The sequence below is a fragment of the Myotis nattereri genome, assembly GCF_964212035.1.
Source record: "Myotis nattereri genome assembly, chromosome: 3".
Classification (NCBI taxonomy): domain Eukaryota; kingdom Metazoa; phylum Chordata; class Mammalia; order Chiroptera; family Vespertilionidae; genus Myotis; species Myotis nattereri.
In genome coordinates, this window is record NC_138077.1 from 12,000,798 (window position 1) to 12,289,155 (window position 288,358).

The following is a 288,358-nucleotide window of genomic DNA, read 5'->3' on the forward strand; positions in this document are numbered from 1 at the left end:
CTTCTAGAAAGATAAAGCAACTTTAAAAGATGAGGCAAAGTGCACTACTTCATAAAGTATGACTGGTCTTCTCAGCCCATTGTTTTCATGACTTGGGTCTGGTGAGATCACCAGGTCTGGGAAGCATCACAAAAGGTCACATGACCACATACAAGTTACCCTACTTCTCTGGGTGGCCAATGAGTATTCATCAAATGAAAGGCTTGGCCTGATGCACCACATTCGCTTTACTTTTAAACATTGTAATTCTAGGTTCTTCTTCAATTCATAGGAACTGAAAGAAGGTTGGAGGTGAAAGGGTTCAGTCGTAGGGTATTATGGGATGGCAGTGAAAGCACCCTGGCTTGCTCAGACTGATGGAAAATTGTGTTAAATCAAATCCTTCCTTACCAGAGGAGCTCAGAAATGAGGTGAAAAGGACTCTGGGCCAGCCTGACCCAAAGCTTCTCTTTAAGTGTGAAAAGTGAGGATGAATTTGCTTCTCACTCCCAAGGGACAAGTAAAGCTCTAGGTTGTCCTGTGCTTTGGTTCATGGAGATTAAATCTTACACTGAACTATTTTACCACTGAAGACGAATTCAAAAAGAAGCAAGCCTTGGAGTGGATGCACATCCCAGGGCTTGCCTGAGCTTCTCTACCTTGTTTGAAAAAACATATCTCATGGATGTTTCCGGGGCTTGAATTATTGAGAGCCTTATAAGACTTGACATATGTAATACTTTAATCAATAAAGAAATTAAAAAAAAATAAAGTTCATTTCCTAAACACACACACACACACACACACACACACACACACACACACAGACTTGAGTTACTCCAGCTTGGTTTCTAATATCTTGGTCTACTTTCTTCTAGACACGGTGTGCATATGGCTTTTGGACTTTAGAGATTTTTGATGGAAAAGCACCAAACAATGTTGATAGAATCTGATTTTTCTTAAATCAAATTCCCCAGAAGCTCCCAAGTAGTTGAGGCTGAAATGATACAATTGAGTTTCAGCAAATCTGTTTTCCAAGATGTAAGCTAGGGTAAATGCTAGGGCTCCAGAAAAACCAACATTTGTGTTTTGCCATTTTTTCCAGTTCCCTTCCATCTCATTTTACCTTTCCTGTGCAAAAGGAAATGGGCCTGCCTGGTTCCCCTTTTAATTTAGTCAGTATCTCTGACCAGGCTTCACAAACTTGGTCAGAAGAAGGTGGTTCCTCGGACCCCTGACCTTGCAAGGCTTAGATAACAGACTGTTTTCACTGATAGTTGGAAAACAGAAATAAACACATTCCTTTCCAGACCAGGCTCCCTACACCTTTCCCTTCTTTTTCTTTTTGGTGCAGCAGTGAGGGCCGACAGGGACACCTGGCATCACTAGCAGTAAACGGATTTTTCAATGAGGACTAACGGAGGAAAACTATGGAAAGCCAGATGCGTCCCTTTTTTACTGAGAGAGTTCTATATCTCCTTATGCCTTTGCTCTCTACCTAGCCTAGGTGGTATGAGACATTTCAGCAAGGGCTTCTGAAAATCAATCCAACCGCTGTCTCCTTCAATTCTCCTTCCGGAAGCCCTCGCTCATCTTCAGAGAGGTCCTGAGCAGTTGTTCGGAGCCATCGTCCCAGAAGATTCAAGGCAGTGCAGTGCGCTCCAGTCTTATCCTGAGGCTTATCTTTGTAAACTTCACAATACTTTTTCCTTTTCACATAGGAAAACTTAAAGAGAAGCATGTGAATTGGATTTTGTCCTATTTCTCCCTGAAACTGGGAAGAAGTTGGTCATATACTTGCACATTTGTATTGTAAAAATATTCAGAGTCTCATCCAGTATCTTCCATATAATACGCATTTTGGCTCCTACTTTATACTTTCAGAATGCTTTTATGTGGCATCCTCTATGCCTTACTTTAAAATGTCTGTCAGCCTGATATTTCTACTTTTTTTTCCCCATTGTATCTTCAAGGTCATGCATGGAAACATCTTTCAATGGAAAGAACCCATCTGCTTTGACAAAAATGTATACTATATCCCTTCACTCCTACAAGGGTCTTAATGAAGAAATCTGAGAGTCCACTAGAATGCCTTCAAGCTTACTCTTTGGATTCAATGCAGTAAACAAAAACAAAATCAGGGAGAGACAGGGATGTTGCATAAACAGCTACCTTCTTTAAAATTGAAAATGCATGGTAGCATTTTAAAGGGTGGTAGGCATTCGAAAGTAAAGCTATTGTTAAATTTTGTTTAGCCACTTGTTTCTCAAACTTATTTGATATCAGAACTCTTTTCATTTTTGCACACTTAGTTACAGAGTTCCATGGTACACAGTTTGGAAATTGTGCTAGAAGATGTTATCCTTCGTTTTTCAAAAATTGTCATTCTTAATAACTGTGAGTAATAGATATAATTCCCTTCTTTCTCATACAATATCTCCTGGGGTACTTAGGGTTCATCTCACAAATATTACATCTTCGCGTGACTATTGGGTTCTTATAAGTAAACACAACAAAACGCTTTTGTAATATGTTAACTTCATCTGAATAGGTTTCAGCTCCTCTGTTGGGGACAGACCATCAATTATCACAGAAAACTACCGCAGTCACATCTCCAACATTCATCTCTCATTCGCCTTTCCTTTAATCTTCATTCACTTTATTCAAGCTTCTTCCTGTTGCATGTACTTCTGATCACTAAAACGAACAAAAATCTTAATTTAGTATTTCCATTATTATTTAAAAATTGAAATGGATCGTGCCCAGGTGAGACATACCCAGGTGCAAAACCTCCTTTCTCCACCTCTTTCTGGCTGGCTTAACCTCTAACCTCCTCCTTTGTGACATGAAAAGTTAACCCAACACAAGTCTCAAGTAAACATGAATTTTTCACAACCTTTTTACAGATTCCATCTATGGGCATACCTGGAACCTCTAGCATGCCCTTTTCCTATTCTTTCTGATCCCAACTTTTTTACCCTTCAGATTTCCCTGAACCTCCCACACTGGCAGACCCTCCTGTAGAAATGTTAGCGCTTGTCAGACTGATGGGGAAACCTGCAGTGAGGAGCAGCCTAGTGCTGCCCATTCTATCTGACTGCATTCCTCTGCTTCTCACACATCAACACGTCCCCCGACTGCTGGCTCCCACTCATCAGCCCCATCACGAGCCCTCAATGCACTTACAAGGTCCTTCCTTTGAACATCCTTCTTCTAGCTCCCTTTTCTTTCCTCTTTGAAGTTGCTAGCAAATCCCCTGGGGCAGGGAGACCCACCCCCCCTTCCTGACATCCCTAATTTACCAATCTCGGGGCTATAGGTCTATACTTCTAACTTTCTTTTGATGAACTTACATATACACACAAAAAAATCTATACAAGTTGTACTTACTGGTGTCGTTATAAGAGATGAGGACACAGACACACACAGAGGGAAGACCATGTGAAGACACAGAGAAGGCCATCTGCAAGCCACCGAGAGTGGCCTCAGAAGTCGTCAACCCAGCCAACACCTTGATCTCAGACGTCTAGCCTCCAAGTCTACGATACTATGTTCTGACAACCTTAGCAAACTAATAGAGGGCTCATCTTCTGGCTTAGATTAAGATTGTTTGGGGTGATATTTGTGGGGCACAGATAACATCCTAATCATAAGATAACAGAGATGTGGCTACAGCACTATGCATAACAGATCTGGGAGACTTGATGGTGAGGGTGACCAGCCTGAGTTGACAAAATCAAATGGCAACGTTGGGCTGCACATGAGGTGGGCAACAGACTACGGCATGCTGAGGTGGTCAGAGCAGTCATAGAGCATTGTAAACAAACCAGAAGACATCTAGAGGAGAATGGCCAGGGCTTGGAAGGAACCAGAAACCATGCTATCTGCACAACTCTTAAAGGAAGTGCCTGTGTTAGCTTGACAAGAGAGGACGCCGGAGGCAAAAGCAGCATGAAAATTCCTGGCAAGTGTGTGAAGATATGTGTGTGGAAAAGTTTTATTCTGCTTGGTCATGAGGTAGAGGGACAATGGAGTGGGAGGTTCAAGAAAAGGGAATGACGTAAGAACTTTATAGAAGCCAGAACAGCCCAAAGACAGAATCCACTCTTTGAAGGGAGAGCAAACACCTTCCAAGGTGAGGCATTGAAGTCTAGGTTGGGAATGTTGTGGAGATTCCTGCCAACTGGTGCTTGATCCTTTTGTAGGGTTCTGACTAAGGATGTTCCCTTATTTTCTGCTCAGGAAATCTGAAAAATATCTCGGGGCAGGAAATGGCATTAAATACAGAACAGAGATCGTGGCTGAGAAATAAAAACCATCAGGATCTCTTGAGTGGTAATGGAACGGGAGAAAATGTAAGGACTGTCCATCATTCTGACAGTCAGCCGCTAATCACCTTCCCTGGGAGAACATCTTGTCCAGGGAATGTGCGAGTGTGGTGAATTTCAATAGTGGGAAGGGAAACCGCTTAATCTAGGAACTTTCATTTTATAGAGTACTAGAGGCCTGATGCACGAAATTCTTGCAAGGGCCTTGGCCCCGGCCCCCCCTCACCCACAGAGGTCCGGGACTCTGCCACCTCCACCGCAGCCCCCATCCGCTGCAGCTTTGTCTGGAAGGAAGGATGGACGTCTGAAAAGACGTCTGGTCTAATTAGCATATTACCCTTTTATTATTATAGATAACCTCGCTTCTATATATTTGAATTTCATGCTCAGTAGAAGTCCCTTACTCTTAAAAAGTGTTTCCTTCCTCCTAGGACTGGCTTCGTGGGCATGCAACCTGTGCAGTCACACAGGGCCCTGCACTCAGAAGAGCCCCATGGTGGTGGTTTAACAATGTGTCATCAACTGAAAATTCTTAATTTTGGGGGGAAAAAGGGTCCTGCCTTTCCATGTTGTACTAGACCCTGCAAAATCTGTGGTGGGTCCTGCTCCCTCCCCATCTTCAAATCATACTTCTCTTTGCATGCATATGTCTTCAATTGCTCAAACCATTCTGGGACAGTCGGGGAACTATGGTGCTGGGTAAATGTGTTCCGGAAGCAACTGGGTTTTGCTGTCACTTGGGATTTTCCCTGCAGTACCAACTTCATGTCATTTACTGGCTGTCAGGTTTGGGAGTTCCTTAATTTCAGTTTCCTGACTTACATAAGTGGGAGTAATAATAGCAAGGACCTCAGGGGCTTTTTGTAGTAAGTAAATGACAAGGCATGTAAAGAAGTACTGCATGATAACAAATACTTGTTATTAAAAGTAATCCAAGGGTCAGGATTGGAGGGGCGGGGGAGGAAAAGGTTTAGGGCAGCTGGCAGATAAATGCTGACTTCTCAGGAAGCATGTCACCATCCCGCTGCCTGAGCCTTGGCCCCTCACATTCCCTCCCCCTGGCCCCACTGTGGACTGAGGCTTGGTGACCAATGCTCCTTCAGGACAAGAGGAGGGGATACATCTGGACAATTCTTGACCATTCTAGACACAATGAAGACGAAGGGCAGAGTTTAAGGTCTGAAGTTCTCAGGCACAGGGTCGAATAAGAAGCATCTCTACAGACCCTTTCCCTCTTAACTTTCACTTCATCCCCATGCCTGATGTATGTTCCATGCCTGTCTGACAAAAAACAAAACAACAAAAAATCCTGCTGACCGGCCCCTTCTCTTAAGAAAAAAAAAAAAAAAATCCCCCCCCCCCAAATAAAACAAGCAAACAAAAAAAAAATCGCAACAAATAAACAACAAAAAATATTTTTAAACCTTTCTTTCAAGGGTAAGTAAATGGGTCGCCAGTGTCTTCACTAGTCGGGCTCCTGTCTCCTTTGGTTCGTACTACAGATAGAAATTCCAGGTTGCTTGTGGCTGCTTTTGACTGGGAAGGAAAAAAAAAGGCTTCTGCTCGCTCATCAAGAGAGGAAGATACTCTATTTCCTTTAAGCTTATCTCGTTCCCATTCTCTTTTAAAAACTCCTCCCCCACTTCTCCAAACCGCCGCAAAAACCTATGTGCGGCCAAAAAAACGCACCCGGCAGCAGCCCTTCTATCCGCATCGGGGAGAGGCCTGCGGGTCGGGTGAGTCGAGCTCAAGGGAACGAGCCGGGAGCGCTCGCGACTCTGCTGGAGCCGAGACGTCCTACGACTCACCTTTCCCTGCGCCCGCACTGTCCCTCTCCCGGCCCCAGCCCCTCGCTCCCTCTGCGCCCGGGTCCCAGGCGGCGGGCGGCCCGGGAGGCGCGGGGTGGGTGCGGGAGGAGCTGGGGGCGCCGCACCTGTGGGCGCCCGGGCGCGGGCCCCTCCCGGCCCGAGCGCGCAGCACCCCGGCGCGTCCGCTAGGGGTCTCTCTCGGTGCCTCGCGGGGTGGGCCGGATCAGCTGACTCGCGGGGCTCTGAGCGCTGCAGCTCGGCTCCAGCTCCGTCAGTTTCCTCGGCAGCAGCGGGAGAGGAGCACCCGGAGCAGCGCGATCGCAGGCCCCACCGGAGACGGCGGCGGCGGCGGCACCGGCAGAGCAAGGGCGCGGCGGCTCGCACTCGCACAGCAGCGCACTCGGTGCCCAGCGCACGGTCGCGATGCTGCCTGGCTTGGCACTGGTCCTACTGGCCGCCTGGACGGCTCGGGCGCTGGAGGTGGGTGCCGCCCTTCGGAATGGGGGGAGGGGGGACGGTGTGGAGCCGGTCCTCCCCAAGTCTTCAATCCAGAGAAGCCGGGGGCAGTCGAGGGGACCCCGGTCCCCTCCGCGCCCAACGCCCCCGCTTGCGGTCGCGCTGCGCATCCTCGCCTCTGGCCCAGCCCTGTCCGGGGACGCACGCTCCAGCCCGCGGAGAGCGAGCGGGCGAAGCGTCTGGCTCCCGGGTGCGCGCCGCTCGCGGGGCGAGTCGAGGAGGCGATCCTGAGCTCAGCCCCTCACTCAGCCCCTGCCTCCCGGCCGCGGGCTGGGACCGGGGAAGGCGAGAGCCATGCAGATGGAGCACATGGGGTGAAACCGAAAACGCAGCGCCCCTGGATCCTGTCCCCACATCGGAATCGCTGCCCTGCCCTTTCTCTCGGGCCCTGGGGACGAGGAGTCGGGACGGCTCGGGAAGCCGCCTCCCTCCCCCGCTTCCCTTTGCCTTTTCCGCCCGGGTTCACCTTTTCTCCGCAGCCCCGCCACCCCGTCCCTGCCCGATCTCCTCTGCCTTCCTCTTCCCGGCTGCTCGCGGCGGCCTCCTAGGGCGACCCCTGGCAGGGTCGCGCACCGCCTTCTGCAGGCAAACTTTGTACATTTCTGCGTCTCCCTTTTGTGCTAAGTTGGAGAGATGGGAGGCGTCGGAGACCCACAGCCACCTCGCACCTTCCCCCAAGCCTGGTCGCCCTGGGCGTTCGCTCGCACCTTCAGCTTCTCCCCGGAGAGGGAGCAGGTCCCCGGGAACAAAAGCCGCGACACCCCGCCCTCGCCAGCCCGGGGCGCGGTAGATGGAGCCGCGCTCGTCTGTGCGCCACCGGGGCTCCCGCCCGCCTCCCTTCCTGGCGCTGCGCGCCTGTCCCGGTGGCCCGGTGGGGGCTGGGGCGCTGCTGGGGCCGCCGTGGCGGAGCCCTGGGGACCCCCGCCCCCCATCACCTCGGTGACTTGCTAATTCTCTGCTGGGCTGTAAAGCCCTTGGGGAGAGATCGGCGGAGAGCGGGGTGCGCGATGGAAAGGGCAGCGGCGGGTGGTGCGGAGTCACGAGCTCTCCCCTCCTGGGCGTCAAAGGAGGCGTTTGTCTGATTCAGGCGCGGCCTCCTCCCTGGCAGCGCGGGGCACTCCGCTGGAGCGCCCGTTGGGGGCAGGGACCGTTGGGGAGGGTCCCCCGAGTCTTTTTTTTAGGGTACCGATAAAAGGATTGCATTGAGTGAAGATTAAGACGGAGAAGATGGCGCCTCTGCAGTGCAGCAAAGAAAAGCTGTGTGGAGGCTGCAGCCTGTGAAATGCACCCGCCACTAGGTGTATAGCAAGGCTTCCCCATTCATCCACCTCTCCACCACGCAGCCAACACGGGTGCAAAAGGACTATTTTTTCTTTCTCTAAAGATGCTTAGAAGTTGTTTGCCTGACAGTCGGGGGCGGGAGGGGGTGGGCGCAGAGGAGGTTGTATTTCCCGTCGGTGGGTTTTTTACCTTTTGCAACCTTCCCGCCCCAACCCCCCACCCCCCTCCTGTTCCCCTACCTCGTGGTAATTTTCCAAAGAAGCTATTTCTGGACAAGTGTTTTTCTGTAATTTCACCGAGACTGTACAGACAATCACATCATTACACTATTTTAGTCCCCAATTTATGGGGTCATTGAACTTTTCCCCCTTCTATCTTTTACCTACAAGTGGCTCAGGAACCGGTTTAGGGCTAGTTACGACAAATATGGGTTTCCATATTTTTTTTTAAAAAATGAATTTAATGAAAGGAACTCTCATTTCTCCGATGACTTAAATTTACTCCTACTCCTACAATTATTTTTTTCTTGATTTTTTACTACATATTAAAGAACACAAATTACGTAATTTAAGTCATATCTTAACCTTTATAGTTGAAGCTTTCGTCAAAAAAAAATATTTAACTTTTCCGAGCAAGTATTTTTTCCTGTATAAAAAGAGGCAGTGTGTAAGCAACTATGATTCAGTTTATTTTCTGGCCTTTTGAATGCTTTTTTTTTTTTGCTTTTTCTGCCATCGTTTTGGAAATTTTCACTGGTTATTATAACCTCTTTCAAAGATTAGCCCATTTTGAAGCCTTGGTGGAAGAGTGGGTAATTCACCCTAATGAGGTTTCAGGGGGACTTACCCAGCTGTATCCGTGTCCACTGGAAAGATGGAATTATGACTTGCCCGTCTTTGTGGGCTTGGAAAACAGGTCTGCTGTGGGTGTCCCTAAAACAGAAACCAATAAGGGTAGTGATAATGGACCTCAGCTCTGGGTGGAAGCATTATTACAGTGGGTTGATGCTTTTGCCTGGCGTATCCATAGAGGATGAGTTTCAAAAGCCCAGATATTTATTTACTTATTTCCTTAAACTTGCTTCTCCTTAAAGTTGTATTTTCCTATATTTGGGGAGTTTAACCTAATCACAATTATCTGCTTTGATAGTGATGCTAATTCATAGACTGTAGACACCTATCCATATTGCGTACTGCCCCTAACGGCAGACACCTACACGCAGAATAGTGAAGCCAAGATTTGATGGTGATCTATTAGGAGTTTCGTGCTAATCAGTGATAACCAGCAGGGCACAAAAGCTTCTCTCTTGTCAACCTTAACCAGCAGAGGCGCCTAATGGCAGTTGTGATGCTACTAGTACTCCAGAGAGACTGACAATCCCCGGTTCTGACTGAGGAAACGAAAAGGAACATGCAACTCAAATGATCACAAGGTTAAATAGGAATAGCCAATTGGGGGGCGGGGGGGGGGGGCGGGGGGGGGGGGAGAAAGGAAAACAACATGGTCCATTGCATATTGGTTTGAAGGAAAACAGGTTAGGTCTATGGATAAGGCTTTCCCCCTGTTGCTGGAGGATCTCCTATGTTATGTTACTGTTTGTGGCATGTGAGAGATTTCTGTGCAGATATTTGTGTGAAGATGAATGTTGCCAGTCATTCTAGAAATAAGAGTATCTTTTATGTGACCACTGAGCTGTCGCTGAAGAAGTGTGATCAAATTCAGCAGAAATGTGCATCCTGTTTGTGCACATATGACCTAGGTGGGGACAAGTATTTACCTTAAGAGACTTGCAAAGCATCTAGCATTAATATACTCTTTGATCTCTGCCTCATTGCATCAGTTTTGGAATGCAAAGATAAACCTTATCAATGTGTTTTCCTTGTAAAGCTCCAGGATGTAAGGTTTCGTTTGTACATACCTCAATGCTTCCCACCCCCACTCCAGCTCCCAAGAAGTTTGCAGAGTAAATAGGACAGGCACGTGATTATAAAAGAAAATAGAAAGTGTTAAGTACCAGGAGGAAAGAACAGATTAAGTGGGTTTCTGAGTGGAAGGGTTAAGTCTAAATATGTATATTTAAAGAATAAAGTAACAACAATAGGATGAGATGATCCTGGAGAATTTCCTAGTAGTTCATTTTCAGCCAGGTTTGTATGTGCGTCTGGGGAATGGACATTAGATCATTTTGCAGTATTTGTTTACATACCTCTCTCCACCTTTCTCCTCCCAGACAACACACACATATACTCACACTCACACACAAATAGTCACACTCACGCACACGTAGTCATACTCACACACATAGTCACACACACGTAGTCACACTCACACACAGCCACACACACAAATAGTCACACTCACGCACACATAGTCATACTCACACACATAGTCACACACACACGTAGTCACACTCACACACAGCAACACTCACACACAAATAGTCACACTCACGCACACATAGTCATACTCACACACATAGTCACACACACGTAGTCACACTCACACACAGCCACACACACAAATAGTCACACTCACGCACACATAGTCATACTCACACACATAGTCACACACACACGTAGTCACACTCACACACAGCAACACTCACACACAAATAGTCACACTCACGCACACATAGTCATACTCACACACATAGTCACACACACACACAGTCACACTCACCCGGGAGGGTGAGGCTGGCTTTGTTGTCTTTCTTTTCCCTGTGCCTGGTTTAGAGCCAGCTAGGCGAAGATGAGGCTCTTTTTTTTTTTTTTTTAATATATTTTTATTGATTTCAGAGAGGAAGGTAGAGGGAGAGAGAGAAACATCAACAATGAGAGAGAATCATTGATCTGGTGCCTCCTGCCCACCCCCCACTGGGGGCTGAGCCCATAACCCTGGGCACGTGCCCCTGACCAGAATCGAACCCAGGACCCTCAGTCCACAGGCCGACGCTCTAGCTCTATCCACTGAGCCAAACTGGCTAGGGCAGATGAGGCTCTTAAAAAAGGAGAGATGAGCAAGTGTGGAGATTGATTTCATTCATGTCTTTGCCTACCCATTAGTGAGGACATTTTTATTTGTTCTCTTTTTGAGCCAAGTCCTGTCCCGCAGCTCTGAAGAGACTACGATGAACAAAACAGTCTTTTCCTTCATGAAGCTTCCAGTCTAGTGGGGAAGACAGACTAGACAGAAATCATTATAAATGTATGTTCGTGAACTGTGACAGATGCTGAGACGGAGAGGAAAGGCACGGGAACATTGTGGAAAGGAGTGGGGAATGGAGGGTCAAGGAAAGCAGGATCTGAGAGCTCTGGGTCTTCAGGTGTGACTCAGGAAGGGCATGACGAAAAACACAGCTCACTGGGCAGCAAGGGGGAAGGTGGAGAAAGTGCAGTTTCATTTGTTTTTTTGTGTTGGTGGTTTTCTGCCTCTCTGTGTCTCACTTAACTGTGAAATGGTTTCCTTCTCATAGTGGGGTCCCAGATGCAAATGTGCGGAGTGGGATTGATGCTAAACCCCATCTTCTGCAAACCCTTGGGAATGCTGTCACCCTGTGTCGCCCAGCCAATGTACAGATACCCCTTCAGGAGTGGCTGGGGGGAGATGGGGAGGGGGGAGGTGGAGGAAGCTAAGGTGAAGGAATGCACACCCCCTGGACGAGTAGCAAGTTTAAGAAATGCAGTGTCTATTACTTAATTTTTCTGTTGTGGAAAGAAAAGCAAACAGGACCTAAACCCTCCAACTGAATTTGCAAATGGAAACCGAAGTGAAGAGGAAAATGTTATGTAACTATTTCTTAAGCTATCCCGGTTTAGCATGGATAGCTTAAGAAATAACCATTTTGGTGGGGACAGTGGTGTTTTTCTTTAAAAGAAACATTCGGTGAATTTTCCTCTTCAGATTAATTCTGATTAATAGATATGCTTTACTGGTACCTTTTTAAACGTAGAATTCCACAAAAAAAACCCTGAATTATCATGACTATTCTAGGATTAAAGCAAATTTATTAAAAAAAAAAAAAGTCTGGACATGTTCATCAATTATAGTTTTATGAAAAATGTGATGCTTGGTAGATACAGAGGATTCAGGTTCACATGTGTGACATCTTAGCTTACAAAAGGAAGCTAAGAGGGCATTTTATTTTGATTTAGTATGTGTGGCTACAGTTAAAAAAAAAAACACACATGCAATACAGATTTAGCTTGAACTTTGCTAGGATTATAGTGTTTTATAAAAGAAGGTAGTGGTTGAAATGGGGAAGATGAGAGGCTTCTAAAAGCCCAGGTCTATGGAAAGTGTGGAATGGTTCCCATATTCGTCATGTTGATTTCATTACCAGAGAGATGTCTGAGTCTGAGGTTCTCACATGCCCAGGGAAGGTAGCGTCCACACTGATCAAGACCCTGGACTGGGGCAAGATGGCTTTGGTTTAATTAAATCTTGCCTCTGTGCCTTTTGAGCTGTTGACTGTGGGCTAGCTCTGTGCCTCAGTGTTTTTCTTGTAAAATGGGTATAATAATGTTTATGGTTGTTGAGGATAATTGAGTTAATACCTATGTAAAGTACTTGAAACAGGATATGAATTGATTATATATATATGTGTGTATATATATATATATCTCATGATGACATCTAGTAAGCACTGTGTGTTGGTTATTACACTATAATGATGGTGATGTAAAATGGATATATTTAAGTTTCACTCATAGTTGAAAGTTTAAAAAGACCTACATGATTTTTCTCTTACTGACTAGTGTATTTAACAGCCAGCTAAGATAGGAAATTGGCAGTTTGTTCTCTATAAGAACAAATGATTTTGATTTAAATTAAAAAATGACATACCACAGCCCTAGTTGGTTTTCCCAGTGGTTAGAGCATTGGCCTGTGGACGCAAGGGCCCCAGGTTCAATTCTGGTCAAGGGCACATACCTTGGTTGCAGGCTTGATCCCCGGAGCCCCGGTTGGGGCATATGCAGGAGGCGACCAATCTGTGTGTCTTTCTCACATGGATGTTTTTCTCTCTGTGTCTCTTCCCCTCCCTTCCCCCTCTTCTTAAAAAATCAGTGGAAAAAATCTCCTCGGGGGAGGATTAACAAAAAAAATAAATAACTAAAACTAGAAAATAAATAAATAAATAGAAAGACACACCACAGATAAAATTTTTAAGAGCACATGTTAGAAAATTTTAAGTCCTTATGTACATTTTATATGTCAGCTGACTTTTTGTAATACATGAAAGTAATTCGTGCCCATTGTAAAATTTAGACAGCACATAAATGTGGGAAAAGCATGGAAAAGACCCATTTTAAAGGTGTGCATACTGGCAACTTGCCACACACCCGTGTCTTCATTTTCCTGGCTCGATTAGTAACTGAGCTATTAGTTGACTGTGTGCAAGGAGCGATGAACAACCCTGGTTTAGTTTTCAGCAAAACCTTTGCCAGAAAAGTGAATAAACAAGTTTTGTCAATCTGGGCAAAAGTGGAAGATTTCTTGTGCCAGCAAAATAATTTGGGTCTTGGAATGGAAGCTTGAAATGATCTGCACGAGAGGAGGAGGAAACCAAGAAGCAGACTGCTTGAGAACGCAGCATTTCTGTAAGGCATCCCTTTTCAAAATAAGAGAAAAGGTACCACTAGTCAGATGATGGCCAGCACATCTATAAAACTTTATAGTGAAATTAGCCTGCTTTTGCTCATTATACAAGAAGAGATTTTCAATCTCAGTTTCAAAATTAGGCTGTGGCTATTAGAGAGGACAGGAAATTGGTAATTAAAGTGTGCGACACGTTGAAGATTTAATAAACAAAGTCCCAAGGAATCTCTGTGGGCTTTTGTTACACCAGTGATCACTGTCCTGCTCAACCAAAGAAAGTGGGTTCAAGTGGAAGCTGTAATTCTCGCCGCCATGTTTGGAGTGACCATCCTGCCCAGAGTAGATAAAGGGAGGAATGAATGAGATGGTATCACAACCACATATGAGTATATATGGGTCATGGAGTAGAGATAAGGAAAACGCAAGATAAATATGTCAGAAAAAGGAAAAGAACAGTAAGCCGGTTTTGTAGATGAACAAAATCTAGAATTCTGAAGGTCTGATGGACCCCAAACAGTGTGTGTGTCTCTTCATTTCCACGTGGGTCTTTACCTTTTTATTTTTTTCTTCCCAAGTTCAGATGAGTTTTAGCTGAGACATTTGACTGAGCAATAAAAGTTGTGTTTTTTTCCCCGATGATTTATTTTGTTGATGGGAAATAGTTCTGTGCCTCATGCTCTTTCTTACAGAACCTAATAATTTGTCCTATGCTCTCAATTCACATCCAGGAAACCCACATCTTCATTGAAGACTGTAAGGCCTCCTAGAAACTGATAATTGACTTTTAAGCCTTTAAAAGGACTCTTATGGGAATGACTGATCTGCTATATTAAGAAAAGTCATTTGTGTTAAGTGAAGAAATGTATTACTACTCTTGTTGCTTTGTTAAATTTCAACACTTTCATGACTGTAATGTGGTTTGACTCTGTGGAGCCATTTCACTGGAAGGAAAACGAGAGCTTTAATCCCACCCGTGAGCTAGATTTGGTGCTTTAGACCTGACCTCTTATCCTCGGTTACCGCAAACTCACCTGTTTAGTTTTTCATCTCTGCACATGCTTACAATAAAATTCATGAGGCAACATAATTTTTATTTTTAAGTAAAAATAAAATAGTATTGAGGCTTGGTTAATCCCAAAAGGGCTTTTTTTTTAATCTGTTCTTCCTATTGGATTAATTTCCCAAAGCATAATTATTGTTTTTATAAGTAACCACTCAGTTATCTTGTAATGGAATTAATAGGCTCATATGATAAAGATAGATGTGCACTATTTCGTAACCATATTTATTGATTTTTCATCTTTCAAAAAAATCTGCATTTATTTTGAAGGGTGAGCCTTTAAAACTGATGTAATTATTTTTTAAATCTTAGTTTAACTTTTCAGAGACTAACATTAAAACCTATCATATGAAAAGTGGTACTGGAGAGCAAATATTCCCAATACTGATGCTCTTAATTGCTTACTATGTTTTGTTTAAATCAAATATACAATTTCTCCATGGCAGTATATTGGTTTGAAGATAGAGGTGATGAGTTCTTAACTTAAGAAGCTCCCATAAAAACTTGCAAATATGCAGACTAATCATTCTAAGAATAATTTATTCACAGATACTTATTTATTAAATGAATTAGCAATTAATAGTGAAAATCTAGTTTCTATAGATAAATTACTAGGTTATTTTTATACACAGAAAAACCTAGATTTTCATGGGCACACCCAGTAAAGGAAATTGACTCCTTCATTTTACAAATATATTTATCTAAGGCTCCCTGCTCTTATGGGCGCTTACAGTATAATAAGGGGCAGACCAAATAAAGAGGAAGTAGTGGAGGACTTGGGTAAGGGGTATGCTATGTGGAAGTCTGTTGTGGTATTTTATGTGGTATTACCAGGAACGGTCTCTGATCCGGTCACCACCCAAATGTAAACTTAGAGATCTAAGAGAAGAGAACCGTATATTAGTGGTGGACAGAGGATCTACTTTGGACTGGTTAAATATTAAAAACAAAAATGGTGCCCTAACCAGTTTGGCTCAGTGGATAGAGCGTCGGCCTGCAGACTGAAGGGTCCCAGGTTTGATTCCGGTCAAGGGCATGTACCTGGGTTTCGGGCACATCCCCAGTAGGAGATGTGCAGGAGGCAGCTGATCGATGTTTCTCTCTCATCGATGTTTCTAACTCTCTATCCCTCTCCCTTCCTCTCTGTAAAAAATCGATAAAATATATTTAAAAAAACAACAACAACAAAAAACCCAAAAATGGTGAGGAGGAGAAGTTAATATTGATTGCGATCACAAACTGTTTCCTATCATTTGTTTTATCACTTACCACAATGCCTTACATTTACTAAATTTTTTATAAAGTATTTTCAGTGAGTGCTCTAGCCATTTTACATTGTGGTGAAAAATAATTATATGCTTGATTCTTGAAAGTTGAGTTCACTTCTCTTAAATAAGATTTATTTTTCAGCCTTTATTCTAGAACAGTTTGTTGTGAAAAGGTTTCATAAATGCTGTCGATAACTTAATAATGACCAGTTATTTGCAACTCTTTATTTAAGAAGTTGGTCCAGCAAAGGAATGCCTCATTCTTGAAATATGTCAATTCTCTAACTGATTGAGACACTTTCAGTTGAGGGTTCCAAGAAATGATCTTCTTGGAATAAGTAGTGGATAGTGGATTTTAGAGAGAAAATGTTGTGTATTGGACTCAAACCGAATGGTCATTAAAATGAAAATTTTCTTTACCATTGTCTTTTTTTTTATTTTTATTTTGCTGCTTTTTTGCCATTTTTACAGCTAATACTTACCTTTTACTTTAGCGTGAACCAGGATCAAAATTAGTCCTGTAAGAAAAAATTGGAATTTTGTTACTTCTATTTTCTAAAAGAACTGTACTTTTCAAGTTCGAAGGTTTGCTATATGCTATTAACTTGATAGGCATTGAAAATCTAATCGAGGTCATTATGATTAGCCTTGTATCTTCCTAGTGTTTTCTCAGGTTTGTTTTTGATGTTTTGCATTGTGTCAAATCCCCTTACACCACAGAATCCAGAAAATTTAAATCCAACAAAAAGTAAGTCAGCTTTAAAAATCCTATAGTTGTTGGCTAACTGAGAGTGTGTTTGAATGTGAAGGCCGTTCACATATTGCGACTAGTTTGAGGAACTGCCCAGGGCTCTGCTTTCAAGAGTACATTTGCAACAAAACTGCCATTTGGGGATCATTGCATACTTGCTCAGTCAAGTATGAGAGCCGGAAGTCCTCTGAGGGTACCAGGTGACTCAATGGCTAAAAAGAAGTATAAGCAAAGGCTGCTGGACAGAGATGTCATTGCAACAGTGCCTGTCCCGGGAACGAGTGCGTTATCAGCATGGCCATTTGAGATATCCAGGACAAAGATAACGAATTCAGTGGCAGGGAGAGCATACTTAAGATAGGATGCAGACCTGTGTCGTTCCCAGGCAACTCCTTTCCTTGACTGTATTTGTCATTTGACTATTTCACTTCACTGTTGTGAGCTGGACTCAAAGGTCAAATTTGTGTCATTGCAGATGTCCTGGGTCTTGGTGTAAGGACACAGATGGGAAATACTGTTTTTGTTTGGAGTATTTCTTGTGTGTAGGTTATTAGTTGTAGTTACTGATTTCATAAATAGCCAATAAAGCAATGAGGGGGAAAATGTTAGTGGTAAGTTGTTTTTTCCTGCAGAAAAAAGAAGGCACTGGTTGAAAACAGCATTCTAAGGGTTTATTACAATGTGTTAATTTATTTATTATTTAAAAAAAAAAATCTGACACATGACCTCATTGCTTGTTTGCTCATTCATTTCAGAGTGAAACGCATAAACATAAACCCAAACCTATAGATCGATTTATTCTGGTAGCAGACGAGGGGAAGGTTTGGCGAAGGATGTTTAATTATGTATTTCTCTGTTGTGTCTCTATTCCAGGATTTGTCAGGGCACTTGTGCTTGACTTTCTGTGATACTGACACTTTTTTAAAGTCGTGGGTTTTTAAGTAAGTTTATCTGGGTAACATTGGTTAATAAAATTATATACATTTCAGGTATACAACTTTAAAATACAACCTCTGTATACTCCATTGTGTGTGGTGTATTATTATTAACTTACCTCGTTGTATTTTTCTTCCCCTTATCTTGAATTTTTAAAAACCTCACTTATTTTATGGACATGTACTGGACGCTTTCTGTGTTTCAGTGACAGGAGCCCTGGTATGTAGGTAGGGCTGTGAGTAAACAGAGAAATAACTCAGTTTGTGCCTTGAAGGATTTTGTAGATTGATGGCAAGAAAAAGAGATGCAGAAATAATTAAGCACAGTGTGCCAAAGACTACACTGGAAGAATGTACAAGTCTTCATAGAGAACGCAGGCAGCCTTCTCTGGATTCCAAGGATGAGTGGAGGTCATCTGGGGCCTGGTAGGGCTTCCAGGCAAAAGGAACAGTGAGAGTGTAGAGATTCAAAATGGGAAGCTATGAAAATGTGGGTAGCAGAGATGGGATGGTCTGTGGGGGATTCAGAGCTTTGAAAGTCTTGATGAGTTTGAGTTTCATTTTCTCAGCAATGGTGTACTATTAAATGTTCCCACAGTGGGGGTAGCCATTGATGACAGTGGTTCAGCCAGTTAGGTTTAGGATCTTTTGCAGAGGTTCTCAATGTCTGCTCAATCTCATTAGCAGGATGGTAGTACCTAGCTGCAAGGGAGGCTGGTACATGTGGTCCATTAGCTGGGAACATTGCCACTAGAAATACATTCCAGGTTCTCTTCTGAAGGATCAAGGAGAGGGGAGATGTTAGGTAACAAATGGCATTCTGGGATGTAGAGGAAAATGTGTAGATTAATAACCATTCAAACCAAACTAAAGGAAGGATTTCCCATGAGTAATTACAGTAGGTTTTTGGAATTTGCTCACTTCTTTGCTACCTAAGCATGTAGGAAGCACATCTTTGGGGAAAGGTGGAGGAAGAGATGAGGAATGCTGTTGTATTTTTATGCCAGGAACACCCAAGAGCTGAGCTTTACTCTGTTCAATTGTGCCCAAGATGGTTTAGACTTGTGTTTCTGGGAAATGCTTCTAATCAGAATGATGCAAAAAGGGACAATTCTACTGGCTCTGCTAGTGTCAGTTTATTCTTGCTGCTAGCAAACTATCATTGATTTGATCTTGAGACGTCCCTAAAGCAACTTTGTTGTGCTTGTTTTTTGAAAGGGATAGCAGATAAAACTAGTTTTGAGGTTTTTCGAAAAGCATGAAACTGAGAACCTCTTGTGAGCTAGATTTGCCTCCATGTTCAACTTCATTTCTGGCGCTACACAACCTTTCAGATCTGTTTGTGTACACCTGTGTTATTAAAACAGAATGGAAAGAGACGTGGAAAAGGGGGAAATGATCCTTAATAGTTACATCAGTAAAAATGGGGCTGTCATCTTAAAATTCATTACTTACCTAATTTCTTATTCATGTCAATTATTCTAGAAATGGTCAAATGAAGATATTTACCAGAAAGTATGTGATGAAATAAAGATGTGCGCCAAAACCAGTTTGGCTCAGTGGATAGAGCTTCGGCCTGCGGACTGAAAGGTCCCAGGTTCGATTCCGGTCAAGGGCATGTACCTGGGATGCGGGCACATCCCCAGTAGGAGATGTGCAGGAGGCAGCTGATCAATGTTTCTCTCTCATCGATGTTTCTAGCTCTCTATCTCTCTCCCTTCCTCTCTGTAAAAAATCAATAAAATATATTTAAAAAAAAAATGTGGGGAAAAACTAGAATCCGAGCAGGCTTGATAGAATCATCAACGTTAGAGAGTGTTTGGAGTTTATAGTATCAAAAAACTTATTTAAGATATGTCCCAATAGTTTGCCATATTGCACATGATTCTGTCAAAAAGGGATTGTCTAAAATCCCATGGGTCCTCAAAAACTGCTTTTGGTTTTCTTCTCTAAATATTTCTTTTTGAACCCTTTGTTCTAAGAGTAATCGAAAGCTTAGTTTAAGTTTGATCATGCTAAATCTTGGCATTTCTTTTTGTTTTGCAGCATCTATCAAGAAAATATTTTATCTTTTCACTTTTAAATACTGCCTTCAGAAAAACGGATGGCAATTTGTGTCTGGAATAGTTGTTGATAATAATGAGAAAAAGTAGTCAATATTAGTTTGAATGTATATTTCTCATCTATTACCTTGGTCATATCTTGAAATTATATTTTTTTCTCCCATAAAAAAGTAGGTAATAATTACATGATGTGAGTTTGAAAATTTTAAAAATTATATTAGGTGGAATTTGAAAATATAAGAAAATTGTATTCTTTAGTCCCTGCATAATTTTCTAATGGTCATATAATTTATATAATTTGATAAACTCTTAGGAAAATTTCTCCTAAGTGTATATATTTTAGTCTGAATTCTGTTGTGCTTTTATAGATGTGAAAATATTTGACATAATTACTGACCATAATTTAAGACCAATTTGAAATAGGGGTGCCTTTCATTGCCTCTAGATTGCAGAGTTAGCTTGCTTTACTGACTTCAGTAGTTGATTTCACAGGAAATTATGTGAGAACCCTTAATTGAAAAAGTTGGCAGTCCAAGAATATGTTCAGAGAAGAATATTCTCAACTTACCTGAACCTTATAAATATTTTACTGGCTGCGTTCAGTCTGTCGTGTTTCTAAGTGCACAGGCTCTTTAGAAACCATCTCTGCTTCTCTGACCATTTAAAGCACATTAAATAAATCGATACAGATTGTAATAATTAGTGGAAACGTTTTTAATTAGATATCAGAGAAATGTGGTTCACTGTAGTTGTTCCTATTGAATTCAAAAGGGAGTTTAAAAGAAAAGATTATAATCATCTTTATGAAGTAAACTAAATTATTATTTTAATTATGTATTCAATTTAAAGGATAACGATACAAGTGCCTGTGTAAAAACATATCCATTTAGGATTATGCTTAAAGCCTGCAGTTGATAATTAAGATTTATCCCCAGAGTAAATGAAGTGATGTTGATTATATGAAGGCCCAATCCTATTTCCTATTTACTTATTGCTGGTGACTAAAATAAGAGAACAAAAGCATGGCTTTAAAACAGTAATTTGTGTTTTATAGAAATGAATAGAGGTCCAGTGCATGAAATTTGTGCACTTGTGGGGGGTCCCTCAGCCCAGCCTGCGCCCTCTCACAGTCCAGGACCCCTTGGGGGATGTCCACCTGCTGGCTTAGGCCCGATCCCTAGGCTAGCAGTCACACAACCCTCTTGCAGTCTGGGGCTCTGGCAGTCTGGGACTCCTCACTCCTTACTGCCCGCCTGCAGTGGAGGCAGGAGAGGCTCCTGCCACCGCCGCTGAGCTCGCCTGCCATGAACCCGGCTTCTGGCTGAGTGGCGCGCCCCTGTGGGAGCACACTGACCACCAGCAGGCAGCTCCTGCGTTGAACATCTTCCCCCTGGTGGTCAGCGTGCATCATAGTGACTGGTGGTTCTGCCATTCAGTCAATTTGAATATTACCCTTTTATTATATAGGATAAGCTCTAAGCCTAATGGTGGAGAGCCAGGGAACGGCCATGTTCCTTTCAGATGGGGTCATTTCATCTCAGAATTCCTTTGGGCTTTCGTTAAATGCTCAGGCCTGAATCTAAAACAATGCAGTCCAATAAAAGTATAATGGAACCAAAATGTCATTTAAAATTTTGTAGTAGCCACATAAAAGAGGAAAAGAAACAGTTTAAATTAATTTAATGTTTTATTGTATCCAGAAACACTTTTTTTTTCATTTTATGTCTTCAAAATTTTACCTGTAGAAAATATCTTAAATCAGACCAGCCACATTTCAAGTACCCATGTGGCTACCATATTGGACAGTGTGGCCGTGGAAGGAACACCTCAACCTACTACTGTCTAGGGAAAGAATCAGGTTTTGGAGAAGGTCGTATCCATAAGACCTTCTAAGCCCCCTCATTTTACAGATGAGGAAACTGGGATCTGGAGACACTGACTTGCCCGGTATCACTTGAATGTTAAGGGTCAGAGCCCAGTCCCTGTCCTCTGACTTCCAGTCTCTTTCTTCATCTCCCTGATTCTTGCTTCTTCTGTTCCATGTGGCTGTGTCCATATCTCTGTGTGTTACTGTTAACTGATTGCTCTCAGCTAAGTATTGAGCCAGGAGCCTTCAAATCTGGCCCACTGCAGAAGGCATGACCTGATCTGGCTGGGTCAGTAAAATTACCAGGTATATCTACTCTCTCTGTGGAGGTGATGTTGGCTCCAGCGATCAGTTTGTTGTTGTTGGATTGGGGGCACCCTTTGGGACCCAGGGTATATGACTCGAGCACTGGTTGAGATGTCAGCTGCCCACTGAAAGGAAAGATCAACAGGGCAGCACATTTTTGTTGTCTGTTCCTGGAAACACTGGAGTTAAGCTTTTTTTCCTTTCTTTCGTTGTTTGGATGGCTGCCCGAGTGTGTCCATAGTTCTTGCCCAATTATACTTAAAGTATGATATTTTTGACAATTTAAGTCCAGTGCACCTCCGGCATGAACTTATCCCCAGAATGTAAGCAAACATAGAAAGCCTTCCTTCCTCATGGTGTGGTGGGGTGGGAAGGTGGGACTCGCTGTGCTCCCAGGATTACTGCTGCTGTAAAGTGTTTTACACCATGAAAATGCATGGAGGGTGAACTTTTAGAATTGGAAGCTGTTTTCCACTTCATTCCTAACATATTTATCAGCCCTGATGTGGTAGATCATGTGAGTGTGTGTTGAAGGGAGTGTCAGCTTATTCATGTGACTTAGGTGTAGTAATTTTAGATTTAGTGTTAAACCTAACAGTTTTTCTGTTTGAACCTTAGGACTTCTCATCTGGGGCTAGGCTTCATCCACAGAGGCACTACTGATCTTTAAGTTAAGCATGTACTGTATTTTCTTCATGTTCCATGATGAAAGTAATTGCATTTTGCAGATGTTGAGACATAGGACGATACTTAGAGGATTCACAGCTTGCAGGAATGAGTTAAAAGTACATGGATATCTGTATTTTCTTTGGCAATTGTCAATTATACTTTAAAAATTGTCTTTGAACTTAAAAAATCCACCTTAACTTTTTAGCAGTTTTCTATTTTTTCATATTAAATATCATCAAGAGGAACAGAAGTTTATAGCTTTAAAATGTTTAGAGGGGTGTCTTTTTTAAAATTATATCTAAGTACATTTTTTGAATTACAAAATTACTACAAATGCATTGGAGGTAGCTTATAAAAACATGCATAATCTTACCACCCATGAATGTCTGTTGTATGTCCATTCCATTTTATATCCTGCATTTTATTTCTTAACAATAAATCTCATGCCATTATAAGCTCTTTTTAAATATAATGTTTAATGGATGTGTGAATCTGTTTAGAGCAGTGGGGACTATATACTTGTAGATGGGTGCCTTTTTGTGTGTGACATTTCCAACTCAGAGTTAGGCCGGAAATGGTGATGTAGGGGAGGATTGCAGCCAAATACTTCTTAATATTTTTAGTACTTATTCAGTGATCTAAATTGCTGCTCTCAAGAAGTGTTTAACACAGTGGTCCTCCAACTGTAATTTAAAGAAAATGAGATGAACATACACCATAGAGATAAAGAAATAAGGAAAACCTAACTTAGAAACTCAGTCTCTTGTCTTGTTAATAATTCTAAGGTCAGTTGTGTAGGAAAAGTTTGGTTATAAGAACTGTTAGACTTTATAGGCAAACATAGCCAGGGCTTGAACGTAGACATCGGTGAAATTGTGATTTTAGTGGACTAGAGCCATTCAATGGGAGCATTAGTTGGGTTATGTGATCACACAGATGTAAATAAAGGGTTCCCCTTCCCCTTTCCCCGCTGTTAAAGTTGCTCCTGATTTTCTGTGATTAAAAAATAAGTCAGAAGCCAAAACCGGTTTGGCTCAGTGGATAGAGCGTCGGCTTGCGGACTGAAAGGTCCCAGGTTCGATTCTGGTCAAGGGCATGTACCTGGGTTGCGGGCACATCCTCAGTAGGAGATGTGCAGGAGGCAGCTGATCGATGTTTCTCTCTCATTGATGTTTCTAACTCTCTATCTCTCTCCCTTCCTCTCTGTAAAAAATCAATAAAATATATTAAAAAAAAAAAAGTCAGAAACATGTATTCTATGAAATCTTCAGGCCACAAAATGAAAGAAATCTTCAGCCACAAAGGAAAGAAGTCTTCAGCCACAAAAAAAGCACTAGATTTGTCTTTAAGTTTAACAGTGTGTTGAGATGTCAGTTCCATAGAACCCTTTGTAGGGTTGTGGAGCCCATTCAGACAGACCCATATAATTTTTTGTTTATATTATTATATTTTCTATTATAGATTTTTTTGGAGCAAAGACTACATTCCTTATTTTTTTCTTCACTTATTTTAAATAAATACAATACTGTAAGTATATAATAAATATATGCCACCCCCAGGAGCCCAATCCTATTTTCCTGTGTCTTCTCATGTCTCCACAATTTACTGCTCTTTGTTAAAATGGGATATAAGCTTTCAGGCCTAACTGCTTCTTTGGGACTTTCACTTCTTTTCTGAGAAGCTCCCTTCCCACACCCCCAGGTAAAAATACTAACATGAAAGAAAATGTGTATGCTTTTTCTCCTGTTGATCTATTGCCTGCCAGTTTAATTTGCATGACCCCAGTTCTGAACCTAAGAGGGTAGAGGAAAAACTTCTCTTTCTTTTCCTTAAGTATCCATGCTGAAAGGAACAATAAATGCAAAGGCTGTGAGGTGGGAGCATGCTGGGGTGTCTGAGAAGATACATGAACAACCATCCCACCAAGTATGTGTACATAACTTATCAATGACAAGTTCACCTTGATGAATTATTTATTAAAACAAATGGTAAATACATCCATACTGAATAGACTCAGTTATGGAGAGGAATGTATGTTTTAACCAAGAGGAATTTATGGGAGACATTCTGTATTCTAAACATTTCGAAGAACTCTTAGGGTATATAATGCTTCGTCTTTGCCTATGCATTTTAAAATGTTAAGACAGGAAGAAATACTGTCTTACAGTTATTGTAGGTTTGTTGTGAGCTTTTTTGGTTGCAACCGAAAGAACTCGCATTAGGAACTTGGCAGTCACTCATGTCATATTGTGATTTGTTAGTTCTGGAATAAACGCCTCTATTTCTGTCAGATGTAAAAATAGACGCTTTCTGGGCTTTTGTAGTAATAATAATAATCAGGTAGATAGCTCTTTCTAAGAGCCAGGCACGGTTGAAAGTTTTTTTCGAATAATCCTCAGCAGTAGCCCATAAGGCATCTCCTATTTTGCTGTTTCATGTATCAAGCTGGTGAAATGTCAGCTGGGAGAGAGCCCACAACCAGCGTCTTCAGCGGCTGGGCTCTTAACCATTCAGCTCTCCTGCCTGTAGCGGCATGGAAGGATGGGTGGAGGGGCCAGTGTTTCCTCCTGGACTGGGCAGTTAGCTCCTGGAGGACACAGGTCATTACAGTGGCTGCTTCATAAGAAATAAGACCACTCTGCTCAGGCTTCCGTTCCTGGCTGGCCTCCCTCCCTCCACCCTCACCTGCACGGACTTCAGAGCACTGAGGTCTCTACATGTGTCTTCTCCCCCCTCTTCCACAAAAACTCTTTCCATCCCAATTCCATGCCTTCCCTTCCTCCCAATCCCAAATAAAACAATCCAGACTGTGGATGATGGAGTCATCCAGACCTTGGATCTGAGTCACAATGCTTAATAACTGGAGTTACAACCACAGGACAATGACTTAACTTCCCTAAACCCAAATTTCCACATCTACCAAGTATCTGTAACTCTGTTGGTCAGGAAGAAAATTGAATTAGGAGTAAGATACCAAGCCTAGGGCTTGGTCCATAGTAGGCCCTGAAGGAATAATGGCTCCTTTTTCTTTTTTTTTTTTTTCATTTTAAGCCTCTTTATAACATCTCTTCTTGGACCCTTCAGAACTGTCCTTGACCCCTGGGAAAATGCCCAGGCTGGGAGGGCCCAGTTGCCTGGGGCACTGCTCTGCCTAGCGTCACATTTCAGTGCTATCAGATGGCTGGAAGGCTTTAGCATCTCAGCAGTTCATCAGTCACATTTTTGATCTCTGAAAACAGGAATGACTTCATGTAAAATTCTGCATAAACTCTGTAGTCTGGTTGTTAGAGTTTAAAATGTCTTTGGACCCAGAAGGAAAACCAGTTGGAAAGGAATCTAAAGAATGTGCATCCAGGAGGCAGCTCTCCGGCCTGTCCACTTGCCTGCCCCTCCTGGTCCTGCCCTCCTTGGCACACTCAGCAGTGACCCCGCACTAGTGACAGCTTGGCCTGCTTGGACCAGCTGGAGACAGCCACACAGTCCCTGGCTGCTATCTATCAAAGATCTCTCTCCGCAGGCTCCTTGGAAAACAAAGGGATTGTTTACCACATAGCAAAGGGGACTGGGAAGGAGGCAGCTGAGAGATCTTTCTAAAGGGATCTGTGGCTTCTAGCATCTGAAGAAGCTTCTTGAAAGGGTAGAAGCAGGACTGGCATCTCCTGGACCCGGCCACACATAGCACTGACTGTGTATTAGAAATAGCCTTGACTGTATATTAGAAATGGGCACTTCTGGTCACATGTTATCAGTATTTTTCTCTACTCAGCTCATTCTGACATTAGATTCAGGAGAAGCTAACATGGACCTTGGGCGGTTTCGAGTAACACTTAGATTGCATTCCTTCACAAAAGGAGCAGTCTGTTTTTTGTTTGGGGAAGGTTTTATTTTAGGGTGGGGCGTTAATCTGGATGGGGAGGGATTGAATTTTTCAAGACCAACCCAAGAGACCGCTGGGTTTTTGAAGTTTTGATTCCAGGATAGACTTTCCCTTTTCTCCATTTCTAACTTCTGACCTGGCATGTGAACGGCCCTATCAGGTGTTGTCTGTGCGCTGCCGTGACACCCACATCCTGTAGCCGAGGCCAAGTGCTCTGAGGCCGACTTAACGCGGATTAATTTCACAGTTGCCCTGTGAAAACAGATGCCCGCTGCTGGTTATTTCTAATACATTGATCAAGCCACATGAAAGATACTTTTCTTCTTTAAGAAGTCTCAGGTCCCTATGAAGCTGCAGGCCGATCAAGTAAAACTAAAGTGCTTGTGAGTAACATTAGTGTATTATATTTAAAACCCTTTGCCTCAGGCTGATTATGACATGCTCCTTTATTGACTTTCTGGTCAGGTGCTTATTTATAAAAATAAGGCTTATATAAATGGTGGTGTTCCAATGTTTTACGAGTCGGTTTTGGCAGTTGGACCTTTGAACAATAACTCAATAAATATTTTTTGCACTGAGAAAAGAATTAGTTAACATTTGTGTGCTAGCAGTATGCCAAGGGAATTCAGGTAGAAACACGAAAATATGCTGATGTGAAAGAGGGAACCAAGCTACACTGTGTTTGGGAGGAAGCAATACAGAAAGAGATGTTCATAAATATAACAGGCACCTGGGAAAATCCTCACAATTATTTAAAGTCATCTGGAAAAATCATTAGGTAAGAATAGCCTGAGAAAAGGAACCTAAAGAAAAATGTAAAGGTATGGAAATTAAAACCGCATAGCACATGCAAAGACAAATCAATGGGACAAAATGGATATCTTGAAAGAAATGTGTATGTGTATTGGAAATTAGTGCAGGATAAAGGTGGTTTTCTATATCAGCAGGGGGGAAAAGATGGATTATCAATAAATAGTATTGGGACCTGGCAGGTGTGGCTCAGTGGTTGAGTGTGACCTATGAACCAGGAGGTCACGATTCAATTCCCAGTCAGGGTACATGCCTGGGTTGGGGGCTTGATCCCCAGCAGGGGGCGTGCAGGAGGCAGCCAATCAGTGATTCTCTCTCATCATTGATGTTTCTATCTCTTTCTCCCTCTCCTTTCCTCTCTGAAATCAATAAAATGTATTTAAAATAAATAAATAATATTGGGCTACGTGTCCGTAGAAAGAAGCTGGGTGGTTACTTATAGAGTCTGTAACAAAGAGCAAATTTCTTTATTCATAAAGTGTTCTTACAGCTCAGAAACACTAGATATGAACATCTTAAGAGAAAAAATTAGCTGAACACGTTAATAACTTTTACTATGAAAAAAATTAAAACATATACAAAAGGGAATAATATTATGAATCCTCAGGTACCTGTCCCCCAGCTTCAAAAGTTAAAAAATTTATAACCAACTTTATTACCTATTTTTATCATGTTTTATCTGTCCCCCCCTGTCCCCCATTCTTCATTTTCTCACTGGGTTATTTTGAAAAAAAAAATCAGTCATATAATTTTATCCATATGTGTCTCATTATGAGCCTCTAATGAAAGAATTGAAAAGAAATGGACCAAAAAGAAAAAAAATTAACAGATGTTCAGAAAAAATTAGACATAGCCAATAAACCTATGAAGATATGCTCAATCATATTAGTAACCAGGGAGATGAAATAAAAATTAAATAGATAACATTTTTTAACCATCTGGTTGGCAGAGCCTTAATAGTCTTGCCAGAATTGGCAAGAATGTGAAGAAACACATTTTCTTCTCTTGTCAATGGCACAAAAATTTTCAAGAGCAATCATTTGAAACTTTATGTGCATACTTGGCAATTTAGCAGATGTAGGCATTAGTGTCACAGTGTACTGTGTAAGTGCCCACAGATGACCTTACTTGAGCATTATTTGTATTAAACACATTTTTTTCACTGTTTTTACCAAACTGGAATATTATACTGTCAAAAATGAAAAAGTGTTAAGTGAAAAAAGAAATTTGCAGAAAGCAGTTATAATAAATAGGAAAACTTTATATATTATAAAACAAAGTTTATGTGCATAGGACATACCTGAAAGATTCAAGTAAATCTAATAAAATTTCCCTCTGGACAGTGAGCTGGGTTGGGGGAGAAGGTAGTATGTATTTCCTTTTTACATTACTGCCTTCTGTGCTTGAATCTTATTAACTGTAAGTAGACACTTGAGAGGGGTCCTACCACAATGTCCCACCTCATCTTGGTGTATAACTCCCTGGTTCTGTCATTCCTGGTAGGTGACCAGCCAGCTCCTAAACGGTTGTCCCCAGAGACAACTGTCATTCCATTGAAAGCATCTCTCATTGAAGAAGACATGCATTTCGATGTGATATTTAGAGTTTTCCCCGTTGTTCTTCTAAGAAATGATACTTTTATAAAGTTGTAAGTGGCACGTTTTATTGGGTCATAAAACTAGGTCATTTCAGTGAATTTCATCTGTTTTCATGGGTAACTTGATTCTCCTATCATGACTCGCTTTTGAAAGTACTGGAAACGGGAATTATTACTTCAGGTTCATTTGACCTACATTGAACCTCAAAAAGTCACTCCTTCCATCCAAAATTTCTAGTGTTGATGCTGGGAATACTGCTTCTCAGACTGGCACTAATGCCAGCTATGGAATTACCATGCTAAGGCTGAAGAAAACAATTTGATGGAAGTATTCTCTCCCCCACTGAACTTACTATACTGAGAGCTGTTAGGTTTTCTGCATTTTAACCCAGAAAGTTATTGAAAAGAATTGGCCATGACAAAATATTTGTCTTTATCAGATTTCATATTTTCCTAACAAGTGGAAATTATAACTGACTTTTTAATGAAGGTTTTATGTACACCTTCCTAAGTTAATAATGAATGTTTCAATGACTATCTGGATATGGGAGATTATAGACATTGCTTAAGATAGAAAATAGTATTGGTGCAGTTTCATGCTGAATTAAAACAGTAAATTGAGCCCTGGCCTGTGTTTCCAAGTGGTGCAGTGGTTCTCAACCTTCCTCATGCCGCGACCCTTTCATACAGTTCCTCATGTTGTGGTGACCCCCAATTTCATTGTTACAAATTGAACATTATTAAAGCATAGTGATTAATCACAAAAACAATATGTAATTATATATGTGTTTTCCGATGGTCTTAGGTGACCCCTGTGAAAGGGTTGTTCAACCCCCAAAGGGGTCACGACCCACAGGTTGAGAACTACTGGGTTAGAGCATCAGCCGGAGCCGCTCTTAATGTAGAAGTGGCCGAACCAAAGTGCCTCTGTGTCTGATGGGAGAGTCACAAAGGGCAGAAACCAGGGGTTTGGTTCCCGGTCAAGGGCAGGTACCTACCTGGATTGCAGGTTTGATCCCAGGCCCTGGTCAGGGTGCATATAGGAGGCATCCAATCGATGTGTCTCTCTTACATCCTCTCTCTCTCTCTCTCTCTCTCTCTCTCTCTCTCTCTCCCCACCCCCTGCCTTCCCTTCCACTCTCTCTAAAATTCAATGGAAAAATTATCCTCAGGTGAGGATTAACAACAAAGGGGAAAAAACCAGTAAATTGAAATGGTATCAGGGATGATACAAACCAAATATATGAAACATTGAGGACGTTCTTTCTAATTTACAAGGATGTTTGTAGCATGACTCATCTAGTAATGTCTGTATAGCTTCATAAGAAAAGAGGGCAAGTATTCAGAATAAAATATGAACAAATTAGGTTCAGCAAGGCTGCATAATTTGCCCCAAATCATAGTAAACCATAGGGCTGAGGTTGGAACCCCAAGCTCTTGTGAACTTAATGTAGAAGTGACCGAACCAGAGTGCCTCTGTGTAGCTCTGATGGGAGAGTCACAAAGGACAGAAACCAGTAACATATTATTTTTGAAGGCATCTTTGTTACTTATCCTTTTTGTTTGTTTAAATATTAAATATTTCCCATTTAAGCACTTTTTATTTTAAAATTGATTTTCTGACTCATTTTATGATTAAAGCTATTATCAGAATTCATTCCCATTCCGCATTGGTTATAAAAGTTGGAGGTTATGGTAAGTAAAGTGGTATTGAATTTTTCTAAAGCTGACTATGACCTTAAAGATTTTTCAATTTCTTATAACTGCAGTGACTTTAAAAAAAATCATCTTTTTTTTTTTAAATAAAAATCTAGTATTGACTCTTTCACCATAAGTTCTGCCTATTACTGAAATATAGGTAGGATATGTTGGGGTTTTTTTTTTAATATATTTTATTGATTTTTTTACAGAGAGGAGGGGAGAGGGATAGAGAGTTAGAAACATCAATGAGAGAGAAACATCGATCAGCTGCCTCTTGCACGCCCCCTACTGGGGATGTGCTGGTACATGCCCTTGACCGGAATCGAACCTGGGACCCTTGAGTCCGCAGGCCGACGCTCTATCCGCTGAGCCAAACCGGTCAGGGCGGTAGGATATGTTTTTATTACTTTCTAAGTGATGCTGAGTGACAGTGTCTTAATTTTGACGAGGGGAACATCTAACAGGATTGAAATGCTTCTGCAGAGAAGTGAGTATGACGCCTGGTGAAAATGAGCACCTGAGCCCGACCGGCGTGGCTCAGTGGTTGAGCATCAACCTATGAACCAGGAGGTCACGGTTCGATTCCCCGTCAGGGCACATACAGGTTTCGGACTCAATAGCCCATGGGGGGCATGCAGGAGGCAGCCACTCAATGATTCTCATCATGGATGTTCCTTCTCCCTTCCTCTCTGAAATCAATAAAATATATAGAAAAAGAAAAAAGTAATGTAGCCTATTATTTTTTTAAACCAGATTTTTAAAGGTGTTATGTTACCTGCCCACTGAGTAGCTGTGTTAGTTATCATCTGCCTAACAGTTTTCCTAAAATTGATTAACTTAAACTCTTCTCATTCTGGTGCAGATGCAGTAGGCTTTGCATTTGCTGAAACCTGAAATGTCATCTTGATTCCAGCTGTTGTTTAGAGGCCTGGTTTGTAGGAAGCAGCTAGCGGGGATTAAATCCCTGGTAAACCTTAGACGGAATTTGACCAGCAGCTCTTTAGGATCTGTTCCTCCTCCCCAACCCTGACACTGGGCTTTGTGTTAAGAAATTTACAAAAGGAAATTGATTGTGCCCAGGCTGTGGTTGCCCATTGTTGGCTCTTAACTTGGCCCAGGGCCTGTGATCCACGCCTAAATAGCAGGCCTTGCTGTGCCTGGTGGTAGTTGGGTTAGTTCTATGTTGACTCTGTGTTGACTCACCGAGGATGGAAGCTCTGACCTGTGGGTTCCTTGTGGTTGCTGTAGCAACAGTTTGTTGATGGCAGGGAGCATTCCACAGCTGCTGCTGTAACTGAAGGTGATTGGAGACAGCTCTCCCCCAGGTTCAGATGGACCACTTAGAGGACTTGGCTCTGAGTTTATCAGCTGTTTGAGTTCTGTGAAGGAGGCATTGCTTTAGGTCTGTTTGGGTAAGGCGGAACTCTGTTCTCAGGTAGTAGTATCTTTTTGTAAGTTACAACATTGTAAACGTTTATAACTGTCAAAGTACCGATGAGGTTTCCAAATTATTTGTACTTATGTAATTCGTTAATCTATGAAATGCAGTTCTCTCACCAGGGTGATAATTCTCTTCACAAAACACTCCTGCTCTGCCTGTAAATTCAGTTTAATAACATGCTTCTCATAGAATGTGTAATTTTAAAAAAGCTTTATTGTTGAAAGTATTACATATGTCCTCTCTCCCATTGACCCCTTCTAGCGCCCGCCACAGCCCTCCCCCCCAGACCTTCATCACTCTATTGCCTATCGGTTATGCATATATGCATACAAGTTCTTTGGTTGATCTCTTCCCACCCATCCCCCTTCCCCCATCCCCTTCTTTCCCTCTGAGATTCGAAAACAGAATGTGCATTGAGTTTTTAAAAATTGTTACTGTTTTTAAAATCTGGTAATATGCGGGAACTGATCATGGAATAAGCCCATAATTCTCAAAATGTGGCCTGGGGGTGGGCCCAGCAATCCCTCTGGTTGATTCTGATGGAAGCTAACTTTGAGAATCACTAAAATGTTGACAGAGTTTGAGTTTCGAGAAGAAACAACCCTTCATATCCTTTTCAAGGAAAAGGATGACATCTTTTTACTCGATTATTTGATCACGAGTTTCCTTTGAAGTGAAGGTATATTTACACGATAAAATGCATTCTTCCTCAAGGTCAAGGAAGATCTACCTTAGGCTCTTCTTTTTCTTTTCAATTATTTGGTTTTGTGCATTAACATACCTTTCCCTTGACTTATTTCTCACACTTACTTGCCTTGCATCACGATAAGCACCTTGTAGCCCCTGCAGTTTGATATATTGATCAGCCTTTTCTATTACATTAAAATGTATAGACCCCGCCTAAAATCATGGTTCAGAGTAATATGATATGTACACAAGCTTAAGAACCACAGTCCAGCCCAGATAGTCAATTTGCTTTTTGAGTCACTTCTATTTGTTTGCGATTGATAAATATTGGATAACAGGATACTGTATTGTTGTAGCCATTGGAAACGATCCACTGACAAATTGTGTAACTGAGAGAATGTCGTTTTATAAATTCTTTTAATCCTTTGGTTTAAGCCTATGTTTTGGTCTTATAACATGCATAATATTTGTGCACTGTTTATATAACCTGACAACTTTCCAAAATAATTTTTAAAACTTTTTACTATAGAAAATTTCAAATATCTCATCCAGCTTCAACAATTAACCACATTTTCTTGTCCTTGTTTTGGCAGCCAGCACATGTGTGGGCACACACACACACATACCCCACTTTTTTGTTTTCTGTAGTATTTTAAAGGAAGTCCCAAGCATTATATTATTTTACCTGTAAATATTTCTGCCCATAGGATTCTTGAAGAACTTGATGCAAGATTTTATAATTATTAACAGTATAGACCAGAAAAACAGCAACAGATATTAGTACATGTTTTGGTGTTAATTTAGACAATCTTGGTAAAAATACATTATATCTCTTATGAGCTTTCTAAAGTATTCATTAGAGCCACAAAAATACCTATCAGACAGCTCTCACCAAAGAGGAAGTTGAGTTCCCTAAGAGAAGCGTTTTGTTTATAAAACAAATACCTATTTTACTTCATCAGTAAAATCCTAGGGACAACTATGACTCATATCCACTAAAAGAACAGAAATAGGATCCCCTATCTTTTCATTTATCCCTGGGATGGGTGACCAGAATATTTTTATATTGTTGGTAAGTAATATTTTTAAAACTCTGACTTATATTATTTGAATGTTAGGGAAAAATAAATAAATATATATTTTGCAGTCCATCTCCCAACTACTTGTTTGTGACAGTGAAAATTATAGCAACTCTAAAACACTTGAAGTGTGATTTCTACTTTTAACATTTTTAGTCAAAGTATAAGGCACAGGTTTTCACTTGGGTTAAAGAAAAAAAAAGATAGCATAACCCAATCTTTAAATAGATTTTTAAAAATCTATTTACTTTCTTTTTGTTTGTTTGTTTATAAACTGATACTTTATTGTTATTTTAATTTTCTTTATCTTTTGTTAGGGCAGGCCTTTTTTTTTCCCTATAATCTTGGGACTTTATAATTTGGGACTTTTCCCTGTCCATTTATCTATCATGTTGTATTTTTCTTTTTTTTCTTTTTAAATCTTAATTGTTGAGATTATTACAGATGTTCCTCTTTTTTTTCCCCCATTGCCTCCCTCTACCCAGTTCCCACCCTGCCCCAGGCCTTCACCACCCTATGGTCTGTGTCCATAGGTAATACATATATGCACATAAGATCTTTGTTTAATCTCTCCCCCCCAACTTTCCCTCTGAGAATCATCAGTCTGTTCCATTTCCATGCCTCGGATTCTGTTTTATTCACCAGTTTATTCTGTTCATTCGATTTCTTATTCATTTATTTTCATTTTTAGATTCAATTGTTGATAGGTATGTATTTGTTGCCATTTTGTTGTTCATATTTTTTATCTTTTTCTTCTTCTTCTTAAAGAATACCCTTTAACATTTTGGCTTGGTGGTGATGAACTCCTTTAGCTTTTTCTTGTCTATGAAGCTATTTATCTGACCTTCAATTCTAAATGATAGCTTTACTGGGTAGAATAATCTTGGTTGTACATTCTTGCTATTCATCACTTTGAATATATCTTGCCACTCCCTCTGGCCTGCAGAATTTCTGTTGAGAAATCAGCTGACAGTAGTATGGGTGCTTCCTTGTAGATAACTAAGTGATTTTCTCTTGCTACTTTTAAGATTCTCTTTTTGTCTTTAGCCCTTGGCATTTTAATTATGATGTATCTTGGTGTGGTCCTCTTTGGGTTCCTCTTCTTTGGGATATTTTCTGTGCTTCCAAGACTTGTAAGTCTATTTCTTTCACCAGGTAGGGGAAGTTTTCTGTCATTATTTCTTCAAATAGGTTTTCAATATCTTGCTCTCTCTTCTCCTTCTGGCACCCTCATAATGTGAATGTTGGTATACATAAAGTTGTCCCAGAGGCTCCTTACACTATTTTCATATTTCTGGATTCTTTTTTCTTTTTGCTCTTCTGGTTGGGTGTTTTTTGCTTCCTCACATTTCAAATCATTGATTTGGTTCTCAGAACCCTCTACTCTACTGTTGAATCCCTGTATATTCTTCTTGATTTCAGTCAGTGTATGCTTAATTTCTGACTGGTCCTTTTCCATTTTTTTTTTTTTGGAGGTTTCTAGAAGATTCTTGAGTAACTTTATTATAACTGTGGTTTTGAACTCTATATCCAGTAGTTTGCTTTCTTCCATTTCTTTCATTTGTGACATGTTTCTTTGTCTCCGCATTTTGGCTGCTTCCTTGTGTTTGTTTCTATGTATTGGGTAGAGCTGCTAAGTCTCCTTGAGTTGATAGAGTGGCCTTGTGTAGTAGGTGTTCCATGGGGCCCAGTGGCTCAGCCTCCTCAATCACCTGAGCTGGGCACTCTAGCCCCTTTGTGGGCTGTTTGCACAGTCTTGTTATAGTTGAGCCCTGATTGCTGTTAGTGTCACTGGGAGGAATTGACCTCCAAGCCAATTGGCTGTGAGGACCAGCTGCAACTACAGTGGGAGAGCTTCAGGGCAGGAGACACCACTATGGAGAAGGACTTGCTTCAGTGGGGCACTGGTGCTCACTGAGTCTGCTCCTTGAGTGTGTCACTCATGGATGTGTAGAGTTATAATCTGGTATGGTCTGATGCTGTCCACTGGGTACACTGGCTCTTGGGTCTCCAGGGAGGTGCAAAGTCAGCCACTGCCTGGGGCCATCCAGCAGGAGCTACAGAGAGAGATGCAGATTTCCCCCTCTTTGTATCAGGTTTGGAAGTGCCCAGATGAGGTCCAGCTGTGAAGCAAGGCAGGCTGGTGCTGGTGCCAGGTCTTGGGCCTTTTATTGATAGGTTTGGGACTCCCTTATCCAGCTACAGCTTGTTTAAGAGAATTTTAGCCTGAGCAAGGAGGACTCCCTGGCCCAGCTGTAGCTTGTTTGAGAAAATTTTAGCCTGAGCAAGGACAGGGCATTCATATGCAAAAGCTCTGCACACAGCTTGGGTAGTGTTGTAAATTGGGTGGGGCGGGGTCTCAGGGAATCACCAGGACAGAACAAACAGAAATGGCTGCCAGTCAGCCCTGTGCCTGGGGAGCTCCCAGCATAGGAGCAATGATTCCTGCAAGCACCACCGTCTGGGAGAAAGCCACCCCCAAGTTCCTGCCTCAATGCCAGACAATCCAGTTCCTCCTGGTATGTGTCTGTGTCCCCCAGAGACTCACCCAGGTGCTGGAGCTCAGAGGAAGTGGGACCTGGTAAGTTCAGTTTGTGTGGTGGCCTTTTAAGAGGGGCAGCTGGGTCTCCAGCAGCCTCTGTCACTGAGCCCCAATCTGCACTGGTTTTTACAGCCTGTAGTTCTCACTGCCTGTTGAGACTTCTTTTCCCAGCTCTGGGACCCTGGGCTAGGGGTCTGGTGTGGGGCTGGGACTCCTTGCTCCTTCAGGCAGCCTCCACAGAAGAGATCTCCATGTGGGTGCCGGACATCCTACCAGTCTCAGTATGCTTTCTTTCTTCTCTAGTAGGACTTCCATTTAGCCAGCTCTCCAGTGGTTCTGGATGATGGTTGTTCTGTATTTTAGTTGTAATTTTGATGTGGTTGTGGGAGGTGGCGAGCACAGGCATTTACCTACACCCCCATCTTCCCGAGCTGATCTGGTTCAAACCTATTTACTTTCATTGAAACCTTATAAACCTATTTTCTTATTTGACCTTGAAATACTGAGGCATCTTTAAGGAACCCCAGGTTCCTGAGAGCACAGTGTGAAAACCAGTGGTCTAAGGGGGCTAGTTGTGCTTCCACTTTACAGATGTAGCAGGAGAAGACAGATTTGCCTTGGAGTCAGGGCCAATACTTGAACCTAGGTTAGACGCCAGCTTTATTTTTTTCAGGAAACAACTAGCCGGTGTTCTGGGTCCATTGTCTGCCCTATAGTTTGCTGAAAGTTTAGATATATAGAAAATAAGTAATCAGCACAAATTTTTACAATTATCAGTCCTGAAAAAAATAGAGTAGGTGGACTGAGGCAAATAAACTGCTCTTTAAAAATCCACATTTTGAAATTATTTATGAATCAAATTGGCAAAGATGCCGCACATCAATTATAGAAGTTAGACTTTCTGCAATTCGATTTCAGTTTTCCTTAAGGAGCAAAGCATTGCTGAGAACCTCAATAAGCTTGTGTACATTGAAAAGTAACATTTTCTAGAGTTTGATGGCTTCAGGATGGAGTGGAATCATCAAACCATCTATTTGTTTTTTAAAGATTTTTTAATTTCTTGGTTTACTGCGATTGCCTGATGATTTTATATTGTGTGTGTGTGTGTGTGTGTGTGTGTGTGTGTGTGTGTGTTCATTCAGAGAGGCAATGGGGTGCAGGATGAGAGGATCACAGATGTGTATGTGACAAAACTATTTCTCAAAGACAAGGCCACATATTCCTACCTCTATTTTTTCTGTTGCATCCCCCCTCCCCCCATAGAGGAAGTTGGGGTTTGCTGAAGAGGTCAGGCATTTGCCAGCTTTATCTTCTTGATAAGCTAAGAATTTAAGAAGGCAATTCTAATCCTGGTCTTATCTTTGGCTTGCTATCTGATTATGCACACAGCATAATTATAATAAGGGATGATACCTCTTGCTGCCTATTCACCAGCAAAAGTGCAGGACTCCTTAGCAATATCAGAAGATGGGCACTATTGTATATACTAGTATGCAGAGAGTATGATGAAATGTTAAAAATGGTGAATGCTTTTGTTAGTCTCTTATTAAAAGTGGAATGGTGAAAATTTCATTTTTAATCTTGTGGATGCCTCGCATATTTGGAAACTTTTAAGTTGTAAGAAAAACGAAGTATCTTTACTCGAAGGAAATGCCCAGCAGATTTTGGGGGGAAGTCTTTGGAAATCTTGTGTTAAAAGCATATAGTCTGTTTCTGAATTTTTATTTATTCCATTTTACAAAGCAATTATGGAAAGTTATTATCATCACTGTTCTGGGGAAAGGAGCTGGGAACTGAAGGGAGCAAATGAATGGCTCTATATTTACTCCTAGAGTCGCACTTAGAAAATTGCTGTGAAGAGCAAATTGTTTTGAAAAGGAAAGCATTCACACTTTGTGTTAACTAACAAGGGCTGAAAAATCCCATAGGAAGAATTTCCAGAGTGGCTGAATTTTTTTTTTTTTTTTCATTCTGCTTCAGGAAATGGCCTTGATCTTATTCACCATGTTGCTTGATTAACTATTTCTTAAGCTGACTTTTAATTGCTTTGCAGCCAGGGTCATCTTATTTGCAGATATTAATAATAGTGATGGTTTTTTTATATATATGATTCCCAGTAATTTTGTTTAACAGTTTATATTAGGATGGTACTTCTTAGAGGGTATAAAATATGGGCTAGAAACGGAAGCAAATATGTAAATAATCATAGATAGGCAAACATTGCTTTTCCTCCTAATATTGCACTTCTTTAGCAGCTTTGGAAATTCCTGCAAAGGAATTCCAGCATCAGTCAAGTCTGTATCAAAGGTTGAATGTCATTTGGTAGATGTCCGAAATCACAGTCATTAACCAAGCTAAGTTCCAGATCAGAGCCAGGAAGAGAGATTTATTATCTTGTTAGCCATAATGTATTTTAATGGAAGAAAAAGTTCATATATTGGTTCTTACTGGTTTGAGATTGTAAGGGAAGCATTTCCTTTTTCTAATTGTTAATCAATTATTAGCCAAAAAACATGTGGAATAAGATTGTACACCACTTCATAATCTAGTGATTTATCTCCCTAGTTATTGTAATGAATGATTAAGACATTCAAACTTAATCTGGATCTAGCATCACACGAACATTGGACTACTCCTAAAATCAAGATGTTGGGGCATGTGTGTTAATAAAGATTGATACATACATTATTAATAAGTCCCTTCCTATTATTCACAACTAACAGATTTTTTTATCTGCTTTTTATCTGCTTTTTTATTTGCGTTTCGACAATGAAGTATATGCAGTGAACTTTTCATGTAGAATACATTAACTAGGAAGATCACATATTCATTTATTCACTTTCTTGTGTCAAATAAAGCCAATCCTTAATTCATTTTGACTTTTGGGATCTATATACTTAAAATTTAACATAGGCTCTCAAAGAGGGCTCTGTTGTAAAATGGTCTTAAAACTCAAAGCACTAAAATGGTTTTTTAAAAACACTAACATCATTTAATGTTTTTAAAAAACTAAGTTGAAGTAACCAAATATTTGTGTGTTCTCTGGGGAAGCACTATGCCAGTGGATTCAGGATTACAGGGTAAAGACAGATATCATCGACTGCATAATGGAAATGTAGAGTTATGTGATAGTTCTGGAGTGGGACAGACATTTTTTTATGTGGGGGAGAGCTAGAATTAATTTCTTAAGAGAAGTGACTTTTGTATTTTGGACTAAAAGTAATTCAGTGCACTAGGCCTTCGTTTTTTATAGATTTTAGTGAGAATGAGTTTTAGCTGCTGAAGTACCTAATAGGAACAAGGTGTAGACTTAAATGTAAAGCTGAACTAAAATCAGAGTTCTGGCATACGGCATACATAATATCAAATTTTGTTTCCCCTTAAACTGAGTCATTTCAGATGAGCCTCAAATGCCAGATAAGAGTCATAACTTCTTACCATGGCAAAGCAGTTTTAACTTGAGTTTGTTTATTTTTAACTGTCCCTATTTACAAGATGAATATTTTATCAAGTAACAGAGCTAGATCAGCAACCATCTAAAGATTAGATGGTAGCGGGGAGCAGGGGCAGACGAAAGGGGTCAAAGGGGGAAAATGGGGGACATAAGTAATACTTTAAACAATAAAGCTTTAAAAATTAAAATTAGATGGTTGGCTTATTTGTTTATAGCTGTTTAATATGATAAGGAGGTTTTTGCAGTATTTTTTCTTGTTTTAGAAAACAAGATCTGGGTAGAAAAACCTAACTATCCCTAAACATGTAGACACCCAGCTGTCTACATTGGGTGTCAACTTTTTTATGGTTTCTCAGACTGACTATGCCATCTTCCCACCACATCATGTTATATATAAGATTTATATTATATACTAATATTTCTCACCGATGAGAACAGTAATTGGATCTCCCCAATTATTTGAATTAGGTATTAGTTCAAGTTAGTTATCAAAAAATTAGGCTTTATAATTCAGAAGAGCTTGTTATGATTGGGTGTTTTTCTCAATTATTACGGAGTAGCTCTTTTTTTGCTGTAAAATATTGTCTTTCCATGCTGAAATTTTACTTAGTACAGTAGACATTCCTTATCCCCCTTTCTTTTTAAGCATGCCTCCATTACACAGTTGACATCTGTAAGAGTTTGATCATCTTTGTTTTGGTTTAGTAAAAGAGCCAACAAATATTTTGAGTGACTAGCTAACTATATTGTTCTAAACTCAGTTATTATTAAGGGGAAACATTTATAGAACCACTGTGAACTATAAAATGGTCACATTTTGCTAGAAAACCTTGGTGCTCCTTGGGTAAATAATAAAGCGTTTTCTTTTACAGGCTTTTTCACTACTACTTTATTAATAATGTACATTTATATTACCCAGGAATAGGTATACTTAAAGGAAAATAATAGAACTTATTCTGAGTCGTGAACTCCCATCTAAAAGATGGTTTTGACTTTAAGTAGAATTTTTTTCCTGCTTTGTTCTTTTCTGTGGTGGAGAGGGAGGAAGGAAGGTAAGACTTAATCTAAAAATATGAATTGCTAAGTAGGAGTGAAGTCTTTGGCTGTTAAAACTCACATATTTGTTCTGTCCAGACATGACACATTTGGAAACAGGAACTTGCCTGTAGCATAATCTTAGCCAAATAGTTGAGTCATTCTAAGTATTTTAATGTTAAACAATGTCTTATGGAATGTTCTGAATATCTAAAACAGGTCTTCTTGAGGATTTTTTGAGTTATGTAAAAATATGGGGAGGTACTTGATTCTCAGGGCATGTACCGAAAATTCAAAGACAACCCTTCGTTGGTGTGCTTTTTGGCTATAAGCCACTATTTTCATAAGAAAGTGTGTCTCTCGTGAGGAAGTCCTTGGGTTTTTTTTCTGCAGAGTTTTCTCATCCCTTGAAAAGTTAGCGGGGGGCCACCACCAGAGAAACACTCAGTAATCTGGTGATCTTCAAACAGAAACTTGTTTTCTTTCATAGATGTTTGAAAACTTGGAGTTCAATCTGATCTGTGAATAACTATGAGGGCCTAATTATAGTGTTTGTTTTTAAAAAACAACAATAGAAATTGTGTTGTCTTAAACGTTATAGAATGGTATGTTTTGTCTAGTTTTGTCGGTAATATAGCCTTCATATAATTACAGTCTATGATTTCTAATTGGAAGTGTAATAGCTCTGGTTTTTTTGTGATGTTGAACACTTTCTAGACTCTTTATAGATAAAATTAACATCACATTTTAATATGTTATTTGAGGATAACCGTATTTAAGAAATAGTGACGTTCTGGGTATTAGAGTATCTTTTACTTCCCAGGTGCTTCTCATTTGTCACCCTGGATGGGCTCCCCAGTATCACAAAACCTGTGTAACTGCCTGTGAAGGGCCTCCAAGGCTCTTCAAGGTAAACTTAGTTTCGGAATCGGGCTGACCTCTCTCACTTGTGTGAAAGTGGGAAAATCAGAAGTCGTGTATTCTCTGTTGTGAAGTCAGTATTGGTAACTCATGCTCTGTGTTGTACACACAAAAGCACTCATTTTTTTTCTCCTCTCAGGCATGTGCTTCTGTTCAGAGGTATGACATCCCGGTCTCCTGCCTTTTCTTTTCTTAGTTCTGATTTGTGATTGTTTTGTGATTTGGCAATCCAGGGATGTGCTTCAAGTACATGCACCTGTCATCAGCCTTCTCGAATTTGTTCTCTTAAATCAGTGGTTCTCCACCTTGGCTGCACATGAGAATCACCTGGGAATCTTTTTAAAAATCCTGATTTCTGGGCCCCATCCTCCGGAAATTCTGTTTCTTTGTTATGGGGTGGGGCCACAACATTAGTAACGAAGAAACAGAATTTCCGGAAGATGAGGCCCAGGATTTTTAAAAAGATTCCCAGGGGATTCTCATGTGCAGCCAAGGTGGAGAACCACTGTCTTAAATGAACATCTAAGTGTCCTTTTAACAATCACTCTGATTCGATTTATCTGTATAATTTAAAAGGCAAAAGACCTAGAGTTTTGCATTGGGACCTTATAAAGTTCTTCAGTTTTTCTTTATTGCATTTTCTGAATGCTCATCGTTTGCTTTTGAAATATTTGGGGCATTTGGGAACACATCTTCATTCTCTTTTCTTGCTCTGTGTTCTAGTCCATATGTCATAAGACTTTGTCAGGAGCCAAATCTGATGCTTTATTATAATCAGTTCCATGGGCACCTAGTAACATTCACTGCTGTTTTCCCTTTAAGTCTTGTTTTTGGTTTTATTTACTTTGTTTACTCAACATGATCAGGCTAACTTTTACTAGATCATCCATTTCAGATCTCATAATTTTTTTTTCAAATTCTTTTCCAAATATATTAAATATGCTACAATGGAAACTCTGGTGTAAAAAAAAAAAAATAAATTGGCTTTATTATAGGATTTTTTTCCCAAAGCTTCCATCCAATATCCATCTTAAGGATCCATTTCCCCATCTGTGTTTAACAATGGAATGTCCCCCATCATCTCTCTATATAAAAGCCTAATGTGCAAATTTTCCCCACGGGAGTACAACCGGGAGACCGATTGCTCGCTATGATGTGTGCTGACCACCAGTGGGCGGTGCAGAAGGAAGGAAGGCCCCAGCCGGCAGCTGGCAGCCAAGGAAGAGAGGCCCTGTCTGGCAGCCAGAAAGCCCCAATCAGCCCTGAAGGTAGCCGAGTCTAGGGACCCTACCTGGGCATGAATTTCGTGCACCAGGCCTCTAATCAAGAAATAAGTCAGCATCTTTTGGAAAATATTTTTGAGAACACTGCATTAGGAATTAAATGAAGTGTATATTAATACTTTGAAAGACATGTCTTAAACTCCACTGGGCCATTTTGAGTATACATTCCTTGGTGATGTATTTAATAATTTATTTGAGCTTGCAACAAAATTGTCTTACATAAGAGAAGCTCATTATAAAAACTGAATTTACTACTGTGGCTAAACAGGCAAATCAAAAAATTCTTCACATCTTGAAATTTGCTACGTCTCCTTAACCCAGTTGTCATTTTACACCGTCAAGAGTGAACATCATGAACTGCATATTGGACACTTTGAAAAAAGCCCAAATTGCCACGAGTTAAAATATCTCATTCGATGGCTTAAAAATACTATGCCGACTTGGTGAGTCAGGTCTGCCACGGAGAGATCGCAGTTGTGGCTGGGAATGCGGCCGCATGCACTGCACTGTCGTCACCAGTCACTAATTCGTCTCTCTGAGAAACGACTTGGCAGACAGATACCTTGCAGATAAATAAGGAAAGATTGCGTGTTTCAAGTGGCATAAGACATTCTTTAAACCAGTGTGTCATAGCTAGTTATATAGTCAGCATTTTCTTTGGAGCAGAAAATCCTCTCTCAGGATTCCTGCATAAACAGCAGATGACTTGGTAAGGGTAACGCTCAGTGGGTTCCCAGTGCGGTGTGTGCATTCTTTCAGTCTCTCTACATGTCTCGGGGAGTTTCTCATCGTGGAATTCCTTCTTTCTTTCTTCCTGCTAGATGCTTCTTCCTGAGTCAATGAGCTCTTTTTATTTATTTATTTTAATATATTTTATTGTTGATAGTATTACAGGTATCTCTCATTCCCCCCTCCTCCGAACCCCTACCCTCCCCCCACACACACAGGTCTTTACTACCCTATGGCCCGTGACCATGGGCTATGCATATAAGTATGTAAGTTCTTTAATTTATCTCTTCTTGTCCCCCCAACCCCACATAGAGGTATGTCAGTCTGTTCCATGCCTCCAATGAGCTCTTTTCAAAACAAATTACTTTCTATCCATTTTATTGAATTTTAATCCTCATAATAACCTGTGAGGTAGGGTGTTAATATATCTATTTTAGAGATTTTAACTTGAAGAGTTGAAGTTAAGAGGTTTCCCCTGAATATCCCATAAATGTGAGATACAGAATTTGACCTTTTTCCTTTCGATTCCAAGGTTCATATGGGTACCTTCAGGTGTGGGTTCCCTCAGCCATTACCTCCCCCAGGCACCCTGAACCATCTGTACGTCCCCGAGGTCTCCAGAGCCATAGCCAAGGGATGGATACGACTATGTTCATAGTGACAGGTACAGGACACAAAGATGTTTCTGGAAATACTTTTTTTTGTCATGTCTTTTCATGGGGCTTTTGATTTATATAACTTGTTCAATGGGGTCTCGGGGGTTTAGCCCTCTCAACCTTTCATTAAATCATTTATTGTGAAACGATTGGCTAGAATTAGAAAGTCTTGACCCAGGGAGAGAAGATCTGGATGGATTTCTCAGTCTTGGAACCCTGGTTATGAGCATATGATCCTGCTTTCTTGTGAGTTTTGCTCAGAAGCAGTTACCACTATCTGTGTGTGTGTGCGTGTGTGTGTGTGCGTGTGTGTGTGTGTGTGTGTTGGGTAATTAACTACCATGACTTCTTCATTGATAGATTACTGCTATAGATCGATCAAGCCACAGGGAGTTAATACAGTAAAGTTACTTTTATTACTATATGCAAAACAATCATGGGCCAACCTTGGGGGTGAGTGGGTTTATCTGGCTAATGTTAATCACTTTTGACATCCCAGGTACCTTTAAAAAATCAACACATATATATTTGCATCTGTGGAAGGCAAACTAAACTATATTTCATAGAATTTATATATTTATACTTTTTACATATCTTCAGTTCAACCAATATCTGAGTGCCAATATTGTTCTCTTACCCTAGGAATATAGAAATGAGTAAGACATGACTCTCTCGCCCTAGGGGAAAAGCTTAGGTGAGGGTTTTCAACTTAGGTACTATGGACATTTGGGGCCAGATAGTTCTTAATTGGGGGAGTTCGAGGGAGTCTGTCCTGTGCATTGTGGGATGTTTAGTAACACCCCTCACCTCTGCCTACCAAAAGCACCACCCAAGTGTGACCATTCACCTTAAGCCTCCACCTAGAAACAATTCACGGAGCTCAACAGAGCAAGGTGGCTTAGGATCCCTGTGGGTTAACAAGCCTTCCCTAAGGGAGAGCCATTGCATAGCTGAACAGCACGGGGAGAGCTGCTGGGTTCCAGCACCTCTTTTCTGAAGGTTGACTGTACTCATCAAAGAAAGCAAGTGCAAGTGGATATTTGAGAGTTAGTTTAGTGTTAGGTGTACACCCACACCGTTCCCTCTTTAGAAAAAAGAGCCATGCCTATGAAACACCTTTTAGCAAGTCTGAAAAGGTATCCATTCTAATTATTCAACATTCTTACTACTTGGAATTACATGCCATGAGCAACTGAGTTTTAATGGGATGCTGAATTCACTTGCTGACATGTGTGTGTGTGTGTGTGTGTGTGTGTGTGTGTGAGAGAGAGAGAGAGATACACAGCTGTGTACTTCTGACTTATTTGATCCAATTGGTTTAAACAGTTTTGCTGATGTCAACACTCCATGATTAGATTTATTGGTAGAACGTAAATTTTACCAACAGAATATAACGCTTCTTTTCCTCAAGGGCAGGATGTAGATTGTATTGCAAGCTCTTCCCCCTGTATTGCAAGCTTATTCCTCTGATGTCAGAAAGATATTCCTGCGGTTCAGGAATGGGTTAGCAATGCGAGATTTCAGAACATTCCCCTCCCTCCCCCCCCATGTTACATCAGTGCCATGAGCCGTGACGGAACAGCAGCCCTGCGCAGCTCCATTAAACATCTGCTAGTTTTGAAAATTAAAATACTTTTCCATCACCCAAGGCAATGACATGTGGGTGGATTGATCTACCATACTGACTGCGAGAACTCCTGGTGTGACGTGGGGCACACCGCAGTAGTGGCAGAATTATTGCTAATCAATCAGGGAAGCAGGGATTGGAATGATTCCTTTCTTCTTCCATCCCATTGGGACAAACTTGAATCTCTAGCACCAGGTATTCGGCTCCTGTTGTTGTTAGTTGGAAAGATTCTACGAAATCAATCCCCACCACCACCACCCATCTGCTCTCCTGAAATTTACAAGCCCCGCAATCTTGTCCCCTTCCGTTTTCTGCCCCCTCTGCCATTGTCCTACTTCTGGTGCTTACGCTTATGCCAGGGCCTTGGCGGGCCCATCTCCCCTTTGCTTGCACCCCAGGGCTGATTTTATTATTCAGTGTAGGCACAGTGCCTGGGGCCCACAGTATCTTCAGAGGCTCAATAAAATATTTCCATTTTAATTTCTTTTAAAAACCAGAAGAAAACAAAATGACTGCAATAATGAATAAATATAAAGGAAACCAGCCTAAATTGCAGTCATCTTTACACCAACACAGCCCTAAAATACAACTTTTAACATTTTAGTAGAGAGGAACGGGCCCACGAAAGATGTCATGCAGCCATGGGCCCCTCTCATACACAGATGGGATGCTGCTCTTGCTTTCTTGGAAATGTGACACTTGTTCCCACGGTTTTGGGCATTTGTTACAAATCCAAGGTCATTCACACCTAACCCTGAGCTACCTTTCATTCCTCCTTTCCCCACATTCAGCCTATGTACATTTTCTGCTGCAGTCTTTGGTCTGCCCACACTATGCAAACTCCATCTTCCTCCTCCTCCAAACCAAACCAGCCCTTGCTTTATCACTTGAACACCTTTTATCAGTGAGTGCAGCCTCCTTGTTTTTGACTCCATTCCTGTATGTCCACTGAAGTCAGGGATGTTGAGGTCACACCTGCATCTCCAGTCTTGAATGTGTTCAGTGCCTGGGAAATGTTTATCTTCATATAAGGCATCAAGCCAGAAGTTTCCTGAAACTTAACCCTGGAATCAAACAACTCTGAAACCTGGTCTGTTTGAAATGGGAAGGACAAGTGTTTGATAACCATCAGCTTATGCTATTCGGCTTAGCTGTTCAGCAATTCATTTTGGTCTTCCTCCTAGTATTTTCAGGTGTATTTTTTTTACACAAGCCTTCACTTACGGGGTTAGGTTACAAGGAAATCTCTGAGCATCAGTTTCATGCTGCGGAGGGCTTTTAGCTGCAAGAATTTTTTAAATCGTTGATTGGATGCTCTATTAAAGAAGTCTGGCTGCCCGCGCTCTTTGTGCCATTCTTGGAGTCTAGTGAGGTCATCTGATTTTTTTTTTTAACGCCGCCTGAATTGGAAAATGATGCACCTCTCAGGAATGTGTTATCAGAAAGTCGGGAAACGAACATTGAAGTTATTGAGGCACAAAGATCCTAAGCTACCTTGTTTTTTGCACCATTTCCTCCCCCAAAGAGGAGCCTGAAGTTCTTGACCAAGTTGAACTGGGGAGTTGGGAAAGACTGGGGTGTGGGCGCTGCATTTTCTTGTCTCACATTAGGGAATTACTCTGCTGGTGCCACAGTAAGAAATCTCTCGAGTATGTCAGCTGGAATTCATTTGATAATGTTCCACACCTTTGTCAATGATTACATTTCCTACGTTCTAGTTTATTATTATTCCTTTTCATGCCGGGCATTCCTTAATGCTTTCTGTAAATATTTATTGAGTGCTCTGGTGTGGAGAGGTGGAGACACAAATTGTAAAGGGCAAGAAGGATCTTGGTGGGCAATGAAGCAGTAACTCTCATCTTGTTTGTATTTACCTTAAAATTTGTTAAAGGAATAGGAATCCTTGTTCTACTCACTTAAGTGTTTAGATATCTTTTTCCTCCTACTCTCACCGCTAAGACTAGGTGCATACTTACAGGTGTGCCATCAACGGCATTCTCATCCCACACACTTGTACCAATGTCACTTTTACATCACCTTCGAATGGATCCTTTTGGGGCCTCTACACAGCTCCTTGAGTTCTGTCCTCACTTCAGAATTAAAAAACTGACTCAGATGTTGTGTCACTGAAACTGACCTTGAAAGTGAGTGGAAGAGCAACTCCAAAAGAGTTGTTTTGACTCCTAGTCATCTATTGTTTCTGTAAAAGCATTTTATTTTTTTTAGCCAAGAAAGTGGAAATAGTGTCTTCGCTTACTATCTTTCCCTCAGAATTCTTTTCTCCTACGTATTGTAGTTCCCAATAGTCTTTATTCTGACAAGAAACGCGTTTGAAAAATTCTTAGGGTATCTTAGGGCTGTGGAGAGGGCACGCTCTTTGAGAAATGCTTTGGTGCCTTACTTAAGAAGGATAATCTACCCACTCTTGTCAAGCAAATAGCCTGAAACTTGAACCTTGAGTATTCTTCAATGTTAAAATCCTGGGAAATAAACTTGGCTTACACTAAAAGTGATAAGGTAACACAATACAATTTTAACAATGAACTGGGCTGCTATTTGAAAGTCATCGTAGTTTTTTTCCAATATCAATTTAATATTCTCTCTGAATTTCTATTATGTTTGCAAAGTGGGCTTCTCCTATACCAAAAGTCCTAGTAATAAAAATACATTAGTATGAGAGTTATAAGCAGACGGGAAAAGTAGATAAGTAAACATTATGCAGCTTGGAGAGGAAATAAACCAAAGGCTATAATGTAAATATCCTTTCTGCTTATCAAAAATAAATATTTCATGTCCTCTTCCTCAAATAGTTCTATAAATATTCTGAAAATAGAAAAGTTCTAAGACCATGAATTCTTCGATCTACTTTACATATATTCAAACTGTTATTCCATATAATGTACTTATTTATAATCTTTCTTGTTTTAACAGACTCTAGGTGACTTCTTATTATCTATATTAATAAAAGGGTAATATGCTAATTAGACCGGACATCCATCCAGATGTCCTTCCAGACGAAGCCATGGTGGCAAGGGCTGAGGTGGTTAGGGGTGATCAGGCTGACAAGGGAGAGCAGTTAGGGGCGACCAGGCTGGTAGGGGAGGGCAGTTAGGGGCGATCAGGCCAGCAGGGGAGCAGTTAGGGGGTGATCAGGCTGGCAGGGGAGGTTGGTTAGGGGTGATCAGGCCGGCAGGAGAGCAGTTAGGGGGTGACCAGACTGGCAGGGGAGGGCAGTTAGGGGCGACCAGGCCGGCAGGGGAGGGCATTATGGGGTGATCAGGCAGGCAGAGGCAGTTAAGGGCAATCAGGCAGGTGAGCAGTTAGGAGTCAGCAGTCCCGGATTGTGAGAGGGATGTCCGACTGCTGGGATCAGGCCTAAAGTGGCAATCGGACATTGCCTGAGGGGTCCCAGATTGGAGAGGATTCAGGCCAGGCTGAGGGACCCCCCCCCCCTCCATGCATGAATTTCGTGCACTGGGCCTCTAGTCTATACATAAATGTGAATGTGTGTGCATATCTGTGTATGAGTGAAAAGGTAAGAACAAGAAGTAAATGGTAAATATCTGAATTCTCTATCTCAATTACTTTTCATGGAATACATTTTTATAGTCCCTCTTCTTTCTGTTCCCACTCGCCTGATCACCGCTCAGGCGACTTGCTTTAATGACCTTTCAGTAACTTCTTGATAAATTTTGCTAATTTTTATTCTTCCACTATGATCTTGCTCATACTGTTAACTGAAAATCCCATGACAAGGATGGGTTGGTATCATTTTATAAAATGGGATCTCATGGGTCCGTGCTAAAATGCTTTAAATTTGGTGTTGATAACAGCATGCCAACTGACTCTCAAAGTATTCTGAATACTCCACCTCAGGCTTGTAAGAAATCAGATGGAAAGACTTTCTATAGTAGGGTTGAAGTTGATGTGTCTGCCCCCTGTCCCCCCAAGAGCTGCTTTGAGATTTGAATGCACATTGGAGAACAGTACTAGACCTTAACTTACCTGGAAAATGAGGATGAGTAGGATTCTTCCCATTTTAGTACTAGAAATTATAAAGATATTAAAGGATATGGACAGTCTTGAATGTACCAAGCCCAGATATGTGTACTAGCATTCTCACTGCAGCCCAACATGAGGAATCCCATTAACCACCTTTCCACATTCTAGCCTTAATTGTCTCTCCCCCTACTTGGTTTCACATTAGCCTGCAGCCTGATGTGTGGTAGAGGCTGTAAAGGGTGAATTTCTGAGCTAACAAAGGGTAGAGAAATATGCCCTGTTTCTCTTCTCCAAGGAGTTTGGATAACTCTAAGATGCAGGTGTGTGAGTATGGCCTCCCTGTACATGTTCTAACTAGATTATAAAGTGGCTCCATTTATAAAGCTACTACCTTTTCTGGAAGTTTGTTTTCCATTGTTTTCCTACCTGTAGCTTGTTCAAAGACTTCTTCCCTTCTCTATCTATTGATCCCTTGGTGCTCTGTTTCCTCAGTTGTATACTTTACGAGTTGGGTCAACACTGCAGTGGGTAAATGAGAAGAAATAAAGCTGTAGAAACGAAAGAATTCTTACCATTTGCAACAGCATGGATGGAACTGGAGAGCATTATGCTAAGTGAAATAAGCCAGTCAATGAAAGAAAAATACCACATGATCGCACTCATTTGTGGATTATAATGAACATTATAAACTGATGAACAAAAATAGATACAGAGGCAAAGAAGCATGGAACAGACTAGACTGTCAAACAACAGCGGGAAGACTGGGGAGGGTGGGGGCGGGAGGTAAGAGACCAACCGAAGGACTTGTATGCATGTATATAAGCATAACCAATGGATATAAGACACTGTGGGGTGGGGGTGGGAGGTGAGGGCATGTGCCAGGGGAGGGGGCGAGAGGGTAGGCTGGGGGAAAGTAAATGGGGAAAAAAAGGAGACATATGTACTACTCTTTGTAATACTTTAAACAGTAAAATGAAATTTAAAAAAAGAGGAAAAAAGAACTGAAAACTTTAAAATTTGTACTTAGTTGTACCTTAAGCATGCTAGCATAAGTCTTATGCTCTAGAATACCCATTGGAAGTGCTCTAGGTAAAGCCCTATTGACCAAGTAGAAGTCCACTTTAGAGCTGTGTCATTGGATAGTGATGAATACGATAATTGCATAAAAGATAAGTGCATCTGGCAGGTGATGAGAGGTATCACAAATGTCATGGCAACATCCATAGCCTTAATATTAAGAAGAGGAGTAGTCATAACCACCCAGCTTGCAAATGATGTGGGGATAGTGTATTCTAAGGCAATTAAAAATAAAAAAAGTCTGCCTTTAGCTCATAACTATTCCGCTTATTTGACTGTGTCTGTGCACTCAAGTGATGGTGAGGCTTTTCTTTTGGGACTTGTTTGGTGCCCCATGGGTGAAATCAGGTTTGATCTTGATATGCGGTATCAGGTGACTGACTTGCTTGACCTAACATTCCAGAACTCCAGGTGTCCCCATTTCTCACCCCACCCTGTTCTCTGCACACACATCCACCTCCCAGACCGGGCTGGGCCCCGGACTGTGTGTGGCAAGAACCTTCACTGCTTGGTTCGTTGGATTTCAACAAGCACAAACTGTTTGGTGGACTGTGATGCTAGCAGAGTGAGTATTTGGTGATGCAGCTTGCCTGGTCTTTGCTGGTATAAGCGTCACTAGAATAAGGTTTTTTGTGTTCGCACAGCCACATGTGAACCATGAGCAGGAGCATGGTCTGTTTAATAGCATTAGACTTTAGAGATTTCAAACATTTCCTTATAGAAACATATTGAGTAAAAACAAACGCATTTAATTTTTAAAATCCTGTGCACTTAAAAATTATTTATTATTTACAGATGTATAAAAGAAGGAAGAAAAGTGAAGCCCACAATATCAATCAGATTTAGAAATGGCGACAGTTGATTGCCATACCCTTAAAAGCTGCAATGTCTGTGTCTGCAGCATCGTCTTACTCCCCTCTTTGTTTTTAGTTCTGGATTCTAGAATCTAGGAGATAAAACCAAGAGATTATGGTTCAGGTGCCATAGTGGAGCCATTTTCTTATCTGATCCCTGCCTCATATAATACATTAAATATCAAATATTTATCCTGTTTCTGGATATAAATGTGCTGATTTGTTGAACCAACTAAAGTCCTGACTTTCCAGGGTTTATAAAAAAAAGAATAAGAGGTAGTGACACACGTGTACAATAAGATTAATAAAAGACAAACGGGTAATATGTTGACATGAACATAATTTATTATTGTGTTGTCAGTTTTGTACTGGCTTCTGTGTGCCACGTTTAGGGCAGCACTGTTCAATAGAAATATAAAGTAGGGCCACATATGTAATTAAAATTGTTCTAGGAGCCACATTGTAAAAAGTCACAATAAAAGTTAGAGTTAATTTGATATATTTTACTTAATCCAATGATAATTATTCCAGCATATAAAATTTATTAATAAGCTAGCTTACAACATAGCTTTTCATACTAACCACGATCTCAATTGGGACACTACATTTTTACTAGAAAAATTTGATGTTGTAGCGTTCATAAAATTACCGTCAAAAAAGGTGATTTGTTTGTCCAAGTTATTTCAAACATAATGCAAAGTTTTTCAATGATAGGATTGAATAATTGGTTCTTAAATTTACATTAATTACCATGAACTCAAACGAAAATTCAGTTCTTCACGTGAACTAGCTAGATTTCAAGTGCTTAGAAGCCACACGTGGCTAGTGCTCACCCTATTTTGACAGTCCAGGTTCAGGGTACTCAGCAGTATAGTCATTTTCTTGAGCTATGTCAGGAAGGAGAGTTTGTAAGAATGCAGAGCTCTGCAAAAATGCAAAAGGGAACACATATTTTTAAGCGTGGATGGGAATAAGGCCCATACATAGGCTAACAATAGAAAAGACAGGAAAATCAATATTCAGGAGGCCAGTGCTTCACAGGCTGTGGGGGCTGCAATCCATGCTCTGACGGGAAGAGGACTGAGGTGTGAGGGTTTCCCATAAAATTTTATTTGAGCACAAAGTCCTTCTGCTTGAACACTTTTGAAAGCTGTTAACCTCATCACACTTCCCACCAAATTGAGGGGCCATTTATGACACCCTGATGGATGGGTGTCCATTTATGGAAGAGGCTCTTTGGTGAGACTCAGCACCTCATGAGGTTCCTTCACAACCACCCCCCATCACTGTCCTTCATATTTAAAGCTCTTCCTTCAGCCCTGATCGGTTTGGTTCAGTGGATAGAGCGTCGGCCTGCGGACTGAGGGGTCCCGGGTTCGATTCCGGTCAGGGGCATGTACCTTGGTTGCAGGCACATCCCAGTGGGAGGTGTGCAGGAGGCAGCTGATCGATGTTTCTCTCTCATCGATGTTTCAAACTCTCTATCCCTCTCCCTTCCTCTCTGTAAAAAATCAATAAAATATATTTTAAAAAAAACAACAAAGCTCTTCCTTCAGATGTTGTCTTCGACCCTTATTTTATCCTTTTTTTGTTTTTGTTTTGTTAATATTCATCCAAGGACATTTTTCCATTGATTTTTAAAGAGAGTGGAAGGGACGGGGAGAGACAGAGAGAGAGACCCTCATCAATGGGTTGCCTCCCGCACCATCCTGGACCCACTGGGGTTGGGGATCAAACCTGCAGCTGAGGTATGTGCCCTTGACCAGAGTCGAATCCGGACCCTGCAGTCCTCAGGCCGACACTCCATTCACTGAGCGAAACCAGCTAGGGCTATCCTCTTTTCTTTAAAATTTAGTAAAATTTGAAAAAAGATGGAGATTTACTAACCAAGGCGAAAAGCCCTTAGAAGAACCCAACCCTGTTGACACCTTGAACTTGAACTTCTATCCTCCAGAACAGTGAGGAAATAAATTCCTGTTTCCAATCCCCCCCAAAAAAGTTAAAACTTGATAAAATTTGTCCTGATACACTTTTGTTTCTTTCCAAGGTAACATTTGTGCGATTTTTTAGTGTTTATCTAAAAATGGGAATACTACATCCTTCTAGATGGGATTTGACATACCAACATTTCTGATGATCTCCTAGGACCCCCTTATTTGTAAAGCATAAGGGTGCATTAGTTGTTTTTTGCTTTTTTTCATTTCTTAAAACTTTTGGAACTTTTTCTTATAGAACTGCTACCCAGTTGTGCCTTTCCTGTCTTGTACTACTTCAAAAAATTGTTTCAAGCAAAATACGGGATCTTGTGTATACTATACTAGTAAAAACTCAATGTGAAACTTTCTACCTTCTGAACTAATTTTCATCCCTGATGCTATTACTTAGTATTATTTTTGCCTATCAAATGCATGCCTGTATTAGTTTATTTCCTATAATAATGCTGCAAAGCCACAACCCACCCCAAAATTCAGTGGCTTAAGATAATAAACATTTATTATAGCTCACAGGCCTGTGGGCCAGCCGATCTTGGTTGAGCTTGGATAGAAAATAATAGAACTTCAGAAATTGAACATATATACAATATCTCTTGTATCTAAAATGGAGAGGAGGAATAGAATTTGAATTTTCTGTGTTGCATTATGTGCTGCATGCTAATCTGCCCGAGCTGTCAGAACTTATGTAAATTACACTGGAAAATGGTTCACTTGTTACCATCAAATTTCTTTAGAGACAAATGCTATTCAAACCAACATCTCTGAGGAGCTCAATTTCCAAGTCCTCCAGCTTGTTAGCAACATGCAATAACTCTAGAATGAGATTTTAGCAAAAGCAGTGTCATTTGAGATCTGCTCTAATTGATCTACCAGTAAACTGTGTGTGTGTGTGTGTGTGTGTGTGTGTTGATTACTACTATTAGCACTGCTGCATGCTATACTGGTAGTTCTATAATAGGCAAATATACAGGGACATACATATGTAGGTATATGCTTACTGTTGTAAAACTGGAAAGTACAGATTAGTTAAGCTAACAGGAAATGAATGTGCATTAACCATGGGAATGTTGGGAACTCCAGACCCTACTCTTGCACATTCAGTTGGCTGCTTCTGATTTAAGGAAAAAACCCATTTAGAAGTTTTGCATTTGCATTTCAGGGAAGATTTCTTAAAGAGGAAGTCATCAAAAGTTACTAGATGTTAACATCTAGTGATTCAAATTCAAGAAATGCAGGTTAAGCATTCAAACTGAATTTGCTTCCCCTTTTACTTGCTCTAAAAAATATTTTTTAAAAGCTAGTGACAAAGAGCTGTAAAATACTGCTATGATAGGGGAAAAGTAATTTGAAAATAATATTCCAGATTTTAAAATAAAAGGCATGAGAACCAGTAGCTGGAATGCCAATCGGCCTATTATGAAAAAAGCAAGCATGGGCTTTGGAGTAACAGCCAGACAGGTTTTGAGCCTCTCTAAGTATCTAAGTAGAGTTGGAGATGATTTATCTTGGTTCTTCTGAGAGTCAAATGAGATAATGGAGGGAAAGGCCTAGGGAGACACTTCGATTTTTGCCCTTAATTCTTTTCCTGATTTTGTGTTCACAAGGTCAAGGCTGAATAGATATAGCAACACTGAGAAAAACAAAATAGTATAAAGATGATGCTATTGTATGTTTTTGCATGGTGGTTATATGAAACATGCTAGTAAAACTTATAATGAAACAAATAAGCCATTTCTACGTCAGTGATGATGAAAGACTGTTACCAGCATAAGAGCACATTAGGCCCATTTTACATGGGATAGTCCACATACCCCATATAATAAAAGGCTAATATGCAAATAGGCCAAACAGCGGAACAACCAAACAACTGGTTGCTATGACGTGTGCTGACCACCAGAGGGTGTGCACAGAACATGGCGGCGTTGGCAGCAGGTGGCAGAGCGCAGAACATGGCGGGTGTTGGTCGTGGTGGGATGGTGGAGCAGGTGACCAGGTGTGCCAGACCAAGGAGGGGTGCCAGTTGCTGTCATGGGGGCAGTCCTCTGATAATTACTAAAAATTCTTTGCTCCTGCACGCTGTGGTCCCGCCCGGTGCTTGCACCTGCTTCCGGTGCCAGCCCCGCTCACACCCGCTGCTGGCACCCAGTGCTGGCCCCAATCGCCCCTCAGGGCTTCTCCACCTCCCCCTGCTCCTGAGGGGTGATCTTGTATCCACTGCTGGCGCCAGCCCTGCTTGCACCTGCAGCCAGTGCTGGAGACGTCGTCGCTCACACCTTCTGCCTACGCCAGGTGCAGTCCCAATCGCTCAGTGCCGTCAGTGGGTACGAACTGCGGCTGCTGGCCCCGATTAGCCTTGAGGCCTTCTCCACCTCCCCCTGCTCCTGAGGGGCAATCGGGGCATCAGCTGCCACTCACACCTGCTGATGGCGCCAGCCCCAATGGCTCCGCTCCAGCAGTGCGAGTGGGGCCAGTGCCATCACAGTGTGGGAGCGGTAGCGGTGGCAGTGATGGGAGCAGGGCTGCCAGCAGACAGGGGAACCAGGGCCATGGCAGAAGGGGCCGGGCAGGGGTGCGGAGGATGGGCCAAGATCTGCCCTTGTGCCCACCACAGCCTTGTGGCCCACAGTTCCTTTCAAGGTGCACAAATTCATGCACTGGGCCCCTAGTAGGCAACTAATTTCATGGATGTTGAATAACAAGGGCTTCTATTGAAAGAACTCTTGATTTCCTACTGGGCATCAGCAGCAAGAATTGTTTACCAGCTTTGTTATGAGATGGAAGGAGTTTGGGGTCTTTAGAAAACCTACCTTTGAGAAGAAAGAAATGGTTGATATTATCAAATGACAAAACTAAAACAATTTAATAATGACTTTGTTATTCAGGGGGAAACCATCCCTGGGTTGGGGACGTACAGTGCCTCACAGCAGTAGAGTATTATTCCCAGGGATTTGGGACAAGAGCAAGATTTATAGAACATTGGGAGAGGCAAGGAGGAAAGTGGTATGATTGGCTAAGAGGTCAGGGGTTGTATCACGAGGCTAGCAGGTCCTGTTCTCTAGGGTAAGGTGAGTTAGCCAGCGCTAAATTTGAGAATTGTGATTGGTGTGTGTTGGGTTTCCTTGCCAGGTCTTTCCTGTAAGGGCAAGCTGACTTAGGTTGAGATTTGTGGTGTGGGCCAGGCCACTGGGGAAGCCTCAATGTGTGGGTCCCCATGTAAGAATTAACTTTTTAAAAAAAATATTTTTATTGATTTCAGATTGGGAGAGGGAGAGAGGTAGACACATCAATGATGAGAATCATTGATTGGCTGCCTCCTGCATGCCCTCCTACTGGGGATCGAGCTCACAACCCGGGCATGTGCCCTTGACCTGAATCGAACCCAAGATCCTTCAGTTCGCAGGCTCTATCCACTGAGCCAAACAAGCTAGGGCTAAGAATTAACTTTTTATCAATATCAGCAGAGGCCAAGTATTCATCAAGGAGCAAGAATTTGTCATTTGAAGCCAGGTCAACAGTGGCAAATTTCGAGGAGTGAAATATGTGGATTTGTCCTCTGAAAGGAATTTTTTTTTCTCTCTTTACTCACTTTTGTGGCAAATCTTTTTAGCCTGCAAGTTGAGCTCTGAAATAATCATGCAGCAAATAGTGGATGTGAGGAACTTGGCCAAATGCACAGAAGTAAATTAAAACTGTATAGTTTCAGTAACTACATTTAATTTTTCTGTATGCTTTGACTAGCTTCTTCATCCTTCCTCACCACAAACACACACACACACACACACACACACACGCACACACACACGCACACACACGCTAGGGCAAAACTTTGGAAAATTGCAATTTTTTGTTAATTTCAGAGTTAGCCTGATCACGTCAGTAACACCCTTGACAGAGGTCCAACTCCACCCTCAGCCTCTTCATAACTTTGTGGCCTTGGCCAGGTCCTTTTCAGAGCCTTTTCCTTCCCAGACTTGGGATGGATGATGTTACAGATTCTTCCAGTCCTGTGATTCTAATTTTAATGTGAGCTCTCCTCTGAGATAAATTGGGCTATTGCAGATGTTCTGATTCTGCTTAAGATTTGTTTTTGGTGTGTGTTTTTGGTGTGTTTTTTTGGCACTAACAGGAAAACTGTACAGAGTCTTTTTCTTTACAGAATGAACATTTGTTTATGTTAAGCATTATGTGATGCTTACTTGCGTCCCTCTTGAAAAGAGTTCACTCTCAAATCAGTTCATTACGTGGAAAATGGAAAAGTTGCTTTCAAATGAAGTTGAACAGCATTTTTGTGGGCTATCATTGAGTCATGCCCAGGTTAGGGCAAACCTGTCTTTATTGGAGGAAACCGCAGATGTGATAGAAATAGTATCACTGTGTTTTTTAAAGAGATGCTATACAAGCATCCGATCCGGGGAAATTGTGAACTGATTAAAAAGGACCAAAGTCCCCGTTCTATGAGGCCAACTATTCAGACCAGCGAGAAGTCTGTTGAAATGCAGAAACCAGGTGGTTTTCATTAGCTACAAACCTTAAAATCACATAAATCCACGGGTGCAAGTAAGCTATGGATCCGCGCCTCCTCCTCCTTGCAAAGGGAGACTTTTCAACCAGGGAAACAGAGAGCTCCTTGTTCCCTTTCCCTTTCAGTTGGGCCTGTGCGGGGAGGAATGCGGCCAAGCCTGCTCTATAAGGAATTTTGATCTCCTTGATGATAATAAAGAGAAACTTTTTGGGGAAAGGGAACACCCAGTTTGAAAGACAGCAGGAGAAGCTGGTGTTGCACTTGTAAATTGCAGCAATTTCATCTGTAGGTTTCCTAGTTCATCTCTGCAGATTGGCCTAGATTTGGTCTATATGTTATTTTCCTTTCCCCTTGAGCCTCTTTAAAGCCCTTTTTTAGCCTAACTTGCTTTGGCAAGTCCATTTCACTTCTGTACTTACTCTATTTATGTATTGTGACCTTAAAATATTTTTCTGGTAGCAGAGGACTATTTTTAAAAGCTTTGCAGCATTTTTCGGTGCAATATTTACATCTCTGTAGTTCAGAACATTCTGTAAATAGCCCTTTGGTTCTGAGGCGATGTGTGGACACTCCATTGTTCGAGCCCGTTATTTTGTTCATTGTCTCAGAACACTGTTTTCCCATGGGAAAGCATCTCTGGTCTCATGATGTCAGTGCAAAGTCATCCAATGTTACAAGAATTATCTTCATCTTTGGTCTCAGAAATGCATAGACCATGACTGGCCGGTTCAACCAGGGTTCCAATCTTCTAGGTGGTGTCTCAGATTTCTGCAAAGTAACCTTATGTTACCTTAGATAGTGTTAAGATGAAAACAAAATTAACTCGTAATAGTTATTTAAGGGGTTATAGTTCCCATCTACTAGAGCTTTTGTATTTCTTCTCAACCGAAAAGGGAAATGCTTTTTAAAAGTTAGAAATAATTATCTTGACAGAGTATGTATTTTCACCGGCAGCAAGTAACGTAAACTAGGACCCAAAGATTTTAGTTTTAGGAGTATCCATATTAACAGCTCCCAAATAGGGCCCTGTGTGTGACATTTAAGCCATTTCTTTGAGGAATCATTCGGGATGATTAAAAGGGATTTGATTAAACCTCTTGGGCCCTTGGATGGCTAAGTATTATTTCCTATATGATCACCTGGGCTGGTAATGGTTTCCTTCTGGCTCAATGCCAAAGAGTGGACTACTCCTAGAACCTTAATCTTGGCTTTGTTTCTTAACTGGCTTAGCTGAGAAGCTGGTGGACTATTTGTTTTCTTTTAATTAATGGAGCCAATAACACAACTGGGTTATGTTACTTAAAACATAGACATCTTTACAGGTGGCCTTCAGTAAGAATAGAAAAGCTTCCGGTTCAGTTTGTTATCTCGCAGAAAATTGGTCTGATCTGATTGTATGCACATGGTGTTGGTTTGGGAAGGAATTTTTGCCTGATAATCATGTTTTTGTGATTTAAGTATTTATTTATGAAGGGCCTTTGTCATGTTAAGTGTAATCTACACATATGACACATTTTTCAATTTCTAGTATAATAACTTGCTCTAATTATTGAGGAATCAAAGTTTGAACTATTAAATAATCTCCACTTTAAGGAAATCGGGCATGATAATGATCACCCTCTATACATTTATTTTTTATGGTTAATATTAGATAGCTGGTTGAAAACCCTAAAAGAACTGATGCATCTATGTTTGGGTTTGAACTCTCATTGGTAAAAATGAAGAGCTTGAGGCAGTTAAAGATGTTCTTTAGTAATATTGTTACCGGACTGAAAGGGTCCATTCACCTGGGAACATCACGGCCCAGTTAAATGCAAACAGGATTCTGCAGCAAAGAAAGGATACATTTATTAGTTGAGGGAATGACACCAAGCCCTGAGTCACAGATAACCTACTGCGCAAAGACCTGGCTCCCCAATGGCTTCCAGGGGGTGGGTTATATAGGGAGAAAAGCATTAATCGTGGTGGCTAAAGGATTGGGGTCTTGGGCTCTTGATTGGTTGGGGCCCAGGCAGAGAGTAGTTGATGTTTGTGTCAGGTCCTGATGTCAGCCATGGCATTGTTCTCTCTGGTTTCATGAAGGTGTGGTTCCTAGGGTCCTTTCCCTTTCATGGGCTTGGGGCTGAAACACAGCTGAAGTCAAGCTGTTATGTTCAGTTTGACCAAAACTTAGCTTTTGTGGTCAACAGACCTGAGACTTTGTTCTTAAGACAGTTTGATACTGACCAGAATCTGATGTCCTAAGGACTTAATGATTAAAAAGGGAGTTGGAGGGACAGGAAGGAGAAAGGGTCAGGGTAAAGAAATTGAGTTTCTGTGCGGTTACAGTATGATAAGGCTGTAATCCATTCGTTTGAAGAGATATGAAAAGGATTACCATTTGGTAGTTAGCATATACTAGTACAGACATGCAAACAGATGACATTAAAATAACTGCAAAGTCAAGAAGAGGGAAGGATAACAAAGTAGAGAATGGAAAGAAGTTAGAAGTCAAAGTAGGAAAAATGATGTGTTTGTCAGATAGGGTGACCAGTTGTCCCAGCTTGCCAGGGACTTTTAGTATGGAAAGTCTCACCTCTTGGCAAGTTTTCAGTCCTGGACAAACTGGAATGGCTGGTCATCCCTGTTGTCAGGTAAAGGACTTGGCATGGTTTATTGCTTTGTTCTCAAAACTATATCAATGTCTAGCATGTGTTGTCTACTCAGACGAAATGAATGAAGAAAGAAGTATTGGCTGCTGCCATTTTTGTTGTTGTTGATATATCAGGGTTGCCTCTCTGCAGCGAGAAGTTAAAGAATGAGATCACCAAGACTTTTTCATTAAAATAGGTAAAAGAGAAGCGATGGTCCGATCTTTAGGACTTCTCTAGGCTGTGAATTGGAGGACTGCAAGTTAGTGGTGAGATCATCAGAGCCAAGTAACAAGAGCCAGGATATTTCTTTCCGTCAGAAGCCAAGGAAACAGACATCCAAGGAAGAATTCGTTTACGGCAAAGAAGTTGAAAAGTGACAGGTCCTGAAGAAAGACCCTGTTTGGTTTCTCAGACAGGAAGTCATGTGTAAACCTTGGAGAAAGCCGTTTAAATGGTGGGAATGTAAACCAGATTATAGGGGGTTTATGAAGCAGGTTAGAAAGTGGTAACAATGAGTGTTTATTTAAGTCAGCAGCTGATTTAATTGAAAGAAAATGGAAGGAGATTCCTCTGGAGCAGGGATTAACAAATTGTGGCCCACTGGCCACAGCTGGCGTATGGCCTGTTTTGTAAATAACATTTGATTGTAAAACAGTCACGCTCATTTTGCGGATGCTCTGAGGCTGCTTTTGTGTGGTCACAACAGAGACTGTATGGCTCACAAAACCTAAAATATTTACTATCTGGTCCTTTTTTGGAAAAAAAATGGCTGACCTCTTGCTCCAGAGATTAAATAGAATGAGGCAAGTTTGATTTTTTTTTTTTTTTTCAAGAGGAGCCCTAACCAGTTTGGCTCAGTGGATAGAGCGTCAGCCTGCGGACTCAAGGGTCCCAGGTTCGATTCCGGTCAAGGGCATGTACCTTGGTTGCGGGCACATCCCCAGTGGGGAGTGTGGGGGAGGCAGCTGATCGATGTTTCTCTCTCATCGATGTTTCTAACACTCTATCCCTCTCCCTTCCGCTCTGTAAAAAATCAATAAAATGTATTTTTTTAAAAAGAGGAGATCAAAGGCTGTTTGTGGATGTATCATGGAGCTGGAGAAAAGGGGGAGTATATGAGGTCTTATTTCTGTGCTCGTAGGTTACCTCAGACTTAATGGATTAAGACGCCATTTATTATCAGGAACTTGGGACTATGTTCTATGTGGCTCTCACTCCCGGTCCTTGAGTTTTCAGAAGTGTCAGCCGTCCTTGCCTGAGACTGTGGGAGATTTCCAAGCTCCCTCACTTTGCTGTGGACTGGAGACCTTGGTTCCCAGCACATGGGCCTCTCCATGGGGCTGCTTCCGTGTCCTCCCAGCATGGCAGCTCACCCCCACAGCGGGTGACCCCAGGGAGTGAGGAAGAAGCGAGGTGCCCTATATGACCTTGTCTTGGAAGACACGCCTCATTTTTGCTAGATTCTATTTGTTGCACAGACAAACCCTGATACATTATGGGATGGCACTGACAATGTGAAGACCAGGAGGCAGGCCTCATTGGGGCCTCCTTGGAGGCTGGCCACCACCGGGAGAGCAATTGGCATTCCCGTGTTCCTGAGGGGAGGCTATGGAATGAAGAGCATTTGTATTGACAAGGAGGTAGGAACTATAGGGAACAGATTGTGGAGAATCTGAGGTCGAGAGGGGGATTCATTCAACAAAATAATTGCCAGTTGTCATAAAAGATCATTATGCTCTGTTTAGTTAGAGGTAAGGTTCCAAGATTCTGCTAACATTGGAAATCTTTGGGACAGGAATAGTTTGAGCAGAATAAAATCTCCAGAGGGAATACAGTGATGATTCCATTACTGGATTATAAATTCCTGAAGGGTAAGTCTCAGAGTTTATATACAAATAAATCAATTTTACATATTTATATATATTGTAAATATATTTTATAGCCTCCGTAGCATCTAATTTAGGGCCATACCTATTGGTATTGATTGTTATCTGACTTTCTTGTAATATCTTACTACTTATTTCAATAAAATTGACAAAATTTGGCCCACCCAGCATGGCTCAGTGGTTGAGTGTCAACCCATGAACCAGGAGGTCACAGTTCAATTCCAGCTCAGGGCACATGCCCGGATTGCGGGCTCCATCCTCAGTGTGAGGTGTGCAGGAGGCAGCCGATCAATGATTCTCATCATTGATGTTTCTATCTTTCTCTCCCTCTCCCTTCCTCTCTGAAATCAAATAAAAAATATTTAAAACATTTTCTGACAAAATTCATATTCTGATTTTTAGGATCAAGGCATTGGATTCCCTCTCACTCCCTCAGGAAAGCTGTTGAAACGTCAGTGTATAGAGCATTCTGCCCAGGCTACTTCTTTGCACCCATTGGAGAATGACCTCTCCCTTTCTGGCTTGGAAATGGTAGTTGTCAAGAGACCCAAGTTGGGAACTTGAGGGGTCCCAGAGATTCCTGCTGACAATCTGATACTGTGGCCTCACTGATCGTTCCATCTGGCAATGGAGGGGCAAAGTTTTGTTAATCGAATATGATTCACAAAGTGGAATAGAAATGGAGAAAACGTTACCTGGAATGTGGTTTTAGAGATTTTGCCCAGAGTTTTTGCACGCTGGTCGGGGCTGAGTCTCAGCTGGGTTCAGGGCCAGATTTTTTTAAAGGAAGTAAATCCTCTGTTGCGGTTGCACAAAAAACATATGCCGATGACCAGCGCGGACAGATGTGTGATCTATTTTTACATTTCTGTGGGAAGAAATGTCAGGAAGCCGTTTCTGTTATTTTGTGTTGGTTTTGTGTGTGTGTGTGTGTGTGTGTGGTGTTTTTTTAACTGAAATCTCTCAGTGCTATTTTATGGGGTGTTTTTCTTCCCGTGAACAGTTTTTAGAAGTGATGCAAGTTATTGTAGGATCACCCAGCTCTTTACCACGGAACGGCTTTTTTTGGAAGTCACCCCTTCCTGCCGTGGATGTCACACATGTCCTCAGCAGCTGGCATTAACAAGGGAGGAATTATTTTCCTAAACGTGCCTTGTGATTCCTTGGTTTGGAAGAGCACTTTCACTCCTGGGGGGTTAATTTTCATCTTTGGCTGATCGTTTTTCCTTTTAAGATACCAGAACCTATGAAGTGAGGGAGTACAGATACTTTTTATTACTTCCCTTTTCCCTTTTAAAAATATTTACATGAAGGGAATACCTGTGGGCAGAAGGGTTGGAAATACAGAAGGGCACCTTTTTCAGAGTTCTTTTCCTGAAATGCTAGCCTGCCTGGGGTAAGAATGCCTGAGGCCTGTCAGAGCTGACTGCACAGCTGGCGGGCGCTGTGCTGGGCTCTGAGGAAGACCTGTGCCTGCTTGCACTGTGCTTGGGAGGATGGAACCAGCATCCTTAACATACTCAAGAGCTGAGGCAGTGTTAACAAGGAAATGTCGCAGGGGGGAAAAAATGGGCGAAGGGCCAACATACTCAGTCACATTTGGACATGGTAAAAAAAAAAAACCACAGTAGTTTTTCTGTTCAAAAAATTATAATGGAGTGTGGCCAGCATGGCTCGGTGCTTGAATGTCAACCTATGAACCAGAAGGTCACTGTTCAATTCCTGGTCAGGGCACATGCCCAGGTTCTGGGCTTGATCCCCAGTATGAGGTGTGCAGGAGGCAGCCAGTCAATTATTCTCTCTGATCATTGATGTTCCTATCTCTCCCTCTCTGAAATCAATAATAAACAGATACTTTTTTAAAAAATTATAATGGAGTCATTTGCTAACTAATAGTGCACACTACCATTGGGCCTTCAGCTCTAGGAGCTGAGACAGTGTGACCTGCAGGCCTTGGCATTGTTCTTTGTGTGAGCCAGGTGGAGGTCATGGTGAGAATATGGTTCCCTCTTGAGTGGGTATATTTATTTCAGAAAAAAATCTTATTTTATTGTCAGAACCTTGCAGGAGGCACCACGAGATCTGCCAGGGGAAAATGTAGAAACAAATATGTAAACTTTTCAATGACTACTTTCCTCTCAGTATTACTAATTTCTCCACTTACTGTAAAAGAAAAAAAAAAGCACTGTATTACAGGAGGTTAGAGATGTATGTAGCATGCATCATAATTAACTTCAAGGAATGCTAAAGGCGGGACTAATTCACAATGGAGAATTGTCAAGAATAGAACTATTCTTGCTTTGGTTGCCTAGTCCCACGTTCCCTGGCGTCTCACCCCCAGAACTGTGGATTGCCATAACTAACCCAAACCTATTTTTCCAGGTGCCCACTGATGGCAATGCCGGCCTGCTTGCTGAACCCCAGGTCGCCATGTTTTGCGGCAAACTGAACATGCACATGAATGTGCAGAATGGGAAGTGGGAGTCGGATCCATCGGGGACCAAGACCTGCATCGGCACCAAGGAGGGCATCCTGCAGTACTGCCAGGAGGTGAGTCCCGCCGGCGGCCACGCTGGACTCCTGCCTTTACTGTTTTTGACATTAAATATTGGTATTTTAGCTCTCCCAGTGGAAAATCTTTGTTCCTGATGATTTACTCTCCCATATGCATAAATGTTTTTAAAAAGGATATCATACTCCGGCCACTAATAAACCAACTGTGTAAAATGTAAGATATCTCGGTACATCCTTTTACCTTTAGCGTATCTCAGTACAGGTGCTCAAACTATTGTGTGTAAAAGTGACTAGACTTACGTTTATTTATATTACCAACTTGATATATTTAGTTCCTTTATTTCTGCTTGTGTTCAGTTTTCCCTCCTTATTCATTTTACTCTTTGAAAACAGAAAATGTTTACAGTGTTAAAACATTGAAACTGTAAAAAAGTTATGCTCAGAAACATCCTTTGCCCCCCCTCTTCTATTGATTAACATTTTCATTCATTCTTTAATGCATCCTTCTTGTAAAAGAGAATATTCATTTTTTTTTATTAAAAAGGGCAACTTACAGAAAGCACTGATCTGTCCGCACTTCGCTTTGTTGACTTGACTTTGATAAGTTAAGAGGTCTTCACCCATCAGGCTCTCTATCCCTTGTGCAATTCCTCCCCGTCTCCTTGCTGTTTTTGTTCAGGGTGCTCCTTCCGTATTAATTCAGTTTAAAATACGTGGAGTCCCAGGCATTTTACTCCCCATTCACTAGACCAGTGGTTCTCAACCTTCCTAATGCCGCGACCCTTTAATACAGTTCCTCATGTGGTGGTGACCCCCAACCATAAAATTATTTTCGTTGCTACTTCATAACCATAATGTTGCTACTGTTATGAATCGTAATGCAAATATCTGATATGCAGGATGTATTTTCATTGTTACAAATTGAACATAATTAAAGCATAGTGATTAATCGCAAAAACAATATGTAATTATATATTCAATATGCATTTTCCAATGGTCTCAGGCGACCCCTGTGAAAGGGTCGTTCGACCCCCAAAGGGGTCGCGACCCACAGGTTGAGAACCGCTGCACTAGACACTTGCCTATTCTAGGATATGTGTGTTTTATAACAATATATTCTTCTAATTTGGCAAATCCAAGGTCAGTGGTTGTTGATCTTTCCGATAGCAATTTCAGTGGAATAGAAGTCCAATTGCTGTAGGTGACAGGAAGAATGCATGAATAGGTAGTGAAGACATCTGTGGCTTCTTTGAGGAAAAAACTAGAAACCAAGAGTTTGAGGGCAGTTCATGGAAAGGGGAAAGACTTGGTGTTTTGTTGTATCTTTGTTTTTTTAAAGGGAAGGAACTTAAGTCAAAGGAAGCTTAAACCAAACTGTGAGAAGGATGGCTGTCCATCAAAAGAAAACTAGGCTCAGGTATCTAGGGAGAAATGGGATCCAGTGGATTAGTGATGGGCTAAGTCTTGGAAAAGAGGGGAAAATAGTGGGTTGATTCGCCAGCTTATGTTTGCCAGATGCTGGAAGCTCACTCAGCATCTTACACATGAGACTAGCTCATACTGCAGATGGGAAGGATCTTGGGCTGGGGTAGCTTATAGAATTTTAATGAAGACATCCAGAAGCTGGTTCCTCTGATGTTAGACCTGAGCCTCAGTGCTGCCTGGGGTTTCTCTATCGGGCTCTCTCTTGTTCTCTGCTTGTCCTTTCACCCTGACATTCGTTCACCTCCTGCAGAGATGAGCTTTCTCGAGGAGGCCAGGCAAGGTGGCAGCCAGGAGCTCTGGGCGGGTGTCATCCTCGCTTGGCTTCCCAACTGCATTATGTGCATTAACACTCCAAGGAGGGATTCTGGTTGGCCCTGCTTTGGGTCACACATCTACCTTTGGCATCAGTACTGGGACTGGCCTGTGTTGGCCAGGCGGGTGTGTGGCCTGTTTGACAGCTAGACCTGAGCCACATGGTGTGGGGAGAGGAGCTCTTGCCAGAAAGTGGATGAAGATGGCATGGGGCAACATAAAAATATGACCCCGTCCAACACAGTGAGCTTAGAAGCACACAGTGTGTTAGAAAAGTTTTATGGGTTGGAGAGTGGGTAGCTGAGGACATGTATGGTGCCTCCTTTTTTTAACCAGCTTTGGGGAAAGTATGTGTGTGGGGAAGAGGAGGGAATAGATGTTTACTCCAACAGTGTTTGACATTTTTTATTGAATGTGCATCCTGAACTACCTAGAAGGACATTCCTTATTGATATTTTAGGGTCTTCCTCCCACTTCCCACTCTATAGGCTTTCTGATATTTTTCTTTTATAATTAGAAATAATGAATAATTTTTGTTTATAAGATTGAATTTTATGTGCGTTGTTGGAAAACGTTTATGTTCTTTCATTCTTTTTTTTTTTAACTCCATGTTTTATTTTAGACAGTATTGATTGATTCCCTATTAGGGAAGCCACAGATAAAATGCACAAATTTTCTACCTCTTCTTCATACAGGTTTTGTAAATTATATTACCTTCATATTTTCAATGTTGTCATATTATAATCTGTTCTCTTGGCATAAGTTCCCAAGAGATTGTTACAAGTTCTGTCTTTAACTGGATTCATTGTTTACAACCAATTCTTTCACCAAAGCATCTCTATTCCTATATTATTTACTTTTATTCCTCTTTTGTTTTTGAGGTCTGTCATCTTAGTTATTTCTAGAAGTTGCATTTTATCTGAAATTTAGCTCTTACCCAGCATCACTAGTAGTCATTTTGAACTCATTTTTATTGAACAATGGTTTAATCAGATATAGAATTCCAGACTGATGAGCATTTTTGCACCATGAAGATATTTTCAACTTATTCTATCATCTATCATTGTGCGCATTCCTTTTTAAAAAATATACAGATACCATGACTATTTTATTACCATTTATAGTGCTACTCACTTACTGATTATTTTCCTCCCAATAGGGATGAGTAGATTTTTTTCTCCACGTGCTCATTCAGTGCCTCTGTTTTAGAGACAGCTGGCTGAGTCAGAGGGGCAGCTGTTAGCAGCCTGTGGACCTAGGACAAAAGAAACCAACTGAACTCATGACCGTGACCTCATTTTGACCTTTTGCTAACCAGTGTAACTCACTGTTAAATTTGTTTTTTCAAAGGATTGCCCATATAAGCTGCACATTATATCTGTTGATGCTTAACTTGATATGATGTGTCAAATATTATTTTGATGAATTATCTAGTCTATCTTTGCAGCATCATGTTCCTCTCAATTTGTGTTCCTTGCTGTTATTTTTATGAATATTATCAATTTGGCCCCTGATTCTCTTGCGCTATCATTAGTCAAGGTCAAAATTAGGGAGAAAAATTGAGTGTTTTACCTTTGTTCTTGGTTATAAACCCATATAAAGTTTTATTGAGAAGACAGTTCCAAACTTAGGGTTTAAATTGAATATTTGTCTAATCTGCATTTTACTCCAAATCCTCCAAATTCCAGGTGCCTTGCGTTTTCCCTCCCCTTTTTTCCCCCAGTAATAAGTTATACTTCTGCCCAGTCATCATTCAGATATTTGCCCGTCTTTGTATTTTTCTTTTTCATATTAGCATGGTCAGCGCCATTTGAGAACTTTCTTTTGTAACTTTATCAAATATATATTGAAAACTGCTATGGACTGAACGCTTGTGCACCCCTCTCCTCCACCTCCCACACCCAGTTCTTATATTGAAACCCTAACCTCTAATGTGGTGGTATTTGGAGGTGGAGCCTTTGGGTTAGGTGAGGTCATGAAGGTGGGGCCCTTATGATGGGATTAGTGCCCTTATAAGAAGGGACATCAGACTTTCAGAGAATTTGCTGTCTTCTGTCTCCCTGCTCGCACAATGAGTTAATGTGAGGACACAGGAGAAGGTGGCCATCTATCTGCCAGCCAGGAAGAGAACTCTTACTGGAACCTGGTCATGCTGCCACCGTGAACTCAAACTTTTTCCTCAGGATTAGAAGAAAATAAATTGCTGTTGCTTAAGCCACCCAGTGTATGGTAATTTATTGTGGCAACCGGAGCTACAGTAGGACTTATTATGGTTTCTATGGGCAAAAGGATTACAGACCCAAGGTGTCGCTGAAAATAACTGTTTCTAGAGGTCATGCCTAACAAAGCATTTTATCTGAAACAGCTCTGACCCAGCACACACTAGTAGTCATTCATTTAGAAAGTGCTTGTGGATGGCCTTGTTGGCCTGGGGATTGCAGCAGAATGGGCCCTAAAAGAGCCTCCCCTCAAATAGAGCCGTGGTTTCCTTTTGCAGGGACTGTTTTTTCCCATTGACGGAATTCTAAACAGATTTTTAGGTGAGAGTTGGGGGAATGTTGGCCCATAGTCCAATTTGCCCTCAGTTTGTGTTTACCTACTTAAGATGTAAGTGCTATGATATATACTCAATAGTAGAGTGATGAACATGTACATGACTAAATATTCAGTTATATATCCTACATAATAGAAGTCTAATATGCAAATTGTCCCCTCCACTGGGAAGTTCAGCCAGGGGGTGGGGCCGGCCGGCCAACTGGGGGAAGGGAGGTCCTGGCCAGCAGCTGCTAGGGACCCTACCTGTGCACAAATTTCATGCACTGAGCCTCTAGTACTAAATAATCACTAAGTATGCTTTCTGAAAGTATTAAGCAAGCCCTAGATTTTTCTTCATGTGATGCTGTGGTAAGAGGTCCCATTGTGGGCTGTCGATGAATTATGCCTTCAGCAGCTATCCTCTTGGTTGAACCCGAGACTTGCTTTAACCAGTAGGATAGAGTTGAGGTGACACTGGTTCAGTTCTGGGTCTAAGCCTTAAAAAGTTCTAGAAGTTTCTCTTTTCATGCTCTGGAAAGGCAGCCATGTGGAGAAGCCCAAATGGAAGAGAATGGAGCCTCCCATCTATAACCCTACCTGAGCTCCCAACCAGCTGCCCGCACCAGCCACCTGGGCAGGGCCAGGTGGGACCTCACAGCCTTCCTTGTAATGCTCTGGCTGACAACACCAGGCGAAGAAGAATTGCCCAGTCAGCTCAAGAACTGTGAGAAATTGTATATTATTATGTAGTTGATAGCTTTCAAGCTGGCTCCCAATAATCCTTGCCTCCCTCCCGTATTCATGTCCACGTGTAGTCTCCTTTCATACTGTGAGGGGCTGACATGTATAATCAATGAGATATTACAGAAGTGATGTTGTGTGTGACTTTTGAGGCCAATTCAGAAAAGACACATGGTTTCCACCTTGCATAACTCTTGCTGTGGCAGGAGCCAACTGCCTGTCATGAGGACATCCCAGGGCACCGGGGAGATGTACATATGGTGAGGAACGGCCTCCTATCAGCAGCCAGTACCAGCTTGACAGGCACGTGAATGAACCACTTGGAAGTAGCCTAGTCAAGGCTTCACGTGACTGTGGCCCAGGTCTTAACCGCATCCTTGTGAGAGCCCGGATCCCTCAATTAAGCCACTTCCAGACTTCTAACCCACCGAAATTGTGTACTCTAAGACATATTTATCGTTTAAAGCCACTAAGTTTTGGGGTAGTTTGTGTGCAATAAGAGAGAACCACAACAGACATTCCCTCAATTATTATTTTCCTCTGGGGTCCTTTAATAGAAAACAGCTCCTTTCCTCTGTTCTATATGAGATGCAGAAAGTGCTGCCATCATGAAAACAACTTGAAAATAACTATATAAATTATTCATCATTTAACAGCCTAAAGTGGCCACTTGCTTTAATGAACTGCTATAGTACCCAAACATTGGTCTAAGGCACTAGCAGTCTTATAAATAGAAATAGAATAAAACTAGGATAATATTCCATTGAAACATATTAAAACCTAAGGGGGTAGAGGGGAAATGAGAATCTTTAGCTTTTATTGTCCTTTTGAATGAAATGAGATTTTTTCCTTTTCTAAAAACAAACAGTTTTATTTAAACCAAGATCTTTGGGATGAGAAAAGAAAAAAATTGAAATGTATTTTGTTTCTTCATCTAAAGAATCTTGTTTTTCCCCAAATTTAATTCAAGCAAATTTAACAAATATTTACTGAGTGCATTCAGGAGAGTATTTTGTGTCACGTGTCGCTGAATGGTGGGGAGACACCATTCTTGACTCATGAAGAGCTTATATACATACACAAGTAGATAAGTTGAAAAGGGGATTTAGAAAATGAAAAGGTGGAATGTGGCTGTAAAGCAGAGGGTCTTGATTATAAGTCTGGGGTTTTGCAGTCTGATTCTGGAGATAAGAAAGAGCTCCGATAAGGGGTTAATATCCAAAATACATGAAGAACTCATACACTCAGCAACAACACTCAAAAAATGGGCAGAGGACCTGAACAGACACTTCTCCCAAGAAGGCATACAAATGCCAACAGATCTATGAAAAGATGCTCAACGTCACTAGCTGTTAGGGAAATGCACATCCAAACTGCAATGCGATACCACCGCACACCTGTTAGAATGGCCATTATCAACAAGACAAAGTGATACCAAGTGTTGGACAGGCTGTGAAGGAAAGGAACCCTTATTCGCTGCTGCTGGGAATGTAAACTGGTACAGCCGCGATAGAAAACAGTGTGGACGTCCTCAAAAAATTAAGAATAGTGTGACCATATGACCCAGCATCCCCTTTTCTGGGGTACCTACCTGAAACAGTCAGTCAGAAAAAGTCAAGAACCATATGCTGTCACTCATATGTGGGATATAAAACTGAAAGCAACAAATGAACAAATAAGACAAATAAACAAAAACTCAGAGACACAGACAATAGTATGGTGGTTACCGGGAGGGAAGAGGGTGGGGAGTAGTGAAGGGTAAAGGGGGTCAAATATATGGTGACAGGGAGATTTGACTTTGGGTGGTGGGCCCACACAATACAATATGCAGATGTGTGTTATAGAATTGTACACTTGAACCCTATATAATCTTATTGACCAATGTCACCCCAATACATTTAATAAAAAGGAAAAAAAAAGAGCTGTGACATTGTTTTTATCTGGTCAAGACACTTTTAGAAGCATTAGCCTGAATTTGAGGATAGGTTACATTGGGGAGAGAAAGGAATTCAAATCTCAAGGTGTTAGTGAGAAAAGGGACGTGAGAGAGCATCCTGCTTGGCCACCGCACGGTGCACCAGATGCTGTGACAAGGGAGCCCCTGGGGTCAAGTGCAGTGCAGGGGAACATGGGCTGTGCTGTCAGACAGACCTCCCTTCATATCCAGCCTTTGCTCTTTGACACCTGAGCAATGCAGAGAGCTGCCTCACCAATCTCAGACCTCCCTTTTTGATAGGAATACACAGGTGTAGGTGTGACGAGTGTGTGTCGTACAAGTTAAAAATTGTCAAATTAATTGAGAAGTTGTTTGAGCACCAGCACTGTTCTTTTTCTTTTTCTTTTCTTTTTTTTTTAAGGACAGAACTTAAAACACAGGCTCTGCCACCCTCCTTATCCCTAACCTTCAGAGCACCCTTGGGTGAGGTAGGGGCTTGGAGCAGGTGTCCATGGCTCTGCTAACACACGGGGGAACAGCTCTCTGGGGGGACTTTGGAACAGGTTAAGCCTCAAGCGCTGGCAGAGATTTCCAGCTGGGAAAGAAAGACGTGAATGTGGCTTGTTTATCATCCCTTCTATTAGATGGTGGGCACACTCTTTTTTCCCCAGGTGTTTTCTTTTCCACAGCAAACAATATGTGTTTTCTGTTTCTTTAACCTTCTTGCTCTAAATGAACGGTTGTCTTTGTCAATAAATGAACAGGATCGCCAGGCAAAGCATACCAGTGTCTGAATAAAACAAAAACTGCCCATTTGATGAGCCATTTCCTTTGCCCAGCTTTCTACTCTTAAAATATAGAACCGAATCTGGGACTCCCAGATAAGAATTGTTTCTCAACCTTATTTAAATTAAAATCATTTACAAAACAAAGGACACGTGCGATCTTTCAATGTAACCAATTTCGAGGGCACACTGTCCACCTGAGGGCAGAAGCCGCACCCTTGGCCATTGTGATTTTGCTGTGTCTACCACCCACCTTTGTAGGCTTAAAATTGACAAAGTACAGGCACATAAACATGGTGGTTTGGGAAAGATTCAAAAATTCCTGTTAGGTGAAACAATTTTTGCATTGAAGTATTCAGCCACCTAATGTGAGAACAGATCTACTTTATGCATTAATGATCTATATAAAAATAGGAATTGCACAAATCACAGTATCTGGAGCTCAGTGAGATAAAACCAGTTTGGATTTTCTTTTTTTACACAGTAATCATTTAATCAAATTACTGTTTGATTTGACATTTCTTCTTATTATCTATCTCGTTCCTAAATGCATACTCAATTATTACCGATTTGCAGTCATATTATACTTTTATAATTGGCACTTTACTTAGAAATATAAGACAATTTGCATAAATTAACAGGGAATGAGAATCGAGGCTACGCGTGCACACATCTGTTTGTGTTTTCACATTTGTGTTCTGCCCTATTTATTTTGGTGACACCCCTTCTCCCCACCAATTTGCTTTTACATTCAGCACTTTGGAATAAGAGTGATATTAAACCAGGTTCTTGGACAATCTTTTCCAAGTCTGAGTATAAATGTATGGATGTACACGTACATTTATAGACAGTGTGAGGAACAAACTTGGGTCAGATTCTTGGGAAATCAGCTAGTGCCCGAGTGCTGCATTTTCCGTCCTGGCTTTAGGCCCTCCTTGTGCAAGCACAGCACTGCTCACACGTCCTGTTATTACCATTACGGTCGTGTTTCATCAGCTGCTCATTGCCTCTCAGCACCTCATTACATTGTAATCAGAGAATGTTTTCGGTTGGTTTCTACTTCTCTTTCTCAATTAAATTAGTCATTCCGTTTCCAGTAGCCCTCGTGATGAAAAGAATTTACATTGAAAACAGTTTGATAGGATTTTTTCTTTGCATTCCAGAAAGTTTTAAAGAAGAAAGTTTGTCATTTTAATCCAGACACAGAGTTTGTTTTGTTTTAAAACTTACCCTTAATGGGCTCCTGGAGTGCTCAGAAATGGCTCCTACTTTCACCAAGTCTCACCTCCATCATTTCATCTTCTGTGAAATAGAGCAGTTGCCCACTGACAGAGGGTGACATTACTAACATGAAACATTTGCAATGATTCTGGCACATAGTAAACCCTCAGTTATTATATGTTTTCTTTATCCTCCTCTTGAGTATATTTTTTGAAAAAGAAATCGGTCGGTAAAAGCTTTCAAAGGAAATGATCCCTTGTTTAGGCCACCTCTATATCATGTCGCTGCAGCGTTTTTTTATTTTTGGTTTCATGTAAATGTTTATTCGTGCCAACTGCCATCATGTATATACAATTTGGATCTTGGTTGTTTCTGCTTTTTTTCTTCTTCTTGTAATGTAAATTTAGAAATTTGACTCTGTTTCAACTGGGATAGTTTGTTGTTTTTTACTTTAATTTTAAGCATCATGAAAGTACATAAACATTGTCTTGACTCTTTACTTTTCATTCTCTTTCATTCAAAATTCCAAGCCACATATACAAATTAGCAAGAATAGTCTAATGCCCCATGTACCTATCACTCCACTTCAGCAATGATCAAATCTGGTCACTGGCTCCTGGATCTGTCTGAAATGCAGTGCTTTTTCCTGCTTCCTTCAAGGTCAGCATTATTTTGGACAAGAACCCTGTGCAGATGTGTAGCTCATCTCTTCTGCAGAGCTGTAAATTGACTAAGATGAATGTTATTGAGTTCTGACATATTTAGTGTCATTTTATTAATATTACATAATTGCTTGCACTTTTATTTAAAAGAAAAGAAACATCCTTGAGAATATGCTTAAAAATTGATTTCAGAAGTGGAAAGACTAGAAAGAACTATAAGTAAATTATTTTCAGAATTAGCAACAATTCCCAGGACCCTGGCCATTAACTGTTTTCAGACTTTTCCTAGCCACATTTGATTTTGCGTTCTTGAAGTATCCTTGGTCTTTTGGAATATAGTTGTGTGTAAACAAGACTTTTGTCATTAATTCTTTATTCCACATGGCTTGTTTGCAAAAGGGACTACCTTAGTATAAGGGTTTCCCCCATTTGCCCTTAATATTGGAAATAGAGGAAATTTTCTATAGAACTCTGACAACGTATGTCTTTAAGAAATAGTTTTCTATTTCTGCATATCTAACTACATGTTCTTGGCTTTCTTAAATATCATCAATTTTTTTTCTTGCTCTGCATATTTAACAACGTAAATGTCATCTTGTTGGAGATTAATATATTTCCAATTTGGATAGAAAAAGAGAGAAAAAGGACTTCGTAGATTTTTTAAACTTGGAATGAAAATGTTCTGATGGTGATCGAGTTTTAAGGTATTTTTCTGTAATGGGCAAAACCACTTTAGGCTACCAGCTGCAGCCTCAGATACATTAGCTTTCCAAGATGAAGCATGTTTCTGTGGCCAGAGGAGTAGGCGCTTTTCAGGTGCCTGGACCAACTGATGGGCCCTCTTAGCCTAAGTGAGAGACCGACTCTTAGTTCTTTCTAAGCCTCTTCCTCAGCTGTGTAATTATTAATATCAGTCTGCAGCTTTTTACATAAGATGCCACTGTTTGAATAAGATGCCACATCATACTTGGAAATATAATATTGGAAGACATGGAGATGCTTGTATTTTCTCAAAAGCTCATAATCTAACTCTAATATTATCCTATTTATATTATCTTATTTAGGAGAGACATTGATAATACCCAGTGGGAGATTAATATATAATGAATTTCCCTCCCATGATGCATTCTGAACTTAACCAGAAATATTCATTAAATAGTGATTAGGCACTTACTATGCAATCGTAGTTTTGGCCATTATTGAGGGGAACACACAAATGAATCACATGGTCCTGCCCTTTAAGGGGTGTATAGTTTGATAGGACACGTAAGTGTCAGAGATGGTAGAAAGTGGTCGGTGATCAGGGAAATGTGGTTGGATAAAATACTTTGGATACAGAGACTGAAGGGATCAGGGAGGGTGTGTTAGTGAACCAGCATTTGAGCCAGGCCTTTTTCTAGGGTTTTGTTCAAAATAAAGCTACAACGTGGCTTATGTTTAAAGGGGATCTAATGAAGGGGACACACCACGCCTCCATGGATTAATACGTAATCAGGCAGTCCCTGTCTGATCCTCTGTCTTGTCTATCTGTCTGTGTTTCAGCTACTAGACTCTCTCATCTTAGCTTCTTTCTCTGCACATCTTCCTAGTCTCCTGTGGTAGACCAGCTGATTCTTCCAGGTACCTTGTTCCCCTTCACACAGAGATGCACTAGCTCTGGCCATGGCTTAGCCTACCTGCCAGTCAGGTGTCCCCTCATCCAGCTGGAGCCTGTATATACTAGTCTAGAACTCTTTTTTTAAAAAAAATTTTTTTATTGATTTCAGAGATGATGGGAGAGGGAGAGAGAGATAGAAACATCAGTGGTGAGAGAGAATCATTGATTGGCTGCCTCCTGCACGCCCCCCCACTGGGGACCGAGCCCGCAACCCAGTCATGTGCCCCCGACCGGAATTAAACCCGGGACCCCTTAGTCCACAGGCCAACGCTCTATCCACTGAGCTAAACCAGCCAGGGCTAGTCTAGAACTCTTGAGGAAGAGAATGCAATTTACCGTTTGCTTTTCTTTGGCTGTAATCAGCCTTCTGGATGGAGCTGCAGAGTTCAACTGCTCACTAATGAGTTCTCCATAGGGCTGGGGGTTGGGGCTCCATGGGAGGAAGAGGGGCTTGGCAGCCTTCTGAGAGCTTAAACCACAGGTAATGAATGTGGGGCGCCAGAGGGAGGCAACGGGGTGCCAGATTGTGCCTTCCGCCCTTCAGGAAAGTGCATTTTCACTGGGAAGGCGGTGCAGCTATGTACTTAACACAAATGTGAGGCACACTGTGATAAATACCAGAAAGCATTCCTGAAGGAGGAGAGAGGGATTCACATTATGGTACAGGGGATGGAGGGGGTTTGCCCACATGGGAGGATACTAATGGGCTTGGTATGCACAGTGTGGTGTAATGTAAGGGTCTTAGGTGAGATCTCTCTTTTTTTTTTTTAATTTTTTAATTTTTTTGGAGCACATTGTATGGATCTATTCGTGCAGCTGTAATTCCGGAAGATTTGTTGGAACTGAGGACAGTTTGCTTTTCAAGGAACTAACAGAGGCCTCGATTTGCTGCTGCTTTATGTTATTATTAATGTGCCTTGTGGTTATCTAAAGTCTATCCTATACAATAAAAGCCCAGCGACCGAATGGCGGAATGACCAGAAAGACTGGTCAACCACCAGGGGCCATATGCTCAATGCAGGAGCTGCCCACAGTGGTCAGTGCACTCCCACAGTGGACCGATCCCTGCAGGCCATGTCCCGCACCAGTGCACAAATCCCCTGCACCGGGCCTCTAGTTTTTTTAATAATCAAAGAAATCATTACTCATAATTGGGGTTGGAGAATTGTTTTGTTGGGGACATATTTTTATATTTCTGTATATATAACTACATGTTTTTGGCTTTCTTAAATGTCAGTTTTTTGCAAATTAAATAGCTGAAGGGATTCATATCCTTATTTCCTTCCTATGTGACGATTTGAGATCCAGCAAAGAAAATATGAAACATTGAACTGATGCTTGTGATTAATTATGGTGAAGAGTCAGGGACTTACTACCACAAGCACATTTGCCTATCTAATTATTTTAATCTTTACTCTTGCCTAAAACTATAAGCTCTGCTATTGTTTCAACATTAAGTGCTTATTTGTCTCTGGTCATATACTGGAGCTGCTTAATACAAACAAGACAAAACACTAGGTATGTAGTACTTGGGATTTTCGCCAGAAACTTGACCATGATTTTTTTCATTATGTTTTTTGTTCCGTTGTTTGTTTTCTGAGTTGGGGGCTGCTTGTGCCATGTGGTAATCACTTCGACCAACTGGGACTGGCTGCATTCCAGGAGAAATTTTGTGACCTCGATTGTTGATGTTCCTCCCCCTTTCTAAGTAAACATGATGTCACAACAGCACAATTGTATTATCTTTGGCAGATCCCAATGAATGACTTCTTATCTGTGAGTAACAGGGGAGTCAGGGCTGCAGGTAAAGCAGGCTCGGGATCCACGTGGTTCAAATTCTCTAATCTCCTCCATCTACATGTTACCAGTTGTCGCTGTCGGTGTTCTGGAGAGAGAAGTGGAAACACCGGAAATGACCTATGCCCTAGATTTTTGTGGTGGGAACGGAAGCACATTCTGTATCTGGCTGGTCACTTCGGGAAGCTCCGGTCATCTCTGGGTGAGAGGCCCGATTGCTAGAAAATTAGCGCCGGAATGAATGACTGCTCTGTCACACCCCCTCTCACCCCAGGACACCGAGGATGGTTTGCAACGCAAACCAGAGATCCAGTTTTCCTCCTTGTCAACTTGTACCCTCCAAATAGTCTGTGGTTTTGAGTTGAAAAGAAGAAAATGTGACTTGACTGCCTGCCACGGGGTTTATGGGAAACCGAGCGCTCCTGGGAAAATGCTCAGCGGGGTAGTATGTCTGTGAGGTGGCAGCTGGAACCCCTTTAGAAAAATGCAGTAACTCACCCTTTAGGGCACATAAAGTCTTCTCCCTCAGGGCGAATTCTCTCGTGTCACAGAGTTTATGAGTCATGAGTGCTGCACTTTTGTGAGATAATAAACAAGGAAAGGTGGTGGGAGAGTTATATTCCTGTGCAAAGAACCACTTCACCTGTCCTCATAGAGAAAAAGGCCGCGGGGTTATTAAATGTTTAGTGGCATTTTGGAGTGGAGCATTATCTGAGCCTGAAATGCATGCATTGTAGTTGTGCTAAGATACTTACGTAGAAAGTAAAATAAAGGGAAGGTAGATTTTCCTTTGGGAGCTAAGTTACTGGCATTGTTTTTCTGTGTGTGTGTGTGTGTGTGTGTGTGTGTGTGTGTTCTCAAGCATAAGCTTTCAACACTAAATTTACCCTATGCTACCCTGATTGGTGCCTTATTTTTTTTAAAATAGACTTTATGTTTTAATTTTTTAAAATAGACTAAAGTCTATTTTAGAGCAGTTTAGGTTCACAACAAAATGAGAGGAAGGTACAAGGGATTTCCCACATACCCCTTGCCCCCGACACATGCACAGCCTTCCCCATTACCAACCTCCCCACCAGAGTGGTACATTTGTTATTGCTGATGAACTTACATTGACATATCATCACCCAAAGTTCAGAGTTTACATTAGGGGGTCACACTTGGTTGTACTTTCTGAGTTTTTGCTAATGTATGTGTTCACCATTACAGTATCATATGGAATAATTTCACTGCCCTAAAAATCCTCTGTGCTCCTTTTCATTCCTCACCCCTGGCAACCACTGATATTTTACTATCATGACCCCTTGCCTTTTCCAGAATGTCACAGAGTTGGAATCACATAGCGGGGGGCCTTTTCAGATTGGCTTCTTTCACTAGTGATAGGCGTTTGTCGGGGAGAGGGACTTCCCCCTTCTACTCTTCTTGAGTCCCTTCAAGTCTCTTAATGCTTCTTTCTCTTCACTGGACTTACCTGGCAAACCAGTATCTTGATGAAATGCAAGCTTTATGCAAGGGGAAATCCACTTTAGAAAGAAAGTTTTATGATTATATTTTCTTTCAAATATCTACTCATTATTAATCAATAAAAGTGGTTTGATATTTTACAAATATATTTTGGTTGATCCAAATGCTACATTTCATTCCAAGTGCCCAATAAACACCATGATGTACTGAGAACAGTAATCAAAGACAAGGGCTGTAGCTAATTATCAAGGGAAGAGATCCATAAATTCAATCTTTATCTAAATGATAGCCCAGATAACTGTTGGATAAGTTATCCTTATGTAAATTACTTTGAATAAAAAGAAGGCTTTTTATATCGAAAGCTTGCTATGTGTCATAGCCTGTGTGTAAAATATTTGCCCAATGGGTAAGATATGGATGGGTTGAATTTCAGTGAAGGTAATACCTCCATGAATCTACTATATAATATTTATTTAAAACATTACAGAATACAATCCTCACACCAGTTTACTTTGCATTGAAAATGACCCCGTGCTTTAGAGAGTGTCCCCTCCCCATTTCTATTTTTTATCTCCTTTGGAAAGATAATATTTTAAGCCTGAGTAGGTGCTATAAAATACAAAAAGGCACATTGCTTAATGTTTGGAATGGAATGATTAAGTGCTTGTCTCTTGCATATTTTTCTTTTTTTTTCATTTTTATTTTTATTTATTTATTTTTTCTTTATTGATTAAAGTATTACATATGTGTCCTTACCCCCTCATTGCCCCCCCATTCAATTTTTAATTCAAATAAATTAAAATTAGTTTTATTTTATCTGTTATGTCCTTCGTGATGACTGGTAAAAACACACGCTATGATTGAGTTTGGAATTCAGGTGTTTTTTTGTTTGTTTGTTTTTATCCTTTTTTTTTATTGCTTAAAGTATTACAAAAAGTATTACATATGTCTCCTTTTTTTCCCCCGCCCTTGACAATCCCCTGGCCTCCCCTACCCCGCAATGTCTAATGTCCATTGGTTAATTGCATATTTTTCTTTACCCTGAATTGCTTAAGCTTGATTGGACATGCGCCTGCTTGAGTGTTGGGGGATAGAAAATAAATGCACATCTATCAACAATTGAATCTAAAAATCAAAATAAATGAACAAGAAATCTAATGAACAAACTAAACTGATGAATAAAATAGAATCAGAGGCCTGGAAACATGGAACAGAGTGACGCATCTCAGAGGGAAGGGGGTGGGGTATGGGGGGTAGGGGGTGGTGGACGAGGAGAGATTAACCAAAGATCTTATTTGCATATAGGCATTACCTATGGACACAGACAATAGGGTGGTGAAGGCCTGGGGCGGGGTGGGAGCTAGGTGGAGGGGGGCAATGGGGAGAAAAAGAGGGACATCTATAATACTCTCAAAATAAAGATTGAAGCTTTTTTAAAAAGTAATACATTAGAATAACAGTGGTGATGGATCAGGTGCTTGCTTATCCCAGCCGCTGCCGCAGGTAACAATGCACCCTTTTTGTGTGCTCCCAGGTCTACCCTGAACTGCAGATCACCAATGTGGTGGAAGCCAACCAGCCAGTGACCATCCAGAACTGGTGCAAGAGGGGCCGCAAGCAGTGCAAGACCCACGGCCACATGGTGATCCCCTACCGCTGCTTAGGTGAGCCGGCCAGCCTGGCCCTGATCTTTGGGGATGGAAGAGAAAGAAGGATGCTCTGATTAGCTCAAACACAGACTCTTGTTTGGCATGTGGCCACTCGATATTGAATTATAATTTGGACTGTTACAGTAGCCTGTGTTCCGACAGTATAGGAGACTTATTTCTGAATTCCCTGGCACAGAATGAATTTACCCAGGGTGTTTTTCAAAATGATAAATTCTTGGACCGATCCCAGGACTGCTAAATGACAGTGCCTGGTGGTGGAGCCCAGGAATCTTAATTTTACCAAATTCTATAGGTGATTCCCACATACACTGACTATCTAGACTTGCAGAATTAAGGCTTTTTGTGTTTCCTGACATTGACTTCGCAGAAGAACAGTCCTTATGTGAAGCTCCAGCATTTTGCTAGTTTCTTTAAAAAGAAAAAAAAAATGTACTGATTTCAGAGAGGAAGGGAGAGGGAAAGAGAGAGATAGAAACATCAACGATGAGAGAAAATCATACTGGCATGTGCCCTGACCCGGTATCTAACTGTGATCTCCTGGCTCATGGGTCGATGCTCAACCGCTGAGCCATGCCGGCTGGGCTAGTTTCTTAATCTCTTTCCTACAAAAGCTGACTGCTCTTCCTGCTTGGCCATAGCTGGAGAATTGGAATTGGGGGATTTTTTTATTTTTTCCCCTGCTCACATCAAAATAGAGGAAACAGTGTGATCGCTACGGTTTAAATGTGTGTTTCTCTCACTGACCTCAGATTTCACTTTACCTTTTCATTAGAAAATTGAGTTGTTTTGTGTGGTATTATACTTTTGCCACATTTAATCTGACTTGGTTATTAGTCTCTTCCTTGTTGATATTTTTATGTAACCAGGAGTTGTGGGAATCAGCAGTCTCTGATCTGTTGGCTAGCATCTAGATGTTTTCTACAAGTTTATTCACCAGTAGGATGGTTGTAAATAAAAACATAGCGATCTACATCTGGAGACAAATATTGTTATACATTCCAATGATTTAACAGGATTTTTTAAAAATATATATATATTTTTTTAGTTTCAGAGAGGAAGGGAGAGGGGGGAGAGAGATAGAAACATCAATGATGAGAAAGAATGAGTGATCGGCTGCCTTCGGCACACTCCCCACCAGGGAACCCAGCCCACAACTTGGGAACGTGCCCCTGACGGGAATTGAACCATGACCTATTTCATAGGTTGATTCTCAACCACTGAGCCATGCCAGCCAGGCTAAAAGGAATTAAAAAAAAAAAAAAGTCCCAACAGGAAATTTAGGAAAAAAGGATAACTATTGGAGATTCTGGAGCTCTCTGTAATACTTGTGCAAATATGAATATCATCACTAGAGCATAGGCTATTGTTGATGCATGTGTATAATTTGAGATGTTCATAGAAAAAAAAAATGGGCATTAGTATGATTTCATCTGGTGGATTTACTCACAAGGGTAGTGATGAAGAGAGTTGGAAAAGCAGTATCTTAGCTGTTATACCAAGAGACCATATAATTCAGCACAAGTTAGGAAGGAATCACGAACTCGTTAATTAGGCCTTGTTAAATGATTAGTTTCTGTTGGTTCTCACTTTCCCATTCTATGAAATGTTTCAAATACTTTTTTTTTAGATACTAATCTTACTGGGAATGAATACTAGGTCTTTGGATGAGTATTATGGCGTATGACATTGCCGTTTGTTTCAGATGAACGTATATCATTTTGCTTAGACTTTCTGCCTCAGAATTCTAATCAGAGATGTTAGAATTGACTAGAAGGTGGAACCCACATGAAGATTGTAACTCACTACCTAGTGCCACTTGGTTGTGGCAGATAGGCACCTCCCCACCTCTGAAAAGCTCTACTCTATGGCAAGAGGGTATTGAAACTGAAGGGAAAAAAAACACTGTAAAAAGGAACAAAAGATGTATAAAATGTCTTCAGATATAAACATGAAGTCAGAAGATTTCATGAAAATACTATGATTAACTGTCAAAATATTTGTTTTTATCATGATAAGCAGTGTTACCCACCATTTAGAGAAACTTCATCCTAAGTCATCTCACTTCACAGACACAAATATTGAGTCAGTGGGATTGAATCTCTTGCTGTAACTCACACTGTTTGTTAGTGGCGGAAGCAGGACCAACGCCAAAGATCCTTTGATTCTTAATCCAATGTCCCTTACAATATTCACACAAGATTGTTTCAGAGCAAATATCCACCTGATTTACAAAATCAAAATAAAATCATGGACGAAAGACTGATTTAGAGGCAGTAAATAACACTTTTTAAAAAAACTCACAGTTGTGTTTATAAAAGAGACAACCATGACTCTGAAACAGGATAAATTCCCACCCAATAATGTGTTCCACTCTATGGTAGTAACAGGCAACAGTCTGATAGATTACCTGCTGCTTGAACAGAGAATTACTGTTTAGCATTAACCTAAGTATCCTCTAACCTCTAACCTCACTGGCTGTACCCAAATATATCTTTTAGACAAAAAAGGTTATTTTACAGAAATTAATTCTCAGAAAGGTGCTACCTAGAAAACAAAATAAAATTGTCTTAAATATTAAGCACATTACAATTCAAAATAAAACTCGACTAGAGGAAAAATGCCTGTTACGTCTGGCATGCGACCTTCCTGATCTTTCTAGCTGATGCAGAGCTGATGTTGCTCTGGGTTGTGTTTCTCTAATCCCTGTGTTTGCTCTGGGCTTACTTGCTCCTCAGTACCTTGCATTCCTTGTCTAGATGGGGAACGGGTATTAGGTTGCTGTTGCTGTTGCCATTTTCTTCCCATGGAGTGAATGATTTCCCGTGGGAGAGGGGTGGGCTTTCTCATTTCTCCCTTTGCTTTTGATTGTGCCTCTGGACCCCGCCCTCCTCCCCTCTGCAGTATAAGATCTGTCTTAATCATAATAACATTTTATTGTCTCATGTGGGATTTAAGCACATCATTATCACTACTCAAGGAGGATATTTTCTTTGTGAAGCTTTTAACCCCTTTGCATTTGAATGACTACTCTACATGGTGTAATAGATCCACTCTTGAAATTGGTGCCCTCTGCACTTGTCTCTGTCCAGTACAGGCAAGGTGCATCACATAAGGCAAATTACTACTGATCTATGGAGGTGTGGGAGGGGGAGCGGGGGGGCAAAGATTAAATTAAACCAAAAGAATTAGAAGTTCAAGAATTACTACCTTAAATGTCATTCTATTTCATTATATATTCAAGGCTTTCCAAATATACAAGTAGCAATGACCAGGAAGCTATTCAGCTATGGTCAGATGAAAAATTGAAGGTATTCAATTCACCTTAATTCTGAATTACATTGTTTTAATAACATTTTAAGACGAGCATACTTTGTGTTTTGGTGGCGGCTTTTGTGTGGATTAGCTACAACTATCTTCAGTGTGAAAAGCATGTATTTAGATATTCTGACAGATACTGTGCCAGAGTAGTTTTTTTTTAATTTTTTTAAAAATATATTTTATTGATTTTTTACAGAGAGGAAGGGAGAGAGATAGAGAGTTAGAAACATCGATGAGAGAGAAACATTCATCAGCTGCCTCCTGCACGTCCCCTACTGGGGATGTGTCCGCAACCCAGGTACATGCCCTTGACCGGAATCGAACCTGGGACCTTTCAGTCCGCAGGCCGACGCTCTATCCACTGAGCCAAACCGGTTCCGGCCAGAGTAGTTTTTTTTAATTTATACTAAACGACAGTTCTCTTGAGACACAGCAGCGCGATATTCAAGAATGTTACACAAGATTTCACCTAATTTTAGGAATAGGGATGGGGAATGTAGACTTTAATGATCTTATAAAGGCCTATATGCCCCTGTACAGTAATTCAGTGTCAGTACCTATGCCTCCTCCAGTCTTCATGGACCTCTGCACTCTGTAGATCCAACTACATATGAAGTCTTGGGAGATGCATGTGCTGGGGTTATACATACATGCACACCATGGGAGTGATGCTTGATGAACCTGGTCTCTGCACACCAGAGGGATATAAATTCTTGAATGTTCTATGTTTTTAAGGATTGTCTATGCCATGCACACATAAGGAATGCCAGAACTACGGACATTTCTTCATCAGGAAAAGCTAATCGCCATCCTTGGAGAGACAGTAGACTCTTTTTATGTGGTCTTCCACATAGGACCTTTGAGTATTCATTCCAAGTTAATCATACTTCAAAATGAGTATAGAGAGCCTGATTCTCAACTATATAAAAGAAAATATGAATGGGAGAGAAATCTTACTAGTCTGTGTCTCCAATCAGTGGAATTACAGGTGACTTTGATTTTACGTAAGCCCTTTTCTATTCCTTTCCTAAGTAAATGAGTAGCTTTTATCATAAAAAGGATGAATTATGAAGTCTATCATCAGATAGTGGTCCATTGGAAAAAAGTCAACAGGCTTAAAAGGCACACAGAGTGATTGTTTTTAACCTATGCTTTATGAGTTTTTTACAGTAGGAATAACTTCTTATGGGAAAACATTTTATTTTAAAATCACCGTGCTGCCAAATTAAAAGAAATGTCTCCATTGTTGTTTTCAACCAGACTTAAGCAGCATTAAGCATCTCTAATTTTTTTCAGAAAGATTCTTGATCCTGCTTAATTTTTTATTTTCAAATTTTTCATATGGGAGCTAATTTGGTTCGGCGGGGGGGGGGGGGATTGTTGAATGGGGAGAAATCCCATTTACCTTATCTGGGTGGGGAAGGACTTAAGGCGCAGCCCCTCCTACTTGGTTAAATAGGAAAACCCATAGAAGTGATTTCTTCTAGGTAAGTCTCCCACCAAGACCAGTGGTTAAACCTCCTTCCTCCTTTTCCCAGTTCTCCATTGAACCCTCGGTTATTAATTGGCTCCAGCGTGATTTGCTTTCTAAAGGTGAAAAAGTGTTTTTTTTGTTTTTTTTTTGTTTTTTTTTTTAAATATATTTTTATTGATTTTTTACAGAGAGAAAGGGAGAGAGATAGAGAGTTAGAAACATCGATGAGAGAGAAACATCGATCAGCTGCCTCCTGCACACTCCCCACTGGGGATGTGCCCGCAACCCAGGTACATGCCCCTGACCGGAATCGAACCTGGGACCTTTCAGTCCGCAGGCCGACGCTCTATCCACTGAGCCAAACCGGTCTCGGCAAAAAGTGTTTTTTTTAATAAATCAAAATTGGAGAGAAAAATTTAGTGGTTTTTGCTGTGTCCGGTTTTAATTTTTTTTTCCATCTTCTCATTTTAATTACTGTGCCTGCTATTACGTAAATCTTCTTGCTAGGACTATAAATAACTTACGTTTGTCTGAGATAAAAATTATGACAGTGTGAATGATGTACTTAGTTAAATGCTTAATTTTGCCTTTTTCTTTTTTTTTACTGGAGATGTACTCAAGAGTCATCAATTACCATGAGTCTTTACAGTGAACATTAACAATCTTTGAAAATTTGCTGTTATGCCCTATAGGTGTGCCCTGTTGTCAGTGTTTTCTTAAAACAACAGAATTCATCTATGCAGGTCCAAGATGACAGGCATGAAAAAGAAATCTCATTGTTCCAGTGTTTCTCTGTGATGCATTGAAAAGTGAATAGTGAAGTCAATGGGTATCTCATTTGCAGCGCATGCGAAGAATGCACTGGTGTAGTTAAAATAAATCTCTCTGATTGCAAACGTAATACATGTTTATTGTAGGAAGTTAGAAAATGTAGCCACAACTCAGAAAGAAAAACCCAAATCGTTCTGCTTTCTGCAGTCTCTGTTTTTCTGCGCACATTTTTTGCTTATATTATTTTTAACATTATAACATTCTTATTTCCTGTTTTATGACCTAGTTTTTTTCACTTAGCATTTTTATAACACTTTATTCATGAAATCAAATATTCTTGGAAAGCACAATTTCAAACTATTATTATACCAGACACTAATGTGTTTATCCTTTATTTCTGGTTATTTAGATAATTTCCTTTATTTTGTTGTGGTGATAGTTATTGTGGGGCTAAAAATAAATAATACTTTTCCTCCCACCTTCTAAGTTCTTCTAGATGAGCTAAAAATAAAATTAACAGAGACAGATTAAAAGGAGAAATTCAAATTTTTAATGCATGGGCATGGGGAATTCACATAAGCATGAAAATGCCAAACGCAATGAGATAAATTTGGTTATATATGTCACTTTAGACAAAGGAGGAAAGGGGAGCTAGGGGCCGAGATTTCAAAGGTGAGAATGGGTGATTCACAGGCAGTTGAGGAACAGCTAAAAGTACCGGGCAGGTAAATATTTGCTAGGCAACCCAGAAACAATTTGCCTGGGGTGACCTAGTAAACAGGCTCCTATTTCAAGTCCTCTCATTCACCATACTCAATTCAAATTAGGCTGCTCATGCAAACTCCCTAAGCTTTCTTGGAATAGTTCTTTCCCTCTTGAATCTCTTAGAAGGGAGAGGGAGGGGACAGGGACAAAGGTTCCTTTGGAGTTTTTTTTCTTTTTTAAAAAAATCCTCACCTGAGGATTTTTTTTTTTTTTTTTTTTTTTTTTATTCCAAGTTACTTGTTTATTGTAGAAAATTTTGAACAATGAAAAATAGAATTATGATATATACCTCATTTTAAAATTATTTTATAAAGGCAATACATACTATTTGTGAAATACATAAAACTGTAATATTAAAAAATTATAGTCTCACCATTCTTGGTAATCACTTTCAAATATATATCTTTATACATTTGGGAATATAACCTAATCTACAACTAGTATTCTGGTTTTTTCCTCTACTTACTATTATGGCCTAAGTATTTGTCATGATAGTGAAAATGCTTTTTATCCATTTGTGATGTCTGCTTATTGTTCCAGTGGTCAGATTGGATGAGAATGGTACTTTTATTCATGTTTAATGAGAGCATAAATTAGTGTAATATTTCTGAAAAGCAGCTTAGCAATATGTATCAAGAGCCTTAAAAAACATCCATAACATTTGCTAGCCCATTAATTCCATTTACTAAGAATCTGTTCTAATTTCTAATATAATAATTGCATATAGGAACAAATGTTTTTTTTTTTTTTTTTTTTTTTTTTTCTTCTTTTTTTTTTTATTTTTTATTTTTTTTAATTAAATCTTTATTGTTCAGATTATTACATTTGTTCCTCTTTTTTCCCCCCCATAACTCCCCTCCTCCCAGTTCCCGCCCCACCCTCCGCCCTCACTCCCCACCCACTGTCCTCATCCATAGGTGCACGATTTTTGTCCAGTCTCTTCCCGCATCTCCCACACCCCTTTCCCCCCCAAGAATAGTCAGTCCATTCCCTTTCTATGTCCCTGATTCTATTATAATCAACAGTTCATTCTGTTCATCGGATTATTTATTCACTTGATTCTTAGATTCACTTGTTGATAGATGCATATTTGTTGTTCATAATTTGTATCTTTACCTTTTTCTTCCTCTTCCTCTTCTTAAAGGATACCTTTCAGCATTTCATATAATCCTGGTTTGGTGGTGATGAACTCCTTTAGCTTTTCCTTATCTGTGAAGCTCTTTATCTGACCTTCAATTCTGAATGATAGCTTTGCTGGATAAAGTAATCTTGGTTGTAGGTTCTTGGTGTTCATCACTTTGAATATTTCTTGCCACTCCCTTCTGGCCTGCAAAGTTTCTGTTGAGAAATCAGCTGACAGTCGTATGGGTATTCCCTTGTAGGTAACTGAGTTTCTTTCTCTTGCTGTTTTTAAGATTCTCTCTTTGTCTTTTGCTCTTGGCATTTTAATTATGATGTGTCTTGGTGTGGTCCTCTTTGGATTCCTTTTGTTTGGGGTTCTCCGCGCTTCTTGGACCTGTAAGTCCATTTCTTTCACCAGGTGAGGGAAGTTTTCTGTCATTATTTCTTCAAATAGGTTTTCAATATCTTGCTCTCTCTCATCTTCTGGCACCCCTATAATTCTGATGTTGGTACGCTTGAAGCTGTCCCAGAGGCTCCTTACACTATCCTCGCATTTTTGGATTCTTTTTTCATTTTGCTTTTCCGGTTGGGTGTTTTTTGCTTCCTCGCATTTCAAATCATTGACTTGATTCTTGCGCTCCTCTGTTCTGCTGCCGGGAGTCTGTATAATATTCTTTATTTCAGTCAGTGTATGCTTAATTTCTAGTTGGTTCCCCAATATAACATCGAGGGTCTCATTAGTTTTCTTGTAGATCTCATTAAGTTTATCGGCGGCTTCTAAACAGTTCTTGAGAGACCTTAAAAGTGTGGTTCTGAACTCTAGATCTTCCATTGACAATTTTGTCCTGTTTCTTTGTCTCTGCATTTTGTTATGCTTCCTTGGTGCACCCCCTAGTGGCCTTTGTGTGCAGTCTTGTAGCTAATTCCAGGGAGGGTTTGCCCTCCAGGCCAAGTGGCTATGAGAATCAGCTGTGTCAGCAGTGAGAGAACTTCTGTCCTCTAGGGAGGTGCTAATCTAGCCTTTGCCTGAGGCTATCCGGCAAATGCCTGTGTGCAGGGCTTGGGCGGGGCGGGTCGCACAGGATCAACAGGGTGGGCCAGAGAGAGCAGTTATGGCCGCTCTCAGTCCTGTCCCCAGGGGCTCTGCCTCTCTGAGTCCCAGCAATGGCTGCAAAGCTCGGAGGGAAAGCTGCACTCGCTCTGACCAAAGCCAGGCAGTCCCGCTTCTCCCGTTTGAGTCTGGGTCCCTAAAGACTCGCCCGGATCTGGAGCTCAGAGTCTGCGACTCCCTCCCGATTGAAAACGCCAACCGCGCCCTCCGCCGCCAGCCCGCTCCGCGCGCGCACTCCGCACCTCAGAATTTGACTTCAGCACTGCGCCTCCTCTGAGTGTCCGTATGCGTTTCTCTTTCCTCCTAGTTGTAGGACTTCCACTCAGCCAGCGTTCCAGTGGTTCTGGGTGATGTCCCTCTGTCTTTTAGTTTCACTTTTGAAGTAGTTGTTCAAAGCAGCAAACTCCGGTGTTAACCTATGCCGCCATCTTGGTTCTCCGATTTTTTTTTTTTTTTTTTTTTTTTTTTTGGTGTTGTTTTTTAAATTGATTTTTAGAGAGAGAGAGAGAGAAACATCTATTGTTTGCCTCCCACATGTGCCCTAACAGGGGCTTGAACCCACAACCTTTTGGTATACAGGGGGATGCTCCAACCAATTGAGTCACCTGGCCAGTGCTGAGTTGTTATTGTTGTGGTTGTTTTTTTTTTATAACCAGCTTAAAAAATCAATATCCCAAAGGTAAAATTTTGGGTCTCTTTCATTACTAGTATAAACGATGCTATGATAAATATCATGCTTCTCTTTTTCCTTAAACTCAATTATTGGCTGAATGTCTTGGAAATCTTCTAGTTGCTTTAATAAAATAAATGTGCTATTTAATTACACCTGAAAACATGGAGGGAAGTATTCATACTGATTTGTGATCTTGAGTTTAAAGATACCCCTACATTTAGCTATGTTTTTTAAATTGATAATGAGTAAAAAAAAAAAAAACCCAAAAAACAACAAACCCATATTTTTTTATTATTGGTTAGTAATAAAGGGACTATTTAAAATAATGTTTTCTCTAAATTTCCATATTGGGAAACATTTTATTGACTATTCACAGACAAATAAATTCTACAAAAATGACTAGTAATTATATATTCATCAGAAGCTCGGTGCACGAAAATTTGTGCATGGGTGTGGGGGTCCCTCAGCCCAGCCTGCCCATGGGGAGAGGGCCTAAGCCACAGTCTGGCCTCCCTCTGCAGGAGGTGACCTGGCTAATCAGGAGAAGGCGCCACCCCCATTACCCCGCTGCTGCTGCCACTCCGGCCATGGTGGCTGTGAGGCCTGAGCCCACAGCTGCCTGAGCCCCAGGCCTCGTAGCCACCAGGGCTTTATCTGGATGGATGTCCACCCTAATTAGCATATTACCCTTTTATTAGTATAGATTGTGTAAGTATTGACCTAGGTGTGTGGCCAGGAACGTAAGTGAAATGCGCTCCCTCCTCTGTCAGAAGTTTGGTCTAGGAGTGGGAGAGAGTAATTACATCAGGAATTCTGGGGGTGAAATTAGGAAAAAATCATTTTCCTCAAGTATTGTAAGACATTTCAAAAAAGTAACTTGGTGTTTATACTTAATGAAAGAATTGACTAAAATACACCAAGGAAAAGTATGCACATAAGAGCATCATGACCATAAGAAGCGTCATAAAGTTGACAGTGAAACCCTAGCCGGTTTGGCTCAGTGGATAGAGCATCAACCTGCGAACTTAAAGGTCCCCGGGGTTCAATTCCGGTCAAGTACACGTGCCCTGGTTGTGGGCTCTATCCCCAATAGGGGGCGTGAAGGAGGCAGCTGATCAATGATTCTCATCATTGATGTTTCTCTCTTCCTCTCCCTTCCTCTCTCTCTAAAAATCAGTAAAAATAATATACCACAACTTTAATAAATCATTGTGGCATTATGTTTTTTTAAAAAAAGATGACAGTGAATCAAAAGCCTGAGTTAACACATATTTCAGTTGCAGTATCAAGGTATGTTTGAAATGTTCAAGTTTTAGTACTTGACACAGAATGTTCTCAATGTTAGTGTTACTATAGAGTCTAGGGCAGTGATGGCGAACCTTTTGACCTCAGCGTGTCAGCATTTTGAAAATCCCTAACTTAACTCTGGTACCGTATCACATATAGAAATTTTTTGATCTTTGCAACCATAGTAAAACAAAGACATATTTTTGATATTTATTTTGTATATTTAAATGCCATTTAACAAAGAAAAATCAACCAAAAAAATGAGTTCGCATGTCAGAGGTGACACGTGTGTGTCATAGGTCCGCCATCACTGGTCTAGGGAAAAATTCTGGGTGTTTTCTCTTTCTTTCTTTCTTTCTTTCTTTCTTTCTTTCTTTCTTTCTTTCTTTCTTTCTTTTTCTTTCTTTCTTCCTTTATTTCTTCTTTCTCTTTTCTCTCTCTCTCTCTCTCTCTCTCTCTCTCTCTCTCTCTCTCTCTCTCTTTATCACAGCCATCAGTGAGTAGCTTCATTAAACTTCCCTCTCTTGAAATCCCCTTGATAAATTTCAGCTCTTGCTGGGTGATGTACCCCAGGAGGCTTTTTCCCCCCTGTCATTGAGTCTCACGCTTTAGCTTTGAAACCTGGCTGCTCTCCAAACTGATGCACAGCTGTTGCCAGGCCTGATTGGAGGAGGATGGGGAGGGTCCCAGGAGGATAGTCTCCAGGAAGGAAACAGTCTTGACGCATCACTTGGGGGGCTTGGCTGCACTTAGAGCTTTAGAGCTCGGGTTCAGAGTTCGGGAAAGATGCGGTACTGATGGTTGCATTGTTGGGTCACTGAAGGAGGAACGCACCAGGTCAGAGTGGTGAGGGCTTATGAATTTATTCGATCATCTGCACACCAGGTGGCTGAGCCTGGATGGCTCCAGTACCCAGTGACGGGAGTCAGCGGCTTTTAAAGGACTTTTGGCGGGCTTTTTCTGGGCGGTGACTTCTTTGTGCATACCAGGAGGGGAGATATGATCGCAGCAAGTGAAATGTGGTCTCAGCAAAGGGAACGTCCATAGTGAAATGGCCTGAAAAGCCAGCTCCCGGGGGAGAGGTATTGATTCGATTGCTCGATCAAACCTACCATGCATCACAAATGAAGCAAACTGTAAAATGAAGCATGCGTTAGCTTTCGAAAAAGAAAACCCAAAAGTTAAAAATGACAAAAAGGTGTAAGGTTAAAAATAAAAAGAAAGAAACCGTCTTTGCCCAAGTCTGAGCAGTGTTGGCATAGTCATGTATGGGCTAGTCAGCACAGCCATGATGCAAATGCCATGCAGGCGATGAAGCTGCACTGGACAGATCGTGGGAAGGGAAGGGGTCAGATGTGAAATTTCACTCTCCATTGTAGGGAGGCTTAAGGTGGAAAAATCATGGAGAGAGACTTTAGAAAGGTAGGGATATATAGCAGAAGAGACAACTAAATGAGATGGCCGTGAATGATATTATCACATCTTCTTGCTACAGAGAAATTTATCAAGTACACCTATGGCAGAATAAGTTGAATTGAAGGGTTCCAGGCATTTTTTTTTAATCTAGAAATTTTCTTTTAAGTTAAAAAGTTGTAAGTCATATCGCTGCTAAAGAGGTGTTTTTATTTTGCGAGCTAACTTTGAGTTGGGTAAAGCTCAACTGAGCTTTTTCTGTGTTATGTATCTATCGACTTTACAAGATATTAGCTTTTCCTAGGGTATACTTTATGATTATGTATGTATAAAGTTACTTTTATACATATTTTACAGAATGCAGAGCACAGCTTCACTGGTTGTAGTTGTGATTATTGTTACTATGGAAACATGCTTATCTTCTCTAATAATTTAGTGGCAGGTGTTTGTTCAGGGACCCAAACTCAACACGATTAAAACTGGACTCCTCTTCCCCAGAAGGTCTCCCCCAACCGCAAATCTGCTTAAATTTCCAATCCTAATTAAAAATGCACTTTATTAACAGTCGACATGAACTTTTTGTGTAAGATGTGGAACTGCTTGAAGAACAGGAGTTAGGGAGACAGTAGTGTGAGCTGGAGCATATGGTAGAAACTTCTTGAAAGAAAGTGAGGCATGCTATGGATTCTAAGACATAGATAGAGAAAATGAAAAGATCTAAATCAGACTATTTGAAGACTATTCCAGGGACAATGGTTTGTGTTGGTCGTCTTGGTACATAATGTTGGAAAATTAGAATAGAACCAAGATGGTTCATTATCTAAATTTGGAATAGGATCAAAATCACATTTCCTATTTAGAAGGACATTAAATTCACTTGGTTATTTCTTTATGTGGTGCCCAGAAAAATACCTGAGCATTCAGCGTGGTTTTATTTATCTTGCACATGTCAGGAATATGCTATAATCACCTTTAATATATCCATACCTACTTCCTTGGTCCTTGCTATGGTGTATATTCTGTGCCTCAGATTAAATTATTTCATGATGTCAGTTTTTGAAATAAATGGTGCAATTAGATTAGAGAAAGCACTGTTTATACTCTCGAGTAACATTTCCATAAACTACAGTAACCAGGCAATATAGGTACTCATCATCTTTGAATGTTAATAGCAAACCCACAAGCGGGTAATAGGTTGGGAGAAAGGTTTATAGTTAGTGGATCTGAGGGCCGGGTGAGGGGAAAGACTAATCAGAGAGCTGCGTTGGGAATAACAGTGCACGGTGCTGTGCACTGGGAGGCATCCCTGCAGAGGCTGTACATGTGGAAATAATTGTTTTGTGTCTTAAACGGAAGCTCTACGAAAACGGGACTTTTGTTTTATTCACTGAACGATCCCCAGAGCTTTGCATGTCATGGCACATGGCGGTGTTTAATAAGTGCATATTGAATGAATGAATGGAGGCCTTGGATGAATATTGTAAAAGGGAAGGGACGTTAAAAGAAGGAATAGCCTAACTACTAGGAAGGCAAAGGATGTAAAGCAGCCATTTCACGGCCCTAAAAAAAAAAAATCTCTGGAATTACTGTAAATGTCATTTACTTATGCCAGTATTGATCAACTGAGGAAGGGCAGGTCTTATTTAACAACCAAGAAGTTCCAGGAATCTCAGATTAGGAAGAAACTTAGGTTCTTTGGATCTGAATAAAAATACATTAAACTCTTACCTGTAGGTAATAGGATCTACCTATCTTACATGTTTCTAGTTTAAAGCCAGTGTATACCAGAGGCATCTGTGTGTAGAGATAAAACATATCATTAGATTAGTTTATAATCGTTTCAGTACTCTTAGCTTTTCATTCTAGTGATAAAGGATTGTTATAAAAGAAACCATTTTTAAGAATGTTACCCGGCTAGAGTTCCCTAACTCTTCCCCTCAGTGTTAACTACTTTGCCAGAATATGGTATAGCCTTGTTTGCTTCTTAAAGGTTTGACTGTCACTTAAGATCCCTTCTTTATTGTATGATATTTTTATCAGCTTGGTGTTGCTGGATTCCTGTGAGAAGGTCATATGACCCTTTCTACAGTATTAAAAACTTAGCATTAATTGTCAATGGAAGCCTTATGATATTCTAAATTCTCTAATCATATTTTAGATACAGTAATAGGCTCATGTTCAGTATGCCAAGACATTATTCTGTATCTTGCCATTTAAATAATTTGAGTTTATTTTGCCACCTTTGTTCTCATTTTAAATTTTGAGGCAAAATTCTGAATTGGGTCTAAAATCATGGGTATCAATCAATGCCCATATTTTCGTCAGTGGGTTCCGTGTCTTCTTTGTATCTGATCTTGGACTTCATAAAGACCTTTGGTCCATAGACCCTTTATTCCATTTCATGTATCAGTAATTTTTAGCCTCCTCTTATTTTCTTATTCACCAGAGACCCTTGGGCCCTCATATCAGTTACTTGAGCCCATATCTTTTTAAAAAATATATATATTTTTATTGATTTCAGAGAGTAAGGGAGAGGGAGAGAGAGAGAGAAACATCAATGATGAGAGAGAATCATTGATCGGCTGCCTCCTGCATGCCCCCTATTGGGAATTGAGTCTGCAACCCAGGCATGTGTCCTTGACTGGAATTGAACCGGGGACCTTTCAGTCCACAGACTGACACTCTATCCACTGAGCCAAACCAGCTAAGGCAAGCCCATATCTTTAACTTCCACTGTTGCTCTACCCATTCACAGCTGTGCTTCATGATACGGTTGGTAGTCACCTCTAGCTTTCTACAGACAGCAATTATCAGGCATCCATCCCTTCAACTCCAGTGAGTGAGCTCTTTGCTGCCTTGTAGGTTGTCAGATCCATCACACACATTTTACCCCCTTTCAGTGGCATCTAAGCCTGTTGATCACTGCCTTCACCCCACACCATAATTAGGCTGTAGCTTCTGTTTTTCTCTCTGCTGACTCTCTTTCTGTGGCCCTCTTTTTTCTGCAACCCACTCAAGAAATCCTCAGGGTTGGTGTTTTATAGGAGTCCTCCTGGGATGTTCATTTTCTCACAATACACATACTTTCAAGGAAACCACATCAGTGCAGTGGTCTCCCAAAGGCCTGGCTTGATGGTCACTCTACCCAGGCCGGCCTCCAAGTATTTACTGGCCATCAGACTTGATATGGCCCCAGAGTACTGATAATTAGCCTTGACTTTGAAGGGTAAGAGTGTGCAGATTCAGCGAATAGTGCACAGTGTCGGCTCTTAACTCATGTGGACATTTCATCTCAGATGTGCACCAGTTTCCTTATCAATAAGTGGTGAATTTTAAACAAAGGACACATGAGCATGGGACATGTCTATTCCATTTGCCTCTGTTGGTATATTGTGCCATTTGGTATAATAAACTGTATTAGGCAAAGGATAAGATTGTTTTCAAGCTTTTATTAAGGTCTCCTGGATCTCTGATTCCCATACATAAGAGTTAATTAGATTTAAATGGGCTTAATGTAGAGACCCTGCTATTGATACAGAAATACACCTCCCACCAGGGCTTTTGCTGTTGTTTTGCTTTTTCTGCCAGTTAACTACAACTAGAATGCAAGAATAAAATGAATCAAGCTTAAATCCCTAGGAAGTACTAATATTCATGTTTGCATTTTCCACATTTTTTTAAAAGAAATGAGGATATGCATAATCTCTCTCAAAATTTGACTTTGAAAAGCATTTTTAGATACTTTAACTTAAGTATAAAATTTCTTGCAAAACATATATTTTTATTTAGATGTGATCTCAGTGTTAGGATTAGCATCTTACACTGTAAGGAGATGTGTAAGAATCAATTTAAATCATCTGAAAGCAAAACATGGAGAGCTGTCTTAAAGTAGGAGTGTCAGTTAAACAGCTGCTTACATGAGTGAAGAATGATAAGATGGTCTTAGCAAGTTCTTCGAAGTCCAAGAAAATGTACATAGTACCTATTATTTAATTTAATTGTTATAGTTGATGAATGTTCATTTGCCCATGAGAACTTTGATCAAAGACATACTTACTGGGTGCAACAGTTGGCCTTTCAAATGATCAGCCCTCTTGGCCCATATATGTCTTCAAAATACACATTTTCTAAGGACTTATATAAATAGCCAGTACCCTGTTATGGCAACCTAAAAGGTAAGGCTTTGAGATATCCAGACAGTTGGAGCATCAACCAAAAATGAAACATCCAGAAGGATCAGGTAATGGCATGAGGGGGCAGGGTACCAGGGCATAGAGGGAACTCACCTCTTACTTCTTTTAGCTGGAAGCGTGCAGACATGCTTTCCTTGTGGGTAACCTTGAGTAAACACTTCATCACACCGTGAAATAGCTCACCTTCAGCTTACATAATGGAGACCTCACGGTCTGTTAGCCTGATTGCATCATTGGAATGTCTGGTTTTGACAGAAAGTGAGAAATGACTTACACTTTTCTTAGAAGATTCTGATAGGCAGATAGTCTTACCCCAAATCAGAAGTCTTTCATCAGTATTTTCCCCAAACCTCACCATTTCCGGTCAAAACATAATTCTCCCCTCATCCAGATTTAGGTCATCCTTATCATGTTAAGTGGAAGACCGAAACTGTATTAGGTGGAATGAGAGCTACTCTAGGATTACTCCCCGTGCAGTAATTAAAAGCCTTAATCACACAATTTCCTCATTGATACATATTAAATCTGAAATGAGAGATTTCCTTCTTAAACACTCTTTGTGTGCCTTCTGTGTGCAACAGGATTGCACTTTGGAAGACTAGTTAAGATGGAGTTTGATTTCGTTGGGCATTAAGAGAGAAGTGGCTGGAGCAATTGAGTCTGATCTCAACGCTCAGCTTCTGCGTGCCTGGAATGCTTACCCTTAAAAATATTTGCTCTCAGGAGCAGTCAGTGGAAGGTGGGGTTTTCAGTGACTCTGGATTGTTGACCCAGAAGACTTTGGTAATGGACCGGGCTTTGGCAGAGTGCCATGGCTTTCTGGTTGAAGGAGGGCGGGGCTGACTGTATGTTGAGGGCCAGAACTAGTCTGAAGATGTTTGCAGGCTGAATGCACCTTCTTTAGACGCCTTGGCTTTATGGCTTAAGAGAATCTTAAACTGCAACATCCATAAATATGCAGTGGCTTGTAGTGACACATTTAAATGATTTTGCATCTAAACAAACGCATTCACTCTTTGCCTGTGTGTGTAAAAATTTGAATGACACTTGTGCTCCGATGGAAAGGAACAGACGTTTTCATTATAAAGTCCAGTCAAGCAGAAAAGTAGCAAAGGGAGCAGAAATTTTCATTTACATTCATGATTGAAGATGCAGTGAGGAAAGAAAATTGCTGGGTTCAAGATTAGCCGTGTTCTACTCCGTGTGACACAGGGGACTTTGTCAACACGGAAATAGTTTTTAATACATGCTGATCAGTAGTGTTAAATTGTGCTTTTTACAAAAAAATAATCTCACCCAAGGATCTATGATGTTATTGATTTTAGAGAGGATGGGGTGGGGGAGAGACAGAGAGAGAAAGAAAGAGGGAGAGCAAGAGCGAGAGACATCGATGTGAGAGAGAAACATCAATTGGTTGCCTCCTCTTTTCGCCCTGACCAGGGTTCGAACCCACAACCTCTTTGATGTACTGAACAATGCTCCAACCAACTGAGCCCCAGCCGAGGTGTGCATATTTTTTAACAGACCTTAAATTTTCTAAGGGTTTTTTTTTTTTTTTGAGTTATCCTTAAACAGATTTCCAGTATCCCCCTTATTATCAAGCCCCTATGTATTTGTTATAATGTGGGCTTCCTGTTCCATTACTGCGGAGACTCACAATACTTTCTTAGCTTTTACTTGTGAGCAGCAGCCGGTAGAGACAGATTGCTCAGTTGGGCCAGACCAAGATGCCATCACAAGACACTGGATTCGAGAAGTGGGATCAGACCTTTTCCAGGCGGGTTTTCTGCTAAATAATTTGCGATACGCCTTTTGGAAGCCTTAATGCAATTTCCTGCCCCAGATTCTCCTCCTTAGGAGTCCAGAAACTTAATTATTTCCGCTCTCTCAGGAGTGATAACCCCTGGCTAATTGATTTACAATGACATTAAGCCTTGTTTACAAATCCGAGTGGCAATTTCTAAGTTCTCAGCGGAGTGGGAACAGAGGGAGAGGGTCTAACTTAGCTGGGATCCATCCCCCCTTGAACAGATTACATGGTTTTTGACACAACTCAAAGTAGAGCTGGGTGATTTTTGAAACATATTTTTATCGAAGAGCTTAACAAATAATGTATATTTATTATATGTTTTATTCTTTTAGACATTGTGTCATTCCTCCCTAGGTAGTATTGAGGGTACAATGGCAGAACTCTAATCTTTTCTTCCATATTTTAACAAAGCCTGTGGATATTAAAACAATGTTTTAATACCAGTAAAAGGTTGTGCTAAATTTCAAATACTTACCAAACTTATTTCCTGTCTAGCTCTTTTGTTAAATGCCATGATAACTATTTTTTCTTCTTCATTCTCTCTGTATCTACTTCCTTTTTGCCTTCTGTAGTTTTGCATCTTTAGGATATGAATTTTTTTTTCTGAGAAGTTTTGAGTTGGAAAACCCCTGAAATATAAAACATTTATCGCTCTGATCATTTGGAGGCAATGCCACTGTCTCCTAAAACTAGACATTTCAAGTCTAGGCTAGACACAAGAGAATCCAGAGGGACAGGTAATAAGCTCTCAGGAGCACGGTGTGGCAGCCGGCATTGGGAGAGAGGTTGGCTGGACATCATGAGCAGGGAAGAAGGGTAGTTGGTTATAAGCACCGGTGACGAATGTATGTGCTACGGGTCCTACACCAGATGGGCAGGAGAATGGAATGCAGGCAGTGGAACCTGCTCTGCTAACCTTAGTGAGTGATGAAGAGTCCAGGGACGTAGGGCCGATGAGTAGTTGTAGATGAAAAGGAAGGGAGAAGTAGAAGGAATGGTTTCTGTACACTCAGCAAGTGGTTTACCGGAGTTCAGAATTTCAGAACATTTCTATGTGTGACGTGATCTGAGGTCCAACCTCAGGAATACGGATTGTTTGAGTGGAGTAGAGCTATAACCTATGGGGGTAGGGGCATGAATCAGTGATACATGTTTATTGAGAAAATAGAAGCATAGCGTTAGGGGACCTGGTTTTCCCATACAAATAGAATCTGTTCTGCAGTGCCACCATTTTGGTTGGGCTCTCCCAAAGTGTTGAATGTTGGTTCTTTTCCTTCTCTTGCTTCCACATAAGATAGATGTTGACCCAGGGAAGAGTTGCTTATTGTTTTTTGGGGTACAGTTCCAGGACTTGATGGTCAGTTGGCACTTGATTTTAATCTAGCACATTTGCTAAAAACAATACCTTCTTAAGCAGGTGTCCAGCAAGGGAATGGAAATAACGGAAAGGTCAACATTGAAGGCAGAGTTGGTCATTAAATCCTTAGGCACAGAGGAGATCTCTGAGTGAGAAAGTAAGATCAGAGAGTAGAGGACAGTCTTACTTATAATCAAAATTATTAAAAGGTGAGTCAGTGAGAGGGCAAGAACAGCTAGTTTGAGAGAGAGAGAATGGGGAAGCAAGTGCTATCTCGGTTGCTGGAAAGTCAGAGGAGAAGACTGAATTTAAGGAAGAAAGCAATACAGTAGAGCGGACAGGGAACTTGAGGGCTGAGAAGAGACTAATGTGTTTGTTGCTATTGACCTTGAAGAAGCGTTGGAGAAGATTGTTGGAGCCAGGTCAGATGGTAATGGCTTGGAAAGAACAGTCAGGAGCCTGAAAGTGAAAGTCGAAAACTCTTTTGTAAAGTTGGTGTGGGAAAGTGCCTCTTCCTGTCTTGATTATAGCTTACCTCACACGGCTTTCCGAATCTGGGATGTGGAAAAAGCATGCTGTGTATTTTTACCTCTCCGTATAATTTAGGGTTTTGGTAATAACTGGTGGTTATCTTGCCTCACTATGCATCAGCTTGATTGGTATTTTGTTAGCAATTATGTGGCTTTTTAAAAGCCCCATATATAACCCTAATTAATTTCATCTTTAAAATCTATCAAGCTATGAATTTTTTAATAAGTCAGAAGGAAAGAAAGTGTTAGGAGAAAGCAGCCAGTGAGGATACTTGTATTTTCCAGAGTCAAAATAGAGAATTTAGGGTGATAACCCTACAGTTCTGCCTTTCTGTTCTTCTCTCAAAATATAGAATAACAATAGGTAAGTTTAGGTGTAAAAGAGACCTTACTTACATTTCTGCATCCACATTAATTGCACACGTATAAATACAACGTATCATATGAGAACTGCAAAAGAGAAATGAGAGAAGAAGGGCAGCCCTGCTGATAAATAGGGTTAGTGGCAGTAATATTAAATTCTAGTGGTAGTCTTCTCCATGACTGAAATGTATGGTATTCTAATAGCAGGCAGAACTGTAGATATAATCTTCTCAGTGTATTCGAGCTTACAATATTTTCTCTGTTTAAGCCTGTATCTTTGGGTTCAGATGTCCCCCCACAGCCTCAGCCTCTCCACATTCAACTCATCACTCCTTGAAAAATATTCCTGATCTCTAAAATTTGACACGAAACTAGAACTGCCCAGTGTTGCTGCTTGCTAGCCACGTAAGCACTTGAGACGTGCTAGTCCAGGCTGGCCTGTGCTTTAAGTGTAAAATACACACCAGATACTGGAGAGTTGAACCAATCATGTCAAATTGACGGCCGGCGGGCCACATGCCGAGGCTGTGAGTTTGACATGCTGGGCCATAATACTTTTTTACGTCGATTGAGTGTTGAAGTTACAATATTTAGGATATAATGGGTTAAATAAAGTATATTACAAAAACAATTTTACCCACTTCTTTTTACTTTTTTAATGTGGCTGGAAATGTAAAACTACCTATGTGGCCCACATTATATTTCTATTGGGTTGTGCTGGTCTGTATTCTCTTGGTGCAAGAGTGTGTCTTTGTTCTTTTGTATCTTTCATGGAACTGCATGCAATGATAGTTAGCAAAACTGGGTGGTAGCAGGGAAGACCTCTCAAAATGAAACCAAATCGTGTTTGGTTTTAATTTTTATTCTTGTCCCTCATTCTATTTGAACCTCTCTGGCAAGGAGGCATTATTAGCCTCACCTTTTCATATATGGAAGTCACTTCATTCTCCTGAGTCATTCATTGCCTTGTTTTCTCCTCTGGCTTCAAATACAGAACTCTTTCTACCCTGTTTTCTATCTTCCATGATTAAAGAAGCAAAAGACAAAAGAGGAGCAACTTGTGGTCAAAGGTACTCAATCCTTGAGATGGTGCCAATGTGACAAATCCATGGGACAAGGCACCAGGCTTATGGGAAAGAGGCTTGAAGGATTTGATTTTAATTTTTAAAAAGGACAAACCACATGAAGTGCTTAGATTGGTCACATTTATAAGGACGGAGAGTGGAATGCCAGTTGTCAGAGGATTAGGGGAGAGGGTAATGGGGGCTTGATCATGGGTTTAGAGTTGCAGTTTTGCAAGATGAAAAGAGCACGGTTACACAACAATGTAAATGTACTTAACACTACTGAACTGTACACTTTTTTTAAAATTATGTTTTTATTGATTTCAGAGAGAAGGGAGAGGGAGAGAAAGATAGAAGCATTAATGATGAGAGAAAATCATTGGTTGGCTGCCTCCTGCAGGCCCCATACTGGGGATCTAGCCCGCCAACCAGGAACCGAACCGTGACCTCTTGGTTCAGAGATCGACTGTCAACCACAGAGCCACGTAGGCTGGGCTGGACTGTATTTTTGTAAAATGGGTAATACAGTAAAATTTATGTCATAGCTCATCATAGAAAGTTTTTTTTTAATTTTTAAGTTTCTGGTTATTGCATTCTGAAACACTTTTTAGATGGTTTGTCTTTTAATTGTGGTAAAATACACACGACATAAATTTTACCATCTTATCCATTTTTTTAAAAGTGTACAGTTCAGTAGTGTTAAGTATGTTCACATTGTTGTACTTCTTCCTTTCTGTAATTTGGACATGATGTCTTGAGTTTCTGTGGTCATTTTGTGACCACAGAACATGAGGAGGAAAAAAGCCAAGTTGCTAATGGTGGCAGTACAGAGACACAGGCCTAGCCTGGTCCCGAGGGCATCATTGAGTACTGCAGTAGCCCCAGCCTCAGCACCAGACTGCTCATGTGGGACAGAGAATCCATGCTGTCTTGTAAGCCACCGTTCATCCTGTGTTCTAGTCTACAGAGAGCGCAGTGCATTCCCAACTGTCTTATATGGTTTGTGAGCTAACTTAAGTCTAGTTTTACTGTTGAATTGACCCCATTGTGTATTATAATATTAAAGTACTTTATAGTCTAAAAGTGACTCTACTTTTAAAAAACCAAAGGGAATTGCCAAATAAACCATTTCGACCAGAGTTTAAATTGACAGTGAGTTGAGTTGTCACTGTCAGATGGAGAGTCTGGAGATCCAGGTTTTTAGGCCAGTTCTACCACCGTTTGGCCCAATGGGCAAGCCACTTGACCTGGGCTCTTTTCCTCACATCTGCAAAAAGATGTAATATGAGCTAGCCCAGTGATGGCGAACCTATGACACGTGTGTCAGAGGTGACACACGAACTCATTTTTTTGGTTTATTTTTCTTTGTTAAATGGCATTTAAATATATAAAATAAATATCAAAAATATAAGTCTTTGTTTTACTATGGTTGCAAATATCAAAAAATTTCTAAATGTGACACGGCACCAGAGTTAAGTTAGGGTTTTTCAAAATGCTGACACGCCGAGCTCAAAAGGTTCGCCATCACTGAGCTAGACTATCCTCTCACAACCACCAAAGAACCATTGGATTGAGGCTGTGGCGGCCCAATTGAATTTGAAATCATTGTTGACTTTGCCAAGACTTTTTAGTCAAAAAGGAAGCCAAACTCAGAGATCCTGTTCATTAGCTTTGAAAATTTCCTATCCATTAGGGTTGGGGGAGAGAAACCTGAATTGTGAATTTTTAAAACAAGAAATCAGGTTGTATGGTTATCAGTAAATATTCGCAGTGTACCTGGATGAATTTATCCACTAGGATTATATTGTCTATGCAGTGCCAAATTTTCTAAAGTTTGGCATAAACAGAAGCATGATTTCTTATTATGATATTTATTTTCATTTCTTTTACTTGAATTCTGTTAAGAATTTTTTTTAAAAAAAAACTGAAAGGTAAGATCAACAGAAGGTTCATTTAAAAAATAAAAGTATGCACAATTCTACATGGAAATTCCAGGTATATTCGGTCAGATTTTTTTACATTAAAAACTACTTTCAGAGCAATTTTAGTTTCACAGCAAAATTGAGTGGAGAGTAGAGAGTTCCTGTATATTTCCTCTCATATCATAGATTCTGTTAGAATTTTTAAAAGAGAAAACAAATCATGTTACACTAAGTCAGTTTGTGAGAAAAGGTTCATTATAATTTTACCACTAACTTTTAATTATAATTTTTTATTTATTGATGAGAGAGAGAGAGAGAGAGAGAGAGAGAGAGAGACATCTATTTGTTGTATGCACTCACTCATTGGTTGCTTCCTGTATGTACCCTGAACGAAGATGGAACCTGCCACCTTGGCGTACCTGGGACAACACTCTGACTGACTCAGCTTACAGCCAGGGCTCTTTATTATCATTTTTAAAATAGATTTTTTTTTGCATTTTAATTGCTTGAAATATTTGATGTGTAACATTGTGTATGTTTCTTCAATTTTGAAAATAATATAGGCAGGGCTGTAAAAACACAGATTCATTCTAAGTGTTACTTTAATGTTAGAGTACAATGAGTCTTCTGTTTTGCCAGGAGTCCTGAGGGCTTATTAAATAACCAATATTAATCCTTTAAAAGAACAATCTCATGGCAGGGGGAGCATATATTTATTGGCTATGCACAATATGAGAAACCTAAGAGTGTATTTTCAAAACTCAATGAAATGTCATTTTGCAAATTTAAAAAATTCAAGTATCCTTTCATAACTTAAAGCAATACATGCTCTTATGGTGAACATTAGATTTTACGGAGGTAATTATCTTCCTGTGACTTTGACTTTGCATTGAAAGCCAGTTCTCAACAGATTGGCCCGAGGGCAAGTAAAACAAGACAAAGGCACATTGTTTTCGGCAGCTGTTACCCTGTTATTGCCATGAGAACTCTGTCAGGCCAAAGTCAAGTGTATCTGATATCTGCTCCTGATTGACTCATGGACTGATTTAATAACCTTGGGCCAGGCATGTCATCTTTATAGTAGTTGTAAAATAGAAAAACATCACTTAGTATTTCAAACATTTGTAAATATGGCAATACAGTTGACTGGCCAGAACTAATAAACCAGGAAAGCATCTTCAAGCCATTGGTCATTTCTGGCTTCCTGTGGTCTTAAAAATTGGATAACTCAGGCATCTGGGATTCTTGCTAACAGCTTTAGTTCATTGCCTGTCCTGAGAAATCATGAAGAGTCCACCTGGGGAAGGTGTATTGGCTTTGGATTTAATGATTTTTATTTTGTATTCTCCATCTCATCTGGGTTTTAGGTGTTTTGTTTTATGTTGTTGTTGTTATTTTATAGTCTTCTATGTAAAAAAAAAAAAAAAAGGAAAATGTGATGTCACTTGCATTATTAGGTGATGTTTATCTATGGGTCACTTGGTCATAATCTCCAGAGGGTGCATGTCCCAGACACAAGGCAGGCATCGCTCACTTGGGAAGAGGGGTTTATGTAACAGGACAATCAATGGGTCCGTGCTGCCTGTCACTACTTGAGCCAATAAAGCAGAGATAGGGTTGAATCATATATGAGCATTTATTCCAATACTGTCAGCAGTGTGGGAGAGCAGCAGGTCATCCTCAAAAATCTGCTCTGCCTCTCTCCATAAGCCAGCTGCTCATATTGGGTAGAAGGACAAAGACTGCATGGGGAAGTAGGCAAAAGATATGCCCAATGGCAGGTCACAGGTCTTGAGATTTGCAAAGGCCTGCAGGTGTGCAAAGGCTGGGGGTCTTCAAAGGGCTGCCGATTCTGGTTTCTGCAATAAGGTCATTCATCTTTCCATGATAATAGGCAGCTCCCTGATGAGGAGGATGGGCTGCATTTCCAGGTGAGCTCCCAGGTCCCTTGTGCAACTGCCAGCCAGGTTAGAATGTACCGTCTTTAATCAGAACAAGACAATCACGGTTAACAGAGCATGATTAATATTTCTAACAATAATAGCTGGTGCCCAATATTCTATTTCTGCCCCTATCTATATATATAAAAGCCTAAGTATCTGTCCTACTGTCCGACTGGTGGCTGTGATGCGCAGTGACCATCAGGGGTCAGACGCTCAGCGCAGGAGCTGCCATGACCCGCATTGGCCATTTAAAAATTAAACAGCACCGCGGACCTGGTGCCAATAAGCCAACACTCATTTTCTCCCAAGTGGGACACAGACCCCGCCACCACCCCAGAGCGACACCCCACCAAATTGCAGTCAACGCTGCCAAGACCCTATGGCGTAAAATGCAGCCCACGGCCCAGCCCAGCCTGGAAACAGAAACAGTAGCTGTGAGTGCCGGGTAATGACATCACATAGCAACACCCAGCTTCCTGTCCCTAGCGACTAACCTCCTTGGAGTTTCTTCAGCCCAGGAACCCAACTTGCTTTATAACCAGGTGCAAACATTTCACAGTTTAAATGTTTGTGAAGCGTTTTCCTGGGCCTCATCTCATTTGATCCTCACAGAAGTCCTGGAGTAGGTAGATAGGAGACTTGGTAGAATCCTATTTTCTTTTTATTAGCAAGATGCAAATAGCGATATTAAAATATTTCTTCTAATGAATTTCCTTTCAATGTGCACGAATCCGTGCACCAGGACACTAGTCATTTATATTACAAGAGGTTCACACAGCTGAGATGCAATGATGCCCATGGAGCCTCAGCTACTGCCATGGAATTGGTGCCCAGGACTCATGGCCTCTTTTCCCACAAGCGGCACCTGCAGCCCTTGGGTGCACTGTGTCTCCTAAATTCTTACATTCTCTGTAATTCATCCATGCTGCAGGCCTCGTCCACTGTCCTAAAGATTTAAGGAATGATAAGATGAGAGGTTCTTTATCCCCTAAGATTTGCTTAGATTTTTATCTAACTATTATTTATTAAAGTAAATACTTAAATATCTTGAGACATCTTGTATATTTGAGCCAAAAAGGGACTAAAGTTTAAATGCCCTAATAGGCAGAGAATTTTAAAGAACCCTGCTGTATGAAGTAGCCGAAAAGGTTTCTTCTACTCCTTATTAGGGCCTTTATTCACTTTGTATGTGGCACTTCAGAAAATTTCATGTAGCATATTATGAAAGAAAACAATTATTTTCTGTGCTGCTATGTGAACAACTTGTATTCTTTGCTCACTTGGAGTCCTCGTTTGGAATCTGGTCTTGAAGTGCCCTGCTCCGTGGTCTTCCTGCTTTCATGGCCTCGCGACACTAGTCCACTCTTCATTTCACTAAAGTTGCCACCCATCCATCCGTTTACCCATCCATCCAGTGTGGTCATGTTTGCTGGAACTGGGTCAGGGATTGGGAGTAGAATGTTAAACAAGACAGATACTATCCTTACATCTTGGAACATCCATTCATTCTCTCTATAGCATACTCCTACTCATCCACTTAGACCAGTGGTTCTCAACCTTCCTAATGCCACGACCCTTTAATACAGTTCCTCATGTTGTGGTGACCCCCAATTTCATTGTCACAAATTGAACATAATTAAAGCATAGTGATTAATCACAAAAACAATATGTAATTATATATGTGTTTTCCAATGGCCTTGGGCGACCCCTGTGAAAGGGTCGTTCGACCCCCAAAGGGGTCGCGACCCACAGGTTGAGAACCGCTGACTTAGACTCGTCTCTAATGTTATTTCCATTTTGAGCTGTGTCCCAGTGCACCCAAGCAGAATTGTTCGCTATGCTGGCCCCGCACTTTTCTTCAATTCTGTTGCAGCATATAACCCCTTCATTCATCAAGACACTCAATGCCTACTGTGTACAGAATCTCTGATAAAAGCTAAGGATACACTAGTGAATAAGACAAATAAAAATTAAGCTCACAATTCACATATTACATTGTAATTATTCAACGTTCATCCTCAGAAGAACGTGAGTTTTTGTAGGACTTCATGTAGTATCTTTATATCTGCAGTACCAGCAATGCTCAAAATAATTTGCATGATATACATTTTTTTAAAAAAAAAACAGCAAAAGTCAAAGTAGTTTTTATAATTTAATTTAATTAAACTCCATGTGTATATATGTGTGGTTACATATATAAACATATATAATACAAATGTGTATACACAGATTTTGTTGGTTTGTTTAAGAAGTAGACAAATGCTAAATTTTCTATTCATTTACACAGAGATTAAAGTGTCTAAGAAGGAGGGGTGGGCAATGACTTGGATTGATTCAGCTGAAATGATTGCCTAGGAAATGTCAATTTGTACTTTTTACCCTTGCTGCCGTTGAATGGCAGCTCTTTTGTGATTGAGTTTACACTCAGAGATTCCTCTTAAAGATTTTACTTAAAACATGTGGGAAGTATTTTAACCACCAAGGTTGATGTGGCCAAGAACTGGGCTGCTAAGGACACTGGGCTCAACGTGTTAAGGTCCTAGCTTTCTTGGATTGATGGCTTCATCCTTCCAAAAGCTGATTAACTTCTCTGACTCCTGTTAGTCCATCCCTCCTGGACACCATCCCTGAGGTAAGAACACGGTGATGCAGACAGAGTGACATGAAACTGTTTCCCTTTCTTGCAGTTGGCGAGTTTGTAAGTGATGCGCTCCTCGTCCCCGACAAGTGCAAATTCTTACACCAGGAGAGGATGGACGTCTGCGAGACCCACCTTCACTGGCACACCGTCGCCAAAGAGGTACCAGCCAGACCTTTTTTTCTCTTTTAAAGTGAAGACTTCCTATGGACATGGGTAATGGTGTGGTATTTCGAGGCAACAGCTGTGTTGATAAATAAGTTCTCTTTTACTATTAAAAAATAAGCCTTATCCATGATTATTTGTAAAGAGTCAAAAAAACAGGGCCTCTTTAGATTCATTGTGTATCGGTGCCACATTTTGTAAATTAGAAATTATAATCTTATACCCTCTAGACCTTAAAATGTAGCTCTTCTTCTAATTATTTTTGTTTACGTATTGTTTTCTTTTTCACATACAGTTTTAATGATTTACCCATTTTTTAAATTATTTATTGGGTATGCTGTCGTGGGACATGAAATAGCTTGTCCAATACCAACATGAAAACTAGTTAGAATTCAGTTCCTAAATGAAGCAGTGCAGGTTTGTGTTCACCAGGCCACGTTACCACCTTCGTTTTTCCATAGTAGGTAAGTCCATGGCACCAATCCTGGCTTTGGCTAGCCACTGCTTTTGGCAAAACTGATAAAAGACGTGAGACAATTAGCATACAATGCCACTCTTTACTATTACTATGTTTAAAATGTGCTTTTTTTTGGATACATAAATTTACTAGAAAAACTTCAGAATGTCAGTATAGCTTTTGTGTGAGAAATGCTATCAGTCCCCTAGAATTAGGGTCCTTCATCTAACACGGTGGTCAGTTTTGCTCCCCATCCCTCCCCAGGAACATGTGCCAATGTCTGGAGATATTTTTGGTCCTCACATTAGAATTGGTGGTGCTACTGGTATTGGGTGGCTAGAGGCCAGAGAGTCTGCTAAACAGTCTCCCAACCCACGAACTATCTGATGCAAAATTTCATTGGTACTGAGGTTGAGAAACCACCATCTGCCTCAGTGTAACCGCTGGATCACAACCTTATAGCTGTTGAGCAAAAAAAACACTACCTAAGATTTCATATTAATTTTGCCTTTAATAAAATATGTCTTCATTTATCGTAGAACAAAATTTTCTGTGTATAAAAATGTGTTTTACATCTTGTTGATTGGAAGAAAACAAGCCAGGCAATTTCAAGCCCAGCTATCCATCTGCGAACCTCATTTTTCATCTCTTCTTGAGTTTTCACAAAATTTTTTTCTGTTGCTAAGAAACAAAAATGACTCTAATTCCTACGAGGTCAAAATGCACTCTACTATTTTCATTGTTTACCTTCCTACATGTGTTGAAATATTAATCTTTCCTCCGTTAGCAGTGGATGCTTTCAAAGCTTCATGTTAATTTAGATTTGTGCAACTTTAGCAAATCCCAGGAAAGCAAGCAGATACTAAAGAGAAATGTCTAATGACTGTATTTTCTGCTTTATTGCAGAGAACAATTTCTTCTCTTCCCAGGATTGTTATTCTGGAGGCGAGCCAAGAGTTAGAATTTCTAGAATAAGATAGATTTAAGGGAGTGAAACACTCATCCGTAGTAGAGATTGCAGTGAATTGGGGGTATACAAGGAGCGGTCACTTCTCTTTTCTTTTTAAATATATTTTTATTGATTTCAGAGAGTAAGCGAGAGGGAGAGATAGAAACATCAATGATGAGAGAGAATCATTGATCGGCTGCCTCCTGCACACCCCCTACTGGGGATCAAGCCTGCAATCGGGCATGTGTCCTGACCTGGAATCCAACCATGACCTCCTGGTTCATATGTCGACGGCCACACTGGCTGGGGAGGAGTGGTCACATCTAGATGCACAAATGAAGCCAGAAAGCACTGATTCTCTTACATGTGTTCACCAGTGCAGGCTTCTACACCTTATTTTCCAGTTGGTTTCCATTCCTATTGTTCCTCTTCTTTTCTGTAACACAAAAAGTTAACCTTATTAAGTAAGTGATCAAGTTAAATATTACAGGTACCAAGATAGCCTGAGCAAAAAGCAAATGATCCATTCCATTGTAAAATTGGTTCTCACGGATCTGTGTGTCGCTTATTATATTTGCATTTTCTTACAGAGAATAACCTCTACTCTACTGATCTCTCTTTTTCCTCCTTCCCTTGCCTAGACCTGCAGTGAGAAGAGCACCAACCTGCACGACTACGGCATGCTGCTGCCCTGCGGGATTGACAAGTTCCGAGGGGTGGAGTTTGTATGTTGCCCGCTGGCCGAGGAAAGTGACAATGTCGATTCAGCCGATGCCGAGGAGGATGACTCGGATGTCTGGTGGGGTGGAGCAGATGCAGACTACGCCGACGGGAGGTGAGCTGGCCTTTGTGATGGGCTCTCTCGGATGCTGAAACCTCCAGCGTAGAGTTGTTTCTCCTGTCAATATATCTTCCTGTTTCTCATTAAAAGGATTCCTACCCACTCCCGTCAAAGTTTGCTTTTATAGAAAAATTCTGATCATGAAGTCCTACTAGGCTTATGGCCTACTGTTTCATTTTAATGTAATTGAACAACCAGCATTGACTCACTTTTAACTATTTTAATCTCAAAAGTTGGGATCAAAATTCCATGGATATTTTAAGTCACTGGCAGTGCTACTGAGGATTGAAATCTGAGTTGGGTGGCAGGGCATTCTGCTTTGATCTGTAATTTAGAAAAAAATTTTAAATACTACTTTGGGATTATTTTATAGTCATTAGCTACATTTGAATTTTGTTAAGAAAGGTTTAGTCTTTTGGGGGGGGTTGTTTTTTCTTTTTGTGAGGGTTGTGTGTGTGTGTGTGTGTGTGTGTGTGTGTGTTGTTTTGTATTTTTGCCTTTTATCTTTTCCTTTGTGAATGAAGTCAGAAGCATTTATAAATGTTTGCTAAAGTTCTTTAACTGTCTTTGGTTTCCTGATTGCTAAGAAATATATTTTTATCACTTTTTCTTTGGGATCTTAATCTCATAACCTACAAATTCTTATTTTTAATTAAAGGCAAATATCTATATTCAGCGATGCGAAGACTTCTGTGACTAAAATGGGTCTTTTTGCTTTATCTTGAGAGTGACACACTTTTACCAGATCCTCTTTCTAATTTAGCACATTTTTTTATGTCTTGTAAAAACTGCTTTTTGTTGGGAATGGATATCAAAGTGTCTTGATCTTTTCCTCCTACACCTCTTCCAAATCGCTCATCAAATTGAAAGCATCACTAACATCTGATGAAACCCTCTCAGTGGCCCCTTCCTTTCTTGCACCCCTTACTCATCCTGGAAAAAGACCCAACAGGGCTTCTTGTTCTGGCCCCGAGCCCCCCTTATTTATTACTGTCATTCAGCAATTGCACCTTTGATTTCCATCTCTCTGGTTATACCAGTATCTGTCCTCTTTATACAGTTAATGAACTGCAGGACACTAGTGTATTATTATTTAACACTGTTGGGTTTTTTCTCCTTTTAATTTACTGCATTACCTACTACTGAGGCAACTACACAATTTATTATCCAAACCAGATTTGACACTAGGACCACAGTCAGAAACTAAAGGACCCAGACAAACTAGGTCATGTAGTTACACTAGCTATTTGTGTCTTTTCCTTATATTACCATCCAAGTTGATAATCAGTTGAAATGCTAGCCGGCTCCTTCCTAGTCACCGTCATGTATATTGCATTTCTGCTGTCCACTCCACAGTCATCCCTTGGAGACTGCCATTTCTTAGAAATACTATACTCATGGGGTTTCCAGCCTTGACATTCCTCTCTGATCATGACCTTCTGATCTTGAACCTGAAACACTCATCAGGTCCTAGTGAATTGTATCCTTCCCTCATAATCACCCCACACCCCTAGTCAAGGTTTTTAGTTCATTATCCTCCTTTTTAAAAATCATTTCTAACACGAAGAGGCTCAATAGATAACCATTTTTACATATTTCTTCTAATATCCTGGACTTGTTCATACCCTTTGCATTTTCTGAACATACTTTTCTCAATCTTCTTTATCCGGGAAAAAATAATTTCTCTCTTATAATCGCTGCTGAGTTTTCTAAGGTTGATGCCTCAAGTCGTGTAACCCTACCTGTTAATTCCATTTCTTATTCATGCTGTGACATCATCTGGGATGTTAATGTTACTAGATGTACCTAATTATCCTTACTTTGATGACTTATCACCTTCCACATAGCGGTGTGCTGAGAGAATTTTTAAAACATACAATACCTGACTATTTAGTCAGGGGCACTGACCTCTTTTCCTTTAGATTTTCAAATTTAAGAATGACAATAGCCAACACAACAATAGCCGGGTGTGAATGAATCAAAATTATACCTTTTTTTGTCAAATCGGCAAAAAATACATTTTGTTGATGTGCTGTGGAATTTTAATAATTATTTTATATGTGCCATGAGATGAAAGAGGTTGAAATTCGCTGCCCTACAATGTTCATTGGGTCCGTTTACCTGAATTTGTCCTGATGTTCCTCTTGCCCATCTCTGTGCCAGAAAAGCCAGCCCAGCACCAATGACTTTCTAGGTACAGTGGGCTCTTTATATTATTATTATTTTATTCATATATTAAAAATATTTTGCAAATGATTTACAGAAATAGGAATGAAGGGATGGTGAGAAATAACTTCATTTAGAAATTTTAATAAGAATTAATATCATAAATATTTTAATTTGAATTAAAATTTATATATATATATATAAGTCCAGATTTTTAAGGTAGGAATTTCTGGAATGGGCACTTTTTTTTTAATGCAACTGCTATTCACCTGCCAGGCATGGACCCGGAATAGATCCATATTATAAATCTAATTCCACACTTCAAATATATCTAATTGGTTCTGGCTCATCATATTTCTTAGTCTTTTTCTCGCACTTTCATTTTCACTTGATAATTGTAAAAAAAACAAAAACAAAAATCAGTACTTTTAAAACTTTAAGAGTTTATAATTTTGTTGAAGTGAGAGCATCCATTTTCTGTCCACAGTTGCAAAATACTTTTCAAATTTGGATTTATAAAAATTTGGAAACCTATTAGAAGCATAACCCAATCATTTTTATGTCTACATTAGTTCTTCTAATCACTTTTTATACACACTTCTGCCTTTGGTATTTGTCTACTTCTGAATGGTGCCAAAAAGATTTTGTTTCACAAATATAAGTGTTGCACAAGTATCATAAAAGAGGAAAGAATATTGTCAATGGCTGGCTCCTATTTTTTCCAAAAAAAAAAGATATATGTGTATATATATGTATATATATATAATTGTATATTTTTATTGATTTCAGAGAGGAAGGGAGAGGAAGAGAGAGAGATGAAACATCAATGATGAGAGAGAATCATTGATCGGCTGCCTCCTGCACCCCCCACTAGGGATTGAGCCTGCAACCCGGGCATGTGCCCTTGGCCTGAATTGAACCTGGGACCCTTCAGTCTGCAGGCCTGCACTCTGTCCACTGAGCCAAACCAGTGAGGGCTCCATAAAATATTGAATGATGTCTTCCTTCCTGTTGAATAACCAAGTGCATGAGAATACTATATTTCCTCTTTGTTCTAAGAAATGCATTGCTCAGCTCCTGAGCTTGAGAAAATCCATCTAGGATATCATCATCTAAAAACTGATGGTCTGAGGTTTTGCTTATGTGATCAATTTCATCCATCTCCTGATTTGTCTAATAATTGTGAAATATCCCCTGTCAATTTCTTCTATTTGCCAATGTGGAAAATGAACTTCTTTGATTTTCTGTTATATTCAATGAAAGTCTCTAGGCTTCTTATATGCCTTTTTGAAAGATGATGCAATATTTTGGGAACACAGTAATAAAACTGTGATAACCTCTATTACATCATCAGCAATTCCTTTATTCTTTCATTGTTACATGATTTGGTCCTTTTTAGCAGAGATGGAAATAGTTAATGAGTAATCATGAAATAATTCTTGTGGAATGACAAAAATAGAAAAATGAAGTATATAACATGTTCCATTGGACTGAGATGGTAATTACAAGATACAGTTTTATTTGACTTTTAAAAAGTAAAATTTCTCTAATAGAGTAGAAAAGTCAGAAATGTCAATCTTGCAGATAGATAAAACTGTTCAAAATGAAACTCAAAAGGTAAAATGGTGTCCAGTGGACCCTGATGGTATTCCAAGAGTTAATAGTATATCCTGCTGATCAGGAGTTTACATTTGTTATGGGATCTGTGTGACTTTATACATTAAGATACTTGGCTAACTTTCTAGCCAAGTAGCTAAATGCATAAAGGTAAGTGCTCAACAAATATTTGAATTGAATTGAATTGTCATTCCCATCAAATGCATACACAGACATAACTGGTAACTTGAGGTTAAACAAATTTGGCTTTAAAACAGAAACTACTAAGGAATATCATTCCAGACAAGCAATAATTAAGTGAAATTGCATCAGGAGTCTCTAAAGCTAGAAACATTGAAAAATGCTGGGACCTCTGGAATATGTATTACAACTGTTGAGCTGCTTTCCTACAGTTACTTCTTGAATGTCTCTTCATTGCTTTCAAGAGTGAAATAAAATAGAATAAAATGAAATTGGAATCATACATGAAAGTAAGATTTATCTCCATTTGAGCTTTTGGATAAAAGTCCATTCTTAGAGTGGCTTTCTTATTTATCCCAGCAAGCATTTTTTTGTTCCCTAGTGTCAAATTGGAGCTCTTTATTAAAAATAACAGTAGGCAAAATTTCAGGAAGTTCAAGTTATAGTCATGAGACTAGCTCAACTCCATTAGCGTTTGGCAGGCATCGTGTGATTTTAAAGATGAATAAATAAACATCAGTGTAAAGCGATGGTTCTAGACTAGGGGCAATTCTGCTGCCCAAGAGACCTTTGGAAATTTCTGCAGACATTATTAATTATCACTACTGGGGGGCGGGGGGTGCTCCTAATATTTAATGAGTAGAGACCAGAGACGTTGCTAATCATCCCACAATATAAAGGACAGCCCCACAACCAAGAAATGCCAATAAAACCAAGATTGAGAAACTGGTTTAGAAGTTTTTTCAGTACTGGGAAGTTAGGGCAAGTATTCTTTTAAAAAAAAAAAAATATTTCCATTGCAAGCATTTGTTTAACCCTGATCTCCTATGGACAGAAAAGCAAACACCCAGGAGTATGTGTCTTGAATAGATCTTTTGTGCAGATGGAAACGATTGAGATGAAAACAAACCTTCTAAACATAACTGCCTGTGTGTGTTGTGTGCTGATGAGTCAACTCCAACTGGTGACCCTATAAATGAAGGATGTCCACAGTGTCCTATCCTTACCAGCCCCACTCAGCCCCTATAGACTCACGCCTATGGCTTTTATGGAGTCAGTCCATCTTGTGTTTGGTCTTCTTCCTTTCCTGCTGCCTTCTATTTTTCCCAGCACTATTGCCTTTTACAAAGAACCTTGCCTTTTCATGATGTACCCAAAGTAGGACAGCTTCAGTTTTGTGATCTTTGCCTCCAGCAATATTTCAGGTTTAATTTGCTCTAAGTCCTGCCTATCTGTCTTTTTGATGGTCCAGGCGCAGTGGTCGGCAAACTCATTAGCCAACAGAGCCAAATATCAACAGTACAACAATTGAAATTTCTTTTGAGAGCCAGATTTTTTAAACTTAAACTGTATAGGTAGGTACATTGTTATTAACTTAATTAGGGTACTCCTAAGGCTTAGGAAGAGCCACACTCAAGGGGCCAAAGAGTCGCATTTGGCTCGTGAGCCGCAGTTTGCTGACCAGGGGTCCAGGGTATCTGTAGAGCTAACTTCCAGCACCATATTTCAAATGAATCAACTTTTTCCCATCAGTCTTCTTCACTGTCCAACTTTCCCATCCATATATAGTAATTGGGAATATGAGAGTGTCAATGATCTTAGCCTTAACCTCTATTGACACATCTTTGCTGTTGGTGATTTTTTTCCTAATTCTTCCATTGCTGCCCTTCCGATTCTCAGCCTTTTCTTGATTTCTTGGCTGCAGTCTCCATTTGAATTGATGACTGAACCAAGGTAAGCAGTGCCTTCGTTGTCTTTATCAAAGCTGTGTATTGCTTCTGTCCTCATGACTTTCGTCTGATGTTCAAATACAGTCTTGCTTTGGCACTTCCTACTTTCACTTTCATCAGCAGAGGTCATTTCAAGTCATTGTTACTTTCTGCCAGTAAGATGATGTCAGCTGCATATCTTTTTTTTTTAAATATATTTTTTTATTGATTTCAGAGAGGAAGGGAGAAGGAGAGAGAGAGAAACATCAATGATGAGAGAGAATCATTGATCAGCTGCCTCCTGCACGCCCCACACTGGGAATTGAGCCCACAGCCCAGGCATGTACCCTGACCAGGAATTGAACCATGACCTCTGGTTCATAGGTTGATGCTCAACCACTGAGCCACACTGGTTGGACCAGCTGTATATCTTAAGTTACTGATATTTCTTCCACCAATTTTCACTCCTCCTTCCTCTGAGTCTAGCCCACTTGTTCATATATGTTCTGTGTACAGATTAAACCCAGAAGGAGAGAAAATGCACCCTTTTCTGACACCCTTGCCTACAGGAAACCATTCTGCCTCTCTGCATTGTTGCGCATCAGGACAGTCACGTGCTCAGGCATGCCTGCTCCTCTCAGAGCAGCACATAGCTTTTCATGATTGGCACAGTCAGAAGCCTTATTGCAATCTAAAACACATAGGCTAACCTGAAATTCTATAAAGCATACCAGTATTCAGTGAATGCCTGTCTTAAGTGTGTCTACCTTTTCTGAATCCAGCTTGAACTTCCAGCATTTCTTGCTCCACATAAGGTAGTAGAAGCCTTAGTTGCATCACTTTAAGCATCTCTTTGCTTGGGTGGGAAATAAGAGCGATGGTCCTATAGGTGCTGTACTCCTTGGCATCTCCTTTCTTGAAGATTGGGAGGTGTATGGAACATTTCCAGTCTGAAGGCCATTGTCTTGTTTTTAATATTTCATATATTCTTGCTAGGATTTTGACAGATTCAGTCTCAGACTTGAAATATTTCTGTCAGTATTTCATCAACCCCAGTGATTTATTTATTCATAACTGCATCCATAGGTTAAAATATCATCATCAAAAATGTGCTAATACAATGGATGATTAAAGCTTCTTATTTGCACCCATTTACCTCATTGATTCTAATCATTACGTCAAATATTTTTCTTTTTATTAGTATAGTGCTGTCCATTTTGACTACAATAAATACTGGCCTTTTTTTTTTGGGACAAACAGATCATATTTGGAAATATTTGGTGTATGTAGAGGCATGGAAGATTATCTCCACTTGAAATATTTTTCTATTACATGTAATTAGAAAACTGTTGAAAGTATGATAATTTTTCAGTGGGTCAGGGAAGATCACCTATAATTTAAACTTATTGTAAGTTCAGAGTTTCTATTCATTTTTGTTTTGTTCATTTGTGTATTTTATTATGTATTTGTGGTAAAAATGTAATATTTTTATTTTTAAATAATATCTTAAGACATTTAAAATGCATTTATAATTCCTTTAATTATGTATGTTTCTTCAGAGTTTGTTTATCCGTGTCACCAGTGTCAGACATTTTTTGCTTGTTATGTTTGTGAAGCCATGTTTTTGAATTCTTTAATGAATTCAGATTTCTTCCCATATTCCATAATAAATGCTTTAAGGTAGATTTCCAAAGGTAGGATTTGGGGGTTAAAAGATGTGAGTCTTTTCACATCACTTAAAATGTATTTCAATAATGTTTATGCCCATTTACAGTGAGGTAGCAGTAGTGAATGAATTTATTTGGTCAATGTGTACTAGCCTATGCTGGATGATATTATTTTTAATAATGTGGCCCCTCTCCATACTCCCAACTTTCAGGGTTTTCCAGTTAGTGAGTTTCATGAAGATATTGACTAGGTTTTATCTTGTATACCCTTTTCTGTGCATGAGTAGTAATAGTTATAGATATTATGTGGCCTTGCTATGTGCAAACCACTTTCTGAACACCTTGCATATGTTAATCCATTTAATGGTCACAGCTTTTTAATGTCAATTTTTATTTGTAGAATGACTTAATGAGTTTTATTTGGGCTTTTCCAAAATGGGAATAGATTTATGCTGATATATCTATACTTGAGCGTTTAGTTTTTTTTCTTGTGCCAAGCAAAAATTACAGGCAGTATTTCAAATGCTAAATTCGTCCAAAACCTTCTGTAAATTCATTTTTCATTAATTCTGCATTAGAATTGTACTTAACAATATGCACTTTTCTCATCCAATTACATTTCCTTAATTTTACCTGTAGAACATATATAAATCATAACTTTAAAAATGATTAATTCATTCACCTTTGAGCATACAAAGTCTCAGGCCAATAAATAATTTTGATTGAATGATTCATAATATATTTGAGGTAAATGCAAAATGCTTCACTTTTACTGATAATCCTACATAATAAAGAGCTAATATGCTAATTAGACCAAAGAGCAGAACAACCATCTGAAGGAAGCCAGGGCTGTGAGGGCCGAGCCCCTTGCACGAATTTCGTACATAGGGCCTCTAGTATAATATATGTTGAGTCCATGTTGTTTAATCTGCCCTAGTAATGAGCCTTCAGGAGGATGGAGGTGGGGAAGTTGAGTCTAAGGCTTTAGATTAGTTTAGTACAGATGAAAAATATCAAGAAAGAAAAAAGTACGCTGTTACACATGCCTAGAAAAGGGCCAGGACCTGTAGAGGGCTAACTTATTCCCCTGGAAAAGCATCGTTTAACCCAGAGTTCCTAAAGTGAGTGAGTGATTTTTTCCACGTTCTTGTTGGTAGTAGGCAACTGGGGTTCCTGAGGTGACAGAATTTATAGACCCTACTTCTACGTTAGCAGACATCTGCTCAATCTAATGCTCTTAAAAAGGACAGAAAAGTGTCTTATTCATTATTTATGTGCAGTGTTCCACAGAGATGTCTTTTTTGTAGAGAATGGGGTTGTTATAAACATAGAGAAATATATATATAAATTACATCTCCCTTTGATCAATAGCTAGACTGTTTTAATGTTATTATTGTTTCCAGATGATTTGTCATTATTGAATCAAATAAGGTAGAAACAGAGCTAATAATACAGTGTGTAAGCCCATCATGTTAAAAGTATTTATGGAGGGAAATGTTAATCCACTAACTGCATCCCAACGTAACATGTCAAAATACAAATCATAACAATGGTAAGCTTACTCTGAATGGAAGCTGTTGGTGGAGTTCTAGTGTAAATAACAGGAATATGGTTTCAATGTCTTGAACTACCTTTCTGGTAGAACTTGTGACATAATAAATACAAGACTTAGCCACAGCAACTGGGAGCATTTTTTTCTATCCTACACATGAGCCCGAATATGAGATTTTTTTGTATTCATTTATTAAGCTCGAGGGGTGGAGGAGTTACCTTTGTTCCAGAAACACACCGGGTTGCTAATAATGCTAGAGGCAGCCCATTTTCAGTCATTTCCCAGAAACTCGAGCAGAGACCCACACAAGCTGATGCTCAGCATAAGGAAAGAAATCTTGATCATGGTCATTACTGCAATCAGCATAAAATGCTCTTGGTAAAGCTTGATTTGTGAGTGGCACACTGCTAGGTAGAGTTGAAAGCCCATTTAACTATGGTCTGTGTGCTCCAAGAGCTTTTCTCAGAAATAATCACCAGTGGGTAGTATGGAGGGTGCGTTTTGCAAATACATTGTCTGCCCTTTGTGAAAGCTTGTGATTGAATCATGTGATACGTGGTGCAACGCATTGCTTTCCCAGTAGCTTGGGATGTAGAAACAGACATAGCTATACCTGAACTCAGGCTGTTGTGAGGATGCGTGCTTATTAGGGACCAGTACTTTTATCTGTTTTTAAAATTGGGTATAAGTGTTTGTTTATATTTTAGAGAGTGTTATTTGAGTTGGTCTTATTTAGATCTCTGGAGTTGAAATTATTTGAATATGTGATCATCTTTCAGCTACTTTCCTGCTTGCATTGTAAGTGGTATTAACGACTCAAGCGGGGGTGGGGGGCAACTTTAGAGGAATACAAAGTGAATCATACAGATGATAAATTACAGCCTCCCATCTTTGCCAGGGAATGAGTCAAGGAAGATTGGATTTGATGAAACAGCTCATGGCTTTGAGAAGTAACAGTCACGCTGCTGGGTTGGCAGCTACTAGCACTGTTTGAGGCTGTAACTGTATCCCTGAGTCTTGTACTTAAATGAGAAAACTAATTTGAAAATGATGAATAGGAGAGTAGCAGAAGCTTGCATTCTCTTGAGGGAGCTGGCTGCCAACTTTAATAAAAAAAATGCTGACTTTCTGTATTTAATAAGCGTGGGCCACATGTATGTCAAGAAGAAAAACAAAGCACTTTAATAGCCTTAACCAGATTACAGATGTATGGCCAAGCCGGTGGGGCTTAATTTGGTTTTCAGGCAGGTGATGGCTGGAGGTGGGATGCCTTTGACGTTCAGGGTTGGGTTGCTACCATCTGAGCTCACCTGGCAGTGGCAGTATCACCACCTTGCTTAGGGCCTGATGGCAGAAGCTGTCCTTGTAACAGCATATGGCAGAATCAGAAGATCTGGGGAACAATTCCTTTCTAGGGAATTATTTGGAGAGTTGGATTATTCAGTGCAGAGAATTTTATTCCATTGATACATGAACGATCTTTCTTTATCCCCCAATGTCTTTTAATTAAACTGTTTAAATTTTCCAAATTAAAAAAAAATAGTGGGAATAAAAGAAAATTCAGATCCTTATGATTTTAACTGGTTTCTGGCAATAGTACCCCCAGACACAAATTCCTTGTCGAAACCAACATTTGAAGATTATCTTCATTGGAAAATCTCTAGTTTAATTTAGATGGAATTTCCCATTGTTACATGTAAAGGTGGCCTTTAAAATTCTTTATTTTTCACTTGTTTTTCCTTTGCCTCAAGATGCACATATTAGCATATTATGCCCAAAGAGGTGTCCTTTACTTGATATAACAATAAACATCATGCTGGATCTTTATTTGGAAGTCGGTTTTATAGAAGTTGGCCTCCAGGAGCCCTAGAATGGGAAGTCAAACTATAGTGAGTGCACGATGCTTCCCTCTCTTAGTCTAAACTAGTAGCAGGATCTTATCACAAAGAACTCAGCAAAATTTTAATAAGCAATGTTTCCTTGGTCCAATCACTCCCCTACCCATAATCTCACACTGTCAGATAGAAAACCTTCCTTTTGGCATAATGACTAATCCCCCACCTCTGGTTTGATGATCATGGCTATTGTAACAAATTTCTTTTTAATTAGGTCTTTTAAAAGTATTATACACCTAGTAATTATTGTAATCAATAATAATAATAACTCCTTAAGCACTTTCTGTCCTAGATGAGGTTGAGAACATTATTAAAATAGGTTTTAAAGGTAAACAGCTAATGGCATTCTTATCTGATGAATTTAAATATGTAGGAGTTCTTTTTTTATTTTAGGGAAGCAGAAAATATTAGAAAATATGATTCCCTAGGATTGGAAAACTAATGTGTGATTGCTTTGGGCTCTTTTGGTTATTTTAAATAGAAATTCAGTAAGTATTCAAATAGCAGTAAAGTCATTCTACTTTTCAACTTCTGTTTATTCAAAGACCTTCAATTTTATATTCAAATTAGAGGCCCGATGCACGAAATTCACGCATCCCTGGCTTGGTCCAGAAGGTCATTTGAAAGGACATCCAGAAGGTCGTTCAGCTGTCCGGTCTAATTAGCATATTATGCTTTTATTATTATAGATTATATTTCAGAAATAGGTTTTGAAGAATCATGGTATCTTAAGCTTTACTAGTAAGTAAGGGATGATATATTAAAGTTCCAATCTTTTGCCTCCTGGATCATGCTGTTCATTTGTTTCATTTTAAGTGTTGGTACATCCTTTGAGTGTTAATGGGTCAGCCTCAGTGGTTCTCAGGATAATTTATAGTCCCTATTATTGGAAAATTGGAGCCATGGAGTCACACACGCGGAAGCACTTAGAAAATGTTTACAAGGTCGTCAAAAGGTAGCAACATTGCAGTTGCAGTAGTTTAATGCGGTTAGAGCCAATCAGAGGAACAGGATGGTGAAGACCACACTTTCATAGCATCTCAAGTCCTAGAGTCCAACCTCATGTGCAACTCACCATCAGTGCTGAAACACACTTAGCAAACCTGTGAACAGACTGTTCATAACAAGATAGCCTCCCCAGCTTCCTTCCATTTGGGAGTGTTCTTTCCCAACATGCACATGGCTACATGGGCTCTGTGTGCCCCATTCCTATCTCAAATACTGTGGTATTTAGAACCTCTGGGATCTTTAGCCCTGACTGTTAAGTAGGACTGAATATGCTTCTGCTCATGACCCCTTAGCCTTCTTATTAAACGCAGGTACTTCTGAGATGGCCAGCATTTTCAGAGAGTTCCCTTCTCCGTTAGAAGTGTTTCTCCTGATTGGAATTTAAAAACTATAAAGGCCCTCTATTAGAAATTGACAGACGGGAATGTGATGTGACTATCCCACTGTGTCCCCAAGGGCTTATTTTGTTGTGAGCTGTCTGTTTATAAAGAAATTGCTTTCTGTTGCCCAGCCTGGCATGTCCATAAATAGCCCTTTCTCATGTTTTCTTGCCCTGTGAGCAGCTTTCCAAAACTGACTCGCCTTAGTCACATCACAGAGCCAAGCTTTCCAGCCATTGAAGAGAAGGAGCACCTGGCCGGCATGGCTCAGTGGTTAGGCATTGACCTATGAACCAGGAGGTCATGGTTTGAATCCCGGTCAGGGCACATGCCCGGGTTATGGGCTCAATCCCTAGTTGGAGGCATGCAGGAGGCAGCCGATCAATGATTCTCTCTCATCTTTGATTGTTTTCTCTCTCTCTCGCTCTCCTTTCCTCTCAGAAATCAATAAAAATATTTTTTAAAAAAAGAAGAGAAGGAGGAAAAATAATTTTTTCCCCTTTCTGTCCTTCCTGCTGTTATAAACTCTCCGATTGGCAGTGGTCATGTTGGCCTGTTTGGTGTTAAAACATAACCGCGTGCTACTGTTTTAATAGCGTTCAAATAGCTAACTGGATTCATGGACATCTAAATTTAATTCCAGAAATCAATGCTATGGTAATAAGGACTGGGCCTGCGTTCTCTTAGGCCTAGTAATCTAATTCCCCCGCCAGCTGAACTATTATGTGTGTCTGTTTCTTGTTATTATGCCTGTGAATTGCTCAGGCAGATGTGGTGATGGAGACAGGCATATTCCGCTCTTGTTCATGGCTGTACCCCAATCATTTTAACACAGGCTTTCTGTTTGGAGCTTTATACAACATTCAAGTCATAGCAGAGGAGGTTGAGGGTGGTTCCTGGGTCATGTTTTAGAACCTCTGGAAGCACATCGCTCTCCTAACCTGGGATTACGTTCTTGCCAATCGCTCCAGTTGTGCTTCAAGACCTCATGCACCCTCATAGTTTAAGGAGAATACTGGTTTCATTTGATTGTTCTCCCGGAATTTTCCACTTAACTTGAAGAAATGACTAGCATTGGTGCCTATTATTTGATTGACAACATAAAAGAGCTCACACATAATAAACTGGCTGATGTCTTGTGTCGGTTATCTTTGTTCACAAGTAGTACGAACTTGAGATTCTATAGGACACAAATGATATGGAAGTAGACTAGGTGACATTTGGGGCATCTGAACAAGTGTTAAGTTTAGGATTTATTTGCGATGTTGTCTCAAGTGGTAGACTTTTTGTGCAGGAAATCAGGTAGTTAAGAAATCAATGATTGCACCCCATTTATCTCTAAGCAGATGAAGGCTTATACCATCTGATGATCAAAGCCAATGTTTTCTCTTACTCTTCTTCTTACTCATTTCTTGTGGAAATCAGATTTCAAGCATATTAGGGAAAGAGAACAGGTTTCCATGGAGTAGGAAATGTTAAAATAACTGATTAAGGTCTTCTCTATTTTTTAAAAAAATATATTTCTTTATTGATTTCAGAGAGGAAGGGAGAGGGAGAGATAGAAACATCAATAATGAGAGAGAATCAGTGATTGGCTGCCTTCTGCATGCTGCCTACTGGGGATCTAGCTGCAACCCAGGCATATGCCCTTGGCCAGAATCAAACCTGGGGCCCTTCAGTCTGCAGGCTGACGCTCTATCCACTGAGCCAAACTGGCTAGGGCAAGGTCTTCTGTATTGACACTTCATTTGTCAATACACTAATAGTTCATTATTATGTTAACTCAGTTTAATCAGCTTCTCCTTATTCTATTTTTTAGACACATGCTTCACCACTTTTGTATGTATTTATTACCCCTTGCATCATATTGAATCAGAATTAGGCATTTCACTGGGGGTTATACACATTTTTATTGACCTTCCATTTATAAAAGATCTTTAAAATCTGAGTTAGAAATGGAAATTCCTTCTCATGCTATATCATCTCTGCACATATCTTTTCCTTTTCCACCCTCAGCAAAATTAGTTGTGGCTATTCTGTCAGACTTTCACTGTTTGAAAACCTGTATCCGCCTTCCTTTCTGTCTTTCTAGATCAGGGAAGCCTGTTCTGTGTCCCCAATATATTTGAAATCTGATTTTCTCTATCTGCCCAACTCACACTAGTATTCCAAGGCTCTGGGTTGGGTCTGACACAAACTTTCCAAGAAGAAGGGTTCCTCTCCCTTCTTCATCAATATGCTTCTCCTTGCAGGCAAGAATCGGCATTGAGGTCATAATTCTCCCCCGCTGTCTCTTTTTCTGGGAAGAGTTAAATGTCAAATGGCAGCCCTCAGTCCTGTTTCTGTGGTGTTTCTTGTCCAATAAGACCCAGGGCAAAAGCTTCGCTATGTCAAAAAACTCCACCACCTCTACATCTTTTTCTTGTATTGGTTTTGTCATCTGAAGGAGGAAGAATCATCTATTTCTTCTTTATCTGGCCAGATGGTATGTGATGGACTTCCACCATTTAACGCTTTTCATTCCTGTCTTCATTTATCATCTTTCAAATGCTCTCAAACATTTCTGCGCTGGCAGGTACATGATTGCCAAAAGGATATCTTAGTAGGACTTTGTAATTTTGTTCCAGATGTGCCCTTCTTTTGCCTCCCAAACTGCTGATTTAAAACTCACCATTATATATTACTGTATAGTAGTATACCTATTTAATGCCATAAATATTATTTCTGGTCTAGTTCCCAAGTATACTGTGACTTACTGGCTCCCTAACTATTATTCTCAGTATTGCATATTTCAGTGGCTCTCAGAATATTGTTCCCTGATCACCAGCATAAGCATCATCTGGGAACTTGTTAGAAATGCAGTTTCTCAGGCTGAATCTTAGGCCCACTGAATCAGAAGTTCTGGGTAGGGTGCCCAGTGGTGTGTTTTAAGGTCTTCTGGGTAATTCTGATACTCAGTGAAATTTAAGAACCACTAAATACCCAATAGTCTCCAAAGCTTACACAAGTAATAAGATTAAGGAGCACAACTATAAACTTTCAGTAGACATTGCTACCATGGGGTAGTATAGATTTATTTAAACCATTTCTTCTTCCCCCTTCATTTCCAGTTTAAACTTTTAATAGCAATATTTGAATCTATTTCCACCTACACGTCTTGAGTATTTATATGCAGATCTGTGTGGTATTTTCATATACATTATGAGAAGTCATCTCCATAACTCAATAAACTCTGTTTGGTATCCCCTCCCTCCCATTTAATAGACTTTATTTTTTACAGAAGTTTAGGTTTACAGTCAAGGTGAGCAGGAAGTAGAGACCTCCTCTCCACCCCCTTTTTCCCTGGCTCCCTCCCCCCATTTCCTCTATTGTTAACATTTGCATTGTGTGTCCCCGGTTACAGCATTTTACAGAGTAATAAACTGCCCTAACAGTTCACTGAGCTCCGCCCCTCCTTCTTTTCCTTCTTACCCTGCACCCCTGGCAACCACTGCTTTTTATGGTCTCCATCATTTTGCCTTTTCCAGAATGTCAGATAGTTGGAATCATGATATCTTCTTTCTTCAACTGCATAAACTAAGAGTAGCTGTGGGCAAGGGTTAAAAAGTTGCAGACCTACTCAGCTGGGATCATACTTGGACCTGCTGGCTTCACACCTCGTGTGCATTTTTAATTCAGTGCACAGTCCCTCTCAAATTTCCAGCATGCCTGTTGTTGATTTTTTTTTTCCTTTCCTAAAACCTGTTTAAATGGCCCTCACTGTTCCTTCTCTTTCCTGCTCCAGTGACGACAAAGTCGTGGAAGTCACAGAGGAGGAGGAAGTGGCTGATGTTGAGGAAGAAGAAGCTGAGGACGATGAAGACGATGAGGATGGTGAGGAGGTAGAGGAAGATACTGAAGAACCCTATGAAGAGGCCACGGAGAGAACCACCAGCATCGCCACGACCACCACCACCACCACAGAGTCTGTGGAAGAGGTGGTCCGAGGTAATCCACTGTTGACAGGGATTTTCTTTCTTGGGGGAAAATGAAAACATCATAGCAACATTGGACATTTCTATCCAGTCTACTGCCACTGTCTTCCCAACCAAAAACAAAATTCAATCAACAGGTCTTATGCTTGTTGAACTCTTTTTGGTTAACAAGCAGTCCACCAATTCATTTCCAAGAATGTGAAGTCCTTAGGATACAGTCTCTTCTGTACCTTGTATGTGCTACTTGGCAAATCCCAGCTTGTTCTGCAAAACCCTATTTAACCAAGTGTTGACAACGGCTGTTAGTTAGGTGACCTTCTTGGTATTTCCCTGGCGGTGGGTGTGTATTACACTCGATTGTGTGTTACCTCTTTCACCACCTAGGCTATGAGCTTGAGGGCAAGGGTTAGATTTTACTTAGTATTGCGCAGAGTGTCTGGCTTATAGAAAGTTTCAATAAATAGGAGTTGAGTGAGTAGTTGCAATTTTATTGCATGAAAGAAGAAAAGGGATATTTGGTGAATATAACATTATTTTTTGCTGTGGAATTTAACTTGGCTGTTTTGTGTTGTCTTTATTTTATTGGGACGTGATGGTGCCTTTTCAGAGAGGTTGACTTTCTTTCTCTGTTTAATGAATACTCCTATTGGGAATGTTGGGAACTGAATGAGCCCCAAGGCTTCCTTTTTGTCCCAATGAAATAAAAGCAAGCATTGAGCTTTCGGTAAGCAACCAAATGTTATTGTAGCAACTAGTGAGTTCTTGGATTGAGTTTCTTAAACGGTATTTATATGTTTTACAGACAGTAAAAGATAGTCCTAGAATTAGATCAAGTGACTATGGAGGGAGTTACTGAGTTTCGATATATTGCAAATACTTTTAATGTCTACCCCAAATGTTACAACAGTGTAAGTTTTCCTCTCGCTTTTTATTAAGGTAAAAATTATGTTGGCTCTGTAGTTATATTTTAGAGATTAAAATGGGATATTTTCTCTGCCTCACGGAGATTCCTAATGATCACTATGGTATCTTCTCTTTGTTGCATTTTTATAACTTTATTGAGGTGCAATTTACATATGAAATTCACTAATTTTAAGTATATAAGTGTGTGATTCGGCAGCTTTGATACATTTACCAAATTGTACAACCATTATCGTAATCCAATCTTGGAACATTTTCATCATCTCAGTAAGATCCCTCCTCACACCCATTCATAGTTAATCCTTGTTCTCACCCCAGCCCTGAGCAACTACTATCTTCTTTTTGTCTCGGCAGATTTGCCTTTTCTAGACATTTAATATAAGGAGGATTACATGGGCTTTTGGTGTCTGGCTTCTTTCACTTAACATAGTGTTTTTGAGTTTTTGCATTTCTTCAATGTAGCTTTTAAAACTGAGATTATTCTGAGTTAAATGCTCAGAGTTAGCTTAAAACATTGTAGGTATTGCATATTTTTTAAAAAAAGAAAGATATAGTCTAAGATTGATTTTTTTATCATTCCCTACTTAATGACAGCTTTGTATTCAATTTAGCACATTCGTGCTTGTGTAAGTAGATACACATGTAAGCAAATGCACACTTTGATCCACTACTTTCAAATACCCGTGGAATCCTTTTCCACATATTTTTCATACACCTAGTAGGACTATCTGTGGCAGATCTAGCCAAATGAACTTGTTAGCTTCTATTTTCCGAGTAGGGAAAGACATTTTTCAGGGCTTTTCTTTTTGAAACCTGAAAGGCATGTGACTACAAATTAACAACAGCTAGTAATCTGCAGTAACATTGAAGTTCTTGTGTCTCCATCAAGACAGCAATTTATATAATAATAAATGCCCATTTATTCAGCATTAGCTTTTGGAGCCCCTGTTTGGTATAAGCCATTTTCTAGATTCGGTGGATCATATGATGAAAATTCATAGGAATTGACATAACTCATGTAGTACAATGAAAATAAGTCACACAAACTTAAGCCCATATGCAGACCAAGCCCATATTGCATTGTACTTGCAATAGTACAATCTTGTTATGTTATGTTCTAAATATGTTCAGTTCTTTTTGCTTCAGTTTTCCTCTAAATGTAACATTATTCTATACTAGAGGCCTCGTGCACAAAATTCATGCACAGGTAGGGTCCCTAGGCCTGGCCAGTGATTAGAACTGATCGGGGCCTTCTAGCTGCCAGCTGGGGCCTCCCTTCCCTGGCTGCTAGTGGGGGCCTTCCTTCATTTTGTGCCACCCCCTTGTGGTCAGTGCACATCATAGCATGATAGAACTCCCAGTCTCCCGGTCAAACTCCTGCAGGGACACTTTGCATATTAGCCTTTTACATATATATAGATTAACATAGAAATTGAAAAGACATATGTTATAATATTTTCTATAGAAAGACAGAGGCAAGTAAAAGATGACTTACTTATTATAAAAATCTTCAGGGTAGAGCTACGATAAGAAACTAGCCTTAAAAGATAAGTTAATAATGTTGATGGCAAGAAGAGGATGAAAACAACTTTCTAAAAGCAAATGCCTGGTCACTTAAAGGTACTGATTGTTAATACCAGAAATAGAAGAGCCTTCAGTGGGAATTCATGCATCCCCATCTAAGACGCCTGAAATGGCCAAAACTTATAATGGAAGCAAGTCTTTCTTGGGAAGGAGGCCTCAGGGGAGAGACATGTTATGGTATATTGTGTCCATATCAGAGAGTGTTCTGTATTCCCAGCTAATTTCAATAAAGGAGTACAGTTTGGGATGGTAACATTGAAGGGGCCAGCTACATAGAGCCCGTTTCCTCCACAAAGCCCGTTTTCTCCCTCCTTTGTTTGGCATAGAAGAGGAGTAATGGTGCTTCCCTGATGGAGACCAAAGGCAATGCATGGGTGATGCCTAACTTTACAAAACCCTAATTACAAGTAGCCTGCTCCTGTGCTGAAAATGAAAATCAGAAGCGACCTGCAAAGAAGAGAGATTGAAAGAGACTTATAATCTAGTTTTCAATGTTTATGTTTCAGTGCCTGAGAGAAAATGTGATTTACAACCATACTTAATAAGAAAATTATTTCTTCATTACCAATACATTGCCACTGACACGAGTCCTTAATGTGCTTCATAAAAAACAAAAACAAAAAACAAACTCAATACTTTCGTAACCAGTTAAAATTTGAAAGGAATAGGCAGAGGGAAGAAAAATATGGGACACTTCAGCAGGGTCATAAAATTTCCAGCCATTTTGTATCAGAAGCAGTGACGTCAAATGTAAGATATCAGTCCTAACCGTGTTACTGACTCCAGAAGAGAAAGGTATTACTTGGAAGAGCGCACAATGCCACATCCATTAGGCTTTAGGATTCATTGTTTTGAGTTGTTAAAAAAAGTAAAAATAAACTTGGATATTGATCTAATAAGCCAATACCAATTTGAATAAAGCAATAGTGTATTTAGACACTTGTTCCTAATTTTCTCTGTTTTGAGAAGGAATTACACTCCATAGACCCAAGATGTCAGGGTCATTTCTGGCATCAGGGTTAATTTCATGAACTTAACTCTCATTGAAACAGGTATATTGTAATAAATGACATAATCTTTGATGTAATCTAGCCAGTTCTGTCCATCCAGCATAATGTTTTCCTCCTTAGGTTCACTTACTCGGCAGATAGTCCCTCTGTCCTTGCTGATTGCTGGGCACAGTGGAAGGAAGATGTGATGGGAAGTTGGCCCTGACAGGGTTGTGGCAGCTGGGGCTGGGATTCTTGTGTTTTCAGAATCACCCCTCCCCTTGCCCTTTAGGGTGATGGTTCTGTCTCTGAGTCCTTGTAACTCTGCTGCAGAAACTACTTTCCCATTTAAAGCCAAGGCCACTGACGCCTAGAGGCTTTTCTTTTAAATTGCCGGTAGCGACAAAGCTGCTACACTCTTGTCAAAACTTTGCTGTTTTGCTTGTAAATACACACTATTTCAGATCACCCCGTGCTCCCTTATAACCGTGTATTCCTTTGCTATAGGCATATATTCATGTTACTGTTATTTCACACTGAGCATAATGATTGGGAATCAGCAAACTATGGCCATGTTTCCTAATTCAGTGGTCGCCAACCAGTGGTCCGTGGACCACTGGTGGTCTGTGAGGTCCAAAATGTTGGCGACTGCTGTAATCTAATTAAAAGGTTGTACTAGGACACAGGCAACCCATTTGTTTACATGTTATCTGTGGGTGCTTTCATGGTACAGAAGCAGAGTGGAGTGGACACCATATAACCCGCAAAGCTAAAAATATTTGCTATCTGGGCCTTTATAAAAAACCTCTGATACTGATCATTAGGAAAATACTACAAAGCTCTTTACATTTCACATACTGTATGTCTAGTTCATTTCATGAAGGTATTTTTGTTATGGCAGACCAAGTAGAGTGTTTAAGAGGATTATTTTATTTTCTTTTTTTATGTTTTTAGCTTTAAAATTTTATTGAAATTCAGGTTTAGAACTTAACAGTTTAATACAATAGTATAATGAATATTTTCTAACCAGTATTCTCACCTGCTTTATATGATTTCTGGGTACAACTTTTAAGAATTAATACTTTCTGCCTAATTTTCCATAATATGCCAGTTATACATTCATTAAAATCTCAGATACTTTTCTAAAATTGTTCTTATCTCAATGTTGAATTTTTAAAAGTAAGCTCTAATATTGAAAATTTCAGGCATTAATATTGCAGCCACTGTTATACAGAAAAGAAAAAAGTTTACAATCTTAACTGTTTAAAATTATTAACATTTATTGTAGTAGGGTAATATGAATTTTTAACGTAGTCATATACATTTTTCATCAAAATGCTCAACCATTTCCTACTGAAGCATCTCCAAAATCTGAGAGAGGATTTTTGATCATTGTGTGGGTGTGGGCCAGTTACGTAACCTTGGCAAGTCTGTTTCACGTGTGTAGTGTAGATGCATGTTTGTTGTAACAGATACTTTAGATGATTCATTTTAGGTACTGATCGCATATATGCCTGGCCCATGGTATTTCAGTTTGTTTTACAAAAATAGACTTCCCAGAGTCGAATCTTGGCTCTACAACGTACTATGTAAATTTGTATCGATTGTATAATAGGTGGGCCTCATTGCTTCCCTCTGTAAAATAGTGTTTATAATAATACCTACCTCATTTTAATCATTTTGTGAGGATTGAGTGAAGTTATCCGTGGGAAATACTTGGTACAGTTACTGGTAGACAGTAAGTGCTCAGCTGACAAGGTGCTACAGTTGTCATGGTTATAAGCATTATGTATTCTGATCCTCCAGAGAATTAATGTTTACTACGAATTAGAAATGCCAACAATAAGCCAACAAATTGTCATTTTAATTATAAAAGGCTTAAATGCGGCATCCACATTATTTTTTTGCAATAAGAGAAGTGGTATAAAAGAAGTCCAGTCTACGCTTAGTGATCTTGCCTGGATTGTCAGCTTTCTTCATTATTTTTCCCAATGAAAATAAAAGCTTTGATATTTCTAGTGTTATGGCATATTGCAAGAACAATATTAAGTTCAGATTTCTGAGAAGTCTGAGTTTTCATAGACTTAAATATGAGTAAGACAGTTATTATTGGTATTGGATTTAGGGCAAACGTATTAAAGCTGCTTTAATGTTGCTTAAGACAGAACTTCAAGGCAAAATTAAGTTTCTGATACATATATTTATTTGACTCTTACAACTCTACCAAAGTATGTTATGTCCCTCACTAGATATGGGCGAGCTTCTTTTAATAAGCTAAAACCTATGCAGCTTTTTACTAATCTTTTCCCTCTGGTCCTTACAAAGTGATTGAATCTCATCCGTCTATTTTTGACATTTCAACTGCACAAAGAAGGTGTGGTTGATTATGGTGCTTCTCAAACAATATTTATGCAAGTCACCCGGGCACTTGCTCAACGCAGATCCTGAACCAGTAGGTCTAGTGCGGGTCTTGAGAACCAGGCGGTGCTGGCTCTACCGGTCCTTGGGCAGCTGTTCCAAGAATAGTCTCTAGTAGCATTTCATGTCCCACATACTGTGCAGATTTAGGAGGGAGAGGCAGGGACTAAGAAACTAAAAGGGAAGATCTTCCTTATCCATGGTGTTGTTCTTAATATATTATCAAATGTCACCAAGCATGAAAGAACCCTGATATGTCTACGCACTAAGAAATTTTGTAATAATTCAACTGTTAAGACCAAGCAAATTAGAAAATTCTTAGAATTTCCCTCCCTATATAATTGTTTCTAGTTTCATTTGTGCCCCATTGCCTCTCATTGGTGTGGCACAGCCAGCTCCTACTAGCCTATAAATGCTGATATTAAAGTATTGAGGAATTTTGTGAGCCACAACCATTGGTAGCGTGACATTCCAATGGAGGGAGCATTGACACCATGGACATTGGCAAACAGCATAAATCAGTGTTTTGTTTTTTTGCAGACAACCACATCTTCCCTCAGACTCAATAAGAAAAATCACTTTCTCCTGTCTCATTCAGAGTTTAGAGCTTCCAGTCATACTGTGTTGGACTTCAGACTAGCCACACAGCTTAGAGAAAAACAAGTTTATTCCACAACAAAGAGGAAACAAAGGTATCGGGAAGTCATAGTGGTGCTCTGTTGTCAGTGCTTTCCAACACCATCGACACAAGCGTGCTGATTAATAGTCTAGATGTGTACTTTACAAGTACATCTCCTCAGGTGGTGTTTTATAAATAGCCTTCCATCATGGAGGGACATGAGAATCAGGTCAGGTATATTTAGAGTGATTGATGTATTGGATAGCCCGAGAGAATCAACACAATTCAGTTAAAGGCAAATCTACTGCACATATCTTCTAGAGACTTCCGTGACAAATTAGCACTCGTCATAATGAGTCAGTGATTTCATTACTAGCACAGCTGTTCCCTTCATTTGTTTATATATTTCAGCCCATATTTCAGGCTTACATGAGATTTGTCATGAGACTTTAGTTGGAGCCTGCTTGCCTAATTTTACATGCCTCTTTTCAGTAAAATATGATTAGCAGGTAATAAATATCTGACAACTTATTGCCCTGATCAGAGGAATTTTCTACTGGCTGTGTTTTTTATGACTACTTGCTCATATTTGCAAGCACATTATAAATTCTCTTTTCCATTAAAAGTATCTACTTTGTGAAAAAAAAATTCTAATTCTTAAAAAATAGCCAGTTTTCTAGTGTGCTGATTTTTTAAAAAATTTTGATCCATAAGAATCAAACACAATCTGTCTACTCATTCTTTAACAGAATATAAGATCAGTTCTAATAACTTAGGCTCATGAAGTTTCATCCTATAGCACTACTAACAATAACTTAATCAGGCTAAAATCTAAAGTTAGTATAAATTATATTGGGGTCATTTGTTTTCATTTTTAATGGATTGTATGATTAGGTAGATATATAGACACTGATTCAAAATATTAAATACTATTGGCCCAGTGCACAAAATTTGTGTGTGTGGTGGTGGAGGGGGGGGGAGGGGTTCCCTCAGCCTAGCCTGCGGCCTCTACAATCAGGGACCCCCTTGGGGGATGTCTGACAGCCAGTTTAGGCCCAATCCCACAGGGATTAAGTCCAGATCTCACAATCTGGGACCGCTGGCTCCTAACTGCTCACCTGCCTGCCTGCCTGATGGCCCCTAACTGCCTCTGCCTGCCTGCCTGATCTCGCCTCCAACTGGCCTCCCCTGCTGGCCTGATCTCACCCCCAACTGCCCTTCCCTGTCGGCCTGATCATCCCTATCTGCCTCTGCCTTGGCCCCCACCACCATGGCTTTGTCCGGAAGGAAGTCAGACATCCGGAAGATGGCCAGTTGCCCAGTCTAATTAGCATATTACCCTTTTATTAGTATAGATAAGCATATCTAGTATATTTCAGTATCCCTGTTATTATATTCATTTTATTTTATTGTTAACATTAAAGAGCTGACTTATGAGATCAAATTATATTTGTCTTCTTTCCTTTACCCTTTCTATGTTAAAATTGCAAAATATGTAAATTTTAACATATTTTTAAATATGTTAAAGGAATGTAGATATATTTGTATGAACTTTAATTGTGCATATATTCTTGCAGCATTTGGAGAAACTATGCTTCATAACTTTTTTGTATGCTTCATAATTTTTTTACAATATCAGAATATTCAATTCCTAGCTTTTTGTAAATAACTCTAATTTGATTAGTAAGTTGGATTATTCAAGTGGTTGCTATTTATAAATTTAAACTTCATACATTCCATGTAATACAGGCTTTTATTTTACATACACTCCTATAGTCTGAGAATAGTTGAAATTTAATTATTAAAATGAAATAATAAAAAGCTTTCCATTATTCTAAAATTATCCTTCAGTTAGTGCTTATTTGAAGCTAATTATTTGCTAATCTGTTAACTTTGCTTTTGAAAATGGCAATATAATTATCATATATTTGAAAGTGGGGATTTTTCTCCCTGTTCTAGCTTGACACTTTCACAGCTATCTTCATGCTGATTTTTTTAAAAAGTGTAAAATTAGCATTCTAATTTTGGTTGTCCACAAAAAATTGCTCCAATTTGAAATCCATTCAGAGTTAATATTTTATGATTAAGCATTACATTTTGGACAGTGAATTACATAATCATTTTATATAATGTAGGGAGCTCTTGCTCTGCTTCTACCTTGTGTTTGTGTAATACTGGTTTTTACCAAATGCAGTTTAGTGTTGAAACCAGCACAGATCTCAGCAAGGACCTACCTTACAAAGATCAAAAAGGCATAGAAACATTGTCCCCAGTGTCCACACCAAAGTCATGAAGCTATTTGAGGCCATTCCAGATCAGGAGTTCAGCAGCTGCAATAATGTCTCAAGAGCCAACCAAACATTCTCCAGTTGGAGATTTTGTCACTCTTTCATTGCTTTTTTTGATTCATGCAGTAAGACTCTCTCTGGAGATTTCAGCAAGGATAGGGGATCCATCTTGTAGTTCTTTCTGTTTACTTAATTGGCATATAAATGGATTTTGAGTTCTGGATGCTTTTTCTTAATGATTGGGGCTCTTCACATTAATTATAACAAAAGGTTTCATAGCCATTTAGAAAAAGACAGAAGAAAAATCAAGTTAATATACTATAAAAAATGGATATGTCATTATGTTTCATGCTTGGTATAGGAAAACAAAAGTATATTGTAATGTCATTTGAGTTTTGGACTGAGAGGTTTTGCCTCTATCAGAAGTAAGAAATTGTTACTAGTTTACACAGGCAAATATCTATCACAGATAGATCGTCATTCTTTCATCTCATTACTTGCACCCACCTGAAATTCTACCACTTTTATTTAGTGCATAGGAGATATCGCAAAGACATGCTTCCTGGCCTGCAGAGCTGTGATGTGTAATGGGGCCTGTGGCAGACAGGTGTCAGAAGACATGTGTTTGGTGCTCTGAGAGGCATAAAAATGGGAGGATCAGTTTGCATTGTTGAGGCATGGTGACTTGTTGCCTGTGCTCCTGTGACTTCGGGTCATACATTCTATGCCTTCCTTGGGCATGGCTACCTGTGACTCGTGCCAATGCCAACCAAGTGGAGTCTCAGAACACACCATTGCCTTGTAGTTTTGTTGGAATCAGTGCTGCCTGGGGAAGAGATGAATGATAAGTGTTATGCCTCTTAGAAAGAGAAACATTTACATGCATGTGTACAAATTGGTGAGGGAGATACAGAGAAGGGGGAAAACCAACCTACTGTTATTTATTACAACTAAAGCTATAAAGTCCAGGAGTGGAGACAGCTGGTGGCTGTGGTTGGCAGATACCCCACACATGGGACTTACTTTTTCACACTGCAGCCCAAAAGCTGCTTTGTCAGTAACTCAGAGAGAATTAGACCCCCCAAAACTAACTTACCCTTTAGAAGTCGGAATGCTAGTCCTTTAATTTGGGGAAGATAAATCGAATTGCCTAGTGGGTGGGATACTTACCTCAACAGGTTGGCTGATTTTTGTCTTCTAAGAGAATTCTATGCATAAAAACAACTAAATTGTGTTGCCTGGATAGCATGGACTTCCAAAGCAACAGTACGGAATGAGATGATTTAATAATGAGTGATAATTGAACTTGATGCTCTTGGAGCCTGGTGGTTCCATCTGAAAACCATCTAAGAGAGCTGGAGTCGTCTTGCATAGCTGTACCCTGGACATTTCTCCTGCAGAGAGTTTGACACTCATCTCTGGGGCTCAGGGCTGACTGCCCCTCCCAACTCTGTTGACACCATCACGACGGCAGTAGCTTGTGGTTTTGCCAGCAGCTCTTCGCCTTGGTTGGAAAGATCAATGAGTGGTGTGTATGGGGAAGCAAAACAGTAGTTCTCTTTGCCCTCCTTGTGGATCTTTGTCTTTGAGTGATTATGGTCAGTCTTGACTACTCCTCATTTGGGAGCTCTGGGTTTTGTATGGCTTTTATCTTTTAGAAGAAGGTTGCTTTCCCATGTTCTGTTAAGAATAAGCAAGACACTTGTGTTTACTAAGGTATCAGCAGGCTCTCTGTAATCCTTCCTGCAGCCTGGCATATCCATGGAATATACATGGGAGGTAGGTTTCTTATTCTAATCAAAGTAAAATGGAAGTGTTTACTACACTTTTGAGTCAATCAGGAATTAGGGAGGGTGTCAAAGCATGGTGACAGGTAAGATGTGTTTGAATGTAAAACAATGCATGGTATGTATTAACAAATTAGAGTTGCTTGATTATGTTTTATTGTTTGGAACATTATTGTTCAAGGAACAGGTAAATATACAAATAATAGTGTGTTTTTTCATTAGAGATAATGTAACTGACATTAAGTCACATTGACAGATATTACATATACTTTCAAATATCATCAGTCATTGGACAGCTGGATCACCTTCAAAATATGTGTAATTATTTTGTGCTTCCAGTCAAGGCAGTTGTTATTAAAGAAAATCAGATATTTGTGAGAGATTTAAGTTTTTGCATCCTCACCAGACACAATCCTTTTACCTGCAGAGTAATTTAAAGTTATTATAAAGGAAAAGTTTATTTTTCAAAGTGAAGAAATGTTTTGATGTGCAGATACCTCAAGGCCTTTCATATTAATCCAAAAGCAGCTGAAAGATTGGTTCACCTTCGGCTGGAACCCTCTTGTTACCACTGAGAGCTGCACATGAAACCATCTCTGAATGCACTGCTTTGTTTCTGAGGTCATCCTGCTGGGTCATTAAATTCCTCAGTAAAAGTTTGGCAGACACTGCCCAATGAACCGAGTGCAAGTGACCCCGGGGAGGACTCATGCGTTAAGAAAGTGAACATGTGCGTGAACAGCGAGCCGGTACCTTTTCATGCTAAATGTGGTTCCCCACATCTCCTCTGACTAGAGGTGTGCTCTGAACAAGCCGAGACGGGGCCATGCCGAGCAATGATCTCCCGCTGGTACTTTGATGTGACCGAGGGGAAGTGCGCCCCCTTCTTTTACGGCGGCTGTGGCGGCAACCGAAACAACTTTGACACAGAGGAGTACTGCATGGCCGTGTGTGGCAGCGTCAGTAAGTGGACCTTCCTCCAGCCTGGCCACCTCTCGTCTCTCTCGCCACTGACTCTGCTCCTTGTAACAGATTGGTTTTCCTGGTTCTTGGGGACGGGTCTGTTGCCACCACTAACCCCATTTCTGTCCACCTCTCCAATGGCCGGGCATCTCCTCCAGGATGTCCGACCATGAGCACACATCTCCGTCTCTCTCTAACACAGCATGGCCGTGGTGTGTCCTTTGACTAGCTGTGGTGCACACGTCTTGCAGTCTCTAGGGACTTCTAAGTGCTTCTCTTTAAGCCAAGCTGGGGTTGCTGTTTTGCCTTCTCAGCTCTTCTGCAAATGTATACATATGTGTTTGTCCGTGTACGTGTGTGTGTGTGTGCGTGGGTCTGTGCATGTGCTCCACGTATGCAAATAAGGCTTACCACTGCAAGCCCGGCTGACGATGCTCCGGTTGCATTGGTAAGGCTATTTTTTGTGACTGAGTACTTTTGAGTTATTTCATTACGTGGGACTTTTATTGTGGTTGGGGAGGGAATGGGACTGAATTGAGCACATGCCCTTCAAATGTCAGAAGGGGGCCATGGCCCTGTGACCCCTGACCTCACACGTGGACATTTGCAATGCCGGGTTTATATGTCTTCTCTTGGAAATAGATGACAACTCTTGACTTAAATTAGAAACCTTCAGTGACATAAGGCTCAGGGAATATCATTTCCAAAGCCTTTTCTCTTGAACTTGAAGCTGTTCATAATTCTGGGGGATAAATAAATGAAGTCGAGGTGACTTCAGTGCGAGTTGAAACTTCTTCCACAGACATAGGTCTCAGGAAGTCATACGGCGGGCATCCGGACTTCTGTTCTCAACAGCCTCCCACGTTAAATCCCCAACTTTATTTTATTGATTTTTTGTTCGTGAGTAGGAAGTTTTAACTACTCAAGAAATAGTTATGCAACCTGATCAATTGAAGATTAAAATCAGTAATTGTGACTTGTTTTGTTTGAGAGACTCCTGCCTTTCCTCCCCTCCTTGTGAGGGTAACATCACTGTCTCCTGCCTGGGGTGATGGGGATTATATAAATGGCTTCCCGGTGTGAACAGAGGCTCAAGCTAAACAAAAGCAGGACCTGCACCGTAATGACCTTCTCTGGTGAAGCCCAGGACCCCAGTGGAATCTGATGGGAAAGTTCCCGTTGGTCTCCCGTGGAAGAGCTGTCCTGTGTGAGAACAGGTGTAGGGACTGGCAGCCCCACGGGCGTCTTTCCTGGCTCGGATTGGACGGTTGAAGCTCTAGCACAAAAAAACTCCTTCAGTTTCAAACAAAGAAGTTAATTAGGTCAGGTAACCCGGAACTTGTAGGGGATTCTGTCGCCTGGACCCTCTGAACAAAGGGCCCTTGTGAAAGGGATTCTGACTGGTTTCGCTGCTAGGGGAGATTTCCTGGCATATTTCCAACTCTTTCCTTCTTTTCCAGGTGGATTTTTTTTTGGGGGGGGGGGGCTACTAAATATGTATGCATATAACGTAGAAGAAAGAGGGTTTTAAAAATTATTAGCAGTGATGGATTTACCTCAAGAGTTAGAAACACTAATTCCACCCCCCACCCCTCCCCCCCACACACACACACAACAGCAGTAGCAAACCCTATGGCAGCCCCTACACATACCCTCTCCATTTGATCAGTTTGGTTTGGTTCAGACCATGAGCAGCCAGCGGGCACCAGAGTCAGATGGAGCCTCTGGAGGCGCCCTGGATGGCACTCATTTTGCTGAGATTTTACAAAAGGTTCATGCCCCCAACAGAGATGTAATGGATAAGCCAGGCAGTGCTCAGTTTCAAGGGAAGTGGGTTACAGAATAATTTATCAAGAAAGTAAACGTGAGAGGCTGAGGGTCAGTTAGAAAGGTGGACGAATAAGTGAAGAGTGAAGCCTCAACAAATAGCCTGAGCTGAGAGCCGAGAGCTGAGAGCCGGAGGCCGCCCTGTGAACGGATGAAACGATAGAGATGCCATGGAGAATGGGTGGAAGGGAACGGGTGATGCTGGGCGCTAAGGGAGAATGGGAGCCAGGGAGCAGCCTTCAACAGGGGACTTGGATGTACTATCAGAGACAAAGTACCCAGGATTCCAAGGTGTGATTGTGCAAACATGTCTTATTTTTATCTGTTGACTTTGGGTCCATGCTGGGGCCAAAACTCAGGATATTTGTTTAGTTTTTGTTTTTAGTTCTGTGACTTTGTTTTTGATTTTTCCTTTGGTTAGTGGAATCATGTGAGTTTCAGCCTTCATTCCCATGTTTCTATTTTTGTTTTTAGTTATGTTCTTTTATTTTCTCCATAGTGTCCCAAAGTTTACTCAAGACTACCCAGGAGCCTCTTCCCCAAGATCCTGTTAAACGTACGTTGTAATTCACTGGAGGGGAAGGAGGGGAGGAGTACATTGCATGGCTGGTTTTAAGTCCAGTATCGTCACCTTCTTTGCATGGTTCTGTGTTTCTTGAACACCTTCCTGTCTTTGAATAAGATGTCTATTTCCATTGCCTTGCTTGAAATGATGTCTGATTTTGCCAGATAACTTCAGCTGTGCGGCTAAGGGCATTGACTAAGCTGCTTCTATTTCCGATCAGGTCCTTTTTAGTTAGTATAGTTCTATAAAATACTGTGTATACAACACTGCTATTGGGTTTTATTTGGTATCACTGTTTTGTTTCTTAAAGCTCACAGGTGCCAATGGTTTAACAAGAAAGTATGTTTATAAGTGACTTGTTTCCCAGGAAACAATATGCAATGTGCATGCATTATACTAACTGTAGGTACTAGTGCATATACCTCACCCCACCCTCCTCTCCCTCTGGTAATCAACAGAAAATTAGCATTTTTCTGTATTATCCTAAAAAAAATCTAGTCTCAACATTGATTAAAACAATTATCTTTTTCAAAAAAGAAAAAATTATAGTTGAAGAATTATGTAATTTACAAAGGATGTTAGCAGAAAAGTTTTTTACTGGCCTTCATAAAATTCAAATGCACTCAGATTATCTATAACTTTTAGGGAGTGTGGTTTTTACTACCACAATAAAAGTATTTCCTATTGTGAAAAAGCATCCTTTCAAAGAGTATTGGAAGTGAGTAGACATAGAAAGAGTAGAGGAAAATATAGATATTACATGTAAGATTGATAATACATTGATCTGCGTGGCATTTTCATGGACCATTTATTCTTCTGAGGAACACTGTGGGCATTTTCCTCATTTCCTCTGTGCACATGAGAAAATGAGGCTTTAAGAGTTTAGTGACTTTTCCCCAGCCATCAAAATGGCAAGACCAGGTCGAAAGCTAAATGATATTATGCCTGTGCCCCATGCTCCAAATGGCCAACTATTTGGTTCTGACATTGTTTTCTATAGTAGAAAAATAATATTTGAGGTTCAGAAGCACATTTTAAGAATACAGTAGATAGTAGAAAGTGGATGGAAAATACTAAAAACGTTTTTCATAAATGCCATGAATATAGCGTGCCTCAATGAATTAAATGTCTTTCAACCCTTTTACAAAACAATTATTTTTACTTTATGTTTTATTTTATATTACTTTAGCATACAAAATAATTTTATTATTTCCATTACTTTCATTAGGTAATGGAAATGAACATTATTACTTGATAAATTTATTTTCTTGAAGTACTTGTGTCCTCAACTCTTCCAAACAGACACTGGAACGTTTTTTTATAATGTTCTCTGTCCCAGGGACTTTCTCCATCTACCTGTAGTGTGTTTGGGATCCTGACTCTTTTCCATTCTAGGAGGGTGAAGTGTGATTTTTGCCGTTATATTTTCTTAATCTCCCTACAGAGGCCAGTCAGTCACAGCAAGTGAAGGGTTTTGCAGTGTTAGTATAAACAGACTGGGGAAAGCATATAATTTCTAGTTATTTATAGCCTGCACAGCTATACTATATTATTTATAGCAAAGCTGCACATTTGAATTGGAAAAGTCATGGTCATCTGGAGGTCAAATGCAGACAGCAGACTGGAGTTGGAGAAAATTAGCCAGAACTAGAAAGGTGGACAAGCCCCTTTGATTTGGGCTTGCACTTGGCTCCTTCCCCAACCAGGAGCTCCGTAACCAACCTACTTGGAGGGTATCTCTTTTCACGAAGGTCGTTGGATTTACGGGTTTCTCAGTCTGAGTTGCTGCTATTCAAATAATAAATGTGAAATGAGATAGAAAAGGCTCTCCAGTTAAACCGATATAAGATTGCACATATTATTGAAAATGTGTGATGGTCTGCATTATAAGTACAATAATTTCCCTGTCAGGACTTATTATAATTAGGTATTTCTACATTTCAAATCTTTGTCATAGAAAACAATTTTGAACAGTGCAATGTTAAGGGACACTGGATTTGGGGCTTTGTCATAGGGAAGAATCTAAATTACTGATAGAAACTGTAGAGGTGTGAGGCTAAGAGCTTTCATTTTATTCATATACTGCATATGCATTTGGATCCTTTTAAAAGCTCCTTCCCCACGTGGGAGAAAGAATCTGTGAGACCCGAATTGTGTCTGACATTACTTTTGTGTCTGCCCATTTGGGTTTAGGACAATGCAAAAGTTTCACCTTCAATCTGCCCAGTGCAATGTATGTGAACAGTAGCCCTACTACATCAATATTTATGAATTAGTTATGATCTTCTGCTTGTAGTATTCTTTCACAAACTGACTCCTTAATGGCATTTAATCTCACAAAGAGCATCAGGCCAATTTTTAGTCAGCTGACCACACCAAGGGGCCTAACTAAAGAGAATGACAGATGACCCATGTTGCTCCTTTCCTTGCGGTGAGTTGTGGTAGAAACAACACCTAAAGCAAGGTCTCAGCCTCAACCCTCTTGACACTTTGGGCTGGATAATTCTGTGTTGTGGGTGCATGGAGGATGTTGAGCAGCATCCTGGCCTCTATCGATGAGATGCCAGTAACACCGTCCTAGCTGCGATAACTAAAAGTATCTCTAGAGCCGAAACCAGGTTGGCTCAGTGGATAGAGCGTCGGCCTGCGAACTGAAAGGTCCCAGGTTCGATTCCGGTCAAGGGCATGTACCTGGGTTGTGGATACATCCCCAGTAGGAGATGTGCAGGAGGCGGCTGATCGATGTTTCTCTCCCATCGATGTTTCTAACTCTCTATCTTTCTCCCTTCCTCTCTGTAAAAAATCAATAAAATATATATTTTTTTTAAAAAATAAATAAATAAAAAATAAAAATATCTCTAGACTTTGCCACATGTGCCCTTAGGGGTGGGGGTTGAAATCACCCCCAGTTGAGACCCTCTGCTGAGGCTGGTAGTGTGCCCACACCTGATTCAGAGATAAGACAAGGCTGACGTAAATATGTGCGTTTTCTGTACACTTGAAGGCACGTTGACGTGTTAGAATGTCAGGAGCCTCCAGTTCTCAATAGACGTTTATGAAATTGAATTTGCGAGACCGCTATCATAGCTCTCAGTATTTGTAAGTTACGTAGAAGTTCCGTGTCTTCCTCGTTTCACAGAATCCCTGCATGTGCTAGAGGACGACGTCTGCAGCGATGCCACGTAGCCTTGTTACTTGCATGTTCATGGCCATATAGGGTCTCTGTACAGGTGCAGATCTGGCCTCCTGCGGGACTGGGAAAGGGGAAACAATTGATGTCTACTCCCATCCACATGGCCCAGATAGAATAGCCTAGCCCTCTTCCAGAGAACGTACCAAATCAGGCCAAACCACCACCCCAGATTCTAAGGTTGTTGCCTCAGAAGCTCACAGTTTGCAAACTGTAGATAACGCACTGCGTGGCCTTCGAGTGGAATGTGCCACCCTAGCAGTTGTCCTGTCATAACGCCAGGGCCATTTAGTCTTTGGCCAGACTTGAACCATTGTGCTTCACCGCGACGTGCTTGTTCTTCCGATTGCAACACAGCAACTGTTAGTTTCTGTTACCACACTCCCTAATTCTAACGGAACTGTGACATTTTCATAAAACTGCCAAGCATTATTAAAAACAATTACTAGCATTAAAAGACGTGGCGGTGCATTAAATTATATGTCACATCAGTGCCAATAAAACCTATTAGATTAATGAGTATGAGAAGCTACATCTTTGGTATCCAGAAATGATCAGTATCAAAAGAACGGCCCTTTCCTCTGAGCTACCATGATGAGAAACCCTAACGTTGAAAATAATTGATTTGCTCTGCAAACCAGCATTTAAAAAGAAGAAGAAAAACAAAAAGCTCATTTACTCAGAACAGTAAAAAAAAAAAAAAAAAAAAAAAAAAAGTAAAGAGTTCACCATATATGTGCTCTATTCTTTAGCTATTTGCAGAGAAGAGTAAGCAGTTTAATAAAGTGTTGGCAAAATTTTTCTCTAAAAGGCCAGAGAGTCAGTATCTTAGGCTTTTGTAGGCCATATGGTCTCTGTTACAAGTGCTCAACTCAGTAGTTGTAGCCTAAAAGCAGCCACAGACAAAGGCTAACTGAATAGCTACGGCTGTGTCCAATAAAACATTACTTAGAAAGAGATCAGCAGGCCAACCTCTGGTTTACTAAAAGCTGCTACTTTTGAGCCCAGGATGTGCTGGTGATGAGTTTGGTGGTGTAAGGGACACCGACAAAGTAAACCAAATACCCTGTTTTAATAACGTGACAGTTTCATTGGTGCCATGAGACCCAGGTATGTGATGGGATTAAATAACAATATAAAGTGAAATATACATGAGTAGGGAATGCTTGCTGTGGAAGGCTGGTATCAAATGAAACTGGCTTCACCCTTTTAAGACCTCCACAGAGGTTAGCAGTTCCACTGGCTTTTCCTACTGTGGTTTCTAGGAAAGTGGACAATATTGAGGATTTTGACTTTTTGAACTCATCTGTTGAGTGTTGAGCAACCGTGACAGGTCACCCCTTTATGATCTGCCGTAATGAAGTTGAAAATTGCTTCCAACAAATTGATGAAAAAGCAGTAGCCGAGGGTTAAGAAAATCTAGATGCCAGTTATTATCACTATGGCTTCATAGATATAGTTTAGATTCAGACTTCAGGGTTCTTTTCCATTTTGGTGCACTGTGTTAAGTAGGATGTAGATATTAATACAAATAGCACCGGCATTCATCCTTTCACGCTGCTTTCACATAACTGACAAAATTCCCACGCCAGTCTGTGTCCATAAGACATAAAAAAGAAATGTAGCTTGGCTATCGTAGAGTAAACACAGCATAGATTACATTTTTATTATCTTGTGTCCACATGATGCACTGATGGTCTGCCAACCATGATCGCACAGACTATAAAATAATGATACAAAGGCATATCGGGGAAAGAGCCTCTGTCCTTTTCTTTTTTCTTTTTTTTTTTAGAGAGTGTCCACCACATTTAAGGATCACAAACTATTTTCATGTTATAAATGCTTCCTCCAACTCGGACTGGGAGGCGGCGATAGATATTTGAGTTCTGCCTGCGTTGGGAATTGTAGCTGTTTTGGAATTAGAGAAATGGAGCCCTTTTTTAAAAAAAGAAAGTTGAGGTGGCAGTCTGCAAAGCTCTGCCGTGCTTTCAGATTACATTTTCACGTAAAATCGTTCTCTACAGGTTTACATTTCACCTCCATATAAATTATCCCCATTGCCCCCTCTCACATAAATCACATCCATTTCAACTGACAGTATTGACAGCTCTGTATAAAATAGCATTTTCGGTGATAAGGCAATGACTTATATGGGTCTTCATTTACTTTCACTTTCTATTGTCAATGCTATCGAGGTAATACATTGCCTCTCCGCCAGCAAAAGGAAACTAATCAAATTTCCCTGCTAGCCTCTAATATTAGTATATTGACTAGATGCCATTATGGGCCTCTGTTTAAGGGGATATTCGCCTTGTGCCCTGGTGTGGGTGGTCACAGCTTGAGGGTGGGATTATCCCTCTTTTTGTATCCTGAGCCCATGATGACTATACATTTATGTGTCACCCTAGAGATTGAGGAAAAACAAATATCAGAATGATTGGGGCAATTTTTCATGTTGTTGCTAGTTTTGGACTCCATATTCTTGCTGTCTTGAGTATGATTATGAAACAAAGTACAATGCAGTGATTACAAAATCAGAACTAAAATGAGTATTTGAGTGGTTGAGCATCGACCTATGAACCAGAAGGTTGTTCAATTCCCTGTCAGGGCACTTGCCGGGCTTTTGGGCTTGATCCCCCAGTAGGGGGCGTGCAGAAGGCAGCCGATCGATAATTCTCTCTTATCATTGATGTTTCTCTCTCTTATCTTTCCTCTCTGAAGTCAATAAAAACATATTTCTAAGAAAGAAAAATAAATGAGTATTTGGTGCGTGGAAACTGAAATTCGATGATGTGTCTGACACAGAAGTCCTACAAACAGACAAGGAGGGCGATCCCTACTGCGTTCTGCAGACACCCGTTTTCACCTGTTTTGGAGTAACCCTTCCTTATAATTAAAGTTTTCTCAGGGGAGACTCAGGGACGGAAATGTTTCCTTGGCATTTATGTCCCCAATGATGATGGTGTGTTTTGTGGCAGGCACATTGGGTACAGCGCCAGGTTTCATTAATAAACTGAAAGCAAACCTGCTCCTCCTCAGCTCCCCCCTTCCCGCCAAAAAAAGAGCTCTGCAGGTCCTCAGGGGAGATAGCAGTGTGAGGTGGAAGTGTTGTGACAAGCCTTGGTGCATCATTTGTAAAACTGAAATGAACCCTCACCCACAGCTGAAAGCAGTATCTCCCTTAGCACCTGGTTACCTATGGTTTAACAGTGCTGCGTGGTGAGAGAAGTCAATCTGATCTTTGTCATCTGTGTGTGTTGGGGGCGGGGATGGAGGGAGGGACCTGCAATGAGATCCTCACCGCCTCACCCCCCCCCCCACTTTTCCAAGCCACCCTCCTTTTTGTCTTTTACTCTTTAAAGATCTCCCTGCTGCTTAGTCCCTTAGCAGAGTGATCCTTTAAATATGTTTTTTGTTTTGTGTTTTAAGAGAGAGGAGGAGAGAGGGAGAGAGGGATGGAAACATCAATGACACATCAATCAGCTGCCTCCTGCACACCCCCTACTGGGAATCAAGCCCACAATCAGGCATGTGCCCTGACTGGGAATCCAACTGGGGACCTCTTGGTTCATGGGTCGATGCTCAACCACTGAGCCACACTGGCTGGGCCAGAGAAATCCTTTAAAACACATCACATCACATTTCCCTCCTTGAAACAACCCATGTTGGCTCTTGTCCCCCGTTTCTATTCTGCCTCTCTCACTACTCTCTCTCTCTCCAGCTCGTGCCACACTGACTCTGCTGGCCCTGGAATTTTCCAGGCACTCTCACCTCTTAGGGCCTTTGCCCCAGATTCTTCACCTGCCTGCCCTGTTCTTACAGCAGGTGCCTGAAGGGTGGGGGGTTGGCTTCTTTTACAAAGGTCATCTTCTCAGTTAGCCCAGCCTGCCCACCTCCTACTGCTATGGTCTCTCCCCTCCCCCACCCCCTTCCTCCACCTCTAATTCTCTTTCTCTCCATAATGCAAATCACATTTTAACAATGTGAATTACTATTTTTTGAGGTGATTGTTTCTCTCACTAGATTCTAGTGACTAGAACATAATTCCACAAGGACAAGGGTCTTTGTTCGTTGGTCTCTCCCATCTACCTGCCTCACATAAAGTAGAAGCCGTAATGTTACCTGGAGGAATAAAGGAATGAGCAAGCACTCCCCAGGCAGCATAGTCAACATCCTGGCTACTGTCTCAGCTTCTCAGATAACCTCCGACCTCCCAGGGTTGCAAAAAGAAAAAGGGTTGAGGCTTAGATCAAAAGCCTTTCTCATTCACAGTTCCACTGGGATTTGGAAGCTGAATGACCTTGAGGCAGTAATGTGCTGGGAGCTGGAACTGCTTTCCTGTTGTATTTTTTTCATGTGGCATTACGTATAGACACCCGTGCTCCAGGTGTACACCCTGCATGTTCTGCCAGGCTGCTAAGAGACTAAGAAAATTGATATGAAGGTCACCTGAAAGTGAAAATCACACGCATATGATGGTGGTAGTGCTGCTGAGGATTTGGCAGCTAGAGGTCTCAACCTAGGAAATGCTTAACACGGAGTTTCAAGTCGAGTTTTCTTTGGAAAGGTGACTCGACCCAGCAAGCTTGCTTGCAGAAGTTATGAATGAACATGTTTGAGCAGGGGCTGGAGGCTGGAAGATTGTTCACATTCAAAGTCTATGGGATCTTTCACTCCCCCCCTGTTCCAGAATCCTGCTGCTGAATGCTTGTTAAGAGGTCATTTACCAAGAAGCAAAAGCGGGGGGGGGGGGGGGGGGTACAGCCGACAGATGTCATAACAAAGTGTATTTTGGGCCAATTCATATTATTCTTTAACCTAAACAAACCCTTTCCAGTACCCTCGGTAAGTCAATGGATTAGCCCTTTACTACGCTAAATATTAACTTTAGAGCCTTTCATGGTTTTCCTAATCCTAAATTCAGACTTATTTGTGTGTGTTTGGGGATGTGAGTGAGTGTAGCAAATGATAGTATTTCCCCTCTGTGCAAGATATGTAGCAGGGCAATTTTTTCTTCTCCCCACATGTTAAGTGAGAACATGTGTCGAGTGTCTGGCACAGTACTCACTAATGAATGGAGGCTTTATGATCTGGCCAACGTGGAAATCTGGCCCAAATCACAGTACCTAGGGGACCTCAGAGGTGTCTGGACAGTACAAACCGCTTTGTGGAAGTTGAAAAAGCAATACAAAAATACGCCCTCCTAAAGCCCGTTTGTTTTCCCTTCCTACGTGGTTCAAGCGACCAAAGGAAGCACCTTGAAAGGGTGGGGACATGAGGCACAGGTGTTCCAGCTCCTGTCACCACCCTGGGTGTGCTGTCTCTGGTCCACCATGGACTTCACACGGTGGCAGCCAGGCCCGGTACGACAGTGTCTTTTGAACGTAGGAATATTCGAGAAACAGAAGATGAGCTGAGCTCTCGGCGCAAACTCCTCCTTAAAATGTTCTCTCCTTCCCCCTCAGCAGCTGCAGGGTAGTGGTAATGAAATACTAAATTCCTTTTGAAATATCAAGAGGTGTCATCCTTCTTCAGTCCTTGGCTGGGTAGGGATCTGGTTGGCTGGCTGCCGTGAGTACAGGAGAACTTCACTCACACTAGCTGAGATGCGTGGTTAGCATCAGTGGCTTACTCGTTTGAATTAAGGATTAAAAGAGAGACTGCTTTCCTTTAAAGTCCCCAGCTGAAGGGACAGAGGTCATTACCAAGGATTTACCAAAAGAGACGTATTTCTTGATCAAATGGAATAAATACATAGTGCAGGCTTTGTGTTTATTTCCATGTGCTTAAAAAAGGTTTACTACTTGAAATATTTGTAATTTTGTTCAATGTACTGCACATGCTCATTCTTTATAAATTTTTTATTCTTACTATTATAAAGTTGTAGTTCAACTAACACAAGAGTTGGAGAACTTTTCTACGCATATGGTAACTATTATGATTCCACTTTTCCAAAGAGGGTGCCGTGGATGGTTGACACACAGCCTATGGCTATCCTAATCAGGGACTATGACTCCCAAACATTTTTATTTATTCAAAATGTAAAATGTGACTTGCCTAAATTTGTCATTCTGCCATAGTGCAGTGTGACAAAAGAACTTGAACTTGTTCTCATTTGTGCAAGTGGAAAGGTCTTTTTTTTATTTCAAAAATGCCTTTATTGACTTTTTGAGGCTTTTTTTTTTAAATAATGTTTAAAATATTTTCTCACAAAAGATGGCTTGTAATCTAGCTATCTAAAATACACAGTTGTGGGATTTGCCTTTGCTCTGAGGTGCAATTATTCTACAATGGGCTAATTTTGAGATGTCTTCGGGTTTTGTAGGGATCTTAATGGATACCATTGTTTACTTTCAAGGTTACAAAAGTTAATTTTGCTAAGCATAGGAATTTAGGACAACATGTCTGTGTTAAACACCAACTGTTTTGCTCTATGCCTGTTGTTTTGCAAAGAATGTGAAACATAATACTTATAATCACAAAACGGACAATTTTCAAGATTTTCTTTCACCTGAGTCTTGGGAGGGATGACACACATCTTGCTGTGCTGGGGAGTGTCTCATGGTATTTTCTTCAGCAGCATTAACATCGTGTGTGTGCTTCTGTACTAAACTCTTTGCTCTGGAATAATGGAAAATAGGGCTTTCTTTGAAACGATCGGATATTCTGCTTCTCTTCTCAAACCTCCTTCCCTTCCATTTGCAGTTCCTACCACCGCAGCCAGCACCCCTGACGCCGTGGACAAGTACCTGGAGACGCCTGGAGATGAGAATGAACACGCCCACTTCCAGAAAGCCAAAGAGAGGCTGGAGGCCAAGCACCGAGAGAGGATGTCCCAGGTAATGTGACTCTTTTCGTGCTTCAGCCCTACAATTTTGGGAAATCTGGTCTGGCCTCTGCCTCAGAATCTGCACTGGGGCTCAGTGACCAATAAATATTTAGGGGTGGGTAGGAGTCTTTAATTTAATCCAGATTCTTAAAGATTTAAAGTCTTAATTTTCAATGTTTTCTATAAGGTATTGATTTGGAGAGGAGGGTTTTATCCTCCTCATCATTTCACCTAGTAAAGACCCAGGTATAGTAAGTATCATAGGATTGTGTAAGCAGAAATTCAATATGTCTACTACATTCTCGATGGTTTTATTACTCTGTGTATATAGAGTACCTGTGACCATCATGTTGTAACTTAAAATCCCTTAAAACATTCTTTAGTTAGTGTTGAAGAATATTTTTGTATTGAATACCTTATGATTATATCATTGGACCAGTCATTACTTACAAAGCTCATTCATAAGGCCTTAAAAACTTAAAACTAAAGTGAAGCATACTAACCATTTCATCTAGTCCCACATATATATTTTTAAGATCAACATAGGTTATTAGTAGACTATCGTAGACATGCCTTTTTATTTTCTGTCTTTTCCAATGATTTGATATCTGGGACCTAACTAACCCTGGGGAGACTGCCCCTCCCAGGGCGAGCCAATTCTTAGAGGTAGCAAATGACTGGCCTGCAAACACATCTTTCCCGTGCAAACCAGCCACTCAAAATCCAAACTAGTCCATCCTAAGTCCACTTAGCCACTTTACCCCGCCTCCCTCATTCCTTCCCTCCCAAACCACATAAAGGTTCTTATCCGCGTTTCCTTCTCACGCTCTGCCTCCGGACCGACTCTGGTGCTCTCCCATGTGCCACATTGAAAACTGGGCAAGAGACTATCTTCTCGCTGGTAGTCGTCTCCTGATGTGTTGGCCTCGCCATACCTGAATCACAATGGAACCTACATTGTAAAGCATAGACCTACTAATGTATCTGGAAAGGCACAACACAATCCCTTTTTTTTAAGAGAGTGACCGCAATACCTGAACTACTTAGGATAATAACATTGCGGGGGCGGTTGGGGGGGGTGCATAATCGCAATACTTGGGCTCTGGAATACAATGCAGTTCTTAATGAAAACTCAAATGCGAGTGGAACTAGAAAGCCAGCTATACTGGAATAGTGATGTTTCATCTGAAACCAGTTCTTTTGAAAAATGGGATTTTTCTTTAGGAAAGACACAAGTTGATCAGTAATCTCTGTTACAAAAGCAAGGATGACTATGCGTAGTACTTAGAGCCGCCGAGCTGATGTCCCTTAAAGCTCAACTCTCTCACTTCTTGTTTATGAAGCTTACAGGGGCTTTCCACTGCCCTCAAAAGCCACATCTGGGACAAAAGAAAAGAAAAAGAACAAGGATAAATACTGAATGCTCAGCTTGGCATTTCCAGTGCCTGTTCTCACACCCCAACACCCTGCTCCCAACTCCAGATTTCCTGCTTTTTCTTCCGCCCCCAACTGCTACCATCCTCATACAGGCAGCAGGAAACCTGTTGGCCCCCCCCCGCTCTGCACGTGCTCAGCTCATCTTGGCCTTCCCATCGCTCTCTGCACTCACTTCCTCTGGAAATGCCCTTCTACTGCTCCTCACAGTATAAGTCTCACCCATTCCTTACACCCCACGTAATCCTCGCAGTGGGACCAACAGTCATTGTTCTTACTTTATATTCAGCTCGACATAGTTGATCCCCAATTTTATTAGTGATTATTTTATATACATACGTGTGTGTGTGTGTGTGTGTCTTATCTCTCCAGCTGGGTTGTAAACATTTAGTCCCTATAAGTTTATGTCACCTTACTAACCTCGTGTTTCTTTTCTTGACCTTACTTAGTCTTTTTTTTCTAATACAAATCCTGAGTTATTTTCCCCAATGTATCTTGATCATTTTGAGCCTATTAAGAGAATTGATTTCAAATGCTCCCCAATTTTTAGATATTATCAATCTCTCCCAGACTATGAACTTCATTTTGTTTCAGCACATCTATTTAACACATGACTTAGTTTGTCTACGTTTTAATAGATTTTCTTCATCTTTTAGCCATTAGCTATACCTGAGATAATGTGAGAGATGTTATCCTACAGCAGAGAATGCAGCCAGCCAGATCCAGCTAGTCACAGGAAAGTGATATGCCTGAGATCAACATTTATCTTTGTGATCTGTGCCACTGAATTCTGGGGACAGTTTGACTCTAAGCTTGCCTGCCTCTTAAATCTCTTGGTATTAGTTGTCATTTCTCTGCATGAAACTGCCAGTATTTGAAGATCCATAAATCCAGATGAAGCTAGTACTTTTCCCATGCAGTGGGAAATTGCTTCATAAGAAGATTGGCCACAGCCTCAAAGGCTAGATCCTGAACATTTCTTATTTTTTAAAAAGTAGTTCTTTAAATTAATTCTTCTTGTAGTTTTTGTTGTTTTCTTACAGATACAGAGGATTTGGGTAATTTTTGGTATTTCAGTTTTTTGTTGTGGTTCATGATAACTCTTAATTTGTAGATTTCTGTTGCCATATGTTATGAATAGAATCTATCAACTATAAGATGCTGAATGGCTTATAAGTACTTTTATTACTTATGAATTTATCAGTGTCAATGTATCCTTAAAATGAAGTTCTTTAAAATGAAAGTTGACCTTTCTCTAAATGTATTATTTTTAAGATAAGCATCATCATCTAGGAATGACCCTTCCTCATGTCACCAAATATAAATAAAATGAGCTCATCTGTTAGAATTGCCATGTTAGAACGTTGCCTGTAGGGCCACAGGGGACAAAAGCATGATATTTAGCGCCACACAGATCTTGGTTTATATCCTTCCTTTTCCTTTTTTCCCTGCATAACCTTGAGTGGGTAACTTAACCTGTTTCAAAAATAAGGGTGGCCATGCCTAATCTCACAGGCTGTTGTGAGGAATCAATTAAATGAGATAGATTTTGTAAAGCACTAAGTACTGGATCTGATATTTAGCAGGTCAGCAGTAATGTTATAGTAGTAAACCTAGTGTGATGTTATAGGTGAATTGTTTTCTTTCTGAGGGTGTAGGATATAATTAAATTTATCTAAAAATCAAAATTTTATTTCTCTAGAAATGCTTATTTTCAATTTATTAGCTAAATAAATCTCCTTAATTATTTCATGATTTCTTTGCTCGAAATGAAAGTTCTGAATATACAAGGTGAGATTGTGCAAATTTACTTTGGGAAATAAGTTTCTCACCTTCCAGTGAAACATTTGATTTCTCTCTCAAACTAATTTTGAGATTCCTGCCTGAAGAATTCATGGTAGAGTACCGCCACTGAGAACATTCTTGAAGCAGGAAATTGAAATATTTGCAATGCAAGGCTTATCTCATCCATAAAAGCAAAAGTAGTCTTCCCTAGCCCCTCCCCGCAGGTGCCCTTCATTAATTCTTGGAGACACCAAAGCATCTGGGACAATATGTTTCTGTTCTTCCATGTTCTGTTCTTTTTCATAGCAATGGATCATTTTCCCCAATTTTGCTGCAAACTCTTTAGGTCATTTTTAATATGCTTGTCAAGTGTAGTAGAGCATATACCCCATAATTTCATGAAAACAACATGGGGGCACTTGTCTTATATCTTATACAACAAATTAATGCTAATACACAATAAGTATCTAATTAAAAACTCACTTGGTGATTTGATGTGGTGTTACCTCATAGTTATTTATTCCAAACCTCCCCTTTTTTTGTGATCCTGAAGGTCATCGGAAAAATCAATTCCTTAGGGATAAATACCTATAAATAAAGAAATCAAGTTGTCTCCTGGTTTGGAAGTCCACAGAGTTTGCCAGTAAACATCTGTTAACAAACCAGAATTTTGCTTTCTTGAACTTTCTGTTCTTCATTTTACTTAGCTCAGTTAGGAGTTGCACTTTAAAACAAAACAAAACAAAAACCCAAAACACCACGCCAATGGACAGCAAGTAGTTCACTTGAAAAGGAAAAGGCAGCCATAGGTGATAAGAATCTCAACCTGTTTTCTTCCAACAATATGCACAGCTGCAGACTTGTGCTGCATTCAGATCAGTGAGTGAACTTATCTCAGGGAAATCCTAGGTGAACATCAAGGATGAGAGGAGACTTTGTTTTTCTACAAAACAGATGAGCCTGGTCATTAAATTAGCATTACTTGCCAAGAATACTGTTTGCTGCATTCAGAGAGTTATAATGTGTACTTCTGAGAATTTCTAGAGGGATCTAGGGCTGTTTATAGTGTGGGTTGACAAGCAAAGGGCCCTAATTACCCTGGGTTGGATCTCAGGGTTTCTGACAACAGAAGTGTTTTTCCTAAAGTCTTTTCCTCCCTCCAATATGTACTACGTTTTTGGTGCTGTGTTCACAGTATGTCTACGCATGCATAAAATGTTATATGTTCTTCCCCCCACACACACACATCTACTGTTTGAAATTTTGTAACTTGCTTTCCCAAAAGACTAAAACCAATGTGTTCGATTTAATGTTAGAAAGCATTGTTCAGGAAATAGATGCCTTTTATGAATCGTCAACATTTGTGCACATCAAGTAAAATGACCTTCAGCATTTTCTCAGGAAAAGAAAAAAAAAAAAGACCACCTCTGTTTCAAAGGGCCATATTGCTGCAATAAATTTGAATATTTACGATCATTGTACTAACAGGATAGATTTACATCTTAGTGGGAGGTCAAATACTACTGAGGTAAAACTGGAATGTGGTAATTATGTACAATGTCAAATGTAGGAGAAAAACATAATCTATCTCATTAAATCTGTCTTTGACAAAAGAACTGACTTTAAATTTAAATGCTTCCTTGTTTTGTAGGTCATGAGAGAATGGGAAGAGGCAGAACATCAAGCAAAGAACTTGCCTAAAGCTGATAAGAAAGCAGTTATCCAGGTAAAACCTGAGCCCATTCTCATAAGAGGTGCATGCCAGCAACCTCCTCCCCCATTCATGTTTCCTATTGTCTGCTGGAACCTCATTTGTGATTGTTCATATTCTCATCAACTTGGATTACTGCTCATCATTGTCTAGTAATTGAGTTGCTTAAACTCTGCCTTATATTTGCTCCCAATTAGCTCAAGTTATAATTCATTTCCATAAAACTCACATTGTTATTTTGCGGTCTACTTTTTAATCAATAATATATCTTTTGGGCTGCCAAAATCTTCCACTGCTTCTTCCCCTGGCAAAAAATAAAAAATATGTAATTAGAATTTTTAACTGCAGCCCCTCTCAAAATTACCTTAAGTAAATGAGAGATTATCATGGTCATTTCCTTAAATTAAAATACTCTAAGAGAGGAATATTTTTTTAATATGCAATGTGATGTAGATTTTCAAGAATACATAAACTTATCCTACATTTTCATTAGTCGAATCAGTCTTCAGGGGCCACATAAAATAATGATTTATAATGAGAAATGTAAGTTGGGAATGATTGTGAAATCTTTGAATGGAGTGAAATTTGATGTCCGTTTAAACAAATTTCAAACTTGCTGCCCCATGTAACTTGTTCAGTTCCCGATTGACATGTGCATGTGTTTGGACGGCAGCACTTCCAGGAGAAGGTGGAGTCTCTGGAGCAGGAAGCCGCCAACGAGAGGCAGCAGTTGGTGGAGACGCACATGGCCAGAGTGGAAGCCATGCTCAACGACCGCCGCCGCCTGGCCCTGGAGAACTACATCACCGCGCTGCAGGCCGTCCCCCCTCGGGTAGGTCCCCCTCCCAGCAGGCAGAGGGCCTCCGGCTCTGGGCACGCAAGGCCACGAGAAAGAGGTCTGGAGAAATGCCATGAGCACCACTGGTTAGAGGTTTGCCCTGAGTTCATTCATTCCATGTTGAAGGTTAAAGGGTCACAGGGCAGCTGCCTCTGCAGAGCTGTCATCACCGCAGACACGTTTTCCCACAGACAGGCAGGCAGGCCTCCCAGGGGCTCAGAGTGCACGGCCTGGCTTGAGTTGACATCCCAGGCATGGTGACCTCTCACGGTAGAGATGCAATCGGGGAACCAGAAACCTAGACCAGCCCCTCATCAGATGTGATGTCACTGAGGTCAAGAAAAGTTGACATCTGGCCGAGTTATAAGATTTTTAGCGGAAGAAGAGAAACCAGAACTAGAATTTCCTGCTCAGCGCAGCGCCCATATTCCCTAGTCCATCATGAGGTCAGCGGCAAGGAGCCTCATGTGTGGTTTTCAGTGATAGATGCCCATAGAGGCTGACCAAGCAATGCAAGTATAGATTTCCTCGCTGAAGGTTTGTGGGCGAGGTTACTCCGGGCGTAGGAATATTCTGAACATGAGTGTGTGTACACTAGGTCTACCCATACTACCCATGAGTAAGTGAAGGATGCTGAAATCTCCAACTGGAACTGTGGGTTGGTCTGTTTTCCATGTGATGCTATCAGGTTCTGCTTTGTGTATTTTGGGCTCTGTTTTTAGCTACATAAACGTGCAGGGTTGGGTGCTCTTTCACCCCATTATATTATCAAACACCTTCTTTATGCCGAGTACTATGTTTTGCTCTGAAATGACTATGTCTGGTATTAATTGAGCTACACCAGCTTTTTATTTATCCTATCTGTTCTTTGTTTCCTATTTTTTTTTCTTTTTTGCCACCTTTTGGACTAATTGAATTTTTAAAAATAATTCTATTGTATGCCCTTGGTTGCCTTTTTAGCCATAACTATTTTGTTATTTTAGTGTTTGCTGTAGGGTCTGTAGAAAATATTTTGAACTTTTCACAGTGATACACCACTTCATGTATATTACAAGAACCTTACATTATGTCTTTACAAAATGTCTTTACCGTTTTCCATTCCCCATTTCCTATCTTTGAGCTGTTGTCTTTACCTTACAAAATGTCTTTACCATTTTCCATTCCCCATTTCCTATCTTTGAGCTGTTGTCATCACACTTTTTTCATATTATTATTTTTCTTTAAATAGTCAGTTATCTTTTAAAGAGTTTTAAATGAGAAGAAAAGTATTTATTTATCTATGTAGTTATTTATATATATTTCTGGTGCTCTTCATTCCTATGTAGATCCATATGGAATCATTTTCCTTCTACCTGAATGACGTCCTTTAAAATTCCTTTTAATTCAGGTAGATTGGTGAAGAATTGTTTTGCTTTAGTTGTCTAAAAAGTATATTTATTTCACCTTTATTTTTTAAAGACATTTTTACTGGAGATAGAATTCTAGAATGGAGTTTTCGTTTGTTTTTTAAGTACCTTAATGATGATGCTCCATTGTTAATTACTTGTACTATTTCCAAAGAATACTGGTGTTATCCTTTTCTTTTTTTGTCTCTGTATGTAATATAACTTTTTATCTTGCTACTTTTAAGATTTTTCTTTATAATAGCTTCGAGCAATTTGATTATGATGTGCCATAGTTAATGTCAATCTGCCATTAATCCCATCTGGCTATTTTTCTCCTTAAACATGGTAGTTTTCCTATCTAGAAGTTTAATCTGAGTTTTTGTTTCTTTGTTTTTTTATATCTTCCATATCTTAACTTTTTGAACTTATAGGGTACATTATGGTAACTCATTTAATATCCTTGGTCGCTACTTCTAACATCTGTGTCAGCTTTGGGTTATTTCTGATTAATTTTTCTTTTTATATGTGATATATTTCTGCATCATTTCATGCCCAATAATTTTTTATTGGTTCTCAGACATTGTGAATTCTACCTTGTTGAGTGCTGGACATTTTTGTATACCTGAAAATCCTTCTGAGTAATCTACCATGTTGAGGTTTGCCACCTGGATAGTACAAACAGGTATTATTCCTAACCCTGTGTGAACATCAGGCACCGTTAGCTCTAATCCTTTTGGATGATTTTTGTTCTGTGGCCTCAGTTAGTTTCTTTACATGCATGCATTAATCTTAGGCAACTACATTCTCAAGGGGCATCATCTACAAATCTCTGGCTGCTCTCTGAGCGACCCCCTCCTCTCCAACATTCCCTCCTATGACTGCAAGCCGCCTTTGCCTCCCTAGACTCTCACTCCATGTCTTCAACTCTGAGAGTCTGTTAGGCTCTGCTGGGCTCCCAGACCCGGAATCACAGCCCGGAAGCTCAAGGCAGTAAACTTAGGCATTTGTGGAGCTCACCTCATTTGTTTCCCATTTCTCAGTGCTCACTGTTCTTCATCTGACATTTAATATGTTGTAGAAACATAATTCTATTTTTTTCCCCATTTTTTGGATGTTACAGGTGGCAGGTTAACCTGTTTCCCGTTACTTGATCTTGGCCGGAAGTGGCAGTCTATGTATGTGCACATTATGTAACTAAACCAAAGGCCACCGACTTGCCCCAGTTCTTGTCATCATTTTGGTTTTTCTCTCTGTGGTAAAGCTACAGCAGAGGAAGCTTTGAGGAGCCAGAAAGAGCTCCTGGTGCTCTTCCAGAAAGCAAGATAGTATTGATCCTGTTCTACTGATCATGTCCCTGAGATTGAGTGGCTGGCCCGGGGTGACACCACGAGCAGTGGACAGGGTGGAGCTGTGAATCACAGTTGACCACTGTAGTGGTTTCTTCCTAGGCCATGCTTTCTCGCTGAACAAAAAGCTTTTGAAAAAGAATATTCACATTAGCATTTTAATTTTCTATGCAGAAGAAGAAGAAAAAAAAGAAACAATCTCCGTCCCAGCTGTGCTCTGTAAAATTCTGTTTGTTTCTTTGGAGAAAAAGTTCTGTGGTTGCTCTCTTTTTCTAGGGGACTCGGTTTGAGAGGTGGGACCATCGGGATCCTTTGCCAGAGCAGGACAGGGTGGTGGGTGTTGAGACTAGAACATTAATAGCTGCCATTTAGCGAAGCATTCCAGCTGGAAGTCCCATCTTTGAAGTAAGATCTTTGCTAAATGGTCGTTGATAGAGCTAAAAATAAGACGAGGACTGAATGGAGTCTTTCACGAGTGCACACACTTCAAATCTTTCAGTTCAGCCCATCGGCCATCACAGGAAGGACACAGACAAGAAGAATGTTTGCCAAAGCTTCTGTGCCAGCAAAGGGGATATTTTTACATTGGTCAGAATCCTGCTTGTTCTGGGCCTGGTGATCACCTCACATCGAATTAGATGGCATTTTATTGGAAGTTAAAACTGGGTTAAGAAGAACTCTTTTACTGTCTTAAAAAATCAGATTCTTGTTGCTTGATGTAGGGATTCCTGTTGAGTTCTTACCTGGAAATGCATAAAATTCTCCCATGTACTACCAACTGGCGCCAGCTAGTCACAGGCCTGCAGTCGTGGCATTACCTGACATTTTTGTTGTTACCGTCTTTATCTGAGTGTTCTGTTTAAATTCTAGCATACTACTGGATAAGGCACTTAGCTCTGCACTTTGAAAAATGCGAGAAAATTCTAAATCCCTTCGTGAGGACTTTTATTTATTGCTGTTGAAAGACATAAATCAAAAGCTTGCCGGTTATTACCTGAGAACGGTCACATCTTGCATTGGAGCCAGAAATAGTTATTTCTGAGATCTCCCTCGTGTTTCTGAAAGATATGAAATACTCAGTAAAAGTTGAATATAAGGATGAATTAGTCTGGTTTTTTTCTGTAGATTCTATAGCTGGTATTACCTTTAGAATAATTGTCCCTTTTACCCTGACCATCCAGTCCCAAACTTTGCAAACATGGGAACCAGCAACAACATGGGTTTATTTTCCCAGGGCCTTTGAAGCTCAGGTTTAATCCACACTTTCATCTAGACTTTTAACCCAAGCGTGGAGGTATTGCGTGATGATGTTTCGTTCAGCTAAAGTTCCTTGTTCTATCATGTGTGAGTCCTCACGCCTGTGTGTGCTTTATGTTCCGAAGTTCCTTTTTAATAAATTACATGCCTACCGACTGATACACTGAAAGGCCAATGCAAAAGTACATGCTTGAATCATATTTAGCATTTATATATTTATATTTCAAATATTATAATAGTTAAACACAGTTTTATTTCCCCAGGAATACAAGTATAGTGCAGGTGGGTCTTTCCACTTAGAATAAACCCTTCGTGTATAGAGGGTTAGTGATTCTTCTAAGACCCAGCCCCTCCAAGTTACTCACTTTAATAAAAGTTTCATGGACAATCAAAGAGTTGGGCTTTTTTACCCCCCAGAAAAGTTAAAATCCCCCCCCCTCCCGCCCAAAGGTTCATCACACATAGTTCAACTTTGGAGGTCTTCAAGCTGCCAAACCTAAGTACTACTTAAACCTAAATTATTATTTAACAACCAATCCTCCTGCTCTTCTGGTCTCTTCATCACAGGTCATATTCATCATGTATGGCCTCATGAAATATGAGCTAAACACTATCTGAGCCTTCCTACTTGTAACTGTCATTGCCTGTCTAGTCAACATTCTCTGAGATCTGAAGAGAAATTAGCATTAAATGGGATCCTGTATAGTGAAACTAAAGGCTGGCTAGGAACTTCTATTGAAAATCAACTTCCTGTTGTAGACTTAGGCCTGCAAAAACTTAGGGGCTCCTTATTAGTAAGAATTGAAATGTGTTAAAGATGAGAGGTGAATAACCAAATCTTTCTTTGTAATTCTTAGATTTTTTGAGTCTTTACAGATACTTTGTGTAAATCTTCTGTTAGACAATATCCTAATCATTATTCTTACTCTAATGAATTTTAAGCATTTTCTATGTGAAAGTAGGAACTTGGAAATATTTTTGTGTATTCCTGTCCATTGGTCTGTGTATCTGTGTGCCCGTAGTGTTGTTTTGTGTTTTCCCAGGTTCTCATGATTGCAGCATGTCGGCCATACTAAAATTAATTTCATGCTTATAACTGATGCTTCACATTCAAACTCTCATTATTTAATGGAGAAAAAATTTTGGCAGCGTCTTTAGCACCCTTTTCTTTCTCATTTCTGATTAGTTCATCCAAATGTTAAATTTCCCTCAAATTCCTGAAAAACTCCTGTATAGAATTATTTGGTAGAACATTCATGTCATGATTTGTGAAACTTACCATTTAAGGAGCATGGTTTTGACCTTATTTGAGGTTTTGTTTAACATTATTTGATTAATTCTAACAACAGGGCAATAAATATTGAATAAGAAACAATCACCGGAAAAAAGAAAGGGTAGCTATTAATGGCTGTGTTGTGACAGGAAAATTAGTGAATGCCTAGGGAGGTTCCAGCTAAATCAGTCCTTAGCCAACATGATTGTTGGTGTAAATATTAAGTTTTGTAAAGCAAAAGTGAAATTGAGGTGCTTATCACGCTTGGTCACAAAAGAAAAAAAAATGAAGCATTTATAGAATATATGTAGATAGCATATATCTCCAAGGTAAATAGGATACGTCTACTCCTCAATATAATGGATGGTAAATAAGTTAAAAATTATTTGCTGGGTTCTTAACATTTGAAGGCCCTGAGAGAGATGAATACTAAGATGTTTAAGACATTCCACCCTCACATTTTTAATATTTTCAAAATTTTGTCAAGCTGATCAGAATATACTTAAAGGACTGCTGGGTTAGAAATCATCTTTGAGAAATGTAAATAATTATACTATGCCTGATGTTAACGATTCAGTCAGCATTCATTTATTTAAGTTGAGACTTGTAAAAACTGATGAGCAACCAGGGGACTCATTAACTCGAGAGCATTTAAGGACAGACCAGTAACAAACAGGGGGTGGAAGGAAGAACAGGAAAACTGGCGTTTATTGAGCCGAATCCTACAAACTAAGCTGAGCAGTTTGCATGCCATTTTGGTAATGCGTCTCGGTCTTACCGCCTTCCCTTGCTTGAGTCTTTACCAAGTTTAATAGACAGATCTTGCTAAAGACCAGCCGGGCGTTTGTAACCAGAGACCATAGTGGGTTCTGTTTTTAATTGAATTAAGTTAAAAAGAAAATGCAGAAGTATGTAAGACAGGCATTCGCTTGAAAGCTGTCCTGAGCCTCTGAGACCCTATTCATCACCCGGATTACCTCCGGAGCAGAGCCCCACAGAGTCACTGCCTGCAAGTCGCAATAGCTCTTCACCAGATGCTGTCAGAACACACAGCGCCGGGACGTCACGTTTTGTTCCAGCGAAGGGTTCATGCATATACTTACAGGTTGATCTCTATTTTCATTCCGTCTTTGACATGAAAACTCATGAAAACATAAATGTTTTGGGTTTTTTTTTAGACAAATGCATGGCACATTGGGGTTTTTTTTAATTGATTTCAGAGAGGGAGAGAGATAGAAGCATCAGTGATGAGAATCACTGATCATCTGCCTCCTGCATGCCCCCTACTGGGGATCGAGCCTGTAACCCGGGCATGTGCCCTGACTGGGAATCCAACTGCAACCTCCTGGTCCATAGGTGGACGCTCAACCACTGAGCCACACCGGCCAGGCCATGGCCCATTACTTAATGATCCAGTGTTAACTTAGCTATCCAGCATTACAGATATCCATCCTCTAGAACAGACAGCAACCAGACATTCTCCCTTGAAGCTTGTACGCTGCACAGGAATTATGCCTGGATTTCCAAGTTCACTCATTTTGTGAAGTTCAGTTTAAAGACCCCCAGGTAATGGTTGGGTTTTTCTAAGCTTTATCTTGAGGGGTTTTTTATATTACGATTTTTAGTATGTCAGGGGTACTGAAGTTAGGTAGAGTACGTGGAGAGGGTGAAAGTAAAAATATACATGTGAATATTTTTGAAAATGGTAACCAGTGAGAGGGGGTATAAAGCAAAAATGCCAAAATCCAAGTGATGCATATGTAAAACTAAAGCATCTTAGTGCAACTCTCTCTGAAGAAATCAAGAATATGTCACAATTGGCATTTGTCAGATGGTCAGACCCATTCGACAACTCTTCACAAACGTCTGTGGTGCCTTAAAACATCTTTTGTTTACAATCTGTGCGGGCTTTGCCGTCTGGGTCACATTAATAATCCTGTGCATCACTCAGAGCTCTAGCAGGCTTCACTGGCTACATGAGGATTGAAGACGTAAGTCCGAACGCTTTCTGGCACTGCTTTGCTCTCACGTCAGCTGCGGTAAGCTCTAGATCCAGTGTGTGCTCAAGTTGGTCCAAAAGCACAAATCCCAGGGTTTGAGCAGGTCCTAAATTTCAGTTCTTAAAGCTGTCTTCAGTCCTTTATAGCTGCGGTCCCTGTAGCTGAAGAAAAACTATTACCTCTTCGCTTGATACTCTGACACCAAATGTGTGGGGTGTTTTTCTCTCTCACATTAAATGATTGTGCTACTACTCGGAGTTAGCATAGACCCCACAGGTTTAGGGCTCAGCCCCACATGACTGCCCACCCCCCATTTTGGAAGTCCCAGGTCATCACTTCTGATCTAAAAGCTATAAATCAGGGCTCCCACCCCCCTTCCTTGGATTTGATCATTTACTAGAACAACTCACAGAACTCAGATGGCTGCTCCCCTTAACTGTATGTGATTCCTTATAAAGGATGGCACTCAGGAACAGCCAGGTGGAAGAGATGCATGGGCAAGGTGGGTGGGAAGGGGCGCAGAGCTTGCCTTCCCCCTCTGAGCACATCATCCACATTGCACCCCTGCGGATTCACCAACACATACACGTTTTATAACAAAAGATGCTCCTGTCACTCAGGAAATGACAGTTTGGGGAACTCTATGTCAAGTTCTGGGGGCAGAGACCAAATATGTATTTCCTATATGTCACAGTAACCAAAATAAATTATGCCTAAGAACTAGCAAAATATTCGGGGGTGGGGCGCGGGGAGGGAGTTATGCAACCTACCAGCTTTGACCAAAGGTCACTGGTGAGTGACAAGGTAAGACCCACCCTTCTGCCCTGACTGGTTTGGCTCAGTGTATTGAGCAGCAGCCTGTGGACTGAAGCAGCGGTTCTCAACCTGTGGGTCGCGACCCCTTTGGCGGTCGAATGACCCTTTCACAGGGGTCGCCTAAGACCATCCTGCATATCAGCTATTTACATTACGATTCATAACAGTAGCAACATTACAGTTATGAAGTAGCAATGAAAATAATTTTATGGCTGGGTCACAACATGAGGAACTGTATTTAAAGGGCAAGAAGGTTGAGAACCACTGGACTGAAGGGTCCCAGGTTTGATTCTGCTCAAGGGTATGCATCTTGGATGCAGGCTCAATTCCCATAGGGGGAGTGCAGGAGGCAGCTGATCGATTATTCTCTCTCGTTGATGTTTCTCTCTATCCTCTCCCTTTCTCTCTCTTAAAAAAAAAAGAAGAAGAACTATCCTTCTCTCCTACCTTTTATAGTAGACTAGAAACACCTGTGTTTAATTGCCAGGTTTGCCATCTACTATAACCTGTAACTTGGAATAAGTGACTTAATTAAATGGATTCTCCCTCCTCCATCTGCAAATCGGGGTTTGCTCCTACCCTTTTACAGTTAACATTGTTATTGCTTCTGTTAGACATAATCAGAAAAAAGCAAAAGGATTAATTGAAGGTTGAGATGAAACTGTAAAGCAGAAAGATATCGTCCTCCCTAGGAAGAGAAAGGATAGACTATATTGTTAGGATGGGATGCATGGAGGCTTTAGTGCCACGTTCCCATGAGGAAGTCATCTGCCTGCCTCCATGGGGACCGGGGAGGGATGGGAGATGGCCTGCGATTTGCCTGGGTGCTGCCATGTTCGGTCACAGCCCAAGGCCAGAGCCAAAAGTAATCTGGATGTGCCAGGAGGGATGGAGCTAATGCCACCATATTCTCACACCTCAGGAAGCTGATGGGGGGCAGCGGGACAAGAATCGACTGTCATTTCCTGCATTGCTCTCTTGAGACCTCTGTATTCAGCTTGTCACAGAATTGTGTTTTGCCTCCTTACACTCATTTTAATAACGACTAAAATCATTTCCGTGCTCTTCTGGGGGATGTCGGTGAATTTCGCAGGGGACTTCAAAAATTTAGCTCAGCTCCTAGGTTTAAAGGTCAACACGGTGTAGTGCAAAGGTCCCCATGGACATCTCCCTGAATGCTCAGGGAATTTTTTGTGTTGTCTTGGAGGGGGGCTATTTTGTTTTTAGGGGGTACTATTTTGCTTTGTTTTCAGAATTTTGTCATGCAATCGTGAGGGTCCGTGTGAAATGCTGAAAACCAAGAGACCATCACGAGCACAGAGAGACTCAACTCTCTTCGCTGTGTTTTTTCATCGGCACACAAAGCTTTTGTGCCTTCTCTCCATATGCTCTAGAAATCCAAGGTGCAGAGCTGTGAAAATCATGGGCCCGAACCTGCTTTGAAAACAGGAGAGAATTGCTTTTTCGTGGCAGGTGATCCACTCCCCCTTCCCAGGGTTGGGAACCTCTAGGGTGCAATTCAGTGCCTCAGGAGAGGGCTTTCTGATGAACTCCCTTGTGACATGGAAAGGCTAGGGTGCTCCCCACACAGTGACTCATGGACTTCCTCCTCCGTGGCAGGATTGCACCCGGGCTTTTAAAGGCTCTTGACAGATCATGTCCTCCCGTTCAGAAGGGGCTTAAGGCACAAGTTTCTTCTGATAAGATGCCAGATTCCTGGACCAAGCATGAAACCACAGAGGAGGGCAATGGAGATGAATAGTCCTGTTCTGATATCCCGCCCACGTGAACCGCGGGATGAAAGTCTGCACATTCCGTCGCGATTGGCGTTGGGTCGGTCAAGTGTGCCTGCTTAATGCCAAGTCCAGGGAGAACAGATTCATGAAACTGCATTAGAGAACTAAGTGAAAAAGGCAGTGCATCTGAAAAGTGGGGGAAATGTTTTTTTTAAAAGAAATTGATCTCTCATAGGGAAAGGCCATGAAATTTCCTTCAAAATCACCTACATGAACCTGATAGCAAAACGCAAGCCATAAGGAGATGAGCTATTGACATTGAAATTAGTGAAATTCATCTTCCTGTTGACACTAGTGTGAAGTGCTATGGAGGCTGTTAAGTCTTTTCTGGGGAAATACTGTGCCAGGAACTGTACCAGCAGCCAGAGATAGGTTATATCATTTTTCCAAAATAGGAAAATGGTCCATGTTCCAAAATGTAAATCTTCAGGTTAAGTCTATTTTCAGGTTAACTCTAACCCATTTTAGTATCACCTACTCTTAGTCCTCTAAGAAATTCCTTCCTGGTGGATTTTTCAAAGGCAGTGTGATTGTGAAGGAAATTTAGTGCAAACTGTAAAGTGTCACATCAGATGCGAATAGATACTCGGTAATTATGTATAAACATCGTTCAGAAACACTAGTGACAATAAATATGATTGGATGTAATGAGTCCCCTAAGGCAGATTTTCTTTTTATCCCTGTTTTTTTGCTATGAATTTTAATATTAGCCATTTAATGCCAATAAAACCAGATTTTAGTGTTAATACATAGAATGTTTAAGTGTGAAATAAGGAAAAATTAGCGGAAAAAATGTTATTACTAATTATAGAAGATTTCATGATTTGAAAATGATTGAAATTCTACACATAGAGGTAAAAAAATATGTTTCTTAAACTCAATTTCTATCAATAGCTACTAAATTCTTAATGCTTGTTTTTCTAATCCTAACGATAATCCTGTCTTAAATATAAGCACTGTGACAATACTAATACCTAAGTTACTTTAAGAGAATATATTTCTATAAAGATACCAGCCCCCCCCCATCATTTCTGAGTGTTTCTGTGTTTTTAATTAAAATATTAAGACATTTGTCTTTGTCCTAAAATAGTAAAATAAAATGCCCTAAACAAACGGGATTTCCTGTTATTCTGCAATACATGATACAGTTCTGGAGATAGCTAGTTTTAAGCCTTGGGAATCTGTATTCTGGCTAAAAGTTATAAAGGCAATTATTTCTTTTTTTTAACTGAAATGTGCACAAATCAAAGACCCAAGGTAGAGCTCTTTCTGTTTTTATAATCTAGAGAAAATGAAAACATTACAGAGTAGGGAAATGTTATCTGTTTTCCTTAACTAAAAATTGCATTTTTTTTCCTGAGGTGTGGACATAACCGACATTTTATGTGGTGTGATTCTTCTGCCCACTCCAACATAAGAGCTAATCTGCTTCTTCTATTTTTCATCTCTAAGCATAATTCTTAGAAATGTGTTTGCTTGATTAAATCAACCAAGCAGAGAGCCCTGTAATTCATTTCTCGGGGGACATGGTAATGCCTTCCTGAATTATCTCATGGCCCGAGGCGCAGGCACGAGGAAGAAAAGGCTCATGTGTATGTGGATGCACACACAGTGTGTATGTGAGCTCACATAAACAGATGAGGTCATTGCTTCCTCTGAGGCCTCGTTGTTTCTGCAGGAGCTTTGTTCCCTGGGAGGGAGAGCAAAGCCACACGGAGGCCTGGGAGTAGGAAAGCCGGATGTGCCGCTGTCCCCTGTCACGCTGAAGGGACGTAGAGGGGGGCACATTCGGAATATGTTTCTGAAGCATGTAAGAAGTGTCAGGATTAAATGAGATAAGCGGTTTGAAACTTGTGAGCACGTTCGCCATTTAATTATCCGTCTCAATAAAAGATAAAGATGGATTTGGAACTGGAATCTGTGACTGTCACAAAAGCCTAACTTTGAACAAATACCTTTCATCATTTTCCAGTAATCCGAAACAGATTAACCTTCCTGTCTTGCTCATTCTCCTCCCCGACGCGTTAGCCAACGCATAGTGGAGTGTCAAAAACCAAGGACAGTCATTGTGAGATTGAGCAAGCTAACTCTGGGTGTTTTCCTGCACAATTAAGAGAGAAGATATAAAAAAAGAGAGAGAGAAGATATAAGTGTGTCTCAGAATATTATCTGAGCGCCTACGAACTAGAAATCCAGGCAAGGACTCTTAGAACATACTCTCTTTTCTAACCATTCAGTTATTCCCGTTTCCAAAGCTGGAAGTTACTTTGTAGAATGTCTTTCGCTTGGTCCCTCTTAGAGTTTCCTGGAAAGGCGTGATCACTAGTGATTGGGAGAGTAGGCTACCTGTTCTTGCTCCCCCACTGACTTCTCTGCCACTGAGTGTGTAACCCCCTATGGAGCCCTCAGTGCCTTGCTGCCTTCATCCATGAAGCAGGGTGAGCAGCTATCCCTGTCCTACAGTTGATCTGAAGACTTGATGAGTTTCTAAGCATAAAGCACTTAAAACATGGTCTTGTTCCTATTAGCAGTCCATAAGTTTTGAACTATTATTGTTTAGCTGAAAGAAAAGTGGGGGTTGGAAACAAGTAGTGAGTAGAAGAAATAAGTGCGATTTGAGAACCTGCTATGGATTAAGCATTATGCTCAGTAAGTAACACAGAACATGTTTAATACTCGCATATTCTATGTGGAAAATGTCCGTTGTCTTAATTGCACACATGAGCAAATTGAGATTTACGTCATTTTGAGACTCATTCATTTAAAAGTTGATGTTTAACTTAAAATAATTAGCCTGTGGGCATGGGTGTTGTGTGTGGTGGTAGTAGAAGACACAGTGAGACCAGATGTTAGTTTAAAAAAAAAAAGTCTCTCTATTCCCTAATCTGAAATTTAACTTAATACAGTAATGCAGGGGTCCTCAAACTTTTTAAACAGGGGGCCCGTTCACCGTCCCTCAGACCGTTGGGGGGGCCGGACTATAGTTTAAAAAAAACTATGAACAAATTCCTATGCACACAGCGGCGGCAAAAACACCTGGCGGGCCGGATAAATGTTTTTGGCGGGCCGCATGTGGCCCGCACGCCATAGTTTGAGGACCCCCTGCAGTAATGCCTCGGCCAATTTGGAGCCATTATATCCTGGCGCACACACTTGGTCATGACCATTCTTTCAGGATAAAATGCCGTTCAGAAACGTTCATGGTAACCACCTGCAAAAAAGGAAGTTATGATGTAAAATAATCCTTATGTTTGATCGAAGTATTTTTAACATGAGCTCTTTTTAAAAAATTCTTCAAATAGTAAAGCCTTTTCAAGGGAAAGAAAATGAAACAGAGCAACTAAGAAAGAGGGTTAAGGCAGTCAGTTGCGTGAGGAGCAGCGACATCATAGATAAATACAATGAGATGCAACCCTGTCTGTCTCCAACTTTGGACGAATAATTGCAATAGAACTAGAGGGAGTTTTTAGGCCTCGGTTTCAATGACAAGCAAGAATCAAGTGTAATAATATCCCAATTGCCCAATGCTGCATATAAAACATCCCTCAGTGAGCTGTGTACAGGGAACTTAAATGCTCTACAGACCAAAAAATTAGCTTATTTATCATATCTTCTTCCGTCCGTCTCTTCATGCTCTTCATCTTCTTCTTTTCCTCTTTTTTTCTTGCTTTTTCAGCCTTGATGACTCCTTTTGTAGCCACATAGCCTAATACAAGAATATATTTTTCATGTTTTTCCTTCAGCTTAGCAGCCTTCTGCACATGGCTTGTCATATGCAGCAGTGTTAGTCCACATCTCTCCCAGTTTCTTTGCAGCATCACCAATATATAGGTTTTCCCAAAAAATGTATACACACTTTGAATAATTATAAAGGCAGTGTTTATTAAAATATATTTCATTTTCAAAATTGAGCTACCAGCTGTTACAGTGAGTGTGTGTGTGTGTATATATATATATATTCATATTCTTGGGACACCCTGTATAAACCAGTATGTTTGAATTGGGGACAATAGAACCATGAAAAGACTTAAGGAGGCCTCTTGAGTGCATTGGGATCTTTGGAGGGGGGCAGGGGGAATTCCTCACATTCAACAGTAGTCAGCCTTTAGGTGCTTACCATTTAAAAATTGCCTTTTTCAAATTAGTGTATGTAAGCCTCTCGTCTTTTAAATATATATACTATCAATGTAGTTTGTCAATTGTCACCTCTTACTACTTTTCTTCTTCTTTTAAGATTGAAAAGACCATTCTCTGGTTTGTAGATTCAACCGATTTCACAGTACAAGTGAGAATTCTAATGGTGTGTGGCCAAAAGCTATATACATCAAGCTTTTTTGAGATTATGGAGAAGCACCTTTCTTCTAGGATAAAAATAAGTAAGGCGGATGAGGGCAGGTTTATTTTCTTATTGTATTTACTTACTTGTTTTCTTAAGTATAGGAATGTGGCCTATGGAGGACATTAAGCAACTTACTAAGTACAGGGCACCTCCTATGAGCCAGAACAAAACTGCTCCTTAAATATCTCACAGTTGAAGAGGGTAGTCAGAAACATAAATAATTTAATAGACTTTGTTAAGTGCAATCATGGGGATCTGCGTAGCATTTCATGGGAGCATAGAGGAAGAACACCGCTTGCACCCGGGATGTCAGGGAGGTGGCCCCCCATTAAACAAGCAAAAGGAGAAGGGGAGGCATATCCCCTAAGATATTGCCATTTCTGTCTCCCCGCCCCCCAAACCCTCTGTGTGGGAATAAATTCTGTACCTTCCAACCGCTTTTCAAGGTGCCCATGACTCATAACTTAATAATAATTGGGTTTACTCAACTCGCCAAAATTCTATTCCTGACATGAGCTCCCATGGTTTTGTTTTAATGAAGAAGAAGTGTGTATCTTTGGAAAACATTTTATAAAATCACACAGTAGAATGCATATAGCAGTGGAATTGTTGAAGACACAGGAAGTTTTGTCCTTCTTTTATGAGGATGGATGTTTCAAGTAGGATTGGAATAAAAATGGAACCTATTAGAAAATCATAGAAGCACTTAAGAAGAAATTTAATTGTTGCTGAAAAAATTAGAATCGAATGGCATAGGAAGAATTTAATTAAATTTCAAAATAAAATAACTACCATTTCGCATTGGAAAATCTAATGTCTCTTAGAGCTTATCAGTTATTTCTTGGCCTACAAGTGAGTAGTGGTTAAGTTGCCTCTTATTTTCCTCATTTTGGTTAGTATACTGTTACATGCTACTGATGGTGGGATTATTTGGGCAACATTACTGCTGAGATAACCATTAAGACTGTGCCTATAGAAATGTGGTCTCATAGGCCCATGTATATATTTGGGTGGAAAAAGGGAAGGACCTAACTTAAATCTAACTTCCCAAATCAACTCTCCTTCTACAGCAGAATGCTGCTGTTTAATAAGAAATGTTGATTAAGGAGGATAGTCACCATATATATCAAATATTCAATGACCTTTTAGAAATGGAAAGTGACCAATCGACTAAGTAATTGCCCATGAACAAAGGAATGGGACTAATGTTTGGAACGGAGAATTGCAAAGAGACGACTCGCAATGCCTTCATACCATGGGATGAATGAGCGGGACCTCTGACCCAGAGGCCGTTGGAAGAAACAATATTTTGCATAAAGTTGAATTTTTCTGTTTTTGCCCACAGCCTCGTCATGTGTTCAACATGCTAAAGAAGTATGTCCGTGCTGAACAGAAAGACAGGCAGCACACCCTAAAGCATTTTGAACACGTGCGCATGGTGGATCCGAAGAAAGCTGCTCAGATCCGGTCCCAGGTGAGCACAAAGCCTGGTGATCACCTGCAGCTTTGACCAGCCGGTGTTCTTGGTCTTTGAGCCAGATTTTCATTATTCCCAGAGGAGCTCTGGCTCTTATGCAACTGCTCTTTAATAGCTGGTAAATTCTAAAGGCATGTCTTAGAGCAGTGGTCGGCAAACTGCGGCCCCTTGAGTGTGGCTCTTCCACAAAATACCACGTGCAGGCGTGCGCATACAGTGCGATTGAAACTTCATGGCCACACTCAAGGGGCCAAAGAGCCGCATGTGGCTCATGAGCCGCAGTTTGCCGACCACTGTCTTAGGGCAACATGTGGTTTGTCCAACTCTGAGTTATGAATAAGGAATATAAAAATCTTCAATGTCTACTGCTATTGATTCTTAAAGGAACCATTTTAATCTCATGACTAAAATGAAGAACACAAATGGTATAAAAGCAAAACCTCTAAAATCGGTTCAACTACATTGTGGTAGGTAATCAGAAACTCACAATGATTGGGTATAATGTGAGCCTATAAGTCCTGTAATAAGTATGTTTTATATTCCTCCATTCCCAACTGGCATCTACCTCTGGAAACATGAAATTCCTACATTTCTTTAAATAGAAGGATTTAAAATATATCTATATTGTGTTGCATGAAATATCCAGTAGAATTAAAATATGTTCTCATCTATTTCCAAATTTGCAAAGAAATATAACTAGGACATCAGAGGTTATTTAGGGGCCTTGGTAGTAAGAAATCAGAGTTGGATGAAATGATCTTTTTAGTTCACTTTATACTTTATGGTTGCAAGCATACAATATAACGGGGAGTTTAAAGCAGCTCTAAAGTCAGAGAACAAAAAAATGGGAGAAGAAAGAACATAAGGATGCCCTTTAAGGGTAAAAGTTTCAGCCGTGTTTTGTCAGTTTCACTTTGAAGTTTGTATCTGTCCGTGGTGCTTGGTAAGGAAAATAGCTATTCCTTATACCAGAGATGGCTTACCTGGAACTGTCTTCCTTCGATGCAGGTGATGACCCACCTCCGTGTGATTTACGAGCGCATGAACCAGTCTCTCTCCCTCCTCTACAACGTTCCTGCTGTGGCCGAGGAGATCCAGGATGAAGTTGGTAAGTAAGCTGTTCTTTTGATGCTGTGCGTATCAACCTACTCTGCTCCTGCAGGAGGACATCAGAGAAGGAGTTCATCTGCATCAGCAAACACCAGTGTTCTCATGTGTGGAAGGAAAAAGAGCAGATCCCCTTTTACAGTGAAAGTGACACTCTTAGGGGCTGGCACTAGCTCTCCCCTTAGCAATTGCATGGGGTCTTCACTATCCATACTCACAAATATATGGATACTTATAAGTTGACTTAGGATATATCTGTGCAGTAACGAACCATTTATTATTGGATTTTACTTGTCAGCAGTTGTCTTCTCACGGTGCTTTGGTACTTGACAGTTTAATGAAGACAACCCTTCATCTTTTAATGCTCTATTGTTGTCACCTGTGTGTCGCATTATATCCCCGTTTTATAGGTGAAGGGCTCAAACTTACAATTTAGAAAGTTACTAGCCTATGTCACACTGATCATAAGTAGCACAGCAAAAGCATGAAATTGTGACTGCTGACCTTGAGGTTGTTGTTAGATTCAGTAGCTGACATCTTTCTTGGAAGCCTTCCCGTCCCCCTGCCCACAATAGCCATGGTTATTGTCTGAACCACGTGATTGTTTAAACTTAATTAAACGATGTGCCCATAATCTTTTATTAAACTTTTATTTTGCAATAATCATACACTCATAAGAAGTTGGAAAAATAATGCAAAGTCTAGTGTGCACATCACCCACTTCCCCAATAGTAACATCATCTTACATGACTGCAATACATTATCAAAACCAGGAAACTGACATGTGTTCCCACTACCTTTTATGTCCCTAGTTCTCCTAGTGACATATATAAGTTCTCCCTTCCCTGTTTTTCCTGGAAAAAGGAATAAAGCATCACATAACATAATTCTTTGCAAAGCCCCAAATGCCCATATTTGTTTAACTTTACCTCACAAAAGTACATGGATGGCAATTATGCTAGTGAATCTTTCAACATAAAAGAAATGTATGTCACCCTGGAGATTTGGTGCATAAACTGTCCACAAATAATCAATATGCATGTAGTATATCTCTCTCTGTAATAAATCCTGCCCTTTGTTAATTGGGTTGGAAATAGATGCAGGTTATCTGAAATCAGAACAGCCAGGATATTATAGATCGGTAGACCCATTACAGGAATTCCTCCTTGCAATGGTCCAAAGCACTTCCTGGCTTGCTTTTTACATTTTGTGCCAAAGCTATTCTACTCTTTCTTTTCTAATTTAGTACTTCCTTGTAAATATTGTTTGTATTATCATCAGGCAAGTGTTTGGCGTGGATCAGATGATGATGGTCTGATTAGTCCTGTGTGTTAACAAACAGAATCAAGTGTACTTCAGATTACACTCTTTGAAAAGAAACTACATCATCTTTGCTTTTGTTCAAAAGGGGGAATTCACTGTTGAGCAAGATCTTAGGAGGAGAGTCAGTAGAGTTTTTAGTCTACACCATGGATAGAAGACAGGATTTCCAATTAACTTTTATTCTATTAAGTTTCTTGAAGAACTGAATATTCTTGTTAGATGTATTTGTAGGATAGCCGTGTATAAGGAGCCTTTAAAATACTGTATATTAAATAAGTATAAGAAAATCTTCCAATAAGTTGCAGAAGAGACAAAAATCAAAGAAATCATCACATTCTTAAATGAACTGAAGCTCAGATCTTCTAGATATGTGCATCTCTGCCTGTAGCTCTCGTAACAAACTATTTTCATGTACGTGTGGCTTTAATTGAGGTGTTGTCAATAGTACCAAACTGTAGAGGAATAAGCCATTGCACAGGACTAGAAAGTTGATGAACACTAATAATTTACTCTCACCCAGTAATTATGGTTGAGTCTTTCTAATTAAATTATCAGGAGCTTTTTATTCAGCAAGATAGTACTAAAGCCATGGCCACTAATGAGTCATACATCCACAGAACAGATGGAGATTCAGATATCTTGAGTGTTACAAAATGCCTAAGAACAGGGCAACAGTAAACTTCAAATCTCAGTGACAGGGAGGATATGCAGATCATCAGAATCATGGAATTTTTTTCTGAAAAAAAGAGAGGCTCAACTATTAAGTTGGATTAGCAGCATGTTATTTTCTAATATTTTTGTCATTGTAAGTATACCAGATACTGAATCCTGAGAGATAACCTTTTTTAAAATCTTTCTTGCCTTATTTTTAAATGGTTGTTTCCAATAGCAAGAGAAGCTGGCAATGATGAACTTCCATTAATTGGACACGTGCACCATTTAAACTCCTAACACCAAAGCTAAAGAAGCAAGAGTTCCCTGGGGAGAGTGGCTTTTCTGAATTGAGTTTTTAGTTGTTTCCTGTAGCTGTTCTTCATCTGAAGGAACATTTAAAAATGACTCACTGTCAAAGTAGGAATATACATGAAATAAGGTTGATCATGGGTGCTAATTGTTTAAGCTGAGAGGTATTTGGAAGTTCTTTGTAGTATTCTAAAATGCAGATAAAACCTGTACAATATGGTTTATTGTTTGAAAAGCATCCTTCAATACAAAGAAAAAAGCAGAATAAGTTAACAGTTCTCTCTTTACTTTTATGATTTATTTTCTTGTTGATGCCCTTTCTTGACTAACAATCATACATTAAAATGCTCAGTTGTATTTTCCCATTGCTTTTTAGAGAGCGTAGAAGGGAGGAAACAGAGAGAGAGAGAGACATCGATGTGAGAGAGACACATCAATTGGTTGCCTCCTGCATGCGCCCAAACCAGTTGCCTGGGCCGGGGAGAAGCCTACAACAGAGGTACGTGCCCCTGACCGGAATTGAACCCAGGACCCTTCAGTCTCAGGTCAGCTCTCTCTCTATCCACTGAGCCAAACAGACTAGAGCCCCCCTTACTATTAAAAGTGGCTCTTTGGAACTTTATTTTTTATTCAGCTAATGATGGAATCATTATTTGAAAGAAAATATACCTCCCCTTCAATGCCCATGTTCTGTTTTAATCACCTTTGAACCCTTCAAAAAGGCAGAATCCCCTTGTTTCTTCTGTTTTTCAGCTCAACCTTTGCTTTGTCAAATTGCTATTTCAAAATGATTGGGCCTTTTTGCCCTCTGTAGTCTCCCTTAAATCTATGCTAAAAGGATTCCGTTTTCTCTTACTGTTGGCACTGAGGTTATTTATCAAAGTGCTTCATTTTGCAGCTACCTCAAGGCTAAAAATACTGTAGCTCTCCATTTAGAGCTGGCTCTTTCACAGAATGCTGTAATGACCAATTTATGAGAAAAGCAGGAGGAAGGAAAGGGGACAGGAAGGCATAATTGTCTCCTACCCTGTGCTTTTTTTCTTTTAGCATTCAAAATTAATAAAAAACATGAGTTATTATAAACCAGATGTTGGCAGGAATCTCGAGCAGAACAAATCCAGAATGGCGTAGGATTGAGATCTATGGCAGGAGATCAAGAAACTTCTGCTAAGGAACGAATGCTTATAATTTCTTATTACAATTTGACTGTGGCCACTTGATCACATTTTCTGTTCTTTGGGAGAAAACACAGCATGCGGATTTCAAGGACAGTGTTTCCATTCTCTGTTCCTAATAAACCTATTGATTTGGGGATTTAATGAATTCAAAGTAGTCTAGGTTTAAAATAGAATATTTACAGCACTAGCCAGACCAACAAAAGAGCATTCATTACCACTGAGAATTTTATGCATCCTTATGCATAATTGTTAGTTGAGAAAGGGCATCAACAAGAAAAGAAATCATGAAAGTAAAGAGAGAATTATTAACTTACTAGAGGCCCAGTGCACGAAATTCGTCCATGGGTAGGGTCCTTAGCAGCTGTCAGCTACCAGCCGGGGCCTCCCTTCCCCAGCTGCTGGCTGAAGCCTTCCTCATTCCGTGCTGCCCCTTGGTGGTCAGCACATGTCTAACTCCTGGTCGGTCAAACTCCCACCCGTAGGGACAATTGCATATTAGCCTTTTATTATGTAGGATTCTGCTTTTTTTCTTTGTTTTTCATAAGAAATTACTTTTAAGTGTACGTAGATTTTATAGTTTATAGCTGATTTAAGTATTTGGAAACAAGAACATTTATTTATATCGTAAATTACCAAAGATGTGTTTCTTCTTTGGTTTTATAATAGTTCCAATGCTTCTTTTCATATTTTCCCCAATATTGTTACCTGAATTACAAATATGGCCAATGTTTGTTTGCCTACCTCTATGCCTATCTCTGTACCCCTCTTAACAAGACAGTTAGCTCTTCCAAAATAAAACCACTCATTCTATCTTATTTATCTTTTTGAATTAAGGTATAATTGAAATATAGCACTATATTAGCTTTACATAGTGATTTCATATTTATGTACATTGTGAAATGATCATCACAATAAGTCTAGTTAACATGCATCACTGTACATAGTTACAAATTTATTTTTTTCTTGTTATGAGGACTTTGAAGATCTACTCCCTTAGCAACTTTCAAATATGTAATATATACCATTAACTCTAGTCACCTGCTGTACATTACATGCCATGGCATATTTTATAGCTGAAAGTTTGTACCTTTTGGCCCCCTTCACTCATTTCATCTACCTTCCTCATCTGGCAACCGCCAATCTGTTCTATGAGCTTTGGTTTTGTTTGCTTTGTTTTTTAGATTTTATATAGGTGAGGTCATACGGTATTTGTCTTTCTCTATTGGAGTTATTTTATTTCACATAAATCCCTGAGAGTCTATCAGTGTTGTCACAGATGGCAAGATTTTATTTTTATGGCTGAGTAGAATTCCATTGAGTGTGTGTGTGTGTGTGTGTGTGTGTGTGTGTTACATCTTTTATCCATTCATCCATCAATGGACATTTAGCTGTTTTTATATCATGGCTATTGTTAATATTGCTACAATGAACATCGGGGTACATGTATCTTTTGACGAAACTCAAGCAAATATCTTTGTGAGCTTTCCTTTGAATCATGACTGTGGCAGAGTAGTTTAGTCTGTTTTCATGCCATTCTCTTATTTTTGTGTGTGTGTGGGCATTTACACCGAGTGGGTGAAGCCTGAGGCAGTGCCTCCCACACCAGCTCTGCTGGTTTCTATGATGAGTCAGTGCGGTTCTAGGGTTCTTTTTATTAACTCACCAGCTTTGACATATGGCCCTATAATTTGAATAAACATCCAAAAAGGAATCCTAACTAAAATGATTGGGGAGTGAGGTCAGACCACAGTGGTGGCTGCTAGACCGCTTCCTGGCATGGAACCCTACAGCAGATGTGTCCTGGTTTTATATTCATGGAGTCTTGGGAACAACCAATGATTTTAGACTGGAACAAGGGTTGATTATTTTGTTTTTCACAAGCAGCAGCCAGCAAGGTCCATATTTAAAAAGAGGAGAATAAAAATCATAGTGATCTTTGCCACCCTGAGTATAGAGACATTCAAATTAAGACTAATTTGGAAATATATTTCCACAAAGACTAACTGGGAATGAGAGGAATATGTTCCCACGTGAGACAGGTTGGAAGGAATGGTAATTTGCATCTTGCTGTTCAACTCAAATAATTATTACAAGGTATTCCCCAAGTAAATTCCATTTCTCTCTGTTAACAGTTCTTCTGTCATATACACTGTGGGCTACTTTAGGCAGTAAGTCATAGACAATGGGGTATAATATCTCATCTTAAATAGGTGATCATTCTGTTAACCTGCTCCAGATTATGAGGCATGTCCAAAGGAATGTTGACTCAGTGTAAATCAAAACACTATTCAGAAGAGCCTTTTGAACTTGGAGCGAGAGACAGATGGTCAAAGGACCGAGACCAGGTTGTTACTTTATTCAACTGCCTGTTGACAGATCCGTTGACCTAAGAAAGGGGATTTAAAGTAGCTTATTTAGTGTGCTTAGTTGTTTTTTTATAAATATTCATTTACTTGTGCTCATGAAAGGGAGGGTTAAATCTTATGTATTTCTTTGAAACAGCAAGTAATGACTCCTCGTATTGTCTTGTGCGTGCCTCTTTACTTTTGCTTTGGGTGGCATTTAGATCAGCCTGTCCAGCCCTTGCGAGCAAATAGAAGAACTATGTGTTCAGTTTCCTCTTTGCCATTGAACTTGATAAAGCTGCTCCTAAGGCCAGTAGAGACCAGAGACATTGTCCTCTTATGGAAAGAAGGGGCAGCTGCAAGTTTCATGCCTCTCAGAAGCCATAGCCTGAGCCAGCCCGGCCTTGGCAGACTGTTCAGTTCTTCTCTTGCAGAGGCTGTAATAGGGAAGTGAAGCTCTGAGCCTACAGCTTCTGAGGCTTTGCCAAGTTATGAAGGAACTTCCTGGGGCATGAGCTGGAGGTGCCAAAGGGAACATATCATATTAATGTGATATACTTATTAGCATCTCATACTGTTTTTAGTTAGAAAACTCTAGAAGCAAACCAAATTTCACATTCCAGACTTGGGGCAGGGTGTGTGGGAGGGTGGAGAGAGAGATTGCCGTTTAACATGCTAAATTAGTTTTCTTTTGCAAAAACCTGTCTTCATTTTGTTGATGATTACTGAGCCTTGAAAGAATAAAAATGGGTTTACTCTCAAATGAGAGTCAGTATATTAAAGGAAAGTTGCCAAGCACGCCCTCATTGATGTGACATACACTGTAAGAAAAGTATTATCTATGTAGATGGACTTGAACGCCCCTCTACAGTTGTGTTCTAGAGCCACATGATAAAAACTGCATAACACAAACAATGTTTGAGGTGAAAACCTAAATGAATTGTTGTATTTGATTATAAAATACAACAGCTCCATTGCTTTGGCTCAGTGATTAGAGTATCAGCCCGTGGACTGAAGGGTTTGATTTCGGTCAAGCCTCAGATGCAGGCTCAATCCCCGACCCCAGGTGGGGCATGTGCAGGAGGCAACCAATTGATGTATCTCTCTAACATCAATGTTTCTCTCTCTCTCTCTCCCTCTCCTACTCTCTTTAAAAAGCAATGGAAAAATGCTACTGAGCATTTTAAGCATCTTTATGTATGACTGTTAGTTAAGAAAGGGCATCAACAAGAAAATAAATCATAAAAGTAAAAGAAATATCCTTGGTTGAGGATTAACAAACAAAAACAAAATACAACACCTCCTATTCGCTGAAAAAGAAACATAATTTTTGAGCAGTCATGGATAAAAAAAAATGAACAGGTTCTTGTCGTTAAAAATACAAATCAAAGCATAAGTATTAATTTTTTAAATTATCAAGGTAACTTTTAAAAATGCATCATTCTCTGTCATGAGAAGAGTAAATGTAAAGGAACTTTCATGAGCTCCCGATCAGTACATGGTACAACCTTTTTATGGGACTATTTGACTCCACCTAATAAATTAAAATGTGGTCTTTTCTAATTTAGCACCATATTTCTATGGATATACTGAACATGTGTGGAAAGAGGAACTTCTACTTGTCACTTGATACCCTGAATATCAATATTTTTTGGATAAGCATTAACTACCTTTGAAATAACAAAGAAAAAACAAAAGATGTATAATAGACTCCACGTCCCTTTCTCAGCCTCCTGTTTATATTTCTCTCAATTTGGGGTTCAGTGCCCCTAAATTTATAGGGAAATTAAATGCAACATTTCAGGAAACTTAGGTAGAAATGGTCTAAGCCTCCAGTCTAAGTATAATCTGTGGAACTGCTAGGTCATCTGTTTTCTTCTTGCAAGATTTTAACCTCTCCTGTCACCGCCCCCCTCCTCCCCCCCTGCCCAAGAGTGCTCAGTTTCTCTGGGATTCTGGTAAAAAGGAAAGAGCCTTCCTAATACACTGTTGCTGTCCTCCCCTCCTATTTATTAGGGTGCTTAATGTCAGTCAAAAAGAGCTCTGGAAGTTCTTAGCGATTTTATTTTAATACTGAGAATGACGACTTGTAGCAAACCAACCAAATTGAAGTGTTTTGAGGACAGTAACCTTAAGATAAATAACCCCTCAATTTTCTTCTAAGAATCAGACTTGAACAATTTCCAGATTGCTCTTGACAATGTTGGTTATTATGAGGGAAATAAAGAACAACAAAAAATTACTTGAAGGCAAGTAGGAATAGGAAAAGACAGGGGCTATGGGAAGTATCTTTTTAGGTGCATTGGCCCTACCAGAATGTATTTACAGTTCACAGGCTAAGTCTCCTTCATTTCCCTCACCTTCCTCTTGGCAGAAATCCACTCTCTCAACACTTGAGTGCTTTTTTCCCCATCTTAAGGGAGAAGTCTTCTTCTACCTAACGTACCTGCTTCAGGTATAAGAAGAGGAATTAAGGCTGACCGTCTGTAGATGTACTAGCACCGTCATCCCTCCTAAAAAGAGCCAAGGAGCCTATCTGTTAGTGTGGAATCCATATGTCAGTCGAGTATTGTATAAAACTAGGAGAGGCCTTGCTCCCTTAGTCTCTTTGATGTGAAATGAAGAGATGGGCCCTGCCCCTCATTCAGGGTGGACCTGTGTCCACTCGGCTGCTGCCAACACCTCCTCAGGGATCAGGCAGGTGGAATCAGACTTCAGTTTTCAGATTAAGGATTCAAACCCCTTCAGAAATCAAAGCAGGTCTTCAAATACTTGAGTGTAAAAATTATATAATGCTTTTGCTTTAAAAAATAAAAAGTAGAGAGCCCTCTATGGAGAACTGAGTCTGATATTTTAGTTTTATATAAGGCCTTGTTAATCTGGGCTTTAGGTCCTTGGAACCCTTGGAACCCACACAGGGGAGGCTGTGGGATGAGCTGATGATCTCCAATCATACCTTGAGCCTTCTTCGCTGACCTGCGTGATTTCTGCACCTTTGTGTCATCAGCCAATAGTCTGAGAAGAGTTTCTGTCATTTGCTGAAGTCTTTGGTTTGGTTGCTGTAAGTCCTAGGACATGAAAGGTACCTGAGAGCTCATCTGAAATTCTCCTAGGGAAAAATGCACTCCCCGTGGAAATGGTTCTGGAAGCTATTGATTGTTTCTTTTAAATATACACTGAGTGGCCAGATTATTATGACCACCCCAGCAGTACAATGAAGTGAATTAGTTATGCAAATAATAATAATAAAACCTTGAGAGTATTTGCTTAGGAAGTTTTCAATATTCAGTATTTTTGAAAGTGTCAATGAAGTACTGAGGGGGTGGTCATAGTAATCTGGCCAGTCATAATAATCTGGCCACTCAGTGTATATATTAGGTATATACTATTATATACAGTATATATATGTGTGTGTAAACATCAGTGATGAGAGAGAACCATTGATTGGCTGCCTCCTACATGCCCCACACTGAGGATCAAGCCTGCAACCCTGGCATGTGCCCCGATAGGGAATCAAACTATGACCTCCTGGTTCAGAAGTCGAGGCTCAACTATTGAACCACGCTGGCTGGGCCATTGATTGTTTCTTATTTTTTGAGGGCTAAGTGAAGCCCAATAATTTGGAGGGATTCTTATCTTAAAATACAGAGTCTCAGACTTACAGAAATCTGCATTTTCCTTATCTCCCCAGGTAATTCTTCAGAGGCTTTCAAACTCATGATTAGATACCTAAATTGTATTTACAATGGTCTTGAACTAAGAATGGCAATCCTCGGTGAAAATCAGTATATCCTGGTAAATTAGCCATGTGACTTCCGAGTGGTGCTGATTTCCAAAGCTGAGATTATGTAAAATATTACAGTGAAGCATTATTAAGCTTGAAGTTCAACCATATAGAGAATTTGTTTAGGTGTGACAGAGTTGATGGCTATATTTTATTTATCTAAGTTAAGGCTTATTATTAGCTATGAAAAGGATTGGCATAAACTGATCATTCACATTGATTAACTATTTGTCTAAAAGGATTAAACAATGCAAGCACAGGGCAGGCGTCAGTCAGAAAACGCCATACTTTATAACATTTCCCCCATTTGCTCTTTTGTGTGCTGTTTCAGAAATTGTAAATCTGCTACTCTATTTACCAAAATCTTTTCCTCCCTCCTTAGATTCTTAACCTTGTATTATGAATACTGGAATGTTACTTAGATCATCTGTTCCGGCTCTCTTCAATTCCAAAGTGATACTATTTTAATAAGGCATGGAAGGGAAAATCCACAAAATATGCCTGGAGTTGTCAACCTTGTAAATGACACATAGTGAAAGCTTAAACGTGGAGGATTGTCACAGAGCCTGATGTCAGCTCGGGAAATATGTGTCATCTTAGAGAACTGACAGAAAAAGAGTACCAGGGAAAAGCCTGCTGAGCACCAATTCCAGGAGCCTGGCCTGAGAGGCAGCTCTCTCTGTTAAGCAGGAGTATAAATATTTTGCGGGTTATGCAGGAAAGCAAATTATATTCCTCTGCTTCTTAAAGTATTTTATATAGTTACTTGGCACAGAAGTTGTACATAATCTCCTCTGGTTTCCCCCCCAAACAAATAGACCACATAGCTGGAAATGTCCCAGACGCATGGGGAAACTGTCATTTGGATTTTTCCCTCTGCCTGCAGCGAGGGAAGGGAGCAAAGGAGAGCACTTGAGAATGTTCTTGGCAATGGCCATGAAAAGTAAAGGAAGTGAAAATCCTCAAAGGTCAAGTATACTTTCAAACCTCCAACTGGGCCACATCTGAAATAGATCCCTTCCTTGTCATTTCTAGGAAAGGGGTAGGACATGAAATTCACTGCACAGCCCTGCCAACCGATGTGTAATTTACAATGCTTCTCTCATCTTCAGCTTTTACCTTTTCAAAAAAAAGAAGAAGAATGAAACAAAAATTCCATAGAAAATGCTATTCTGACCTTTGGTCTTCCTTTTATCTGGGTAGGACTAGGTGGATGTCTTAGCAGGGGCTGCTATTACAAAATACCACAGATTGTGTGACTGAAGCAACAGAAAATTTATTTCTCACAGTTCTGGAGGCTGGAAGTCCAAGATCAAGGTCTTTGCAGGTTTGGTTTCTCCTGAGGCCTCTCTCCTTGGCTTGCTGATGGCTGCCTTCTGCTGTGTCTTCACATGGCCATTTCTCTGTGCATGAGTGAGAGAGATCTCTGTTGTCTCTTTGTTTTCCAGTCCTAGTGGATTAGGGCCCATGCTTATGACTGTATATAACTTTACCTCTTTAAAGGTCCTATCTCTGAGTATAGTCACATTGGCCTAAAGGCTTTGATGTATGACTTTTGGGGTAACACACATTAGTTTATAAACAGTTGGCTACGTCACGCTTCTGGATAGACACAGTGTACCCCCTCTTCAGTATTTGTCAGTCCTCAGCTATTTAATGTACACGGATGGTGTCTTTATCCCCAGAAAGTCAGAGGGACCATGAAAGATATTTGTCCTGCTTCTGCACCCTAAGTCATTGAAACCAAGTTTCGCTTTAGCAGTCTTCACTCTGCCTGTATGAACTTCTAATGTATGACCTCTTTGGCATATAAAGCATATATTTAACCTGAAGAGATTTGAAGGCTTTTGAAAACTTTTCTTTTTGCTAATTTATCTATACTCTTTTAGGCTCCTGGAGAGAATTTTTTTTGTGAAGATCAGCTTGTCAAAAATGACCCCTAAAGTGAAATCGATATGCTGAATTTTATGGATGACTCCCACTGTCCCAAATTCACTCATCTTAGTTGCTGAGCGTAGGAATGACAGCAGACTCAATTTTGGCATTCATGTCATCACCCTGGAGTTAGTAAAACCTTAAACCAGCCAGGCATCGGGCATGCATTTTGCTGCCAGGGACAGCTCAGCTTCTGGTGTCTTAGAGAGGATGTGACATAACCTCTGTGCTTCCAAGGTGTTTGAAACTAAAGACCTTCTATTTCCTTGCTGAGCTTAAGAGTTGACAGTGGTGTCCAAAATTCCCATGGTCTTACCAGGATAAGCCATGCTGCCACTGATGGCCAAGAAAGGCAGGTGGATGTGTGCCCTGTAGAAGGGTGTTGGGAGAGAGAGCTGAGAGCTGAAACAAAGCAACATTTAGTCGCCACTGAAACACTTTCTGGTGCTTGGAGCGTGAACATCTCTGCACTGATGGGGCTAAATTAAACTCTTAGATTATAGAGCTCTCTTATTCCTCTCCCCCTGTCTCCCTATCCCAGCCTTGAATGCAGAGCTCACCAAGAAACCACACTCTACCCCAATGCAATTATTAGAGCGAGAAACGGTTATATTATCAGCAAATGGTTAATATTCACTTATGGGCAGTGTATTAGTTTCCTAGGGTGGCTATCACAAATTACTACAAATTGGGTTTGCCTGAAGCAACAGTTGATTCTCTCATCATTCTGGAGGCCAGAAGTCCAAAATCAGGGGGTCCATCTGCAGGGCTGTGCTACCTCCGAAGGCTCTGAGGAGCATCTGTTCCATTCCTTTCTCTTGTTTCTGGTGCTGCCTACAGCCCTTAGCATTCCTTCGGCTTGTAGAGACATCACTCCTATCTCTGCTTTCATCTTCAAGTCAGTATTCTCCTTTTGTCTCTGTTTCTGTGTGTCTTCTCCAGTATGATCAAGAGCCTGCCTTATTCCAGGAGAGTCCACCCTACTCCATATTGGATTGAGGTCCTATCTTATTCTAGTATGATCTCACCTTTACTTGATTGCATCAGCAAAGACCCTATCTCCAAATGAGCCATACAAGTATCAGGGATTAGGACTTCAACATACCATTTTGGGGAACATAATTCAACCTATATCAGGCAGTTTAGCTTTTTCTTTCCCTTGACTTGTGTGAATTTGAAAAATTGACCAAGTTTCTCCCTGAAACATTATCAAATTTAAGTCAGGTTCTGCTTGTCTTGAATTGATGATCTCTTTGTATAAAAAGAATAATTTGCATATTTAATTGGTACAAATTGTGAAAGGCTTTAAATGCTTTGCATTTGCTTGAGGCTGATTAATGAGTAAATTTGTAAACTGTGGCTGTTTTAATTTGCTGGGGTTAATTAATGTTTACTGCACTTGGAAGATGAAAAGACATATATAAATGCACCGTAATGTGAATCATTTTTTAATTTGTTGTGGAGCATAAAGTATATTCAAATTGCTTACATCACTTCTTTTAAAAAAGGCTGTTGGAACACTATGGTAATTAGTGGAGAGGACTCTAAAATTTTGAGGTGAATTAATGACATAGTATTGAAGATATCCTGTTTTAATACTATATATTCTAAGAAAGGTAGTTATATTTTTACTCTCATTATGTAAAAGTAAAGAGTAGAAAACTCAGAGGTCAAAATTGATCATTATATAGTGTATCATAATTTAGATAAAGTCTGGTTTGGTTTGTTATTGCTTTGGCTTTTTAGTTCTGAGTTGAGACTTTTGGAGCAGGGTAGGAAAAAAAGGCTAGCTGTGCTGAAATAAAAATAAGATTTAAAGCAACATTTTTAAAGAGAAGAAATTACTAGAATTTCTTGTAAATTTTCAACTGGAGATGCATCGGGGGCTGGGATGAGGTCTAGTGCTGAGACTGGGAAGTGATTAGAAGGAAAGACTCGGGTAAGGTCTCCCCTATGAGGCTGGAAGCTGAGCATCATGGAAAGCGATTGCCTCAGGCAGTGGAATGAATGGGTCCTCCATTCTTGTGAGGAGGTGGCCATCTGGGGCAATTTTCCAACATGATCAGTGGAACACACCTCTGGCACCAGGATCCATAGTTCACGAGGCAAGTTAAAGTGGCGCTGGCCTCGGGGATACCAACCCATTCCACGTCACCATTACCTGAAAAGAAGGCGAATCCACGGTTAAGGAAGCAAAAAGGTTGGGTCTGCTTTATTTTCCATTTCCTACACAGTTTTCTCCTTTGTTCTTTGCAGAATTAAAAGAAAAAAAATAAGATTGCTTTAAAAAAAAAATCACCTCATAGATACTAACATTGAAATAACTTAAAAAAAAAAAAAGACCCATAATTCTTTGTTTGGATATGAACAGTAACCACCAATCCGATGTTATTGTTAACCACGGCTGTTAGACTCTAAGGAATTTTTATCAAAGCCACGGCACTTCGTTGTGGGTGGAACCATTCATTCTCTAGCAGAATTCAATATACAAAAAAAAATCCCCTAGGAGAAATCTAATGTGAGCCTTTTCCCAAAAACCCTACAAAATTCTTCTGAAGTCTAGAAAACTCCCATTTTCATTCCAGTGCTTCCCTGGGAGCTGTTTCAGCACAGACATGAGCTCTCCCGGCCCATACTTTCCATGGTCCTAAGACATTGCCACTACGATGTGTTGGAATACTGCAAATTCTACGTGCCTTAAGTAAAACCTGTGCTTCTTTCCTATATCTGCCCTTCTGACAGACAAAACTCAGGCCGAGAATAAAAATATTACCATCCACCCGATCACACCTCTACTCTGCTTCACCACCACCATCAAAGTCACACTGTTTTTCCTTGTATCTCGTCCTTGAATGTCTTTCTGGCTTTATCACTCTAGCATACATTTTTACCCACCATCCCCTTCCCCTTTCTTTAATGCTGACCTGCCACTTACGGATCTTATAATCCCCAGATTTCCCCACCCCCCCACCCCCATCCCTGCTGGCCACTCAACCCGTAGAATTCCTGTAGTCTGGATTTTTGCTAATTGCATACTCCCGGTGCGGGTCATGAATTTCTCTGCCCTCTGTATCCCATAAACGTCAAGTTCTGGCTTCTGTTTAAGCTGCTCCCCTTGTGCCCAGCAGCCAACATAGTCCCAGCTCTCGGCAAATTCATCCTCTGCTCATTGGTACGTGCATTTACATCTACTACAACGGTAGTGTCTATTCCTCAGCAAATCTGTAATACCACTATCCCCAGCCCCACAATCCCAGCTTTTTTTTTTTCCTCACTCGCTCTGTTCATACTGTTTACCTTAACACTTTTATGGGAATTATTTTCATGTCCATCTTTCCTCTGGACCATGAGCTCTGAGTAAAAAGGAATTGCCTTAGTTATTTATTGCACTGGCCTAGGAGATGGGAGATGGTTGGATTTCTGAACCGTTGAATGAATGAATGAATGAGCTCATTAATTAATGAGAAAATGGTTTTGTTTTTCTTGGCTCCAGATTATTTTCCTTAAAGGGAGTCCTTTCAGCCTCCCACTCCTGCACTATTAATGCTTCCCTGAAGGCAGACACTCTCCATCCATCTCCAGGCCCCAGATGCCAAGCACTTTCCGTCACCAGGCTCGATTTCCCCTGCATTGTTAAGTGATAACATAAATCAGCTAATGCAGAAGAGAAAGGATCGTTGCTCTTGCAGAATTGTGCACTGCAGAGCAAGTTTTGTGTTAAAGTAAACACGAACAGGCCAGTGTGCAGAAGAGCAGAGAGGGTTGGTGTGTGTGTTTTAAATCTGTAGAAATAAACATTTCCAATGATCTAGCATGTATACAAACATGCTGTGATGGATAGAAGAACAGGCAAGCCTTCCCTTGTGACATGTATATATTTATACTTGTCCTGATCTTATTCATACTTACCTGGTCCCCTTATTATAATTATCAGCATAAATCTTTAGGCTCTTGGAGTGAAATTAACTAAGTATGGATGTTGACAATTTCACTTTCTACCATCAGCTAAGAGGCTTTGCTAACCAATACGTCCCTCTAAAGATAAAGTCCGTCAATTGAGCATTTACCAGATGAATCCATTGGAATGCACTTCCTTCATAGCAGAGAATGATTGCTGGCTGTTGGGAGAGGCACTGTTTCCCATTCTTTTGGTTTCCTTGGGTCCGCCCCAGGATATCTGTTACCCAGGTAAGACAGACTTTCACAAGTTTGGGAAAGGGTGCCAATCAGAAGGACCAGCACTTACAGTGTGCAGGTTGGACAGGACCAAGCTATAGAGGCACCCCTCAGACTCTCTCCCTCTTCAGGTGCAACTGAGGGTACACAGGGAAGCTGAAATCCAGTCTGCATGCAGCTACAAGCCATGTGCCCTTTGCGTGACTCACTCCCCAAAGAAAGCAGCGCATGGCCTAGTAAGGGCCATGAGAAATAAAGGTGAGGCTTTCGTCTCCACCTGCTCTCTCTTGATTGGTGCAGAGCTCAGGTGAGAAAGGAGACATTATGGATTGATGCCCAGACACCCCAACACCAGCAGCAAAGGCTCCAGGACAGGATGGGCCCAGATTATATAAAGGCCTCCGGATGACGTTGCCTTTATTAAAATATGTGCAAGGGAAGTAAAACTGTATTTGAGTATTTTTCAGAAATAATCTTCTTCGCCCTGGCTGGGTAACTCAGTTAGTTGGAGGGTCATCCCATCCACCAAAAGGTTGCAGGTTGGATTGCCAATCAGAACACATACCTAGGTTGCAGGTTCCATCCTCATCGAGCTGCATATAAGAGGCAACCAAATGATGTCTGTCTCTCTCTTCCCCTTCCTCCCTCTCTCTAAAAATCAATAAAAATACATCCTCAGATGAGGATTAAAAATAATTTTAAAAAGCAATAATCTCCCTCCTTTTGCTTTCTTGTGCTCACTAAAGGCATCAGCAGTTTTTGAAAAATGAAATGTGATACTGACCTAGGTAGTGCAAACCTCAGATTTTATTTTGTTTTCCCATTTACTCTATATCTGAGAACTTAATTAGAAGTAAAAACAAACAAACAAAAAACTATACCAACTATGCAGAACAACCCACCAGAAAATGGAAAAATACGTGCTGTGGAATGAAATAGGAGAAAAATTCATCCTCACAATTCCATCTGTGTTCTCAAACCTGATACTTGCAGTCCCAGGGGCCTCTGCGTGCTTAGTAACCTCACTGCGTTTACTCTCATTGACCACAGTCATAAAACTTGGGTCATAAAGCGATGATAGGAAGAGATGAAATAATCAATTCTGCAGAGGATAAAACTGTTTTTCAAAATGGCTCTCGGTTTGCTCTGGTGGTGGAATTGCAGGTGAATCGTTGTTATTTCTTTTGTTTTCCACCTCTTTTGCACAGAATTTATGTTCCTCCTGCAATTAGTACCAACTGCTAGGTTTGCATTAAAAGAGGAATCGCAAAGGAATCGCTTACGCCTCACGGTTAGGCTCTTGAAGACATGTTTGCAGAGAGAATTCCACATGATCCTGATTAGTCTAAAACTCCTTGAGCTTAGCCATGAAAGTACACATCTCTAGCCAGTTTTGCTTCTAGGCTGTGAAGAGACCACTGTTTCCTGGGTTGAAAACCACATGAAAGAATTGCCTTATGTGTAAGAGTCAGGAGGCATAAAAATCACATTCATTTTTCCTTTTTTTGCATAGGATGCATGGTTTATATCTGCTTATGTTAATGGTCATATATGCACGTTCACTATATCTGCTGACGAGAGGAAAAATCCAGATAAATAGAGGTTAAAGCTGGAGCTACAATTTTAGCTCCACCGGACTGTACTTTTCTTTTCTTTGTGTTTTTGTTGTTGTTGTTGTTGTTGTTAATCCTCACTAGAGGATATTTTTCCATTGATTTTTTTGTTTTTAGGGAGAGAGAGAGAGAGACAGAGACAGAGAGAGACAGAGAGAAACATTCATGTGAGAGAAACACATCCATTGGTTGCCTCCTGCAGGAGCCCCAACCAGGGTCTAGGCCTGGGAGGAGCCTGCAACCAAGGTACATGCCCTTGACTAGAATCGAACCTGGGACCCTTTGGTCCGCAGGCCGACACTCTATCCACTGAGCCAAACCAGCCAGGGCATGAACTTTTTATTTTAAAACAATTCCAGACTTAAAGCAAAGTTCTGAAAATATTACATGAAATTCCTGGTTTTGAAAGTAACTTGCAGATACATTGGCCCTTTACACCTAAATTCCTCAGTATGTGTTTCCTCAAAACAAGGACATCGATTTGTATATGTGAATATAACCTCAACGCGGCATACGTTCAGAAATTCTTTCCATAATAAATAAACTTGGCTCTGGTGTGACCTTTAGAAGAGTGTTCCCCTCAGGACTGCTTAGGCGCCCTACTGCCCAGGCAGAGCAGGACCCCCGATGTAGCCAGAAATAGGATTGGCACGTGGGCACAGTTTCCAGGAGGAAACACGAAGAAGGAACCCTTTCATCTGTTTTGAGGTGCCGGGGGGCCTGCCTGCCTTTTATCTTGATTTCTGACTCGATGCCATTGGTAGAACTGAGTTGTTTGATCTACGATGTTTAAAAGTCCAGAGGAAATTTATCTTAAATGAAAAGGGACTTTTTCTGTGCTCTCGGTCTTATGCCGGGCAAGTGATACTTCAGGAAAATGTCACTGGCGATGAGGGATCTTCTCACAGTGATGCGGAGCCGTGTTGGCATCCCCTCCGGGGACTCTTTGTTGTCCTAAGTGGGTAAAGCATGCTCCATTTACAATCCGTGTCCAAGGAACTCCGAAAGAAAAACAAACCCACATTCGGACGTGGAGGCTGAATTTTAAGACCGTCAGAGATTTTCAAGATGGATAGCGTGGCTAAAAATAAGAGAACTGGCCCAGTTTTCTGCAGGTTGAAATAAAAAGTAGATTTGTGGAGCAGCATTGCTCTGGGATAAGATGATGTCTATGAAATTTTTCCCCAAGTTGGGAAATGGGGCGGCACCATACAGGGCTGTTTCCACTGAGGTTGTCCAGTCCCTACACCCCTGATGCAAAGGGATATTTGGAAAAAGACAAAAATAAATTAACAAAATTAATCAATTAAGTAATTAAAATCAAACAAAGGGATATTTGGGGTGGCTGAGCATGCAGAATCAACCTTTTGAATAACTCAGGACCTGCTCTTGTCAGTGTTCTCAGTGGTTAGAGCATCAGCCCATGAACGGAAGGGTCATAGGTTCAATTCCTGGTCAAGGGCACATACCTGAGTTGCAAGTTCATTCCCGACCTGGTCAGGGAGTGTGCCAGAGGCAATCAATTGATCTCCCTCTCCCTCTCTCTCTCTATCTCTCTCCCTCTCTCCCTCCTTTTCTCCCTCCCTCCTCCTTTCCTTCCACTCTCTCTAAAAGTCAATGGAAAAAATATTCTCAGGTGAGATTAAATAAATACATAAATAACTCAAAACCCCAAAGGCATCTAAATTATCTTAAATTTTACTCCAAATTGGGGAAAGCTAATGGCAGTTTGTGTAGCTATCATATCTATGCCCATCACCCGGAGAGGGAGTCAAAAGGAGATACCTTTCGGCGGGGACCTGCTGTGTGTGTGTGTGGGGGGGGGGGGGGGGGGGGCGTGTCAAAATGGAAGCCATAAGCAAGGCCTGGCTTAGATAAGGGAGCAGCTCATGGTTGTATGAGAGGGCATGCCCTGGCTTTCCAGCTTTGCTCTACCATCCAGAAGTGCTGTGACTTTGGACTATGGCTAAAGGCTCTTACCTTTGGTTTCCTCATAGGAAGAAAAAAAATATCACTGCATTCGTCACTTTCTAAATCTGTCAAAAATAATGTATGCAAAACAGGGTGCTTGTGATGATAGAGGTGTGTACATTTATATGATATGGGTAACAAGTCAGATTAAATAGCCATGTTCTCGAAGAAGTGGAATTTTTCATGGAATGGTGAGAAGGTTGCACTAGGAGTCGAGATATTTGGGTTCAGATCTCAGTTCTGCCACTTGATAACTTTAAAAGCATTTCTCAAGATGGATGACACAATTTGCTCAACCGTCAGTGAGGGTGGCAGCCCCACCGTAAAGATTGTAGTGGGTGTCCAATGAGCTAGTGAATCTGAAAAGGCCGCAGAAGGTGTCACAGGTGCAGTCGATCTCATGCTGTCAAGCTGTCCTAGCATGACAGTTCCATCACAGGGCAGCCATCCCACCGATTGAAATGTCCTAATGTACAAGACTCACCTCAAAGGTTCTCCCCACATCAGCACTTCAAACAGGCTGCTCCGCTGAACTACAGGTCAGTCCGTGCCTAGAAGTGAGTGTGCTCACAGCGAGGGCGGGTCTTCAGGAGGGGAGAGCATGGAGCGCCCTCTACACTCTTAGAACATTCTTTCTCTCCGTTCTCTCGGCGTCTGAACGACTCTGACACGCTTCTGAACACTCCCCTGCTCTGGCTCCTAGGTCACTTCCTGACAAGTGGTCTGGCAGACACGGAAATTCAGAAGCAGCCCTTCCTTCCCTGCGGCTTTCTGGTTCAGAAATGTCCTCGTGAAAGATCCGCTTCCAGGGGTTGGGTTCTACAAGCATGACTTTGAGAGATTGCGGGGTGCGGATTTTTATGGCGCTGTTGTTTCTTGGCGGCACTCCTTGTTCACACCTTGTTTTGGTTTGAGGCCTGTTTTCTATGGGGGGGGGGGGGGCGGTAGCTGAGGCCATTGTGTAGTGATGCCTTTGTACAACTTGTGGTCAGACTATAATGTGCCTAAGAATCGCCTGGGGATCCTTTTCCAGAGTCCGTGTCCCTGGTCCTGGGAGGGATCTGAGATTCTGCTTGCCACCCGTCCGGGGGGAGGCCCACGGAATTAGGCCTCCCCTGATTCTGCGGATGAGGAACGCAAGGTCTAGGGCAGGGGTGGGCAAACTTTTTGACTCGAGGGCCACAATGGGTTCTTAAACTGGACCGGAGGGCCGGAACAAAAGCATGGATGGAGTGTTTGTGTGAACTAATATGAATTCAAAGTAAACATCATTACATAAAAGGGTACGGTCTTTTTTTTTTTTTTTACAGATCCGCAGGCCGTAGTTTGCCCACGGCTGGCCTAGGGGGTTTCTGAGGCCGTGGGTGTAAAATACAATGAACAGTGTGGCAGTGATATGCTGAGCCATGGATCAGACATGCCCAGAACTGTGATGGAAAAATTAAATCCAATCTCGGTGCTGGTGTGGACAAAATGCCTAGAATGGATGACAGATTTACAGTAGAGCTTCTAGATAGGGAAAAAATTACATCCCTTTGATAAACACTTCCAATACAGCTGTGGCAGTTGGGGGGCGGGGGGCAGGGGGAGGGGCGTACTTTGTACAGAGGTGGAATCTCCGGTCCTTTCAGATACATAAGTAAATATTTATTAAAAGACAAGAATCGGTCATATAATAATCCCCTGTTAGATAAGGTTGAAAGGAAATTTTTGTTTGGGGAAAAGGCTGCTGATAAATACATACTTTTGTACCGGGAACCAGAAGAATCAGAAAATGGGAAAAATTAATAAGAGCGATGCCGCCTCAATCTCATACAAAAGAAAAAGCAGCAAGCCCAGGGGACCTCAGGCTCACACCGGTCTCCACATCAGCGCTTTGCCAGCTGTGCTTGGCATGGCCAAGGCTGAGTCAAACCTCCTTTCCGATTAGGAAATTGTCCTTTCCGCCCCAAATGTGTTTAAAGGATGGAAGAGGTAGACCAGTCATCACAACCGAAGCTTGTAAAAAGAGAACCGGTTTAATGCTGGTAAACTCTATTTTCTTGAATCCTACAATGTGGCAGTTAAATTTTGGGGAGGGGCTTAAGTGGCAGATGAATAATTAAGAGAAGAATATTAGAATTCATCTGTTTCCCCTTGAGCAGCTCTTTGATGAGGCTGTTTCTTTCCAAAATCATGCGAGTCTGTTGCTTCTACAAAAACAAAACAATTTAGTCATTTGACCAAGATGACATTGCTATTGGTTGTTTCTTTTGATGTTAGTTTCTTTAAAATATTTTAAATATTTATAGCGACTGCTGAGTGATGAGGTATTTTTGTTTTGTTCTCTTTATTGCACATCTTCAACACATTTTCACAAGGGCAAGCTGATGGGGGTTTTCGCTGGATGTTTAGTATTTGAAATGAAGTACCTCTGCTGTTGTTTGAACTGTAGATTAAATATTACCATCATGGAACTCAGTTAAATATTTCCAGTCTTAATTGCAGAGCTCATGTGTCTGGGTATTAAGGGAAGAAAATATTTGACTCCAGAGGTAACACGGCACTTTGCAAATGCAGATGCTTAAAAGCTTTGGAAATCCCCAATATATGCCATCAAAGCATTTTCATAAAATATTGCATTAATTCGGGGGAAAAGAGAATCCATCAGGGCCACCCACATAGAAGTGTGGTTTCTGTGCGATTAGTCTCACCACGGAATTCAAAGACAAAGTCCCACTCACAATGAGCAATGACATAATCATGTTTGGCTCTGGATTTTTTTTTATCACAGGCAGAATTGCCCAGTGCCAATCGTATTAGCCACCGGTAGAGTCCTGAGCCCTTAATAACATCAGGAGGTAGCTGGCTGCTCTGGACTGTCCAAAATTGAATCCTACCCCAGCTCGCAGAAATCCATCTTTTCCCCCCGCCCCTCTTTTTGTCCCTGAAAACCACAGGGACTTTCTTTGTTCCACATGAGATTACCAGAGGTGGTGCTTTCTGAGTCTCTTGTGTTTAATTGACATGGGAATGTGGATTTCCGCTACTTTGTACCAAAAATAAAAACCTAAATGCTTTTTCACTCTGCCAAAAAAAAAAAAATGACATTTCTTGAATATCTCCTTCTGTCATTTTCTGAAAATGAGTATAATAATAAACCAGGGAAATTAACCATCGTGGGGCTGAGCGTTTGAATAGCCATTTGGAGGAAATTTCCTGCCAATTGTATAAGAGATAAAAGAGAAAAGACTGCCCTCCGATTTGTTGATTTGCCGCCACCCGAAATGCCCTGGATGTTATATGAAGCACAGATGTAAGGTTTTCCACTGTGACAATTGCCTACTCCACCTCTTTACTCCCATGGCTGCAGTGGGTACAGCCCTCCCAACTCCCATGCCTGGGAAATGCCTGTTTCAGGGGACAAAAGCAATAATCCTTCCACGGGGCTAGTGTTTAAGTCGGCTTGCAACCCTGTATGATGGAATAGAGCTGTGCTTATGTTGCCTGGTTTTTCCACTTACTCAGTAAATGCGCATTCCACTGATGAGGCTCAGAGTGGGCCCTCTTGTGTGTGGTACTGTGGAGGCCCGAGAGGTAGGGGCTCCATGCGGGAAGGCTGGTGTTGTGCAGCCCAGGACTTGGATGCCAACACGGATGTCTACAGGCCGTGGGATCTTGAAGAGCTTCATTCACATCTCCCAGCCTGACTTCTGTCCCATGAAGCTAAGAATGCCTGCCCCATAAAGTTGTTGAGGAAAATCTCTGAGGATGGGGATGTTCGAGGTGGTCTTGAGAGAGTTCAGACTCTAGACAAGTGGAGATGGGCTTCTCAGGCAGCAGGAACAGAGAACAGAGGTGTCATGATGGGAATGCATGGTCCAGTTGGAGAATAATCCAAGACTTCTAAGATGCTGAGTCTGAGACAGGTGTGATGGTACGATTCTGACACCAGTTCCATGTACAGGATTTCCCCTCAAAACACCAAGTAATTCTCCAACATCAGCTGAGTGTCCTACGCTTCAACCCAATTCTGACACTGTCTGTCTGGAGATAGGATTAGATCCCACAGGTTAAGGACTCAGGCCCACAAGACTGCTCCCCCACCCCACCCCACCCCCATTCTCCCCACCATAGTCAATGGCAAGTCCTGATTGTCCCCTGGGCTTCTGATGATCAGCTATAAACTGGAGGTTCCACTCACCTCCTCGGGTTCTATTCCTCTAGAATGGCTCACAACACACAGAGCAACATTTTACTTACTAGATCACCAGTTTATTATAAAAAGATATAACTCAGGGACAGCCAGATGGAAGAGATGCATAGGGTACGTTGTGGAGAAAGGGCACTGAGCTTCCATGCCCCCTCCAGGGCATCACTCTCCCTGCATCTCTGTGTTTGTTCGCCACCTAGAATCTCTCCCAACCCTGCCTTTGGGGACTGTATGGAGGTTTCAATACTTGGGCATAATCGATTAAATCATTGGCCGTTGGTCATTGAACTCAATCTCCAGTCCCTCCCCTCTCCCTGGAGGTCTGGAAGATGGGACTGAAAATTACAACCTTCTAATCACATGGTTCTTCTGGTGACCAGCCTCACTCACACCTTAAGTGACTCAGGGACCTAGCCGCCCCCCACCCCCCCCCACCCCTCCAATCATCTCATTAACATAACAAAAGACACCTTTACAGCTCTCACCACTTAAATTCCAAGGGTTTTAGGAACTCCACTAAGGAAGACCAAATATACATTACCACTGAAATGGGAGGAGCCATTTCTCAGTATCAGAGACAGGTCTGGGGAACCAGGAAGGATACAACTTAGAGTAGGGACAGCAATGGGAAGAACATCACAATTATCCAGACAAACAGTAGTGATGGTCCACAGTGGCCATTGGAGAAGGGGAGTGGGAGATGATTAAGAGAATCCAGAAATGGAGTTAAAAGGAGTTGTGCTTGATATAAATAGAGTCACAGATGGTTCTGAAGGTTCCACACATGTGGCTGGCAGAATGGTTCTGCCACAGTTAGGCATGGGGCCTTGAACACAGTTTTGTACATCCTTTCATGGACGATGTAAGTTAACAGATCTAGCAAACTGTTAGAAATATAAAAACTAGAGAGGGAGGGAGAGGTCAGAGCTGGGGACATACCTTTCAGAATCATCCAAAGGGAGGATCCTTAGCATTTCAGAGTAAATGAGATTTCTAAAGAAGAATTGCAGAAAGAGGTACAAGAAAAATATTATAGAGATAAAGACAGTAGAAAAAAAGTAGCCAGAAGAGTTATTCAGAGAAGTCACACACACAAAAAAAAAACAAGCTTAGTACTGTGTAGGCAAGACAAAGAGAAGGAGGGGAGTTATAATGCCGCAAAGGCTCCAAGAACAACATGGTGCCGGATGGAGCCAAAAGCAGACCCTGGTGAAGGTTATTCCCTCTCAGGATGAACGTGGAAGCACCAGTAATCATTCCAGAAGGTCCTTCTTTAGTATTTTACATGTTTAACAGTCACAAGCATAAGATTTATATAAAAGAAATGCCCATTTAATTTATTAAAGCCGACGCTGGCTAACTTATTGGCCATTACCTGTGACTCTGCGAGACATGAAAAAGTTGGAAGAAATCTAATGGAGCCTTTTATCTGGGTGGGAAAGAGCACTGCAAGCGTCAAATACTGAATTTTAGAATGGCCCACCGTGAACAGATACCTATTATAACTCAAATCAGACTTCAAAGGAACGGATTTGCTTGGGGTTTTACCATTTAAAATAATATCTTGCAATAAAACCAGCTCCATAGAAGGATATTAATCTCATGCTTTAATTCTATTCTGTGAAATTCTTTTAATAGATATATTTGAACAGAATTTTAATTTTTCAGATAATTATTTGTCGATGTAAAGGAGAAGGTGGAGGGTGACAGTAAAATATTACAAACCAAATTTAAATCCTGAATTTATTTTCTACAACCAAAATAGTAACCATTGACTGATTTGAAATATATAATACAGTAAACTCTTGATGGAGGGATGATTGGGAAATGAGATTCTGATTAATATTGACAGCACACGTGCTATTTATGAGTGTCTAATTTTTTTAAATATGTCACACAGGAAATCCTGGTGAATCTTTGGCAATATAATAGCAGATTCACACATCTTGCAATGCCCTGTTTTAAAAGCTCTAGTTATACTTGATACGAGGTTATATTCCAAGCTCTTTTTTCTATAGAAATGCATTTCAATACTGAATAATTGGGGAGTTTTCACTAGTCTACAAGAACTTCAGCTAAGTCGATTATGTTCCGTAAAGTAGAATGTGTTTAGTCCCTTCGATAAAGGGGTACCTGGTAGCATTTTTTGAAAAGAGAAGCAGCCGAGGATGAAGGCAGAATGTTTGCTTCGAGATCACAGGAGACCCATTGGGAGGGTGGGATGTTTAGCTCTGGGAAGAGGAGGATGGAGCAGACCTTCATGGGTCCAAGGCCACGACCAGAGGGCAAGGGGACTGTTTCTCTGTCGCAGTAGAACATCATGCAGCAGCAGGGGAGCCTTTGGGGAAGACAGACTTGTTCAAGGCAAAACTATGAGAACTGTTCGAGAACGGAGCAGGCTGCCCAGCTGTTCAGCTACTCTGGTCATTACACGTGTTCAGGGAAAGGGTAGGGATTCACCAGCTGTGTATGTCCTTTGGCTTGCCTGGCATATTACCACAGCCCCACGGCTAGCACATCACCAAAGCACACTGTTGGAGTCCGGTGATGATAGTTTGCTGGGAGAATCTCTCAGAGGAGGAAATGGCAGGTTAGCTCTGGAGTTCTTTCGCCACTGGAAGGAGCATCAGCCCGGGTCTAAGCCGTTCCCCCTGGGCTCACAGCACGCCTCGGGCACTTGCTAGCTAAGACTTTGCACAAGCGGCTTAACTACCATGTGCCTCCGTTCTCGCATCTGTAACAAGGAGGTGATGATGGTACCGACCCCCAGCTCTCAATGAGATCGTGACTTTGTCCCGTTTCAGATGAGCTGCTGCAGAAAGAGCAAAACTACTCGGATGACGTCTTGGCCAACATGATCAGTGAGCCGAGAATCAGTTATGGCAATGATGCGCTCATGCCGTCTTTGACCGAAACCAAAACCACCGTGGAGCTTCTTCCCGTGAATGGCGATTTCAGCCTGGACGAACTCCAGCCCTGGCATCCTTTTGGGGTTGACTCCGTGCCAGCCAATACAGAAAACGAAGGTAAGAGGCCCAGTTGGAACAAGAGCGTTCTGATGTGTATATACAGCTCTCTCATGTTCTGAAGGGGGGTATGAACTTTTAAAAATACTTCCTTATTGAGAGGCATTTTGTTGCTTCTGGAATGAAAGCACCAGATTCAAGTTGTGTTTAGGAGAGAGTGGCCTAGCATGTCCACTAAGAAAACGGACAGGCGATGAAGAGAGAACTTCCCATGGGCCTGCATAAATGGAGGTTTGAAAGGAACCACCGTAGTTTTCATTTCAGATGTTTATTCTCATTCATTAAGTTTCAGGTTGCATTAAATGTTAAAGGCAAAGATAGAGAACCACTTAGGACATGTACTGTTGCTTAAGATGTCCACAGTTTTATATTTAGAAAGTGAACTATAAGGCAGCTGTCAAAATGCAGATGCACATTGGCCTAAGTGTTTGTTCCTCTGATAGTGCAGAGAAGTAAGATTTTCTCTGTCTAAAAATTTGCACATTAGCTAATGAGCTTTCTTTCAGATTTCTTAGTAGAAACTTTCAATTAATATCTATTTAGGTGAGAGCATATTAGGTGTGGTTTTTTTATTCCACAGCAGTTTTACATGTTCAGATGTTGAAGGTTTTGAACACAGGAACACCTTGATTTTGAGATACTAATAGCATGTTTTTCAAGAACACACAGGATTTTACCTGTGATTTTCTTTGTTAAAGGAGCAACTTTTGATGGTGGTAATATTTGTAATACGGATGTTTGTAGTATGCGTTAACTCAAAATGCAGTCTTGTTACTTACTGTTCAGACTAATTCTAAAACCAATATTAGCCCTTTAGGGTACTGGAGAGCCTTTTTTTTTTTAAGAACCATTGCAGGAAAATCTTCATATAAACTGTTTTCATAATGTGAGTAACCACCCCAAATTGTTCTATTAGCTTGAAAAAAGGTACCTTATAGTAATAATACAAGATATGAACAGCAATGTTATTCATGACATAAAAATAATTAAGACTTTACCATTTGTAAAAAAAAAAATTCTTACTCACATAGAGGTAAAAATTTTAAGGACTTTCAGTTATCAAAGACTTTCTTATTAAATTGTAAAAGAGTGCTGTTCTGTCATTTTTTATAGGCAGATACATTTTGGCCATTTAAAATTCTTGTCATGCATTCTCTGATGATAATTGCATGTGGAAAATGTCCGGTCTCCTTTGTAAATTGAATGTCCTTGAGATTTCCTCTTTTCCTTTAGAACATCGGGTTGTTTGAGGGAGAAATGGGGAACATGTCTGAAGTGTAACAAACTTCTCTGGTAGACAATTACTGTCTTTAATGCCCTTTATACCAAATAATGTTAAATGTTTGGTGTGTTGTTTATGTCCCAGAGTTAGCTTTTTATGAAAAAAAAATTAATATATAGGTTATGCTCTTATTTTTATAAAGAATTTCTTATCAATTTCTTAAAATTTAAGACCTTTCATTTTTTCCAAAGCTATAGCTTTAATAAATGAAATGTTTCCATTTAATATTTTCCATTATTTATTGAACTTGGACAATAGGATAAAATATCATTCAGCACCTACCTAAATCATTTTTATGAACACACACACACACACAAATAATAGATACTAAAATGTATCATTTATTTATGGTAAAGTTTGTGGAAAGAGATTTAGAAAGCCAAAGTAGGCTAAATTGGCAGCAGAATAAAATGAGTTTACAGAGATGATGGTGCATGCTTGTTACAATACATGGTGTCTCTTAAGTGCTGTTAATTCTTAGACATGTGGACTGTGCCTGTACAGAGTTTAACAAAAATAAAAGACACTCCAGTCCTGTTCCTGTTACTAGTAACTTTTGAGATTCAGTGGCTACAGTGAAATACAGTGAGCCGAGTGCCACATCACACGCTGTAGAACAGCAAGTGTGCCAGCCTAGAATAAGCTGCGTTTCCTGAATTCCAAATTTTCCCGTTACTTTCCCACTCTGTCAGATACTGAGAGTGTAACTGCTTCCTATATGAATAGCAGCCTGCACATTTCCTTGGTGTCTTTAATGAGGTCAATTGAACTTGGCATTTATCATATTAGTACTATGAATAATATCAACAGTTAAATAAATCTGCCTTTATATGCCCTAAATATTTTATCTTGACTTATATGTATTCATATGCATATATGAGATCTCCATTAAAATGATAAGCACTCTATTAAGCATGATGCTTATATGAAAATTTTGAAATAGTAACTAAATTGATCCATTCTATTTTTCGGGGGAGGGCGGAAAGGATTGTTCCTTTTAAGTGGAAATGATAGGAAGGAACTATGTCACCAAAGCACCTTCCTAAATAAATCCTAACACCATCATGACCTCCCTCCCACCTTCCCCTTCCTCTTGCTAAATAATCTAAAGAAAGAAGATTGGATTAACTATACTGGATGTCCCCAAAATGAGCACTTTTTGGAAGGCCCAGAACAGTACAATTTGGAGATACCCAGAGCAGTAATGGACTATACACTTCTGCTCAGATGTGGACTCACTCCAGGAGAGGTCTGTGGCCATTGGGCTCAGATTCCCAATAGCACACACACACACACACACACACACACACACACCAGGCCCTTGGGTATCACCAAGTGCTTCTGGATGCTTGAGCCAGATAGAGTTTTTGAATTACCTAGGCCTGTGATTGGCAAACTGCGGTTTGCGAGCCACATGCAGCTCTTTGACCCCTTGAGTGTGGCTCTTCCTAAGCCTTAGGAGTACCCTAATTAAGTTAATAACAATGTACCTACCTATATAGTTTAAGTTTAAAAAATTTTGCTCTCAAAAGAAATTTCAACCGTCGTACTGTTGATATTTGGCTCAGTTGACTAATGAGTTTGCCGACCACTGGCCTAGGCTACATCCAAGGAGCTGATATTGTTGTTAAATAAAGATCTGTTGTTGATAAACAAGAAAAGCTCAGATAAAAGTATTGGAGACAATAATATTTAAGATCTCAGAGCTTGAGTTCTGGTTCTCACTGTTTTCAGATACAACACCCTTTTTTAAAACATTTCGAAAAGCCTTCTTAATGATGAATCTTAAAATAAAATGGACTAACAACATTTAGGAGGAGAATCCCTCTGAGGGATCTAATTTATAATAAGTGTTTCCACATGTAAGTGTTCAGCCTGGACGCTAGATGAAAATGGCACGGGCAGGTGTCTGGCCTCCATGCAGACTGCTTCCGGGCTGATTGCATGACTCCGGTTCAGCGAGCAGCAATGATGTGATTTTTCTCAAATAGTGAGTCACTCTGGGGAAAGCTCTAAATAAAACAGTCTCCCCTCATTTTACCCAGTGGTGAGCTCCTGGAATACCCAGGTTACAGTAAGAACTGTGCAAAAATGCTTTGTGCGTGTTTACAAAACGGAGTGAAGTCTGGACTCACAAAATCAGGAATATAAGAAATTGTACAGGGCGCAGGACAATTTATTTGTGGCATTGCCCTGTGCCCGGCACCTAGCATCCCCCGTCCCCATCTACTAAAAGCGAGCAGTGCCGACCCTCCGCCAGTCTAGTGACAACCAAAACCACCTCTGCATCCCCCACCATCCGCACCACAGGACGGTGCTCCCCGCCCCCACCCCCACTTCTGAATGAAGCGGGTCAGAGTTTAAATTCCAGCTCTGCTGTGTGTTGTGGGCAAGTTACAGAGCCTCTCCTGCTGTTTCCTAGTCTGTAAAAAAAAAAAGAAAGAAAGAAAGACGAAGTAGTAAAATCCTAACTAAAGTTAGGGTGTGAGCATTAAATGAGATGGCAGGTAAAGTTCTTAGCAAAGTGCCTGGGACATAGTACATGTTTTACGGTAGCTTTTTTTTTTTCTTTGTTTCTTTTCTTCAAATAGAACCAGGATCTTACTAGAGAGGTTTTACCAGCTTGTATCAAAGATAACCACTCTATGGCCCAAACAGTATATCCTTAAAATTTATTAATGTGATTCAGGCCTAAAATCTTACCCTTTCTGTCTCATCTCCCTGTCCTCCCTCTTTCCGGAGCCCTGTTTCCTGTTAATCTTACAGACATGTGCTCACACACGGAGCTATTGAAAATACCTAGAATTCTCAAAGGATTTCCTTCCATTGTTCATGCAATCCTTATCATCGTCACTTCAAACGCTTCCCAAAAATGTATTGTTTTTCCTAAGAACAATCAATGAAGTCCAGAGAAAGGGTCAGACACCCGGGCATTCTTTTAATTTATATTGAAGAAAAAAAAAATAAACAAGCACAGCTTTCCAATATCTCAGGCTCTTCGACCAGCTGCGATTTGCCTGAAGAGATTTTTAGTGTGTGTTTTTTCCAGTCCTCACAACGGAACTGGCTAACCTGAAGTGAAGCTGGTGTTTATACTACTATTTTCTCGTGGATCGTGAAGTCATCTGACTAAACGTGTTTGTGTTAATAGCACTTGAGTTTGTTCTTTCTCAAGATTGCCCGAGCTGGCCAGCCAGGAAGATCAGTGTGGATTGCAGTGGCCACCAGCAAGCCCCTGTGGCCAGCAGTCGGCTTCTTTGTCTGTAACACATCCATAAAAGACCCGAGTGGGCTCAAGGAGGCACAGCAGGTCTTGTAAGATTGCGTGTATATAATCGCAAAGTGACGTTCCCTCTGCTCTGCTTTTCCTCGGCCATAAAAAAAAGCAACGAGCACATCACCGTCAGCAGTGAAACCGAGATTTAATAAAGGCTTTCATTAAGCCTGAGAGCCGGTCCTCCTCAGGCCTCTCTTTGTGTAAAATGGCTTTCCTCCTGATTCCTGCATCACCTTGGGCCGAGTGGGGAGATGTGCGAGGCAGCATTTAGCTTAGAATTGGTCTATTACGAGCAACGCCAGAACTAACAAACTCAAAAGGCCCAGAATTTCAATCATTCTGTGTGTCTCCTCTTGGAGGGAAGGCTCTGATTCTAAGCGGCTGAAGGCAGAGAAATTCACATTTCTGCTCACATTTTAGTTTAACTCTTTAAGGTGATCTATTTCTTGTTTTGAATTGACTGGTCTGCCCATGTAAAATGTTTTGAACACTCACTCTATTGATATCACCTTCCGGCTTAACGAGCAATAGTCCATTTGAAAAACTAGAGAGTGTTTGTAGTAGATTGGAAAATAATGCAGTCCTCTGTCTTGTCTCTGTGCATTGTTTTTTCCCAATGATGCCATAATTGTCTTTTTAAAAATGTCTTGATGTCTGCTCACTGAACACAAGAGTTACTTATTTTTTCAATATTAATTCATACTGAATCAGTCTCAGACTGTGAAAGCAGGCTAGGGAATAAGTCACTAAAGCTATTATTGTTTTATCTTCCTAAAAAAAGGGAAAAGTTTTTATTACTGTTTTCAAATAATACCCTATACCGGTGATGGCAAACCTTTTGAGCTCGACGTGTCAGCATTTTGAAAAACCCTAACTTAACTCTGGTGCTGTGTCACATATAGACATTTTTTGATATTTTCAATCACAGTAAAACAAAGACTTATATTTTTGATATTTATTTTATATATTTAAATGCCATTTAACAAAGAAAAATCAACCAAAAAAATGAGTTCGCGTGTCACCTCTGACACGTGTGTCATAGGTCCGCCATCACTGCCCTATACATTAAAAACGGGGGGGGGGGGGGGCAGAAAAGTTTACAGGAACGGTCTCCTCACCCAGAAATAACTGATGAATGTTTTTTGTGGTTACACCTTTTGGACATTTCTCTATGCACACTTGATACTTGTCAGTATTCCCTTAAGTAATGGTGGAATGGTGCTTGGTCAAACAGAGAATCAGGGAGAATGTGGCTTGCCTAGGATCACAGCGAAAATAAGTGGTGGCATTCAAGGGGACCCTGAGCCTGGGCCAGCTGCTCGGGCTGCGTTTAAGCCCCAGACTCAGCTGCTTCCCCCTGAACCCCTGAGCCGTGTGCTCACCCCTCAGTTCCTTCTTGGCTCTGCAAGTGGGCTCTCGTACCTTCTTGCCTTCCCCTGAAGCACCACCTGGGGCCCTTGTGAGGACACTCAGGAAGTACAATAATCGTTCCCTTAACTCCATTTTACGAGGAGTAATAAAATCCCTGACGCTCCGCGCTTGCAGATGAGGGGAAAGATGAACTTACAGAGAAACTATATCGCTCAGGTGTATTGGTGAGTTGCAGCAGGAAGTACGTCTTCATCTGATACGTGAATGAAGCGCTAGAGAGGAGTCGGCCTCACCGCAATCCTGGTACAGGATAGTTCATAAAGCGGGTGTTGAATGAATGTGGTTTTATAGTATTTGCGAGTGTCCGAAGCAGGTTTTAACTTATTTTCTCGCTGCAGTTAGAAAGTGCAGATGTTATTGTTTATATTTTACATGTGAAGAAACAGCCACGGAAGTGGCCATTTGCCCCAAATCACACCCATTGTCCTCTCTCCTCTGCCACGCCACTGCTGGCAGGAGAAGCACCAAACCGCATTTCTCTTCGGATTCGTCCCAACGTCTTAGTATCCTCAGAAACACGATTTTCTGATATTTTGAAGACTTGGCATGCTGTCACTTTCTTTCCCCTCACTGTTCCTGACAACATGTGGCATTCAAAATCGATTTGCGTGTATAATCCCTCCTTGCATGCCTGGATGTGCCCATGAGTAAGCTGATGGTCTTATTTTTTTTTAATATATATTTTTATTTATTTCAAAAAGGAAGGGAGAGGGAGAGAGGCATAACAACATCAATGATGACAGAGAATCATTGATAGGCTGCCTCCTGCATGCCCCCTACTGGGGATCGAGCCTGCAACCTAGGCATGTGCCCTGACCGGGAATCAAACCTTGACCTCCTGGTTTATAGGTCGATGCTCAACCACTGAGCCACACAGCTGGGCGGCCGTATGATCTTCTTGAAACTGCTGATCCATGGAGCACACCTCGCCACCCCACCTTACCTTCCCACCCTTCTATTTCCCAGGACTCACTTCCCCTCTCTCGGCTTCATTTGCCCCTTCTCCATGTATTAATCCTGAAAGCTTTGTGTCTCTCCCTTGCCTGTTTTCTCTGAAGACCCGTGTTTAAGTTCAAGTTCACATTTCTGAGAATCAGAAGCACTTGGGAAACAGCAGGCAGCGGCAAACAATGGTGGGCACTCTTGTGCCGCCGGCACTGTTTCCTTTGGGCCGGACCCAGAGCTCTCGCACAGGAGGAATTGTGCAAGCCAGCAAACTCGAGAGGAAGTATCCGCATTTCACACATGTCAGCTGCACGTCATCTCTTCCGTGGAAACTGGCTTTTACAAAGAGAGGCATCGAGAGACGGGCTGGCTTACTTCCTGGTTTATCTCTCTTACCCTCACACCGGGAACAAGTTCGATTCACTCTGTGGCAGGTGATGTGGGGAAACCTTTCTCTCCCGATAAGTTCATATTTGCGTTTCCCCTGGAGATTGGACGGAGTCCTTTGTAGTTAATTAACTGTAAAATAAGATAAGATTGGGCGGTGGTAAAAGGAGATATCTTTAAGATTTTCCGCTGGGCTGGGTATAATATATTTTATTTCTCATAAACACACACACACACACACACACACACACACACACACACACACACAAGAAACTAGCTGTAAACTCTCTGAGAGGAAAACCTGCACCCCTCCTCCTCCAGCTTCTCTTTGATGTTCTGCGCGTCCTGGTGAGTGCTTTTGTGAGAAAACGAAGCCTTTGGAAGTGGTTCCCCTCCTGCTCCTGATGTTCAGGATTCACTCACTGTGGTTCTCTGCCAACTGCTCCTTTTTTTTATAACTTGTGTATTGCACATGCTTTTCCCTGCTCTGTGTTCAGGAGCCTCGACTTACCATCTTGATTTGTCTCGTTTGCTTTCCGTGTATCTTGCTTCCTGCGCCCAGTCGAGCCTGTTGACGCCCGCCCTGCTGCCGACCGAGGACTGACCACTCGACCAGGTACAGCCCGGGGCCCTCCTGCCCCTCAGCATCTCTCGCTTGAGCTTGAGCAGACGCCGTCCCCTTTCTTCGTTATTGGCCTCGAAAATGCTGGTGCTGAGAAGTCGGGTTTGAAACAACGTGGAAACCAAACTTTTTAAAATTCCCCTTTGCTTTTCCTTACGCTTCATTTCTTATGGGTTTTTTCTTTCTTTCTTTCTTTCTGAGCTTTCCTTTTCCAACAAGAAGAGAGGCCTTCCAACTTTTTCTAAAGCTTTTTTAAGGGGAGAGGATTCTGTAGGGCCCTGTCAGTCCTCAGGGATGGAAACCCACGCAGATGCAGGCCCTGTCTGGTGGCGGGGTTGATTGCTGCGATGAACATGTCAGGCTTTCCTATTGGGAATCGTGATGAGTCTTTGCCAACTGAACTGGGCTCAGGCTCCAACCAGTTCCTCAGGGAGACCTGACTTTCTAAAGAGATCAGAATTGGAGTTATCTCCATAACCCGGAAAGGTTTGCATTGCCTCTTTTGTGGGTTGTATTGAGTTATTCTCAGTGCGTGGCTAAATGGCACAAGGGCTATACGTGCAAAATTTTACAGACAAGCCCTTTATTTCTCATACGCCTTAACATTCCCATTCACACCGAAAATGGACACTTCTTTCTTACCGTTTCCCAAGCACTAAGCAGAAATGGTTTTTCACTCTTTGCTCTGTATTTAGTCTATGTCTGTGCCTCAAACTTCGTTTTAAGAATCATGTCACACCACAAGAGGAGCACGCATGCCTGATGGTCACGCCACCCTCAACCTCCCCCAACTGAGCACAGGCCGTGTTGTCAAAGCTCAGAAAGAGGAGAGAAGTGACTGAGCTGACAACCCTGTGTGTCCTGGGGAGAGTTGACTCCTAACAAGGCACACCTTTGCGTGTTTATTTTGTTCTTTAGCCTCAGAATGTCCCTGTGCATAATCATAGGACAAGAAATGAACCTCATTGAAGATGTGAACACACAGAGGACCCAGGTTCAGAGATAGTCAGCCACGGGGCCAGGAGCACGCTCTGCCCCTCTCGTAGGCTCGGGCCACTTCTGCCTCCACCACAATCATTGAGGGCTGCGAGTCTGACTTGTGGCGTCTTTCATGCCTCTGCACTGTGATGCACAGGGCAGCAGGGACAGTGGAGTGACATCTTGACAGCTAATCTCATTGATTTTATGAATCTCCGTCTGCAGGGCTTCTCAGAGGAACTTGAATTAGAGTAAGTCAGACACAGCTTCGGCTCCCTTCATGTCTTCCTTATTGCGGGTGCCACACAAGTGAATGTCAGGAAGCCAGCAGTCAGTACTCCATCATGTTCAGCCTATGGGTGGGGCCAAGGCGGAGGGTCAGTTTCATTCTAACCGCAACCGAGACCAGCCCAGGTCGGTCATTTGCCTCGGGCCTTTTTTTCATGGCATTTCCTGCTTTAGTTTTAAAGGAAGAGATGCTTTTCATCTACAAACATTAAAATGTGAATTAAAATTTATGTAGATCTTACATTGGGCATGCTGGGCCAATATGTTCCTATTGAAATATCCAGGAAGGGGCAATACCACCAAAGTCAAATTATTTTTCTTTTCTTAAAAAACAAAATAATCTGACATGAATAAGACTTTTCCATATATTGTCAAACAAAAACATTCTGCTTTTAGGGAAGAGCTAGAGAATATTTAGAAGTAATATATAGATGGAAAGAAGGTCTATGTAAAGTCTTTGTTGTAACAATAGCAATAGTTCATTTTGATATTTCACAAAGATCGATGCCCTAACTGCCGTGGAGGGTCAAAGGAAATTAAATAAGTTCCCTGCTCAGAATGAAATTGAAGAGATACACACAGTTTGTGTGTTCAGAAAGATGAGATGGAGTTAGAAAGGCAGGGATACACAGAACATACAGTGTGAGCCAGGATGTCGGTGATGTGAGCAGATGGGGCACTAACAAAGGGTGTGCTCACCGGGCAATGCTGGAGATGAGCTCTGAGAAGGGTTTGAACAATCTGAGGCATGTCCATTGGCAAAGAAGAGGCGAGTAATTCTCTGCAGAGGAGGGCACAGCCTAGGCCAAGCTGCCTTTCTTATACAACGTAAGGCTTGGGTTCCCCCAATAGAAGAAGGTCATGGCTGGGAAAGGATGCCCAGAAAAGTGAGGAAGATGCTAGTGAAGGCATGCTTATGAATAGTGGTATTTGCTGGATATGCATAATGACATAGGTGTGCTATATTTTTATACTTGTAGTGAATCTGTTGAGCGGTTGGACCAATTTCTCCCCATGTTTTGTAGCATTAGTTTTGGTTCTTCCATCACCACACTTGATAAGACTACGTGCCTGAGTCTAAGGCGCCAAATTATACCTTTAGATTTTTTCCAAACTTAGAAATCCTCGCCCGGGATTGTCATATCATGCCATTGTGTTTGAATAGTCACTGTTATCACTCTGAAACGAGTCGTAAAGGGTTTTTGTAGAATCACCGCTGAGGAAAATGACTTCTCCTTGACTTTCACAGCTGAGCCACCAGGGCACTGTGACTGGAATGTAGAGTCAGGTAGTGAGCACAGTGGTGATTTTTGAGCCTAGTGGCCATTACAGCTACTCCCTGTGGCTTATTTCCAGCAAAAAATGGACTCCGGAGGACAAATTACACCATTTGACGAGAATAAAGAAGAAAAATACATTAGCAGCCTCTTCACATGGGCGGAAAGAGAGCTTTTCCGCTGTAATTTATTACCACCCTTCTCCAGTCCTAGTAAAAGGAAACGGGGCCCTGACCCCACACCACGTGAGAGGCGTCCTGAGGGTTGTGCCTCTCTTTTCCCTCAGGTGCACACAGACTCTCCTCACTGGCCAGGACTCAGTAAACTGGGGGCACACCAGGGCATAACATGCAGTCAGCACAACCCGGACGCTGCATCTGGTGAGCCTGTAAACAGAGCTCCCTGCGATTTATTGAACTCTGCCCATCATGTTTTATTACACGCGGTGTCAACGTATTGTCATTGATATTTCCTACGTGCAAGCTTATTAACTTTTCTCCCCTCTTAGTGAGATTTGCTTAATGTACAGAAAGTCTTTTCACTGATTATATTATAAATGCTGTGCAAAAATGAACTAGCAAGAGCTCTTTGGGCTGAAACTCTCTTAAACTGTTGAGCTATAATTATCCGTTGTTCAGACTTGATACATGAAATTAAATTTTTTTTTATGATCAAAAGTATTCTTGGTATCCTTTGAGAAATAATGTGGGCTTTTAAATTTTTGAGTGAGGAGAACATTTTTTTTTCCTTATTTTTTGACGTGATTTATTTGGTCTCACAGATCTAAAAGAAAAAAACCATTCAAAAGACTTTTCTAAAAATCTCAGAAGTATAGTATTAACTATTTCATTGCTATACCCTCATGACAGAAAAATAAAAAGGATGAGGTGTAAAGAAATCACTGTGGTTCTACAAAGATCTCAGATTTAAAAGTGCTTGTGGAAAAATAAAAATATACAGCCAGTAAGAATAAAAGTGTTAGTGTCACAGCCCAATAAAAATTAGTATCAGAAATATTAAGGCCAAATGAAGTGAAACTTAGGAGAAAGTGCTAATAATTTTAAAGCAAGAAAATAAATAAGAATAAAGAGCCACTAGTCCCTTGTATTAGGTATCTACTGCTGTGTAACAAATAGCCCCATGACTTAGCCACTTAAAACAACAAGCATTGAGTTTCTTACAATTCCTGTGATACTCAGGATATTAAGCAGGGTTCAGCTGGTGCTTCTGGCTCAGGGTCTCTCATGGGGTTGTATGGGTGACGTCGGCCAGCGCTGCAGTCATCTGAGGACTGAAACGTGACTGGGACTGGTGGGTCTATTTCCAGGATGGCTCCCCCACATGACTATGAACAGGAGACCACAGTACCCCACCAGGTGAACCTTTTTATAGGGCTGCTTGCATGTCCTCACAACATGGGGGCTGGCTTTCCCCAGACCAAGAGAAAGAATAAAAAGGAAGCTGCAATGTCTTTTACGACCCAGCCTCAGAAGTCGCCCCCCATCACTGTCACCAATTTTATTCATTAGAAGCAAGTCAAAGAGAGGAGTGCCACCAGATTTTTTTTATCTATTTTAACACTGTCGCCCATCTCCACCCAAGTTCAAATCATTATGACCCAGACAAATTGCAGGCTAAGAGAACCTGAACGTGAATTCACAGAGCTGTTCTCCATGATCCTTGTGGAGTCTGGGGAGCAGGAGAAGACCTGGGAAGGTAGGAATAAGAAAGTGTAGTTCCTACAAGCAGAAGGGAAAGACGGGAGCGTTACCATCTACAACCCGGCTGTAGATTGAGATCGATCTTGAGTCTCTTCAGACAGCCTGTTAAATGGAAACTGAGCAACTGGACAAGAAATGGGTGGTGATTGGTCATAACCCGCGTGGGTTCCAGACCTCTGGTCCAGTTAGTTATCCTCTGTACCTTCCTCGGCTGTGCTGCTAGGCCAGAGCGTCAGATGCTGGGACACTGCTTTTCTGTTCCAGCGAGGGGTGTGACGAGTTTCACAGGCCTTTTAGACAAGGTGGTAAGAGGGACTAAACTCGGAGCAAGAGCCTAAGTCCCAGGGGAGCTGAAGGAACCAGGAATGTGTAGCCCAAGTAAGAGGAGAATCAGCAGGACCCATTGGCTCTCCATGGGCATCTGATCTGTTCAAGGCTGTAATGCAGAAGGCAGGGTTGGGCTTGTCATGTGCTGAACAAAGAACTTACAACAAACAGATTTGGGGGTAATGTAAGAAAGGCTGTTCTGTCTGAAAGCAGAAGCAAACGGATATATTCGCCCTCTGTTCAGGCAGGAGCTGGGAGTTAGCCCTGGGCTGGGAACACCCAAGAGGACATGATTTTAAAAGCCCTTCTCATCCTAAAATCCTGACTTTGGATGTTGAAATACAACAGTGTAGAATCTCATGCTTTGTACTTGCCTCTATTTGTCTTAAAAAATGACTTTGCATTTCGACTTCAAATTATTATTATTTGAAAAGTGAAATACATTGTGATCATCGGTGGAAGAGTCATAGCAATTTGTAGAGAAGGAAGTCAGTCGCAAAGGAGCATTTTCAAAGATTATGTACGGCAGCTCTTTATTCAGCCCGTGAGCCAATTACACTCGGTATCGCTAACTAAATCACTTAACTAAATAAATGATGAGATTTCTACACGGCCTCACTGCATAGATACAGGGACATAATTTATTGGTAACGGAACAAAGCCTCAAAGTAGCAGTTTTGTTCTACCAGGTAATGAACGTTCATTTTTAAAGGCTTTTTTTATTTTTTTCTGAATGACTGTGGGCACATGTAAAAAAGATGTGCAATACGCCAACTGATAAGCCCCTAAAACAAGCCAGCGTATTCTAGGAACAAACCTTGCAACCCCCCAGCTAGCGTTTAGCTCTGCTTTTCCCCATTTAAAAAAATATATATAATATCTGCTTAAAGGTAGTAAAAGCTTTAGCTTCAGATTTCTTTAATATTTAAAAAAAATGTTTTGTTTAAAATAGGTGGTGGTTAAGGATGTATATATAGGGTGCCATTTTTCTTGAAAAAAAGTCATTCATTTCATCCAACTTCAGGCCTAGAAAGGGTTTCCGGTGGCCTCCGTGTTGTAGCGTTACGGTTCATAGAGAAAATGAATGGGCTGTCTGTGTGCTTTAATTAGGGTGTAACGCTTATGGTGCCATGCAGGTTCGGGGCTGACCAATATCAAGACGGAAGAGATCTCTGAGGTGAAGATGGACGCGGAGTTCCGCCACGACTCGGGATACGAAGTTCATCATCAAAAACTGGTGCGTAGAATAATTGGCCTCTCCTCCCCTCTGTCTCGCCAAATGACATATCAGCTCTTGTTCATCGATCCAGTTAAGAAAAAGATTAAAAACACCAGTAAAACTCCTATTTCTAGGATCGTCACAAAAATGTGAAGAAAAGAGAGAGAGGTTCTTTATGCGGTAGTTCTTTCTTTGTGTCTGAAGGCAGCAAAGCCTATGCCGGGCTTAAAGTAGAATTCATGTCTACTATAGCAGCCATTCTAATCAACTTGCATTCTGGTGGGTTTGTTTTGTTTTTTTAAGAAAATAGGTTTATAATAGTTTGATTTGAAGCATCAAAATCTCAAACACGTGCAAACACTGCGTGGCATCAGCAACACTTTTTATTCTGGCTGTTCGCTCACCTAAGTGCCTGTTTGTTCGACTGTCTCTATTTTGCTTCTTCGTTGCTTCCAACTCCCTCGTTCTTAGTCAGTGGTTCTCAACCTTCCTAATGCTGTGACCCTTTAATACAGTTCCTCATGTTGTGGTGACCCCCAACCATAAAATTATTTTCGTTGCTACTTCATCACTGTAATTTTGCTACTGTTATGAATCATCATGTAAATATCTGATATGCAGGATGTATTTGCATTGTTACAAAATTGAACATAATTAAAGCATAGTGATTAATCACAAAAACAATATGTAATTATATAATTATATCTGTGTTTTTCCGATGGTCTTAGGCGACCCCTGTGAAGGGGTCGCGGTCCACAGGTTGAGAACCGCTGTTCTAAGTTCTCCTGCAGGGGTAGGATTTGGGGTCGGATCTTGGTGTCTCTTTGGAGGTGAGCCAACTGCAGGCTGTTCCCAGGGGTGCTGCTGGTTACAGACTGGAAAAGGAAAAACGGCAGCTTCCTTTTCAGACTAAAATCACACCCCCTCCCCCCCAAATATTGGAATTCGAGTAAATCAAAAAGCAGCCATTTCCTTGGCAGGCAGCTCTAGTCATGAAGAATCCCTTACAAAAAGCTTCAGATAAATCCTGCATTATGCTAGCTTTCCTTTCATCTTATCAGTAAGCATAGTAGGGGGGTTACATTAATAAAGGAGACAATTTCATTACACATTCAGTGGTGAACAAGAAATGATAATAAAATTATCATAATGATAATAATATTAGAAGTTCTCATCTCAGGCACTTATTTTTGTTTTAGTTTATGTGTGTGGTTTTTTAATTTTTTTTTTTTTTGGTGTTTTTTTTTCCCCAAGTGGAAATCTCTTTCCAGTATTCACAAATAAAATTTATAAATTCAACTATTAAACTCCCAAAGAAATGCCTTTAATGTATTGTTTATGCCTCAACTTTTCACTCTAAATTATTGGAACACATCAGAAACTGACTTGAGATTCAGATTTGCATTTTTAACTCCCATAATTTGGGGACAGGGTGGGGGGGTGTGGTAAAAGGACATTTAGCTTTGTGGAGCGTGGTTTTCATTGGCAAGTTAATCCGTATAGTTATTCTAGAATCGGGGGCATTCTTCATCTGGCTGATGCTAAAGAGGTTAAAAGAAAAACTGGGGGAGCTTCTGAAGAGCTGGAGCCGGTGGGGCTCAGAGCTGGAGATTAATGTGCGGATTTGCCTTTTCTGGTGCCCGTGTCATAAAAGTCGGTCTCTGCAATTACACCGACTCTGGCTCCTATAACATGACAGAGACGAATGGCGGCGGTGGCAATTAGGAGAATCAGCTCCCTCTACTGAGCTCCTTGATAAGATAATGCACTGTAATTAGTGCTATGAATATTACAAAATTACAGTATTTTCTTAAAGACGCAGGAAGATGTCCAGACATGCCTTTATTCCTGATGGCTTCATACTTGCATCACTAGCTAATTAATGATTTGCTTTTTATCAATAATGTTGAGCGAGCAAATTCTTGAGGAAGGTGGAATATTTATGAGCAGCTGCTAATTTTGTTGCAAATAGACCATGAGTAAAACTCATAGAAACTGGCTGTATATTATCTTGCCTCTTTAGATTGCTAGACTGTTGGTTTTCATTACGAAAATCAGTCATTTTACTGCCCTTGAGATGCAATGAAAACAATATGTAGGGGACTATTTTCATTAAACTTTATAACAAATGTGAAATATGTTTAGTAGTCGTTAGGCTAACGACCTGGCATGAGATCATCATGCAACAAGATGATACAAGTTGCAGTTTGTTCTTAAAATTCCATTCAAGTAGTTAAATTTGAGAAAGAATGGCCTGCTTTATAAACAGTAGGAAGGAGTGTAGTACAGTAAGTTTATCATACTGAATAAATTTCTTCTTCACAATGGCCTCCAAATTCTTTCTATATTTAATCCAAATAAACAGCAACGATTTTAGTTGGGCTCCTGGAGATAGCGTAGTAAGAAAGCATGAGTTATTGTGACTATTAAAATTCTTGCATATTACTTCCCTTTGAAGTAACTGTCTTTTAAAACAAGGTTAATTAGTGTCCTGCTGAATTGTCGCAGCTAAAAGTGGGTAATAGTACATCCTTTTTCTTCTGTTAAACTCCTTTGTGTGGGAATGCTTATTCCCGTATATTGATGTTCCTCTAAAGTGGTGATTTTCAACCTTTTTCATCTCATGGCACACATAAACGATGAAAATTATGCGGCACACCAAAATATATGTTATATTTTTTGCCGATCTGACAAAAAAAGGTATCATTTGACCCTTCACACTGGACAGTTATTGTTGTATTGGCTGTTGTCATTTTTTTACTTGACAATCTAAGGGGGAAGAGGTCAGTGCCCCTGACTAATCAGGTATGGTGTGTTTTAAAATTTGGGGGGCCCAGAGTGTGCCCTGGCACACCAGTTGGAAATCGCTGTGCTAGAGAAATTAGGGCATCTGCGGGTTTGAAAAGCACCTAAGGCGTAGTTGTCATGCATCAGGCCTCCCCTTTTAAACCTGCTGTGACTAGGAAAATGCTGACCTCCTTTTATAATCATGACTCATAACTATTCGGCTTTTGATAGAGCCAAGCTGCTGTCTCACCTCTCAGTGAATGTTCCACCTGCCAAAGGGTTTCAGGGTCCCTTGGCTTGTTTTTTGCTTCTCTGGGGACAGGTGGGGTGAAAGTAGACTTGCTAGACCTGGGAAGCCACCCATTGTCCATCGTTCTGTAGACTATAAATGTCATTCTTAGTAAGCGGAATGTGTGATTTTGTTTCAAGCACACACCAAAAAATGGTGGGACCAGCCATTCAAACTTACAGCATGAGCTAGCTAGTGAATATTCTGAAACTGTCCATATACCTCATCAAAATGTCTTGTGCGGTTACAACCCCTTTTCTTGATTTGTTTTTCAAGGTGTTCTTTGCAGAAGATGTGGGTTCCAACAAAGGAGCAATCATTGGGCTCATGGTGGGCGGTGTTGTCATAGCAACAGTGATTGTCATCACCTTGGTGATGCTGAAGAAGAAACAGTACACATCCATCCATCATGGTGTGGTGGAGGTAAGTAAACGGGGCTGCGTGTTTGCCAGTGGGAATGACAGACTGCAAGGGGATGGTTTCGCTTGGCATTAGGCTAAGGATCGTCCAAGTATTTCTCTTTGAAAAAAAATCTGTATCCCTGCATAGAGCTCCCAAGTTGCAGCTCGTTTCTTGCTTTGGTTTTTATTCATTCCGAAATAAGAACTATTGGGCATTGAGGTTGGGCGCTGCTACATCAACTTCTCATCATTCGTATTGAAATAGCAAACTATGAATCATAACGCCTGTCTCCTCCAACATTAAAAGAAAGGAAAAAAGTGGCAGAACTTAAAATTGAATAAAGGAAGTGCAAGACTGCTTCCCCCTCCCCCCCCAAATCTAAACACATTTATTCCCAGACTTTTTTGTTTGTTTCTTAAATAGTCTGACCTCTAACTAAAACCAGGTAATAGTAATTAATAATTTTCAGTAAAGTTTTTTAAAGTTTACCTTTAAAGTTTTGCAAAAAAATTATGTAATGCCCAGCTGGCATGGCTCAGTGGTTGAGTGTTGACCTGTGAACCAGGAGGTCACGGTTCGATTCCCGGTCAGGGCACATGCCCAAGTTGCAGGCTCGATCCCCAGTGTGGGGCGTGCAGGAGGCAGCCAATCAATGATTCTCTCTCATTGATGTTTCTATCTCTCTCTCCCTCTCCCTTCCTCTCTGAAATCAATAAAAATATATGTACATTTTTTAAATCATGTCATACCAGACAGCTGAGCAGAACATACATGGTTATTCAAGATGTTCAGTCTGCAGCCCTGCCCTTTCACCTGAAATAGCCTAGTTTTGAGCCATTTAGTGCACATGTACAGGAGAGAAGACCCACCAGTGACAGCCACGGTCACTGCACAGTCATGTCCTTGAGACTGTTTCTCCCCACAGTCCAGTCTGTGACTGACATGCTGTGCACAGCACAGAAGGTAGTGGGTTACACCAACAAACTAGAGTAAGCTGCAAGATTCGAGTATGACTTCTGAAACCCATGACACAAAGTATTGAGAAATAAAATTTACGAATAAGTTCTTTTTATGCTTTTCAAATACAGTTGTGGGGGAAGGACACTCATGGTGCATATAATTTCTTAGAAAACAATTCGAGACAGCCAATTAATCCACCTTGAGAAGTGTCAGATTTTTAGAGCCGAAAGAGATCTCAGTGATGAATCAAACTGAGCTTCTCATTTTGTAGATGAGAAAAGAGACCCAGACAGAAGTGTTTGCTCAATGTCAAGCTAAGTAGGGCCAAGGTCAAAGTATGCATTTTCCCACCTCCTCTGCATTGGCTTTTCCTTCAGAGAAATGTCCAGATATATCCCAGTGCATTAAATTTCTCACCAAACCCAAGGAAACATGCTCCGAACCATTCTTGATTATGGGGGAGCAGGAGCAGTTTAAATATATTAAATTTGTGGCAAAGCCAGACACCTCACTGTGTTCAGCCCCTAACATCTCCAGGCGACTCGTTTATAGTAGCTACTGATGAAAACTGGTTTTGAGTCTTATTTCCTCTGTGCATACGGGTACGGATGTGCTAAAGAGCAGATAGATGAATGAATGAATGCATCCAGGGAGCGGGTAGCAAAATGTAAAAGAATTGAATGGTTGGCAAACTAAAGGGGGAGCACTTAAAATCAGCAGTGACAGCATCATTAAGTTTGGGGTATTGCTCTTTTCTTAGGATTTCTGAGCTTGTGTCCTATGAGACAGTATAAGATACATCATTACTAGCATTGGTTTATCTCACTTGTACTCAAAACAGTTTTGCGTATCATTTCAATTCCCGGTCTGGGCAAATAAAAGTTTGTTCATACTTGAGTAATTCAAAAGCCTTTTTAAATTGACCTAATGTAATTGTGTTTTAATTGCCTTGGCCTAATAAGTCGATCCAAGAGGCAGCTTCTGTCTTTGATGCCAGAGGCCACATACAGTAAGTCCTCTCTTAATGCATCGATAGTGTAAACGACATACAACAAAACCAATTTTACCAATAGGCTAATCGATATAAACAAAAGTCAAGTTTCTATGGCATCTCATCCACTTTATAAGGAGATGACATGGTTTGGGGACCTGCTGTATTGGTTTGCTTGGGCTGCCATAGCGAAGCCACAGACTGAGGGCTCCAACAACAAAAATTTACTTTCTCACGAGCTGGAGGCTGGACTTCTCAGATCAAGGTCTCGTAGATGGCTCGTCTCCACCTTCACCTCTTCCCTCTGTGTGTGTCTGCGTCCTGACCTTCTCTTCTCATAAGGACACCAGTATTACTGGACTAGGTTTTACCCTAATGATCTCATTTAACCTTAATTACCTCTTTAAAGACCCTGTCCCTAATATAATCAGATTGTGAGGTACTGGGAGTTAGGACTTTAATGTATGGGTTTGGGGGGTACAGTTCAGCCCTTATCAGAGCTAAGGATGCTGGGCAGAGAAGGGGGCTGGCGCAGAGGCTGTCTGCCATGGTTGTGCCAGGGACTGACCAGGGACTTATTTGAAAGGACACACCCCTCCCTGGCCCTACCCCAGACCCAGGGAAACAGGCTTTCCAGATAGGAGGCTGGGAACCTGAGTGTTAAATTTTCCTGACTGAGTCAGACATAGAAGAATCATCTTAAGTATTTCTTAAGTCTACTTGATAGCTGCCTAAGTGAAATGTTTCTTTTGGTTCCCAAGGAACGTCTCCTTGGATTTGAAATATCAGAGAAGTTGACACTTCAACACAGATTCTAAAAAAAAAAAAGGAAATAATTTTTAAGCCAAGAGGCATCCTTCAAGGAACAAAATTATAGGGAGGGCAGTTATGCAGCTCTTCTTTTGATAATTCATCTTGCTAGCTTCTTGAGAGCAACTGGAAATCTCTCTAGAGTGAGTATCCCACCTCGTTTTGTGTTCCTGAAGAAACGCTTTGTCAAGCTCCGTGCTGAGCTGTGTAAAGCCCTGTTGGACCACAACTTCATCCAAGGTGTGTCCACCATCCCCGCGCTTAAGAAGGTTATAGGCTGGCTGGGGTGGTAGAACTTGGGCAAAGAGCTGCAGCCCAGCCTGGGCACCTCAGCTGTCTCACCTGGCCCACTGAGTCTACCCTCAAGGGAAGTGATTCTCCTACGAACGCTCCCCGTCCGTCTCAGCAGGCTCTCACACTCGAGTACCCAGAAACAAGTTCATGTCCAGCTCTGAGTAATCTGCTTCATTAGTGACTGATCCTACTTCACTAAGAACAAAAATGGGTAGATGAGTAGTTGCAGTTGGACTGGCTGGAGCCTGTGGGGACAGTACAATTGTACTTCACGCTATCGCTGCCCGAAGAAACCATGACGAAGGCCGTGGTCTCCAGGGCATCTCTCATTCTTAGAGTGAAAGATTCCGGCAGACGATGATGGAAATGGGAAATGAAAACGAGCCTGGTATTGTTATTAATAGAGCTGTTCCCAGCTGGAAATGAGCAGTTGCTAGCTTTAGTTGTTAGCGGATAAGCAGTAAACATTGATTTAATGATTTGCTTAGCCATAGGGCCAGAGAGTCATTCTGTGAGCCATTAACCACGGTCTCCCAAGGAGAGGAGTGTGCTTTATTTGTGCCTCAAGCAGTGACACCATGGCCCTCCGTTACACTGCTTCCCCATCGGATGCCCTTCCTTGGTGGCTGCAGAGCCTGGCTCCAGCTGAATTATCCACTGTGACTCCTGCTTGAATTGGTCCTGCAAAGCCCGCTGACCCCTGGTTCTATTTACTAGCCAGGGGTGGGACTTACACAGATATCCATTGACGGTGGATACTTGAAAATATATATCGTAGCTTTTTGCATTCCTCCTCCTAATGGAGACCTTGCCTTTAGTGGGGGTCAGGGACAGACCAGCTGGCGTGGCTCGGTGGTTGAGCGTCGACCTATGAACCGCTAGGACAGATATTGTTGGAGGGTACAGATTTGTAAGGAGTAGTAAAAAAAGCCCTGGAGATCGAATGCACAGTATAGTGAATATAGACAATATTGTAATCATCCAATTTGCAAAGAGAGTAGAATTTATTCCAACCACTGAAAAGAAAAGGTAATTCTCTAAGATGATAGAGGCACTAATTATCGCCACAATGGCTATCATATTGCAGTGTGTACATGTACCAAGTTAACGTGAACAGCTTAGATTTATATAATGTCCTATGTCAAATACATTTCAATTCTTTAAAAATTAGGGGAGGGGAGCAAAAATTCTTGATTACAGGGTGGAAAACATTTTCCTTTCACGGATCTGATAACGAACACCAGACGTCTCCTCACACCCCCAGTCATCTCATGGATTATCTAAATAGGAAGAGAGTAGCTTATTTAACTTTTTGTGGGGTTATGGTGTATGACTTTCTCTGATGAATGTGCCACCAAACTGGTAACACTAGAAAAATACTATGTCCTTAGGGGTCCTTTTTCCTGGCAAGAAGTTGACCCAGGACGGAGTACTTAACAGCCACTAGTAGAGAAGTTGGACAGAGTGGTCAGGTGAAATGGGAAGCAAAGGTAAGGAAAGTGAGGGTGGACCCAGAGTCCGCACGTTCTCGAAGCCAGCAGCCAGAAGAGAAATTGAAAGGTCCGAGGAAAACATCAAAAATGATGGTGAAGTGCGTAGCACAGGTTCCAGAGCCTGAAGAACTGCTCCATGGAGGCATTAAACATGACTGAACTACTGCCCGAGAGAGAGGATTGTAATTAAGAAAAGGAACGTTTACTTAGTTGGACAGGAAATCAACTCCAGGAGGTCACTGGGAGAGCAAAACAGAGGCTTGAAAACTCGGTTGCTCTTTTCTTTGCTTTAATTGACTGGCTCCTTTGATGGTCTTACACTCTGTTGTTATTCCGTACATTTTAGTTGATCTCATCCTCCTCCCGTTATCCACCTGGATGACCTGAGGTAGAAAATTGTAGGGACACGGATTCTGATTTTGGCCTAACTCAGTGCTCTGCATTAAAGGGACCGCCGTCAACACTCTCCCTGCTGGGGGCTATCCAGAATAAAATTAAAAGTGGTGTCCCCTGGCTTCAGATACCTACCCTGCTACCCTGGAGACACAGGAGAGCTAGAAACTGAGGGACCCGAGTAGAATTTATCTCGAGGCCTGATGGTTGGGCTACAGATCCCTCTGGATGCAGTGAAGGGACAAGTGGCTCCAAAAAATCAAGTTCAGGAAGAAAGGAGAAGGGAGAGTGCTCAGAAGGTCTCCCCGAGGCCATGTGAGGACAAGGCGGATGGGCTGCTTGGGCTCAGCCCTCCAGGGGATGCTGCCAGCTGAAGCCACGCTTCGGTGCCGTCAGGGCCCCGGGGTCTCAGGAAGACCCACACCCCACCCAGAGCCACATGGAGACAGCACATATTACTGCTGCCCTCTAACCAGAAAGCCAGAGGGAATGTTAAATGTGCGTGTGTGGTGTCATCTCAGCTAGTGATGGCTGTCCCTGCCCAGTGGGCAGATGGGGCTTCTGTCCCTGATGTCATTGTTCTATTGCTCCTTTTCTGCTTTAAGGGACTTAGTTTTATATATATATATATTAGGGGCCCGGTGCACGAAATTCGTGCACTGGGTGTGTGTGGGGGGGGGAGTGTCCCTCAGCCCAGCCTGCCCCCTCTCACATACTGGGAGCCCTCAGGCGTTGACCCCCATCACCCTCCAATCGCAGGATCGGCCCCTTGCCCAGGCCTGACGCCTCTGACAGAGGCGTCAGGCCTGGGCAGGGGACCCTCATTTCCCCCCATCACTGGTTCTGCCCCCAGACCCCTCCGATTGCTGGCTCTGCCCCTTGCCCAGGCCTGATGCCTCGGCCAGAGGTGTAGACCCCCATCACCCTCTGATCACCTGATCGGCCCCTTGCCCAGGCCTGACGCCTCCGCCAGAGGTGTCAGGCTTGGACAGGGGAGCCCCATCTCCCCCCGATAACTGGCTCTGGCCCCTGCCCAGGCCTGAGGCCTCTGGCCCAGGAATCATGCCTTGGCAGGGGACCCCCATCTCCCTCTGATCGCTTGCTCCACCACCTGCCCAAGCCTGACGCCTCTGACCCAGGCTTCAGGCCTGGGCAAGGGGACCATCATATCCCCCCAATCCCCGGCTCAGCCCCCTGCCCAGGCCTGATGCCTCGGCCAGAGGAGTTGACCCTCATCACCCTCAGATCACCAATTACCGGATCGGCCCCTTGACCAGGCCTGAGGCCTCCAGCAGAGGTGTCAGGCATGGGCAGGGGACCCACAGCTCCCCGCGGTTGCAGGCTCCGCCCCTGCCCAGGCCTAACGCCTCTGGCCTAGGCGTCCGGCCCAGGCAGCGGGGACCTGCAGTGGCAGCGGGGGGCGCCGCGATCGTGGGCTTCGCTTTAGGCCCAGGCAAGGGACCCCTAGCTCCTGGGACTGCCAGCCTCGACCGTGCCCAGCTCCCATCGCTGGGTCCACCCCTACTTCCTGCTATCACTGGCCAGGGCGGCAAAGGCGCCTGATTCTCCGATCATGGCTGGGGGGCAGGGCAAAGGCGGCCCTGGGGCCGCCTTTGCCCTGCCCCCCAGCTCTTAGCTCCCCCCTGGGTTTCCGATCACTGTCAGTGGCAGGGGGCTTCTTCCTGCTTTCCCTTTTGCCTCCCTGCATTGTGCCTACATATGCAAATTAGCCGCCATCTTGTTGGCAGTTAACTGTCAATCTTAGTTGGCAGTTAATTTGCATATAGCCCTGATTAGCCAATGAAAAGGGTATCATCGTACGCCAATTACCATTTTTCTCTTTTATTAGTGTAGATAATTTCAGAGGGAGAAAGGGATAAAAACATCAATGATGAGAATCATTGATCGGCAGCCTCCTGCATGCCCCCTACTGGGGACTGAGCCGGCAATCCAGGCATGTGTCCTGATCAGGAATCGAACCCTGACCTCCTGGTTCATAGGTCAATCGATGCTCAACCACTGAGCCACACCGGCCAGGCAAGGGGCCTAATACTAATGTGCTGGTGCAGAGGCTCTGTCTGCTCGGGGCCGCAGTGGGCTGGCCTTCCGTGGGGGCCCGCACAGTGTCGCTCAGCCGTGAGTGACAGGTCGCTGAGCCCTGCCGGAGAGGAAGGCTCCCCCCCGAACCCACCCCACGCTCCTCCTTTAGTGGTAGGTTTATCCGTGCACATTGGGACTCAGCATTTCCCTTTACACTCTCAAGGGCTTGGGGGTGAAAAAGCCACAACCCGCACTCCTCGGGTGCCATTCTGTAAGGATAATCCTCTCTCCTGTGGCTTCCGGGCCCTCTGAGGTCAGCCCTCTTGGCCACCGGGTAGAGGATTAGCAAGTAGAAGAGAGGCATGAGAAGGCAGGCGAGTTAGACGCCTGGACTGCACGCGGCCCGCAGCCTGGCATTCCTGGCAGGGCTCTAACGCGCTCCTGCACTCGGAAAGGCACATACACTATTGCACTGCCAGGAGCTCTCTGCCCTTGATGCGTGCGGACGCCTGTGGACAGCCGGTGCGAGGGCTGGCGTGGCTCCGGGGGGACGTGCAGCTGTACATTTCAGCAGTCAAGCAGCATGATGCTTTTCTCTACACGTGGAGATGTGGCAGCGCTGGGCAGACAAGGTGGTGTGTGTTTTTTTAAAAAATTCTTTGAAACGTTAGGTCAGCGGTGGCCCAGAGCAAAGAGATGCCCGAGTTCGCACAGCACGCTGCCGCAGATGGGAGAACATCTGTGATGAGTCCCACAAGGACAGGGACACCGAGAATGCGTTCGCACAGTGTCCTCTGAGGATCACCCTGAGACCATGGGGAAGACAGGAAATATTGACACATCTTTTTCTCAGTTTTACTGAGGCCTCATGGACACAGAACGTAATGGTTTTAGTCCATAACATGATGACTTGATACAGGTATAGATTGCGAAATGAGTGCCACAATAAGTTCAGTCAACATCCATCGCCTCATATACGGGTAGTTACAGGTTTTTTTCTTGCTACTCTCTCAGCAACTTTCAAATGTCCAATTCCGTTGTTAGCTACAGTCACCGTGCTGGACATTACACCCTATGACTGACTTATTTTATAGCTGGAAATTTGTATCCTTCGCCCATTTCACCCGCTTCCAACCTCCTGCCTCTGGCAACCACCAAACTGTGCTCTGTGTCTGAGTTTGGGGTTGTTTTAGATTCCACATATAATTAATATCACCCGGTTTTTGTCTTTCTCAATCTGACTTATTTCAATTAGCGTAATGCCCTCAAAGGCCATCCATGCTGCTGAAAGTGGCAGGATTTCCTTCTTTTTCATGGTTGAATAATTGTGTGTGTGTGTGTGTGTGTGTCCCCATGCATGCGCCTCATTTTGTTATTCATTCATTTCCTTGTTTTCATGTCTTGGCTATTGATATTGAAATGCTGCTGTGAACATGGGGGTGCATATATCTTTTTTGCTTTGTGAATTCATTTCCTCCAGATAAATACCCGGAAGTGGAGCTGCTGGATCATGCAGTAGTTCTATTTTTAGTTTCTTGTTTTCCATCGTGGCTGCACCAGTCTTTAGGCTAACGCATTCATCAGACAGTGTGGTCTAGTCACAGTGTCCTATCGAGCTCCATCCCTAGACGTGGTGTCTTAGCGCCAACACCAGTGCCCTGGGCTTTTTGCTTCATTGGGTGGCGATGGGACAGCAGCGTAGGGTCGGAACCAGGCCAGACTGGCTGTGTCTGCGGCGGGGACCCCGCAGAGGAGCTGGGTGTCGCTTTGCCGCGCTCCGCAGAGGGGAACAGGCCTACCGTCTTCTCCTGGGAATCAGGTGGGGACCCCAATTCCATCGAGTGCAGAATAAAAAGGTGCCCTTGAGAAAAAAAAAAATCTTCTGCACACTACATCCTGACTTTTCTTTGGAAAACATGCTACTTCTTCGTTCTGATTAAATTTGTTGCTTTTGTTCATCTTGCAATGCTTTCACAGAAGAGAAATTGTAAAAAGAATTACAAAACTAAGCTTCAATTCATTCAGCAAAGAGGTCAGTACTTCCTCTCTTCTGGGCACTGTGAGAGGTACAGCCAATATACTAGACACCTGAACAGCACTCCCCCAGTATGGGGATGAACACACCGTGTCCAGGGTGCAGAGTACATGGCATGCTTCCCCCCAGCCCTGTCCTGACAGTGACCCCGGGGAAAAGTGGGGGCGCGGGGGACAGACACAACACATTTACAATTGCCGGCCAATCTTAGAGATAAAGCACCATATCAACAGAGGATCTATTTTTAAACCTTTAGCCGGACATACTTATACACTATCTTAGTGCTCACTTAAAAAAAAAAAAAGATCATCTATAATCTAGAACAGCATGTCCTTGTTCAATTTTTCCTGTCTCTGCCAAACAAGAACCCTTTGATGTACATGCATTGTTATTTCAGTTAACATTAATTCTCAGACCTCTCCTCCACCTATTAAATTTGGTAAAAACGGGGACCAATTAAACATGAGAGAAATACACAGTCTAGATTTGAGTGTCTCCCCGTATCCTTTGCTGAATTTCTTCACGATACTCTTGGATGTTTTCCTAGTTTACCACCACACTTTCAAGGAAAGCAGCCTTCCACTGTGGTTTTCTTGTCTTGTATTGAGCCAACAGAGAAGGGGAAAAAAAACATATTTTCCACACTAGATGTATTATCCCGTTACTGTTGAGCTGAGGGAATAACCAATGAACACTTCAAGGTTTGAAGCGCCACCTGGTGGCTAGATGGTGCATCTGCGCCACTGGTGGGCACTGGGTTCCGCTCCAGATGCCCAAGTGCAGAAGAGAGAGAAGAGAGTGGGTGTCCTTGGCCATCTGGGCTTCTCCATGCGCACGCTTTCAAAGTTGGTGCTTCTTTTCACTCACTTTTCCTCGCACTCGCTTTCCAGGTTGACGCCGCCGTGACCCCCGAGGAGCGCCACCTCTCCAAGATGCAGCAGAACGGCTATGAAAACCCAACGTACAAGTTCTTCGAGCAGATGCAGAACTAGACCAGCCGCCGCAGCAGCCTCTGACGTGGGACAGCAAACACCATTGCTTCACCACCCATCGGTGTTCATTTACAGACTCTTGTGGAAAGCAACACACCCTCCCGTTTTATTTTTATTCTTTACTCATGACCACCTTTTTGACAGCTGTGCTGTAACACAAGTAGATGCCTGAACTTGAATTAATCCACAGATCAGTAATGTCTTCTCTCTCTCTCTCTTTACCTTTTGGTCTCTCCACCACATTCTGAATGGGTTTTGTGTACTGTAAAGACTTTAGCCGTATCAGACTAATGCATGATTAGATACTCTCCTGGTTATTTATCGCGTAGCCCCTTAGCCAGTTGTATATTATTCTTGTGGTTTGTGACCCAATTAAGTCCTACCTGAAATACGCTTTAAGAAATCGATGAGGGATGCTTCATGTGGACGTGGGAGTGTAGCTGCTTCTCTTTGCCTAAGTATTCTTTTCCTGATCACTATGCATTTTGGAGTTACACGTTTTTAAGTATTCCAGATGATTTTGAGACCTTTTTTTTTTCCATGACTGCATTTTACTGTACAGATTGCTGCTTCTGCTATATTTGTGATATAGGAATTACGAGGATACCCGTCGATTCCTTTGTGCCTGTTTTATGTGCACACGTTAGGCATTCAGATTTGAAAATTTCTTGGTCCATGTATCTTTGGATCTTTGATAAAGAAAAGAATCCCTGTTCCTTGTAAGCACTTTTCTTGGGGGTGGGGGTGGGGGGAGCAGGAGTGCTCTGCGGGTCTCACATTAACAAGAATTCTCCCCCAAAAAAATTTCTGCAGGATGATTGTACAGTCATTGCTTATGACCATGATAGCTTTCTACACTGTATTCCATAAATAAATTAAATAAAATAACCCTGGGCAAGAGTTTTCTTTGAAGGATGACGGTGGACATTCAATATCGAGAGTTATTTTAGGTGGGGGGAAAAGAGGCAGATTTAGTTTGTTTCCTTTAACCAGTCTAGGACATTCTAGCTGTGATACCAAAAGAGGAAAGGGGAAGGGGCAAAATCAGGGACTGGGGACGGCATGCCTGGACAACCCCTTCTTTAAGATTTGTCTTCAATTTGTACAAAACGGTGTTTTCATGTAAATAAATACATTCTTGGAGGAGTGCCATTGTGCTGGTGTGAGTGATTCCATGGTAACCACCACCTAAAGATGAGTGAGAAGCCAAATGTTCTCTAATATTGGGCATCCACACCTATTGTGTCTTAGTTGTAAGTTTGAGATGGAAAATTTGGGGCCAGTGTGCATCCCTGGTGCTAGTAATATACCTCATACGTATAACGCAGATTTTACTGGACCCAAAGCATTTTGCTGCCAATATCTTGGTCCTCAAGTTTGTCCGTGTCTTAGTCCATTCAGGGTTCTCTAACAAAATCCCATTTCATGAATGTGTATGTACTTATACCGTATTTGTCCGTGTATAAGACTATTTTTTTCTAAAATCGTTAGACTGGCCCTAATCGGTTTGGCTCAGTGGATAGAGCATCAGCCTGTGGACTCAAGAGTCCCAGGTTCAATTCCGGTCAAGGGTGTGTACCTTGGTTGCGGGCATATACCCAGTGGGGAGTGTGCAGGAGGCAGCTGATCAATGTTTCTCTCTCATCGATGTTTCTAACTCTCTATCCCTCTCCCTTCCTCTCTGTAAAAAACCAATAAAATATATTTTAAAAAAATAAAATCGTTAGACTGAAAATCCAGAGGCATCTTATACATGGAAGGCAGCCAAGGAGGGAACTTGTCAAACAGGCTTCCTCCAATCATGAGCCTTATTTCTGACATCAGCTGATGCCGTAATTGGAGGTGGAGGTGGAGGTGGAGAGTGCACAGATGCAAGAGGGACCAGAGCCTTCTGGGCCCATAAAGATGTCAAAAAATAAGAAGATAAATACCAGTAAGCGATTGTCTTACTCTGCAAAATTCAAACTGAATGTAATCAGCTATGCAAAAGAGCATGGAAATAGAGCTGCAGGGAGACAATTTGGACCTCCTCCCACTGAGTATATGATCAGACAATGGAGAAAACAGGAAGAACAACTCCTTAAGGTGCCCCCCCAAAAAGAAGGCCTTAAGGGGAAAACCAGCAAAATGTTTAAATATTGTTTTTTTAATTTGGGTTTGGAAAAGTGGGGGGCGTCTTATACACAGAAAAATATGGTACATTTATTGTTCACAGTTCTGGAGACTGGACGTTTGAGGCAGGGGGCCAGCCTGGTCGGTAAGGCCCTTCCAGGCCACAGACGTCCCCTTGCCCCCATGGTATAGGAGAGGGAAGGGCCTCTCTGGAGCTGCTTTTATGCGTCACTGATCCCATTCATGGGGATTCCACCCCCATGACCTAGTCACCCCCAATGCCCTCCCTACTGCCATCACATTGGGCATTAGAATCTCAACATAGGAATTGGGGGGCACACAAACATATGGCAGACCATAGCAGCCCCAAATAAGACAGGAAAAGTTCCAGGGAAATAAAAACGAAGACCAGCTGATAACCAATTTTCTAGCAAACAGGGTTTCTGAACGTTGGCACTATTGACATAATTTGTAGGAAATGATTTCTTGCTGGAGTTGTCCTGGGCACTATAGGATGTTTAGCAGCGTCTCTCTCCTCTACCAACTAGATGCCAGTAGCCACTCCCCGGTATGATCATCAAAAATGTCTCTGGACATTGCCCAATGCCCAATGTCCCTTAGGGAGAGCAAAGTCATACCCATTTGAGAACCACACTGCACTATATCTACTTTAGAACAGTCATAAGTACATGATTTTTCAGTTGAGGAAGCCTGTCCAACTGCTGTTCCAAAGGTCTGAGAACACACCCCAGCTGGTGTGGCTCAGTGGTTGAGTGTTAACCTATGAACCAGGAGGTCAGGGTTCGATTCCCAGTCAGGGCACATGCCCAGGTAGCAGGCTCAATCCCCAGTGTGGGGCGTGCAGGAGGCAGCCAATTAATGATTCTCTCTCATCTGATGTTTCTATCGTGCTCTCCCTCTCCCTTCCTCTTGAAAGTCAATAAAAATATTTTTTTAAAAGAAACTTTCCAAGCTAATTACTAAGGTTATTTAAAAAATATAAAAGCCCGGCTTAGTATGGCTCAGCGGTTGAGCATCGGCTGATGAACCAGGAGGTCACGGTTCGAGTTCTCATCAGGGCACCGGGTTGTGGGCTCGATCCCCAGTGTGGGGCGTGCAGGAGGCAGCCGATCCATGATTCTCTCTCATCATTGCTATTTCTATCTCTCTCCCTCTCCCTTCTTCTCTGAAATGAATAAAATTATTTTAAAAAATAATAATAAATGAAAATTAAAAAAAACACAGCCAACGTGTTTTTGCAGTGTTGGGCCTGGTATCAGGCGAACGGGAGGGTCAGCCAGCACCCTTTCAGTTAGATTGCGACCTTTTACACTAAAACACTAAGCACAGAAAATTGAACAAAATCGCTTCATCACGTCCCCAGGCACGATGAACAGGCTCAATGAAAACATACCTGAGGGCATCCTGTCTTCATGAGAACAAAAGCGTCCTCATCCCGCTAAAGGCAGTTGGACTGGACTGCTCTGTGATGGCGTGTAGCTCGCGGCAGTTTATACATAGGAGCAAGAGCTGCCTCTTGCCTGACCCAGAGAGAGGCAGCTGACGGTAAAATTGACAAAACTGTGTTTCCAGTGACACTAACGAAGTGAAGTCCAACTTTCCCTAACAGGATGCTCCTCCCAGGACAGCCTTCAGTCCCTGGAACTGCAAGCTTTAGCTTTGATTATTAATGAGGAATATAGTAAAGCACATGTATATATATTTGAATTATGAAAAGATAATGTCTTATCATCTTGCTCCTCAAATTGAGGGATATTGAGAGGACTCTCCAGGTGGTCTGGGGATTACTCTATGGGCAATTTACACAAAACCAACGTGTGACCAAATAGAATGATGGTCGTAGTTGCCCAAGCCAAAGACCAATAAGATTTTGGAGGAGTTTGGCGTGGTCAACCTGGTGGGTGCAGCATGGCATGTCGATAAAGTGTAAATGTGTATATATCTTTTCATGAGTAAAGTTGGATATTCTTTCATGTGTTCAAGGGCCATTTTATAGCTCTGCGAATTTTCTGTTTGTGTCTTTAGCTCTGGGCTTAAAGTCTGCTTTGCTCTCAGGATTGCAACCCTGTTGTCTACTCTTTCCATTTGCCCAATAGAGCTTTGCCCACTTTTTATTTTCAGCTCTTCCTGTCAAGTGTGTGTCTGTCTTTCATAAGCACAGAGTTGGGTTTTTGCTCTATGAGCCGATTTGAAAATAAGTTTTATGATATGACTGCTATGTTTGCTCTCCATTCTGTAATATCTCATGTTGTAATTACTGCGTGTATTGCATTTACTCTCTCTACTGGGGGGAGGGCTCTTGGCCTGCGCGCGCGCGCGCGTGTGTGTGTGTGTGTGTGTGTGTGTGTGTGTGTGTGTGTGTGTTTTATAGGAAGCTCTGTATTTTCATTCTAGTGGTTACTTCTGTACTAATACTTTTAATAGTGCTCTTAACTTCTTATTTCTTCCTTAACCTTTTTTTCTCTTTTCTAAATGATATCCTTTGACTCCTACCTCCCACCTACACAATCGTCAGTGTTCTTACTCTACTTCCCCCCTGTTCTCTCTCTTCTCCCATGTTTTTCAGTTGCATTTGCTCTACGTGAATGTTTGCCTTTTTTCAACCCAGGAACCCACCCTATTTCAGTCTTAGCCTACAGTCCAGTAAGGGAGATGAGATGCTCCATCAGTCCTTGGCTCCCAGGCATCTTTTGGTTGCATGAAGCTCACCGTCCAGTAAATTCCCCTGCAGCAGCCATGTGGACAGTATTCCTGCAGCTCTGGCCAATTCAAAACTGATTTTCTATCACTTAAAACTTGAGGGCAGCTTGTTTTTCCTTACGTTTCTTGACCATGCTGCTCCAGGCTGTTTCCTTGCTTTGTGGGTTATTTTTGAGAATGCTGAGGCCAATCTAATTCTCTTTCCTTCCTAGTGTTTTCCTTGTCAGCCTGGAGGAGCGGAGAGTGTTTTTCCTGTATCTTTAAATCTAATCATTTTACAAAGCTATGTCTCAGAGTTGATTATTTGTGGTGAATTTTCCTAACTACTCACCCCTTCCTGAGCCCTTTCAACAGGTAGAGTCAGTTCATTTTTTTTCTGGAACTTTCTCTTGGATTAGAGGGTTTTTTTTATTAAATCTTTATTGTTCAGATTATTGGATTTGAGTTTTATATTCTATTCCATTATTGGTATTTTCTTATTTGGAGAGGGGAATAATATGAACTTTCGGCCTCCTTTCCCTCGTTTCCATTTCAACCTCCTCTCTGATCCTTTTTATTTTCTTTATCTAATTTTTCATTCTCTTGGTTGTGTACCTTCTCTTATTCAATAGCCTTTATTACGTTTTTATTTGAACCCTTCGGGCACCTTATAATCTGTTCTTCGTCATGGATACGGTTCTGTGATTTTCTTCCATTTCTTTCCTGAGTTCCATTAACTCTCATTTTGTTTCTTTCTGGGTTCCTCCCGCCCCGCCCCCCCCCCCCCCCCCCGCCTTGATTTCTCTCCTTAGTTTTTGTCTTTCTGATTCAAATGCATGTGGGGGAATTTTTAATTAATATGGGGTGTTAACAGTTTTCTTCAACTTTATGGTGGTTGGGGGTGGGAGACTTGGCCCGCAGAGAATCTTCCATTCACAACTTGGGGCGTTTTGCTGTTGTTCTCTGTGGAAATGGTCTGTTTTCTGTTTTCTTCTTCTTTTTTATTAAATATATTTCTACTGATTTCAGAGAGGAAGGGAGAGGGAGAGATAGAAACATCAATGATGAGAGAGACTCATTGATTGGCTGCCTCCTGCACGCCTCCTACTGGGGATCCAGCCCACAAGCCAGGCATGTGCCCTGACAGGGAATTTAATGGATGACCTCCTGGGTGCTGGGTGGACGCTCAACCTCTGAGCCAGCCGGGCCTGTGGCTTTCTGGTCCTGGTCATTGGTGGGCCGGGGGCGCTCTGCTCTCCCGTGCAGCGTCTTTGATGAATGGGTTGGAGGGAAGGGGTTGATGCGTCCTGTTCCTGTTTACAGGAGGATCCTTCATTTTCCTCGTTTTTCCTTCGCTGCCTGTTTCTCAGGTCACCCCCTCTTCTCCACGGACCCTGCTGCCCCCAGAAGCCGTGCGTCTCCAAGTCTGAGCCTCTGGCCCTGCACGCCCCAGCCCCTCTCCGTAGCCAGGGCTCTGAGCTACCAGGTCCCCCTCAGGGTCACTATTTTTGTATATCTTGCTTCCCTTTCTCTTTTGGGGTGGTTTTGTCTGCTTTTCCTCCAAGTCCCCTGCTCCCCGCCCCTCTTTCCCAGGGATTTTCAGGCTCCTTGCCCCGATTTCTGCGCCCCGTGGCCTGTGGTGGCTGCAGAGACCAGTAGGGGGCGCTCTTCTGGCATTTGCTGAGTTTTGTTTGTTTTCTCTACTTGCAGGTCACTAAGCACCATGACCAACAAAGTCCCACACTGGCATTTTTAAAAGCTCCCCAGGTGATTCTAACAAGCAGCCGGGGTGGACAACCGCTTGTTCTATCACAACGTGCTTTTAAGTCGTTTTATGTCTGTTGTCCCCAAAGCCCTGGGGCTCCCTGGCCCTATGTTGTTTGTCTCCTACCTGAGTCCTCCCTGGGGTGCTGTTCATCAGATCTGTCTCCTAAACGCCTTTCTCCTTCACCTGCATCAGAATTGCCTGTAAGTCCTGCCCCCAAAAATATCAATTTCCTGGACCCCACCTTGGACCTGATTAGATCATCTCAGGAGACCTGGGAGTCTGCATGCTTAATAAGCCCCTGCCCCCACCATAGTTGCATAAGCCATGAAAGGTCTTAAGAACCGCTGCTGTGGAGGTTGGGGGGCCCCAAGGTCTGCCCTCAGCTTTCTCTCTTATGCACCAGCTCCTAACCTCAGCCCCATGGAAAATGCTAGTTATAACGGTACAAAGCAAAAGCTCAAATCTAAACCTTTTCCCTGAGTTGCAGGCTCAGATTACTATGTTTGTTTTAATGCATGTTTTAATTATCCAGAAAATACAGAAGGTAGCAGAAAAAGAGGATTCACTCACAATCCCACCATTCAAACAGAAATGTTGTTAGTGCTTGTAATATTGTTAACAGGCAAATTACTGTCCTGTTCAGTTTTTGTGTTTTAATAAGAGGCAGTTTAGTATCTGCTTCAAGAACAGACTTTTTTGAAGTAATTATTGTTGAAAGTATAACATATGTCCTCTTTTTTCCCCCATTGACCCCCTCCAACCCTCTCTCAAGGCCCCATCCCCCACCCCATCCCAGGCCCTCAACTGCCCCATTGTCAAGAACACAGATTTTTGAGTCCGGCTCTGCCTCAGTGGGGGCTCCGTCTCCTCATTTGTAAAATAAGGTAATAGGACTTAGTAAGAGAGTCCTGAGGATTAAATTTGTTAATATATTTAGTGTTTAGAACGTTGTGTGATATGCAGTAAATGGTATATAACTGTTAGCTACTCAGAAGAGTGTCTGAGAAGTAGAGGGTATATTTCATTCTTATCTCCTTATTCATGGCACCAAATTGATTTTGCAAAGTGAAAGTCCCATCAGTAATGGGAGTGCCCTCCCACAGGACCACAGGACCCAGAGGGACTTGCGAGTGTTGTGCGTTGCCAGAGAGAAATAGAAAAAGAGAGACAAATTTGGGGCAAACCATGGACAGCATTTTCCTCCGAGGCTGGCCGCTCAGGGATAATTCTCTTGTAGAGGATTCTTGAACGGTCCCTGCATCCATTCTCTTGTATTCCCTCTCCTTTACCCACAGACACAAGGGCCTGAGGGTGGTGTGGCTTCCTGCATAGAGGAAAAATCGGAGCACAAATAACTTATGTAATCCCCGTGCTTTCATTATACAAATGAGTATCCTGTAGACTATATTTGCAAATCAAATCAGAATACGAAGCTCCCTTGTGGCTATGAAAGCAACAAAAATTGTCCTCCACCCCCTTCCTTGCAAATGACAGGCTCTGAAGCTAACTGGCAGGCCATGCCTCATTGCTAACAGCCTTCTTTTTGAAAAGGTTTTAGGGTAACTTCCAAAGTAAGTGACCAAGTATTCCTGGAGAAGCTGTTTTATGTGCTCCCAAGCACGTTACAATGTTTAACCGCCCTGCACTGAGCTTTTTCTGGGCTCGGCTGTTTCTCCAAACCGGGGACCTTAGCAGTGAATGCGAGATTCCATCATTCAGTTTGTGAGACGGACACAGTAGCTTCATCTTGGGTTATTCACTCATTTAAAAATTATTGAGTGCTTACTGTATGCACTTAGATAATGCCACCCCAAACCGCGATTGTACACTAACAGTTTTTATTTTGCTACAAATCTGCTATTTGGGTAGGGCTCAGTAGGGAAGGCTTATGTCTACCCCACACAGAACTGGGGGCAGCTCGGAGGGCTGGAGGACGTGTTTCTGAGATGGCACCCTCGCACGGCTGGCCGGCCTGGCACAGAAAACAGGCTTCTGATAAGCTTGGGTGGCAAAAGCAAGCTTCTAAATTGCTTCATCGGTTTTATTCATCCTTCCAAACCAGAGGGTTTTATCTACGGCCAGCAGCCCTTGCACATCGAGCATGGAGCTCCAACAATAAGAATAGGAAAGCAATCATTTGATGAAAATTACACCTATTACTGGAGAATTTTACTTCTGCTTAGGAATTAAGATAAAAGCTTTGGAGAATTGCACCCTGCAATGTAGACACTGAATAGGAGAGAGGAAAATGACCAACTCAGAGCAATAGAAACACCTCAGGAATATTCAACCGAAGGCCTGCCTGATCGTTAATAAGCTTCAACAATAGAGGAGGCAAAATTATCTGCAAAGAAATGGGCCTAAGTGAAATGAGTTCCTGGAACGGGCACCTTGCCAATTTCAGGGTGTATTTATAATCACATGTCTGTGTTAGGGTCGCTGAAGGACGAACGCACGAGGCCAAAAGGGGTAAAGCATTATGAATTTATTAGGTCATCTGGATACCAGCTGGAATGAGCCCCAAAATGGTGCCAGCACCCAAAGACGGGGAGTCAGAGGTTTTTAAAGGACTCTAGGCGGGATTTTTTCTGGGCGGAGAATTCTCTGTGCAGGTCTGGATTCTGGGAAACTCCGGAGGGGAGAGATAATGGTCTTAGCAAGTGGAATGTGGTCGAAGCAAGTGGAATGTCCATTGTGCAGTGGCCTCAAGGTCAGTTCCCAGGGGAGGGGGCATCCATTCAATTCTCTGGTCAGACCTAACAGTCTGGTCTCTTCAGGATCATTTTAAGCTTACGCTACTCAGAAGAGCCCTGCATATGTGGAAGGCAGGTTCTTCTGCAAATAGAAAGATCATCTAAGAACACTGAACTCAGCAGAGACCTCACCCTGACCGCTTAGCTTTCCCTGACAGCCAGTGTGCACACAGGGCGCGGCTCAGGGACTCTGCGAGTCTCTGGACATGTCTCTGGCTGAAGATTTTGTATCTCTACCTTCAAGAGAAGAGGAATGCATTGCACTTGACTTTATGGCTGGCTCAGAAACATGAATGAAGAAATAACCCTTAGGTGTCCAAGCTACCTGTCTCATTCTAGTCCCCTGAATTTTGCCCAAAGGCCTAAGATCCATGTTGGGCTGCCGAGGCCAAATCCATCTGAACTGCCAAGTTGTATAAAGACGTTTTGTATTGCTTCCAAATGATGTCAGGAAAGGACTAACTTCAAGGTGCGAATAAGGTAGAATAGAAAGTCACCTCTCTGTAGGCCACACAGACAGGGGACTGAAATAATTTTCCCACATTATCTTCGTGCTATGACATTCCCCGCACCATCCCCAGCAGAGTTAACCATGTAAATGTGATTTTGTTGAGCCAAGAGACTGAGCCTCTGTTCCCAGTTTTCCTGCGATGTTTGGCAGGGCATGAAATTGTTGGAAGAACCATGGAGGCCACTTGGGACTCAAACTTGCTAATGATAATATAGTAGAAGGAATTATTTTTAAGTAAAAAACCCTCAGCCTTAGCCAGTTTGGCTCAGTGGATAGAGCGTCTGCCTGCAGACTGTAGGGTCCTGGGTTCTATTCCGATCAAGGGCATGTACCTCACTTGCAGGTTCCTCCCTGGCCTGGGCCTGGTCAGGGGCGCATGCAGGAGGCAACCAAATGATGTGTCTCTCTCATCATTGATGTTACTATCGCCCTCTCCTTTCCTCACGGAAATCAATATCTATAACAATAAGAGTGTAATATGCTAATTAGACCAGACAGCCGAATAACCTTCCAGACGTCATTCCGGACATCCTTCTGGACGAAGCCATGGCGGCAGGGGCTGAGGCAGAGGTGGTTAGGGGCAATCAGGCAGGCAGGCAGGCAGAGGCGATTAGGGGTGATCAAGCAGGCAAGCGAGCAGTTAGGAGCAATCAGGCAGGCAGGCCAGCGGTTAGGAGCCAGTGGTCCCAGATTGCGAGAGGGATGTCTGCAGGGATCAGGCCTAAACCAGCAGTCAGACATCCCCCGAGGGGTCCCGAATTGTGAGAGGGCGCAGGCCAGGCTGAGGGACCAGTGCGGATGGTCTGTGCAAGGTTGCCAAGAAAAGCTGGTTTCCCACCCTCAAGGTGCACACTATGAGTACAAGAAAGAAAGAAAGAAAGAAAGAAAGAAAGAAAGAAAGAAAGAAAGAAAGGAGGGAGGGAAGGAGGGAAGGAGGGAGGGAGGGAGGGAGGGAGGGAGGGAGGGAAGGAGGAAGGAAGGAAGGAAGGAAGGAAGGAAGGAAGGAAGGAAAGAAGGACCCTCTGATTCTCACAATTGTCTTGTCTAAAAGACAAAAACTCAGGAACAAATAGGAAAGAAAACACATATGATGGTGATATTCTCCCCTCTGTTTTCCAGAAGAAGATTAAAGGAAGAGTTTTCTTGTCTCAGTTATAATAGCGCTGCAGGTGCACTGGGCCTCAGTCAGCATGGGCAGGAGGACACTCTGGCTGTCCCTGCACTGCTGGGGGGTGGGGGGCTCATATTCTGAGCTTTGCCTTTCAGATGTCAAGACTAGGAGGGGGTGTTCTCAGCAGTTCTGTGGGGGGATGGAGGCGAAACCACAGCGGCAGACGCCTACCTCCTCTGTCAGTGATCATTTCCATGGCAGCGTGTGCTTTGGTGGCAAAGAAATAATTAGAATGCTCTCACTCAAAGGACAGCTACAGGGAAATTTTCCTTTTCCTGTCCTAGAAAGCAGACAATTTTCTCAGAAAACTTTGAGAAAAAAGCAAAACCAGAAACAAACAACAAAAATGAACAGAACACAGATGTTTTATTTCAAGTACACACATACAGTAGCCATCTAGAAAAGAACTCAGAATTAAAGTCCAAAAATGGGTCAATCTATCATGATAGAGACTGCTCTGACACCAACATGACCATTACATCTGCATGATACTAAACTGACTTCAGTGCCACCCATGTGTCATCTGATCATTCATTTTTTTGTTTGTTTGTTTATGCTGATGGGTTCGGTGAGTTGTGGATTAGTTGCATTTTAATGCCCAGAGGCGAAAAGATGAAAATATAATGAAGGCAAGAATGGCTGAAAAAACACCCTGCAGCTTGCAGTTTCAAACACAGACCTGATTTTTGTTTTAATGTATGTTGTTGCCTTTTGCTGGCTTAACCATTTGACACTAATAGATCTCTATTCCGATGAAACATTTCCCAAACAATCCAACGTCTCCTGCATAACATTTTTCTCTCTACCATTCTCTGACTATTTCCTACGATTTCCTAAGATTGCAGATAAGCTTGGCAAATGCAAGTGGCTCATTACACACAAATCTATTTAATTTCCACATATAAGAGTAGATTGATTTAAGGGAAAGAAAAGAACATGATAAACAAATCATTTTTGGTTAAAGGTTTGCAGGGAATCGGGTGAAGGTTCTGGGCTTGCTGACCAGCCAAGACTTGGAGAATGTTTACTCTGGCCGCCCGGCAGGCGAGTCTCTCTTGGCATGATGAAATACTGGATCTGACCCACCCAGCCAAGTCATATTTCCATCGTGGAAAGAAGGGAAAACTTGGCAGGCAAGAATGGCTCGTTAGATCTTGTCTCTTCTCTCCCCCTGGCAGAGTGGAGTCTTCAGAAAGCAGTGCAGACATGGCAAACGCTAAGGAAGTAATTATCTGTTTCGATTACCTCCTAGATTCAATCCTGAGGGGCCAGAGGCTCAAGTTGCCTCCACCAGACACAACCTAGCGATTTCTAATCATTTCACTTGAAAGGGCAAGGGCTATGCCCTCCATCTTGCCCCGTTACCTCCATGTTGGGGCAGCAGCCATGTGCTCAGGAAAGTACCTTCTTCCCGGAAGCCCAGGCCTCTGCTGGCCACGCCCGGAATCTTTTTAAACTAACCAATGACAATCAGGGGACGTGCGCGCCATGGAGATGACCACATCCTGTGTAACAAGACCCGACTTGCACCTAGCCAATCGGCAGGGCCCACAGTCATCTCCCCTCCCCTCACTCCACCCCCCTATTAAAACCCCATTTTTTTCCCACGAGGGTCTCTCGTCTTGCCGTTGCGAGCCTGGGAGCCAGACCTGGGTCTGTGGAAATACAGGGCTCTTTGCTTTTGCATCGGACACGCCTGGCTCCCTCGCGTGGTCTGTTGGGGATCTTGAAATTTGGGCATAACACACTCAGATGGGTGTTTAAACAACCAGGACGACACACCGCAGCGGGTTTCTTTCCCTCCTTGGAGTAAGGAGGGGGTCGTATGGTAACGTAAATACAGAGATCTTAGAGATGCCCCATGTGATCCTTGGAAATAAATTTTTTCCCATCTGAATAGCAAGCGGATCCTTGAACGTTTTCCATTTGGCTTTTTCTTTCCTTTCTTCAATCAAGAAAACCAAGGCACTTCCTGCCAACAAAGCTCTGTGAGCGAGAGAGGTCAGCATGAAACTGCTCATGGGTTTTTCTGCCACTCCACAGTGGGGACGCCTCCGGAGAGATTTGTCTCCTGTCGTGGAACACGTAAAGCCACCCTTGTGTTTGCCATTGGTGTGAGAGACAGCTGAGATGGATGGCCCTGACCCCAAACCAACAGCTCCCTGTGCGATGCTACACACACACACACACACACACACACACGCACACGCACACACACGCGCACACGCACATGCACACGCACATGCACACACGCACACGCACACGCACACACGCTCTCACATGCGCACGCACACACAGCAAAACAAGGCTGCAGAAGAACAATAACAAGAACCCATGAGCTAGAAATGTGACCCTTCAAATAAATCTTGGGTTGTTTTATTTTTTTTAGAAATAATCACCAGATCTAAGCAGTATGAAAATCACCAAAACAAACCAGAGGCTAGAGTTTGGAACCATCTTGACATACATGTCCAGGCTGAACATACTACAAGATATAGATGCATTTTTTATTATAAAGGAATAGTATTAACTAAAAAGGAGGTAAACCTCATGTTAAGTAGATAGTATGAATCAGCATGAGACTGAGATCTGGATTATTAATCTGAGCCCCTGATAATGTTACAGGACAGGGTCTGGGCCCAGGGCGGGTCTGCCTAAGGCCAGCGGTAATGTGTGGCTATTGCCTTCATGTGGGGAAGATTTCACAGCAGGAGGCCAAGTGGCTTTTGAGAGCATGTTTATTAAAGCTGGGGACAGGGAGACAAAGGGAAAGAAAGCAACAGCAGAGGGAAAGTCAGAGAAAAGGGGGCCTGGGAGACAGGTTCGGGGTTAGCCTAGCTCGAGTTGCTGCTGCCCTGGTTCCAAGTCGTGGGGTCCCTTAGAGTTTAGGAGAAAAACAGCAAAGACAGAAGGCATCGACATGCTCTTGCTTGCAAGGGTGCATTGCGAGGGTGCACCGTGGCTCTTTGTCTTGAGGCATTTTATCTCTCTCTGGCCTGCGGAATCCGGGGGGGGGGGGGGGGGGGGGCGGGGGGCGGGGAGGGGTGCGGTTTTAGGGGAGAGTCTTAACAGGATAGTCATTAGCTTCCAGGTGCGCCCCTCCATAGGTGGATCCATCAACATGTGTGCATAGAGGGGCCAGGGGTTATTCTCTGGTTAGTTTCTTTTTTAAGGAACGTCACTGAAGAGGAGCCAGGACCAAGGCCATTCTGTCCCAATCAGTCTGGAATGTGTAAACCATTTGCTCCTAAGTGGCCTTGGTCAGGGAAGATTAAACCTTGTGATTCAGTAGGTGGCTATAAATTGCTCAGTATTTGGCCTTGTTTAATGATATTGTCACAGCTTCCCTTATTCCGCTTGTCAAGGAATCCCCCTAGCTTCCTACTGTCTTGCCTCAACAAGAAGATTCTAAGAGTTCTTACTACAGAAACCAGCCAGCATGCTGAACCCTGGGCTAACGCACTGCCATTGGGCATCACAGAGCCCAGTGCTGTGGGGAAAGAAGAATCCAGATAGCCAAACGGAGAGGGCTGGAGTGACAGCCATCCCCCAGGGCTGCCTCTGATGGGTAGATTCCTCTTTCTATTTTGCTTTTTCTGAAGTGGAGAAATGGAGACTTAATGAGATAAGATAGAAAAGTAGAGCAAACCCTGCCATAGTCCTGATTTTGAAAACTGTGCTATCATTTTATGTCAGGTGTTAACATTATGGAAGCTGAGTGGAGTCCTCTGTTCTATTTTTGCACCTTTTTGTAAGTCTGAAATTATTGCAGAGTAAAAGATTAAAAAACAGTATTACATGGAACAAGAAATGAGCAGAGATGTCAAACAATCTAGAGTCTGTGGGACCTTGTCTCTTCCTTGGATGGTTATCAAGGTAATCCATCATTACTTATAAAAAGTAAAAAGCCCTCACGGGGACTCAATAACGATTGCTAATGAAAACCTCAAGGTGTCACAATTTTAATCAATTTAGATTAAAATGACACAAAACATAAACTAAGAAACAGTTCATCTATAACGGAATTTACCAGGTAGGCCAGAGACTGAGAACGAAAAGTGAAATTCACTGTTGGCAGGTATTTATTGGCAGTGTTGTGGAGAGAAATAAATCGGGCCCAAAATAGAAGAACTAAACATCTTTGGGCTCCTATATTTTTTATGGCCTTTGTAATTCGCTTCTGACCAATTTGCTTATTTTTTAAAATATATTTTTATTGATTTCAGAGAGAGGGAGAGAGAGATAAAAACATCAATGATGAGAGAGAATCATTGACTTGCTGCCTACTACACACCTACTGGGAATCGAGCTCACAACCCTGGCATGTGCTCTTGACTGGAACTGAACCTGGGACCCTTCAGTCCACAGGCTGACGCAGTAGCCACTGAGTCAAACCAGCTAGGGCCAATTTGCTTGTTTTTAATAATCACCTATTTCCCTTTAATTCACCAATTTTGACATGGCAATAATGTTAAACAATTTGCATGAAGTTCTTTAACATATACTTTTTAATTTATGTTATTAGTCTTTTATCACCGATACTATTATTTCTTTCATCATTTGGTTTTTTAAATCAAAATTCAGTAAAATGTATTTGTTAAGAAAACAAATGAGTTTTATTCTAAATATTCTTATACAGATATACCATGTTCCTTGGCATCCTCAACTGTCTAATTATTAAAAGTTTACAACTAACACTAAATACATGTTCATTTGACCCAATTGTAGCACCAAAAGTCATCTGGGAAGTGAATGTAGAGGTTGGAGGAATAAAATGAAACTTTTCTTTTGTAAAATTTCCCAAACCCTGGAACGGCAGAGGAATCGTTACATTCTTGTTGAAACACATGTAGGCAATAAATGAATGAATGGATGAATAAATGAAATTTCCAGAGGTTTGCCACAAGGAGACACTGCAAGGGCAACTGGAAGAGGAAGATTGACTGAACTGCTTAATCTGGTCCAGACTCACAGAAAATTGACAAATGAGCAGGTATTACAAAATCTGCAAAAACCACAGATCTTCTTAGGCAACATGAGCTGATGGATGAAATTATAAGTAGAGAAACTGCCAATCAGCCAAATACGTGCAAAATTAAAATCTCTAGCCATTCTGCTTAATTAACCTTAATCAGATTTGGGTCAATAGTTTTTTAATATGTTTTTATTGATTTTAGAGAGAGAGGAAGGGAGACGGGGAGAGAAAGAGAAAGAGGGGGAGGGGGAGAAACATTGATGTAAGGGAGAAACAACAATCTGTTGCCTCCTGTATGCACCTCAACAAGGATCAAACCACAACCTGGATATGTGCCCTGACCAGAATCGGACAGGCAACCTTTTGGTGCATGGGACATGATGCCAACCAACTGAGCCATAACGGCCAGGGCAACGGTTTTGTGGGGTTTTTTTTTAAATCAACAACGTTTCATTCTTATTAAATAAAATGTGGTCTTTTTTTAGCTATTTAAGAGAATACTGAGATCTTGCAATGCTTTTGTGTGATTCATTCCTCCATTTAACAAGTATTCATTCTGTACCTACTATGCTCCAGGCCAGAGCAGTGAACAAAATAGCCAAAATGCCTGTCCTTGTGGACTTGACATTCTAGTGTTAGTTCAGTAAGTATCAGTTACCACACAGATGTTCAGAGGTGGCTTTCAATTTCTTTTAGTTCCTGGACTATTTGAGAATGTGCTAAAAACTGGGGGCCTTCTCCCTTTAAAATAAATAAATAAATAAAATTTATGAGCACATACAAGCAATTTAGTCAACTGTGACAACTGTGGCCACACCCTCTGAGATTTTAGAGGTTTTGCTCTATTTTTTCTTTTTTAGCTCAGAACCTATAATTCATAGATTTCTTAAAACAAGATGCAGACAGATAAACATTGGGCTACATTGATTAATTCCAGTTGCAGCGAGACAACGTTGGCTGCCACCAAAAGAAGAAAATGCCTTGTTGGGCTATTTAGCTTGTAGGATAGCCATGTTTAGAAAGCATATCTTTGGGTTCCTAAACGTGTCATATCCAGCAAAAGAAATTAGGGCAGACACCACTCAGATGAAAGGATAATTAGGAAGCACACTTGGCCCTAGCTAGTTTGGCTCAATGGATAGAGTGTCGACCTGTGGATTGAAGGGTCCCAGGTTTGATTCCGGTCAAGGGCACATGCCTGGGTTACAGGCTCCATCCCCAGTAGGGGGCATGCAGGAGGCAGCCAATCAATGGTTCTCTCATCATTAATGTTTCTCTCTCTCTCTCTCTCTCTCTCTCTCTCTCTCTCTCTCTCTCTCTCCCTTCCTCTCCAAAATCAATAAAAATATATTTATTTTAAAAAATAAGAACAATCAGAAGAAAGGAAGGTAGAGAGAGGATACTTCCTGGTCTCTATATACTGTAAATTGTAACCCCTCCACACACACACACACACACACACACACACACACACACACACACACCCCTCCCCATAATAATCAAAAGAAATGACTGGCCTAACTAAGCTAGCAATTCCATTACTTTCATAAATTTTATCACCGTAATTTAGGATCCCTATAATCCAAACCAAGTGGGTTCATGTCGCTTTTTAGAAACTCCCTACCAGTCAGTCTATTACACTCCGCATTAGGCTCCTTGGCCCTGGGTTTGCAGTCCAGTTCTTTGGTTTGCGTGGATTATTTGACCATCAGGAGATTCCCGGTAGACTCTTCTGTTTGAACAAATTGTGATGAGTTAGTGACTCCACAAAAATTCATTCTCATCCGAGCCTCCCCAGGCACACAGACTTTTTAAACAAAAAATATTTTCATACTTGGAGAGGAATAACAACAACAGAGCTTTAAAAATATTGGATTTCCTTCCTTGTCGTCCTAGCTGAAAGCTCTGTTCTCCATCGAGGTTTTAAAGGAAATAAGCAAGTATAAATCACCTGCCTGACTAAACTTCACCTTCACACTTAGTGGACTGTGGGCAGTGATCTCTTCGGATTTAGACTGTGCGTTTCCCCTGCAGGGACCAATGAATGAGTAGCCCGGGGGGGGGGGGGGGGGAGGCAGAAAGCTGGTCGGCAAGCCCCGCTGGGTGACCTTGAGTAAGCCTTATCTTGACTTTCAGATCCCATATCACTAAAGTAGGGAAACTAAACTCCCAGAACTTTTCAGAAGAAGAAGCAGAGAGGTGACTTGGGCAGATGCACAGGATTTCTGCTAAGGCCATTAGAGGCAGGAAGTTGAAGATCAAAAGGCGTTGCCTGCCCCCAAGCTGGAGTCAGGCAGGACTAAATTCCAGTTACAGCTCATCATTGTTAATGTACAGTGATACTCAGCAAGTATCATATCACATCTGTTTTCAAAATAAGTTGCCCAACTTGATTAAAATAGGAAAAAATGAGTGATTATGGCCATATTGGTTAAAAACAAGGTTTCTCAAACAGCTCTCCTAACAATTTGGACTAGGTTTCCTTGTTAGAAGTACTGTCTTGTAACACCAGCATCCCTGGCAAATTCCTCTACCCCCTCCCAGCCACAACAATCATAAATGTCTCCATACATTGGAGCAGGTCTCCTGGGCAGCAAAATCACCCCTAATGCAAACCACTGGTTTCCGTTTTGTTTTAAAGATAACAAGCCACTTGGAATACTTTAATTTTTTGTGTGAAACTCTCAGGTCCAATTTCTGATGCTTTGAGTAGCCCATGGGAGACATCTAAAGGTTTCCCTGTGAGGCCTATCACTTTATGAGAGCCTTCCAAACATCTGGGAATATGTCAAGCATACCAGGCTTGAAGTCTGAGGAAGCAAGGCCAGTCCTTGGGCAGAGATTATGCATTTTCTATTTATGCTACACACCAGCCACCTCCTAGCAGCATGGTGTTGGCATATGGTATGCTCTCAGTAAGGACTTGCATAGATGGATGGATGGATGGATGGATGGATGGATGGATGGATGGAAGGATGGATGAAAAAGTAAAATAATAAAGAAACCTACCTAGGGAAATACAGATTTGTTTTTCTTTGGGTGTGTCTAGGCACATCAGGTCTCTTACCTACATCAGTGCACTGCAGAGAATATCCTGTGGTTCAGGAGAGTTGAATGTGTCTAACTCTAAAAGAAAACCCCACTGAACTTCTGAAGTGGTCCTTGAAGGCCTAGAAACCACTATTACCCTTTGGGTCTTTCATCCATTCTGCAATAAATAATGCTGCTCTGATGAGAATTAAATCAGCCATGGTCTTCGTCTGAGAAGTAAGGCATAACGGTAGGCACCTAAATGCAGTCAAGGGTCAGAGTCTCCTCTACGACTTGCATTACTCTGTTCCTTCCCTCTACCCCTTGGGGATAAAGAGCCTAAAATGTGAACTTCTCGAGAAAAGCTCTCAGCTCAGACTGCACTGGAGGTTCCAGGGCTGCCTGAGGTCTAGGAACACAAATTCCTGTTCCAAGCAGTAATTTAATCTGCTGTTGTCTGTTGTGGTTGGCCAAGTTTGCCTAAATTACCCCTTCTGTGACGCTGAAACTTGACCTCGTGGATTTGTTTTTGGAAAATTCTTTTTGTAGTCTGGAATCAGTTGCTCTCCAGTTTGAAGATATCATTTTTTACTATATAAATAAACAAACTTCTGAGAAAATACCCCCAGTCTCCGTGGGCGCAGACTTTTCGAAAAGAACAAAGTTGGAGCCTGTGGGGGTCTTTGTTTTTTAGGGATGGGCCGTTCCTAATGTTTCAATTGTGTGGAAGGTGTTTTCATTGCTATAGAAGTAAGCAGAATATCCCCTCTGGTCCGAGTTACCATGGTTCCTTCATTAATGGATCCTGCCAACACCTCATCTCTTCTGCGAGGAAAAGCCATTCACACCAGGACTGTTTGGCTCCCACTGACAAATATCTCATAGTCTGCTTCCTGGAAATCACTCTCTTTCTAACTCAGGGAAGATATTGCTTATGACTGTTTTGTGTGTTTCTTTTTGTTTGTTTGTTTGTTGCTTATGACTGTTTCAAATGGCCCCCAGTATTCAGCAGGCTAAACAAAGAAGAGGCGTTAATTATCCCTTTCAAGAATCAAAACTGAGTACCCAGGCAGAGATAGAAAAAAAAAAGAAGAAGAAACATTTAGACCACTGGGAACATGAAAAAAAAATAATTTAAACATCTAATAGTGTTGCTTCTGCCTCTGTGCCAAATGCCGGCTCTCCATGGCCAAGCTGTGTCTGCAATTCTCTCTGCATCATGCCCCAGAGCTCAAGGATGAGTAAGACCAGCAGGACAGTCCTTGACCCTCAAAGGTTTGAGCTCCAGATGTGCAGTGGGGAAGAAATAAGAAATACGCACACATAACCACAAAACAGGCACGAATGCCCAAATGGCTCTAAGATCCAGTGAAATGAGAAGACATTCATTTAGTGGGGGGTGAAGAATGATTTCAGAGCACGTGACATGGGTCTTGAACAATGGATTGGATTTGCACTGAAGAGCAGAATGTATGTGTGGGGAAGGGAGGCTTGTAAAGGGTGTCCCAAAATTCACGCAAGAAGTAATTTTGACAGAAAACACAGGTTTATAACTAAAAATTGTAAATTTTTTATTGATTCATAAAGTATATAGTATAGGGTTATGGATGAAATAGCACATCGGGTAAATGGCCTCCATGGCTTTGCTGGCACATATGCAAAGCCGTGGTCTTCATTGGTCTTCATTGTCCCTGCTCCTGGGCCATAATTGGTACTTGGTAATGCTTATCAAATTGAAGGGATTGAAATCAAAGGGCAACAGATATTAGAATCTAATTCAATAAACCAAGTAAAATTAGGCTTTTATTTTTTGTTGTTGTTGTTGCTAATGCTCACGCAAAATTCAAATATTGCGTGAATTTTGGGACACCCTTTATTTCATCTGATTCAGAAAATGAGCAAAGTACAGATGTGGGATAGTGCTCAGAGGAGTGGGAAAGAGAACAGGAAGAAGTCCATTTCTCACTCGGAGGTCCATCCTTCAGGGTCCATCAGCTACTTTGACAGAGAGAAGTGAATATAAAGAATCGTTAACTAATATAAAATTCTGGACAAGGTAAGTGAAAAGGCAGCGTTGGGCTGCTACACCATATGGAAGCCTGAAGGCAGAGGGAAAAGTTATGCATCCATCTATACATGATATTAGGTATTTTTTAAATGGTGACTTTTCCTGAAACATTAAAGTAGTCGGATATTGGAAAATAGGTACATTAAAATTCACAATGTTATTTAAGTTTAAATTACTTCTATAACCAAAACCTAATTTACTATCATTTTACATTAGCTTAAGCTAATACAAAATTATTTAAGATCATCCCTTGGTCAACTAGGGCAGTTCTCACAATTGAAAATGAAATAAGAAAAAAAATAGATTTTGAACATATTTCTATGAGTTTGTCTCTACTGAAGCCAGTGGAGCATATTTTTCCTTTTCCCTCAGACTCTAATGTGGCTCAGCATGGCCCCAGTCTCTCAAATGTTGATATCTTGTTCATCATGGTTTTGTTGCACTTCACTTTGATTTTAATATTTTATTAGAATACTAGAGGCCTGGTGCATGAAAATTCTCACAGTCTGGGTGGGACCCCTTGCTCCTTACTGCCTGTCTGCTCACTGCTCCTTAGCGCTGCCTCGGAGGCGGGAGAGGCTCCTGCCATTGCCGCTGTGCTCACCCGGCTTCTGTCTGCCTTCTGATGGTCAGTGTGCATCATAACGACCGGTCATTCTGCCATTCTGTCAATTTGTATATTACCCTTTTATTATATAGGACTAGAGGACCTGTGCACAAAATTCATGCATTCAAGGGGGTCCTCTTGTAGTCTGGCCACTGCTGCTGTGCTCACCAGCCATGAGTCCAGTTCAGGGCTTCTGGCTGAGCTGCACTCCCCCTGTGGGAGCGCACTGACCACCATGGGGGCAGCTCCTCCATTAAGCGTCTACCCCCTGGTAGTCAGTGCACGTCATAGTGACTGGTTGTTTCACTGTTCAGTTAATTTGCATATTAGCCTTTTATTATATAGGATGATTTACCTGAATTCCGGAGAATTTTGGTGGCCTCTCGAATTCTGTACCTGAGGCGAAGCCTCACCTCACCCTAGTCCCTGCCCTGTGAGGAGATAAAATGAGAAGTCTAAGTTATCTCAGGTGAGGTGAAGAAATGTTACTGGCTCCCAGGAACAGACAGCCAGAGGGCAGCACCCAGAAGACAAACAGGAAGGGACAGTCCCTTCTTCCTTCTCCGGCCCCACAATCTCCCTCTCCCGCCCCCTGTAGGTAGAATCGAACAGGAAGCCTGCAGGCAAGAGAGTAATGCAGGCTGCAGACTCCTGTACCCAGAAAGTCAACTACAGAAGGTAAGTTCATAGCTAACTTAGTAGCTGGCACATAGGTGATCTCCCCTGAGTTGGATCTTGAAGGAGAAGTAGGATAATAATCACTTTTGCAGCATTGTGCTAAGCTCTTAACAATGTCACACAGTTAATACATGAAATGCCCTAAAGCCAAACCTAGTTCAGTCTCATCCCAAAGCCCATGTTCTCAACCACTATGCCATAAGCAAAGGAGAGGACATTTCAGGCAAAGCAAAACAGAATAGAGCAAGACATAAATAAGATGGTGTATGATGGAGACAGACTGTTGGTATTAATATAACTAATGTTATAGAACATCTGCGATGTGCCTGACATTTTAATATTTCATAAATTTATTTTATTTTTAGGTTCTCTTTTTATTCCCATTTTACAAATGGGGAAATTAAGTCATAGAATATCAATTAAATTTACCCAGGATCACTCAACTCATAGATGAAATAACCAGAACACAAATGCAGACACAAAAGTTTTAAGAACAGGCCCTGGCAGGGTAGCTCAGTTGGTTAGAGCGTTGTCCCAATATACCTAGATTGTGGGTTTGATCCCCACTCTGGGCACATATAAGAATCAACCAATGAATGCATAAATAAGTGGAACAACAAACCAATCTCTCTCTCTCTCTCTCTCTCTCTCTCTCTCTCTCTCTCTCTCGCTCTCTTTCTTTCTCTCTCCCTAGCCTTCCTTTCCTCCCTTCCTCTCTCTCTAAAAAAAAGTTTTGAGAACATAAAAATAAGGAGAAAGAGTTAAGGTGCATAACAAATAGTATGTGCAGTAATAGCTAAAATAAACAAACTCAGTAGATAAACTCACTGGCAAGTAGAGAGTCAATCACAAATACAGATTCCAACATGCCAACTTTGCAGCTTTGCAAAGTGAGAGATAGGGGGCCAAGAACAGACCGCAAAACAGGTGCCACTTATCTCCAGAAGAAAGAACAAAAGAATTTGGGGGGTGATTCATTTGCTTTTGGGGACTGACATTTGCAGTTCTGTCTGCATCAGAAGAATATACCAGAAATTGGAGACCAGTGATTCATATCCTGGCTGCAAAGATACTGCATTGAGCTGGGGATTAGAATGAGTTTTAATGAGAGATAATAATCCTATTTGGTATTCACACTTGACTGTCTGAGTCTTTATATATATCATTTTATATGGTTTCAATCAGCCAGAGATCAATATACTGAGAGAATGCAAGAGGCTCACAGGGAGCTGAGAGAGAGAGAGTTTTCCCCCTCTTTTCTGCTGAGGAAACCACAAACTTTGCTGGGAATTATGTTGCTAGGCAACCACTAACTGCTTCTGAAGGCTTTGAGACTAGATATTTTTGCTCTCTAATAGAAAGAAATATCAAAATGAAAGCACAAGACAGAGAAGAACGATTTGCTTGTTGATGGTGGTAAACTTGACTACACCATGCGGGTCACCAACCTTCGGGCCAGCTCCAAGGAAAGTCATGGGTCCAAGGCAGGTTTCATAACTAGCACATTTTGGAAGTTTTTTGAAAAGCTTACCTATACAGCTATAAAATTTATTTTGCCTTTCAGAAAGTATCAATCAATCAAACCTAATTACAGCAAGCCTCTGGAGAAACCTGTGTGACAACGTTGAAGTAATAGAAGATAAAAGGGGACAGCTCCCGCTCAGTCTGCCCACCTTTTTTATTACAATAGAGAAGAAGAGGGAGAGAGAGGAACAAAAAGTCAAAGCCTTCTGGGCCATGAATTATTTAAGAAAATAATAAGAAGAATGAATATTAAAGCAACTCAAAACTCTGTCCACAAGTATTAAAGTTAGCCCAGTTACATGATTTTTTTATTTTTTATTTATTTATTTTTAAAATATATTTTATTGATTTTTTACAGAGAGGAAGGGAGAGAGACAGAGAGTTAGAAACATCGATGAGAGAGAAACATCGATCAGCTGCCTCCTGCACGACCCCCATGGGGGATGTGCCCGCAACCCAGGTACATGCCCCCGACCGGAATCAAACCTGGGACCCTTCAGTCCGCACGCCGAAGCTCTACCCACTGAGCAAAAAAACCCGTTTCAGCAGTTACATGAATTTTTTTCTCCCAGTGATATTCAGCAGCATGCACACAGGCAAAGGAAAAAGAGATGGTTTTTTAGGGCTGCGGATTTCTGAAATTGGTTGTAGTAAATGGAGAGAAAGATAAATCATTTGGGCGTAGACTCAAAGGAATGATTATAATTATGAATTCAAACATCTAAGCTGGGTAAGAAGGAAGATGAAGTCAGGGAGTGATAGAGAGGTGGAGTCAGTGAATTGAATCCTCGTGGTGTATAGCAAAATAGATCACAATTCTTTGCATCTCCTTCTACCAAGAGGTAGAATTTATTTTCTCACTCTGTAAATCTGTGCTAGCATGATGACTTACTTTGATCCATAGAGTATGGCAAGGCCCACGCCTACACTTCAAGAACCTTGAATGCTTTTTCTTTTGTTGCTTTTGGAATTCTTCAAATTACACATACACCATGCTGACCTGAGGAGAAGCCACGTGGAGAGATTTCAGTCATTCCAGTAATCCCAGTCATCTCAGTTGAGACTATCATAAACCAGACAGTCTAGCCCCCTCAACTGCTGACCACAGCTGCATGAGAAAGCACAGATAGCCAAGAGATCAGATGAGCCAGGCCAAGAATTAAAGAACTTTTCAGATGAGCTCAGCCCAAATTGTCAACATAGAGAACCAGGAGCTGTATAAATGGGCTTTTGTTTTTAGCCACTAGCTTTTGGAAGAGTTGATTATGTAGCAAAAGCTAACTTTTACATCCTAGTGAGAGAAAAGAATATTCCTGTCCCTCCCTCTCTCTCTAAAAATTAATAGTTGTTAAGAAAACAAATAGGTGAAAAAGTCTTTGGCAATAAGGAGGTAAGAAAAATTTAGAAGTTAAAGTGATTGATGGCATGTCGACATCAGCAAGGACGATAATAGGAGTAGGAATAGAGAAGTTTTGGCATGAAGGGAAAAAAAAAAAAAAGAATAATCAAAGTGACAGCAAAGTGGGGGTAGATGGTAGAAAAACCAGAGGCCATAGGTTGAAAGAGGGCTGGGGTTTTATAAATGGGCAGCTGAGCAATGGTCTGACATTGGCATTGTCACTGACTTAGACACCGACTAGCCTGAGGTATGGGGTGGGGGAAAGGAAATATCCTATACTTGAGAGGGATGCAGATAAAGCAATATCCTGAGGACAGTTTATATTAGAGAGAGGAAATCAAGGATATGAAATAGCTGAGAATGAGATGAAAGAGATGAGAGCCGGCTATAAAAGTCATGCTCAGCTGCAGAACTAACCCCACAGGAGGGGGTGGCACAGGCTTCCCTGAGGTTCAAGGAAGTGACAAGTGTGTGATGATGCCACATGGCCCCCTGGCTGGACCAGGGATCCAGAGCAGTGGGGTGCCATCCGTGACTGCAAGGCCTTGGGGACCACACTGCATGGTGATGATGTGAGGCCAAGAGCTCGATGGAATACTGCTGGGGCTAAAGGAGGAAGAGGCTGTCGCTGTGCTTCAGAGATGGGGTCTATGAGACAATTGAAAGCAAGCATATAGGAATGGACTTCAGGACAAAGGCACCAAATACTCTTCTAGGAGCTTCATGTAAAAATATATATAGATTTAGAGAACGAAAAGATAAAATGTCACATAAATGAGATTCTTATTCAAAGAAAAGTGGGTCAAGAGACCTCTCCCCAAGATCTCAGTCTATACAGGACATACAAACATGTTGGGCAAGTGAAAACCTTACCAGAACTGAACTGAGATGATGAACAAGGAACTTCCTGTACATCTCAGAGGATGTGCCATGTGATGGGGAAAAATACTTTAAGGAGCTACTGTTGATGGGTTGTGGGGTGAGACAAGGCCCTGCAACCACCTTCTAAGGAGGGTAGATGTGGTTATCTGCACCCTTTACTGATTGATGTGGGCCAAAGCGGAGCTGCTTGGAGGAATAGCAAAGAAACTGAGCAGAGACTCCCACCCCACTCCTTTTCCTTCCCAGCACGCGGCCTCCCCTCTTAACTCTGGTGGAAAATATCTAAAGAATTTTTGAAAGAGTGCCAGACCTACTCCTCCGTCTGTAGTACTCACTTCTCCACCTGGCTCCGGCTTGTGGTAGCTTGTTTCCACAGCCCGGTGGCATTTTTAAGTCCATGAAGGGCTACTATACACACCGAGCTGAGTAAATGCTGAAGAGTGATGTCTTCCCTGGCCCCCCACAGCCTCAAACAGGGGTCATCAGTGCACTGTGTTCATAGGAGATTACGAAATGACTCTTTTGAGGAAACAAATCTCAATTTCTAATCTCTAAAGCAGAAGTAAATCTCTGAGATGACCATCAGGTTTTAATTTTGATATTTCACCCCACAGTCAAAGTCTGACTTGGCTCAAGGAATCACTTCTCTTATCCTCTGAGTGCCAAGAAGATTATTTTTTCTGGAGATTGTTTGGACCACCATCCAACTAGCACATCATTTATGGACTGTTTCCTCCATCACAATGCAAGCTCTCCGTCCTGGCCGGTCTGGTTCAGTGGATAGAGGGTCAGCCTGCAGCTTCAATTCTGGTCAAGGGCCCATGCCTCGGTTGCAGGCTCTGTTCTGGCATATGTGGGAGGCAACCGATGTGTCTCTCTCACATCAATGTTTCCCTCTCTCTCTGTCTCTCCCCCTTTCTTCCACTCTCTCTAAAAACAAAAAATAAAAGAATGCAAGCTCTATGAGGGCAGAGCTCACTGGGGTATCCCCTAAAACTAGACCAGTGCCTGGCATTTAAGAGGTCCTCAATAAACATTTGTTGAATAAATGAGTAAACACACAAATGGTAATATGGTAAGCAAGTTTTTGAGAGTCTTTATCTGTATGATACCTCACAAACAAGTTTAGTGAAGACTGAGATGCCATGAAACTAGCCCTGTGACCACTACATAGAAATCACTCGACATTAAGTATTGTCCTGAGTACTAGCTTCACCAATACTCTCAACTACAACAAGCCAGGCACTGATTTCATTACTTTAAAGTCATTGTAGCTTATTCTATCTCTCACTCTTCCGAGAACCCTGGAAAAAGTAAGTAGGTAACATTATTTTCATGTTAGAGATCAGAAATTGAAAGTTTGAGAGATTCACTCATCTGCTCAAGATCACAGAGAGTTGAAGAACCAGGATTGTGGTCCCAATGGGAACCAATGGCCACTGTCTCCTCTGTCATACTGTGCTGCCTCTCAACTATCACACTGTGGGACAGCTAGCCGTGTGGTAAGCGTGGAACGTTTCCCCCACTCAACTGTGAGCTCCCCAAGGGAAGGGGCTGTAGTCAGCTCATCTTCCTGGCACCTTGCAGAGTGGGTTTCAGCTGCGGTCTGCAAACCCAAGAGGTTGGCTCGGTGTCCCTGAGGGACCTCCGCCGGGAAAAAGAACTTTTCTGAGTCCCTTTCTCCCACCTGAGTTATTTGGTTTTCCTATTGGGTTTCTATACCATTTCAACGAAGAAGGAACTCTAGAGTCTGTCATTGCTGGAAGACTCAGTGCTATTAATTAAAGACTAATTAGAAACAGAGGACATCCCCTAGATGTGAGTATTATGGGAGGAACCAGTGATCTTCACACATTGGTCATTGGTGTTACTTATGTGAATAAATCTAAAAGTTGAGTGTTATCTCCCCACATAAAAGGCAGCAGAATTATGTGGTATGGGTGTGGGAGACAAGGTAGGTCTACCTCAACCACTGATAGGAGACCACTTGTTCTATTGGACAACAAAAGGGGAACATGAAAACTGATAAAATAAATAAATAAATAAATAAATAAATAAATAAAGCCCTAAAAAGCACACGTAAGCTTGCTTATATAATTGAGAGAAAATAGGCCTAAAAAAGGGGGTGTGAATTTAGCGTCACCCTCAGAGTTTAGACTAGGAACGTGAGCAAATAGTACAGAGTAATGAGAAGACACACTTTCTCCAGAGCAATGACCTGAAAACTTCATTCCATTCGCATTTCCAGGAAACACTTGACAGAGAAACCTTGAGAGGCTGTTTTTCCCCAGAGAGTTGTCAGGAGGCAGAAAGGGAATGTGGAGGAGAAATTGAAGAACAAGTGTCGGGAGATGGAGTTACCAAGGCGTAGGAGGTGCTAAATGGAAGAAGCAGAGAGGAATTCACAAAAATTATTTCAAAAACATCGATGCTGTGCAGAATGTTTGATTAACCCAGTGCTGAATCGCTCACCCATAAGCCCAAATCCCTCTTTACCAAAGTAGGGAAGCTGAAACGCAATAACACACTCTTGACCAGGAGACAACTGTCTGCCTCAGAAGAAACAGTGACAGTGTGCTAGTTTGTTCCCTAGATAACATCAAACAAGGATTCCTGGAGATGGGCCCTTGCCCAGGAGGCTCTGACCCACAAAGCCACTTGAGTCACTGTGCTGAGATGCATTAACTTTCAAGAAACACCTCTGGCACAAGACAGGACACCAAATGCCCAGATGGCCACCTTGTATGCCAGTCCGAGCAACTCGATCAAAGCTGGAGTTAAAATTTATTCATTCATTCAATTCATTTAAGAAGCATGTATTGAGCAGTTAAGCACTGAGATCAATGTTACAGATGCAAAGATGGACGACATGATCTAGGTTCAAAAAATCCATTTGGCACATGATCTCACTCAAATGTAGAATCTAAGTAACAAATTAAACGGATGAGCCGAGTGGATCCAGAGACATGGAAGCACGGAACAGAGTGCGGAATCTCAGAGGGAAGGCGGGGAAGGTAATCAACCAAGGAACTTGTCTGCATATATGCATGGTCCATGGACACAGATGAGGCCATGCATATATGGGGCGGTGAGGGCCTAGGGCAGGGGATGGGCTGGAGGGGATTAATGGGGGGAAAATGGGACATTCATAATACTTTTAACAGTAAAGAATTATTTTAAAAAGATATTTCAAATAAAATAAATCTAGGGAAAACAACAAGAAAAAAAAATCCATTTGGGAAGGCATTAGGCTGGTACTATGACAGAGCATCGAGCAGAAGACAGGCAATGGGTCCTTGCAGTCAGAGACCCGGGTTTAAGCTCTAGGTCCACCACTTCCCAACTGTCCACACCTTACTTCAATCTCCCCTCGCCTCGGTGTGGGAAGGGACCTTTCCTCCTTTGCAGGGCTGTTTTCAAGACCTTTGTGCTAGTGCCTAGAAGGTGCTCAGCACTGACCTGAAAGCACCTACTACGTACCTGTGCGTGGAGAACACAGAAAATGGTCACGTCACTTGTTTTTCTCTCTGCCCTCAGAGATTCTGTTCTTAGTCTGGAGTTAACAGCTGCCAAGATACACGCAGTAAAAAGGGACTGAATTACCTCCATGGATTTGAACAACAAGTGCCCAGGGGCCACCGCTAATGATAGTGTCACAGCATAAACCACCGCCACCCAGAGTGATGCCACAATAATTGGCCAGCACTCCCGGCATGTGCTCTTTCTCACATGCCTCTGATGCGTGTTGCCGCATCTCTTGCCACATTGTCCAGTTGTATCTTAACTCTGGGGTTAAGGAACCGACTATTGAATTCTCCGTAAATGAAGGCCATTCGCGCTTCCTTTGTCACATCAAAGTGCAGAGGAAACTTCCCAGAAGGAAAGTTTCAAAAATACCCTCATTGCAAATCACTCCAGCGGAGGCAAGAGAGGGTCTCAATAAAGAACTGGAACGAACAGTGGCCTGCGGACATGCTGTCAGAGATGTCACCCTCTGATGGCACCCACCCCTGCTCCTCTCTGTTCATTATTTCTCTGTCTCCAGTTGTGATGGGATTGAATTTCAAGAGCTCTCGGAACGAGTCATGTGGGCAGGGAATAAGTAATGAGATCCCGAGGCACTGGCTCCTTCAGGAGCTGCTAACCTGACTCAGAAGAGAGCGAAAGGACCCCGAGACCGAGTCATAGAAGCAGGCTCTGTCTGAGCCCGCCATGCTCTGCTGTGTGCCTCGGACAAGTCCCCACTTTGTTTTCTGCTTCGGTTGTGCCATTGACAACATTGAACCACGTCCAACTGCCTTCTCTCCTCCTCACAGGGGATGTTGTGTCTGCTGGTCGTTTGGTTCCAACGGGCCAACTCCAACTAAAAAGGGCCAGTTGTTGGGAACATTCACTGGGAAGTGAGGAACTCAAAAGATTTTTCTCCATCTCTCTGAGTTGCTTATTTCAGCCTCTCTCTAAACACCTGCTTTCCTTGCACGCACAAGCCGAGGTAGATTTATCTTCAAGTTAATGAAGCTTAAGGATCTCTCATTTTCAGGGCTCTTCCAAATAAGTATTCTATTTCACACTCCAGTGTGTGTGTGTGTGTGTGTGTGTGTGTGTGTGTTTCCTGAAGAGAACTCTGGATCTGCCTCTGCCCACGAAGCATGAGCTGCCATAGCTTACACACATCATGTTCACGCACCTTTCATTTATGCCACACAGCCTGAAAATTAAGTGGCCCCCAAACCTGGAGCCTAAAAGAAGCTGGCTAGATGGTGTTTTTCTTTTTTTAAACAAAGGGATTTTATTTTTTAGAGCCGTTTCCGGATTACAGAGAAACTGAGCAAAAAGTACTAAGAGTTTTCATACCCCCTTTTCCTCCCACACACGGTTTCCTCTATGGTAACAACTGGTGTTGGTGTGGAACATTAGTTACAATCGATGAACCAAAATTGATATGCTATTGCTAACTGAAATCCATAGTTTACATTAGGACTCATCTTTGGGTTGGATAAATAGAGTTTTTGAGTCTCATTTTCAAGTTCCTGCGTGAGAAAATCTAATGGGCTTTGTGGAGTAGGTATTCAGCATAGCCAGAGGGAGACCATGGGCCTGCTGCCCACTCAGCAGGGCTGAGAACTGGCTCTGTGAGGTGGGAGTGTGGCCATGGCCATGTAAGCGAGAGTCAGAGTATGTCCCAGTCAGGCATTTCTATGGGGGATCTGCTACAGAAAGATAAACCAAATTATATGTAATACCAGAAAAAGATTGGCAAGCTCTGAAAAAGAGTGTTACACAGAGAGGGGATGTTATCACCACACTGCATTCTTCTGCAATGTACTTGACCAATTTTTTCTTCCACTGTCCATTTCTGTCTGAATGGTCAAAACTATCACTAAGAATTAATCCAATTTCTGCTCGATGCCCTACTTAATATTTTTAAATTTACTATTCAAAATCAAAAGTTGAGCCCTAGCCAGTTTGACTCAGTGGATAGAGTGTTGGCCTGTGGACCAAAGGGTCCTGGTTTTGATTCTGTCAAGGACATGTACCTCGGTTGCAGGCTCCTCCCCAGCCCGGGCCCTGGTGGGGGTGTGTGCAAGAGGCAACTAATTGATATGTTTCTCTCACATTGATATTCCTCTCTGACTTTACTTCTTTCTTCCACTCTCTCTAAAAATCAATGGAAAAATATCCTCAGGTGAGGATGGGGAAAAAAAAAGTTGGCCAGCTAAACGAAAAGACTACTACAATTCCCTGCTCAGATTTAGGAGGAATGATGGAGAAAAAAAAGCAAAAATTGAGCATAGTTTGAGATTTGAGTTGTCTCTACTCCACCCAGTACCAGAATCCTATATAATAAATGGCTAATATGCAAATTGTCCCCTTGGGAGTTCTACTGCTTGCTATGACATGCGCTGACCACCAGGGGGCGACATGGAACAAAGAAAGGCCCCAGCTGGCAGCCAGGGGAAGGAAGGCCCTGGCCTGCAGCCAAAAGGAAGGCCCCAGCCTACAGCCGGAAGGCCCCAATTGGCCCTGATCACCGGCCAGGCCTAGGGACCCTACCCCTGCACGAATTTTGTGCACCAGGCCTCTAGTGACTCAATAAAATACATTTACTGAGCAGAACAGTTCCAGACAAAGCCTCCTACCATTCTGATCAGAAGAGGACACATAACTGACCGTTGGCATAGGTTTGCTCCCTGTCAGACCCTGAAGAACAGTCCCCCAAAGATGTCCACATCCTTAATTCCTAGAATCTGTGAATATGTTAATTAAATGGTAAGGGGGAATTAAGGTTGCAGATAGAATTAAGGTTGCTAATCTGCTGGCCTTAAAATAAGATCATCCTGGATTACCCAGGTGGGTCCAGTGGATCACAAGAGACCTTAAAAGTGGAAGAAAGAGGCAAAAGAAATCAGTGTCAGAGTCTTGAGACGTGGGAAAGACTTAACTAGGCATTGCTGGCTTTAAAAATGGAAGGGTGACATGAGGCCGGGAACATGGGCAGTCTCCAGAAGCTAGAAAAGACAACAAAACAGACTCTTCTCTAGAACCCTCCAGAAAGAATCTAGCCATGCCCACACTCTGATTTAAGCTCGATGAGACCTACATCAGACTTCTCACCTCTGGAACTGTAAGATAATAAATTTGTGTTGTTTTTGTAATCTCCTAAATGTGTGGTGCTTTGTTACAGCAGCAGAAGGAAACTCATACACTCCCCAGTGCTCTGCTATTATTGTGGTTGGTTTATTCTGGGGAGTTGAAGCAATAAGATCCCAGAGGGCAGGGATACTTCAAAGCTTAGATCCTCTGTCAGTTCCAGGGTCTCCAATGCATTGTTCTGCACACACCAAGCCTTCAGGAAATACGAGCTGAGTCCTAACTTCCATCTGAATGCAGGTCAACATGAAATGTGGAAAGCACTATCTAATCCCATTACTTACCAATGTTGTCTGCTCTCCAAAATGTGTTAGTGGGTATTTCTGAACACTGATATAAGAGGGAACGATTGATATTGAAAATTTCCCTTTCAAAGGACTGCTCATCCGTCCTGCTAATGCTTTGGAATTTAGCAGACTGAATTATTTATGACAGCTGGTAAATGAAAATTATTAGTCCTGGTCTGCTCCAAAATATTCAGGTCCCCAGTGACAGAAATTCAGTTCAGGGAAGAGTTCAGTCTGCTGTGACATCCTTGAGCCTAGGGGAAATGATAGCACAGATGTGCAATCATACCAGAATTTCTTAAATTATAAAACAAAATGAAGCCAAAGGAAACAATAAAATACACAACTCTCAGAGGCAAATCCCTGTAACTGTAAGAAAGGGAAAAAATTGATGTATTTATTGAAAGTCCTTAATACTCTGAATACTTTTCATCATATAAGTCACACAAAAACAAAAGGCCAAGATTGGGAAATTTTCCTAAAATAAAGGATATAAATTCTGATGCATCCCAGGTACCATGATGGGATGGGGTCTTCAGGGAAAAGCCTTTGTAGCCTCAGTACACATAGGTGGGTGGTCTGAGAGTTGGACATTCTGATGAAAGAGATGCTACGCACCCAAAATCCAGTGTGCTGAAAATCACCACTGTTTTGACTGATTTTCAGTAGTTCTGGAATGTTAAGCATTGTTTCCACAGGGATTTCCAGTTTCCAGGACAGATTTGCCCAGTTTTGAAGAGAGGAAAGTGCTATTGGTGCTAGACAGAGTAAGCCAAGCATGTCAAACTCAAAGGCTAACACGGGCCAAATAAACAAGGCATGCAGGCCGTAGGCGGCAAGTTTGACATGGTTGGAGTAAGCTAACCTGTCTTTTGCTACCAAAAATTTTTGCATATAATAAATCTATGGGTTCCTGGCTGGTTTAGCTCAGTGGATAGAGCGTTGGCCCTCAGACCGAAGGGTCTTGGGTTCGATCCCCGTCAAGGGCACGTACCTCACTTGCAGACTCAATCCCCAGCCCTGGTTGGGGCACCTGTGGGAGGCAACCAATCAATGTGTCTCTGTCACATCTATGTCTCTCTTTCTCTCTGTCTTTCCTCCTTCCATTCTCTCTAAAAAAAATCAGTGGAAAAATATCCTCAGATGAGGATTAACCAAAACAACAACAACAACAACAAATCTGTGAGATTTTTAATTTTCCCAGAAAGACCCCAGCTTTGACCAAAGCTTAAATGCACAAAGTTATAATTTGGTACCCAGTACCAAGTGTACCTCTTCTGCTGAGCTCATCTAAATACACATTTCTCAATAACCTTCTGTCGTTGGTTGAATTGAGTCATCCAAAAAACATATGCTGAAGTCCTAACCTCCAGTTCAGGTGGATACAAATTTAAAAATAGGGTTTTAGAGGATGTGATCAAATTATGATGAAGTCATACTGAATTGGGATGGACCCTAATTCTGAGGACAGGGGTCCTTATAAGAAGGCCATATAAAGACACAGGGACACAGGGACACACAGGAAGTATACCATGAGATGATGGAGGCAGAGATTAGAGTGAGCCAGTTCCCAGCCAAGGAGCCCCGAGGACTGTGGACATCAGAAGCTGGGAGAGAGACGTGGAGTACACTCTGGAGTACTTTCAGAGCCTCCGGAAAGCACCAGCCTTGCTAAGCCCTTGATCTCAGCATTCTGACCTCCATCACTTGCAAGAGAATATGCCCCTGTTGTTTAAAGCCACCCAGCTTGTGATCACTTGTGATGGCAGTCATAGGAAACTGATATCCTTCCTACTGGGGATTACTTCCAAATTCTTTTGAAGTTGGTTTCTGGTCATTTCCAGCAAGGCCCTCGGAAGGGGTTATTGTTGTTATGACTCTCAGGGAAAGTAGAACTCATGTACTTGCTGACAAACCAATAAGGTCGTGACTATGTACTCTGTTCTTATGCCAACACACACCGGGTGTGGTTGCGAGAACCCAAAGAAGAAAACACAGGCCAGCCATTCGGACTGATTTTTACCACACCCACAAGTCCTCTTGCCTCGGATCACCACATGTGATATGCACAATATAATACACAATAGATTATATAGAGACCTTTCTCACCACCAGAGGCTTGTAAAATTATTATGCACTCCTACTGTGCTCTGTATCAGTGCATATCACCAACATTCACACAAAAAGGTAAGACAGTTACCGATGCTGAAATTGGATTTCAGTATCCAATATTTAAAAACAAAACAGAGTTGACTCCTTTAAAAATTTGTACTAATCCCACTGGTAATGATTAGGACTTGGTTTGCATAATTATCTTAGGAGATTCTGGGTTATACCAATCTGTTCATTCCAAGGATCTTATTTGAATATGTGGCCTGGAAAAAGGAAGTAATGAATCTTCACAAGTTATTTAAGTGCCAGATTTGCAAAACTGAAGAAAGGGACAGATGTCACCCAGCAGGGGGTCAGGAATCTAACCTTCTTCTGAGAACAGCAGGAGGGTCCAAAGGCGTTTGAGTACACGTCTCAAAAGAGCACTTCCTCAGAAGGCTCTTCCCATCATCACTGGTGCCAAAACCTCAGCAAAGACCTCTGTGCACCCAGATTCGCTCAACATTGAGTCAGGAAATGGTCCCCTTGTACAGTGAGTGCGTGGTCCCGAGTCAGCCCTGACCTCTGCCCTCAGTGCCACTTGCTCATTTTCAGTGCTGGGTGTGTAGCACATCCAGATAGCTCATCTTTAAACAAAGCTCTTTTCTTTTGACCCATCTCTCCTTTAGTTATGACACCTCTCTCCTGCTTTTGTTACCTAACTCAAGGGTTTTGCCGCTGGGGGCACTGTATTCAAGAAGAAGACAGTTGTTGCTGGTTGTTTGATTTACTTGTAGCAAGTGAAGGAGACAGGGGATTCCACATCAGTTATATGCCAAGGCTATCAAATGAAACAATCTGAATAATTCATGGGAGGGGGATCACAATTTAGTTTAATTCTTAACTTCTTTTCATTATAAGCAAGAAATCATAAAATTCTAATTTGCTACAAACTTCTTCACAACTTCACATTAAACAACTTCTTCAGCTTAGCCAGTGTTGCTCAGTGGTTGAACCTGTGAACTAGGAGGTCATGGTTCTAGTCCCATCAGGGTATATGCCCGGGTTGTGGGATCAATCCCCAGGGTAGGGAGTGCAGGAGGCAGCCAATTGATGATTCTCTCTTGTCATTGATGTTTCTATCTCTCTCTCCCTCTCCCTTTCTCTCTGAAATCAATATATTTTTTTTTTAATTTTATCAGTGACTGGCAAGAAAATGGATGAGTTGGGATATGAAATCTAGGGTCACTCTGTGGTAGGTGGAATAACACCCCTTCAAGGTGTCCTTATCCCCAGAATATGTTATATGTTACATTACATGGCAAAGAAACTTCCCATGCATGATTACATCAATGACTTTTATTAAGGAGACTAGAGGCCCAGCACACAAAAAGGCGCGAGACCCAAGACCTGCCACGCCAGTGGGATTCCAGACCCACCACACCGGCGGGACCCTGAGACCTGCCACAACAGCAGGACCCCAAGACCCACCATGCCATGAGACCGAGACCCACCACGCCATGAGACCCATCAATGCACCTCCTGGTGACCGGTCGTTTGGTCGTTCCAGCATTACAGCGTTATAGCCACTGGCCTTTTATAATATCGATTGCCCTGTATTAGTTGGGGAGGCTCAGTTTAATGTCAGAGGTCCTTAAAGTGAGGACCTTTCCCAGCTGGAGCCAGAGGGAGCTGTGATGACAGAAAACGGGACCATGTGATGCAACATTGAGGGCTTTGGAGGTGGAGGAAGGGGCCATGAGCCAGTGAAGGTGTGTGGCCTCTTGAATCTGGGGAAATGCAAAGAAACTGATTCTCCCTCAAGAGCCTCCAGAAAGAAGGCCGGCGCTGCAGACACCTGGATTTCAGCCCAGGTTGACCCGTGTTGTGTCACCATTCGAATCCACAGAGCTACAGAACAATGAAGGGTGCTCTTTCAAAACACCAAGTCTGTGGGCACTTGTTCCAGCAGCAATCGAAAACTAATACACAACCCAAAGAGATGAAACATTAAAACAATAATGAAAGCATTGACTTTTTTGAAACTATTGTTCTCCATTAAACATTTTACCCTTGCAAAAAGGCTCACCAGCCTCCACCCCAGCTATCCGAGCTAGAAGTGACAGAGCAACTAGTTTATGAGAAATTATTCTAAGATGATGTTCTCCTCTGTCCATTGTTCCTCCTCCCACTCCTACGCCATGAACACACACACACACACACACACACACACACACACTTTCATGTTTATGTCTTACTTGTCCTAGCTTGTAGATTGGTTTCGCTTGCCTGACAATTTTTTTTGGTTCCTTTCTTACATTATAGTAATCATTCTATCCATCCTCCTCAACATCTGTGTACTTAACCTACCACACCTTGCTCAACATCTTTGTCTGTGTAAAGAAATACATCCGTGCAAGAGAATTTTGCTGTTAGCAACAGAAAAACAAAACAAAAACAACTATTTTGTATTTAAAATAGATGATGGAGTTGAACAAAATCATAAATAATAAAATACTACCTGCTTCATAAGCAATAGTTTATTGGAAAATTCAGCACTTGTGTTGACATTAAGAATCACAGAGAATAGAAAAACATAACTGGGGGGGGGGGTTGGGGGGGCAGGGGAGAGAATGATAAGGACCTATCCATCTGTTATTCAAGTTTCCCTCACGATTCCTCGTTCAGATCTGCAGGAAGACCGGAGAATCTTTAGGGTATCTCTGACTAGTGTACCCAGAAGTCCTTAAATGGGACCAGATCAACTCACTCAAAGCCTATGGTTTTATAAGGGTGGGGGTTCCAGCACCTCCCTCATTCTGAGGAGTCCCGGACAAAACTCCTGCTCCTATCTGCTCCTCCATCATGTCGGGTCCTCTAACTCTACCTCCTCACGCTGTGGTAGGTCTCTCTGAATTGCCTCATTCCTGTGGCCCAAAATGTGACCCACTATCACAAGGCTGTCATGTATAAAGGACTAGGATTGTTAAAAAGAAGCCAACAGGCCCAAAACGGAGTCGTTTATGCTAAGCCCCATGTCACTCAATTGATATTTAATTTACCATTTTGGCTCTTCCAGAAATGGTGTCTTAAACCAGTCAATTAGGTGTGTATCATCTGCTCTGCCTAATAAGCACCTGCCATCCCATCCCCTAAAGCAGTGGTTGGCAAACTGCGGCTCGCGAGCCACATGCGGCTCTTTGGCCCCTTGAGTGTGGCTCTTCCACAAAATACCGACTTCTGTGCATGGGCCACAAAGTTTCAATCGCACTGTACGTGTGCACCCACACATGGTATTTTGTGGAAGAGCCACACTCAAGGGGCCAAAGAGCCGCATGTGGCTCACGAGCCGCAGTTTGCCGACCACTGCCCTAAAGGAAGGTAACCTTGCAATTACAGTAATCATTCCGTTTAAATAAATCCCTTTCTTATTTGTTTGTTTGGGGCCTAGCATAACTTCCCTGTTCCCACTCCCTTCTGTCTCATTTTCTATATCTCCTCAGAGCTCCTTTCTATGTGCTAGATTGGTGGCCAAATGATTTGAATGGACATTGCTGGAATAAACTCTTAAAAATGTAAATATGCTGCCCTTTATCTTTTATCAGCCCAAAGGAGAATGATGTGCAACAGGCGGAATCGGGCAGCACCCATCCTCAAGTTGATTCAGCATTTTCTGCTCCAGGGAACTTCTTGCCAACTGTCTCTCCTCTAACCTCCCACTCTCCCAGCGTGTCACTGCAGCCCTTCCCTAAGTTCCGGGATCTCAAACCTACCCTTTCTGGTCAAAGGACGCCCACGTAGCAGCCCCATGTTAGGTGATCCTCTCCCTCCCCAGGGAGGAAGGACCCCCGTTTGATTTGTCCTAAAGAGCAATTCAGCTCCCTTTGCCACCGCCACTCTAATCAGAATGACTTCATGTTGTTTTATAACCACAGGGTCCAGTAAGGAGTGTTTCTAAACCAAAGAATAAAATTTTCCACGAGATGAATTCTGCTCTCCCTACGGAATATGAATGTGGCTCATCAGTTGAGGTTTTACTTTAATAACAACATTTTTCTCCCCACTGCAGTATAGAACCTATTTCCTCGTCCATTTTTGCTGTATAAGCCCACACATAGTTGCATGAACATGGGATGTCGGTTTTGGCCAGATGCTCTCACAGCACATGGAAGGTGGCCCTGACCACCCGGCATGAAGTGCTTTTCACAGGAGGAAAGCATTGGGTCCGAGACTAATTGCACGTTATGCCCTGGACAAGGCCAAAAAGGGCAACTCAAAAGAAAATTGTCCTCGATTTCTGCAGCAGACACCTGCAAATGGCAACTTCTGAGAATATCCAGGATGTCTTGCCTTCCCTTTGCAGGTTAGGACTTTCTCCAAGTGTATGTAGTCTACAGACCACTGGATTGAAATGACCTGTGCTTCTTAGAAATATGGGTTAGTGCCCAGGGCCTCCCTGTCCAAATGAATCAGAATTCTCAGGAACATGGACTTTTAAATCACCATGGGACTTTCATGGTTAGTCAGGCTTACCAGCTGTATTCAGAGGAAAGGAGCTGTAGTACAAAGATTAAGCCACTGAGCATTCCAGTGAATGCATGGTATTCCTTGCATTCATAGCTCCCCAGAATAAAAAAAATAGTGGTTAAAACAAAGAGCAACTGTACGGTGCAGACACCTGACAAACACCTCTTCAGCCAGGTGATCGATGTCAAGAGTGATGTTATATTGTTAGTATGTACCTTTATATGATACAATGAAAATAGCACTTGACCTCTATGGTCTTCCCCTCGAAACCATCACCCCAGTGATCCCACTTCTAGGAATATATCCTAAGTCTAACCATGAAAAAAAAAATCAGACAAATCTCAATTGAGCAATATTCTACAAAGTTAACAGACCAGTACTCCTCAAAATTGTCCAGGTCATCAAAAACCAAAAAAAAATTTTGAGAACCGTCACCACCCAGAGGAACCTCAGGAGACATGATGACTGATGTAATGTGGTTTCCTGGATGGGATTCTTGGGACAGAAAAAAATGGGCATTAGGGGAAAACTAAAGAAACTCAAAGACAGGGTGGACTTTAGTTAATAGTGCTACATGAGCATCAGTTCACTAATTGCAAGGAATGGACCATATTAATGTAAAATGCTAATCACAGTGGAAGCTGGGTGTGGGCTACAGGGAAGCTCTCTGTACTACCTTCACAGCTTTTCTGTCATCTAAACCAGTGCTAAAAGTTAAAGTTCATTTAAAACGTTTTTTAAAAATGGGAGTCAACACAAAATAAGATGGACCTATGTTGGTGTTCTTTGCGTTCTTTCAGAAAACCAACTACCTAGTCCATCGGTTGAAACTGTCCCATACAGGGTGATGTCATTAAGACGAGAAAACCGATCAACTGAGTGACATCAAGACACCACCCACTGCTGGTGGGAGTGAGTGCAGCCTCTGAGGAAAACAGTGTGCAGTTTCCTCAAACAATTAAAAATGGAACTCCCATTTTCACCAGTGATCCCACTTCTAGGAATATATCCTAAGAAACCTGAAACACTCATCAGAAAGGATATATGCACCCCTATGTTCATAGCAGCGCGATTTACCATAGCTAAGATTTGGAAACAGCCTAAGTGTCCATCAGCAGGTGTGTGGATAAAAAAAAAACTGTGGTACATCTACACAATGGAATACTACCCGGCAATGAAAAAAAAAAAAAAAAAAAGAACTCTTACCATTTGCAACAGCATTGGATGGACCTTGCGAGTATTATGCTAAGGGGAATAAGCCAGTCAGAGAAAGGTAAGTATCACATGATCTCACTCTAATGACCAACATAAACTGATGAACAAAAATAGAACAAGAGACATAGACGCATGAGCAGACTGTTGAACCTCAGAGGGAAGTCAGGGGAGGGTGGGTGGGAAGAGAACAAGCAATGAACCTGTGTGCATATATGCATAACCCGTGGACACAGACAATGGGGTAGTGAAGGCCTGGGTGGGGGTGTGTGGCCTGGAAGAGGTTAATGGGGGGAATAAAGATTTTTTAAAAATTACATCAGGAAAAAAAAAGATGTGTACCGCCAATAGGTTAATTTCTTCGATGTTGTTTACACACAGGGTTTCCCATGTTGAACAGTTTAGAGGGTTCTCCCTACAGAACTGAAGGGGAGAAAAGATTTCCCTCTCCCCTCCTAGGCCCAATAGCTGATGCTATGAAATGAACTGACAACAACAGATTAGCAGAAGAAAATGTCTACACGTTTGTTAAGTTTTAGTACAATGTGTACAGGAAAAAGAAAGTAAATTCCTCCAAAACCGGTGACATTTGAGAGCTTGTCTACTGTCTTAATAATGGGAGGAGAGTGATGGAGACCACCTAAAGGAGAGGAAAGGATTTTCATGAAAGATGAATGGGTCCTTGGAAAAATGGATGGGAGGTGTGATAATTTGTGACAAAGTCTGTCTGAGTGTGGTGTCAGCTTCTAGTCTCCTCCCTTGTGATAAGAGCCAAGTCATCCCTGGTTGGTGAAACTCCCCCGTAGGGAGTCTTCGGCCATTGAATTCCTTTGGAGGATCTGTCTTTAGGCATCTAGAGGAGTTTTGAGAAAGTCTTTCCCTGCATTTGCTGTTTTTCAAGTGCTTTCAGCTCAAAATAAACAACACAACAAAGCAGCATAGTTTGGGATGGCACGTCCATGTCCTGAACTCCTTCAGGACACGGTGTATGTCTGGAGTTGTTCTAACTGCTGGCCTGTTTACACATTACAGGTAGAAATTATCGACCCAATTAAACCTCTCGTGGGTAAAATGTATGCGGGGAGATAGATACATTTAAGTAGGGGGCCACTTGCGTCATGTTTACCTCACAAGTGACTCTACCAAGAATAAAATAAAGAGCCATCCCCCAATGCATCTGCTCCCTATGCCACTAATCTTCTTTACTTACGAATCAGAGCTCTGTTCCCCTTCTCAACTGCTCTTCTCCCTCAGTAGTTAGCCACTGCTCTCTTTCCTCCTCACATTTGAGATAACTCAGTCTCTAAATGAGACCCCACTGCTTACCACTCAGAGCAAAATGAGAAGGGAAGAGAGAAAGGAGGAAAGCCCTCAAGGATGTTTCCCCTCCCCAACCCCTAGTCTCTCCGTGGTTGCACTAGAGCATGCACTTATTGGCTGGCTTGCAAGAATCCGTTGTTAAATTTACACATTTTGTCAATTGGTTGTTAAACTATTTTACAACCAAATTAGCTCTATTTATTATTTTCACTTAGACAACAGACATTTATTTCCTCACAATTCTGAACCAGTTTAGCTTTAAACCATCACGGTTGGAGTATTTATACCTGAAAATCAGCAAACATGACAAATCAAACTTCTCCCCCTCACCCCATTACTCCCCATAATCCCCTACTTCATAAATGTGTCTACAGCCCTCAGAGCCCTGCCTCCTCCTCAGTTCCTTGTAAAGGCCTGTGGGGATTTCCAATGAAATGTGAAAAAAGGGGGTGTTTTTCTGTGTTTTGTAATTTTAACAGGAAAGACCCATTATCTTGGGAAAACCCTATCTCCATCGTCTTGGTCAAGGTTTTTTGGTCACAGGAAACTGAGTCTCAATCATCAGAGCTCAAAAAAAGAGATGAGTTAAAATAGTAACTGAAAAGACACGGAAGAATCTCAGATACACCAATGCATGAAGTACACAGACTGTCGTTAGGGTGTTCTGGAAACCCAACAGGACTCCACCTCTGGGAATCACCTGACTGGCTGGTCTATGGTACAATCAGCCACAGGCTGCTCCTTCCCTTGTAAGGTCAAAGTTCACACAGGATCACACTCTGAAACATGGCCAGTACAACCATCTATCAGATTTATGGCTTCTTGTCTTTCCTTACAGGATCCACAGAGAAATAGATGCCCTATTTTGATTTTACTGTTTGCGATGAAATTTACAAGATGCGTCAAAAACGTTGGGGGTTCTTATCTGAGTGACCAGAGTAGAAGGCAGGGGAGGATCTATCAAATTATAAAATTCTCCTTAAAAGGTCAGGAATGGTTAGAAACCAGAGAAATTTCATTTCAGTTATACGGCCCCTAGTACGTGACAGACAATGGGGTTCCAGGGGTGGGCAAACTTTTTGACTGGAGGGCCACAATGGGTTCTTAAACTGGACCGGAGGGCCGGAACAAAAGCATGGATGGAGTGTTTGTGTGAACTAATATAAATTCAAAGTAAACATCATTACATAAAAGGGTACGGTCTTTTTTTTTTTTAGTTTTATTCATTTCAAACGGGCCGGATCCGGCCTGCGGGCCGTAGTTTGCCCATGGCTGGGTTAGACTGTCATGATGAAGGGTTTATCAAGGATCAATCTTTTAGGAATTCATTGTTTAATAAGCATCTCATGGTCTACCTGGAAATAAAAGATAACAGCAGAGTTTTTAGCATGCTATAGCTCAAACCCTGGGAGCCCCCAAAAGCCAGACTAAGTTCAAGGTTACACTGTGGATACTTCCTGTCTTCTAGGGTTCCTTATTGAGTCCTGTCATTCTTCCTGCTTTTGTGGAGACTGGAAACATCATTTTTTTTTTCAAAGACAGCAAGTGGAGGACAGAGAGAAGTGTGGGCCATAATTTCATTTTTAAGAAAAATGGCTCCCTAAATGGAGAATCTCAAAACATCCCATATACAGAATATTAAAAATGGTGGCTGGGTTTTCTAATATTATCTTTCATAGGTAGTAAGATAACAGGATTCCTCTGGCTGGTTGTGGAACCTAGTGCCCAACACTATAACTCTGGAAAACTACACTTCAAGTTAAACCACCAGATTAGCTCTAGCTTTTCAAACCAAGTGCATCCATCTGTCCCAGCCACCAGAACCAGGGCTGTTGATCAGGATGGGCTCAACTCCACTGACCTCCTCCCTCACCTTGTAAGCACACCTGCAGGTTACGAGAGACAGGAAGTTAACTCTGAGAAGGAAATCATGAGTTATTATAGCAAATTAAATGAATTCTTGACTAGAGATTTCCCAAATGCAGAGGACTTCCTATACACGTATCAATACATTTCTGCTTTTTTTTTTCATTCTTTATTTGTAAGCGTAAAGGAAATTGTGAAGCGCATGGCTGTGAAAATTATGGATTTATAGTCAATCTTTTCAATGTCTAACATTTTAAAAATAATGTTATAAGCAAGTTTCCTTGATGGAAACAGCTAATGTGGACATAAACTTCATCCATCTAAGCCAGTGGTTCTCAACCTTCTGGCCCTTTAAATACAGTTCCTCATGTTGTGACCCAACCATAAAATTATTTTCGTTGCTACTTCAAAACTGTAATGTTGCTACTGTTATGAATCGTCATGTAAATATCTGATATGCAGGATCATCTTAGGCGACCCCTGTGAAAGGGTCATTCGACCGACAAAGGGGTCGCGACCCACAGGTTGAGAACCTCTGGTCTAAGCTGTGGTGGTTGCTGTCTCCTACAAGGACCTGCTGAGTTATTTCTGTGTTTGGGTTATGAACACAAGCAGCCAGCTGCTCCTAATCCTTCAATTACAAAGTTTAGGGAAACAACAATACAGAGCCCAAAATGGCAAGGCAAAGCCTTGTCAGTCACTCCATGTATTCATTCCATTGCTAGTAAGTCACTCACAAACATTTATTGAGCACCACTCTTGGCCAGGCACTATAGTTTAGCCCTGGGGATACACTAGTGACGACAGAGAGAGAGAGAGAGAGAGAGAGAGAGAGAGAGAGAGAGAGAGAGAGAGATATTGGTTCACTGCTAACAATCTTAAAGAAGGAGTTAAAACAAGTTATAGCTAACATGTATATAACACTAGTTTCAGGGTTGTTCTAAGCACTTTCTTATAGTAGAGTCATTTATTTGACCCTCTCAAGTAGATACTGTTATTATCACCACTTTATACATGAGGAAACTGAGGCATAGTTTAAAATGGTAATCACATAATCTACCTAGTAAATGTATAATTTCAAACCCATATAAGGTGCTTGAAGGAAAGTCACAAGTGATTTATTGCAGGTAGTAGAACCTGGGGTCACACTAGTACATGATTCCTTGAATAGGTCTGTGGTGAAGGGCAGAGCTAAAGCTTTAGTCCTCAAAAAAATGAGTCAGTTAAAGAGAGGGGGAGAAACTAAGATGGCGGCATAGATAAACACCGGGAAATAGTCGCCCCACACAACAATTGAAAATTAGCCCAAAGGACGGAGCAAACATCGTCCAAAACAACAGGAAGGCTGGCTGAGTGTAATTTCTACAACTAGAAGAAAAGAAAAGCACGCTGAGAGCCAGAGGAGCTGCGGAGGCTGAGTGCAGAGGTACGGCGGCGGCTCGCGCGCGCGGAAAGGGGGTGGCACCTGAGGACTCGGCTGTCTTTTTGAATCACAAGCTCCCGACTGCTCTGATCTCCGGTTCTGGGAAGTCTCTGGGGACCCAGGACTCATACGGGCAGAGGCTGCTCTCTCAGGCGGCAGCGGGCGAACTTGGGGGCAGATTTCCCTCGGAGGTGCTTGCAGCCATTGCCGGGACACTGAGAAGCGCGACTCCGGGCGCGGAGAATCAGCCATAGCTTCTTTCCCCGCCCTTTTGACTCCCTGAGACCCCGCCCCACCCGGGCTGCGGCAGAGGCTTTTGCATGTGAATGCCCCAGAACTTTGCAACCTGATAATTACCTAACTGCAGCCAGGCCAGCCAGACCCAGAACTTCCAAGAGAAGGCCCAAGGCCCCGCAGCGGCGTGCATTGCTTCACAGCTGAGCCTCTTCGTAGTTCCTGCTGTGTGGCCTCAGGCAGGGGCTGAATTAGCACCTCCTTAGATCCAGGAGCCACTGTACCCAGTGGTCAGAGGGGGACCATTCTCCCACTTCAGACACAGCTGCTTCCCACAGCCAATTGGCCTGGAGGTCAATTCCTCCCAGTGATCCTACAACAAGCGAGGCACCAAGAGTGCACCAAGAGTGTCCACCCCAGGTAACTGGGGAGGCTGAGCCACTGGGCCCTACAGGACACCTGGCGCGCAAGCCACTCTATCAACACAGGGAAGCAGCCAAAATGCGGAGACAAAGAAACAGGTCACAATTGGCAGAAACGGAGGAGGCCAGACGACTGGATATAGAGTTCAAGGCCACGTTTATAAGGTTTGTCAAGAATTTTATGGAAACCGCCGATAAATTTAATGAATCCCTCAAGGAGTATGGTGAGACCATGGAGGTCATGAAAAAGGACCAATTAGAAATTATGCATACACTGACTGAAATAAAGAATACTTTACAGAGCTCCAACAGCAGACAAGAGGATCCCAAGAATCAAGTCAAAGATTTGAAATGCAAAGAAACAAAAAATACCCAACCGAAAAAGAAAAAAGAAAAGAGATTCAAAAAATATGAAGATAGTGTAAGGAACCTCTGGGACAACTTCAAGCGTACCAACATCAGAATTATAGGGGTACCAGAAGGAGAGAGAGGGCAAGATATTGAAAACCTTTTTGAAGAAATAATGACAGAAAACTTCCCCCACCTGGTGAAAGAAATGGACTTACAAGTCCAGGAAGCGCAGAGAACCCCAAACAAAAGGAATCCAAAGAGGACCACACCAAGACACATCATAATTAAAATGCCAAGAGCAAAAGATAAAGAGAGAATCTTAAAAGCAGCAAGAGAAAGACAGTCAGTTACCTACAAGGGAGTACCCATCCGACTGTCAGCTGATTTCTCAACAGAAACCATGCAGGCCAGAAGAGAGTGGCAAGAAATATTCAAAGAGATGAATAGCAAGAACCTGCAACCAAGATTACTTTATCCAGCAAAGCTATCATTCAGAATGGAAGGTCAGATAAAGAGCTTCACGGATAAGAAAAAGCTAAAGGAGTTCATCACCACCAAACCAGCATTATATGAAATGCTGAAAGGTATTCTTTAAGAAGAGGAAGAAGAAAAAGGAACTCTTACCATTTGCCACAGCATGGATGGAACTGGAGAGCGGATAAATACCACAAGATCTCACTTATTTGTGGAATATAATGAACAACATAAACTGATGAACAAGGACTGATCCAGAGACGGAGAGGCATTGATTGGACTGTCGGGCCTTGGAGGGAAGGTAGGGGAGGGTGGGGGCAAGGGGGAAAGATCAACCAAAGGACTTATATGCAAGCATATAGGCCTAACCAATGGACACGGACAACGGGGGGGTGAGGGGTTGAGCGGGGAGAGGGGGGGGTAGAGGGTACACATATGTAATATCTTAATCAATAAAAAATATTTAAAAAAAAAAAAAGAGAGAGGGGAGTTGTCTCCAAGAGTTAGCAAGTCAAAACTTCCTTCTGTATCTCTTTCTACCATCGCCCAACGATGAAATGTCACAAGTCGTGGTCTTCCTGTTTTGGAAAAAACATATACAAGATTGATGTCTGAATGATGTGTCAGCCATTTTTAGATATTATTGTAAAAATTGTTCTCTGTAGGAGAATGAATTTCTTATTATTAGAGATGCCAAACAATACATTTGAGTTTTATCCTATAGCAATGATGGATGGGTATGAATTGGTAACATGATAACTGGTCAAGAGTTCTAATCTGGCCTGGGAGAGATGGTTCTCCCTCATTAGAGTTAAGTAGTACCTTTGTCTCATCAACACTGTATTCTCATCAACCAAGCTCACTGGACCAGATCAAATGTTAATCATTTCAATGGCAGAGTCTACCCCTCTGAAGAAATGTGCATACTCAGATATTAACTCTATGTGTCAACTTGACTGGGTCAAAGATGACCAGTGTTTGGCTAAAACATCATCTCTCGGTGGTCTGTGAGGGTGTTACTGGATGAGATTGGCACTTGAACTGATGGACATTACTTTCACTGATATGGATGGGCATCATTCAATCTGTTGAGGACCTACATAGACAAAGGGCAGATTAAAGGAGAATTCATGCCTTCCTTCCTGAACTGTCTGAGCTAAGACACTTCTCTTCTCTGCCCTTGGGCTGAGACCTACACCATCAGCTCCTCTGGTTCTCAGACCTTCAACTCAGACTGAACTATAGCACTGGCTCTCCTGGGTCTCCAGCTTACAGACAGCAGATCATGAGACTGCTCAGCCTCCATAACCACGTGAGCCAATTCCTCACCAAAAATAAATATCTATATAATAAAAGCCCAGCAACCGTTATGGCAGAACAACCAGAACCACCAGTTGCTATGACACGCACTGACCACCAAGGGGCAGACGCTCAACACAGGAGCTGCCCCCTGGTGGGCAGTGCACTCCCACAGGGGGAGCTCCACTCAGCCAGAAGCCGGGCTCATGGCTGGTGAGTGCAGTGGTGGTGGCGGGAGCCTCTCCTGCCTCCACAGCAGTACTAAGGAGTGGCGAGTCAAGCGGTAAAGAGTGAGCAGGTGGGTGGTAAGGAGCAAGCCGGCAGGTGGTTACGAGCAAGGGGTCCTGGATTGTGAGAGAAATGTCCAACTGCCAGTTTAGGCCCAATCAGGCCTAAACTGGCAGTCAGACATCCCCCAAGGGGTCCCGGATTACAAGAGGGGGCAGGCCAAGCTGAGGGCCTCCCCATGCACGAATTTTGTGTATCGGGTCTCTAGTATAAATATAAATGTAAATTAATCTGTATGTTTTATTGGTGCTGTTTCTCAGGAGAGCCCTACCTAATATACCAGGGAAATGACAACTGCCTTCACCAACTTTGGAAACCACAAAATATTGACTGTGGGAAAGCTGAGTTAGAGGTTGGGACTGGGAAATAATCAATCCATCAGCATCCTGGCCAGTATTTCTATTTGTTAGGCCATTTCACCCAGGTGTTTTCTGGGACGTCTCACAATTAAATCTAGAAGTGTTCAAAGGAATAAAGCCCACACTATTACTATTTTTTGAATTATGCTGAAGGAAAATGGATATGGCATTTGATACTTACAAACTTGTGATGCTTAAAAAAACATTGGCTTATTACAAAAACAGTTCAGCCTTGTGGTTAATTAATTGATTGATTAATTAATTTGCACTCATTATTTTAGTGAGTTCAGTGAGAATGAGAAAAATAATTCAAAGGAATGAGAAAACTTCTTACTGAACTTATGACATTGAAATAATAAAAAGATTTAGGATACATCATATTAATACATTTTAATTATTAGATTATAAATTTTAAGTGCTTAAGAAGGTTCATTTGTCAGATAATTAAAGTATTTTAAAAAAACCATCAAATATTTTAAACTGCAGTTTAAATTGTTTAAAGAAGTTTAAGTTTGTAAATGAAACCAAGGATTAGGTATTCATTTCTAGGGTTGCTATAACAAAGTACCACAAACTGTGTGGCTTAAAACAGCAGAAATTGATCGTCTGTTAGTGCTGGAGGCTGGAAGAGTGAAATAAAGGTGTCAGCAGGGCCACGCTCCCTCTACAGTTTCTCAGAGAGAATCCGTCCTGGCCTCTGCAGCTCCTGGTGGCTCCTGGCTGTCCCTGGCTTGTGGTATCATCACACGGATCTCTGTTTCCATCTTTGCATGGTCCTCTTCTCTGTATCCTTTTCCGTCTCGATAAGGATGCTCTCTCTCTGTCCTGCCCTAATTCAACGTGATCTCATCTTTATCCTTAACTAAATTTCATCTGCAAAGATCCTATTTCCAAACAGGGTCACATTCTGAGGCTCCGGGTGGACATGAACTGGGGAGAGGACACTACTCTACCCACAACACCCCCTTAAAAGTGATTGTTAACATTTATTAGACTTGTAAGTAGAATAATACGATTTGTAATCTAAAGATAACTAAGAGCAAGACCTTTGGAAGTGCTTCTTTAACACACTAATTATTAATTTGAAAACCAAGGTAACCTCTGAATAATCTATTCTGCACTCAAGTCCCTCTCAAGGTCACCAAGCACATGAACACAAAAGAATCTTTGCATTAACAAGAGTCTGGCAGGCTAGCTTTCCTCTTCTTTATCCTGCTCTAGCATTTCTCTTTGAAGAGACCAGAGCCCCTGCCTGATGCTCACCCAAACACACGAAGAAATCATGGTGAAGCAGCATAAGAACAGGATTCCATATCCAAGGCCAGAAGAACACCCCCAGCCCTTGAGGAAGCAGCACTGAGGAACACAGCTGCAGGGATACCGTCCCATGTGGAGTCAAAATCATTCCCTAGCTAATTAAAGGAAAGGAGACCACCACAAAAGTATCATTCATCAGTTGTTGCTATTTTCAGTCTTTAGGAAGCAGAATTATAAGACAGAACTGGTTTTCAGATTTTAAAAATCTTAGCATATCTTCCAAATGTCAGTTGATCCTAAATAGAAATGAACTCCTCCCAGAGTTCTTAAACAATGGCTTTTAATTTGGAAACAGCCTAAGTGCCCATCAGCAGACAAGTGGATTAGAAAACTGTGATACATCTACACAATGGAATTCCATGCTGCTGTAAAAATGAAGGAACTCTTACCATTTGCCACAGCATGGATGGACCTAGAGAGCATTATGCTAAGCAAAATAAGCCAGTCAGAGAAAGATAAATATCACATGATCTCACTCATTTGTGGAATATAATGAACAACATAAACAAAAATAGAACCAGAGACATAGAAGCATCGAACAGACTGTCCAACCTATGAGGGAAGGTGGGGGGTGAGGGGGTAAGAGATCAACCAAAGGACTTGTATGCATGCATATGAGCAAAACCAATGGGCACAGACAGTAGGGGTGTGGGGCTTGTGCTTGGGGGAGGGGTGGCGGGGAAGAGGTCAATGGGGGGAAAAAGGAGACTCATGTAATACTTTAAACAATAAAGAATTTAACAATAATAATAATAATAATAATAATAATAATGGCTTTTACTCCACTACCACTTGCTGAGGGCTCAAGTAGAAGGCTATAAGTCTGACGCCTGTCCATTGAGAAAATTCCAGGTTTCCATTCCTTCCTACACACAAGTTACAGCAGAACTCCAGCAGAAATGGTGGGCAACAGGTCTGTCTCGGGCCCTGGTCTGCAATAGGGCTGGGTAGGTATTGAGGAAGCTTCTGTCGGAAGGAGAGATCAGACACCACACACAAGCTCCACTCAGCTCAGCTTCATGAAAGCAAAGGGACCCACAGCAACAATTCTCAGTGGTTGAGGTCCCGAAGGAAGTCTATGTGAGATGGTATTCATTCGTAAGAAGCGAGCTTCTATTCTAACATTCACTATGTGGCTTTTCAAACTTTTTCAGGCAATTATGGTTACTTCTCTAGTAATAACCTCATTCTTTGAGGAGACTGGATGATGAATTCTTTGATGTACAGGTGTAGTTCCAAGTTATCTCTTTAGAAACATCAGTGTTATTTATTAAACAGAGTAATGAGCACTCTTGAGACTGGTCCTCTCCTACAAGGAGCTCAAAGCTTTTATATTAGTTGCTAAAATAGATTCCAGATTATGGGTGGGGAGAAGGAGAAAATACAGAAAATAGAAACTTTAACAGATATAATAATGGGAGAGAATTTTCTAGGCATAGAAAAAAAATGAGATGCTATGAATAAATCAAAAATGCAAATAATAGGCTAAGATGTGTTTTCAAATAAAAAGCAAAGAATAATAGACACACTTCACAGCCTTTGTTCATAAAGAGCTTAAATACAATGAGAAAATATTGATGGACCATTACAATTGAGCAGAAGGATTTGAACAGCCATTTCCCCAAAGGGAAAAAAAAGACCAAAATGTGTGAATCAATATTCAACATTATTAACTGTAACGGACATCCATAAACCATTTTTAGCTATCAGCGGGCACCGAGTTAATGTGCATGTACCACTTATTAAATCCTACTCTGAGCTTTATATCTTCCAGTTACTTAATACTTGCAACAACTCAATATTAGTAGGTATTATTACCCCAATATTACAAATGAGGAAAGTGAGACAAAGAAATGTAAGTAATTTAACCAACGTCATGTGGCTAGTAATTGGCTGAGCTGGTTCTAAACCCATAGTCTGGTTTCCTGCTCAGGCTCCACCATGAGGTAGTACTTACTGCCTTTCTGAGGTAGTACTTGCAATAGACTGAAAGTTTGTGTCCCACCCCAGCCCCCAAATGTATATGGGAGAAAATTCCCTACTGTCGCTCTTTGCCTGTAGCAGAATCTGGAAAACGGGCTTTCTCTTTCTTGATGGAGAAAGAACATTGCGTGCTTCTTCCAATACTACCTGCAGATATGTCAGCAACACATCCACGACTTAGAGCATTTCCATGGCCCTGAACAGTTTCCTCACGCCCCTTGGAAGTCAATTTCCTGTCCCCTCCCGCTGGCCTGATCTGCTTTCCACTATTATAGATTAAGTTTGTTCTAGAAATTCATATAAATGAATGATATAGTAAGGACTCTCTGTTCTGGCTGCTTTCACTCAGCATAATGTTTTAAAATTCATCCACGTTGGGTGTATCAATGGTTCATTCTCCTTTGCTGCCAAAGTGTTCCACTGTGTGAATATCATAATTTGTTGATTCATCTACTTGTTGATGGGTGCCTGGGCCTTTTCCAGTTTGGGGCTATTCATTAAGCTGCTGTGACATTTGTGTACAAGTCATTTTGAGGATGTATTTTCATTTCTCTTGGGTAAAATGTAGCAGTGGAATTGCTGAATCTTACGTAAAGTGTTTGTTTACCTTCATAGGAAAGTACCAAAATTTTTCCAAAGCAGTTGTACCAAAGTTCTTTTAAGATTTTAAATGTGGTAAAATACACATAACATACAATTTATGACATTAACCATTTTTAAGTGTACAGTCCAGAAGTGTTAGTACATTCACTTTGTTGTGCAACTAATCTCCAGAACTCTTCTCACTTTGCATGAAACTCTGTATCCATTAAACAGCTCCCCATAGCCACCTCCCCCAGCCTTGGCATCCACCATTTTACTTTCTGTCTCTATGAATTTGACTACTATAGGCACCTCAAATAAGTAGAATCATGCAATATTTGTCTTTTTGTGATTGTCATATTTCACTTAGCTTTTGAAGTCCTCAAGTTTCATTCATGTTCCCTTCATCTTTAAGACAGAACAATATGCCATTGTATGTATATACTACACTTATTTAACTATTCATCCATTGATGAACACTTGTTTCTGTTTTTGGCTATTATAAAATAAATAACTCTGCTAAGATCATGGATGTACAAACATCTCTTCAAAACCCTGATTTCAATTCTTTTGGCTCCATACCCAGAAGTGGAATTACTAGATCATATGTTATTAAAATATTTTTAATTGTTTATGGAACCACCATACTGTTTTTCATATTGGGTATATCACTTTACATTCCTACCAACAATGCACAAAAGTTTCCATTTCTCTACATCCCCCTCAACACTTGTTAGCTCCTAGTGTTTTGTTTTGTTTTGTTTTATGATAGTCATCCTAATGGTGACTCATTGTGCTTTTCATTTGCATTCCCCTAATGATTAGTGATACTGAGGATCTTTTAATGTGCCTGCTGGCCATTTGTATATCTTCTTGGGAGAAATGTCTATCCCAGTCATTTGTCCATTTTTCAATTGACCCAAAGTTAGCAGATGGTGGAATTCAGCGGGTGCTGAGAGTCCATTAGTCAAGTATGTGAGAAAGAAAAAAAGCAAGGGAGTTGAGGGCATTGCAAGGATTTTCCATAATGGCATTTAAGAGAGTAGGAGGGAAGTGACTATAGAAAGAAAAGGGCTGGAAGACAAGTGGGAAAGTTGTTGTCGGGTCAATGAAATGGGGATCCTGATGATACTGAGGATGCTGGAATTTACTAGAATAAGTGAGCTTGAAATACAGGCAGTGGTGGTGTGAGAGTAAAAGGCTTGAAATGGAGATTTTGGAAGTAGTAATCTTGACAAGGTTAAGTATGACCATGACACTGAGTGGTCCAAGTGGAGTAGAAGTCAAGAAACTGAAGGGTCATGGTGTTGACTAGAACACTTACTGAGATTTCACTTAATGTTTTATTATGGAAAATGAAACATCAAATAAAGCAGAGAGAAGGGTATAGTAAACCTGCATGTATACAGCACCCAACTTAAACTATTATTCACTCATGGCCAATATTCTGTTATCATTGGAAGCAAATCCAGACACCCATTTTTATATCTGTAAATATATCAGAATGCATCTGTAAAAAATGATGACTCTTTCTTATAAACATATCCATGCTACCTTATCACATTTAACAACTAACAATAACTACATTAATAGCATCAAATATCCGATCGGTCACATTGATGGTTGAAGTTGCCAGTCATTAGGACGGGATTCAATGTGAAAGTAAAGGTTGATGCCCAAGACATAAGGAGGAGCTATAGCAATGACAGCAATAAGGAGGGCAGAAGAGGGTAAAATATCAAGTCGGTTAGCCCTAAGCTTCCAAGATGCAGGTGAACCCCCACCCCCAGCTCCCTCCACCTCCACCCAGCCTCCAGGAAGAGTAGGAAAATGGTTTGGTGATGGCAGTGAAAGCAAAGAGGAAAACTATAAGTCTCATAATCTCTCCCTGCTCTACAAGGAGTATAATAACAGAAAATAGTCGCCACTTGAGAGATCTGAAAGGAGAAGGACATTCACAGGGTGAGCCAGGTTTCGGGTGAATTCGGGAAGTGAAAGAAGCATTTATCAAAGAGACTGAACGTATGAGGATCTGCTGATTGCAGACCTGGAGGGCACAGTAAAAATGTGGAGAGAGGTGAGGATGAGGGATGTAGAGGATCACGTTCGATTTATGGAGGAACATGTTCTGAACAACATGGGTCATGATGAGGGTGACAAGACTTCCCCAGTTTCCCCAGGCTTCCCAGTTCACATCTATCACCCTGACTGACATGCAATTTAGTAAATGTCCAGGTTCAGACAGTAAATTCTGGGATTTCCGTAGACATAAAGGTTGACCGCAGAAGTCTGTTCTCCTGGCAGTGACGGAGTGAGCAGGGACGTGTGGTCTGGCGGTATCAGTTATGTTCTAGCTCCGTGTAATCTTGGGGTGACTAGTGCCTGATTGCTGGGACCTGGTGCTGGGATGGTCTTTTCTCCACCAGTGAGTGCATTGGAAGTAAAAAATGCTAAACTTTTGACCCAGAAATTCTGCAGCTGGGAATCTCTCCCTGAGGAGATAATCAATAATCAATTTTGTCCCTGCGGACAAAAATTATTTACCAAAAATGCTTGTCCCAGGATTATTCACAGCAAGCTGAACTCCCCAGGATAAAACAGAGAATAATTTACCATCTTTAAATGAAACAGCTCTACTTCTTGCCTGGGGATCAACAGTTACCCACAGAAATTCTGAGTTATATTTCAGAGACAGAGGATCCATACCAGCCTTTGCTTCAAAGGTGAGCTAACGCTGGCCTCTTCTATGAGCAAAGCTCCCAGCTCTCTCTGCCCACAGCCCTGGGGCTTCAGCTCGTTCACTTCTTGCCAGTTCCTAGTCTGCATGGGCCTTGGTTTTGTTTGTGAGAGTAGCCAGGTCTTTTTATTTTTTTATTTATACTTTACCACTGCTCTGGGTTTGGAACCAAAGGAATGTCTAAAAGAGTGAAGTTAGCACCCACTTGAGTGGGAATTCTGTATTAATTCAGGATCAAAGAATGTAAACAGGAAAACACATTGGAATGGTTGAAATATTTTATTACAGTCTTTCAAAAGTATTGAAAGGCATAGTAAAACCATGAGCTCTGATAAATAAGAGTTTATAACAACACTGTGTCCAATGGCCAATCGGGGATATCTTAAAAGACTGTATATAGGAACAGCCCACTAAATATTTCATTAAGTGGCTGGTGAGTTTTTTTCTTTGTGAAAACTGGACTTATATCCAGACTCATAGTCTTCTCATTGTCTCGAGAATGGCGACAACCACCGAGGAAAAGTAAAACTTCAAAGGGCAAATATTTTGCCAAACCAGTAATGGCAGGTAGAGAAAGCAGCAGGAAAACAGAACACCAGGAGATGGGTTATCTCACTCCTTGGCAGCTGCTAGGATAATGGAGGGGTATCTTATTGTGTGTGTGTGTGTGTTTTTTTATAGCAATTGGTTAGGGGAGAAAAAATTCATGCCCAAGGAATACCGTTTTGTGTGTGTGTGTGTTTTCTAAAAACATATTTTTAGTTTTAGCTTCATTCTGTTTTAAAATCTCTCTGGGTCTGAGGCTCCTGACAGTTTCTTCAACAAAATCCATGCTGAAGTGGAAACTTTACTTCAAGTATGCACTTCTGGCATTACATTTAATGGAATGTTAAGGCTCTAGATTTTAAAACGTTAATGTGATCGAAATGTTTTTGTATAACACAAAGTCTCATGTTTGAGAAGTGTTCAAGCCAGATTTCATCATACTGATTTCTAGCTTATTATCATATCAACAATGATGATGGTGTTTGAGTTTGTTCTAATTATTTTAGACAAGCTACTGTTCAAATAACAGAAGACAGGGAGTGGTGAATAAAATCACCGCATGGCTTTTGGTCCCAATTATAAAAAGGTTTTTATTATCTTACACTCTTTCATTTTTCTGTAGTGTATTTAAGAGTTGCTTTTTTTAAGCAATAAGCTGTGTGTTTCTATATGTTATCAATTAAAAGAACTTTGGTTCTTATTTCAAAGGGATGTCCTGTGCATGTGAGTCTAAATAAAGACACGCACACATGCATACACGACACATCTATTGGCTGAGAGAGCTCTGTAAATGAACATCCTAAGCCCGATTCTCTTAGCAGAGCCTTTACAGATTTTTTTTTTTTTACATCCATCTTTTTAGCTAGAGAACTGCTAATTGTGCAAAGACTGTGCAGGGCCTCTTCTTTTCTAAAGCTAATTCTATATGGTCCATGCTCCTCTTATCTCTCTTTCAAAATTACTTTAAAAAAAAAAAAAAAGGCCAGTTCTTGTGAGCCTAAGCAGTTTTTTCAAGTCTCGGTCATGCTGAACTTTCACTTTTAAATGCTATATCCAGAGATAACCTTTTTGTCTTTTCTCTCCGTCTTTGCTTTGGTGTCCTCTTTATAGCTGATCTTTTAAAAGCTATAAGCTTATTTATATCCTACCCCCCTTGGAAATGGACGGGAGGTGACCGCTTAGAGATCTTGGATAAGTTCATACTCAAGGAACCCAAAATATGCCTTGCCTAGGCCTTGGCCAGGTGGGATCTGAGCCATCCCAAATGCACAGGTGTCAGTGTTATTCTTACGGCTCGCTCAGCTCGCTAAAAAAGCAGGTCCTACCGAATTGCTTAGTGATGACATCACCTTCTCAAGCCACATAATTTTTCAAAATAAACTTTATGTTTATAACAGTTTTGAATTTACAGAAAAATTGCCCCAATAATATAGAGAATTCAGAAAAGTCCACATGCCCAGTTGTAGTGACTATAGATATACGTGGATTCATGTCTTCCATGTTTGTAACTTTTTTCTTTTTGTTGCTTTTGGCCTTTCTTTTCCTGCCTTTTTTGGTTTTGATTGGGTATTATATATGATTTCATTTACTTCCTTTCTTATCATGTCAATCATATTTCTAATTTTTTTAGTGGTTGCTCTAGAGCAGTGATGGCGAACCTTTTGAGCTCGGCATATCAGCATTTTGAAAAACGCTAACTTAACTCTGGCGCCGTGTCACATATAGAAATTTTTTGATATTTGCAACCATAGTAAAACAAAGACATATTTTTGATATTTATTTTATATATTTAAATGCCATATAACAAAGAAAAATCAACCAAAACAATGAGTTCGCGTGTCACCTCTGATACACGTGTCATAGGTTCGCCATCACTGCTCTAGAGTTTGCAATGTACATTTTTAACTAAACTAAGATGATCTTCAGATAACACTACCACTTCACACATGGTGCATTTTATGACAGAGTCTTCTGTCATAAGTGGGTAGAAATATTTTCTACTTGCCCTGGTGCCATATCCAAAAGTAACCATAAACACATATCAGAATGCACAGTTTTAGGCCAAGAATTTCATGCTGTCAGTGATTGGTTGACATGGGTGTCACATTTAGACTGCCATCTCCACTCCAAAGGCTACATAGAGTGTTTTCTTTTCTCTCTTTTCTTTCCTCCACACTCAATGTTGAGTATCATTTACTGAGAACGTTTTTATATACAGTACATGCTGATAGCTCTTAGAATCATGAAATACTCATATGTGTTTTGTTAAGCTGTTTCCTACTGTGATACAGGACCTTCTTGTTACATCTTTTGTTTCAGTTTCTGTGAACCTATAAACAAATCTCCTTGTCTTCACTGTAAAACAGACCCTGGAACTTGAGTTGAAAGGATCAGAACTGAAACTATGGTGCCAAGTCTACAGAGGCACCAAAAGGAAACCCAGTGTTGAGGTAAAAATATTTTAATGCAGTATTTTTTCAGTGAATGCAAAAACAACCATGAGGAACAAAACGTAAATCTTATAAACGACATTGGAATCAGTATGTTATCTTGTGTAAAGACTGCAAATCCTTCATACATGGGCCAGGCATGGAACCAACTCTTTAATTGCCCACAGCATAACTAAGACAGGATACAGTCTTTATCTCTCCCTCTCTCTCTCTTCACACACACACACACACACACACACACACACTCTAGGGGCCCAGTGCACGAATTTGTGCACCTTGAAAGGAACTGTGGGCCCTGAGGCTGCATTAGGCACAGGGGCGGGTCTCAGCCCATCTTCCGTGCCCCTGCCCAGCCCCTCCCACTGCAGCCCCAGGTCCCCTGTCTGCTGGCAGCCCTGCTCACACCCACTAATGGCACAGAGCGATTGGGGCCAGCGCCAGCAGCAGGTGCAAGCGGTGGCTGCTGCCCCAATCACCCTTCAAGAGCAGGGGGTGGTGGAGAAGCCCTCAGGGGTGATCAGGGCTGGCTGCAGGTGCAAGCAGGGCCGGCGCTGGCAGTGGATACAAGCAGCGGCTCTGGCACTGGCAGCAGGTGCAAGTGGGGCTGGTGCCAGCAGCAGCTGCAAGCACTGGGCAGGACCGCAATGCACAGGAGCAAAGAATTTTCAGTAACCGCTAGATCAGCCGTGGGCAAACTATGGCCTGTGGGCCGGATCCGGCCCGTTTGAAATGAATAAAACTATTGAAAAAAAAGACCGTACCCTTTTATGTAATTATGTTTACTTTGAATTTATATTAGTTCACACAAACACTCCATCCATGCTTTTGTTCTGGCCCTCCGGTCCAGTTTAAGAACCCATTGTGGCCCTCGAGTCAAAAAGTTTGCCCACCCCTGCACTAGATGCTCACCCTTATGACAGCGACCAGCGCCTACCTTGAACTGATGCCCCCTCTCACCTACTCCACCATCCTGTCATGGCCAATGCCCACCATGTTCCATACACACCCCCTGGTGGTCAGCGCACGTCATAGTGACTGGTTGTTTGGTTGTTAAGGTTGTTCTGCCATTCAGTCTATTTGCATATTAGCCTTTTATTTTATACACACACACACACACACACACACATATCTTTATTGATTTCAGAGAGGAAGGGAAAGGGAAAGAGAGATGGAAACATCAGTGATGAGAGAGAATCATTGATCGGCCGACTCTTGCACCATCGGGGATGGAGCCTGCAACCCTGGCATATGCTGTAACCTCCTGGTTCATAGGTCAGTGCTCAACTACTGAGCCACCGAGGCTGGGCTAGGTTACAGTGTTTGATAAGACTTTACCCAAGGTCACAGAAAGTGATTTCAATGCAAGAGACGAGCAGTTTTACTTCAGCTATCAATGAACCTGCTGCTCTCAGAGCGCTTCAGACAAGGGTCATCCTTCCCAGGTGCATGGGACCAGCCTGCCTGAGAACAGAGTATCTAGCCCTGCCCCGAGAGTGCCCTTCAGCTTGTCTCCTGACATTAGCACCCACCTCACCCGCTGCAGAT

The 288,358-nt window shown here is 41.5% G+C and overlaps 1 protein-coding gene across 7 annotated transcripts; it reads left to right on the forward strand.

The window, feature by feature from the left end:
* The first annotated feature begins 6,315 nt into the window (after positions 1 to 6,315).
* APP (amyloid beta precursor protein) lies at positions 6,316 to 229,362 on the forward strand. Of its 7 annotated transcripts, XM_081086570.1 has the most exons (18): positions 6,326 to 6,595; positions 65,216 to 65,383; positions 81,477 to 81,606; positions 109,416 to 109,528; positions 111,579 to 111,772; positions 127,737 to 127,939; positions 139,328 to 139,495; positions 141,822 to 141,878; positions 151,783 to 151,916; positions 156,777 to 156,851; positions 157,510 to 157,668; positions 173,232 to 173,360; positions 174,372 to 174,471; positions 200,755 to 200,976; positions 208,861 to 208,914; positions 214,648 to 214,748; positions 218,083 to 218,229; positions 228,115 to 229,362. In XM_081086570.1, the coding sequence occupies exons 1-18, from the start codon at positions 6,539 to 6,541 to the stop codon at positions 228,214 to 228,216; spliced, it is 2,313 nt and encodes a 770-aa protein (XP_080942696.1). In that variant the 5' UTR covers positions 6,326 to 6,538; the 3' UTR covers positions 228,217 to 229,362. The 7 variants fall into 7 exon arrangements, with proteins under 7 accessions (XP_080942701.1, XP_080942702.1, XP_080942696.1 ...); XM_081086571.1 differs by lacking the exon at positions 208,861 to 208,914; XM_081086572.1 differs by lacking the exon at positions 141,822 to 141,878.
* The last annotated feature ends 58,996 nt before the right edge of the window (positions 229,363 to 288,358 follow it).

What these genes read in the sequence shown, in the direction of transcription:
- APP (XM_081086570.1), top strand. Translation starts at nt 6,539, where the DNA reads ATGCTGCCTGGCTTGGCACTGGTCCTACTGGCCGCCTGGACGGCTCGG. An exon ending in GGCCGTGTGTGGCAGCGTCA is followed by an intron (nt 139,496 to 141,821) that starts GTAAGTGGACCT and finishes TTTTCTCCATAG; the next exon opens with TGTCCCAAAGTTTACTCAAG. An exon ending in AGGACTGACCACTCGACCAG is followed by an intron (nt 208,915 to 214,647) that starts GTACAGCCCGGG and finishes GGTGCCATGCAG; the next exon opens with GTTCGGGGCTGACCAATATC.